Genomic DNA, 288,358 nt, shown 5'->3' on the forward strand with positions numbered 1-288,358 from the left:
CTGAACCTTTTATCACTCCAGGCTGTTACACCTTTGAAATAATAAATTAGTTATCTCACATGGTAACCACCTATCCTTAGAATATTTTCCTTTAAACACTCTACCTCTCTCTCTTCTCAAAATATCTCTTCTTTTAACTCAATATAATTTCAAGTCTATTATTTCACAAAAAATTATCCATGGCCCTCTTACATCATAACCCACTAGAATCCTTGTTGAAAATATATTCTAGTCTTCAGATCTACTGAATAATAATTTCAAAATCGGGCCCTTTCCAGGTGATACTTATGTCTATTGAAGTTTGGTAATCACTGCTGCAAGTCCATAGAACATTCTCCAGGTATTTTGATCCTACCAGTCCCCTTATTTTTACTCCCTTCGTCATCCAGCTTAGATTTAAACTCCCATCACTGGGCTGCTGAGTGCACTGCTATAGCAAAATGCACAATTGGACAGGTTGTAACAAGCAGGTTGTGATTGACCTTAACTCTTCTATAATCCCTTAATGAGCTTTCTCTACCTTTTCCTATAGCAGCAATTTCTAATATTCTTCCATTCCCCATAAAAAAAACCTTCTTCACACCTCAAAGCCTACCACCAACAGCACAATTAAGTGACCTCATCTCCCACTTCTGTGAAAAACAAAGCAAAATGTAAAGAGCCAGAAGTACCCAGCTGGTGTGGCTCACTGGTGGAATGTTGACCTATGGACCAGGAGGTCACGGTTGGATTCCCAGTCAGGGCACATACACAGATTGCAGTCTTGATCCCCAGTAGGGAACGTGCAAGAAGCAGCCAATCAATGATTCTAGTCATTGATGTTTCTATTTCTCCCTTCCTCTCTGAGGTCAATAAAAATATAATTTTAAAAAGAAAAAGAATAAGGAGCAACCTAGAACAGCAATCTCAACAGGAATTCCAAGAATAAGCTTTTGACACGAATGTCAGCATCCATCCTTGTGTCATTTCCTCTGGGGAATGAGGACAGATTTGGGGGGGATTGTGGTTAAATAGTACCAAACTCAGCCATCGAGAAGGAGGCCCAGGACCTCAAGGGCAAACTATTACATAGCAATACAAATCCCATGTAAAAAAAAATTTTTTTAAGTATATATTTTATTGATTTTTTACAGAGAGGAAGAGAGAGGGATAGAGAGTTAAAAACATCGATGAGAAAGAGTCACTGATCAGCTGCCTCTTGCATACCCCCTACTGGGGATGTGCCTGCAACCAAGGTACATGCCCTTTAACCAAATCGAACCTGGGACCTTTCAGTCCACAGGCAGACCTCTATCCACTGAGCCAAACTGGTCTCGGCCCCATGTAAAATTTTAAATTTATCTAGTACACTCTTGCTGGAGACTTGATAAAATTCTCACTCATGGTGGCCTTGTCCAATGCTAATCATACTGATAACTGGAGGAACAGTCAGCCGAGGTCTTTTTTCTTTCCCAGGGTCATCTCCTGGCACCGAAGTATGAGCTTCACAGACCAGAAGATTTAAGCGAAAGTGTGGGAAATGTATTACAAGAAGATTCAGACTCCCCTTAGAGAGAGGGGGGCCCAATAATGGACTGCCCCCTTAAAGCCTTGTAGTCCAGGCTAGATAGTTGCTACAAGCCTGTTTCTACAATATATCTATCCATGTTGTCACCTGATCGATTCCTTCATTGTTCTTGCCCAGCAACAGACCTGAACTTTCTGTTGCTATGCGTTGGTACACCGTGTTGCTACAGCCCTCCCTTGGTTCCCCATGCCTCCCACTTTGAGTGCAGAAACATTTTGTTATTTCTGCATGGTTGGTTCCTGTGATTAGACCGCTCAAACTGCCGTGTCTGCCTCTGCCTATGTTCCACCTGCCTTTGTTTTCCCACTGGACTCCTACTCTATCTGCCTACGTTTCAAGTTAGCCCTCTCAATATGGCATATGCTCTGGATCCCATTTCTCCTCATGTTCTCCAGGACTTGGTTTTGTCCATTCTCTTGTGTCTTCAGCATTGACTGGATCTTTCTCTTCCTCAGAAGTGAGACATGTTCACATCTCTGTCATCTCAGAAAAGTCTTTCCCTGCCCTGGCCGGTTTGGCTCAGTGGATAGAACATCAACCTGCAGACTCAAGAGTCCCAGGTTCGATTCCAGTCAAGGGCATGTATCGTGGTTGCAGGCACATACTCAGTAGGGAGTGTGCAGGAGGCAGCTGATCGATGTTTCTCTCACATCAGTGTTTCTAACTATCCCTCTCCTTTCCTCCCTGTAAAAAAAAAAAAAAAAAAAAAAAAAAAAAAAAAAAAAAATCAAAAAACAAAAGAAACAATTATATATATATTTATTTTTTTTTATTTTTTTTTTAAGAAATAAAAGTCTTTCCCTGATGCTGACTACCACCCTAATATCTTTTTTTTCTTCGGGGCAAAACTTTTCTTTATATTTTCTCTCCCTTCTTGCCTCCCTCCATTCTATCTTTGTTCCCTCCTTTAATAAATATTCATTGAACGCCCTCTCTATGTGCCAGGCACTATTCCAGGAACTATATATGCCCTTAGGATATGTCAGTAAACAAATAAAGATCTCTGTCTTCTAGAGCTTCTGTGCAGGGGAGAGAGACTAACTAAATCAGAAACATAATGAAATATATTGTACGTAAAACTTATACATGGTAATTGTATGAAGAAAGAAATGAAAGTGTTAGGGGAGCAAATTAGAATTTTGAACTGGTCAGATGAGTCTCGTGGAGGGATATGGAAGCAGACTTAGAGGAGGGGAGGGAGAAAGCCTTGTGAAGATCTTAGGGAGAAACATTTCAGGAAGAAGGAATAGCCAGTGCAAAAGCTCTAAGAGGAAGGTGCCTGATATATTCTATGAGAACCAAGAGAATGGGTGGAATAACCAAGGCACAGAGTAATAGGTATTAGGTCAGGGAAGTAACATATGGCCTCAAAGACTAGCATAAGGATAATGTTTTGATCCAGAGAATCAGTGTGCCATTCCATCATACTTTTATAAAGTATGTAAGATAATATTTTTGTAGCAGGTTTATAATTATTCCATATTGGGGACGATGGAAATGTCTATTAATATTCTAATAATTAGTCCAGCCAGTGTGGCTCAGTTGGCTGAGCGTAGCCCCATGCACCAGGAGGTTGTTGGTTCAATTCCCAATTAGGGCACATGCCCAGATTTTGGACTCCATTTCCAGTAGGGTGCATGCAAGAAGCAGCTGATGGATGTTTCTATCTCTCCCTTTCCCTTCTTCACTCTGAAATCAAGAAAAATATATATATTTAAAAACACTTTAATATTTAGGAAATACATCAACACAATAAAATACCATATAACAATGAAAATTCATAAACTAAGCTATACATGGTAACCTAAAGGAATTTCATCAACACTGTTTTCCTAGGGTTTCCCCATAATAGCTTCAAAGAATGAGCTGGAGTTCTCATTCGACAGTATTCTATAATGCTGTGATCATTGAAGTCTTCCAAGCAAGATTCAACCCTGGGGTTCTAGAATTTCTGTGCCTACTTGAGTGATGGGTTTTTGTTTTTGTTTTTTCAATGTTTGGTCCAACAGTCAAGCCTAGGACTGGTCCATAGGGAACTCCATATCTGGGTGCTTCAAGGGAGAAAGGTTACTGTCTTTTTCATTTGGTCAGAATGAGGAGAACTGACTTGGGAAAAGAGGAAGGCAGGTATTTTAAATATGGGGTCCATGGGAAAATAGTGCAGTAATGGACCAAGGAAATTTTTGAAGTCTGGCCTGATATTACTTGGACTTTAGAGGCCAAGGCCAGACCTGATGCTTGCAGATGCCCAGCTAGATATCCAGGCTCAACTATGGTTAGAGACAGTATAATTGCTATGGTGGGAAACCTAAGGGTGTCAGTTGTACAGAGAAGTCTGAAGGAACCTCTTTGGAGAGAGATTGATACATCAATGGTGAGAGAGAATCATTGATCCGCTCCCTCCTGCGCACCCCTTACTGGGGATCAACCCTGCAACCAGGCAGGTGCCGTTACTGGGAATCAAACTGTGACCTGGTTCATAGGTCGATGCTCAAATATTGAGCCACACTGGCCAGGCCACCAAATATTTTAAATTATTTCTAGGTAAAACAAGAAGTATCCTTGGTCTCAGTTGGATAAACCCATGGGTAAAAAAAACAAAACAAAAAACCTCAACTAAGTTCCTGAGACATGAGAATTTCATTTTATTGCTGCTCTGAGAATAGATCTAATTACTCAGTCATGCCAATTGAATAGGAAGTTCACCTGCTGACAAACAGCTATCTTGGGATATAACAAAATAATTTGTAGAAATAATTGGATTTTCTAATCAATATTAACTTCCTCACATTATACAACTGCTTCTTTCTTTTACATTTAATTCAGTCTTTTTCCTTATAATATGTAAAACTTTAATTTGTTTAATCTCATGATTAAAAAGGTGGAGCCCAGCTGGAGTGGATCAGTTGGTTGAGTGTTGTCCTGTGCACCAAAAGGTTGCTAGTTCGATCCCCAGTCAAGGCATGTACAGAAGGTAACCAATCAATGTTTCTCTCACACATTGAAGTTTCTCTTTATATATATATATATCTCCCTTCCACTCTCTAAGCATATCCCCAGGGGAGGATTTTAAAAGTCAAATAAATAAACAAACAAACTTGTCCATTTGCTAATACAAGTGGTTATATCTGTAGTATTATTTTCATAAACTCTTTTACCCCTCTTATTAATTATCCATGAAAAGTATATCTTGTTTTAGCTGAAACCTTAATGCTGCCATCTTCTAACAACATAACTCCCTTTACTGTGTAAGTAAATTCCTGAGATAACTTATAACACTACTTATTTATTTATTTATTTAAATAACTTTTTATTTTTCAATTACAATTGACACACAATATTAAATTAGTTTCAGGTGTACAACCCAGTGATCAGGCATTATATAACTTACAAAGTGAATCCCATGATTAATCTAAAACCCAAGTGACATTACACATAACTAGAAGTTCAGTGCATGAAATTCATGCGTGGTTAGGGTCCCTACCAGCTGCCAACTGCCAGCCGGGGCCTCCCTTCACACCCACCTTGGCCTGGCGCCGCCCACTCACCTGCTCCACCATCCTCCCACAGTCCTGTTCTCATTGGGGCCCGAAGCACCTCCACTGCTGTCCTGGGCCAGCACCATGTTTTGCACCACCCCTGGTGGTCAGCGCACATCTAACTCCCGGTGGACAAACTCCCTCCCATGGTGTCAATTTGTATATTAGCCTTTTATTACATAGAATTATTACAATATGTATTATTGATTACATTCCCTATGCTGTACTTTACATCCCTATTCTGTAACTACCTATTTGTACTTCTTAATTCCTTCACATTTCTCATTCACCCTTTTCATCTGGCAACTGTCAAAATGTTCTCTGTATCTATGAGTTTCTTTCTGTTCTGCTTGTTTGCTTATTTTGTTTTTCAGACCTATTTTGTCTGGTGTAAGTATTACTACCTCAGTTTTTTGTTTGTTTCCATTTTTATGAAATATCTGTTTCTATCCCTTTATTTCAGCCTGTGTATGTCTTTTGATCTGAAGTGAGTCTTTTTTTTTTTTTTTTAAATAAATTTGTATTGTTCATATTATTACAAGTGTTCCTTTTCCGCCCCCTTCCCACCCCACCCTCTGCCCTTTCCCCAACCCCCATTGTCCTCATCCATAGGTGCACAGTTTATGTTCAGTCTCTTCCCACATTCCCCTGTCCCCTTTTCCCCAAGAATCATCAGTTCACTCCCCTTCCATACCTCTGATTCTATTATATTCAACAGTTAATATTGTTCATCAGATTTTTTTTTTAATTTCCTTGGTTTTTAGATTCACTTGTTGATAGTTACGTATTTGTTGTTCATATTTTTATCTTTATTTACTTTCTCTTCTGAAAGAACCCCCTTCAGCAATTCATATAATTCTGGTTTGGTGGTGATGAACTCCTTTAGCTTTTTTTTATTAGTGAAGCTCTTTATCTGACCTTCGATTCTGAGTGATAGCTTTGCTGGGTAGAGTATTTTTGGCTGTAGGTTCTTGCTATTCATCACCTTGAATATTTCTTGCCATTCCCGTCTGGCCTGCATGGTTTCTGTTGAGAAATCAGCTGACAATCGTATAGGAGCTCCTTTATAGGTAACCTCCTGCTTAGCTCTTGCTGCTTTTAATATTCTCTCTTTGTCCTTTGCTCTTGGAATCTTAATTATGATTTGTCTTGGTGTGGTCCTCTTTGGATTCCTCTTATTTGGAGTTCTGTGTGCTTCCTGGACTTGTAAGTCCAATTCTTTCCCCAGATGGGGGAAGTTTTCTGTCACTATTTCTTTCAGTATGTTTTCGATATCTTGCTCTCTCTCATCTTCTGGGACCCCCATGATTCTGATGTTGGATCGCTTGAAGTTGTCCCAGAGGTTTCTTACATTATCTTCAATTTTCTGGATTCTCTTGCTTTCTAGCTTCTGCAGAGGAATGTCTTCTGGCTCTTTATGTTCCAAATCTTTGACTTGAATCTTGCGATCTTCTATTCTATTTTTAGGACTCTGTATAATATTTTTTATTTCAGACAATGTATTCTTTATTTCTTGTTGATCCCTTTTCATATCCTCATAGGTCTCATTTATTTTATTGGCCTTTTCTAGGATACTCTTGAAAAACCTTATAAGTGTGGTTTTGAACTCTATATCCAGTCGCTTTTTGTCCTCCATTTCTTTCGTTTGTGATCTATTTGGTTTAGGCATTTTCGCAGGCAGCTTTTCTGATGGGGCGGAGTTTCAGGGTGGAGCCTACAGCCTTGGCTTCCGTCAGCCCCGCCCTATGCGACTCCTGAGACTCAGGGTCCTTCAGCACTTGTTGCAAGCACCTCTGAGAAAAAGGTGCCCTCGATTTTTGCCTGCTACCAAACAGTGTAGGCTCTCCCGCAATGGGCCCAAAACTGGGGTTCAGTTCAGTTGGAAGTGGAGTTGGAGATGGCGTTCAGAGCAGTCTGGAGCCCCTGTCTCCTTCCCGCCAGGGCAGTCCTACGGCACAGCCGGCCGGCCCTTCTCTGCGCACACGCAGTGTGCTTGCCGCCGGGACCTCCTTTCGCCACTTCCCCGGGGCTCCGCCTTACAGCCCAGCTCCCTATGGATGAGCCTGGGTCCCCGGGGTCTGGCGTAGAACGGGGATTCAGAGCAGTCGGGGGCCCAGCACAATCGGAGTTTTATCTCCTTTCCGCTAGGGAACGCCAGCCAGGCACTCGGCCTCCCTCCTCTCCAGCTCCGTCCTCTCCGCGCGCGCCGCGTGTCTCCGTACCTTGGGCTTTTACAGCTCCTCCGAGCCTCCTTCTGGTTTTCTCCTTGCTTCTCGTTGTAGAATTTCCAGTCAGTCGACTTTCCTGTAGTTCTGGGTAATGTCCATTTTATATTTTAGTTGTATTTTATTGAAATTGTTGCGTGCGGCTGCGGCTAGGTGCCTACCCGAGCAGCCATCTTGGATTCTCCCTCTGAAGTGAGTCTTTTGCAGACAGCATATGTAAGAGTCTTGATTTGTTATCCATTCAGCCACTATATGTCTTTTGCTCAGAGCATTTAATACATTTGCATTTAAAGTAATTTTTATAGATTTATATTTATTGCCATTTTATTATTTATATTTATTTATCCTTTCTTCCTCTTCCTCATCCTCCATTCCACCTTCTCATCCTCCCCCTACTCCTCTTTGTCCCTTTCTCCTTCCTCTTCTTCTTCTTCTTCTTCTTCTTCTTCTTCTTCTTCTTCTTCTTCTTCTTCTTCTATTTCTCCTCCTCCTCCTCCTCCTCCTCCTCCTCCTCCTCCTCCTCCTCCTCCCTATCCTCCTTCTCTTTCTTCTCTTCCTTCTTCTTCTTCTTCTTCTTCTTCTCCTCCTCCTCCTCCTCCTCCTCCTCCTCCTCCTCCTCCTCCTCCTCCTCCTTCTCCTCCTTCTCCTCCTCCTCCTTCTTGGCCCTTTAAACATTTCTTGTAACACTGGTTTGGTGGTGATTAACTTCTTTAGCTTGTTCTTGTCTGGGAAGCTCTTTATCTGTCCTTTGATTCTAAATGATAGCATTGCTGGTGGAGCAATCTTGTTGTAGATCCTGGCTTTTCATCACTTTGAATATTTCTTGCCACTCCCTTCTGGCCTGCAAAGTTTCTATTGAGAAATCAACTGACAGTCTTATGGAAGCTCCTTCTTAGGTAACTAACTTTTCTCTTGCTGCTTTTAAGATTTTCTCTTTGTCTTTAACCTTTAGCATTTTAATTATGATGTCTTGATATGGGTTTCTTTGGGTTCAGCTTGCTTGGGACTTACTGTAATTCCTGGATTTTTAAAAATATATATATTTTATTGATTTTGTACAGAGAGGAAGGGAGAGAGATAAAGAGTTAGAAACATCGATGAGAGAGTCATCGATCAGCTGCCTCTTGCACACTCCCTACTGGGGATATGCCTGCAACCAAGGTACATGCCCTTGACCAGAATCGAACCCGGGACATTTCGGTCCCCAAGCCGACGCTCTATCCATTGAGCCAAACCGGTTTCGGCACTTCCTGGATTTATATGTCTATTTCCTTTACCAGGTTAGGAAAATTTCCTGTCATTATTTTTTCCACATAGGTTTTCAATTCCTTGCTCTTTTTCTGACAACCCTATGATTTAAATGTTGGTATGCTTGAAGTTGCCCCAGAGGCTCCTTATACTATCCTAATTTTTTAAAATTCTTTTTTCTTTTTGCTGTTCTGCTGGGGTATTTCTTGCTTCTTTATCTTCCAAATCTTCATTTCTGACTGCTTCTTTTTTTTATGTTTTCTATCTCCATTTTTGTGTTTCCTACATCTTTGCTAAAGTTCTAAGTTCCTCTATTCTTCCACTAAGTTCTTGGAGCATCCTTATAAGCACTTTTTTAAACTTTTCATCTAGAAGATGGCTTGACTCCATTTTGTTTAATTCCTTTTCTGGAGTTTTGTTCTGTTCTTTCATTTGGAACACATCTCTTTGTCTTCTCATTTTGATTGCCTCCCTGTGTTTGTTTCTATGTATTAGGTAGAGCTGCTACATCTCCTGGGCTTGGTAGAGTGGCCTTATGTAGTAGGTGGCCTGTAGGATGCAGTAGTACCACCTCCCAATCACCCAAGCTGCGCACTCCAAGTGAGCCCCCATGTGGCTGTGTGTACCTCCTGTTGTAGCTGAGCCTGATTGCTGTTGGCACCTCAATGGGAAGGCCTGCCCCCCAGGCTGTAACCACACTGGAGGATCAGCTGTGCAGGACCCTTCCTGCAGAGCAGGACTTACTTCAGTGGACCTCTGGTGCTGTGCAGTCTACCCCTTAAGTGGAGGGTGTTAGGTGGTGTCACAACATGGTTTGAAGTTATCCACTCAGTGTACTGGCTCTGGGTCCTCCTAGGAGGTGAAAGCCAAGGTCATGTGCCACCTGCACCCTTTCTTTGGCCACTCGGCATGAGTTACAAATGATCTGTCAGGCTGCTACTTGTGCTAGGCTTGGAGATACCCAGGAGAGGCCAAGTGCATACCACGTCGGGGGCCACTCAGTGAGAAGTACATGGCATGCAGAGGCCAGATTCTGCTTGTTTGAGATATTTTATGAAATTTTCCAGCATGAGCCAAGACAGGCTATTCGTATGGATAAGCTGTTGGAAACAGCTTGGGTGGCCCCACAAGTTGGTTGAGGAAGGGTTTCAGGGAATCACCAGTGCACGGTGAACAGTCATAGCCAGGTTGATGGAGACTCAGATATGGTACCTGCTCGCTGGCCACGTTGGGGGAGGGCCCAGAAAAGGAACAAGGGCTCTGCCAGCACTTCTGCCTGGGAGAAAGCTGCTCCTCCAGCTCTAGCCCGGATGCCAGGCAACTTAGTTCCACATTGTGTGTCCCTAGTGATCCAGCAGTGGAATTCAGAGTAAGTGAATCCAAATAAGTCCATGTGCAGGCCCTTTAAGGGGAATGCCTGGGACTCCAGCAGCCCTCCATCTCACTCAGCCACAATCCGAGCTGGTTTTTACAGACAGAAGTCATGGGGATTTCTCTCCCTGGCTCTGGAACTCTGGGCTGGGAGCCTGATGGGACCCCTAGCTCCTCAGGAGTGACTTCCATAGCTGAAATATCCCTTCTGATTATTCATCATAAAAGGATGTGGGACCAGCCCTTTCCACCCCTCAGTCCCTCCTAATGGTCTCAATATGGCTTCTTCTGCATGTCCTTCATGGTAGGACTTCTGCTCAGCTAGATTTTAGGCAATTCTGAATGACAATTGTTCTGTAGTTTAGTTGTAAATTTGATGTAGTTACCACATTTACCTATGCCACCATCTTCACAGAACCCAACACTACTTTTAACTTGAAAAAACCCGCCCCAATAAAAGTTCCATGTTTCTGTGCCTGTGCATTGAGTGCCTGTCCCCTGATAATCATTGTGTGTTATAGCTACCAGCCGGTCAGTCATTCTGCCGGTGACTTAGGCGTTTATATATATATATATATATATATATATATATATATATATATATATATATATATATATATATAAAAGATATCCTAAGTAGGTTATGGTAGATAAGTGACTCTCAGGTGGAGCAGGTGTTAATTAACTGGTTACCCAGCTTCCTTTCTCTGGGGTTTCAACTTCTTTGATGGCTTCTTCCTTCCACAAACATTATTGAATGCCTACTGCTAGTTGGTAGGCCCTTATTCTTGATCCTCAAGAGGTGCCCAGTTGTCATCCTCCTCCTCTCCCTCTTCTCCCAAACCAAGGTGCTCTACTGTAACAACTTCCTTCCTGATTGGGATGGAGCACTCCCTAGCCCGTTTCTGGTTGTACTTGGCACTGGTGAAATGAATGGGCATTTTTGAGGTTTTCCCAAATTTTATGGGAGAACATCCCCTATTTCCCCCTCACACAATAGTACAGGCAACCCTTAAAAAAAAAAAAATCTTTATTGTTGAAAGTATTACCTATGTCCCCCTTTTTCTCCCAGTGACCCCTTATTGACCTCCCCCGCCCACCATACACACACATACCAGGCCTCCACCACCCTATTGTCTGTGTCCATGGATTATGCATACATGCATACAAGTTTTTGGTTGATCTCTTCCTACACACCCCCGCCTTTCCTCTCAGATTCATATGATCAACCTTTTGAACTACAGATTGGAAGACTGGAGAGAAAAAAATAATAATAACCCTCTCATTACCATCCTATTTCAGTTCCTAAATTCCTTTTCTTTACACCCCTTTCCTGCCTGTCTTCCCCACCTCTCAAGAAAACAATCAGTGGCATTCAAAGGGCTCCGTGGCATTTAAGCCCCATGCCCAGATGAACAAAGCAGCCACTATATTCTACGTCCTCATCCCCACAACACCCGGAGCACCCTGCTTCCTAGGATGGCCACAGAGCCAAGGGTGATTTTCAACCAAGTACAGGCAGCGTTCTTTTTACGATGGCCACTTTCACTCTTCCGACGTCAGTTCGGCTAATGAATAAATCTAGGAACCTTTTGTGGTATCTCTAAACGTTTTTGCTAAGCTCTCTCTATTTTAGCTATCTGACACATTTATAGGACACGGAGAAAAACAACACACCCACCCTGTTAGGGCCCAGGTCTCCCTGCCTGCCCGGTGCAGTGTGGCTCAGGGTTTCCTTTCTTCGCCTGCAGTCCTGAAAGGGAAGCAAGGCAGACACGGTGACTGCCCCGCGCCGAAGGAAGAAGGGGCAGCTTGCTAGCGAAGGACTGGGGCCTGAACTGACACCTGTGCGGACGGACCCAAGTGAAAGTCTCCTTTTCATTTCAAATTGTTGATGGAATCACCCCTTTAGGCAAATCAGAAGCGAAGTCCGGCCCAAGGAACTGACTTCCGGGCGGGGGAGGGGCGGCCAGCCCTTGATGGGGGATGTGGGCTTTGCCTCCAGCCCCGAGCCCGGGCTGCCTTTTGTGCTTTATCTCAGCCCAGATGTGGCGTTTCTGGGGCAGCTCGTTTGCAGAGGTCCGCGTGGAAGTTTCCTTGGGTCGTTTCGCTGATTCATCTAGCCTTACAGAGCACGTTACGGACACGGAAAAGGAAAAAATAAGGAAACGCAAAGCACGCGGCACTCTGGATCTCACTTCTCTTGGCCGCTCTCCCGACCCGTAGCCGCGCCTTATTACGCCTGCGTGGGCGCCTCGTCTATAAAAGCGGGGCGCGGCGCGTCCAGTCGCCACAGTGTCTTCCTGTTGTCTGTCCGTCAGGCAGTGCGGGCTTGTTGTTTCGCCAGGAATCCCTGTGGCCGTGAAGATGGCGTCTACCAGCCGGTCAGTACGCGCGCCGGATCCGGGCGAGTGGAGGGCGGGCGGCGGGCGCCCGGCGGCCGCGGGGCTCCCGCGCCGAGCGGGGCGCCCAGGGGCTGCGGGCGGCGGCGGCGGCGGCCCTGGCCGGCCGGCCGGACAAAGGCGCTTCCCTGCGACGCGGCTGTCAGGGGCGTCGCTGGGGCTGCCGAGCCGTCGACGCTCCCACCCCGGGGTCTTAGATGGCCACCTCACCCAAGCTCCACCCTGGAGGGGCTCCTGTGTCCGCTGACCCTAGTCTCTCTCCTTCGGCTGATAATGCAAACGTTTTTTTTTGTTGTTGTTGCTTTTTCCCTTCCTTGGTCCTTTTTTTTTTTTTTTTTTTTTTTTTTCTTCTTCGCTTGTTTTTCCACCTACCGAGCGGCCATGAGTCCTCCCTTCCAAAGAGCTGGAGAGGGTTAGTTCCAGGCCCCCATCCGGCTGACAGCTGGAAAGTTAGGGACGTCAGTATTGGTGAGCCTGATGGAGACTGATTACATCCCAGAGGCCCCCTGAATGGAGGTGAAGGCATTTCTGAAGATACGTTCCCCCCTTCTTAAGAGATTTCTTTACAAATGTCTTCTGTATACTTTCCTGAAGAAAATCTTGCCCGCAGAAAAATTATTTACAAATGCTGGGAAGTCACTCGAATGCATTTTTAAAATGCAGTGTGCCCACATGTACAGGAAATGCATGTAGTGCCTGTAGAGACAGCTTTTAATCCTGTGACCTGAAAAAAAGGCTTGCAGGCCTTAATTATATCTCTCGTTACCACCATGAGGTAGATACTAGTGTTTTTGCATTAGTGTAAACTGAGTCATGCCATTGCTGGCTTTTCCAAGTTGAGTGTTAGAACAGGCTGTAGTAAGGCATGTATCTATTTCTTGTTAGCACACAGTTGGCTTTTAGTTAATTCATAATATATTAAAAGTAATTAAGTTCTATAATTTCTGGTAGGCAACTTTGGCATAAATTTTTGAATCTGAAGTAATCTGTGGAATTAAGTTCCCAATGAAAGCCATTATCATAAATGATAAGCTGGAGAAGCCCCGACCCTTTTTTATGTTACTGTATTTTTATTTATTTATTTTTTTAATGGGGAACAGTGAGGCAGCTTTAGCTAATGGCCTATTTGGCAATAATTCTTAAAGTCATTGACACTCTTGTTTACGGATTCTAATTCTGTGATTGAGTGTTCAGTCATAGGGCGTGGCTCTGTCAGGTAAGGCTTACTTGTAAGTAAATGGGAGACTTCAGCTTCCCAAAGACACCTAAACACAGCGTATGGTCTCTCCTGGCAGTAGATTTGAAAGGTGCATGTGGGCGTATTTGGACGTATAAGAACAGGAAAATGTATTTATATGAAATGTTACAGTATCAGTCTAGTAAATTCACTTGTTAAATTCCTTACCCAAAAAGTACACTTTACTTTGTATGAAATGTTACAGTATCAGTCTAGTAAATTCACTTGATAAATTCCTTACCCAAAAGGTACACTTTACTTTGTATGCCTTGTTAAAAAAATTTTTTCAAAATATTTTTTTTCTAAACATGTCCAGCTCTATGTGTTATTGAATTGTTCAGCTTTTGAATTTTTCTTCCAGTGAGAACAAAGGTAAATGCTAGTATTTCTACCTTTTCCCTATTTTTAACTTGAAGATACACAGTAACTAGGCTATGAAACTGCCTGATGTTTTCACAGAGAAGAGCACAAATGTTCTTTCTGAGTTCAAACTTAAGCTCCACCACTCTGTGATTTCAGGCAAATCATTCTCTGGGCATAATCTTTAAATGGAGATAATGCCTATCTTCAGGGTGGTTTTGAAGATTAATAATGTATGTATAGCACTAGATCCACAGTAGGCACCCAGTAAGTTATAGCTATAAAACGAGTTTGGCTTCTTAGGTAGTCGCAATTGCTTTAGTATTAGGGGTGATTGTTTACTACATTCCTTTCCTACTGTTTTTCCCCTTACTTCTCCTACAATCCGACTCTTGTAGTTTATCCTTTGTATTGCTCTTGAGGAAATTTGATTAAAAGTTGAGTAACATGATTTTATTTTGGGTAGATAACACATTACACATAGTAAAAAGGCAAGAAAAGTGAAAAGTAGTCTGCCTTCTTCCCTAGCTTCCAGCCATCTAATTCTTCCCTAAAGCATTCCTTGTAACAGTTTCATGCTTTCCAGTGAGTCTCTGCTTTAGCAAATAATATGCACACTAGAGACCCAGTGTACCAATTTACACACGGGTTGGGATTTGTGCATGGGCCAGGCCTGGCTGGCCACGGGGAGGGGCCCCGGGCAGGAGGTTAGTGGGCCAGCCCTACCCTCTGGTCGAACTTCTGGTTAAGGGGACAATTTGCATATTACCCTTTTATTATATAGGATAGTTATAAGCCCTCCCATCACCCCCTGAAAAGGAGTCTAATGTAAACACTGTGCCTTGCTTTTTATCTTTTTTATGAAATTGGTGCACACGTTTTAAGTGCACAGCTCAATTAATAAGTGAGCCTATACACAGAGCTACCACCCAGGTCAAGACATCAAATACCACTAGCACCCTGGAAGCCTCCTTTGTGCCCATAGTCATTACCACATCCTGGACATATTCCTAGAAAAATATAATCTTCCAAAACTCAATCAGGAAGAATCTAAAAATCTCAATAAACCAGTGACTTGGGAAGAAATTGAAACAGTCATCAAAAAGCTTCCAGCAAACAAAAGCCCAGGGCCAGATGGCTTCACAGGAGAGTTTTACCAAACATTCAAGGAAGAACTAAAAACTATCCTCCTCAGACTATTCCAAAAAATCCAAGAGGAAGGAACACTTCCAAATTCCTTCTATGAAGCCAGCATCACCCTAATACTAAAACCAGATAAAGACAACTCAATGAAAGAGAATTACAGGCCAGTATCCCTCATGAACATGGATGCCAAAATCCTCAACAAAATTCTAGCAAATCGACTCCAGAAGAACGTCACAAAGATCATACACCACGACCAAGTAGGATTTATTCCAGGAATGCAAGGATGGTACAATATCCACAAATCATAGTCATTACCACATCCTGATTTCTGACACCATAGATGTGTTTTGCCCACTTTAAGGTTTATGTAAATGGCATACATATGTGTTCATGAGTAGTTTTTTTAATCAGCATTTTGATATTCATGTTATTGCATATAAGTGTAGTTCATACTTTTCTCACTTTTGTATAGAATTCATCTTTTTGAAGTAAGCATATCTTTGTGATGTTTCCATATCATATACATATATATGGTTATATAGATAGATACAAACACATACTGCATGATATTCCTTTTTAAGAGTGAAAAATACATCAGTTCTTGGTGTGATGTGTGCCACCTGACTGTCCATATTATGCATTTGTAATTAGTTACTCTGCTAACATTTTCCTTTATTTCAAAATAATTTTTCATAATTTTTGCTTTTTTAATATTTTATTTGTCATAATTTATGAAAGTATTTTTCTATAGGAATTTTTGGAATTGCATGAATGTAAAATGAACCCATCTCCCATTTTTTTTCATGAAAAGATTTCAACACATGTTCTGGTTACCTTGATTATATAAATTTTGGGAATGTGGATTATATTATCAATTTTTCAGTGGGAATTGCCTTCTGTGTTGAGAGTTAACATTCTAAACTGTATTATATGATAACTTTATCCAAAACCAGGAATACCTTTTTACATGGGTAATATCTTTTGGATGCATATTTGTGTTGCTATAACATAAACTTTTATTATATTACTTCAAGTTCAATTTTTTTCATAATTAAACATTAGCTTTATTCCACATAATACAGAAAACATTCTCAGAATAACAATACCTATTCTATGTCTAACATAAGTACTTAACAATGTTAATAGTTCTTATTTAGGCCCTCATTAAGTTCTATGTGCAAAGTTGTCTCATCACACTGATGTCTTTTTACATTGATGTCTTTCCTGTCATATTGGAAGTATAAAACTTAGTCTCCAGTAAACTCAAAACAAAGGGCTCATAGGAATGATATTCCTTGAATTCTAACAGTTTATGGTCTTTTCATTGAAAGCCAGCTTTGCTGGATGTAGAATGTCTGCATCATGATTGGTTCTTTTAAAAATACATATATTTTTAATGATTTCAGAGAGGAGGGGACAGGAAGAGAGATAGAAACATGAGTGAGAGTGAATCATTGGTTGGCTACACGCCCTCTACTAGGGATAAAGCCTGCATCCGGGCATGACCAGGAATCCAACCATGACCTCCTAGTTCATAGGTCAATGCTCAACCACTGAGCCATGCTGGCTAGGCGGTTCTTTTTCTTTTATATCTGTATTGTAATTCAGCATTTTATTTATTTATTTATTTATTTTTTTATGGCATAAGGTTTTCCTGTCACAAGTGAACTTTTAAAGACAACTTATTTTCAGTCATACTAAACATTTGTGAGTATGAGGTCATATCCCCAGAAATAATTACAAAATTTGTGTTAAATATCATGGTTGCTTTTTAAAACTGGTCATTTAAAGCTGTTGTGTCTTTCCCAAACTGCTTTATTTTAAAAATAAAATAATTGAGAAAATTATTAATATCAGAAATAGATTAAAAAGTATCTTTTAAACTATGTCTTGATTGCCAATAAACTAATTCGAGACTAAATGACATCATCATGTTTTAAGTAAAGCAGAGCCACATCTACTGCCCTCATTTATATTACTATTTGAGGCCCAGTGCATGAATTCATGCACCAGTGGGGTCCTTTGGCCTGGCCTGTGGGATCGGGCTGAAACCAGCTCTCTGACATCCCCCAAGGGGTCCTGGATTGCGAGAGGGTGCAGGCCAGGCCGAGGGACCCCATCAGTGCATGATGGGGGCTGGGGAGGGGCTGCGGGAAGGCTCCAGGGTGTGTCTGGCCCATCTTGCTCAGTCCCAATTGGTCGGACCTTAGCAGCAAGCTAACCTACCAGTTGGAGTGTCTGCCCCTTGGTGGTTAGTGAATATCATAACAAGCGGTTAAGCGGCTTTAGCATATCGTTAACATATTACACTTTGGTTGGTTGAACGGCCAACCGGTCAATTGGACACTTAGCATATTACGCTTTTATTGTATAGGACTAGCCGTTTGGTGCATGAAATTCATGTGGGGGGGAGGGGTAAGGGGCTCAGCCTGGCCTGCACCCTCTCGCAGTCTAGGACCAGTCAGACATCCCCCTTGCAATCTGGGACCACTGGCTCCTAACTGCTCACGTTCCTGCCTTCCTTGATTGCCCCTAACCACTACCTGCCTGCCTGATCATCCCTAACCAGTCTGCCTGATGCCCCTAACTGCCTCTGCCTTGGCCTCCGCCACTGCGACTTTGTCCAGAAGGATATCCAGAATGATGGTTAGGCTGTCTGGTTTAATTAGCATATTACACTTTTATTATTATAGATAGGACTAGGTTTAGAATACTATTCTAAATCTACCATCATGGTAAATAACAAGTAGAAAAATTTATTCTCTGACCAGAAAAATAAGTGGCAGGGGGCACACACTGAATGTAACTGTTACAGGTTATTATGGTAGCTAGTCATTTCAATGCTAATCAAAATTTTTTTTAAAACTTGGTCACCTGTTGCCAAAACCGGTTTGGCTCAGTGGTAGAGCGTCGGTCTGCAGACTGAAAGGTCCTGGGTTCGATTCCGGTCAAGGGCATGTACCTTGGTTGCGGGCACATCCCCGGTAGGGGGTGTGCAAGAGTTAACTGGCCGATGTTTCTCTCTCATCGACGTTTCTAGCTCTCTATCTCTCTCCCTTCCTCTCTGTAAAAAATCAATAAAATATATTAAAAAACAAAACAAAAACAAAAAAACTTGGTCACCTGTTATGAGAAAAAAACAATTGTCTTCTATTTAAAGTTTTTAATGCTTTTTGTGTCTTCAAACTAGTAACGTCTTATAAAAAATAATTCCAATGGAATCTATCTGTTAATAACTAGCTAGAATTTAAAGTAACTTAATTGAGGTGTTTACTTCAGAAATTTAGTTTAAATGTATTATAAATATATGTTAGAAAAGTGTTAAAAATCCTCCTCCCACCCTAAGAAGACTACTTTGTTACATGGTGGTTGGGAGGATTGGTGTTTCTCACATATGTTTCACACATTGATGTTTCTCTCTTTCTCTCTCCCTTTATGTCTTCAGGTGAGAATTTAAAAAGAAAACAAAAAACCTTTTTTTTTCTTCCCCCCTTTCATTTAGTTTGGATGCTCTCCCAAGAGTCTCATGTCCAAACCATCCTGATTCGATTTTAGTGGAGGACTATAGAGCTGGTGATATGATCTGTCCTGAATGTGGCCTGGTTGTAGGTAAGCAGTTACTATAGTTTTAACTAATATCACTGTTTTGGATACTTGTCTTGTGTGTGTTTGCCAAACTGTCTTTTAGTGAATACATTTTGACTTTAAATAATTCATATTTTATTCATAATTATTATGAAACACTAAAAAAAATTAGAAAAAAATCAAGTAAAATCATTTAGAGATACCATATTTTATTGTCAGTTCAGATGCATATGTTTTATTTTTTATTTTTTTTGAATAATTTAGAAAGGTTTTAATTGGAAATAAAAGGAATATCTTCTAAGCATATAGATGATATTTGTCCTGATTTTTATTTTTATTTTGCAGTACTATTTTTCTCTCTCCCAAATTACAGTCAGGTCTGAATTGCTTTAGTTTTTGCAGTTTCATGCAGAATACAAAAGATATGGAAAAATAGCTCTAGATATTTATCAAGATAAAAAAATATTTTATTTTTAGTTCTTTTTATTTGGATATAATAACATTGCTCCTCACCAGGAACCCTTACATTAGCGAAGCCAAAATATTACTGTGAAGCCTTTACAAATATCAGAAAATGAATATAAATGTAAATAAAATATTTGAATGTATGTGGGGAAGTTTACCACTGGCAATTAGAGGAACAGGATGGTGGGAAAGTGAGAGAAACTCCAATGTGCAAATTACTGCCCTTGCCAATGGGAATGAAAATAGGATTGAAGGGATTATTGTCAGAAAATTAAATGAGTTATCACATATAAAGAAGTAAAACAATGCCCATTATATAGAAAGCTCTTTATATGTAACTACCACGGGTTATTTTGAAGGAGCCCCTCTGCTGCAAAACTCAAGAGCCTACATACCAGTCCTCCCCCGCTTTTTTTGTAAATAATTTTTTATTGTTATTACATATGTTCCTTCCCCCCCCCTGACCCCCCCCCCCCATAGGTCTCCTCCGGCCCCCCTCCCCCCAGACTTTCAGCACCCTATTGTCTGTGTCCATGAGTTGTGCATATATGCATACAAGTTATGCATATATGCCCCTAACTGCCTTTGCCTTGGCCTCCACCACTGTGACTTTGTCCAGAAGGATATCCAGAATGATGGTTAGGTTGTCTCACCTGCCCTTCCCCGCCTTCTGAGATTCCACACACTGTTCCATGCTTCCATGTCTCTGGATCAACTCCGTTCATTAGTTTATTACTTAAGATTCCACATATGAGTGTAATACTTGACTGACTTAATCTCACTTAGCATGATACTCTCACTTCCCTCCATGCTGTCTCAAAGGGTAAAAGATTCTTCTTTTTCACTGCTGCATAGAATTCTATGGTATAAATGTACCACAGCTTTTTTGTCCACTCATCTACTGATGGGCACTTGGGCTGTTTCCAGATCTTTTGTAAATTGTGCTGCTATGAGCATAGGGGTGCATACATTCTTTCTGATTGGTGCTTTGGAAATTTCAGGACATATTCCTAGAAGTAGGATCACTGGGTCAAATGGCAATTCCATATTTAATTTTTTGAGGAAACTCCTTTCTCTTTTCCATAATGGTTGTACAGGTCTGCATTCCCATCAGCACTAGGGTTCTCTTTTCTCCACATCCTTTCCAGCACTTGTCGTTTGTTCATTTGTTGATGGTAGCCATTCTGACAGGGGTGAGATGGTAAATTGTCATTTTGCATCTCTCTGGTGATTAGTGACTTTAAGCACTTTTCATACGTCTCTTGGCCATCTGTATGTCCTCTTTGGAGAAGTGTCTATTTAGGTCCTTTCTCATTTTTTAATTGGATTGTTTGTCTTCCTTTTGAGTTCCTTAATATATTTTGGATGTTAACCCTTCATCAGATGTATCATTGCTAAATATGTTCTCCCATACAGTGAGCTGTCTTTTCGTTTTGTTGATGGTTTCATTTGCTATGCAGAGCTTTTAGTTTGATGTAGTCCCGTTTATTTTCTTCTTAATTTTCTTTGGCTTAGGAGATGTATCAGTAAACATATTGCTATGAGAGCTGTCTGAAATTTTGCTGCCTATCGTTTCACATCTTACATTTAAACTCTTTATCCATTTTGAGTTTATTCTTCTGTATGGTTTAAGTTGGTGGTCTAGTTTCATTATTTTTTGCTTTTATCTGTCCAGTTTTCCCAACACTATTTATTGAAGACACTCTCTTGACTTCATTGCATGCTCTTACCTCCTTTGTCAAATATTAATTGAGCATAATGGCCTGGGTAGAGTTCTGGGTTCTCTGTTCTGTTCCATTGGTCTATATGCCTGTTCTTATGTCAATACCAAGCTGTTTTGATTATGGTAGCTTTGTAGTATAACTTGAAATCTGGTATTGTGATTTGTCCAACTTTGCTTTTCTTTTTCAAAATTGCTGCAGCTACTCGGGGTCTTTTTTTATTCCATATAAATTTTTAGAGTAATGGATCTAACTGTGAAATATGCCGTTGGTATATTAATAGGGATTACATTGAATCTGTAGATTGCCTTGGGTAGTATAGACACTTTAATGATATTGATTCTACCAATCCAAGAACACAGTATAATCTTCCACTTATTTGTATCTTCTTCTGTCTCTGTGTTCAATATCCTGAAGTTTTCCCAGGTGCATACGTTTTATAATGTTGGATAGGAGGGAATATTAATTTGAAAGTTAATCCAAAAAAGGGCCCCCAGTTTCCTGAGTTCTTAGTCTTTAAATATTTGATGGGGCATTGAGGATAGCAGGATAACACCCATGTAATATAACTTTTGTGGCTTTAATTTATTTCAGAGCATAAAAGTATATCTGTGTTGAATCTTATCCAAGGCTTTTTGGTAAACAAAAAAGATTTGTGTAATTTTCATTTCCTATGGAATGATTTAATTATACTTTTTCTAGTGTGAAATTGTCATTGCTAAAAATATTTCTTAAAACTTCACTTTTATTTCTTTGCTTACTAATCTAGAAATACAGCAAAACTGATAGAAATGGTCTATTTAAAAATTATTTTGCCCAGCCAGTGTGGCTCAGTTGGTTAAGTGTTGTTGTCCCATGCAACAGGAGGTCGAGAATTTGATTTCTGGTCAGGATACATGCTCAGGTTGGGAGCTCAATCCTCAGTAGGGGGCAAGCAGGAGCCAGTGATCGATGCTTCTCTCTCAACCATACTTCTATCTCTCTCTCCCTCTCCCTTCTTCTCTCTGAAATCAATAAAAACATTTAAATATATAAAAACCTAATATGCATATTGTCCCTGAGGGAGTTAGACCGGGAGACAAATCACTCACTATGAAATACATTGACCATCAGGAGGCAGCCTGGAATGAAGGAAGGCCCTGGCCAGCAGCTGGAAGGCCCTGATTGGCCTTATCGCAGGTCAGGCCTAGGAACCCTACCTGTGCACATATTTCATGGCCTGGGCCTCTAGTATTTTTATGAAAAGTATTATGATATGGTTGCAGCCATGCCTTAGTCGTTTGAAAATGCTAGGATTGTGGGAAGTATAACAGATACATTGGTGTTGATGTACTGTGGATGTGTTTATTGGAGGACATCTGTAGTCATCTAAGTAGGCTGGTTTTCTCAGACCTCCAGTGGGAATTTGAAATCATACAGAGCTGCTAATAAGAATTGAAATCCATTTGCATTGTATTATACTCAGTAATAAATATTTTTAACAGCTAGTTCACTTTACAGTAGGCACTGTTCTAAATGATTTACATGTTCACTCAGTTTAACCTCAGAGAAATATGTGAAGTGAATACTCCTCACATTATCTTTATTTTGGAGGTTAGGAAACTGAACTTTAGGTAATCTGGCAGTCTTGCTCCTCTGTCTGCATGGAAGCCAAATATCTATCTTACATAATAAAATGAGTTCAAGTGGAGATTGGCACACTATGACCCACTGCCTGTTTATATATGGCCTGTATGCTAAGAATGGCATTTTTAAATGGTTGAAAAAAATCAAGAGGATAATATTTTGGGGCACATGAAAATAATCAAATTCTTATTTTTAGCGTCGATAAAGTTTTACTGGAGCACTGCCACAATCATTTGTTTACGTATTGACTATTGCTGTTTTCATAATACAACAGCAGAATTTAGTAGTTGTAATAGAAACCATATGTCTTGCTCTCATCACTCTGTACTGCTGCTCAGTGCACTACAAATCCCAGCTGATAGTTAAAATCCCACAGCATTTTTTAGTAACGAGCATATCTCCATACTGCAACATTTTATTTATTTGTTTTGTTATCATTGCATTCTCATCATATCAAAACAAACAACAAACAATGAACTTGAATGTCATGCTTTTAAGGCCCGATGTAGTATGAGTTATTTTGTTATTGAGTTAGATGGTGAAGCTATGATATTTTAGCTCTGCTAAAAGAATGCAGTAAACATTTAGATTATCAGACAAAACACTGTCACAGTTTTCCAACTGATGAAAACAATGGTCAGAAAATTTAGAAAATGTAAAGTGGAATATCTCATCACATCAGAATTTCTTCACAAAAATAAAAGAATGAAAATAAGGCTGCGGCTAAAGTTTCTGAGTGGCTCATTTGTAGGCCAAGCAGGGAAAGTCATTTACCGATGATAAGTTAATTCATGTGTGATTGCAACAGCTGAATAAATGTGTCCAGAGAAAAACTTGTTTATTAAGACTATTAGCCTTTCAGTGAGAACAGTTGTTTGAAGAGTTGAGGACATTAGGATCAACATCAATACTCAAAATATATTTAAAGTATTTTTCCTAGACTCTTGATGACTAGACAGATGTTACTAATGTTGAGTTTATTCAAGGAGTCAGTGCAGAGTTTGAAACTGCATGGAACATCCTTAGGAGAAAATATTTTCAAAGAAGTTGCCAGAATATTGATTAGTATAACCTGAAGTGGAATCTTCTAAAATGTATTCTAACTGATGGTGGTGAAAAAAAAAAAGTGTGGAACAGAAGACTTATTTGCAAAGTGTAAAACTGTAAGACTTTTACAAACCTGTAAGTTATTCATTGTATTTTTAGTCACCAGATTCATTGTGGAAAAAGTTTGAATCTATCGTGTATTATTACTGATACAGTAGTGTCAGTAGTGGACTTCATTCAATTTCATGGGCAGTTCTACCACACAGTAATTTGTTAGTTTAGTAGTGGAAAAGTTACCTTGTAATTTTTTTAGCTTAGGGCCAAGATTGAAATTTTTCTGAACCAGTATTGCCTTCAACAACTATTAAACACTGAATGGCTTTGGTAATTAACTATGCTGCAGACTTGCTAATATTTCTTAATGAATTCAACCTACAATCACAAGGCAAAACAGTGCCTATATGTTAAACACTGTGAATTTGACAGCAACTAACATCTGAATCATAAGTAATGTTTAATTGCTTTATTTAGTATTTTATATACTTTCATTGATGTCAGAAGTTAAAACAAGAACTAAGATCTTCATTCCCAAACAGATCTGCAGCAGATATACAGGGTGTTCCCAAAAAATGTATGTACAGTATGACAGCTGATAGCTCAATTTTGAAAATGAAATGTATATTAATAAAATTGCCTTTAATTATTCAAAGTGTATGTATATATATGTTTTGGGTCACCCTGTATTGCCAGGCTCAAACTATATTTTCACTAGTGTTTTTCAGATGTGGATACAAAAGCAAAGGAAATTTTCATCTTTTGAAATCGGTTTAATTGTGCATCCCTTCCTGGACTGTGAGAGGGGGCAGGCCAGGCTAAGGGACCCCCCTCCTAACCCCCTCAGTGCACAAACTTCCATGCACCAGGCCTCTAGTCTATAATAACAAAATGGTAATATGCTAATTAAACCGGACATCCTTCCAGACAAGCTGGGGCCGGGGAGAAGCCGCCCAGGTCCTTCCTGGGTGCCTGCCAGTGGGACCGGATCGAAAGCCAGTGCCGGCACCTAGGGGAGGGAAGGTCTATTCTTGCATGAATTTTTGTGCATTGGGCCTCTAGTATTAATAATAAATTTAGATTGTAGCATATAATTAGATTTGCATTATCTTGCTGGTTTAAAGGCATGTGCTCTTTCTTGACAGCTAAATTCAAGTCTTTCTTACGCTATGGAGACAGAGGAGAAATTAAGCTAAGCAACTCTTCTGCAATCCACTTAAATAAGTGGCTTTTTTCTTATTTAAGATACTGATGTTCATAGGAATTTAAGTCCAGACATGTAACATTATCATCTGTTAAATGACCTTATAATAATGGCTTGATTGTACTTGCCATAGAAGTTTATTTTCTAAAAAATTTAAGATTACATCATATTTATTGAATAATCAACAGACAAGTTTAGAGACTGAAACTCTCAGAATTATTTTTTTAAAACTGTAGTTAATGTTTAACTTGTGCTTGAAACTTATGATAGCTTCTCTTAATTTCATATTCAAGGCTAGATACCACTCAGTTGTCATTTTCAAAGCCATATATTATGCAGATGAGTTGGAAAGGAGAAATAATTTTTAAAATGAAATAATTCATAATATAAAAATTATATTTATCTTATATGATATATACTATCTTTTCTCCAGCCTTTACTAACACTTTCTCACTTTCCTTCAAACCTGCATTCATAGTCTCCTTGAAGCCCACCATTCAGTTACAAAACCAGTGCCACATGTTTTTAGGATTTTCTTAAAGCAGTATCATACTTTGAGGAAATCATTTCTGTTTCAATTACATGACAAACTCAGAACTTTGTGGCTTATAGCAACCATTTTATTTTACTCATGATTTCACAGGAAGGACTCATCTGGGGCATTGTTTCCACATGGCACAGGCTACACCTGGAGGTTCCACTTCCATGATGGTTTCTTCACCTGCATTTCTTGGCCTCCTCACATGGGTCTGTCATTGTCAGGGCAGTGGTCAGCAAACTCATTAGTCATCAGAGCCAAATATCAACAGTACAATGATTGAAATTTCTTTTGAGAGCCAAATTTTTAAAACTTAAACTTTTTCTAATGCCACTTCAAAATAGACTTGCCCAGGCCCTGGTATTTTGTGGACGAGCCACATTCAAGGGGACAAAGAGCTGCATGTGGCTTGAGAGCCAGTTTGCCGACCATAGGTCTCGGACTTCTCTGTGGTTGTGTCAGTGTAGTCATATTTCATACATGGTGGTTGGTTTCTAAGACTAATATCCCAAGAGCAAGTGTTTTATACTTGGGTAGTTAAGTGATCATAAGGAATATGATCACTTTTGTATTCTATTAGTCAAAGTAGTTCTAGGTCCCACCTAGATTGGAAGGGGTGGAGAAATAGGCTTCATATCAGTGTGAGAGGGACAAGGTCATGTTACAGAAGAGCATGTGAATGGGAGATACTGCTGCTGTCTTTGGAAAATACTACACATTTAATGTCTTTTGTTTCCCTTCTATCCCAATATTTCAATGGCTGTGTAGTAGTTAGTATATCCTGTAACTTAGGCCTTTACAATTTTTGTAGCTATTTTTAACACTATTTAACAAGTAATCATTTTACTTTCCTCTTTTATTTGCATTATAGGATTTTAATTTTAAACATATGAAGTATTATGATTTGTGATTGGCTGTCTCACCTTATCAGTAATCCTTAAGATATTGGTAGTGACCTCTAAAATAGGGCCAGTTTTTAAAGCAAAGCTTTGTCATTGGCTCTAACAGCACTTTATATTTTCTGTCCCCCCCGCCCCCCAAATCCTAACAGTTTAATTGTGTAGCATTAAAAGATGAGCACTAGGTGTCACTATAATCATATTTAGATAATCAATTTATATATAAATTTTACTTTGTACATTGTTTATATATTGGCAAAGTATTAATTTAGTAACTGTTGTAATAGCTATTAAAACATGAAGTTGGTTATCATAACTTTTATAAGTAGGATTTCACAACAAGAGATTGTTTAGAACTACTTGTATCATTTCTAGTTAAAGCCACTTTTGTGAAACCATTTGAAATTGCTTTTAAGAGCAATTAAAGAAAATACTGGTAACTAGTTTAGAGTTGAAAGAGAAAATGAGTCAATTTGATCTCTTCTCCTAGGCTCATTTTGAGTGTTGTTTATATCAGTGAATCTGAAACATGAATTATGAACATTCACTAAGAATCAGCTGAGACTAATCATGTCAAGTTCACTGCCTATCAGGTTGTTGATATACACTGAGTGGCAAGATTATTATCTCTGAATGCATAATAATCTGGCCACTCAGTATGTATATAATATATATAAACATATTTTGGAAATAAGTGTGTGTGTGTGTGTGTGTGTGTGTGTGTATAGTTAAATACGCGCGCGCGCACACACACACACACACACACACACACACACGCCTGGATTGTTTTCTCCTCACTGTTAAGATTGCTACCTTAAGTTCTTCTGGTTTTAATAGTGTATTACAAGATGCTTTTGGTTGGATTTACAATCTATAGCTTTCATGGTAAGGAGTTTAAATGTCTACTTGTCTTTATGTACTATTTCTTGTAGACTAGAAGGCAAAGTCCCTTGATTGTATGGACATTCAATCTCATCTCCTCTCTCCCTACCCCATTATTCCTTATAGCAGAGGCTGCTGATTGTTTCCCAGGATGTTTTTCCACTCCTTAGTAATAGAACCCCCTTTGGTTTTAACTGGGCATGTGGCTGCCCAGCTAGACTGTATTTCCCAGCTTCACTTGTAGTTGGGTATGGCCATGTGGGTTGTAAATAGAAGAGTTGTGTGCAATTCTCAATTCTTCCCTAAGGGATGTGCCTTCCCTTTATTCTGTCCTCCTGGCTAGAATTTAGACCGTGATGCCAGAACTACCAACAGTCATCGTACACTACAAAATGCAAGTCATCCAAGATGAAGATAGGTTATCAAAAAGATAGAAGCCTGAGTCACACTAATTAAGAACTTTATTGTGGACTGTTAATGTGAGAGTTCTAGCTTCTCTTAAGTTGGTGTTATATTTGCTTTGAATAGAAACCTACCTGCACCATTTGTAATACACTGCTGGGAGTTTATTTAGTTTCAGTCCTCTAGAATTTCTAGAATTGCATTAGTAGAAATGAAGAGACATTTCATTAAAAAAAATGTATATTCGTTTGATATGGTTCAAATCCACCTGTTTATGACAAAAATCAAGTCTTTAAGAATAAGATTGCGAGAGGATCCAAGATGGCTGCTCGGGTAGACACCTAACCGCAGCAGCACACAACAATTTCAATGGAATACAACTAAAATGTAGAGTGGACATTTGAATACAACTAAAATGTAGAGTGGAGCAGCAGCTGCCAGGCTGGGAGCGGCCCGGCCCGGAGCAGCCGGGTCGGGTGCGGCCAGGCCCGGAGCAGCAGCTGCCAGGCTGGGAGCGGCCCGGCCTGGAGCAGCCAGGCCCAGAGTGGCCAGGCCCGGAGCAGCCGGGCCCAGAGCAGCCGGGTCGGGTGTGGCCAGGCCCAGAGCAGCAGCAGCCAAGTCCAGAGCAACTAGGTCGGGAGCGGCAGTGACCAGACCCGGAGCAGCTGGTTGTGGAACGAACCAGAGCAACAGAGGCCAGGCCCGGAGCAGCCAGGCCCGGAACAGCTCGCTCCTCGCCTGCCCCTGCCCCACGGCTGCCTCTCAGACATGGCTGGAAACTTTTGTGGGAACTTGAGGGTCTGCTGAATCAAGTGATGAAGACTTAGATCTGGATGTGTTGAGTTAGTATAGGGCTGGGGAGTTGATCTGTGAGTGCCTTGGGTGGGGCCTAGATGAGGCTGGTTGACCTATTTGGAAATGTCTTGTGTGTGAAATGTATCATTGGGCATGTGGAGGTATTATTGATATGAGAAAATGCTAAGTAACTGATTTACTATCTGAAAAGGGATTTACTATCGGGGAAAGGGAGGGAGGAAGAGACTGAACATAAACTGCACCTATGGATGAGGACAATGGGGGATGGGGAGGGGGCGGAGGGTGGGGTAGGAACCTGGTGGAGGGGGGAAGAAATGAGGAACCTTTGTAATAATATGAACAATAAAGATTGATTAAAAAAAAAAAAAGAATAAGATTGCTTGCCCTAGCTGGTTTGGCTCAGTGGGTAGAGCTTTGGCCTGAGGACTCTGAAGGGTCCCAGGTTTGATTCTTTTCAAGGGCACATGCTTGGGTTGTGGGCTCCATCCCCAGTAGGGCGTGTGCAGGAGGCAGCTTATCAATGATTCTCATCTGATGTTTCTATCTCTCTCTACCTCTCCCTTCCTCTCTGAAATCAATAAAAATCTATTTTAAAAAGTAAAAGAATAAGATTGCTTTGTTGTCAAAGCCAAGTAAGATGTGTCATTTGCTGTCCCTGATGAAGTTTGAGCAATTTAGTTGCTAAGCGACTTCGCTGGATTATCAAATAAAATCCATGGAGAAGCAACTATGCCCACCATGCATTTAGGCTATAAAGACCAAAAGTTGGGGAGGACAGAGTGTTTCTTGGGCAGGAGACAGTGAGGGTGGGAGGCAGGGGAGACTCGGGATTGCTGAGTGCCTGGAAGCACCAGAGAGTCTGGGATATGCAAATCTGCTGGGGGTGGGGTCAGGCTTTGTGCTCCTAGAAGTTAGGTCTAGAGGGATGGCAGGGGTGCAGTTCCTGGGGATCCCCTTCCAGCGAAGCTCCTCCTCCACCCCTAACCCTCATAACCTGTCCATTTGTATTAAGGGGTGGGAAGCAGGTACACAATGCCTGGGCGGGATGCCCCTTGGATGTTTGTATTGCTTTATTTGATTCTTGGTACACGTTGAAGGGGTGGCAGGAGAGTTGTCTTCCAATATTGGTTTCCTTTTGCTTGCTTAGCCGAGCTGCCCTGTGTGATGCCTTTTTCCTTCCTTCCCTGCTGCCCTAAGCTAACTCGCATGAGATCACCGGGGATGAAACTGGGCCCTGTTGTATTGCGTGGAGTATGTGCTCCACAGGAACCTGCTGATCCAGGGAGGGTTGGGTCATTCACTGCGGGGGGAAAGACCGATTTAAACGAGCCGCAGCTTAGATAGGCGCTGGCTGAGCCGTTTGCAGAGTGTTTATCATTCCTTATGACTGTTTCCTTGGAAACCACAAACTCAGGATAGCATTGGAATGCTGCTTCCCCCTAATCTGAAACCATGATTTTCTAGGCCAGTGACGTAGATGCCCCAGGCAAGTGTGGGATGTCCCTTTTTTTTTACTGATATGATGGCACACAGCCACGTTTTAGGTAGGCTAGGATTTGGGCTCCTACCTGCGACAGTGCAGGGGGCAGGGACATAGCCTGCTGATTTGATTGTTACATGATGGCATTCGGACCAATTTGCATATTACCCTTTTTATTAGATAGGATAGTAGTCTTATTTTAGCTATTATAAACCTTCATGTATAGACTTTCTGTCAGGTATTAATTTTACAAAACTGTTAACGGTTTAAAAAGATACTGGCAAAAGCTGACAGTTTCTTATAGTTACCTGGTGGGCAGATTTGTACTATGGTGCAGAGTAGGACTTATCCTTCTAGAAGATGGGCCTTCACGTCATTTATTGACCATAGAAGAGGGATGGTATTAGACCACAAAGAAAAATTGTGTTTCTCCTTTGCACAAAATGTAGAACACTCAGACAGTACTACTCAAAGCTGGGGGAGAACACCAGAAAAACACAAGAATGTTATAGCCCAAATATAGTATTGCAATGCTAGTACTAAAATTAATACTCCAGGCAGGTCAAACACATCCTATTCAAAGTGAGATCTAGGAAGAAACTTTAGGTCACTGTCTCCCTCCTGGGCACCATCTTTGGAACCAGCTCACACATCCCCATCTTTTCAAGTATGGACTAAAGGCAGTAGTCTTTTCTTGTAATGCTCCCTAATTGGCAATAATTGACCACAAAACATCATATTCAGTAAAGGCTTTCTCTTAAGCTGCAGCCAGTTAACGAACATCTGGGACTGCTGGCTCCTAACTATTCACCTGCCTGCCTGCCTGATTGCCATTAACCACTTCTGACTGCCAGCTTGATCACCCCTAACTGCTCCCCTGCCGGCCTGATTAACACCTAAATGCTCCTCTGCCAGCCCAATCGCCCCCAACTACCCTTCCTGCCAACCTGATCACCCTAATTGCCTCTGTCTGCCTGATCACCCCTAACTGCCCTCCTCATGGCCAATTTGACTCTGGTCAGTTCCTATGCCAGTCAGCATCAATAGCTCTGCCTCCTAGGCAGGTATTGGCTCCTGACAGCTCACCCAGATTTGATCCTGATTGGTCTGTTTTTATGCCAGTGTCTCTGGGCCTAATAACGGGGCCTGATCAGAAAGGCAGGGCTGATCAGCATCCTGGTGGAGGCCTGGAGAGAAATGGAGGCATGGCTGCCGGAGAGAAAGGGAGGCAAGTGCTTATCAACAGCTGCCACAGAGGCTACAGATCAGACCCTGCTTCTCTCTTCAGGCCTCTCTCTGGGCCTGATTCACATCAGTGACTGAGTGCTGTGACTGACTTCAGGACTGACATCCAGTTGGTTGAGCCACTGGTCTTGAGGGGACACAGGGTTTTAATACGTTAGGATTAGAATCGCTTCCCATTAGTAATGTGTGTTATAGAGGATAAAGCAGAGAAATCAGTCATGACAGTCCCATCCATTTAACCTCTTTTTCTCCTTATTTTGGGCCACCTGCTTGATCTTTAATCTAGTGAAATTGACTTATAACTCATCTCCCTGCTTCTGCTTCCTTGACCATTCTTGTTGCATACAGATGTGTCCATGCTACTGATCTCAGTTTCCTTGTGGCATGGACATCTGATAGTCCAAGGATATCTGGTTACTCCCACGTGATTTGACCGTTCAAAGAAAAACTAATTTTTCCAAAGCCATCCATTGCATTTACCTGCTATTTATAACATTAAGATCAGATTATGATCACTGTCTGCTATTTCTGAGCATTTTAATTAATGTAATGAAAATGTTTAGCACAATCTTCATTGAGTTCCTTCCTTCTGTTCTTTCCCTGCCTCTTTTGCTGTCCTACTGACCAAATGCCTGCAGCAGAGCACTCTGATGTTTTTTGTTTTTGTTTTTGTTTGTTTTTTTTAATATATTTTTATTGATTTTTTACAGAGAGGAAGGGAGAGGGATAGAGAGCTAGAAACATCGATGAGAGAGAAACACCGACCAGCTGCCTCTTGCACACCCCCTACCCGGGATGTGCCCGCAACCAACGTACATGCCCCTGACCGGAATCGAACCTGGGACCTTTCAGTCCGCAGACCGAAGCTCTACCACTGAGCCAGACTGGTTTCGGCTGATGTTTTTAAAGTGTGATATGGAGAGTCATGTTGTACAAGTGCTCCCTCTCCTTATTTCCCCCCACAAAAGGGGGAAATGTCAGAATACCTGCCGTTGTATTTTTTATTTTCTGAGCAGTAAGTAGCTAATATCAAGCACTTATTTGAACTGCTTTTTATAGCACTCCATATGCACTATACCTGTATTATCTTACTGTTTAATTTTTACAGTTTTTAAAAGGTAAGGTTATTGGGAAAATTTAAAGCTGAGGAAGTAAAGGCACAGAAATGAGGTAATCTGTCCAAGGCTAAGCAAAGTTATAGCGTCCACACTCTTAGTGGTAGCATTTTATTAATTTACTGTCAGCATCAGAACATCTTTTAATTGCTGAAGTAACTGATTTCTGTCTCTTCTGTTTAGTGTGTACAGCACAGCTGAAGATGATCTGGTTCCCACTTTCTTCCCTGACACACTGTGGTAGAAAAGCTTTGTGATTAACGGCTGTGTATAGAACAGACTCCGGAATCATACATATTTCAGTTCTAGCTGTGTAATGTTAGGTGAATTAAATCGTAGTTCTAGAGTGGCAATAAGTGACACCGGCTTTTAAAAGAGAACATTAAGGGCACAGTGATAATAGCATATGCAAGTGTTCAATTTTTTTCTACTAGACCTTGATCATTCCCCGAAAGCAGTAATCAACTAGATCTATTCACGTTTGTTTTTTTTGGCATGACAAATGTAGTCACTGCCCCTTTGTCTAGAATATATATATATATATATATATATATATATATATATATATATATATATATATATACTTGGTTTTCTTCTCACTGACTCTTAAAAGTTAATTATAAATTAATTATAAGGCTTAAAGTTAATTATAAATTATTTGGCCAAAAATATTTTTATTAAATATTTACCAAAACATAAGCGTGGGCTTAGTTCTTTGCAAAGCAATTCCTATGAAAAGTTAGTATTTTTTATATTAGGCTGTGTGCATTGATACCATTGTGAATAGTGTTTTTTAGTGTTTTTTCCTTGCCTGTTTTGTTCAGAATCATTATACTATTTTATATTTGCATCACATATGAATAGGTTTATTTTGTTATTTGTCTTAAATCTTTTTTCTTCTAAGAATTGGAATATAACTAATCGTAGCATAAGATTTTTAGAGGGTAATAATTGGGCTGGGACAACAATTAAGGGAATGCTTTAGGACAAATGTCTGAGACATGATACTTAAGCTGGAGCCTAGATGTCCATATTGAGATTTTTCTGGGAATAAAAACATTGAATTGGGTATTTTAGACATTAACCCTGTTTTCGACAAGACTATTTAGATTTGTGCTTATATTCTTAGGTGACCGGGTTATTGATGTGGGATCTGAATGGAGAACTTTCAGCAATGATAAAGCAACAAAAGATCCATCTCGAGTTGGAGATTCTCAGAATCCTCTTCTGAGTGATCGAGATTTGTCTACCATGATTGGCAAGGTAATATCAAGTGAGGCCTGACCAAAAACCTGGGAGTGGGGAACTTTACAGAGGCATCAGTCATTGCTTCTGAGCAATCTTTTTTTTTTTCTTTTTTAAAAATATATTTTATTGATTTTTTTTACAGAGAGGAAGGGAGAGGAGAGAGATAGAGAGCTAGAAACATCGATGGAAGAGAGACATCGACCAGCTGCCTCTTGCACACCCCACACCAGGGATGTGTCCGCAACCAATGTACATCCCCTTGACCGGAATCGAACCTGGGACCTTCCAGTCCCGCAGACTGACGCTCTATCCACTGAGCCAAACCGGTTTTGGCAACTTCTGAGCAGTCTTGACCTGAGAATGAGATTTGCCAGTAATACCATTGTGAATGATTGTTGCATTATGCATTGCTTCCATCATAAACGGGAGGCCAACAGATCAAAATCAAGAGTCTTTATATCTCCAGCCCTTGTTTTCATGAAGCACATTTTGCACAAAAATTAAGTTGAACATAGTATGGTCTCTGTGAGTACATATTGATATGTTCCTAGAACATTAGTAATGTCTTTTCCTTTTATATCACCTATAACAAATTGGAATTCAATATAGCCTATTGTCTAGTATTGGAAATACTTACCTGAGCTTTATATTTTTTCATCAATAAAGTGAGAATGAAATAATTCATAGAGCTATTGAAGGTTACATGGGCATATATGTGAAGTATTTATAACATGTATTATGTGTTCAATTAATGGTAGCTGCTATTATTATATAGGATAGTAGCCTAACTGTCCTGGCAACCTGGCTCTTTTTTGCTCTAGTATCTGAATTGGAAATAGTACTGGCAATATTTCAAAGGACTAATCAAAGAAGTGTATGTATATTTTAACCTATACTGCTGCATAGTCTATTTTTAATTAATGAAAAAGCAGGTCATTAATTATTTTTTTATGCTCTATACATTACATATCAAATTTGAAAAGCATAGTGTATACTGGGTTTAAAAGATTACAGTATTCAGACGAAACCAGTTTGGCTCAGTGGATAGAGTATCTGCCTGTGGACTGAAAGCTCCCAGGTTCGATTCCGGTCAAGGGCATGTACCTTAGTTGCGGACACATCCCTAGTGGGGGGAGGGTGTGTGTGTGCAGAAGACAGCTGATCTATGTTTCTAACTCTGTCCCTCTCCCTTCCTCTCTGTAAAAAGTCAATAAAATATATATTTTTAAAAATAAAGATTACAGTGTTCAGAAATATCTTTTAAGTAGGTGATCTCTGCATTTGCTTTAGTCTTATAGGCTGGAAAAAGTATACTAAGGACATTTTCAGATGTAAGATTGCAGCTAATTTTCTTTTATTGTCTTCTAACTGATTACTTCATAAATTTGTACTTCTAATTTTCCTTTTGCCTGATTTTAATATAATTATACTAATATAATTTATATAATTATTATATGATTATAATTACCCATTAGCTAGTTTTCCTAGTACACTGCTTCAATATGGTGGTGGTAAGTGTCTTTGTCTTCTGACTAATGTTATGCTGCAGATGTTTTCTCTGTTAATCATCTTGTTGGCTTTGGGCCTGGAAGAGTGATTTTCTAATATGAAGAAGTTCTCATCTTAAGTGTTTTATCAGATTTTTTTTTTTTTTAATGGGTTTTGAGTTTTCTTTACTAGACCTTTTTTTAGTAGTACCTTTAGAGATGATCATTTGAGTTTCTCCTTAGGTCTTTTAATATGATAGTTAATATTATTAGATTCTCAGTAGATATTCTTACACTTAAAGTTTTTGCTAGAAAACATTCCTAAAACCATTTTACCTGGAGGAATAGAGAGGTTACACGAGGTAGGTTTCTTGAACATGTGAAGTCAGATTATGAGTTCTGTTTTCTCAGAAATTTTTCATTCAGGTTTTTAAAATTTTGCATATAAAGTTATAAAACTTTGTTTTATAGGGTACAGGAGCTGCAAGTTTTGATGAATTTGGTAATTCTAAGTACCAGAATCGGAGAACAATGAGTAGTTCTGATCGGGCCATGATGAATGCGTTCAAGGAAATCACTACCATGGCAGACAGAATCAACCTCCCTAGAAATATAGTCGTAAGTTCCTGTCTATCTCCTTTAAGCCATTCTGGCATTGACTTTGCATAATTTAATGAACACATAAAATTTTGATATTGCAACTAATTAAACGGCCTGGAGTTAATTAAACTTAGTTTCTCTGTTTTGAAGGATCGAACAAATAATTTATTCAAGCAAGTGTATGAACAGAAGAGCCTGAAGGGAAGAGCTAATGATGCCATAGCTTCTGCGTGCCTCTATATTGCCTGTAGACAAGAAGGGGTTCCTAGGACATTTAAAGGTAAGTTTTCAGTTGCCTAGATAAAAGTCTTATCTATGTCATATTACCAAAGTCAGGCAGCTTTGACTCTAAGTAGTGCTCTGTTGTGTCTTTGTGGTTATATCTGGTAATCCACCTAAATATAGTTTCCACATGCCTGTTTATTTTGTTCTTTGAGAAAAAATAATTATGTGATTTAATTGACGATATTCTTTTCAGGTGTTTTTCTCATGTAAAGTCATTTTAGTCCATGTGAGTGAGCCCTGTGTTCCTTGGTAATTAGAACTTTTGTAAGTTTTGAGGCTTGTTATTATAAACCAGAGTTGGACTTTGTAGTGAGTCTGTAAATTTTTGATTGAATAGAAAACAGTTTTCACATGTAGCCAGGTCTCTACAAGTGAGGGAGTCAACCCTTAAAAAGCATCAGTGACATTTTTTCTCCTGAGTTATACAATTTACACTTTCACACTTAAGTTGAAGACTTTGAAAGAACTAATATTTTTTATCAGTTTGCAGTTTACCTATGAATATGTGACCACCTATTCAGTATTGCTGATACTTATACTGACTTTAACTGCCAGAGTTCGTTTTGGCTTAAAACTATAATTACCCTTTATTTATCTGTGAATGTTTAATTTTTACATTTTTCTTACATCAGTATTTTTATTACATGTGAAACTAAGGCTTTTGTTAAATTTATTTTGAAAGTGGTGGTTGAATTTTTAGACTAATAGGGTCATATATTTCATCTTGTTTTGCTACAGCCTATAATTGCAGGGATAACATGTACATAAGACATTGTGTAGCTTGAGAAACATTCTTTATTTAGCTTGAGTATTTTTTTTATCTCCTTGATATATTCCTTATAGATTAATATATAAATATCAAAGAAGTTTTTGATTGCTTGAGGAATCTCATTTACATAAATCGAACCTTCAGAGACCGTTAATATTTTGAAATACTAAGATCTGCATTTAAGCCCTGGCTGGTGTTGCTCAGTAGGTAGAGCATTGGTCCTCGCACCGAAGGGTCACAGGTTCAATTCCCAGTGAAGGGCACGAACCTACCTTGCAGGTTCAATTCCTGGCCCTGATCAGAGCTCGTATGGGAATGGGAGGCAACCAGTCGATATGTCTCTTTCATATGGATGTTTTTCTCCCCCTCCCTTCCTCCTTTCCACTCTCTCTAAAAATGAGTGAAAAAACTATCCTTGGGTAGGGATTTAAAAAAAAAAAATCTTCATTTAACTTTGGGGGAAAAATTTCTTAAAGTTTGACAAACATTTAAATTAATAGAAAATTTAAGTTAGCTCTAAGGGAAGTATCATGGAGATGATTAGGGATTTATCTGTAAGGCATGGTTCAATTTTTTTGCTATTAGAATGGATTACTTTTGTAATCTGAAATGATAGATTTTAAAATGAACTATATGACTTATGTAGATGTACTTACCTAATTTTTTTTTTTCTTTTAGAAATATGTGCCGTATCACGAATTTCTAAGAAAGAAATCGGTCGATGTTTTAAACTTATTTTGAAAGCTTTAGAAACCAGTGTGGATTTGATTACAACTGGGGACTTCATGTCCAGGTTTTGTTCCAACCTCTGTCTTCCTAAGCAAGTGCAGATGGCAGCTACACATATAGCCCGTAAAGCGGTGGAACTGGACTTGGTGCCTGGAAGGAGCCCAATATCTGTGGCAGCGGCAGCCATTTACATGGCCTCACAGGCATCAGCTGAGAAGAGGACCCAAAAAGGTAGGAGTGATAAACTGTGGTGGCTGCAGCATGTAATGGTTATTTCCACTTTAGGTATGAAGCAGATAAATATCCAGAACCCACTTGAAGAGGTAGTTCCATAGCATCAGAACTTAAGAAAATAGAGTATTTTCCCTTTCTAAGTGGTTCATATATAAAAATGTTTGGAGGTGTAACCCGTTGTGCAGTCTTAATCTTTTTTCTCATTTGAATTGTTTTTAGTTTGTACATTTTTAATATTTAGATGTTTTCAAACCTCTCCCCCCCCACCCACACCCACACACACACCCCTACATTTTCCTGGTTATTTGGAATAGTTTTCTTTCCCCTCCTCAAGACTTACTTTTCTAAATCTTGAGAGGAGGGCCATGCCTTGTTTCTCATCGCCTGGCAATCAGGCAGTAAGTCTGTGAAGCCTGTTCTCTCTCTCCTTTTGTACAGTATTACAGTCCCCTAATGAAAACACTTGGCATAAGTAGTTTCCACCTTCTAAAGCCATTTTTCTTTATAATCATTCTTTGATCCTCAAAAAGATTCATAAAGAAAAAAGAGCAGTTGAATGTGAAAGTGTGATAGTGAAATTACTTGCTGCAATAATTTTATAATATCTTATTCACATTGGCTTAGGCCACGTTTCCCTATCATACAAGTAGTAAATGATATAGAAAGTTGATCAGGAATAAGTCACCATTGGTTATTTAACCCTTTGCACTCCGCTGTCCCCTCCCAGGGGACATCGGAATTCTAGCATATCACTCGGATGTCCCCTCTCAGGGGACATTGCAGTTTATTAGTGATTACGGGGAATTGAGTTATTTCAACGCACGTTTCTGCCGCAAAGTAGCGTCGAGTAGCTGGTAGCCAATGTCCAGAATGGTTCGGAGTGCAAAGGGTTAAATGTGCGCTGATTGCCTCTGGCCTGCACTCATATTTCTTCCTTTATATATTTTTTAAATTAATTTCAGAGATGAAGGGAGAGGGGGAGAGAGGTAGAAACATGAATGATGAGAAAGAATCATTGATAGGCTGCCTCCTTCACACCCCACACTGAGGATTGAGTCCGCAACCTGGGCATGTGCCCTGACCGGGAATGGAACTGTGACCTCCTGGTTCATAGGTCAATGCTCAACCACTGAGCCATGCTGGTCCGGCCACTCATGTTTTTAAGGAAATTTTGAGTCTTCTGGTAGAATTTAAAAGCTGAAGCTGAGCCGAAACTGGTTTGGCTCAGTGGATAGAGCGTCGGCTTGCAGACTGAAAGGTCCCAGGTTTGATTCCAGTCAAGGGCATGTACCTTGGTTGCTGGCACCTCCCCATTAGGGGATGTGCAAGAGGCAGCTGATTGATGATTCTCTCTCATCAATGTTTCTAACTCTCTATCCCTCTCTCTTCCTCTCTGTAAAAAATCAATAAAAACATATTAAAAAAAAAAAAAAAAGCTGAAGCTGAGCACAGATGGTCCGTACTGATTCCTAGTTGTAAAGTTTAGTGTAATCAACAACACAAAAATGTTTAAGCACTTTCTTCTACTTTTTACATGAAAGGTTTTGTTGAAAGTTAAGGCCCTTTTCTTCCTGTAAGTTCATGTTCACATAGTTGACATTCATCGGAATCTATGTCTAAAACGATGTAATGCATAAGGAAATTCAAAATCAGTTGACTGCACACTGGTGGCAGCCATCACACTGAAAATGTAAAACCTCATTTATTTAAGTTTTTATTAAAGGGCATGTTTTAAAAATCCATTTTAATTAAGTATGTATAACTAACAAAATAATTGTCAAGTTCTAGTCCTTTAGGACTTCTTTTAATAAAAAAAGAAAAAAAGTGGTAACTCCTTAAAGTGCAAGGAAACTTTAAATAATAAAGTTAATTTCTTCACAAGAATGCATTCATGGATTACTTCTATGATCCTCAAAAAGGTTTATTGTGAAGAAAAAGGAGATGTCAGTTCAAATATGAAGGCCAATAAAAGGTTGCCACTTGTTAGGGCTATACCCTGAGCACTGTTCAGATGTTTTACATGTAGTAAGACTTCTAATACTGATGATAACTCTTTGAGGTAATAGGGTAATGCCAGTAATAACTTTAGCCCTGCTTTTGACTTTTAATATATGATTCCATTATTAATTTTTAAAAAACAATAGCTTTGGTTTTGTTTTTCTCTTCGATATTTTATACAACTGTATCTCACAAATTGTAATTTATGTAGTAGAAGTGGAAGTTATACTTTTAATATTTTGATTTTTTGTCTTTTAGAAATTGGAGATATTGCTGGTGTTGCTGATGTTACAATCAGACAGTCCTACAGACTGATCTATCCTCGGGCCCCAGATCTGTTTCCTACAGACTTCAAATTTGACACCCCTGTTGACAAACTACCCCAATTATAAATTGAGGCAGCTAATGTCAAACTCTTGTGGTCACTGAACTTTGCCTGTTGTACATAACATATATACAGTGCTGGATTGAGCCTTTAATAAGAAAAAAGATATGGTACGCATTCCAGGGCTAAATGTTAATTGCTTGGCATTACGTATGTATATATTAGTAAAACATATTTAATGATTTAAATTTCTTATGAATTTGCTTTCTTTTGTAGCTATTTAGAAACTATTTTGGAAGATATTTGAAATTATGTAAGTCTTGAATAAAATGCTTTTCAAAACTAAAGTTTTTGTTATAATTACATGTTATATTTAATTTATAATTTATAATGTATAAATACAAATAATGCATATTATTGCAGCTAATAAAGCTGATAGAAGTTCTTGTTTTCTGTTTATAAGAAATATATATTTAGTTGTTTTGTGTTATATATATTTTTTAATTTTAATAAAGTCATGGAACTAGTAACAGCCGTTGGCAACAAGAACATATTTAGTTTGCAGTTTTAAGGGTTTGTGTGACTTATAATTTATATAGGGTGTTCCAGAAAAATGTATATACACTATAACAGCTGATGGCTCAACTTTGAAAATAAGGTATATTTTCATAAACTGCCTTTATAATTGTTCAAAGTGTGTGTATACATTTTTGGGGGACACCCTATATATGTATTAAAGAGCAAGAAGTGCCCTGGCCCATGTTGCTTAGTGATTAAGGCATCGGTCTGTGCACCAAAGGATTGTGGGTTGATCCCTGTCCCTGGTCACTAATTGATGTTTCTCTCACATAGGTGTTCCTCTTTCTTTCTCTTTCTTCCCCTCCCTTCCACTCTTCTAATAATGGGGGAAAAAATATCTTCGGGTGAGGATTTAAAATAAAAAAAGCAAGAATTGATGAATTGGACACTGAAAGGCACTGCCTTGATAAAAAAAAAAAATGTGTTTTTCCTCACTGAGATTGAGCAGAGAAGATGCTGGTGAATAGAGCAACAGATTTCAATTTTCAGATCTTAATGTTTCATTTTATAAAATCTGCATATCCATAATTCTTTGTTACTTTTACTGATTGGGATACTCATAGGGTAAAGAATATTTTAAATGGAGATTATTTAGCCTGAAAATGTCCAGGAACTTTTTTAATAACCACTCTTCCCTCAGGTGATGGTGAGGTGTAGGTGTTTGGCCTGTCACTTTGAGGAACACTGATTTAAGGTCGCTTGACTGCTAGGCAACGTAAGTGAGGACCAACAAAATAACGCCTTTTCTCCAGCTAAGTCAGAGTCGCCCCCACACTGTGCTCAGTGGAGGGTAAAGAGCAGAAGCAGGGCCAGCACTGGAGAATCCAGCTCCCTCCTGCCATGTGATGGAGTCTGGTGGCAGCTGAAACTGGTCAGTGCCCTCAGGGCTGCAGCACAGAGGCACCAGCACACAAAAGAAACCAGGCAACAGTGTGGCAGGCTCATGGACCCAGCTCCTTTTCACCCACATTCCCCCACTATGGTGGTAGTTCTCCAAGGTGCAAATAACAGGGATGCAGCAGGAACACCCACCACTCCAACATCCAGATAATGACTCCAAGGCTCACTGGGGTACTCCCTACCATGACTTCTGAGGCACAAGTAGTGCTGGTAAGAAAAAATAGTGCCATGTACTGGAAAAAATGAAAGACATATTAACCTGCTGAATTATCAAAATCAAATTAGTACTTAAAAAGTGTTCACTATCTCAAATGTGCAGATAGAACATAACATCAACCAACTTGAACAAGCAAGCTTGTTTTCTCCACAAACCAAACCAAACCAAACCAGATCTCAGAGTCAGGGAATACTGTGATCTAAATGATAGGAAATTCTAAATAGCCATGAAGAAACAATAAGATATAAGAAAATGCAGAAATGCAGTTGAATGTGTTCAGGAATATAATTAATGGGCAGCAGGAGTACTTTACCAAAGATATTTAAACTATAAAGAAAACCAACTCTGGAGCTTAAGAAAAATGAAATGGAAAACGAATCAGAACGCACTGAAATAGAACAGGACACATGGAGAATTGGCAAGCTCAAAAATAGAAGTGTAGAAATAATTCAGGTGGAAGACAAAGGAAAAAAATAGGTGCTAGCTTTACTGTCATACCTCAAACTGCAGAAGTTATGGCCACAGAGCATAAGTGGTTAGTTAAAATGCAAAAGGCTTTAAATTTGTGGGTGGGAGACATGAATAAATAGTTATGATTGATGACATTGAACCTATACGCAGACTTCAGCAAGGAATCCCCTGAAACAAACACCATTTACTGCAAGGAAGGAAGGGTTACAATAAGGTATTTTGGGAGAGACCTCATTGACATAACTTATTACAGTGGTATCCTATCTAATAGAGCAAATATGCTAATTGACCATCATACCCTCACAAAGATGGTGCCGATAACCAATAAGGAGGGAATATGCCAATTGACTGCCACACCCTCAAAGATGGCAGCACCCAGTTCCATCAGCTCCCCAGCAACCCGAGGCTCAGGTAACCAGGGTCGGCTGAGGCTTTGTGCTGCCAGCAGTGGCAGCAGCAGAGGTGTGATGAGGGTGTCACCTCCTGATTGTCCAGTTGCCTCCCACTCCTGAGGGCTCCCAGACTGTGAGAAGGGGCAGGCTGGGCTGAGGGACCTCTAGTATTGTCATAATTGTTCTATTTTATGCTTATGGCTATTAATCTCATACTGTGCCTAATTTATAAATTAAGCTTTATCATAGGTTTTATAAATTAAGTTTTATCACAGAAAAAAGTATATGTAAGATTTGGTACTATCTCAGGTCTTAGGCATCCACTAGCGTTCTTGGAATACATCTCTCACGAATGGGTGGAGAACTACTGTACTTACAATATAATACATTCTAAACCTACCATTTACTCATGACTTCTCATCTCTTGAGGTGTGAAAAACTCTTCATACATAGGTGGACACCCACCACGTTCATAGCCAGGTTCTGTCTGGGCCTACATTTTAGCAAGTTAGGAATAGTAGTGGCCATGACAAAGTGGATTCCTCCTGTGCATGCTAACATTTTTAAAGTAGTTGAAATTTTGGTTAATATGGCCCCTTCCATCTGGGTATTTAAAACAGTCACCCAAAACTGTACACCTATGGATGAGGACCATAGGAGGTGGAGAAAGGGCAGAGTGTGGGGTGGGAACCTGGTGGAGGGAGCAATGAAGCTGGGGAAAAAATAGAGGACATTTGTAATAATATGAACAATAAAGATTTATTTAATTAAAAAAATGAAAAAAAAGTCACTGGAAGCCACTTTCACTGACAATTACACTGTTCAAGGATTTGGTTGATGGATTCTAAGGTTGGGCCCTCTGGTCCAATACCCCCATTTTGTAGATCAGAGACATCTAGAGAAAGCAAAAGTTCTGTCCAACTTCACCTAATAGCAAGAGGTGAGACACTCGGGTCTCTCGATCACTCAATCCAATCAGTGCTCTTTCTACTAAACCCACTATTGAAACTTAAGAGGAGGCTGCCTCAAGATGAACTTTAGTTGTAGCTCCCAAACAAAATTCTGTTCCATTACTAGACTAACAAAATTAATTAATGCAACACGTTTTTTATCTGGATTCTTCAGGAAAGCACTTGAGAGTTGTTTTTAAAATGTTTAAAAATCAGTCCAGGTGTCAGGAAGTTAATAGCTGTAAGTTGTTCTTTACTTCTTCCAAAATAAATGCTTCTTAAACAAGATGCCTCTTGATAGTAAGCTTTTGTGTTCAAAGCAACCCATGTGCTTTACCCATGGTTGTCTTTGGTTTCTGAGCTAATTTTGTATCGCAGGTGCAAGATTTACTTTAATTATCAAGATGAACAGCTGAGGGGGTCAGCTTATTACCCATCTGGTCCTAATCCAGCCCAGAGGCCTCTGTGCCCCTGCCAATATTTCCAATTGTCAATGGCCCTGACTTTTCCTGTTGCTGGAGTTTTAATCTCATCTGCCACTCGTGGAGCTCCTGAAAGGTCCCCTCCACTCTCTCCCGGATATTTACACATGCACAGTCCTTTCACCAGGATCTCAAGATACCAAGGTGTCACAGCAAATACATCATTCAGCGGATCGTCAGCCCCAGAGGCCACACATCTCTCACAAACAAACTTCCCTTCAAAGCCTTTGCTGGCATTTCTTGGCCAGGGGGACTTTTCACTGCCATTCTAGGATGCTCAAACTTGCACTTGGTGAAAAAGGAGGGGAAATGTGAGCATAAAGCTTTTCTTTTCCTCTGCTGAATATCAGAACAATACTCATGCTTTCATCTGCAGCAGCTTATGAAAGGATGTTTGAGAGCTCTGAGAAAGAAGGAAAGCCACTGGTATGCTAAGTACATAGCCATAGCAAGAACAAACTAGAAGTGATGCCCTGATGAATTTGAGATTCTGCCAAAGCACAGTTTGCTTTAAACTGACATAAGTGACAAAGTAAAAAATAAATAAATAAAAGAATTGAGTCTACAGCTCTTAGAGATGCTGGAAAGGCTAGCGTGTTCTTTACTGTTCCAAAATGCAGGTCTCTGATGTAAGTCATACAGAGCTGCTGGATGAACACATCACATTGAATACGTCACGGAAGGTGTTTTATTAGACTTGCTGGATTGCCAGATTTCTCTGGAATGACCTTAACCATGTCTGTGATTCCTTCCTCTCTGTGGCTATGAGACATCAGACAAGTTAATGATGGACCAAGAGCTTTCAATCTCCTACGTTGCTGTGGCCCAACAAATATCGGCTGTGTAGATGACTTCTACTGTTTGTTCAGCTGAGGGGTGGTCTGCTCTCCAGTACACATCAGGGATCCAGATTTTGGCCCTGATAACACATTTTAACTGTGCTTGAGTCTATTGCTGTTTTGTTTTTTTTTTTTTTTTCCTATCTGCATATTAGAGATGATGGATATTCTAGGACCACTCAGTCTCTTGAAGGCCCTCCAAGCAGCATAGACATCAGTGTAGACCAGGATCTTCTATAGTCCTCAGAAATAATCCCCAGCTCGCTTTTTCTCTGATTATGTGTTGGAGTACCACTGAAGATTTTGTTTGAAAAGATACAAATGGATGCCCTACTCTAACTCCTTCATTTTACAGATGAAGACATTAGGGTGAAATGTTCATATATCATTAGTAAGGTGAAATAACTTGTCCCTAGTCACACTACTAGACACTAGCAAAATGAGGACTAGTCCAGGCCTCTTGCTACCTGCATGTGCTGATTTTCAAAATGCTTCTTGTTTCAAGTGACTGCATGAATGTGGAAAGTTCTCTGTAGATCCAGAAGGACTGAACTTAAACAAGGAGTGGCTCTTGTCATAGTTACACCCTTGTTATATTGCAGCTCACTTGCAACTGACATCAGTTGTTCTTAGGATAGATCTCAATCACTAATAAAAACTTAATATATTGTAAAAGCATTGCATAGAACAAAGCAGCCATTTATTCCCCACTATGTAGATCCTGGAGATGCAAGATTCTACAGGTGAATAAGTCATGCCCTGCACTGATGCATTAGACAAGACAGAGGTGTGTGCAGAGGCCAAGGGGGTCAGAGAGGAGGAAACACTCAATCTGCCTGTGTGGAAAGAGCAGGGCACAAAATGTAAAAAAAAAAAAAAAAAAAAAAAAGCCCTGTAATTTTTTACTTAAAAATGGCCCTTGAAAAGAGAGGGAGATCTGGGGGAGATAAGAGATCAACCGAAGGACTTGTATAAATGCATATAAGTACAACCAATGGACACAAAACTCTGGGGAGGGTGGGTATGTATGGGAGAGGGGGGGGCAATGGTAAAATATGTACACAGATAATTAAAAAAAAAAAGTAAAAAAAAAAATCCATCACACACACACAAAAAAAAATGGAAGCAAAAAAAAAAAAAAAAAATCCATCTCACACACACACACAAAAGGCCCTTGAAGGATGGCTGGAAATCACATTGGTGGGGAGCATTCATGTGATGGGGTCAGTATATGGTCTCTTAGGCAACATGAAGTTAAGTCCAGTCCTTTGTTTCTACCACCCAAATACACCTTTTCCTCACACATAAGTGCCATATCCTAGCTATGTCTTAGTACTAAGTGCCTGGTGCATGAAATTCATGCGGGGGGGGGGGGGGGGGAGGAAAGAAAGTGTTCCCCTCAGCCCAGCCTGCACCATCTCTAATCTGGGACATCCCTCTCACAATCCAGGACTGTTGGCTCCCAATTGCTCGCCTGCCTACCTGATCACCCCTAACCACTCCCCTGCCAGCCTGATGCATAATGGTCCGATTGCCCCTAACTGCCCTCCCCTGATGGCCATCTTGTGTCCACATGGGGGCGGCTCTTGTGTTGGAGTGATGGTCAATTTGCATATTTCCTCTTTATTAGATAGGATCATTCCTTACCATTACTGAAGAGGCCCCAACTTCATGCCTGCCTTTAGTCTTTACCCTCTAACCCTTCTCCATATGGCAATCTAATCACATCCCAGCTGAAGATGTTGCCGAGGCTCTGAGGCAGAGGTGATTTATCAGAAACCTGAGGTGTATCTGTGCAGGCCCCTGCCAAGGCTCTGAATACAGTAGCCATAAATATATTATGGATTTCTTTAAGAGGGCCCCCCCAAAAGTATCCACACTTCCAGTACCATAAAAATTAGATCTGCCCTGTGATATCATCTGAATAGTGCCTACGTTTGCACAATAGGACCCTTTCTTTCCTAACCTCTACTCACGTTGTGGTTTATACAGTCTAGAAACAATAAATTCTCGTTTCCTCAGAAGTACATTCTTCCACCTGTGGCAAACTCAAATCTTCCTCCCCTACTTAGAAGCCTTCACTGACTCCGTCTGGGTCTCCGACGCAATCCCAGAGCACCTCGAGGAGTCCAAATCATAGTAATGTCATTGCTAAGTGACGTATATACGTACCCCTACTGCACTGCAGGCTCTACGGAGCCTTGTCTGCACAGAGCACAATTTCCGGAGGCCAGTAATAAGGGATCAGTATTTATTGAATGACTAAACACCAGACCATGTATTTACTTAACCTTAATTTGTGAAAGGCCTTTGTTCCCATTCTGAAAAGCTTTCCTTCAGAAAGTACCATTCTACTTTAGAGAGAGACTTTCAAACTAGGACTTGAAGATTTTAGCACAATACATAAGTTCTGCTATTATAAGGTTGTCCTCATAATGGTGTTGCTGGAGGAGTCCATCTCGGGCAATCCCACTTCTTTTGGGTGTCTGCATTTTCCAACCAGCTCCCTGCCACTCTGGATTTTACTCTTTTCAACTTCCTACTTCTCTGGCCTACTATGTGGACTCGGCTTCCAGTCCCAACCTCTTAGTAGTTTCGCTTTTGTGCTTAGGCTCTCCATAATTCTTGGTCTGAAGCCTTAGCTCATCCACATTCATACTCAAGTTTGTTTGCTATTAGAGGGAAGGGTTACTTAGAGACCACTCCTACCTTCAATAAAACTAGAAATGCCTCAAATTATGGATGTCTTCTTAGAGCTTCTCTTTAGTCATAAACAATTATGTAATATTTTTAACACTTAGAAGTTATTTAAAAGCTTACCTCTATTAATATATGTATACATTTATATACATGTTTATAAATACATATATACACACACGTTTATAAATACATACACAGAGTGGCCAGATTATTATGACCACCCCGTCAGTACTTTGATGGGCCACCTTTTGCCTTCAATACTGCGGCGGTTCTTCTTGGCATTGCCTCCACGAGATGTTGAAAGTTGATGCGAGGAATCTGACACCATGCCTGATGAATAGCACTGTCCAGTTCTGTGAGATTTGATGGTTGTGGAACCAGCTGCCTGATGGCTCTTTTAACTTTGTCCCACAAATGCTCAATTGGATCTGGTGATTGTGGGGGCCACCTAAGCAAGGTAGAATCTCCCTCATGTTCTTGAAACCACTCCTGCACAATACAGCACCGTGGCATGGCGCAGTCTTGTTGGAAGAAGCCATCTCCATTTGGATACGCCATTAACATGAAAGGATGAACTTGATCAGCAACAACACTTAGGTATGTTGTGCTATTCAGACGTTGTTCCACACGAATTAAAGGGCCCGAATCATGCCAGAAAAAATGTCCCAAACCGTAACACTGCCCATCAGCTTGAAGTGTTGTACTCATGCATGTGGGGTGCATGCTTTCATGCTGTTTCCGCCAAATTCTCACTCTGCCATCTGCATGATGCAACTGGAAACGTGATTCATTGGACCACATGGATTTTTTTCCAATGCTCAACTGTCCAATCCTGGTGTTCCTGTGCGAATTGGAGACGTTTTATCTTGGTAACTGCAGACAGCAAAGGTGTTCCAACAGGCCTTCGGCTTCCACATCCCATATGATGCAGTGTACGACTAATTTGCCTACAAACATCAGGTGGTCATAATAATCTGGCTACTCAGTGTATATGTATATGCATACACACAAATGATGTTAATATCTTAGACAAACACTAGATCTCAAAATATAGTTAGAAGAATTCTAAATTATTTGTTCCTTTGGGTTTCTCATGCTCACCCTATTTTCTGGGGGGACCAGCAGCACCTGTAAAAATTTTATTAGATTTGAATTTACAGTGTAGCATATTCCTAATTAACCTGTATTAACAATTTCCATTATGACTTCCAACTTGTGTTACAGAAACATGGATCATTTTATAGTTCTAAAATATGTCACTTGTAATTTTTGAGTGGTCTTAAAATAAGTTAACTTCAAACAAGAAAAAAGTACATATAATATGGTGCTTGCATTTTAGCATTAATGCATACTATTCTTTATTTATGAAGACTTTGATGCTTTCCCCCTACCTTTTATCCTCAGTGTCTAGAACACAGAAGACTTTTCATTAATATCCACTGAATAGAAGATGCTACTGACCCTATGGGAGTAAGATGCAAAATTTGCCCATTATTATCAGTGAAGAGAACAACTTGCTGTGACTCTTCATGATTTTGCCCTTCCCCAGAACAAAAAGTACTTGCAAGAAGGCTAACTTAAGTTAACATCTTTGAGATCTTGAACACAGTAAAGCTAACGCATATTTTTATCAGTGGGAAATTTTCAAAAAGAAATAATACTTAAAACCAAAGTTACAAATTGCAATCTATTTAAACTTTAATTTGTGCATCTGTGGTAATTTATGACTGCAAAACACTTCTTTCTTAGAATGACATAATTAAAGGCACATTTCATTTGAATGCATAGTGTACCATTCTAAAATATTTTAATTTCCTCACAAAGTGCTTGAGCAGTCACTTACACATACAGTAATAGCAAAATATATTTACACTCTATAGAGTTTAAAAATTTTAAATCTGACTAAAATATATATATATATATATATATATATATATATATATATATATATATATTTAAAACTACAGAAAAAATTAGTGCTTTCTTCAGCTTAATGGTGTGAATATACCCTGCCCTCTAATTTTTTTTTAGTGATTGGCTTCAATTTAAAAAAATTTCTGTACACCGTGTAGTTACAAAAATGCCATCAGTTTTTAATTCTAAAAGCCTATTTTAGACATTGCTTTTTATGCACATTTGAGAACCTGAAAAGGTGAACAGACTGTACCTCAAAAGTATTTAGTGTGTTTTTTTAAAATGTGTTAATACTGTTTAAAGCCAGGCAATTAAGCTAAGATCCTCTATTGTCCTTTACCAAAAGTCAACTGGCATTTAAAAATAACTTGAAACAACATATTGCTCTTTCTAGAAGATTATCTCCCAAAGGATCTTGGGTGATTATCAACTTGAAAGGAAATATAAATTATCTCTGAACCATTTGAATTATTCTCAGAATACAGCAAAAACATGCCAACACCCTCTGGCAAGGCTGAAATATTTATAAATGTTTTTAGTTCAAGTCTCTGCTTTCATGTTTCTCATGATTTAAAATTGGAACAGTTTTTAAGACATGAGACCACTGTGATTAAATGGTAAATGGTTAATTCAGAGTGTTCAGTTAATAACTTGCTATTCCTGAGGTATGATGACCCTAATATGCTAAGCACAGAATCAAATATGTTATTATTGAACTAAGGAAAAACAATGAAGACATGGACTGGAAGGGAAAAACAAATGAACAAACAAAAATATCCAAAACTCCAGGCAAATGGAAAAGTCATGGCTTACAAAAAAGACTTTTCTATAAGAGCATTCAAAAAACCACGAAAGGATCCTCTGAAGAGTTGTAAAAAGTACTTGATCAAATTATTTTTGAGACTTTTGAGGTACAGCTTTAGTGTTATAATTTTTATAAAATATAGACTGTTTTATCAAAAATATTTATACATTCTGTTACAATATATTGCTTTTGCCCTTAGTAACTGCCAATATAAAATCTGGATCTAGTGGCCTAAAATGTACAAATGCACTTAACAAATGCAGGAGTTTGAGGTGTCTGCTTGGCCACTGTACAAAAGTGATGAAGTGGTGAAATTAAATAATAAACCAACATAGAATACATTACAACTTGCACATATACATGTTCACAGCATGTATACAATGATAACCCCTAGGTTTTAACAAAGACATAGTTCCCTTCTACAGTAGACACAAGAACAAGATGAACTATGTTGATAAATGTACAATGAATATCAAAAGAAGCAGTAATGAGTTCACTGATTTTGGAGGAAGGTATGACTGAACATGCTGAGTGTCTAGACTTTGGGAATGCATATAGGTAACACAGTATCTTGGTTCAGGCTAATCAGAAATTCTCATTCTTAACATTTTAAGTAAATGCTGATGTTTAGTTGTTCTTGTTCATTTCATGGTTTAATAAACAAGTGTTTGGCAAGTAGCTCTGTTGAAAAGCTGTGAGGTCCTGTTAAATGGTTGGTAAAGATAAGGCAATAAAAGTTTTCTCCTAATAAATATAAAAAATTTATAAAACAAGACATCAATTCATTTCATTAAAAAAGGCCTAAAAATGAGCACTAACTACCACTACTTTTTTTTTTTTTATATTTCAGTTATTTCTTTAAAAAAATAAGAGCATTTGCCTTATTCAAACAGAATCATATGTCTGACTAGTAACAGCATCCCAAGCCCTTTTTTCATTTAAAAAATTCATCTAAGTAAAGTTAACTGATTCATTTTCCTTCCACTTAAGGCAGGCAGGCATACAGCCAAACTAGGGACTATAGAAGGGCATATTTGTGTGTGTTTTTAAAAAGACTATTGATCCAAAAGTATTCATTTGTGAGAGACTTTCACGCCTGATGTTCATTCAGCTTAAACTTCATGAAACTGTTTCCAGTGCTCAGATTTACATTGAGAATACATCAAGAAGCTACTTTTCAGAAGTTATTAGAAGTACTTTAAAACAAATCTTCATGTGTTAAAAAAAAAAAAAAAAAAAAAAAAAAAAAGACTCAAGCTACTGGTGGCACAGAGAGCAAATGAAGAGTTGCTATTTTTAAGAGGTCATCTTGTAGTCAGTCTGCTTGGTTTCACAGTGGGTCGGAACTTAACACCAATCAGCAATGTAGTCAAAATCTCTGAACATTTCTTGCTCCTCTTCTGAAAGTATCCTTGGTTCTCGAGGTGGAGTCAGAATAGGTACTTCTGAGGTAAATTCATCATCAAAGTTACTAACATCTTCCCGTCCTCGAATGGTAGGTACAAATGGCGGCTTTACTTTTTTGTCCATCAGAGCACTCCAATCGATTAGCTGAATTACAAAATATAAAATGTCCAGTTTAGTTTCCTACTCCTAATGGCTATAATTTCAGAAAAAATTCTAAACTTTCATACTTACTCGGAAAAATGGGTGCTTTTTAACATCCTCTGCATCTTTCTCACCAGCTCCAAGGCGCCTCTCAGGATTTCTTCTTAATAGCTAACACAACATAAAGTTAAAAAGTAAAATAAAACTTCATTAATAAAGATTCTCATAACCTACAAAGATTTAGATTTCTTTTTATATGTGTTTGTCTAAACCATGCATGTATGAACCAAAAAAGAACTTCTAGTCTTTCAATATAAAAAATTTAAATAGTTTATAAACTATTAATTCTTACCCTTCTCATTATGGAAATGGCTTCTGTAGATAAGAACCTTGGATACCTTACTTCATCATTTACAATACTGTCAAAAACCTCCTCTTCATCATCACCAGGAAAGGGAGACTAGAAGAAATATATCTGAGTAAGTCAAAATAATTTTCAATATAGTGAAATCTTATACCAATCCAAAGCAATAGCAAGAACCAGGTAGTGAAATAAACAAAACAAAAAAAACTACATAAATAAAAAACACCACACAAACAAGGACCAAAGAAGCTACTACAGACATATATCTATTGCCCAAAGGACACACCATATACTTTCTGAAATCTTCCTTAAATTGATTTCACAGATCTGAATAAATTTGGTCAAATAATCCTATATAATAAAAGGCTAATATGTAAATAGACTGAATGGTGGAACGACCATCGCTATGATGCTCACTGACCATTCACTGACCACCAGGGGGAGTGCTGCTCAGCCATAAGCCCTGAGCCAAGCTCATGGCTGGCGAGCGCAGTGGCAGTAGCCTCTCCCACCTCCATGGCAGTGCTAAGAGTGTCCTACTGCCAGCTTAGGCCCATGTGAAGAGCAGGCCTAAGCTGGCAGTTGGACATCTCCCGAGGGCTCGCAGACTGCGAAAGGGTGCAGACTGGGCTGAGGGACTCCCTGCCCCACCATTCCCATGCACAGATTTTGTGTACCAGGCCTCTAGCCTAATATAATTTTTCATTTCATTCCATTTTATTTCATTTATTTATTCATTTATCTGGCCAGACAGCAAATCTTTTAAGTACCTACTACATATTGGGAAACATTTACAATCTTTAAGAATGATAATAATGACTCTGAGTCATAAAAAAGTAGTTACATTACATTTGGTATGTCTATTTGATATCAAAGGGATAAACTCTCAACCATGTTAATGTGGTTATACAATATGGCTTATCACCTCAGAATTTCAGATAGTTTAGAATTGATTGCTCGCTTCCTATAAGACAGTTATGAAAGACTAAGAACCAAGCAGTAATTCCAAGGATCAATGGAATAATAGGGATCTTTGACCTGAGGAATGTGAAAATGAATTCAGAACCCAACTTCCTGAAGCTGAGCTGCCCATACTACTGTGCATATGTAATTTCAAACCTTTCAGTTATCAAAACTTCAGTTTATTCATTCATTCATTCAAAATACATAAATCAAATACCTACTATATGGGATAATATAATTTCTTTCAGGAATGAAGATAAGTCAGGGAAAAATTCTTTCACAAGGATATGCAATCAGAACTTCAAGTGGTAATACAAAGCACTTTTGTTGACTTGATCAGTCAACTTTGTGTTTAAAAATGTCACTCTATAAGTAAAAGTTTATCTTCATATTTGTTAAGATATTAAAGTTCTTTGTTTCTTCAAACAGATTATAAGCTAACAACAAAACACACAAATGTGTTTTAAACACATAGAAAAATGCAGTATGCTGTTCAGCTGTCAAGTATCTAACTCCAGTATGTATAACCCATTTGGCACAGGGAAAGGAGACCTGGTACATTCATTAGTTTATTTCTTTCTTTCTATCTTTCTTTTTTTTTTTTTTTTTTTAAATATATTTTATTGATTTTTCACAGAGAGGAAGAGAGAGGGGTAGAGAGTTAGAAACATCAATGAGAGAGAATCATTGATCAGCTGCCTCTTGCACACCCCCTACTGGGGATGTGCCCACAACCAAGGTACATGCCCTTGCCCGGAATCGAACCCAGGACCTTTCAGTCCACAGGCCGATGCTCTATCCACTGGGCCAAACCGGTCCCGGCATTCATTAGTTTATTTCTGTAGTTTTTTCAGTCCTCAAAACTTGTACAAACAAAACTTCAAAACAAGTATCACATGATCTCACACATATGTGGAATCTAATGAACAAAATAAACTGATGAACAAAGTAGATCCAGAGACACAGAAGCATGGAACAGACTGTTGATCTCAGAGGGAAGGTAGGGGTAGATGGGAAGAGATCAACCAAAGAATGGATTCAGACAATGGGGTGGTGAAGGCCTGGGGTGGAGGTAGGGAGGGATGGGGGCAGGCTAGAAGAGGTCAATGTGGAGGAAAAAGGGGACATCTGTAATAGTTCCAATAATTAAGATTTTTCAAATACAAATTTGAATATGCATGATATGTTTAGGGAGTTTTCAATTATTTGTAAATAATATAATAGATAAATCAGATATAAACTTTAGCTAAACCTCACTCTTATAATAGTTTAAAAAAATGCTATTGCTAAAATTTCACCAATGCTATAAAATTATAAAGCATATTGATGAGTTTTAAGTTTAGTTCTTTTCCCAACTATCTTCTTATGGAGGTGTTAAAAATAAATGAAATTTCGAAAAAATTCTGAAGGAATAGCTAGCTCCATTGTCTTAATTAAGAGCTTAGTTAATTAGAAGCTCTTTTTAAAAAATATGGAACAATAGCTTCCTCACTTGTACAATGCCTATCTACTAGTCACTTTAGAATAGGAGGAAATAGAATCAATTGGCTCTTAATTCTCTATTATTTTGCAATAAACTTATTTATTTATTTTTTTTTGCATGTCATCTCTAATATGGAGGGTAAATTTTAAGCAAGCATAAAGTTTTTAGTAACTTAAATTTCATATGTATCTGAATGCTACACTTAAAAAACAACACAAAGCAACAAATATTTTACTTTAAAAAGATTTTAAGTATGCCAGAGTTCACAGAAACAACTATCATGAATACATACTCTGTCTCTCTTAGAAAGTAAAGATCACCCTGGATTAGGGATAAAAAACATCTTTCCATCTTAAAACAGCATATAGCACTTTTTTAAATAGGGATAAAAAATTCAGTCCTGAACCATCGGTCTTAGGACAGAAACAAGGTTGGGTAGATTAATACCCTATCCTGCAGGTAGCAAAATATAATGGTTTCCAGAAAACCAGGTTTAAAATCAAAGCCCTACCCCCTGACAGCTGTGAGACTTTAAGCAAGTTACTCAAGTTCTGTTTTCACTTATCTGAAAATGAATATAAATTAATATTGAGCTTATTAAAGGTTGCTGAAAAATTAAATATGCTAAAATTTATAAAGCACACAGAATAGTACCTATCACATAAGCCTTTTAATTAGCTATTTCTTTCCCTCTTTTTCTAAGTATTCACTCCAATGTTGTTTAGATGAACTGAAATAATTTATTTTTATTTGTTTGAGTAAGTGCTACTACATGACAACCACAGAAAAAAATTTTAGAAATTTTTGACATTCAATAATTTGGTCATTCTTTCATTCATTTATTTATGCCAAGAATGTACAAGGAAGGTTGTTGGCACCAGAGAAACTGTAGAACAATGAACCAATCTCAAAAGATAAATTTTCTTGCATCTTGAGATCAAGATTCTCTAAGTAGTTTTCAATTACTTATCTAAATATTGACTTTTTCCCAATTCCACCCTAATTTATCATATCCAACAATTTATAACTAAAACAGATTAGTCTCTTACTACTGCTTTATTTATTAGATATAATTCACTATTTCCTCAGTGGCAAAATTTCAGTGAACAACTAAATGATCCCCAGAAATGTACTTCTAGTTAATCTAAAGAAAACAGTAAGAAAGTTAATTTTTTCTGGTACTGGCACAAGAAAAGACATATTGATCAATGGAATGGAACAGAGAACCCAGAAATTGACCCAAACCACTATGCTCAATTACTATTTGACAAAGGAGGCATGAACATAAAATGGACTCAAGACAGTCTCTTCAATAAATGGTGTTGGGAAAATTGAACAGATACAAGCCAGAAAAAAAGAAAGAAAATAAAGAAACTAGACCACCAACTTACACCATACACAAAAATAGACTCAAAATGGATAAAGGACTTAAACATAAGATGGGAAACCATAAAAATACTAGAGGAATCAACAGGCAGTAAAATCTCAGACATATGTTGAAGCAATTTCTTCACCAATATAACTCCTAGGGCAATGGAAACTAAAGAGAAAATAAGCAAATGGGACCACATCAAAATGAAAAGCTTTTGTACAGCAAAAGAAACCATCAACAAAACAACAAGAAAGCCCACTTCATGGGAGAACAGATTTGCTAAGGTTATCACAGATAAGGGTTTAATCTCCAACATTTACAGGGAACTTGAACAAAAGGAAGATAAACAACAATTAAAAAATGAGCAATGGACCTAAAGAAGACATAAGGAAGGCCAAGGGACATATAAAAACACGCTCAAATCACCTTAGAGATGCAAATCAAAACAACAATGCCATACCATCTCACATCTGTCAGAATGGCTATCATCAACAAATTAACAAATGGCCAGTGCTGGCCAGGATGCCGAGAAAAAGGAATCCTCATGCACTGCTGGTGGGAATGCAGACTGGTGCAGCCACTGTGGAGAACAGTAGGGAGTTTCCTCAAAAAACTAAAAATGGAACTCCCATTTGACCCAGTTATCGCACTTTTAGGAATATATCGCAAGAAACTAGAACCACCGATCAGAAAGGATATATGCACCCCTATGTTCATAGCAGCACAATTCACCATAGCTAAGATTTGGAAACAGTCTAAGTGCCCATCAGCAGAAGAGTGGATTAAAAAATGGTGTTACATCTACACAACGGAATACTACACTGTGGAAAAAAGAAGAAATTCTTACCATTTGCAACAGCATGGATGGAACTGGAGAGTATTATGCTAAGCCAGAGGTCGGCAAACTCATTAGTCTACAGAGTCAAATATCAACAGAACAACGATTGAAATTTCTTTTGAGAACCAAACTTTTTAAACTTAAACTTCTTCTAAAGCCACTTCTTCAAAATAGACTCGCCCAGGCCGTGGTATTTTGTGGCAGAGCCACACTCAAAGGGACAAAGAGTTGCATGTGGCTCGAGAGCCGCAGTTTGCCCACCACAGTGCTAAGTGAAATAAGCCAGAGAAAGATAAATATCACATGATCTCACTCATTTGTGGAATACAATGAACAGAAACTGATGAACTAAAAGATCCTGAGACACAGAAGTATAGATCAGACCTTCAATCCTCAGAGGGAAGGGAGGGGAGGGGAAAGGAAGTGGCAGAGATCAATCAAAGGACTTAAGTACATGCACATAATAAGCCTAACCAAAGGACACAGATACCAGAGGGGTGAGGGCATGAGTTGGACACATATGTAATACCTTAATTAAAAAAAATTATACATATAAAAAAAGAAAGTCAATCTTTTCAAGTCTGCTATACTGTTTTTGATTAAGGTATAGCTGACTTTTCTTTACCGGTATATAGGACATTCAATTTATTACTAGCATTCCTGTTTTTCTATTCCCTATGAAATATTCAGTTATATTATATCTTAGAATCATACCATAGCAATACCAAAATACAAGAAACTACTTTCAAAATACTGGTAATGCATTCCATAGATGACATAAAAATCTAAAAAAGACAGTGAAGGTAATATAGAATCATAGTTAATTATTAGTATATTATAAATATTTATAAAACTTAAGTTCCACTTATGCATGAGACACATTAAGTAGTTTTATAAATAAATAACATGCTTTGTTCTTTCAACCATCTTTCTTTTTTTCTTTCTCACTACTTTATACTGCTTACCTCTCCGACAAGCATTTCATATATTAGTACACCAAGGCCCCACCAATCTACAGCCCTTGTATAAGATGTTTCTGTTAATACTTCTGGGGCAAGAAATTCAGGAGTGCCACAAAATGTGCTTGTTCTATCTCCATATCCCATTCCTGAAAAAGGTAAAATTTAAATATTTGTTAGCAAAGAAAAGATCTTGAATAAAAATCAGAAGATATCATTAAGCAGCAAAATTAAAGTTGCACATTAGTGCATGGTGACCAAAGTCAAGATATACCAAAGACTTTTAAAGAAAATGTTAAAGGTTGGTATTGAGAAAACTATGCTAAATAGCAACCTTATTATTTAATCAATGGGTAAAAAAATTTTCATACTTTATTTACTTATTTTCTCTTTCTTGTCATTACAAGTGACAACAACAGGAACTGACTGTGAATTTCAAATTTTATCATTTTTTCAAATCAATCTTTTTAGTAAGTTTATTTACTTCATTATAAAAATAACATTAAGTATAGTTTGGAAAATACCACAAAAGCAAACACTTGGAAAATCAAGAGTTCACCAAATGTGTTACATAATATAGAAATATGGTATCAATATTTTTAGCTAACTAGTTTTCAAATATATGTTCCCCATCACAATTTATTTAATCAACTATACATTCTACATATTGAAGATGTCTCAATGTATCCTGAAGTATTAAAAGCTCATAATTGTTTTCTTATGAAAGAACTTAAATGAAAAGACCTCAATTCTAAATACAAAAATGTCTGCATTTATAAGGACTGAATTCTCAAATAAGGTTATAAGTTTTATTTGAGATTAACTTAATTATACCCTTTAAGACCAAGACTTAAAGAGTGAGAAATGTTTGCAAATTTTATTGAACATTGGTCATATTACTTTTTCTTCAAAAGTGTTATTTGTAAAAAGAGTTGATATAATATCTATATAAATTCTACACAATCCTTTTAAATGCCTTGGCCAAGATTAGGAAAAAGTTAACAAAGATGGAAACAGAACTAATTTCTTTATTTTTATTCTGTGCCCTGATCACACAACTAAAACACGTAATACTTTTGGCACAAAACTACTCTAACTTCTCCCTCTTAATTTTTAAGTGGTAATATTATAAAATCTTAATATTTTAATGTAATGTATATACTGTATATCATGTCTTTTATATTAATACAGTTATATTTCATTCATTCTGATAAATTTAAATTTAAATATCTAAGACTTCAAATTGGTAGAACTCCAGTTAAGTAGTTAACATCAGGCTCTGGAGTCATAAAGATCTGGGTTTAAAAACCAGCTTTGCCATTTATTAGCCATGAGAGCATGGGAAAGCTGTCTTACCTCAAAGTCTGTTTTCCTCAGCTGGATCACCAATTTTCGTAAGATAGTTATAATTTAACAGGATATGAAGCATATGAAACAAAGTGCTTGGCACACTGTAAGTGCTCAAAAATGGCTAGCTATTATTATATAATGTACTATGTCTATTTTTATGACAACGAGAAATATATATTTAATTAGTCTGCTTATTGAATACATACTTTCAGAATACCTATTATATTCTGGGCATCCATGCCAACTGGTGGGGACATAAAAATGAGAATAAGACACAGTTCTTTCAAGGAGCTTACAGGAAATTGGAGAAAAACAAGTATATACAGATGTCAACACAATTTGATGACTAAATGGATGGAGAGTAGAGAAGAGGACAGAGTTCAGGAAAACTCCACATTTTCAACCTAGGAGACTGAGAGGACTGTGGCACCATCAACTGAACTAGACCAGTGGTCGGCAAACTTATGAGTCAACAGGGCCAGATATCAACAGTACAACCATTGAAATTCCTTTTGAGAGCCCAATTTTTTAAACTTAAACTTCTTCTAATACCACTTCTTCAAAATACTCGCCCAGGCCATGGAAGAGCCACACTTAAGGGGATGAAGAGCCGCACGTGGCTCGCAATCCACAGTTTGCCGACCACGGAACTAGACTATCGGAGGAAAAGAAACAATTATTTTTATAGCATTTAAGATACTTATTGACTATTCTAGTAGAGCTGTCTAGTAGACAGCTGAATATATATGTTAGGAAGGAAAATAATAGATTTGGGAATCATTTATCCTAATAAAAGGGTAATATGCTAATTAGACTGGGTCAACCAGCCATCTTTCAGATATCTGACTTCTTTCCAGACAAAGCCATGGTGGTGCAGGTCGAGGCAGTGGTGGCTAGGGGTGATCAGGACGACAGGGGAGGGCAGTTGGGGCCATAAAGCTGGCACGGGAAGGGTGAGGCAGTGATCAGGCCAGCAGATTCAGTTAGGGGCAATCAGGCAGGCAGGCAGGTGAGCAGTTAGGAGCCAGCAGTCCCAGATTGTGAGAGGGTGCAGGTTGGGCTGAGGGAAACCCCCCACCCTGTGCGTGAATTTTGTGCACTGGGCCTCTAGTTAATATATAATTGCTAGTTAAAAACTAGCAGTGAAGAGCAATGGGCTAAGGACAGACGCTGAAGAATAAAAATATTTAAGTCAATATTGTCCAATTCAGAGAAGTTCAATAAGAGAAAAACATTTTTATTGAATTCAGTAATTAGGAGGTCAGTGGGTAACTAATGGAGAGTAATATACTCACAAAGTCCATCTGTTCTTTCATTCATTCATCTAACTATTTATTATTATTATTATTATTTTTATTCCTCACCCAAAGAGGACATTTTTTCTATTGATGTTGAGAGAGAGAGGGAGAGAGAGAGAGAGATATGTGAGAGAAACACATCAATGGTTGCCTCACACATACGCCCCAACTGGGGGCAGATATGAAACTTGCAGCCAAGGTATGTGCCTGGACCTGGAATTAAACCCGTGTCCCTCCAGTGTGCAGGTTGATGCTCGCACTTTGCAACACCAGCCAGGGCATCATCTAACTACTTATTAATTGAACATTCACTGAATACTTAAGATTTGCCAAGCATTATCCTATATGCTATAGAAACAAAGCTGAATAAGAAATAAGATGCTACCAATGTGGAGGGGTAGACAGATAATGTTCCTTACAATACAATGTATTAAATGTAAAGATAAGAAAGAATACCTATTTACCATACGTTAAGTAAGCACTGTGTCACATACTTATCTCCAATTCTCATAATACTCCTAAACAAGGAGGATTATATTTATATTATAACTGAGGAAATACTCAACGAGGTCAAAAGTAATTCCTCCAAAGATACAGAGCAAACAAGTCCAGGCTCTGTACACTTTCTTAAGCTACCTCTGATTCAAATTTTCCCAGTTTACTTATTTACTTTTGAATATATAGAAGGATTATTGATATACATTTTTTTTCCTATTTAAAAATGTTAAAAGTTTTAAGAAAATAGAGAGAAGTTATTTTATTTAATTCACTCTATAGTCCCAGCATAGTGAAAACTTTGGTGCTTGACTGTTTTTTTAATACAATAGTGATAGAATTATTAATCATACAAAGAGAATCTTTGTTTTATACTCTGATTTCTGAAAACCTAACTTTATTCATACCCACAGAATTCTTAATATGTGACAATTAGGTGATATGAATAATCCATAATGTTTTAATAAAGAATAAATTAAAGTTAAAAATACATTCTACTTTCCATAGACAAACTTGAAAACTACCAAAGTACAAAGGAATAGTAATATATTACAAAAAGAAACTTTAAAATATCCAATTACCTTCTTTGCAAAGGCCAAAATCAGCAATTTTCACAAAGCCTTCTGTATCTAGCAATAAGTTATCCAATTTCAAATCTCTGTTCAGGATTAAAAAAACGAAAAAAAAAAAAAAAAAAAACACATTAAAATCACTAGAAAATGTAGTAAAAAAGTCATCCCATTAGGAGCTGTATTTTCTCTTTGCTAAAAACAACTTTTTCAAATTGTGATTTGAGATTTAAATACTATATTAGAAACATTCATTTTTCTTCCATTTATATGTAGTACTCTACATGATATAGTTTCTGAATAATTTTCCTGTTATATAGAACAAGAAGAATGTATTTAATAAATAATATTTTATCTATTTAAATATATACTTAAAAACATGAAAAGAGTTTAAATGTTTGCCTATACACCATCCATAAAAAAGAAATGTCTAGCAGTATAAAGAAGGTATTGGGGGCAAGCTTAACTTTCTAGGAGAATAATTCAAAATAAAGAGAAAACTATCTACCCAGACTAAATGATTACAAATTAAGTTAAAAATAGTTTATCCATGAGGATACCTTTACCTTGAAAATATTGTTAGAAGTTTGAGTAAACTAATGTTTATTGTCTCCTAATTCTGAATGGCCTTTTGATAATTTGCCTACTCTAGAACAGTGATTTTCCAGTGGTGTGCTGCAAGAATTTTTAAAGCATGCAATACCTGATTGTTTAGTTAGGGCACTAACCTCTTTTCCCTTAGATTGTCAATAAAAAAATGACAACAGTCTATACAACAATAGCCATCTGGTATGAATGAATCAAAATTATTCAGATTAGCAAAAAATATATTTTTGGTATGCCATAGAATTTTAGCAATTAATTTTTGTGTGCCATGAGATGAAAAAGTTTGAAAACCGCTGGTCTAGAGCAATGCTATTCAAAGTGTGGCCCATAGACTAGTTGCTGGGCTATGCATTATTTGTTCTGGCTCTGTGATTTGATAAGGAGATTGCACCAGATATAAATCAGTTGTCACCAAAGTACACTGTTTGGTTGACAGCAAGACTCAATGAAGAAGCAGATGATGCTTTAAACTCTGGTACAAGCTACTTATCTTAACATGAAAAATTTTTGAGTAGTACTAGTTTTACAGAAGTTTTCTGCAGTTGAATGTAAAATATCCATCAGGATGAATATTGTTGGAACTGTGTTATCAAGAGGCCAACTTATAATTTGACTACTATAATTCCATAATGGGCAGAGGTTTAGGAATAAAGAGGTCCTTCATATAATTACTGTGTTAACCGTATCTTTCAAACCTGGAATTTAACTTTTGAGAGGTCACTTATCATATGAAAGAGAAAATTAAGGAAGCTGATTAAACAAAAAAGGTCCTTCTTAATTATCTTTAATTCTAATACACACCAAAGTAAGCCATTATCAAAACTTCACTTACCGATAAACAATTTTGTGTTCATGTAAATACTGCAGCCCAAGAACTACACATGCAGCATAAAATCTGAAAAATTAAATAAATGTTTAATAAATTCCACTGATCTTGAATCCTAGTTTATACTTTTATACTTCAAAGCAGAATTCTATAGTTAACTAATTTCACAAATATTTATTCAGTCCTTACTATATGCCAGACATAGTAAGAGATGTGCTAAACATTAAATATTAGAGGGCGGGGGAGGGGGCCCACACAGGGAGCAAGCCCTGCCTGCTGTGGCTCAGTTGGTTGAGGATTAGCCAGTGCACCAAAAGGTTGCTGGTTCAATTCTCAGTCATGGCACATACCCAGGTTGCTGGTTCGATCCCCAGTAGGGGTGTATATGGAGGTACCAATTAATGTTTCTCTCTCCTCTCCCTTCCTCTGTCTCCAAAATAAATAAATAAATAAATAAATAAATAAATAAATAAATAATCCATATGAAAGAAAAAATACGATCTCTGCAATGGAAGCCATTAATTAACTTTGTCTGATGGCTTCTACTGTAGTCCTTCAACCTGGTCTGTAGACCCTCAGCCTGGCCTGTACAAGAAATTACAATATGCTGTAAGGGCAAAAGGACAGAGTGAAGAAAACTTTCATAGGTGAAATATAGGGCATTCCCTTGAGAGGGGAAGAACTAGAGGTGTAAGAGGCATAATATTTTTTAAAACAATAAGTTTACCATGGCTAAAGTAAAGAATGGAGAAGAAGTAACGAGAGAGGAGGCTGAAAAGAAGCTTGGGATCAACTTGTGAAGGGTCTTGATATTATGGATACTAAGTTTCTTTTCTCTTTGTGATAGAGAATCAAACTATTTTAATCAGATTTGTTAGATGTTTCTGACAGTAGTATGCAGGTTGGAGTAAAAGTAGGTAGATAGCCAGAGGAGAAAATAATAGATAAGGCCATTAGGATGGAACAGATGGAAATTGTGAGAACCTTCATTGTAGTGCCAACTAAGAGAAATTAATGATAGATTTAAGAGAAATTTTAAAACTAGCATGACAGGACTTAAGTGTCTCACTGGCTGTTGAGGATGAGGGAAAGAAGAGCTTAAGATGACTCCCAAGGTTTCCTTCTTAGTGTAATGAATAGGTAAAAAAATATATAGTAGTCAAAGTTGTGCTGGGAAAATGAGTTTGGCTTTAGATTTGTTGACTCTGCATGAAATTAGTGCACAGGTGGGATCCCTAAGCCTGGCTGGTGATCAGGGCCGATCAGGTTCATTGCCTTACCCTCTCCTCCTTCCCTTGCTGCTGCACTGCCACTATGCTGTTCCCTGCCTTCCCTCCTTCTCATTCCCACACCACTGATTGTGGCCTGCCTGCCAGGGAGGAACCACAGGAGATTTCAATCCCCCGTTTGAAATGTGCAGGAGGCAGCTGATCAATGATTCTCTATCATCATTGATGTTTTTATCTCTATTTCCCTCTCCGAAATTAATCAAATATGTATTTTTAAAATGCAAGGTTTTTAGAGGAAGAAAGAAAAAAGGACGGGGTCATTTGAGATCTTGCTCACATTAAGGTGGCCCTCAGGGGGTGACAGGTGAGTGGCAATGGGTAGAGCAGGGCACTGCGGGCTGAGGAATGGGCTGTAATGACTGGTAATGTGTGTGACAGTGACACCAAGTGTTTGTTGGGGCCATCGCTGGGATCATTCATCCCTAAGAGGTTTTGATTCCGGAAAGGAAAAATACAGAGATCAGTGGGTCTCTCTAGCCTAGAAGGTGATGCAGGTGGCAGGAGCAGGCTGCCCTGCTTTCCTAAAAATGTAAACACACGGCCAAATCAATGCCCAGTCACCCCTAGTGGCTGAGTCCTGCCATTCTCTGGCTATGCTGTGGTTCTATTGGCCGGGGAGGCTGAAGTCACACCTGAGTGCATGTAGTATACAAAGGAGCGGGTAGGAAGCCAGAAGCTGGAGCTGATGCAGTGCAGGCCAGGCAGCGCTGCGTCCATTGTGGAGCAGGATGGGGAGCAACTGTGGGAGTAGGAGGGGCTGTGCTTCCTACACCTCACCGGAGAGTTGCTGTGAGCCGAAGGACTTGGGGGCACCACCAAGGATGATACGTGGTCCATCATGGCACACCAGCCAGGCCAGGCAGCACCTAGGGAGGCTTTTCCCTCCTGGAGCCACTCTTCCCAGAGTGGTGGCATCCAGCCACTTACCCTTCTCCCCAATTTTTTTTATTGGAAAGCAAGCTCTAGGCTTGTGGTTCCTGGGATCCCTGGGCCATAACATGTGCCTCTAGGCCTCATTGCACCCCCCCCCACACACACACCCCCTCCTCCTGCATTGAGTGTCAGCCCAGCCTATGCCCTCTCGCAATTCAGGACTCCTCGGGGAATGTCTGACTGCGAGTTTAGACCGGATCTCAGCCTGGCCTGTGGAAATCAGGCCTAAACTGGCAATTGGACATCCCTTTCACAATCCAGGATCCCCCGGGGGATGATGTCCGACTGCTGGTTTAGGCCTGATCTCAGCCTGGTCTGCGAGGATTGTGCCAAAACTGGCAGTTGGACATCCCCCAAGAGATGTAGCAGTGCTCCAAGCGGAAGGCAGCCAGGGTGGAGCCTGAACTGGGGCCAGGCACCCTGCTGCTCATGCTCATCCCGGCCCGCTGTGCTTGCTGCTGCTGCTTGGCTTCTGGCCGAGCAGTGTTCCCCCTGTGAGAGTACACTGACCACCAGGGAGCAACTCCTGCATTGAGCATCTGGCCCCCCGGTGGTCAGTGCACATCATGGTAACTGGTTGTTCTGCTGTAATGGTCACTTAGGCTTTTATATATATAGATGCCTAACATAATGCCTGATATGTGGTAGGCATACAGAATGAGGAAGCAAGTAATACATAAATGAGTGAATTTAAAAAATGTAGATTTGTTTTCAGTGTAGAATAGGTTATTAGGAGATACTTAGGAGGAGAGTCAATTCTTAACTACACAAGCAAAACATGGATATTTTCTCTATCAAATACATAGAATACCCTTGTCCCAAGGCATAGCATTATATTTATTCATCTACCATCTCACCCCAAAGTGACTATCATCCATAGAGATAACAATTCTTGTCAGTTTGGTGAATGTTCTTCAAAGTTTTAGAATTCAGTTAGATGTACATGTAGATAATATAGCTATGTTTTGTGTTTACTTATTTTCGTTGTTGTAAATCCTCACCTGAATATTTTTTCATTGATCTTTTCAGAGAGAATGAAAGAGAGGGAAGAGACAAAGAAACAGAAACATTGATATGAAAAAGACACATTGACAGATTGCCTACTGCATGTGCCCGGAGGAGGCCAGGGATCAAGAATCAAACCCTGTATGCGACCTGATGCTCTATGCACTGAACTAAACTGGCCAAGCCTGTGTTTACTTATTTTTATCAAAATAGAACACAATTTAAGAAAAATGTAATATGCAAGTATTTAGAAATATTTATTCGATAATACATTAGATCTTATATAAATACTTGTCAAAAATTTAAAAGATTTAACTAAGGTCCACTAGAACAAATGTGATTCTAAAATGCTAAGGTGGCCGAAGCCGGTTTGGCTCAGTGGACAGAGCGTCGGCCTGTGGACTGGAGGGTCCCGGGTTCGATTCCGGTCAAGGGCATGTACCTTGGTTGCGGGCACACCCCCAATGGAGGGTGTGCAGGAGGCAGCTAATCGATGACTCTCTCTCATCGATGTTTCTAACTCTCTATCCCTCTTTCTTCCTCTCTGTAAAAAATCAATAAAAATATATTTAAAAATAAAAATAAAAAATAAAAAAATAAAATGTTAAGGTGGTTATTTATACACTAGAGGCCTGGTGCACGAAATTCATGCATGGGGAGGGGTGTCCCTCAGCCCAGCCTGCACCCTCTCCAATCTGGGACACCTTGAGGAATGTCCAACTGCCCGTTTAGGCCCAATCAGGTGGTCAGACATTCCTCTCACAATCTAGGAATGCTGGCTCCCAACCACTCACCTGCCTCTGCCTGATTGCCCCTAACCACTTCTGCCTTCCAGCCTGATTATCTCTAATCACTCACCTGCCAGCCTTATCTACGCCTAACTGCTCCCTGGCTGGCTAAATTGCCCTTTACTGCCCTCACTTGCTGGCCCAGTCACCCCTAACTGCCCTGGTCACCCCTAACTGCCCTCCCCTGCAGGCCTGCATGCCCCAAACTGCCCTCCCCTTATGGCACCTAACTCCCTTCCCCTGCTCACCCAGTCACCCCTAACAGCCCTCCCCTTTAGGCCTGGTCACCCCTAACAGCCTTCCCCTTTAGACCTGGTACCCCCACTGCCCTCCCCTGCAGACATGGTCTCTCCCAACTTCCCTACTCTGCTGGCTGGGTCACCCCTAAGTTCCCTACCTGCTGGCCTGATCGCCCACAACTGCACTCCCCTGCAGACCTGGGTCCTTTCCAAGTGCCCTCCCCTGAAGGCCTGGTCCCCCCAAACTGCCTTCCCCTGCAGGCCTGGTCCCCTTCAACTGCTCTCCCCTGCAGGCCTGCCTCCCCCCACACCACCACCACCACCTCAACTGTCTTCCCCTGCAGTCCCAGTCCCTCCCAACTGTACTCCCTTGCTGACCTGGTCTCCCTCAACTGCCCTCCTCTGCTGGCCTGGTCTCCCCCAACTGCCCTCCTCTGCTGGCTTGGTCACCCCTTACTCACAATTGCCCTCCCCTGCAGGCCATCTTGTGTCTTGGATAAGGTGACTAGACATCCCACTTTTGGCGGGATAGTCCCAATTTTTAACACTTTGTCCCACATCCTGTGGTGTTTTAAAAAAGTTCCTATTTTTGGAAAGATTCTTTTAAATCTTTTGGACTTTTTTAAAACACCGTGGGACGTGGGACAAATTGTTAAAAATCGGGACGGTCCCGCCAAAAGCGGGACATCTGGTCACCTTAGTCTTGGAGTGATAGTCAATTTGCATATTACTCTTCCAATCAGAGCAAATATGCAAATTAACCCCAACCAAGATGGCTGCAGCCACAGAGAGAAGGAGAGAAGCTTGGGTTTCCCCTGCAATAGAAAAAGCCCTTCTGCAGCCCTGGCCGGCCTAGGCCTCCACTCTAGGCTACAAAGTTTCAATTATAGAAGGTAAACAAATCCAAACAGAAATGGTGGCAGCCTCAGAGCGAGCAGGGGACTTGGCTCTGCTCCAGGTTACAAAGTTTCAATTGTAGAAGGTAAATTCCTTAGAATTACCTTAAAAGGAAGACCAAGGGCCTCTGCTTGGGTCGCAGGGGGGCCATGGCTGGCCTGTAAACCACCACAGGCCCCTTGCCCAGGCCGTCCTATGCCCCAAGAAAACCCCCACCCTGATCCAGGACTCTCTTCAGGGCAAAACAGCCAGCCCCCACTCATGCACCAGGCCTCTATCCTATCTAATAGAAGAGTAATATGCATATTGACATCACTCCAACACAAAATATGGCTGCCCCCCATGTGGTTAAAGATCCTGCCCCCATATGGACACAAGAGGGCCACCACAAGATAGCCAGCAGGGGAGGGCAGTTGGGAGGGACCAGGCCTGCAAGGGAGGGCAGTTAGAGGCAATCAACCCTGCAGGGGAGGGCAGTTAGGGGTGATCAGGCTGGCAGAGGAGGGAAATTGGGGGCAAACAGGCTGGCAGGGGAGCAGTTAGACATCAATCAGGCTGGCATGGGAGTGGTTAGGGGGTGATCAGGCTGTTAGGCAGAAGTGATTGGGGGTAATCAGGAAGGCAGGCAGGTGAACAGTTGGGAGCCAGCAATCCTGGATTGTGAGGATGTCCAATTGCCCGTTTAGACCCGATCCTGGTGGGGTCGGGTCAAAACGGGTAGTTGAACATTCCTTGAGGGGTCCCAAATTGGAGAGGGTGCAGGCTGGGTTAAGGGCCCCCCCCCCCCCCCAACCAATCGCGTGCACGAATTTCGTGCATTGGGTCTCTAGTATCTATTTCAGCGAATGTTTATTATGTATCATGTACTGTGTTAAATATTTTCATCAATGAGCTTATTTAATCTTAAAATAAAACTTTTATAAAATATTTTTAAAAAGCAGAGAATGAAGTTCTCAGAGAGTAATTTGTCTAAAGTGACATTGCTAGAAAACAGAAAAGCTAGGAATTGAACTGATTTTGATTTCATAGTCTCAATCGGTAAAAAGTCACTGGTCACCTATGTGCCAGCCACCCTTCTAGCTCTTCCATTAGTACACAGAATAGAAAAGGTCCTTTTTTTCTTCCGCCTTTTACATCTTATGTAAAAAATAAATACATAGATGAAAAGGTAGAAATAAAATGTTATGGAGAAATAAAATACAATAGAAACATGACTTGGACATTAGTAATAGTGGTATTTTAGATAAGATACTAAAAAATGATCTTCAAAAAAAAAATAACATTTGAGGTGAGATCTGAATAATTAGAGAAGTACTTCAGATTTGAAGTAGGCAATGTATCATTTTATTTCTGTATTTCATTGGGCTTATTTCATTTGTATATGAATTATAGTCTCAGCAAAAATAAAAGTTTTTAAAGGATGAACTGGATTTTATATATAAACATACAAAACATAGTTTAAAGGCATAACAACACAGAAGAAATTTCCATGGGTAGTACAGGGCTATGCATAGTCTAAATGTCCTGCTTTTAATTTTTAAATATTAACTTTTAAATATTCAGGAAATGAAATATTTTTAGCCTTTTTCTACTTTCTGGATTTTGTCTTCTTTCTGAAAGCATCACTGTCTATCAGAACTAACCTCTATTTTAATCTGAAACTTGAAGGTCTAACAGTATACTACTATCTGCTCTACATACTTCTAATGGTTATATTACAAATCAAAGAAGTAAAAATGCTAAACAAATGTCAGTTTTCAAATTATAAACAAGCAGTGAAAATTTAAGAATAAACCCAATAAAGATTTACTACTGATTTGAGATATGTTTTGAAGGTAGAATTGATCAAACTTGCTAATAATTTGGATATTGCATGTGAGGAAAAAGAGGATCAAGAATGACTCCCATGTTTTGGCTTGTACAATCGACAGATGGTAACGACTTTTACTAAGATGGAGAAGACCAGAAGAGTAGTAGATCTGGGAAGTGGTAGGTGAGGTCAGGACAAAATAGGAAAAATCAGTAACTTAGTTTGATAAGTTAAATGAGAAATAATATTAGCCATACAGAGGGAAAAGTCATGCTGGCCAATGAATGCTATAAATTTAGTGAGTCCTGGCTGGTGTGACGCAGCTGGTTGGAGCACCATCCCATAGACTGAAAAGTTGCAGGATTGATCCCTGTCAGCAGGCATGTATAGCAGGCAACTATTCAATGTTTCTCTCTCAAATCAATGTCTCTTTCTCTCTCTTCCTTTTTCCCTCTCTTTAAAATGAATGAAAAATTTATACTTGGGTGAGGATTTAAAAAAACACACCTAAATTTGGTAAATACTAGCATGTAGAATGTAGTTATTAAGAGCACTTTCCTAGGTTCAAATCCTAGCTCCACCATTTAAGAGCTATAAATGGGATAACATGGGGGGGGGAGAGAAATACATATATGTACATATTCAATTTTATGTATGCTATTATTTATTTTTTATGCATTTGAATAAGTAAAACTTTCATATTATGTCATATTCAAGAATTACAAAAAGGATTCTGATTTAGTCTACTTTCTATGTCTTTCATTGGAAGCTATATATATACACCACTTTATTAGATACTTTCAGAGATATTGTAAACATATTAATATACAAATACTTAAAATTACCCTTTAAAATACAAATATAAGTATTTCTGACAATTATATGACACAGACTATTCTACCCCTTCTGTTTCCACTTAACAATGTCCTTTGAGTATATTTGGAATTTAAAGCCACGGTCATAATGGCAATCCCTAGGGATAAAATGTAATAGAAAACAAAAATTTTAGCCCTGGCCACTGTGGCTAAGTTGGTTGGGTGTCATCCTATGCCTGTTTGTTTCCTGGTCAGGGCACATGGCTGGATTGTGGGTTTGATCCCTGGTAGGGGGCATTTTACATCAATGTTTCTCTCTCTCTCCCTCTCCTATCCTCTCTCTCTCTCAAAAAACAAAAAAACAAAAAACAAAAACAAAAAACACAACAAATCAACTTTTTAAAATTATTAAAAAAAAAAAAAAAAAAAAAAAAAAGCCGAAACCAGTTTGGTTCAATGGATAGAGCATCAGCCTGTGGACTGAAAGGCCCCAGGTTTGATTCCGGTCAAGGGCATGTACCTTGGTTGTGGACACATCTCCAGTAGGGAGTGTGCAAGAGGCAGATGATCGATGATTCTCTCCCATCGATGTTTCTAACTCTCTATCCCTCTCCTTTCCTCTCTGTAAAAAATCAATAAAATATATTTTTTAAAAATTATAAGAAAACAGCAAACCCAGCAAAAATTTTATTAAAATGAACCTAAATTTTATATTTAAATGATCAAGTATGATTTAGGGTAATCCATGAAATTTTCAACATGGACAACAGAGTAAAATAGATTTTTTTTTGTGGCAAAAGGTAAGAATTTCTAAAGTCTTACTTTCTATTTGGGAAAGGGGGTAGGGGGCAAGAATTCAGAGAGCTTTTTTTTTCCTTCCCAGAAAAAATTTAGTCATGAAAAATTCAGAGAAATGTCTGAAGCATACTCACACAGCTCTTGGTTCAGAAAAGACATCAGTATGAATGTGCATCATTAGGTCCCCACCGGCAGCATATTCCATTACAAAGCAAACATGCTCTTTGGTTTGGAAACATGCAAAAAGGTTCACCAAAAATGGATGCCTTACACTATTCACAGTTTCAAAAATTCTTTTTTCACACATCAGGCTGTAAGAGAAAACATTTAAAAATAAATAGGTATTTTTCTTCCCCTTAGGTTCTAGGTGAAAACAATGCTCTTTAAAAATCAACAAACTCCAAATTAAGTGAGGTCCTAAACAATTATAACTTTAAAACCATAAAATATGTCTTTGTTTTGCTACATATGCTTAAAAAATTTGGTCTGCTTGACGTATATAATGAATTGAAATATGTTAACACAAACTAAAATATATGATTAGTATGACAAAGATTATAGAGTTCACACTGATAGTACCAGAGCAGCACACATATAGGTAGTGTTATAGTTAACAGAAACAGTTTAATTAGGGTAAACTGTTAAAATTTATCAGGAATTGGTCAGAGAATTTAGCAACCTAAAGCATAATAAAAATAAAAGTTTGTGACCAAGGAAACTGAAATTAGAACAGTCTTTTTAATTAATAAGTTACAGGATTCAAGTATTTTATCATATAATATATGAAGTAAAGATATGCTGCATAAATTTTAATTTGGAAGGCTGACTGGAAAGAGAGAGGCTACATGGAGAATTCTATAACATGCTTCAAGGAGCTCCTTGAGAGTGTTATAATTTCTCTGTAAAGTCTATAGAATCATAGGTTTTTCCTATAAAAATTTTTACAAGCTGCTAGAAAAAACAGTATTTAAAATTTCTGACTCTGGAACATTAATTTTGACTAAATAGAAAAAAATTACTACTACTCCTCTCCCTGAAAATCAACTTGACTTAAAATAGAAGAAAATCAAGTCAAATGTTCAAATATGACTTGGAATTAACTTATTTTCATTTTTAATCATCCTATTAATGATAGTTATAAAAAGTATATTCTCTAGCCGAATTACAACTTTATCCCCAAAGTCCTTGAATTTTAATAATACAGAGATATACACATATCAATTTCCAGTTATTAAACCCAGAAAGGTGAGATGCTGTGGTAAAATATATCATTTCCTCTTTTTTAAAACAATAGATATAAGTGCATTTTAAAAAGTAGACTATATAAACAATACTGCAGATTATCTGTAAATGATATTTTAAATTTCTATAAAACAAAATGGGAAATAGTCTCACTCAACCACAGATAAGTTTCTATTTCATATAAACACTTTAACATCTCCAAGCATAAAAAACTAATACAATTAGATTAAAAATGTTATCATCTTTCTCTGATATTCCCTAATCAGAAAACTGTCCAAGAAGGGAAAGAAGGAGTTGGCTGGAAAGAGAAACAATATTTAATTAATGCCCACCTTACTTCAAGTATAGATACATTAATTTATTTAGTTTCTTCATGTATTGTTACACACACAAAAAAGTTTTGCTGTTAAGTCACAACTTCAGAAAAATAATTTTATTTTTAAAAAGCTAACCTGTCTACTTCGTCTCGAGCTACAATGTCTCCTTTCTTTAAGGCCTTTATAGCAAACATCTCATTTGTGTGTTTATATTCAGCCAAAAGCACCTGAAATGAGATTAAAATAATTATTTCCCACTTGAGTTATTACTTTTGTAGGTATTAAAGAAATATTAAGAGATTACCTTTCCAAAATGTCCTCTGCCCAAGACAGCACAACATCTGAAGTCTTGTAGATTAAACTGCAACATTTGTTGAGATCTGAAAATAGTAATGACAGTTAAAAATAAGGCAAAAGTATACCAAACATGCAATAACGAAGTTGTGTATATATTCCTTACCTTCTATCATCAAGTTCTCGAACTCCACTATATTCTAGGCTTGATTGAGGAATGTCAGCTTCAAATTCTGATTGAGATTTTGGACGTATATTATTTCTTTCATTTTCAATATCAAAAACAGCTTCTGAGTCCTGTAAAATATTAAATACTCATTAAATTATAGAAACATTTAAGAAACAACTTAGTTGGTAAGAACAAAGTTAAAATAAAAATGTCAGAAGTCAACATGGGTAAGAAAAGTGAAATTCAGATACTAAATACTCATTTTAAGATTATTAATTGTATACTGCATTTATGTAAAATATGTGAAAAAGTAACACATTATTGTCATCTTCAATGCATATTCAGAAATTATGTTAACCAAGCCAGAAGAGGCAGAGTGTTCAGCAATATGTCATTTACTATCAACCATGTTCTTTTTCTTTTCTTTTTTTAAAAATATATTTTATTGATTTTTCACAGAGAGGAAGAGAGAGGAATAGAGAGTCAGAAACATCGATGAGAGAGAATCATCGATCAGCTGCCTCTTGCACACCCCCTACTGGGGATGTGCCCGCAACCAAGGTACATGCCCTTGACCGGAATCGAACCCGGGACCTTTCAGTCCACAGGCCGACGCTCTATCCACTGAGTCAAACCAGTCCCGGCTCAACCATGTTCTTATGCTCTTTTTACTTTTTTTATTTTTATTTTTTAAATATATTTTATTGATTTTCTACAGAGAGGAAGGGAGAGAGCTAGAGAGCTAGAAACGTTGATGAGAGAGAATCACCGACCAACTGCCTCTTGCACACCCCCTACGTACATGCCCGACTGGAATCGAACCTGGGACCTTTCAGTCCGCAGACCGACGCTCTACCGCTGAGCCAAACCGGTTTCGGCCTTATGCTCTTTTTAGCTGAAGCAGCCTATTTTATCTCAACTGGCCCATGGACATCTAGGGATTTTTATGTTTCACTCATAAGAACACAAAAACACAGACAATTAAAAAAAAATCCTCACCTGTGGATATGCTCATTGAATTGAGAGAGGAGGAAGAAGTGAGGGAGGGAGAGAGAAGAAGAAAAAGAAAGAGAGAAATAAGGGAGGGAGGGAGGGAGGGAGGGAGGGAGGGAGGGAGGGAGGGAGAGAGAGAGAGAGAGAGAGAGAGAGAGAGAGAGAGAGAGAGAGAGAGAAATAACGATGTGAGAGAGAACATCGATCTACTGGCCTCCTAAAGGGATTCAACCTAGGTATGTATCCTAACTAGGAATTGAACCTGTCACTTTGGTGCATGGGTTGATGCGCCAACTAACTGAGCAACACTGACAAGGTACAATTTTTAAATAAATGAAATATATACTTCATTCACTATGATGCTTTTGCTGGTAATTCACATGGTAAAAATACAAGTTTTAAAATGCCTTGCCTGTTCTGGTGCATCCAAATCTCTTAATTCAGCAGATTCATCCATTTCTCCAAGGGAAGAATCACGCGGTGGGGCGGGAGGAGGTTCAGGTTCAAGATCAAAGTCCAATTTAGTTACTGTAGAATCACTTATAAAAGAGAAAGTTAATTCACCAAAAAGTTATTAAAAATATGTATTTTAAATAATCTAAAGTACAAGCAAACAATTTTTAAAAGTAATCAGAATACTAATTTCATAATACTATTAGGAAGAAAATGAGATTTCAATAGGCCCACTGTAATCAATAGATACAAATGTCACAATTTTATTTACTTAATAAAAGCAATTCTTCAATCTTAGACACATACCTAGCTGGAGGTGCTAGCTCTGGAATGCGTACATCAACCACTGGCACTGTAGCAGGCCCAGGTGTTTGAGGGCTAAAGGTGCCAGAATGATTTACTGTAGGAATAGCTCTTCTCACTAGCCTTCCCCAAGTGGCAATATTAATATTCATTTGAGGAGCTCTAAGAAATGTTTTGCCTGTGGAATTGTAAATAAAGAAAACAGAACAAGTAATTTTTAAAATATATTACCAAAAGCTATAATTTAAAAATTCATATTCATTGGTTTATAATTTAAGGACAAATAAAATATGCCACTTAAAAAATAGTTAACTATTTGTTATAAAGATTAGTGCAAAATAGTACCTACCTATTAAAGATAAATAGGTAGCTACTTTATTTTATTTTTTAAATATGTTTTATTGATTTTTTTACAGAGACGAAGGAGAGGGATATAGAGTTAGAAACACCAATGAGAGAGAATCATAGATCAGCTGCCTCCTGCACATCTCCTACTGGGGATGTGCCTGCAACCCATGTGCATGCCCTTGACCGGAATCAAACCCGGGACCTATCAGTCCGCTGGCTGACGCTTTATCCACTGAGCCAAACAGGTTTTGGCTAGATACTTTATTTTTAAAGTCTGGTAATGCCATCTGGTTATGGTTTAATAAAAATTCTTACTTTTTGGAGATACTAACTATAATATTTAAGGATACTGGTGCACCGGTTAATAATGCGGGTTTTGTAATAAAAAAAAATAAAAATGGTAATTTCAAGAGAAACATCAAAAGTGCTTTATTTAAATTAATCTTTCAGGTAATTTGTGGATACTGCCTATTGAACTTTTCTTCTTTTGAGGCAAACCATTCAGAGACCCAACTTTCCACTTCTTCATACGTTTTAAAGTGCTTCTAAGAAAGTGCGTGTGCCATCGATCTGAACAAGTGGTAATCAGAAGGAGCAAGATCTAGATAATATGGCAGGTGGGTTAATACTTCCCAAGCAAGATCTTTTAATGTGTTTTTAACTGGTTTTGAAGTGTTTGATGCTTTATTATCATGATGCAAAAGTACTCTGGTGTGTCTTCTGGCACATTCTGGTCGTTTCATGATCAAAGTGTGGTTCAAATTGATTGTCAGTAGCAATTAGAATTAACGGTTTCACCTGGTTTTAGAAGCTCAGAATATACCACACCTTTCTGATCCCACCAAATGCAGAACACTGTCTTTTTTCCAAAGCGATTAGGCCTTGCAGTCAATGTTGATGGTTGACCAGGATCAACCCATGATTTTGTGTGTTCGGGGTCTCAAAATAAATCCACTTTTCATCACCAGTGTCACAATTTGATGCAAAAAAGGCTTTCTTTTGTGCCCTTTAAGCAACATTTTACAGATGACTTTTCAGTTTTCCATTTGTCTTTCATTCAGTTGATGTGACACCCATTTTCCTTCCTTTACAATCTTTCCCATTGCTTGTAAACAATTGGAAACTGTTTTCTGAGTAATATTTAATTTTTCTGCAAGTTCTTTTTGAGTTTGTTGGTATTCAAACTTTTTCGGTTGACCTTGAGGACGTTTTTTGTCTTTCACATAAAAATCATCACTTGTAAAGCATTTAAGCCAGCGCTCACAAGTATCTTAAGATGGAGCATGTTCACCATAAGCTTCCCAAAGTATACAATAACTTTCAGCAGCACTTTTCTTCAAAATAAAGTAATGAATTAAAACTTTCCGCAAATGTTTTTTTTTTTTTTTTTGGCTCGAAATTCGACGTTTTTTAAGTATAAAAATATCTATGATGTTAACACTTTCAGAAAATTTGACATATGAAGTTTTGAAGCTTGCTGTCAATATAACAAAATAGCATACATATCAAATCGCATAAATATCAACATGTGTGTAACTCCGTCTATTGAAAAAAACCTGCATTATTAATTGGTACACTTGGTAAATCAATATGATGTCTGGATTTGCTTCAATTAATCTGAAGAAGTAATGAGTGAGCGATAAATAAAAAAATTGATCATGAGTTGACTGTGGTTGAAGTTGAGTGATGGTACACTGCACTAGTCTCTCTACTTATGAGTATGTTTGAAAAATTCCTTAATAAAAATAAATGAATACACAGATAAAAACAAAACACAAAGATGGATATCACTTTTAAAATAGAATGGAGAGATCCCAAAATGGTGTGGAATAAGTGGAAACTACATGGACACACTCCTATGACCAAACTGGAATTATAATTAAAATACAGATAAATCACCCTGAATAATTACTGAAGACTGGCTGGAGAGAACCCTGATAACCAAGGATTGGTAGTGGAGACCATATAGAGATTGATGGGAACTGAGGAGACACAAAAGGGCTGGCTAGGCTCCCACAGACAGCAGCTGAATTTTTGGAGGGATATCTCAGCTGTGGGGGGTTGCCACTGAGAACTCTGGGGTCTAAACCCCAAGTTTGGCCCCCCCCAGCCCAGAACTGAGAAAGGTGCCCACATAACATCTGGCTGTCAAAAGCAGTTGGGTTGCTGTCTACCAGGGAGAAATGGCTGGAAATGCAGGCACTCTCTTAAAGGGCCAATGCACAAAATTTCATGTGCAGCCACTCACCTTGGCCTCTGGCAGAGGGAGAGTACAGTGGATTTGAGCCATGTGAACTGAAGCCAGGGTTGGGGACTATGAGGTTAGAGCTCAGAAGGCAGACACCTGATTCTTGTGCTGAGACATTCCCTCATACTGCAGAGGACATCTTTCTCCTGTACATCTTTTTTTTTTTAATTTTTAAATTTTATTTTTTTGTTTTTAAATATATTTTTATTGATTTTTTACAGAGAGGAAGGGAGAGGGATAGAGAGCTAGAAACATTGATGAGAGAGAAACATCGACCAGCTGCCTCCTGCACACCCCCTACCGGGGACGTGCCCGCAACCAATGTACATGCCCTTGACCGGAATCGAACCTGGGACCTTTCAGTCCACAGACCAACGATCTACCACTGAGCCAAACCGGTTTCAGCTCTCCTGTACATCTTTACCATTAAGGTAGCTTTTGCTGTGGGGTAAGTGGGAGGAAAGTAATTGAAAAACTCTTGCCCCACCCTGTGGAGTTTCTGAGGCCCAATAAGAGACTGAAAATAACAATCAACCTGCAGACAGAGGCAAGTCTCTGGAGGTTTTGAGTCTTTGCCCCCCCCCCCCAGTTGGAAAACTTCTCACCCCTTTCTGAGATGGATAGCCTAAGGCTAATCAAACTGAATACCAATCAGATGCAGGCAGAGGCCCTTCTCTGGAGGCTTTGAATCTTTGCCTGATCTAATCCAGGCCTGGAGCAAGGAAAAGCAGACCTTGGTGCAAATTTTGGTCCTTTCCAAAGGAACTGAGCCCCACCAGAGGAAGCAACAACCTGTGGATTGTGGATAGCTTCTCCAAACAGGTACTCAGGTCCAGTCACAAACAGTGTCTGACATTTTCTTGCACTAGTGATTGGGAGTCATAACAGATCTACCTAATGCACAGACACAAACCTAAACAGGCAGCCAAAAGGGGGAGACAAAATATAAGCCCCAAATGAGAGAACAAGAGAATTCTTCAGAAGAAGTGCTAAATGAAATGAAGATAACAAATTTATCAGATATAGAGTTCACAATAATGACTGCAAAGATACTCAACAGCATGAGTACAGATATAGTAACTATGAAAAAAGACCAGTCAGAAATAAAGAATGACAGCATTAATAAAGAACATACTGGAAGGCATAGCCACAGCGATCAGTCAAGAAGAAATAATGAGAAAATAAAACTCTCATTATTCGCAGATGACATGATATTGCACACAGAAAACCCTAAAGATTCCATCAAAGAATTACTAGATTTAAATAAATGAATTTGGCAATGTAGCAGGATACAAAATTAACACCCAGATGTCAACGGCATTTTTTATACACCACTAATGAATTCTCCAAAAGAGAAACTAAACAAACAATCCCATTTACTAGTGCAACAAAACAAATTAAGATAATTAGGAATAAACTTAACCAAGGAGGTAAAAGATCTGTATTCCAAAAACTATAAGATGTTGAAGAAAGAGAAAGGGAAAGTTATAAACAAGTGGAAGAATATATCATGTTCATGGTGGAATTAACATCATTAAAATGTTCATAACTACCTAAAGCAATCTATAGATTCAATACAATCCCTATTAAAATACTACCAGCATATTTCACAGATCTAGAAAAAAACTCTCCAAAACTTATATGGAACAAAAAAAGACCCCAAATAGCTGCAATAATCTTGAGAAAGAAGAACTAAGTTGGAGGGATTATAATACCAGATATCAAGTTATACTACAAAACTACCATAATCAAAACGGCCTGTTACTAGCACAGGAACAGGCATATAGATCAATGGAACAGAACAGAAATTGACGAGAACCATTATGCTTAATTAATATTTAATTAATTAAATATTAATTAAGCATAGGGAGGCAAGAACAAGGGAGGCAAGAACATACAATGGAGTCAAGAGAGTCTCTTCAATAAATGGTGCTGGGAAAACTGGACAGATACAGGCAAAAAAATGAAACTAGGCCACCAACTTACACCATACAAAAGAATAAACTCAAAATGGATAAAGACTTAAATGTAAATTGTGAAATCATAAAAAGAGAAGAAACCATAGGCAGCAAAATCTCAGACATCTCTTATAGCAATATGTTTACCGATACATCTACTAGGGCAAAGGAAACTAAAGAGAAAATAAACAAATGGGACTATATCAAAATAAAAAGTTTCACAGCGAAAGAAACCACCAACAAAATGAAAAGGGAGCCCACTGTAAGGGAGAACATGTCTGGCAATGATACATCTGATAAAGAGTTAATATCCAAAACATATAAGGAGCTCATACCACTTAACAAAAGGAAGATAAATATTCCAATTTAAAAATGGGCAAAGGACCTAGAAACTTCTCCAAAGTGGACATACAGAAGGCCACGAGAAATGAAAAAAATGCTTAAAGTCACTGATCATCAGAGAGATGCAAATTAAAATGACAATGAGATATTACTCACACCTATCAGAATGGATACCATCAATAAATCAACAAATGACAAATACTGACAAAGATGTGGAGAAAAGGGGACCCTAGTATACTATTGGTAGGAATGCAGACTGGTGCAGCTATTATGGAAACAGTATAGAGTTTCCTCAAAAAATGGAAACTGCCATTTGACCTAATATTCTTATTTCTAGCAATATATCCTAAGAAACCCGAAACACCAATCAGAAAAAATGTATGCACTCCTATGTTCATAGCAGCACAATTTACAACACCTAAGATCTGGAAACAGTCCAAGTGCCCATCAGTAGATGAATTGATAAAAAAAAAAAAAAGCTGTAGTACATTTATACCATAGAATATTATGCATCAGTAAAAAAGAAGGATCTCTTACCCTTTGAGACAGCATGGAGGGACCTGGGGAGAATTATGCTAAGTGAAATAAGCCAGTCAGAAAAAGACAAGTATTACATGACCTCACTCATATGTGGAATCTACTGAACAAAATAAACTGATGAACAAAATGGGCTCAGAGACACAGAAGCATGAAATAGACTGGAATCTCAGAGGGAAGGTAGGTGTGGGTGGGTGAGTGGATAGGAATTGATCGACCAAAGAACTTGTATGAATATGTATATACCCCACTGACACACACAATAGGTTAGTGATGGCCTGAGGTGGAGAGCAGGACAAACTAGAAAGGGTAAATAGGGAAGGGAGAGGTTGGGGGTAGAATGGGGCTTATAATACTCTCAACAATAAAGATTTTTAAAAAGAAAAAAAGTTGCAGATTTTCTTTACTTCAGGAAACACCAAAACACTTAGTATTTGATTTCATAATAATTACCTTGCTGTTTTGAAAAAATTTTCTTTTGTCGTTGGAGTTTTGGTCTTCTTTCAATAACTGGGTTAAAAAAGGTAACCTACAGTGAAGAAAATTTAAGTTAATATGAATATAGCACTGGATTTATGGTCATGAAATTCACTACACGACTAAGTTTTGAAAACTTAAGAGAACCTTAGATATAACATAGTCCAACCCCCTCTGAGTAAACAAATTAGAGGATAAATTATTTGTCTTAAAAATAATATACCTTTTCAGTGGCAAAGCTGAGCCAAGATTTCAAGCTGTCTGTTGTTTAGCCTAATATTCTTTCCACTTTTACATCATGCTGTCTACATATATAATTTCAATCGCAGTTATGCACATTTAATAAAATACATTTATTACCTCTGCAAACAAAGTACCCTGTGGTTCCAAATAGAGACACATGCCATGCCGTTGGTTGTCTAAAAAATCTTCTAACCTCAGAAATTTTACAGCACACAGAGATCGCCAATCACGCCAATAAACTGAAATTTCCAGTTCACGTGACTAGAATAATTAAAAAAAAAGAAAAAGAAAGCAGAGAAGACATCATTGGACACACACTTGAGTAAAATATCAGAATATAAAATTTAGATACAATAAATAAAAATAACACACATATGATTGCACTATTTTAAAGAGTGCTTTTCAATGTTTTTCTCTTCCAATATTAGTTTAATAAACGTATACATTTTCATTCAAAGGAAGAAATTTATATTCTGACAGTCTCCAGCTAAGATATTCTTTTTATATAAAGAATATACTACTGGGAACAACTAATATAAATGAATGACTACAGAAACTCTTTCCAATCTTACAGCTTCAATCTTTCGGATTTTCCTCCTCCATTTGGCATCCCTTGCTGTGCTATTGTAAAAAGATTCAGTGCTTGCCTCAAAGAACCATTTCAAATCATATTTCCTGTATCAATGCTGAATCAGAGAAAGGTTGTGGAGATTATTTATTCTGCACTTACAATGTGCCACACACTGTGCCAAGCATTTAAGAATATTAGGTCCCTTGCCGAAGCTGGTTTGGCTCAGTGGTAGAGCGTCGGTCTGCGGACTGAAAGGTCCCAGGTTCGATTCCGGTCAGGGGCATGCATGTACGTTGGTTGCGGGCACATCCCCGGTAGGGGGTGTGCAAGAGGCAGCTGGTCGATGTTTCTCTCTCATCAACGTTTCTAGCTCTCTCTCTCTCTCCCTTCCTCTCTATAAAAAATCAATAAAATATATTTAAAAAAAAAAAAAAAAAAAAAAAAAAAGAATATTAGGTCCCGCCGAAACCGGTTTGGCTCAGTGGATAGAGCGTTGGTCTGCGGACTGAAAGGTCCCAGGTTTAATTCCGGTCAAGAGCATGTACTTTGGTTGCGGGCACATCCCCGGTAGGGGATGTGCAGGAGGCAGCCAATTGATGATTCTCCCTCATCAATGTTTCTAACTCTCTATCCCTCTCTCTTCCTCTCTGTAAAAAATCAATAAAATATATTTAAAAAAAAAAGAAAGAATGAATGAATATTAGGTCCCTTAACCTTCAAAGAATACCATTGAATAATAGGACCAATAATAGCAGGGGCCTCTTGTAGGTAAGGAGAAAAAGGGAAACTGAGACTAAGTTATATAAAAAAGATGTTCAATTATCACAACATAAAAAATAAAAAAAATTGGCAATAAGCTGAATGTCCCCAAAGCAGGGGCAAATATATTATAACACATCCATATTAGAGAATAGTCTGTAGTCATATATATATATATATATAAAAGCCTAACCAACTGGCATACTGTTCCACCATTCGCTATGATGCACACTGACCACCAGGGGGCAGATGCTCAATGCACAGGCATGGAAACATAGGACAGACGAATCTCAGAGGGAAGGGGGGAGGGCTGGAAAAGATAACCAAAAATCTTAATAAGCATACTAGAGGCCTGGTGCACATGTTGTGCACCAGTGGTGTCCCTCAGCTTGACCTGCAGGGATTGGGCTGAAACCGGCAATCCAACATCCCCCGAAAGGTCCCAGATTGCGAGAGGGAGCAGGTCAGGCCAAGGAACCCCACCGGTGCACAAATCCATGCACTGGGCCTCTAGTTAAAAATAATGCTTACATGGGGAAATGTATTTAAGGTTTTAACAATTACTAAATGTACCTGAAGAGAACCGTTTATAAGTTGGAGAATCAAATCATTAAATGACATCTACATATATGCTATAATCTACACACATTTTAATTATTAAGCACCAGACTTTTCAATTATTTTGTTTTTCTAGGATTTTGTACACCATCCACCAAAAGACAAATGTTTTGCCCTTTAGGCTCTACAAAGTATTAAGTTACTTCTTTCAAAGAATAACTTTAAATTCATGAAATTATACACCTTATGTAAGTTGTTAGTATACACAATAAAATATCTTTTGATTTCCTACTTAATAATAATAAACCATCACTCTGCTACACCCACAAGCCATGCCTACCAGCCAATCAAAGCGAGTATGCAAATTAACCCAACAAAGATGGTGGTTAATTTGCATATGTGAAGGGAAGGAGGAGTGAAGACTGAAGACAGCATAGAAGGAAGAGGGAGGGAAAGTGGAAAGGAAGGTGGCTACAGCTGTTGGAGGGAAAGCACTGGCAGTGTGTGTGGGGTGGGGTGGAGCGAGGCAACAGGCACAGTGGGTTGGGTGGGAGGGGCTGGGTGTGCAGCAGTGGTGTGCAAGGCCCCAGAGGCAGCGGTGGAGAGCACAGCAGGTCAGGGTGCGCAGCAGGTGCGGCGGGTCAGGGGTGCTGGATGAGGCGTGCAGAGATGGTGGCAGCGCGCGTGGCCATGGAGACGGTGGTGGCGGTGGCCGCGGGCCAGGTGGAGGGTGGCAGCGGTGACCGCAGCAGGAGAGGAGGAGGGGTGCGGGAGAGGTGGCGGTGGCAGGAGGGAAGCCCGCCATAAGTCTTGCAGGAATATTCCTGCAACAGGTCACCAGTTAAATAATAAAATAAGTTGATGCAAATGAATACAAAAACCACTTTTAAAAAAAGAACATAAAAAAATGACTCAAAACACAATGTGCCAGAGGGTTTCAGCAGCAAACAGAAAAAGGACTGGAAAAAGATACCTATGGCAGTGAATATGTGAGCCCAGTGTCTCCTACCTCATTGTTTCTCTCTGACACTTATTACTATAGGAGAGAAGAAGTATGAATAGAGTATAATTATTTTAAGATAAGCAAATGGTATTTAAAAGCAGTGTGTGAATGCTGTAATATTCTATTCAAGTTAAAGATTTACATATTTGGAAACAGTTATTTTGGGAAATGAACAGACGAAATAATTAAACCAGGGATTGGTAATTTAGACTGCATTGCTTTAGGTTAGAGAAGGAGAGGCCTCCTTTTCCCTGTCTTCTCTATATTAGGGAGAAGGGCTTGTTATGGTTCAGGCAGATGGGAGGCCTATAGATGCTGGGTATGGAATTAGTACTTGTTAAAAGTTCTTATACTTTTGCACTGATAAATGATAACATTATACCTTTCACTAGATGACAGAAGGCCCAATCACCTCATCTGTATATATTATAGCCACTCTGATAAAACTCACTTATTGACTCGTTTCTCTATCCTCTGTCTCTTTATTTGATGATTCAAACTGAAATATACTATAAGTTCTTAGATTTGGGTGGAAGGACATTTCAAAGCCTTAGGCTAGCTTTCCTGGAATTGTGCATTGAGGTTTTACATATAAAGCTCTTTAAATTTTGTTACTTTACATTGTTCCCTGAGTATCCTTCTCTCTACAATTTAAGGGGATGGTAGCTATGCTCTAGAACACAGTAAGGTATTTTGTCAGAAATCCTAGCCAAAACCGGTTTGGCTCAGTGGATAGAGCGTCAGCCAGCGGTTTGAAAGGTCCCAGGTTTGATTCCGGTCAAGGAAGGACATGTACCTTGGTTGCAGGCACATCCTCGGTAGGGGATGTGCAGGAGGCAGCCGATCGATGATTCTCTCTCATCAATGTTTCTAACTCTCTGTTCCTCTCTCTTCCTCTCTGAAAAAAATCAATAAAATATATATTTTTAAAAATCCTAACACTGTTCCATGGAACTTCAATCCTACATTAATCCCTAATATCTAATCACATCCCTATGTGATTTGGATAGGGAAAGCAGGGATATAATATCAAAGCAAAGTAGCTTCTATATAAACTAGAGGCCTGATGCACAAAGATATGTGCAAGAATGCAACTTTCTTCCCCTGGCTGTCGGCGCTGTCTTCATTCCAGCCAGAGCCACCTTTCTGCCTTCCCATGCTGCCCAGAGGCCTGGAGTGTCTGGGGTGGTGCGCCCTGCTCCCTCGTGCCTGTGTATGCATATTAACCCACCATCTTTGTTGGGTTAATTTGCATAATCACTCCTGATTGACTGGTGAGTGTCGTAAAGGTATGGTCAATTAGTGTAGATAGATGCTACTAATATTTATTGAATTTAAACTGCAAGTGTGATTGCTCATTTGCTAGCAATTTTCCAGAAGCAGGTCAGTTTTATAAAGCAAAGGCATGTTTGTAGGTAATGTCAAATTCTAAGAGTAACAAAGTGCAAGATGGAGTGAAATGATCAAAATAGCTGAGTAGTGTGATTTGAGCTAAGGACTAGCAAACTGTCCTAACTTAGTGTTTCATTTTGTCTTTTAATGAATTTGAACTCAGGACAAAAGAGAACAGAAGACAAAAGAGAAAACTTGGTAGACCTATAAAATCTGAATGATTTATCTAAAGCCTCTGCAAGGTCAAAAAAGTAAATAAAGAGACACCGAATCAGTCATAAGTGTGAGGAAAGAGAGCAACACCTTAAAACATGTTGCAATTAAAAAAAAAGAAAACAGTACATATTTAGCATAAAAAGAACTGAAGCACAAAGAAGGCAAGGGTTCCCAAACTCTTCCTGAGGAACTCTGGGGCAACAGAGATATTTTGACTTTTCAAAAGAAACACAGTGACATCTGCAGGACATCATAAGAAATAGTCAACATCAGAACGTACCACATTCCTTTTGATGACATAGTATCTTTGCTTACCACATGAAAAATCAATGTGGAACAGGAGATAAGGCTGCAGTGTCCAATCTGATTCCAAGCTTTGAGAAATTATATTGTATACAACTGGCAGATATATCCCATAAGTAAAGGTTATATATAACAATAAAAATATTTAAAGGGCATATTAAAATTATTTGATATATGTATACAGGTTAAAAGGATTCCTCTCATCTATTTAATTACCATGTACACCTCAAATATTTTATATATATTACATGAATATGTAAGTACATGTATTAAGGGAGATTATAGAAAAATATATATTTGGTGAGAATATTTAAGTTCTATTCTCTTAGCAAACTGTATTTATACAATAGTGTTATCAAGTATAGTCACCATATTATACATTAAATGTTCAGAACTTATTATTTTATAACTGTAAATTGTACCTTTTTACTAAAATCTCTCTACTTCCCAATCCCAAGCAAACACTTCCTGTTCTCTGTTTTTGTTTTTTAAATATGTTTTTATTAATTCTAGAGAGAGAGTAAGGGAGAGAGATCAAGAGATAGAAACACTGATGAGAAAGAAACATCAATTAGCTGTCTCCTGCACACTCCTACTGGGGATCAAGCCCACAACCCGGGCATGTGCCCTGACTAGGAATCAAACTGGTGACTTCTTGGTTTATGGGTCAACCCTCAGACACTGAACCACACTGGCCAGCCTAGATGTAGATAACTTTTTATGTATCCTTCTAGGTACTTGTGTTCTCAAATCTGAGGGTTCCTGTTTGTCATCAATTCTGAAAAAATCTAGGCCATTACTGCTATGGGCATGGCCACTGCCCCATTCTCTCCATTATTCCCTCATTTTTAATACTACTTAATGTATTAATCATTCTCATTCTATCCTTTATGTCTCTTAGCCTCTTTTTCATATTTTTTGTCTCTCTCAGGTAATTTCATTAGCTATATTTTCCACACCACTAACTACCTTTTGTTATTTAACCCACTTGTTTTTCAATTTCACATGTTGTGTTTCCTATTTAGTTCTCCTTCCCACCCAGTTTTAACAATTTATCAATTAACTAGAGGCCCGATGCACAAAGATTCATGCAAGAAAGGGCCTTCCATCCCCTGGCTGCTGGCACCATCTTCACTCCGGCAGGAGCCGCCTTTCTGCCTTCCCACACTGCCCAGAGTGGCTGGGATAGTGCAGAAGGCCTGTGTCGAAGCCATGGCAACAATGCAAATGGCCTGGCCTGCCCCCAGCCACTCAGCCATCTTTGTTGGGTTAATTTGCATACTCACTTCTGATTGATTGGTGAGCTTTGCAAAGGTACGGTTAATCTGCATCTTACTCTTTTACTAGTGTAGATGGTAAACCATGTTTAATCACCACCTTTCCTTCAATTATTCTTAAGCATATCTCTGACATCTAGAATCACATTTTATTTATTTATTTTTTAAAGAATTCTGCCTTGTCTTCTTGGTTCATTACTCATTCTTTGCTCATGTTTTTATATTCTTCTACTATTTATTTAAATAGTTTAAACATTTATTTTCTCTCTCTCGCTGTCAACTCTTCCTCCTTTTTCTTTTTATTAGTGAACATTCTCTATTATTCTGCTTTTAACAGCACTGATTACTGATAAAATTTTCTAAGTTTCAGTTCTAAGGACTGGACACATCCTGTTTCTAATAATAATAAAGATCATTCTCTTACAGTACTAAGGTTAATCAAAATAAAATGTGAAAGGGAAAAGATTAGACATATGAGTTTAGTGTACCCTCTTATCTTTTATTTCAAACTCTCAAGGAAGAATTAAACTTTATACAGGAGAGCTTGGGGAATTCAGGAAAAGTGAGAAATTATATAGCTATTGTGTTTATAATAAACATTAATAAAGACCAAATTTTATAAGAAAACATAAATAGCCAAAACCGGTTTGGTTTAGTGGAAAGAGCATCAGTCTGAGGACTGGAATGTCCCAGGTTTGATTAGAGTCAAGGGCATGTACATTGGTTGTGGGCACATCCCCAGTAGGGAGTGTGCAGGAGGCAGCTGGTCGGTGTTTCTGTCATCGATGTTTCTAGCTCTTTATCCCTCTCCCTTCCTCTCTGTAAAAAAATCAATAAAATATATTTTAAAAAAACATAAATAAGGTAACCTGATAAGAACAGAAAATAATAGTCAGTACACTTCATTAAGAATCCTAGATTATACCTTAGGCCAGTGATTTTCAACCTTTTTCATGTCATATGGAACGCGTAAACTAATTACAAAAATTCCGTGGCACACCAAAAATACATACATATATATTTTTTTGCCAATCTGACATAAGAAATAAGTGTAATTTTGATTCATTCACACAAGATAGCTTTGGTTCAGTTGGCTGTTCACATTATTCCATTTGATAATCTAAGGGAAAAGAAGTCAGTGCCCCACATTAAATAGTCAGGTATTGCATGCTTTAAAAATGCTGAGGCACACTGGTTGAAACCCTTAGTACATAATTTCCTTATTAATTTGTAAAATGAGGGGCTGGATTATATCAGCAATTCTCAAACTCCCTGTCCTCTTGGAGTGGCAAATTCCAAATGACCTTTTATCCAGAATCTCTATTTAAAAAATCTCCATGCTGTCTTCTGAGAGAATTCTGAACCATGAACTTCCAGGAACACACTGTAAACTTTTCTAGATCATTTGATATCTGTATCATTTGTATAATATCTTGAACTCTAAAAAGACCTATGAATCTTTGTATCTTGAAAAGGCCAGAATCAGTATGGACAGCTTAGTTCCCAGAATGCCTTAGAAAAGAAACTTGACATTTGAGGCAAAATGCTTAGCATGAACATATCAGACAGTTTAAAATAACATTTTCTATAAATATATCTGTGAATATTTTCTATAAATAATTATGTATAAATGGAAGAAATAAAAGAGTAAAAAGCACACGAGAAAGTAAAATGTACCTTGAAAACAGAAGGAGTTAGAAAAATAAGGAATGTGTTTTCTAACAAAGAAGTTTACATCAAATTAAGAGACAACATGCATATCAGGAACCTAAAAGGTCTAGTTGGTCTGAGGGATGAATAGCTTCACTTTGCCATGCAGTATTTTCAAAATTTCCAAGGGAGGATTAATTCAAAGTGGAAAGAATGGAGAAAAACAAGGTAGGTGAAGATTACAATTACAAATGAACAACCAATCAACAGTTATCAGTTTTTCTATACCTCTAACACTGTAGTCTGAGTAATTTTTTGTGTGTGTGTATGTGAAGTATATTTATTTATTTATTTTAAAATAAATCTTTATTGTTCATATTATTATAAATGTTCCTCATACCCCCCTCCCCCCATTGCTCCCCTCCACCAGGTTCCCACCCCACCCTCTGCCCTTTCCCCACTCCCCATTGTCCTCATCCATAGGTGCACAGTTTATGTTCAGTCTCTTCCCCCACCCCTTTCCCCTTTTCCCGAGAATCGTCAGTCCACTCCCCTTCCATACCTCTGATTCTATTATATTCACCAGTTAATATTGTTCATCAGATTTTTTTTTTTAATTCCCTTGGTTTTTAGATTCATTTGTTGATAGTTACATATTTGTTGTTCATAGTTTTTATCTTTATTTACTTTCTCTTCCAAAAGAACCCCTTCAGCAATTCATATAATTCTGGTTTGGTGGTGATGAACTCCTTTAGCTTTTTTTTTTTTTTTTTTTTTTTTTTTTTAAATAAGTGAAGCTCTTTATCTGGCCTTCGATTCTGAGTGATAGCTTTGCTGGGTAGATTATTTTTGGCTGTAGGTTCTTGTTATTCATCACCTCGAATATTTCTTGCCATTCCCATCTGGCCTGCATGGTTTCTGTTGAGAAATCAGCTGACAATCGTATGACAATCGTATGGGTGCTCCTTTATAGATAACTACCTGCTTTTTTCTTGCTGCTTTTAATATTCTCTCTGTCTTTTGCTCTTGGAATTTAATTATGATGTGTCTTGGTGTGGTCTTCTTTGGATTCCTTTTGTTTGGAGTTCTGTGTGCTTCCTGGACTTGTTGGTCTAATTCTTTCACCAGCTGGGGGAAGTTTTCTGTCACTATTTCTTTCAGTATGTTTTCGGTATCTTGCTCTCTCTCATCTTCTGGGACCCCCAAAATTCTGATGTTGGTTCGCTTGAAATTGTCCCAGAGGTTTCTTACATTATCTTCAACTTTCTGGATTCTCTTGCCTTCTTGCTTCTGCAGAGGAGTGTCTTCTGGGTCTTTAAGTTCCAAATCTTTGACTTGATTCTTGCGATCTTCCATTCTGTTTTTAGGACTCTGTATAATATTTTTTATTTCAGAGAATGTATTCTTTATTTCTTGTTGATCCCTTTTATTTCTTATTGATCCCTTATTAGTTCTTGTTGATCCCTTTTCATCTCCTCATAGGTCTTATCGACCTTTTCTAGGAAATTCTTGAAAAACCTTATAAGCGTGGTTTTGAACTCTATATGCAGTTTCTTCTTTTCCTCCATTTCTTTTGTTTGTGATCTATTTCCTTGTCTTGGCATTTTCACATCTTCCTTGAGTTGGTAGGGTGGCTTTGTGTGCTAAGGCGTCCTATATGGTTCAGTGAGTCAGCCTCCCAGTTCCCTGAAATGGACAGTCTTGGTGTAGCCTTTTGTGGGCTGTGTGTGCAGTCTTGTTGTTAAGCCTTGCTTGTTGTTGGTATCACTGGGAAGCGTTGATCTCCAAGCCAATTGGCTATGAGGATCAGAAGTGTCTCAGCTAGGAGGGTTTCTGTATTCCGCTTGAATGGGGCAGAGTCTCGGGGTGGCACAGACAAGCTTTGTTTGGTTGCAGACAAGCTTTAGATTCCTGTCTGCCCCTCCCTAGGAGAGTCCTATTGGCAGCGAACGAGGAAGCTAGCCACTGGAAGGGCTTCTGTGCTCTGCTTGGATGGGGCAGAGTCTCGGGTGGTGCAGACAAGCTTTATTCAGGCCTTCCCTACGAGGGTCTGGTTTCTGAGACCCGCAGTAATGGCCACTGGCTTCACACACCTCCGAGAGATCTCTGCCCACTGCCTGACAGTCTGGCCTCTCCCTGTCTGGGGCCGTCTATCAGCGCAATAGGGTGGTTCTGTTTTCCTCCCAAACAAGAAAGCCAGCCTCACATTAGCTGTCTGCCCTCTCTGCAGGCAGGGAGTAAGCTGGTAGTAAACTCGGCCCGCCCTCTCCGCGCTCCGCAAGGAAGCGGGCAGCAAAGTCAGGATGCTGCCTTTTGCGCGCACAGTTCTATGCACCTTCACAGTTCCTAAGGTTCAGCGTGCCTTCTTTCTATTTCCCAGGTGGTAGAGCCTCCTCTCAGCCATCCGTCCGGTGCTTCAGGGTGATGTTTCCCCTGCTTTTCAGTTCTAAATTCAAATTTGTTATGGTAGGCTGCATTCTGGTGCCTACCCTATGCCGCCATCTTGGTTTCTCCTGCAGTTTGAGTAATTTTAAACCACTTCTCTCTTCCAAGTTTTCATCATTTTCTACTGTGTCATCCTCTGTGCAGCTGTTATCTCATTCAAGTTACCATAGAGGAAAGAGCATCCATTTAGAACAATGGAAGTTGATTATCAGCTCTAAAATGTATTAATATGTAACTAACTACTCTGGTTCTTAGATTCCTTAATTATAAAATGATCACAAGACATTTAGCTACTTTTAAATTCTAATTTAAACATATAACTCTGTAACACAATAACCTGGCTACAAGGGAAATCTAACCAGCCATTTTCTCTCTAACAATAAGTTTCATTTTGATAATATTTCTTATAAAAAATTCTATAATTACTTTAAATAGGCTCTGAAATGAAAGAAAATGACATTTAATCAATTAATTTCCCATTACCTATCATGTTCCTCTATTATACTCAAATTTATAGCCGCATTTCAAAGCCCAGGGCTAAAAGAAATAACTAAATCAATGAGTGGCTAAAATGTGCCAGGCAATGCAAAGCATTTATTTATACTACATCTCAGTTTTGAAAGAATCCCTTATAATATTTCTGTGATGTTAATATTTCATCCCCATTTTAGAGATGGTGAAACAAGTGCCTAATAGTAAGGTTATGTAACTTGTCTATTATACAAAAGCTAAGAAGTGGCAGATGGACAATAAACCCAGTCTCTTTGGCTTCAAAGCCAACGCTACAGCAAATCTACTAATCAAAAATGAATGGAGGAATAGGCAGACCTTTCTTGCACCTCCTCCCTGGGATAGACTGGATATAAAACTGAAGTGGGAAACATACACCTGGAATTACATCTGAGGTCCAGCTGATGAGACTTATAATAAAAGACAGAAAAAACCGGGAGACCAGTAGGAAGAGCGAGGTCGCTACAGGAGCTGACCCAGCTTCCAAGGGCAGCAGGCCGAGAGTGAGGAGCAAGCTCTGAAGCTACAGGAAAGTCTTTTCCCTCAGAACAGTGGTTGGAAAACTGCGGCTCCCGAGCCACATGCGGCTCTTTGGCCCCTTGAGTTTTTTGCAAAGGCCAGTTTAGGAGTACCCTAATTAAGTTAATAACAATGTACCTACCTATATAATTTAAGAAATTTGGCTCTCAAGAAATTTCAATTGTTGTACTGTTGATATTTGGCTCTGTTGACTAATGAGTTTGCCAACACTGCCTCAGAAGATCAAGGCTGGAACCCAAGGCTCCATAGTCCAGAGCACCAGACCTGGGAACAGCAGCCCAGGTAACATCGGCTTTGAAAGGCAGTAGGGTTGCAGGAGCTGGCTGAGTCTGGAGCTGGTAGGAGAGAAAGCCCCAGTTTTGTTTTTGTTTTCTTCATTTGCAGCTACTCACCCGAGGCTTCAGTGCAGAGGGAGGCACAGACTTGAAGTGCCTAAGGAGAGGCTGGGGTAGGAAGCATTGCAGGAAAACGTGGAAAAGCAGCAGCCAAGAACCCTGTATTTGGTTGCTCATAAGCATCTAAACTTTTCACTGAGAGAAGCTAGCCTCTCCCAGTAGCCATGGGACAGGTGAAAATAACAACCACCTCACCCTTGGTGATACGGCCTACCCCATCCTCTGGAGCTCTGCCTGTCACACCCTGCATTTTGACTTTCCAGAGGAAACAAAAACAGAGGCCAAGCCTGCCAGTTTGAACAGTCTCAGGGAGCATCCAGGGAACATGACTGGTACTTACTTTCCGTGCATGGGAGAGCTGATAGAAACTCCAGGTTTCCAGCTGATCCACAGGATTGCGTATAAGAATCTCTGTCCAGCCAAGGGCAGAGTAATATATGACAGCTAGCTAACAGACAAAGGCGGGAAGAGGAAGAGCCCAGGGAACCAAGGAATGTTTGCTGACTCATCCCTGGGCCCCATGCTATGAACAAACCTGCATTAGAGGGCAGACTGACCCTTTCTACTTGCAGCCAAGTCCTGTGGAGACAGACACAAACTGTGGATCCCTTGGAGCTGGCAAGCACATTGCTGAAAGCCAAAGGAATACAGTTTCTGACAGAGGTCAGCACCTAAGTACCTCACGAGAATCCCAGAATTGGCAGACAGAACAGTTAGCCAGTCATCAGAAGAGCAGGATCCAAAAGGAATTCCCATGGGGCACTAAACTCTGCTGAAGTGAATACCACTTCATTTTTTTTCCTTTCTTTTTACTTTTTTGAATTTTTCTTTCCTTTCTTTTCCCCCCTTTTTAAATTTATCTTCTTTATATATCTAATTTTATTTGTTATTATTCTAGTCTATTGTTTTGCTTATATATCTAATTTTCTTCTTCCCTTTTTAAAAATATATTTTTAAAGAGGAAGGCAGAGGAAGAGAGAAACATCAATGAGAGAGAATCATTGGTTGGCTGCCTCTTGTACACCTCACACTGGGGAATGAGCCCACAACCCATGCATTTGTCCTAACTAGAAATCCAACCTGACCTGGTTCATAGATGTTTGCTCAACCACTGAGCCATGCCAGCAGGGCTCCTCTTCCCTTTTCCTACTCAATCTTTTTTTGTTTTCTTTCTCTCTTTTCCTTTTCTATCTGCTTTCACCTATATTTTCCTTTTCATATTTTTTTCTTTCATTTTCTTTCTCCTTTATTTTAAAACTAGAGGCCTGGTGCACAGAATTTGTGCATGGATAGGGTCCCTAGGCCTGGCCAGTGATCAGGGCTGATCCAGGCCTTCCCATTATTGACTGGGGTCTTCCTTCATTTTGCGCCGCCCCCTTGTGGTCAGCCCACATTATAATGAGCGATTTGTCTTCCGGTTGAACTCCTGCAGGGACAACCTGCATATTAGGCTTTTATATATAGAAATGTTTTCCTTCCCTAATTGCCCTAGTTCTTTATTCTTAATTTTCACTATTTCAGCTCTGCACCTACATATTCCTTTTTCTCCTCTCCTTTCATTGTTTTTCTTTGTGTGTATGTTTATTGTTGCATTTCTCCTCATTTTTTCCCTACTATCATTCCTGCACTCCTTTCTCCTAATTCTCTCTTCTCTGATGGTTGCTTTTATTGTTACTGTTGAGGTCTTGTATGTTTTTGTTTTGTTTCACATTTTGTTCTGTTCTGTCAGCACCTCCACAACAGCTCGCATGACAGAGGTGAGCTACATAATAAGCCAGCCTGAGAGGAGATTCCATCCATGAATGGGACAATAACATTCAAGACTGAACTACAACAGGAGAACCTAATTAATTCAAGCAAAGTTCTTTCCTAGAGCACCCAGCTCAGGAGAGCTAAGAGACCACACTACTGGGTCCCACAAAACACCTACTACGTAAGACCATCCCAAAAAGTCTGGGAGGTATAACAGTTTGAACTAACACATAGAAACAAATACAAAGGGACAGCAAAAATGGGGAGACAAAGAAACAACACCCAAATGAAAGAAAAGGAGGAATCAACAGAAAAGGAACGAAAAGAATGGAGGCAGTAATTTTCAGATTAAGAATTCAAAGTAATGGTAACAAGGGTGCTCAAACAATTCAGTGAGAACTATAAACAATGAGAATTATAAGGGACTTAATGAGGGCTATAATCCACTTCTCCAAAGTGGACATACAGAAGTCCAAGAGACATATGAAAAAATGCTCCAAGTCACTAATCATCCATAGATGCAAATTAAAATGACAACGAGGTATCGCCTCATACCTGTCAACAAATGGCTATCATCAACAAACCAACAAAAGACAAGTGCTGGCAAGGATGTGGAGAAAAGAGAACCCTAGTACACTGCTGATGGGAATATAGACTGGTGTAAATACTGTAGAAAACAGTATGGAGTTTCCTCAAAAAAAAAAAAATTTGGAACTGCTATTTGACCTAGTGTTCGGACTTCTAGCAATATATCCTAAGAAGCACAAAACACCATTCAGAAAGAATGTAGGTCCCCCTATGTTCACAGCAACATAATTTACAATAGCTATGATTTGGGAAATAGCCCAAGTACCCATGAGCAAATGAGTGGATAAAACAGCTATAGTATGTATACATCATGGAATACCAGCCTATCTAATAAAAGAGCAATATGCAAATTGATTGTACCTCTGCTATACCCACAAGCCACACCCACCAGCCAATCAGGAGCAAGAATGCAAATTAACCCAACCAAGATGACTGTGGCCACAGAGAGAGCAGGAGGCTTGAGTTGCCCCCGGCGACAGAGAAAGCCAAGCTTTCTGCCTGCCATGGCATGCCTTGGCCTCCACTTAAGGCTATGAAGTTTCAATTATAGAAGATAAATAAATTCCAACAAAAATTGCTGTGGCCACGGAGCGAGGAGAGGCTTGGTTCCACTCAAGGCTATAAAGTTTCAATTATAGAAGATAGATAAAACCCAGATACCAGAGCCTCCACTTGGGTCGCGAGGGGGCGTGGCCAGCCTACAAACCAACAAAGGCCTCTTGCCCAGGCTGCCCCATGTCCCAAGGGAACCTCCACCCAGATCCAGGACACCCTTCAGGGCAAACCAGCCGGCCCCCACCCATGCACCAGGCCTCTATCTGACCTAATTCTATCTAATAAAAGAATATGCAGTCTAAACCGGTTTGGCTTGCAGTGTTTCCCAAACTTTTGACATCTGTATACCCTTTGTATAATTTTCGTAACGCTGAGTACCCCTCGTACTCATGAGAACGTAGAATTAGGCGCAGCTAAGCACGGTGCAGTGCATATTCCCACCAAACCCCGGTGCAACGCGTACCCCCACCAAACTCTTCCCGTACCCCTGGGGGTACACATACCACACTTTGGGGAACACTGGCTTAGTGGATAGAGCATCAGCCTACAGACTGTAAGGTCCCAGATTCGATTCCTGTCAAGGGCATGTACCTTGGTTGAAGGCATATCCCCAGTAGGGGGTGTGCAAGAAGCAAAGCTCATCGATGATTCTCTCTCATCGATGTTTCTAACTCTATCAATAAAATATATTTTTAAAAATATGCAAATTGACCGTCACTCAAACACACAAGGTAGCTGCCCCCATGTGGTCAAAGATGAATGCCCCCATGTGAACACAAGATGGCTGCCACAAGATGGTTAGCAGTTGGGAGGGGCCAGGTCTGCAAGGGAGAGTAGTTGGGAGGGATCAAGCCTGCAGGGAGAGCATTTAGGGGTGACCAGGCCAGCAGAGGAGAGAAGTTGGGGACGACCCAGGCCTGCGGGAGAGCAGTTGGGGGGGACCAGGCCTGCAGGGGAGGGAAGTTAGGAGTGACTAGGCCTGTAGAGGAGAGTAGTTAGGGGCAAACAGGCTGGCAGTGGAGCAGTGAGGCATCAATCAGGCTGGCATGGGAATGGTGAAGGGGTTATCAGGCTGGGAGGCAGAAGTGGATAGGGGCAATCAGGAAGGCAGGCAGGCGAGCAGTTGGGAGTCAGCAATCCTGGATTGTAAGAGGGATGTCCAACTGTCCCTTTAGGACTGACTGCCCCTCTAGGTAAGATTGGGCCTACACGGGCAGTCGGACAACCCTTGAGGGGTCCCGATTGGAGAGGATGCAGGCTAGGCTGAGGGACACACACCCCCGTGCACTAATTTCATGCACCAGGCCTCTAGTCCTACATTATAAAAGCCTAATATGCTACATGTCCAGTCATCTGGTCGGCTGATCAACTAATCAAAGCATAATATGCCAAGGCTACTCAGCTGCTCACTATGATGTGCACTGACCACGAGGGGGCAGACACTTGGACTGGTAGGTTAGCTTGCTGCCGAAGTCCAGGCACTCAGGGCACTCAGGACTGAGTGAGACAGGCCGGACATGCCTTGGAACCTTCCCGCAATCCCTCTCCAGCTGGCCAACCTCCTGTGTCCCTCCCTGGCCCCAATCGTACACCAGTGGGGTCCCTTGGCCTGACCTGCACGCTCTCACAATCCGGGACCCCTTGGGAGATGTTGGAGAGCTGGTTTCAGACCAACGGCGGAATGACCGTCACTCTGATGTACACTGACCACCAGGGGGCAGATGCTTATGCAGGAGCTGCTCCCTGGTGGTCATACTGCTCCCACAGGGGGAGTACTACTCAGCCAGAAACCGGAATCATGGCTGGTTAGCGAAGCAGCAATGGTGGGAGCTTCTCCCGCCTCCATGGCAGCACTAAAAATGTCCGACTGATGGCTTAGGCCTGATAGCTGGGCTAAGCCATCAGTCGGACATCCCCCAAGGTCTCCCGAACTGTGAGAGGGCACAAGTCTAGCTGAGGGGACCCCCAGAATGCATGATTTCGTGCACCAGGCCTCTAGTATGGGTATAAAAAAGAAACTCTTACCATTTGCAACAGCATGGATAGACCTGAAGAGTATTATGCTAAGCAAAATAAGCCAGTCAGAGAAAGATAAGTATCACATGATCTCACTCATATGTTGAATCTAATGAACAAAGTAAACTAATGGAACAAAATAGACCCAGAGACAAAGAAGCATGAAACATACTGACGAATTTCAGAGGGAAGGCAGAGGTTGGGGATGGGCCTGGGGGAAGAGATAACTGGGCAACTTATATGCATATATGCATAACCCATGAACACAGACAAAGTGTGGTGAAGGCCTGGGGGAGAGGAAGGGGGAAGGGGAGAGAAGTTCAGGGTGTCATTGGGAAAATAAAAAAAGGGGGACATCTGGAGTACTTTCAACAATAAAGATAATTAAAAAATAAAAAAAAATGAACGGAACCCTAGCTGATTTGGTTTAGTGGATAGAGCATTGGCCTTTGGACTGAAGGGTCCCAGGTTCGAATCCAGTCAAAGGCACATGCCCACCCGGGTTTCTGGCTTGATCCCAATATGGGGCATGCAGGAGGCAATCGATCAGTGATTCTCTCTAATTATTGATGTTTCTCTCTCCCTTCATCTTTGAAATCAATAATAAAAACAAAAGAAAACATGGAAACTGTACAAAACATTTTATGGTCATAAATATTTCTATGTATAAACAGTTTAGAAAGAAGATGCAAATATAACAAGACATGAAGACTATACCTATGCACACTGACAACCTTAATTGTATTTCTGTCTCTGGTGGGCTTGATTGAATTATATTGGTCTAAGTATTTAAACAGCTAATTTAAAGCATGTAAAATACTATTTTTCCTCCTGCCCTGAAAGAGAAATTATCAGAATTGAAAAATATCTTAGAAGTGTAGCCTTTGTAATATAAGAAATCCCTTACAGTCTCTTATAAATTGCTCACTCAACTTTAAGAGAGAATTTATTATTTCCTATAGCACCTCATTTCATTTTTAAAAAGTATTATTCTTTGTACTGAAATGAAATCTGCCATCCACTGACTTTTGCTTTGTCCTCCAGCCACAAAGCATACAGTCAACCCAAGGATAGAACATGTACTACAGCTTACTACTTACTTGGCCCTTCTCCAAGCCTTTGGCAAACACTGCTACTGGATCAGTTTAATTTTCTCTGAAAACCAGAATGCATCCAATAAGTCGTAATAAGCTCTAGAAAATCACTACCAATCGATTATAGCTGGCACACACAAATTGAAATCTTGTTATCCTTAGTCTAATTCTTTCTGCACGTGTTTCTTTTAACTTTAAAGATAGTTATCAAAGCTGTTAAATCTCTTCTTTAATAAACTTAAAATCCCATTTTCTTTCAGTTGTTCCATTTGTAACAAGATTCTCATAATCTCACCATTCTAGCATTCTTTACTGAATAACCTTTTATAATGCTTATCTGATCTAAGGTAAAATCTGATCCAACTCAAAGATTTTTTATTTCTCTTTGGCAAACCTTCTTTCTCCTCCTAATCTTGGGATACTGCTTATGATTTGATAGGTAAACCTTTGTTTTCTTATAAAGTCTTCCCAATTATGGGTAACTATTTTCATTGGGTTCTATAGTCCACGATATCAGATCATTTGTTACAGGTAATTCAGATGATGTCAACTCCCCTACTAAAGCCCCTCAATTGTCTTCCAATATATAGCCTATAAAGATCCTAGCAATCTGGCACTTACCTATAGTTGCTATTTTACTTCACAATGATCTGCTCACAATTTTTATTCTTATGACACATCAAGTTCTCTACCTTGAAGGTAGGGGACATATACTTTGTATCTTCTGCTAGGAACTCTCCCTGGATCTCTGCAAGTCTGGCAATGTTTCACCCATCAGGTCTCAGGTTAAATGTAGCCTTCTCAAAGAGACTTTCCCTAATTACTCTATTCAAGTTAGCCCCCCTCTAATTTAATTACACCATCCCACTTACTTCATTGCACTTGTATATGAAAAAAACAACAACTTGTTTGCTATTTATCTTCATTCATTAGAATGTAAGGTCCATAAATTTAGGGAACTGAACTATCTTGATCAAGTATCACCAGCATGTAGAATGTTTGGCATAGAACAAAAAATCAGTGATTATTAAGCTTACGAGTTTCCTGACAGCAGTGAGTATATATTATTTCTGTATACTATAACTACTAAAATACTTGGTACATGTAAGATGGTCAATAAATATTTGTGAAATAAATAGAGTGATCTTATCCACTTAGCATTCACTAATCAGAAGACTTCCATATACACATATTAGAGCCAAGAAAAGCAATGATGTGGGATCTGATTAGGATGCTGGCTGTGAGGATTAAAAAAAGTTATAAATTGGAAAAATATTTTAAAAGTAGAAGATAAAGCAGTAACTGCCACTTCACATCATCATTAAGAATTATGAATCTTAAGTATTAATATATATTATTTAAAAAATGACATATGTACCATCAATCTGAATACTAAATGATAAAAAACTTAATATCCTTTTTACATTTTAGATAAATCATGATTAAGTTTTACTATTTTGTTCCCATTCTCTAATGAATGTATTAGAATGAAATAATAAAGTTATTTATCATCATGGATTTATTTATTTTTTAATCCTCTCCCGAGGATTATGTTTTTGTTACTGATTTTAGAGAGAGAGGAAGGTAGGGAAAGAGAGAAACATTGATGTGAAAAAGAAACATCGATAGGCTACCTCTTGTATATAACTCAACCGGGAATCAACGAATCAAACCTGCAACCTGAATATGTGCCCTGATCAGGAATCAAACCAGAAACCTTTCAAATATGGGATAACACTCCAACCAACTAAGTTGCACCAGCCAGGGCTCAGCAATAATTTAAATTTACTGTAGGATAAGTTAATCTCTATGGCTACAGATTGCATTCTAGCCATTCACATAATTTATGAAAGCCACTGAGACACATGGAAGCCTGGATGATAGCTCATTTCAAATCCAGCTTTGTTAATATAACCCAGAAATGGTGGGTCAAAAGAATCACCTTAGTGCTTAGAGAGTGCATTACTACCATAAAATATATTTCAATATTAGATCTCACCTGGTTGCTAATCATTCAGGTTAATACAAACTACACATTTTCAAATTACTATACAAATGAAAGCTACAGCAGCAATCTGATATTCACCTCTATCTAAAGGTAGATGACAAATGTCAAGAATACTAGGTTTTTCAATTCTGTTAAAAATAAAATTCTGTCTTATGAAACATAAATTTTACATTCAAAATGAATACAAGGAAAATTCAAGTAAAAAGTTTCTCATCTTACCCTGTCTAGTTCCAGTGTAAACTTCTGGTCCCATGACTGATTGGAAATGGGTTTCCAGCTAGTTTGACCAACCACAGTATTATCTAGCTTCAAAACTGCGCAGACATCATCTGTAATTACAATTTATAAAATTGCTTAAATATTTAAAAACATTTAAAATAGAGGTATCACTGTTTAATAGAAATCTTCCAATCCTTCAAAAATAAAGTTTTTTTTTACTCATTATTGAAGCTTCTGAATCTTAAATAGCTAGTTTTATATATATATACACACACTACCACACACACTCCTAAGTGATCCTGTTTGACAAAAACATCAGCTGCTATTTTATTTATATTAGAATGTAATTAAAAGGGTGAACAAATGACCGGCAGCTGTCTGCCACAATGTACGTGGATGCTTGTAGAGCTGACCGTGAAACAATGTGAAGGTTAGGGGTGTTGAACCCCCGTGCAGTAAAAAATTTGTTTAACTTCTGACTCTCCCAAAACTTATCTACTAACAGCTTACTGCTGACTGGAAGCCTTAGAAATAATATAAACAGTCAAATAATACACATTTTGTATGCTAAATGTGTTATGTGCTGTATTCTTACAATAAAGTAAGCTAGAAAAAAGAAAATATTTTAAAATCATGACAAAGTTTATTTATAGTATTGTACATATTTATTGAAAAGATTCTGGAGATAAGCAGATCTGCATAATTTAAATTTATGTTGTTCAAAGGTATATCAATAGCAATCATCCAGCTTTTCTCCCTCTATATTTGCTATTTATAGTTTTTTATCTTAGACATTTTTAATTTTCACATTTTTCCTAAAGTCTATATCTACAGGAAAGAAAAGTCTTGTTAATCTTTGTTCTCTGTTATAGGTGGAAATGTCTTATGCCTTCCTCTCTAGTTATACATTTCTATCATTTTATAATTATACTTTTTTAATTGATTTTAGAAAGAGAGAAAAGGAAGGAGAAAGGGAGGGAGGAAGAAACATCCATTTGCTGTTCCACTTATTTATTGGTTCTTTCTTGCATGTGCCCTAACCAGGGAAAGAACCCACAACCTTGGTTTACTGGGATGATGTTCTATCTAACTAAGCTACCTGGACAGAGCTGTAAGTATACTTTAAAATGTCTCCAAAATGCTTCACAAACCTGTTATATTTCACTATTACCACCTTCACCTGCTTCCCCATTTCAATATACTACTGGGTTAGTGGGCTACTATTTCAGTAAACAGTGGTTATCAAAGTTCAATGTTAGTTTAGAAGTGCCTCTATATAATTAAAAGAATCAAGATGTGACAAGTCCCACAGACTTGTGTACACTTTTAGTGTGGCGTAGAGAGTGATACCTAATATTTCATTCTTCCAAAAGAATAGTATATGTCATTCAGTTTTCTAATTAATGCTTTATGTCATTCAGTTTTCTAATATGTTTTCAATACTTTTTTTGTCTTTTTTCATGTTCCTGTCATTACAGCTTTTAATTATTTTAAAACTAAACTATGAAAATCATTATTTTAATGGTCCAACTTTGACTCTCCCCATTCTACTGTGTCCCCAATGCTATATATATATATATATATATATATATATATATATATATATATATGATTTAAAAAAAAAATTTAGTTACTGAACTTGATAAGTCATCGGCCTTTAGGAGATTTCGACTACTTCCACTTTTACTTTTGCTTGTTCTGCTCATGAAAGATGATCTGGTTTCACTTGGACTCCAACCAGGTAGTGCAACTGATGTTGCTTTTGACCGCCCAGGAACATTTTCTAGGATATCTTGACAGCCCATAAGACGAACTTCCAAAGTACCTGTTAGCATAAAAAATACCAAATAAGAACATTCATTCTATTTTAAAAATATTTATTATTGAAAGTATTATTTAGGTCCTCCTTTCCCCCGCAAACTTTTTCCAGCCCACTCCCATCCTAAGAACATTAATTCTTAATATATAAAATTCAGTCTTTGTTAGCTATTTAAAAATGTGGAGGTGGGTGGCTGAGGGGGAGGAGAGACCTGTAAAGTAGCAAAATCTCTTCTCCCAGAGGATCTGTGGTGTAACTATCATCTTTCTTATTTTAATTAGAGAAACCTATTGAAAAATCTTAAGGCAACTATATGAAATTTTACAGAAAAACAGCACCTCCCAAAACTGTCTGTAGGGCATAAAACAAGTTATAAACTTCCTGTGTATTTGAATTCACACTTCTAGCATTACACAATAATAGCTAGGATATGTGGGAGGGGAAACACATAGTTAATATGCCTATTAAAATAAATATTCAGAAATTAGAAATCTGACAGCTGTGTTTAATAGTTATATAGTTAATATAGAAAAGGACTTTACAGGCTTCTTTTGCATAAATAAATGGGTTTCTGTTCTATATAAAGATGTAAAATAACATCTTTCCATTCTAATAACTTAGTCAAATAATTATGGCATGTAATTATCTAAGCACAAAGTAATTGCAATTTCCTTAGGCAAATAAATACTAACGGTGTTCAAATTGAAAATTAGGAACTGTAAGTTAGGGCATCTGGAGTTACGGCTTTGTCATCTTTTGATTTAAAAATGGTGCTTTAGTATTAAAATTTTAGATATTGCACATAACGTAACACTTTAGGAAGAGTACTTCCTGGTAAAAGCTGCTCCATTAAACTTAAATAATTCAAGATTAATTTTAGTTAAATCTAAAAGTAACCAAAGGGCTTTTAACAGAGTTAAAAAAAAAAAAAAAAAAAAAAAAAAGCCTGGATTTGTCTTCAACTCAAACAACTAACAAAATCAAGACAAAATATTTTGGGGGGAAAGTATTAAAATACTGCATTTCAGGCAATGAAAAACAGTGATCCCTAAGAGATGGGAAACAAATGAGATGAACTCTAAGATTGATTCATCTTATTGCCTTGAGAATATCCAGGACAGAGTGCTGGGACAGAGAATCTCAGGTGGAGCTAAATGAACTACCTGAGTTAAGGAGACAGAACTGAGACAGAAATGGCCCAGGCTGCTGGAGGCTAATTCCAGCATGTCATAATAAATGCAAGAAATCCTCAAAAGGTTGATGGGCTTCTATATTCAGCAGGGCTGAATACATATTGTTGCTTATTGGAATGGCCAAAGGCATTTCCTCAAACCTGAAAATCTGCATATATTATTGCCTGTTACCAGACTGCTGAAGGCATTTTAGTCTACATGTTATTGCCTCCTGCTGGCAACAGCTGAACAGCCAAAGGCATTTCCTCCAACCTAAAAATGCCTACTGTATACGTACCAAACTTACCTTTGATATGTATATGTTACTTTTCTAAAGGGCAAAATGTGGGAATAAAAAGAGCCCTGGGTCCGGAAATAGAATTTAGCTACTACAGCTAATCTTCCTCTGGCTCCCCAAAATGCCTTCCAAATTCATATTTCTTCTCTAGACTCTTTATTAATTTACACACAGCCCTTCTCCAGATTCATGAACCCTTCTAAATGCTGGATATCACCCTGGCATTACCAGGCAACTATAGTTCATAGAAGACAACTGACCAGAGACAAAACTCCTTGGATATACAGAGGGTTCCTCTTATCAAGTATTCAGCCTTGATCCAGTAGTAGCGAATAATTACTCTTAGACTAAACAGTGTTCTGGTTCCACACAACAAATCTTAAAAGCAATTCCCAAAATATAAACTGCTTCTAAGTAATTTAACTGTGAGCTAGAACAAAGCTCAAAAATATTTACAGAATTACACAAATATCCAGCACCCAACAAGCTAAAATTCAAAATGTCTGACATCTAATCAGAGATTACCAACTGTATTTGTTTTCTATTGCTGCATTTTCAATGACCACAACTTAGTTTGAAACAATACCCACTTATTATCTCACAGTTCTGTGGGTCAGAGTCCATATGGGCTGCTTTGCACTTTCTGCTAAAGATGTCACAAGGTTGAAATCACTGTCTGCCAGACAAGGCTCTTATCTGGAAGCTCTGAAGAAAAATCTGCTTCCAAGCTCATTCAGGTTGTTGCAGAATCCAGTTTCTTGTATCCATAGGACTAAGGAAACTATTTTCTTGCTAACAGCTAGGGAATGTTTTCAAGTTCGAGTAGCCACCTGTATTACTCCCCATGTGGCCCCTTGCTTTGTGAGCCAGCAATGGCACATAAAATTCTTTTCATGATTCTGATTTCTCTTATTTCCTCTCTGCCATCAATGTCTGAAAATTCTCTGCTTTTAAGGAGCTCATGTGATTATATTAGGCCTACCCAGATAATTGTCCTTTACATTATCTCAAATTCAACTGATTTAAAAGAAAATAAACAACTGATTGATTAGTAGTACCCTAATCACATAAGTGAAAACAATCCAAATAGCAATGGCAGGGAAATGGATAAACAAATTTTGTTATATTCACAAGACTGAATACTACTAATAAACATATGAAACTGCTAATACACATAACATAGATGAAAATCAACATAATTATTCAGAGTGAAAACGAACAGATTATCCCAGCAAAGAAAACGGAATATACTGTGATTCCATTGATTGACTGATTGCTTTCAGAAAGGGAGAGAGAAACATCAATAACGAGAATCACTGATCGGCTGCCCACTGCACGCCCCACACTGGGGATTGAGCCTGAAACCCCAGCATGTGCCCTTGATCAGAACTGAATCTGAGATCCTTCAGTCTGCAGGCCAACACTATCCACTAAGCCAAACCAGCTAGGGCTATTGTGATTCCTTTTATATAAAATTCTACAAAATGCAAATATGTAGTGACAGAAAGCAGATCAGTGATTACCTTGAGACAGTTATGGGTAAGGAGAGCATGAGAAGAGCAGCAAAGACAGATTACATGAAGTATTTGAGGACACTTTTGGGGACCCAGCAATTATCTTGATTGTGGTAATGGTTTCACTTTAAATATATGACAAAACTTATCAAATTATAACTTTAAATATGTGTAGTTTATTATATGTCAAATATACCTCGATAAAATTGTTCTAACAACTGGATGTTGATGATTGTGACACAACCACAAATCTTTACTAAAAATCAGAAAATAATATACTTGAAGTTTAGTGAATTCTATAGTATGTAAATTACATTTCAATAAAGCTGCTAAAAGTGGAGTGGAAGAAGTTCCAATCTCATGTCTGGTTAGGCTATGCAAATCTTACCTAATTGTAAAATGTTAAGGCGGATTAAGTATAATGGATTCCATTTTAATTTTAGTTCAAAAGAAACAACTTGTATTTGTGTGTTTTATTTGCTTTTTTGTTGTTAAACTGGAAAACTTAGTTCATTTTCAGTGTAAATGCTCAGCTGTAAAAGTAATCCCGGGGAAATTGAAAACATCTGGTTACTACCTCAAACCCTGGTAGCTTATTAAATATTTTAGTAATTTCAATATTAGGAGATAACAATGCTCAACACCTGCGTTCATTTGGGGAAAAAGAAATCTAGAGGGATTTAAGATCTTTATTAAGCAACTAGAAGTTTCTTTCTTTTATGAGGTAATACAATTGCAATTTCATATAACCACATTAGAAATAGTTTAAAATTACATTTTATTTTATTTTATAATCCACAATATAAAATATTTAAAACAAGCAACTCCAAGAAGTAAATGTTTATTTTCATAAGAAATACCTACGAACTCCATTAGAACAAGTAAACGTATTTTTATTTTAACTTTCTGGAAAAACTACTATATATAAAAAATTACATTTTACTAAATTTAACATTTAATCTTGGTATGAGTAGCATTTTTTAATTTTGAGGAAGTCTTCTTTTATAAAAACTGTTAAATGTCTCAAAATGTGGATCTAAAAGATTCAATTACATAGCATATCAAAGTAGCAACAAATATGTAAGTTCAGTATTATAATTATACAACCAAAAAATAAACCAGAGAACAAATGAGACAAACCATAAATACTACCATTCAGTGAAAAACTCAGGATTGTAAATGCTCTTACTAATCCTTCATCATGTCTATTCCTTAATAATACCAAAATTATGTCTCTTCCTAGTTCATATTTAGTGAAGATTTTTTAAACCAAACTGTATTAAAAATTAAAATACTTCTTTTAGACTGCCGATTTATATCACTTGAGTCAAGTTCAACTTCAGGAATAAAGAAGAGGAAAAGAAATTAAAAGAATTGGGGAGAAGGCAAACCAGAAAAGGAAAAAAATTTCTAGCTATATCTGTCGATTCTCTAAAAATGGCTTTATTACTTTTCTAGAAATAGTAATTTTCAAATATTAGAAAACCAAATTTTAATCATTCAGAAATTCTTGAATATTACTGTGTTCATGAGTAAATCATGAGATAGTAAAACTTAAATAAGTATTGTCACTGTCTTTTTATTGTAAAATATTTACCACGTTCAGTAGTGCTCCCTTATCTATAGTTTTGCTTTCAGTTTCAGTTACCCATGGTCAACCTCAGTCTGAATATGCCAAATGAAAAATTCCAGAAATAAACAACTCATAAGATTTAAACTGCACAGTTGAGTCACATGATGAAATCTTGCACTACGCTGCTCCTTGCTGCCTGAGACATGAATCATCCCTCTGTCCAGTGTATCCATGGTATAAAGCTACGCATCCCTTGGTCACGTTGCAGCTGTCTCAATTATCAGATCTATTTGTCATGATATCACAGTGCTTGTATCTTAGTAACCCTTATTTTACTTAATGGCTCCAAAGCACAATAGTAGTGATGCGGCCGAAACAGGTTTGGCTCAGTGGATAGAGAGTCAGCCTGTGGACTGAAAGGTCCTAGGTTCAATTCCGGTCAAGGGCATGTACCTTGGTTGCGGGCACATCCCCAGTAGGGGGTGTATAAGAGGCAGCTGATCGATGATTCTCTCTCATCGATATTTCTAACTCTCTATCCCTCTCTCTTCCTCTCTGTAAAAACTCAATAAAATATATTTAAAAAAAAAATAGTAGTGATGCGGCAATTTGGATAAGCCAAAGAAAAGCCATAAAGTGTGTTAAATGAGAGGTTGAAAATTTTTGACTCAATAAGAAAAAAAATTTTACACTAAGGTTGATAAGATCTCCTGTGAAACAAAGTTCTATCTGTGACATCGTGAAGAAGGGAAAAGAAATTCATGCTAATTTTGCTGTTATATGTTACAGCCACAGTGTGTGATAAGGGTTTATAAATATGATGGAAAAGGTGTTAAATTTGTGGGTGAAAGGCATGAACAGAAAACACGGTCTGACTGAAAGCAGCATGTTGCACCATGAAGTAATGAGCCTACATGAAGACTTCAGTAAGGGATCCCCTGAAATGAGTGACACCAAGCCATTTATTTCCAAGCAAGTGATGATTATGAACATTGAGGAACAGGTTTGGGATTTCATCATCTAATTTCATCACAAGAAGAAAGGTGAGAGAGACCACATTCACAAAACTTTTATTACATTACATTATAGTTGTTCTATTTTAATACTACTACCGTTAATCTCTTACTACAACCCAGATAGGCGCCCTTAACCTCATATCGACTCTTTGGTGTAAGGACCACACACTGAACACACCAGCCAGAGTGTATGTTTGTATTTTTGATGTTATCCCAGAGCCTCTTACTTAATCACTGTTTCCCTTATTTATATTTTACAACAATAAATGTTTATTGATGTACAGACATTTTGGGAGCTCAGAGACCATATATAAACATAAAAACAGGCATCAGCTATCACGGATATCAGAAATTACAATTGTAAGGCAAGCACAGGAATCAGAATCTTCCTGCAAATAAAAGTTCCCATAAGCCTAGTCCACAAACATGAATCATGTCTCTCTGGTTTGAGCCAACAAGATCTCTCTCAAAAACCTGGCTTTAGTAGAGCTCAAAAAAAAGCTCTCATAAACCGGTTTGGCTCAGTGGTAGAGCATCGGTCTGCGGACTGTAAGGTCACAGGTTCGATTCCGGTCAAGGGCTTGTACATTGGTTGCAGGCACATTCCCGGTAGGGGGTGTGCAAGAGGCAGCTGGTCGATGTTTCTCTCTCATCGACGTTTCTAGCTCTCTATCCCTCTCTTCTCTCTGAAAAAGTCAATAAAATATATTTAAAAAAAAAAAAAAAAAGCTCTCATAAATGCCCTTAAAGTATCAAATCAGGCATTAAATGGGAAAGGTCAGTTGCAAACCATTACAATTCCATTAAGTTTTACCTCCTATTTTATTTTACTTCTAATTAGGAGCATATACATTTAGTGTTGTTATGGCTTATTGATGAATTTATTTTTTCATCATTATAAATATTTATTTTCTAAAATACTCTTCGATTTGCAGTTTATTTGATCTGTTTTTAGTAGCGCTATACCATTCTTCTCATGCGTAAAGTTACTTAGTGAATATTTTCCATTTTTATTTTCAACCTGTTTGCTTTTTTTTAAATTTAAAGTGAAATGTTATATATATAAATCAAATAGGTAACTTCTTTTTATCTACCCTGAAAATCTAATTGATGTTATTCCTTGGGAAGGAGCCTCTAACCTTGTAATTTCCCTGGTGATAGCACTATATTTGTTATTTATGATGAGCCCCTCAAGCCACATGCAATTTTATGCTAACCAAGTGACACTGTTTTAGCTTGGGGGGGCTGGCTACACTGGAAAGACCAACCATATGATTAGAGAGCTGGTGCTTAGAGACACATATCCACCTGATCTCCTGACCTTCAGAGAGAGATGAGGGGCTGAAGATGATTTCAAACAAGAGGCCATTGATTCAATCAGTTTCTCCTACATAATGAAGCCACAATAAAAACTCAGATATTCCAAGCTAAAGTGAAATTTCTGTGTTTTTAAAAATACATATATTTTTATTGATTTCAGAGAGGAAGGGAGAAGGGAGACAGAGAAACACCCCCAATTGGACATAGAGCCCACAATCTGGACATGTGCTTTAACTGGAATCGAACTTAGGACTCTTCTGTCTGCAGGCCAATGCTCTATCCAAACCAGCTAGGGCTGAAATTTCTGTTTTGCTTTTGACAGAAAATGATGTATTGAGAGAGGGCTGTATGCTAAGGACAGGAAAGCTTCAACTTTGGGACCCTCCTAGACATCTCCCTGTGTATCTTTTTCTTTCATTTTTTTGTTTGTTTTGTTTTTAATGTACTTTACAAGAAAACTGAAATTATACACATAAACCTTTCCTGAGTTCTGTGAATTGTTCTACAATTTACTGAGCCTGAGGTGGTATTGGGAACCCTAGAATTTATAGCCAGTTGGTCAGAAGTGAGGATAGTTGAGGAAACACCAAGCTTGCAGCTTGTCTCTGAAACTAGGATAGACTTGTGGGGGACTGTGCCATTAACTTTCAAAAGTCTGACCTAACTGTGTTGTTAGCATCAGAATTGTACATTAGCATTTAGGTAATTACCTCAAACATACTGTTTTAAACTGTTGAAGTAAAAGGCAAAGATTGGCAGAATGGATAAAAAAAAACAAAAAACAAAAAACAAAAAACCATGATCCAACTATATGCTGTCTAAAAGAGACTCATTTTAGATCCAAAGACACAAACAGATTGAAAGTGAAAGGGTAAATAAATAAATAAATGTAAATAGTAACCAAAAGAGAGCTGGGGTAGCTTATACTAGCATCAGAAAAAATAGACTTTAAATCCAAAATTTTTACAGTATACAAAAAAGTGTGATTTTGATAAGAGTAAAATAAATCCATCAATATAAAAATTATAAACATATTCACACTTAACAACAGAGCCTGAAAATATATGAAGCAAACCTTTACACAACTGAAAGGAAACCTCACTACCCATTTGCAAGAATAAATCTAGTAGAATGGTAATAAAAAAAAAGTGTTGGTGAGGATGTAAAGAAATAAAATCCTTCTTACATTGCTGCTGAGAATGTAAAATGATGCATTCACTGAGGAAAACAGTTAGATAGTTCCTCAACATTACAAACTTGAAATTACCACATGACCTAGAGTTCTTAGGACAATGTCCTAAGTAAATGAAAACAGGTGCTCAAAAAAAAAAACACCTGTACACAAATGTTCATAGCAACATTATTCACAATAGTCAAAAGATGGAAACAACCTAAACATTTATCAATTGACAAGAGGCCCGGTGCACGAAATTCGTGCATGGGGCGGGCGGGTGTCCCTCAGCCCAGCCTTTACCCTCTCCAATCTGGGACCCCTTGAGGCATGTCCGACTGCCCGGGATTGGGCCTAAAGAGGCAGTCGGACATCCCTCTCACAATCCAGGACTGCTGGCTCCCAACTGCTCGCCTGTCTGCCTTCCTGATTGGCCCTAACTGCTCTGCCTGCCAACCTGATCACCCCCAAATCACTCCCATGCCAGCCTGATTGATTTCTAACTGCTCCCCTGCCAGCTTGTTTGCCCCCAACTTCCCTCCTCTGCCTGCCTGGTGACTCCTAACTGCCCTCTCCTGAAGGGTTGATCGCCTCCAACTGCCCTCCCCTGCTGGCCATTTTGTGTCCAAATGGAGGGAGCCATCTTTGACTACATGGGGGCAGCCATATAGTGTGTTGGAGTGATCGTCAATCTGCATATTACTCTTTTATTAGATAGGATAGAGGCCTAGTGAATGGGTGGAGGCCAGCTGGTTTGCCCTGAAGGGTGTTCTGGCGGGGATTCCCTTGGGGCGTGGGGTGGCCTAAGCAAGGGGCCTGTAGTGGTTTGCAGGCCAGCCACGCCCCCAGGTGACCCAAGTGGAGGCCCTGGTATCTAGGGTTTATTTACATTCTACAATTGAAAGTTTGTAGCCTGGAGTGGAGCCAAGCCTCCTGCTCGCTCTGTGGCTGGCAGGCATTTCTCTCCACTGCCTGGAAAACCCAAGTGTCCCTCCTGCTCTCTGAGGCTGTAGCCATCTTGGTTGGGTTTATTTGCATACTTGCTCTGACTGGCTTGTGAGCATAGCAGAGTGATGGTTAATTTACATATTACTCTTCTATTATGTAGGATGAATAACAAAATCATACACACACACACATATATATATATATTCATACAAATGGAATATTATCCTATCGGGCACACAAAATTTGTGCATGGGTACAAGCCCTAGGCCTGGCCTGCCATCAGAGCCATCTTCCCCAGTTTGCCATTGGATAATTGGTGCCTGATGGCCAGGAGAGGGAACCGAGAGGTCAGCTGTTCCTGCCCACTTACTGTCCCTGTCCCCACAGCAGGTGGCCATCAGGCCAGGGAAAGGAATCCAAGAGGTGGGGGTGCGCTTCATAGTGACTGCTCCAGTGTTTGTTTGGGTATTAGGGTCAATTTGCATATTACCCTTATATTGTACTAGAAGCCCAGTGCACGAAATTTGTGCATAGGGTGGGGGGTACCCCTCAGGTCAGCCTGCAACCTCTCCAATCCAGGACATCCCTCCCACAATCCTGGACTGCTAGCTCCTAATTGCTCATCTGCCTGCCTGGTTGCCTCTGACCTCCCTTCCCCCCCAGTGGCCTGGTAATCCCCAACTGCCCCCTCCCTGCCAGCCTGGTCACCCCCAACTGTCCCTTCTGCCGGCCTGGTCGTCCCTAACTCCTCCCCCCCTGCCAGCCTGACTGCCCCATGCAGGCTGCTGTTGAGTCGTCTGGTCTCCCCTCACTAACCCCTTGCTAGTCTGGTTGTAGGCAGCCATCTTTATGAGAACGTGAGGGTCAATTTACGTATTACTTCTTTATTATATAGGATAGGATAGAGGCTGGTGCATGGGTAGAGACTGACTGGCCTGCCCTGAGGGTGGCCCTGGATCAGGGTGGGGGATCCCCTCTGGAACGGGGCTGGCTTAGGCGAGGGGCCATCGGTGGTTTTCAGGCCAACCATGCCCCGGGCTTTGTCAGGAAGGATGTTCAGAAGACGTCCAGTCTAATTAGCATATTATCCTTTTATCAGTATAGACGATAAAACCCTAATATGCAAATCGACGAAACAATGGAATGACTGGCTGCTATGATGTGTACTGACTGCTAGGGTGCAGACACTTCTGCATTGAGCATCTGCCCCACAAGAGGAAGGTGATCGGCGGTGGTGATCAGGGGTGTGGGGCTGGCTAGTAGTCAGAGTCAGTGGGAGCCCCCCAATCGTCCTGTCTGCCCATTGTCCCACAGATGGCCCTGATCAGTGGCCAGGCCTAGGGACCCTATCCTATATATTGTGAACAGTCTCTCAGATTTAAAAATTAAAACCTGGCAAGGCTACTCTAACACTGAAAAAACAGGATGATGCAGTGATGACATGCATGGACGCTGGCTTGCACATTTTGTGGTCAGCCCTGATTCTGACACTTATAACCGTGTAACAATTACCTAACTTCTCTCTGCTTCAGTTTTCCACCCATAAGACGGGGAAAACGGTAGTACTGCCTCAGAAGGACCATGTTGTGTACTACTTTTTATAATCAGGGCAAAAAAAATGTAGCTGCCTATACAATAGCAAGATGTCTTTCACCTGTATGAAAAGTATGGTCATTGGTGCATGCAGCATCCAGGATTGGAAGAGGGATGTCCACTGTCAGTTTAGGACCAACATATCCTGAGGAGTCCCGGATTGCAAGAGGACGCAGGTTGGGATGAAGGACACCCCACTCCCATAAACAAATTTCGTGCACCGGGCCTCTAGTTTAGCCATAAAAAGAAATGAAGCATTGATACATGCTACAAGCACAAACTTTGAAAACAATACACTAAATCAAAGAAGCTAGACACAGAAGGCCACAAGATGATATAATTTTGCTTGAAGGACATATCTAAAACAGACAAATCTACAGAGACAAAAGCCAATAGTGAATGCCAGGAGCTGGAGGGGAAAAGGGAATGGGCATGAGGTTTCCTTCTGGAGTAATGAAAATGTTCTGTAACTAGATAGTGGTGATAGTTAGACAACATTAGAAATATACTTTGAATTTGTATATTTTTAAATGGTTAAAATAATTCATTTATGCTATATGTATCTCCCCACAATATTTTTAAAAAATCTGTACACAAATCTTTATTCATTTATTAAACTAGAACCAGATGTAGCCAAAAAAGCACCAAAAATAATCAGAAGATATATACTACATACCTGTTAGTGCTGCTGGTTTGGATAGTGTACTATATTGATTTTGTGTAGATATCATACTTTGACGTGGACTTAGTGTTGGTGATGCAACAAGTGAAAGCTCCTCAATAATGATACTGCTTTTGGGATGATTCTTGGGAAGTTCATTTAATCTTTGTTCTAATGAATACTTTAAAAGGTCCAACTTCTGACTTGATTCATTAAATCTTGCTTGAGCCTTGGGCAGGGAAAAGACAGTTGTTATTATTTAAATAACTACACTCTTTGCGTAATATATTTAAGTTAAATTTTTCAATTAAAATTACTTCTGAAAGTGCTTTTCTGTCTGTTACTTTTCCTGAGCCAAGTAATTTCATTACATTCTTTGCACCTTCTGCGACTGCAAACTCTATCCTAAAATGATGCCTTAATTCTTCCATCCGAAGTTCAAGAGGACTTATGACGGGTTTTGCTAGAGGAGAGAGCAAAAATAAAGTTACTTCACCTTCTAATATTTAGTAATTAAAACTCACCAATAAAAGAATGAATTCTTACATTAAAAGAACAGTCCTTAAAACACTGAATACATAACAGATACAATTTTGATATAGAGCCTTTTTTTAGATCAAAACTCAGAAATTAAAAATGTAAGATAAAAAAACACCATAATGCTTCCTCCCCCTCAATTTTAAACGCTGTGTCTTTTTTACATAAAGTTATTTAACATATCCTAATGCCCATAATCATCAGAATGAAAATTTATCTCTATTCCATCACCATTGTCAAAAGCCAATTCATTGGTCTGGACTGCCTGAAGAATCTGCATTCGTATCACTTCTATTTTTGTCTTGCTATCCTGGAGCAGTTGCTGAGCTGTGCCATGGAGTTTCCGATCCTATTAAAAATAAATTTGAAAAGGTAAGCAGATAGAGACAAAACATTTTCACAGATTCTAAATAAGATCAAATGATATCAGCAAAGTGTAAAACAAGAGTTCAAAGAACATTGTGAACACTATAATTCTATACATAGTTGTCAATACATTTATTTTAAAAAGTTATCTAGCAGAAAAGGTGATAAAACAACTCCATTAAGTTAAGACAATTTGAGAGAAAGGAAGTTAAGCCTTACTACTGGTTTTAAAAAAATCCAAATTCACATTTGTAATTTTCTTTCATTGCTTAACACGAGAATTTTCATATACCATGGCCAGTAACTCTCAGAATCACTGTATGTGAGCTGTCTCAGTGACTAAGCCTGAAATTTTTACATTAAATTTCATAGAGCTTCACACATTTAAAAAATAGCTAATTGTAGACAGTATGTGTATTACTTTAGATTCTGACAAAAGAATAGGAAATAGCATTTGTCAACACTGGTTATGATGAGAAAAGTCCCTACAAAATCCTGAATGTCAAAAAAGACCTCAGTAAAGCTAGGGTGGAAATTATAGTGAATATTGTCATCTCTTAAGACTTCAAGAAAGGTCCTGAATTAAGTGAAATGGCATTATTGTGCTGTACACTTCAGTTTAGTTATAACAACACTGAATATTGCTGACAGAAGTGTGGTAGGCAAAATAATAACCCACCCATAGAAGACCATATCCTGAAAACTTGTGAACAGATAAATCTTAAATTTGGAAATCAGTCTACACTGTGAACATGTTACCTTATCATGGCAAAAGAGGAATTAAGATAGTATTGTAGATAGAATTAGATGTTAATCAACCAATCTCAAAATATAGAGATTATCTAGATCACATGTGTCAAACACAAGGCCCGCGGGCCAAATCCAGCCCGCCAGGCCTTGCAATGTGGCCCGCACCGCGCTGTCATCACTGCAATCCGCTGTCAGTTCATGACATTGTCAGTTTATGACTGTTCAGTAAACCATTCTGCCCGCGATTTAGGCTGGATTTTAGATTTTGGCCCCTTCTCTGATTGAGTTCGACACCCCTAATCTAGATGGACCCAATGTAATCACAAGGGTTCTTAAATGTGGAAGAGGAAGGCAGATGAGAAGGTAGATGAGAAGAACTGAACCTGCTATTGTTGGCTTCAAAGCTAGAGGAATAGGGCCATGAGCCACGGAATGTGGGCAGCCCATAGAAGTTGGAAAGATAAAGAAAGTGAATTATCCCCTATCCTCCAGAAGAAAACACAACTCTGTCAATACCTTGATTTTAGCTCAGTGAGATCTATTTAAAGTTTTCAATTTCAAAGTTGTAACATAATAAATTTGTGTGGTTTTAAGTCATTAAATTTGTAGTAATTTGTTACAGCAGCCATAGAAAACTAATACAGGAAATTTTCTTCAGAGGTTTGATATAAAACAAGTGATACAAGTTAATGCTATCTCCTATTTAAATAGTTACATTAGTTGTCAAAATCTAGTAGGCTTCAATCCACAAAAAAGAAAATGATAAATAAAAGTGAGCATAAGTTAGGAAGCACTTATTTCACAAGAAAGGCCAATTTTAAGCATCTCTACTTTTATCACTACTAATACAATTAGTATTAACTTAGAAATAAAATAGCATATAATCAACCTATATTGTCCAGGAGACTCAAGACTGGAAGCTAAGAGGCAAGCACCAGATACAGCATCACTTCAATAAATCAAACACACACAGAGAGTACTACAAAGGATGGATGAAGATATATGTGGTGGGAGAGATACTATTGCTATTATATACGGGGGGGGGGGGGGGGGGGGAGTAAGTAATCTAAAGTATATTATGTTAAACATCAAACTAGACTGATACACAGTGGAGGAAAAAGCAATTAGCAAATTTATAAATTTTGCTTCCATTTCTTTCTTGCTTCCAAGGTCAGTCATTTAAGAAAAAAACTTCAAGTCAGATTTTATTTATTAAATAAATTTAGATTTCACACCAAGGAAATAAAATAAAATAGTATAAGTCCCTTACTTATTAATTTATACCATAAAGTACATACATACACACACACACACACAATATTTGTTAATTATGCTGTACAGTAACGATACTATCTTGAATTTGGTGTTTGTCTATAATTTACATATGCTTTTATGAATACACCTATCCACCTTCCAAATTTAAAATGAAAAGATATTTCTCTTTATTTCCTCCTCCTATCCAGTATTAGGAACATCAGACAAACTAAAGATTTGAAATAACTTTTCTCTGAAACCAGATCAGAGTAAGAAAAAAACTCAGTATTCCAAAGCTCCGAATTTATTAGGGCCAAATATATTTTGCAATCAGAAAGACTTAGACCCAAATCTTACTATATTTATAAATTTGAGTTAGTTACCTATCTTCCACAAGCTTTAGGTTTCTTGAAGAAATTATGTAAATGAAAATACCACTCTAAACTATACAGCTTTTGTATGCATTGATAAACTAAAATTATATTACCTAGCACATGAATGGCATTAAAATATTCTCTTTTAGAGCAATAAAAATCATGATTATCTTATTTTAATAAAGGTCTAATGTAAAAGTACAGATGTTACAAGTAAACTATATAATACTATATTTTTAATCTACTCTTATTATTTTATCAGTATGTGAAAGACAATAGTCCTGTCACTTACTTTTTTGGAAACACTTCTTTCTTAACTATTTCAATTCAATATTCAAGGAAGATTATTTGTATTTCATTTTTAAAATAAGTGAACTTTCCCACAGATTAATGAAGATCTGCACAGATGTCAAAGTATGATGAAGGCATTTAAAACTGACATTGGATATTACTTGTCACAAGCAATTTATAGGAACTACATGTCAGTTTTCTGCTTTCAACATTCCTTTATTTTTTATTGAGCACATAATATGTTTGAGGTAAAAGATAAGGTAGTTCCAAAGTACATCAACTGGTTTATGTATCAGAGAAATATTTGTTTTTATGCTAAAACTTTGGGAAGATTTTACATACATTAGTTTGAAACATGAAAATGCTGATATCTGAGAGAAACCAAGATGGCAGCATAAGTAAACGCCTAACTGAAGCCTCGCACAACAATTTCAAAAAATACAACTAAAATACAAAATGGACATTATCCAGAACTACAGGAAAGTTGACGGACTGGAAATTCTACAACTAGAAGCAAAGAGAAAATCAGAAAGAAAATCAGAGGAGCTGTAAAAGCCTAAGGTACGGAGCCACTTTGCGCGTGGGGAGAGGACTGAGCTGGAGAGGAGGGGGCGGCTAGTGCCTGGCTGGCGTTCCCAAGTGAGAAGGAGATAAAAGCTCCGGACTGTGCTGAACCCCAGTTCCGACTGCACCGAACCCCAGTTCTGAGCAAGACCCTGGAAACCCAGGCTCATGCAGAGGGAATCGGGGCTGTTAGGCGGAATCTCAGGGGAGCGGCAAAAGGCAGAGTCCGGGAAGCGCGCACGTTGCGCTCAGAGAATAGACTGTTGACTGTGCCACTGGACTGCCCTAGTGGGAAGGAGACAAAAGCTCTGAACCCCACTTCCAACCCCACTTCCAACTGCACTGAACCCCAGTTCCGGGCTCATTGGGGGAGACACTAGACTAGGGGTGTCGAACTCAATCAGAGAAGGGGCCAAAATCTAAAATCCAGCCTAAATCACGGGCAGAATGGTTTACTGAACAGTCATAAACTGACAATGTCCTAAACTGACAGCGGAGTGCAGTGATGACAGCGAGGTGCGAGCCACATTGCAAGGCCTGGCGGGCTGGATTTGGCCCGCGGGCCTTGTGTTTGACACATGTGCACTAGACTGTCTGGTAGCGGGCGAAACTTGAGGGCACCTTTCTCTTAGAAGTGCTTGCAGCAAGTACCAAAGCAGAAAGTACGGAAGGATACTGAGGAACATTGAGACTCAGAAACCTCATAGGGCGGGGCTGACGGAATCCAAGGCTGTAGGCTCTGCCCCATCCAAGCTGAGCACAAAGGCTTTTGCAATTTTCCAAGTCTAGTCGAATAAGGCTGTCTCCCAGCATAGACACAGCTGATACTCACAGTCAATTGGCCTGGAGGTCAGTTCCTCCCAGTGATACCAACAACAATCAAGACTTAACTACAATAAGGCTGTACACACAGTCCACAAAGGGGTGCACCAAGAGTGTCTACCTCAGGTAACTGGGAGGCTGACCCAATGAACCATATAGGACACCTTAGAACACAAAGCCACCTTACCAACTCAGTGAAGCTGTGAAAATGCCGAGACAAAGAAACAGATCACAAACGAAAGTAATGGAGGACAAAAAGCGACTGGATATAGAGTTCAAAACCACGGTTATAAGGTTTTTCAAGAATTTCCTAGAAAAGGCCAATAAAATAAACAAGACCTATGAGGATATGAAAAGGGATCAACTAGAAATAAAGAATACATTGTCTGAAATAGAAAATATTATACAGGGACCTAAAAACAGAATGGAAGATCGCAAGAATCAAGTCAAAGATTTGGAACATAAAGAGCCAGAAGACACTCCTCTGCAGAAGCAAGAAGATAAAATAATCCAGAAAGTTGAAGATAGTGTAAGAAACCTCTGGGACAACTTCAAGTGAACCAACATCAGAATTATGGGGGTCCCAGGAGATGAGAGAGAGCAAGATATTGAAAACATACTGAAAGAAATAGTGACAGAAAACTTCCCCCACCTGGTGAAAGAATTAGACTTACAAGTCCAGGAAGCGCAAAGAACCCCAAACAAAAGGAATCCAAAGAAGACCACACCAAGACACATCGTAATTAAAATTCCAAGAGCAAAAGACAGAGAGAATATTAAAAGCAGCAAGAGAAAAGCAGGTAGTTATCTATAAAGGAGCACCCATACAATTGTCAGCTGATTTCTCAACAGAAATCATGCAGGCCAGACGTAATGGCAAGAAATATTCAAGGTGATGAATAGCAAGAACCTACAGCCAAAAATAATCTACCCAGCAAAGCTATCACTCAGAATCGAAGGCCAGATAAAGAGCTTCACTAATAAAAATTAAAAAAAGCTAAAGGAGTTCACCACCAAACCAGAATTTTATGAATTGCTGAAGGGGGTTCTTTAGGAAGAGGAAGAAAATAAAGATAAAAATTATGAACAACAAATACATAACTATCAACAAGTGAATCTAAAAACCAAGGGAATTAAAAAATATGATGAACAATATTAACTGAATATAATAGAATCAGAGGTATGGAAGGGGAGTGAACTGACGATTCTCGGGGAAAAGGGGAGTGGGAGGTGCGGGAAGAGACTGAACATAAACTGTGCACCTACGAATGAGGACAATGGGGGGTGGGGAAAGGGCAGAGGGTGAGGTGGGAACCTGATGGAGGGGAGCAATGGAGGGGGGAAAAATGAGGAACATTTGTAATGATATGAACAATAAAGATTTATTTTTAAAAAAAAGAAAATGTTGATATCTGACTGATTTTGAACAGCAATCTTATGTGGTTCAACCTAATAAAGTAGTTACCTAATGTTAACACTCTACAATGTCTAATAGTTATATTTTCAATGTACAATATTTTTTCAATTTATAAAAGACTTTTTGTTTTGCAAGTCATAAACTACATCACACAGAGCTTTCAGAAATCAAACAATCAATCAATCAATCACATATTTATGGCTTACTTTGTAAGTGTTAAATGTGGTCACATCCAATGAAAATAATTAACTGGCTTAACAATTAATTAAATAATTAATCAATTATGATATACCCTATAAAACTTAGTTTGAATAGATATAATTATTATATGTATCGGAATTTTAAAAGTAGCTAAAGAAAAATTCAAAGGAAGATAGAATTATTTTTTTTCTTTTTAATCCTCACCAGAGGATATGTTTATCGATTTGATAGAGGGAGAGAAAAAGGGGGTGGGGGAAGAGGAAAGGGAGAAAAAAGAGAAAAAATGAAAGAAACAAAAATATCCATGAGAGACAGAAATATCAATCAACCGGGTGCCTCGCATATATGCCCCAGATGGGATAGAATCTGTGACCTAGATATGTTCCCTGACTGGGAACTGAACCTGCCAACTATTTTTGGTGTTCCAGACAACTGCTCCAACCAACTGAGCCAGCCAGGGCAGATAGGATCAGTTTTAGCTAAAGGAATCCAGAAAGGTTTTGTGGGCTATTAATACAGATAAGATTGGAATATGTGAAGATTGGAAGATTTGGGAGAGGCAGGCCTGGGTGGGTAATCAGGTATTTTCAAATGAGAAATAAATATGAAAGACCTGGGAACATTTTTTAAAAATGTGATAGAGGCTAGGAAGAATCTCAAATTTTATTTTATTTTATTTTATTTTTTAAAAATATATTTTATTGATTTTTCACAGAGAGGAAGAGAGAGGGATAGAGAGTTAGAAACATCGATGAGAGAGAATCACTGATCAGCTGCCTCTGGGGATGTGCCCGCAACCAAGGTACATGCCCTTGACCGGAATCAAACCCGGGACCCTTCAGTCCGCAGGCCGACGCTCTATCCACTGAGCCAAACCGGTCCCGGCAGAATCTCAAATTTTAATAGTTTGGTTTATAATCTGCCTATATGAATGAGAAACATCTCTTCAACATGCCCATTAAGCCCTTAGAGATTATTCTAAAAACCAATGGTGCTACTTAGAGTCATGAAATCCACATTCTGTTGATAACATGAAAAAGGAATTGATTGTGTAAATTATTACCTCAAGTAGTGGTAATGCAATGACAAGGATAAGGAGAGACAGGTTGCTGAAGAGGTAGCATCTGAATAGAGATTGTAATGAAGAGAGAGAGAAAAAGGAAGTTCTTGGAAAAAGAGATAATGTAGGCAGAAACAAAGGCTCTGAGATAAGAGCATTCTTGGTATGTTCAAGATATCCAAAGAAGCTAATATAGTTAGAGGGTAAAGAGAGAGAATGAGTGTTTTAGAAGAAAAGATCAGAAGGCAGTGAGGGGTAAATCATGCATGAACTTGCAGAGTCACAGTAAGGACTCTGGATTTTGTTCTAAGCATGCTAGAAAGTCCTTGGAGGGTTTTTAACAGAAGTGTAAAAATATCTTACTTAGCTCCCAAAAGAGCAATTCTGGCTATACCATGTACTGGGGTAATAATTTTATCTTATAGAATTCAATAACCAGAATTCTAAAGATGTGTATTTATTACCAAACTGAATTAACCATCCCTGAGTCTAAATTTGCTCCTGGTCATGAATTTCCATTCACCAGTCAGTCAATATACCAATCTAAGAATCATTGTCTCTGCCTTCTTCCTCATATTCAAACACTACATATTTATTCTATCTAAATACCTTGACCCTGATTTTTTGCTTTCATTGCTAAAAGTCTTTCAGCAGCTCCACATATCTCCTAAGAGTGAATCTCAGATGCTTCATTTTGTATCAAGTACTTTATAATCTGGTTTGTCATTCAATTATGCTATACCTCACTTATATCAATTATATTATACCTCACTTACTGAAAGCTCTCCCAGAAGAGAACAAATAAAAAGTCCCGTTGAAATCACCTAGAGGACTTTTCTGAAATAAAATGTGCCTTTATGGAGATTTAGATCTGATCTCCCATAAGGGCATGGCCTTTCATTGAAAATGACTGATACAGTTGATGATTGTTACTATTATTAGAAGTGTATTCTACCTACCCTCAGATATGTTGGATAAGAAATAAGTTGAAAGCCTCTGTTATAGCCATATGAAAGCACTCCCATTTCTTAGAACAAGCCATGGTTTTCCACAGTTCCTTACCCTGAATATACTAGGTTTACCCAGATCACTATCCCTAGAAAGTAATCCTTCTTAAATTCCAAATCATACTTTAAATCTTATACTAACACTTTAACGATTTCTTCTGACAAATAAACAAAGGGACACTTCACCTTCTTGTATAATATCTTATACTATAAACTAGCAAATTTTCAACCTGTGTGCCAGAGAATTATTAAAACACACAATACCTTAGAAATTGCAGAAGCTGTTAATATATGTTCTGGACCCCCACTTGAGCCAATCTCAAATAAATGAATCTTTAATTAAAAACAAAGGCTATTGGAGGATTATCTATTTGCTTTAGCAAGCTGCTCATAACCCTGTTCATTTTGGACCTATGGTTATCATAAGTTATTTATGTACTAGAGGCCCGATGTATGAAAATTCATGCACTGGAGGAGGTGGGGGGTTCCCTCAGCCTGGCCTACCCCCTCTCACAGTCCAGTTCTCAGGGGAAGGAGGCAACCCGGCAATCAGAGGAAGGCAATGCCCCATCACACCTCTGCTGCTGCCACTGTTGGCAGCGCAAGCCTCGGCCAGCCCTGATTATCTGAGCCTTGGATGGTCCTGGGTGGCTGGGCAGCCGACATCTGAGGCTTGCCTGTGCCTTGGACTTCAGCTGAGCAGACACCATCCCAGGCTTGCTTGTGCCTCAGGCTGGCCCTGGGCAGCTGGGGGGTTGAGGGAACTGGGGAACTCTGGAGGCAGGTGTGCAGAGTGGCTGGGCCCACCTGGGGGTGGGCCTAAGGGAAACTGGGAGCTGCCATCTTGTGGCTATGGGAGCCACCATCTTTGAGGGTATGACAGTCAATTAGCATTTTTCCCTCCTTATTGGTTGCAGGTGTCACCATCTTTGAGGGTGCGACAGTCAATTAGCATATTCACTCCTTATTGGCTACAGGTGCAGCCATCTTTGAGGGCAGGGCAGTCAATTAGCATATTCCCTCCTTATTGGCTGTGGGTGCCGCCATGTTTGTGACACCATGAGGGCCAATTAGCATATTCCCTCTTTATTAGATAGGATTTTAATATGTCCTCACCGCTGCTCAAATTGGGGAAAGAGGGCCCCACAGGCCACACTGAGAATATGGTGAAATCTATGGCTCTCTCATTCATCCATCTATCAACATACACACTTACTTCTCTTATAGCCTCAAAAGGCTCATTAACTTCTCAATCTAATTAATTAATCCTACATTTAAAAAACCTACTACAGAGGGTGGTAGCTGGGTTATTTTAGAACATTCCACATAATACGTTGCATTCAGAGTTCCAAAAATACTGTATTGCCTTAAAAAGAAGTCCAAAATAAAAATAACACTGATAAAAACAAAAGGTCAATAGTAAAAGTAAAACAGAAAAACCAACTCTATGACTCCAGAAATGTTCAAAGTGAGTGAAATAACATGCTACCAAATATCATATTATATAAGTAATGTATCAAGTATAAACAAATATATTTCTCTAAATATAATTTTAAAATTCTTTGGAAATACTGCATATAATCTCATTTTCATAACTAAGATTGTAACATTTTATTTAAAACATATATACATTTCTTTATTTTCTGAAATTCCAAATTTCATTTGGGTGGGTAGGTATGTTACATGGCTCCAAGTAAAGATTTCCCCCAAATGATTTCAAACTCAAGACAAAATAAACAAAACAAACAAATGCCTAAACTTCCATTCTAAAATTACTTAAGAAATATCTATAAAAAACAAAAGAGCCGAGACCGGTTTGGCTCAGTGGATAGAGCGTCGGCCTGCGGACTGAAAGGTCGCGGGTTCGATTCCGGTCAAGGGCATGTACCTTGGTTGCGGGCACATCCCCAGTAGGGGGTGCGCAGGAGGCAGCTGATCAATGATTCTCTCTCATCGATGTTTCTAACTCTCTATCCCTCTCTCTTCCTCTCTGTGAAAAATCAATAAAATATATAATAAATAAATAAATAAATAAATAAATAAATAAATAAATAAAATAAAATACAAAAGAAACAGTAATTTGCAGAGCCAAGTATCTTTGAAGTAAAGAGTTGAGCGTAAAAAGGTGGATTTTATAATAAATTGACTTTTTTAAGACTTTTTGGAAATTACACAACTATAGAACTTGAGATTGGAAAGAATCTTCATGATAATGTATTTCAGTGGTTTCCAACATTTTCTTTCCCACACCATACCTCAGAAAAAGGACACATATGCAGTAATGACAACACTGCAACACTGTTCTACGATTAGGAATTATATGCCCATACCATATATACTATGAACCCACAAGTCTAGTCCAATCAATCACTTATGCCAGAATGTCTAATCTTTTAATTTGTCGTTTTCTAAAAACCTGTATGTAGTGATGGAAAACTCATTAGAGCCTAAATTTTCATAACAATCCTACTTAATAAAAGGACAATATGCAAATTAACCATCACTCTGCTATACCCGTAGGCCACGCCCACCAGCCAATCAGAGTGAGTATGCAAATAAACCCAACCAAGATGGTTACCAGAAGGGAGGCTCAGGTTTCCCCAGCAACAGAGGAAGCCAAGCTTTCCACACTCTCTGGCAGGCCCAGGCCTCCACTTAAGGATATAAAGTTTTAATTACAGAAATGGTGGCAGCGATGAATGGAGAAGGAGGCTTGGCTCCGCTCCAGGCTACAAAGTTTCTATTGTAAAAGGTAAATAAATTCCAGATACCAGGGCCTCCACTTGGGTTGCCAGGGAGCGTGGCTGGCCTGCAAACCACCACAGACCCCTCCCTCAGGCTGCCCCATGCCCCAAGGGAACCCCCACCCTGATCCGGGACACCCTTCAGGGCAAACCAGTTGGCCCTCACCCGAGCACCAGGCCTCTATCCTATCTAAAAAAACAAGTAACATGCAGATTGACCATCACTCCAACACACAAGATCAAGATAGCTGCCCCTATGTGGTCAAAGATCCTGCCCCAAGTGGACACAAGATGGCCACTACAAGATGGCCAGCAGGCGAGGGCAATTGGGAGGGACCAGGCCTGCAAGGGAGGGCAGTTGGAGGGGATCAACCTTGCAGAGGAGGGCAGTTAGGGGTGACCAGGCAGCAGAGGAGGGAAGTTGGGGCAAACAGGATGGCAAGTGAGCAGTTAGGCATCAATCTGATTGGCATGGGAGTGGTTAGGGGGTGATCAGGCTGGCAGGCAGAAGTAATTAGGGACAATCAGAAAGGCAGGCAGGTGAGCAGCTGGGAGCCAGCAGTCCTGGATTGTGAAAGGGATGTCCGACTTCCTGTGGGATCGGACCTAAAAGTGCAGTCAGGTATCCCTTGAGGGGTCCCAGATTGGAGAGGTTGCAAGCTGGGCTGAGGGACCATCCCCTCCCCCCGCCCCTGTGCATGAATTTCATGCACCGGGCCTCTAGTAAAAGCATAATATGCTAATTTGACTAGACAGCCAGATGTCCTTCTGGACGACCTTCTGGACAAAGCTGGAACTGCAAGGGCCAAGGCCAGCCACCACAGCTTTGAGGGCCAAGTCCCTTGCATGAATTTCGTGCATCAGGCCTCTAGTTTTAAAATAACCTTTTTGTTTTAGAATAATTTGAGTTCCAGAAAAGTTGCAAATATGGAGAGTTACTATGTACCCTTAACCCATACAGCTAAAAGTATTTTTTGATTGGTTTAGGTAGAAATAAGTTATTTTAAAAACCATTTGTTTCCAACTTGGTTTGCAATATACTTGTCATATCAGCAATTTTCACCCCATTCATCTCATGACACACACAAACTAATTACTAAAATTCTGTAGCACACTAAAATATATTTCTTGACGATCTGATAAAAAATAAAAAAGGGTATTTTTGACTCGGTCACACCAAACAAATGTTGTGGTGACTGTTGTCATTTTTAAATCTGACAACCAAAGAAAAAGAGGCCAGTGCCTGTGACTAAATAGTCAGGTATTGCACGTTTTAAAAATTCTTGAGGCACACCAGTTGAAATTTTCTGATTTATAATATAAGTAATTACATGAGAAGGTGGAGCATCACCTTTTTCAACCTCAGCTGTGAACATGTACATCAAATAATTCAAATTTATTGTCCCTCTGTATATGTCCACAAATGACTGTGGAAGTGTTATAAGTACTCTTGTCATGTTATAGATAAATTTTATTGGGTAGGTGAATTCACACTTACAGAATCTGAATTGACTGGATACACTTATATTAATTGTACCTACCTTTGAAGATCCATTTGAATACATCTGTATCATGTTCTCTGCACCTTGTTTTACTTTAAGCTCTATATCCAATTGTTTTTTTAAGGCCATCAATCTGTTATTGCTAGTAGAACAACGAGGGTCACTACTGGGAGTGTCTGGAGTCCTTGGGCAATCTGAAAATCAAAAAGTATGTTAAAATTACTTATTAGGACTAATTACTGCTTAAAATGGGAAGTTAACATTTTCAAGCAATAAAGAATTATGGGGTTTAAGATGAGTTTGAAGTTACCTAAAAGAAATTTTCTTATGCTTCCAGATAATATAAAAATTCAAGCCAAGAAAATATTTAAGTAGAGTTGCAGGACCATTTGCCAGGATACTGTAGATGTGATTTTGTTGAAACTGAAGTTGAATTAGGTCACTGCCCAAAGTTTTTCTAACACTATTATTTTTAAATTAAGACAATTTAACTAGTCTATTCAACAATTAAACTAAATTACCTACTCACTATCTAGTTTGAGAATAAAGATTATTAAAACATTATACAAATTCCACTGAAGTAATTCTTTGTATATAGAATTAAGCTACTTCAAATATAATGCTAGCATTAATTAGTAATATACACATAAAAAGCCTTCACATTTTGTTTTCTACTATGAGGATGTTCAATAGAATGGAAAAATTTTCAAGGATAATTGATTGGTATCACATTAATAGTAGCAGGGTATAGGAAGACCAAAAAATTCAAGGTCATGGCTTCTCATAAAGAATACTGTGGTTCTACTTAAAACACACACACACACAATTTAAGTAGAACACTAATTATTCTGGGTAAACCATTATTGCTGAAACATTTCTAATAGTTTTACCATGTCACTAAAATTTTTCACAATGAAGTTATCTTGTGTTTTATCCCCACTAGTCCCTTGTTTATTAAAAAGAAGAGAGGGGGAAAAAAGGGGGGGAGGGCCTAGAAGACTAAAGACCAGGGTACCAGACCTGGTTTAGTTACAAGTAACTTGGTAATTACTGGAAAATTGCATAATCTTCAAGTTACTTAACCTTTGTTCTTCAAGGTTTCTTTCTCTCCTCTGAATAAAAGATGATGTGACTTACTGATTTTAATAAATAGAAGTGTGTTTTATTTTATACTGTTTTAAAAAAATTACTAGATCGAACCATTTAAACATAATTTGTTCATTAACTTAAAAAATATAGGTGCTATGCTAGATATAGGTGTAATATACTGTAGTACTATTTCATCATTAATATACTAATTTACAAGTTATTAAATCCCGATCTAAGTGCATTATAGACCCATTAATCCTCACAACGCTAAAAGGCACATTATACCCGTATTACAGAAAAGAAAACCAAGACAAAAAGAGGTTAAACATCTACTAAGTCAATCTTAGTAATTGCTGTGCCTCACTGCTTTTGTTACTTAAAAACCTTCTAAACAATTATACTAGCCTGTGTATATGTGGGCAAACTTACACATATGACAGTATGATTATACACATACAACTATATGTATGTGTATATATGCATATTAATATTTAAAATAAGTATTAATTCACATTTTACATGTCAGGAAACAAGCAAAGTCACAATTACTAGTGGAAATTAAACAAGAAATGTTTCTATTGTAACTGAATTTTCCAAATTACAAATGAGTCACTTCAAAGGTTGATTTTCTACATGACAATTCTTACAGAAAACTGATATATAAGATTTCAGAAAGGCTCACAAAGGAACTATGTAACATATTGTTATGGATAGAATTTTTGTGTTCCTCAAAAGTCACATGTTGGAGCTGAAATGTGATGATAATTTGGAGGTGAGTCTTTTGGGAATTAGGTATTGAGGGTGGTCTCTCTCTGACATGTCAGGATACAGTGAGAAGACTTCATATACTAAGCAGGAAGAGGACTTGCACCAGAATTCTGATCATGCTAGAATTTTGATCTAGAAGGACCCAACCTCCAGAACTTTTAGAAACAAATTTATGTTTTTTTAACCCACCCAGTCTATGGTATTTTGTTAATACAGCCCGAATTAGACATATATTTGCTATAGTTGTTAAGAATGCCTAGGTTTGAATCTTAATTGATGCTCAGATTCAGTACAAACCATGTAACATGGGGTAAGTTACTTAACAAACAACACTGTGCCTCATTTTCCTCATCTGTTAAATAGTGAAAAAGCATCAATCTCATAGGATTACTGTGATTAATTAAGTTATATGTAAAAAGCTTACAAAAGGGCATAGTGCATAGTAAATATTCAATAAACATTAGTTAGTAGTCACTGTAGGTAGTGTAAGCATGTCTCTGTTGAGTCCACAAATTGTACATCATAGCAATGACTAAACAGTTAAATGTATTCAGACCTGTGAACAGGTTTTCTTACCTTTTTAAAAAACATAAATGTTACAGAAATCAAAACCACACAAAATCTGGTATATAATTTATAATAAGCACCTTTTTTCCCTAAACATATTGTTATTGATTTTAGAGATGGGTGGTGGAGAGAACCATTAATGATGAAAGAACGTCATAGACCTGAACCCTCCTGCTCTCCCCCTACTGGGAATGGAGCCTGTAGCCCTGGCATGTGCCCTGACGGGGAACTGAACTGTCACCTCCTGGTTTATAGAGGGATTATCAAAAGCTGAGCCACGCAGGCCAAACAATAAGCACATTTCAATATATATATATATATATATATATATATATATATATATATATACACACACACATATATATATATATATATATATATTTTTTTTTTTTTTAATTAATTTCAGAGAGGAAGGGAGAGGAAGAGAAATAGATAGAAACATCAATGATAAGAGAGAATCAATGATAGGCTGCCTCCTGCACACCCCACACTGGGGATCGAGCTCACAAACTGAGCATGTGCCCTTGACCAGAATCGAACCAAGGACACTTCAGTCTGCAGGCCAACACTCCATTCACTGAGCCATACCTGGTAAGGCAATAAGCACATTTTAAAAAAGAACTGGAATGCATTCAGCGTAGAAGGCCCTCAATCAAAAACAATATGGATATGTGTTGTTGGATAGGTAATGGTATTTAGCATAGGATGATAAAGAGAAATTGTTGCCTAATCATTTAAACATAAGTCTATAAAAGTAGCTGTCCATTTACTATTTCTCCACAGGGCAGAGAATTAGACCCAATGGGTAAAACCAGTGAGGACAAAACTTTTATCAGAAGATAAAGAGAAATCCCTTACATTTTGAGTTATCTAACAACGAGATGGTTTGCTTTACTATTAATAAAATTCCTTGACTCTGGAAGCATTTACAAAGCTAGATTACAATCTATTAAATAAGAAATTCTTACACATTAAAGCAGGTTGTACTAAGACATTAAATAGTAGTGATTCTAATAGAACTTGCAATGGTATTAAAATATCTATCACTTTTCATGAAAAAGTATGTCCTGAGAATTACAAGAACATAAGAAATACAATTAATGGTAATGGTTCTTAAGGTTAAAATGTCTTGGTTAAAATCCTCTAGCTGCTATTTATTAGTATGGTCTTGATCATACATTTAACATTTCTGTGTTGTCATTTTTTTTTTTCTGTGTTGTCATTTTTTCAGCCACAATTGGGGGCTATTGTGAAGATAAAGCTGGTACAGTCTTAAATCAATGTTTAGGGCTCAATAAAATTATATGTCAGGGGTCAGTTAAGTAGCTGTATTTCTGCTCATTTAATCTTCAAAGGAGCTCACAAAGGTGTGTAACATAACCTCATTCTACAAATAAAAGAAAACACACCCAGAAGCTCAGGGAGGTTAAGTAATTTGCAAAGGTGACAAAAGTGTGTGTGCTGAGGCAGAAATTTAACCTTTGCTCTATCTTGTGTTATAAAGCCCACTTTTTACTCATTTAGAAATTAGAGAACAACTTTGCTGTTTTCGTCAGATGTCACCCATTTTCCCATTTAACTTCCTACTTTTCTTCTCTCCAGTTTTCTTTCTTATAGATATGTTAAGTTACAACATACAAAACATATGGTTGCCAGCAATATTTAATACTTTTTTAATAATGAAATATTTCCAAACAGGGGTAACTGGAACTTCCAATTAATGTCCTCTTCATTCAAAACAAGAAACTTAAAAGAATTCTATAAGATGAAATTATTTTTCCACTCCAAGAACTGCCTTTAAATTACAAGAGCAAATGTTAAATTGACCCTCTATTTTTTTTATTATTGTTGTTGTTAATCCTCATTCAAGGATATTTTCCATTGATTTTTAGGGAAACTGGAAGATATAGGGAGGCAGAGAGAAACATCAATGTGAAAGAAACACATCAATTGATTACCTTCTGGACCAGAGCCTAAGCTGGAGAGGAGCATGCAGCCGAAGTACGAGCCCTTGACAGGAATTGAACCTGGGACCCGCTGATCTGTAGGTTGATGTTTTATCCACTGAGCCAAACTGGCTAGGGCTAAATTGACTCTTAAGTGCATGTTATGCCACTTAAAACTATACCTCATGATTAAGACCAATGATAAATTTCCATCTACTGCTATATTACCAAAGCAACTTTTGGGTGAGATGAAAAGGGGGGTACAGCATAATAATTATTCAAACTTTTAACTTCTAAATATTATCATACAACTAGAGGCCCGGTGCATGAAATTCATGCACTGGGGCAGTTGGGTGTCCCTCAGCCCAGCCTGCACCCTCTCCAACCTGGGACCCCTCCAAGGATGTCCAACTGCCCGGTTAGGTCTGATCCCGGTATGATCGGGCCTAATCAGGCAGTCAGACATCCCTCTCACAATTCAGGACTGCTGGCTCCCAACTGCTCACCTGCCTGCCTTCCTGATTGCCCCTAACCACTTCTGCCTGCCAGGCTGATCATCCCCTAGTCACTCCCATGCCAGCCTGATTGATGCTTAATTACTCCCCTGCCAGTCTATTTGCCCCTAACTGCCCTCCCCTGCAAGCCTGGTCACCCCTAACTGCCCTCTCCTGCAGGCATACTCCCCCCAACTGCTCTCCCCTGGAGGCCTGGGTCCACCCCAACTGCCTTTCCCTGCAGGCCTGGTTGCCCCACACTTCCGTGGGAGCCGGCGGGAACTGTAGCACACCGCCGGGAGCCATGCTACTTCCATGGGAGGTGGAAGTGAACAGCCAGAGCCTACGGGAGCCTGGAGGGAGCCATGCCAATTCCATGGGAGATGGGCCTGCTGTTTCCTCTCCTGGTCTGCACTTGGCTGCAGAGGCTGTGGGCTGGCCCTTTGTCCCCCAGAGGACCTGACTGCTCATACTGCCTGCTCTCAGCAGCTGCCCCCCAGGTATTGGGGGACTCTGGTGGAGTTTAGAGGACTGGGAGTCGCTATCTTGTGGCTATTGGCGCCACCATCTTTTGATGGAGTGATGGTTAATTTGCATATTACCCTTTTATTAGACAGGACAGTTGACTAAACAATCCAGATAAAAGATAAAAGATAACCATACACTTTGTAAAAACAAAAAAATCAAATCCAATTATATGCTACTTACAAGAGTCATGTCTAAAACACAGTGATACAGAAAAGCTGAAAGTAAAATAATTTAAAAAAGGTATTTTATGTAATTAATAGGCCCAACCCCCAAACTATATTAATAACAGATGAAAGTACTTTGAGGCACAAAAATTACTAGAGATAAAAATATCATTCTATAAGGTGAAAGATTCAATCATATAATCAATAAGCCCAACCCCCAAACTACATTAATAACAGACGAAAGATACTTTGAGGCACAAAAATTATTAGGGATAAAAAAGTCATTTTATAAGATAAAAGATTCAATTCACCAGAAAGATATATCAATTTTAAATTGATTTTGTGGCCAGTAACATGGAGACAAAATAAAGCAAAAATTGACAACATCAAGAGAATATAGCAACTCCAATTCCACAAAACATTAATTCAATGTTTTTTATAATAGAACAAGTAGATAAAAATTAAATGCTTAACATATAAACATCTTATCTAATAAAGAGGGAATATGCTAATAAACTGCCCCGACCTCAAAGAATGCGGCACCCACAGCCAATAAGGAGGGAATATGCTAATTGACTCCCTGTCCTCAAAGATGGCTGTGCTCTCAGCCACAAGATGGCAGCGCCCAGTCCCCTCAGCCACTCTGTGCCTGCCTCCAGAGTCCTCCATGCTCCTCAGGCAACCAGCTGCCTAGGGCCAGCCCGAGGCTCAGGTAACCAGGGCCTACCAAGGCTTGCGCTGCTGGCAGTGGCAACAGCAGAGGTGTGATGGGGCATCACCTTTCCCGGATCGCCGGGAAACCTCCTAAACCTGAGAGCTCTCAGACTATGAGAGGGGCAGGCTGGGCTGAGGGACCCCTGCTCTAGTGCATGAATTTTCATGCACCGAACCTCTAGCATAAAGAATAACAACCAACCAGTGAAGAATATATATTTTTAAAAACACACACAGAACATTTAAATAATCATTACATATGACCATAAGATAAATCTCAGGAAATTTCAAGGGATCACAATATAATTAATCAAGCAATCAATAAATAAAACTATAAAAATCCTCATATGTTTAATGACCCAGAAACATGCTTTTAAGTACCTTATAGAATAACAAAGATATATGAAAATGAGAAAATATTTCAAACTAAATAACTAAAATTTTAGGTGACACCATCATGACAGCATAAAATGTTCCCCTTTTTTGCCCCACTTTTCAAACAATGAATATCCATCCCTGGATAAAACTGCCTTTGTGTGATTTGAAGTATTTAGCACCACAGAACAAAGGACATGGGAGGAGCTTGCCCAACTTAACTCTGGTATTCGATAGACCTCAGTAACTCAGGATCAATCAAAGACATAAAAATAAGATCTGATACAATCATTCCTGGAAACAAATTGAGGGAAGAAGCCCTAAACATTGGTCTCAGCAATGATTATTTGGAAGACACTTAAAGCAAAATAACCTCAATCTATATCAAACTTTAAGGCTTCTTCACAGAAAACAAGCAACAAAATTATAAAGCAACATATAGTCATACAGGCCTGGCTGGTGTGGCTCAGTGGTTGACAATTGATGTTTTAATTCCTGGTCGGTGCACATACTGGGTTGCAAGCTCAATCCCCAGTGGGGGTTGTGCAGGAGGCAGCCAGTCAATGATTCTCTCTCATCATTGAAGTTTTTATCTCTCTCACTCTCCCTTCATCTCTGAAATCAATAAAAACATTTTATTTAAAATAGAATTGATCTATTTGGCTATCATCAAGAGATAGCAACTATTTTGAAACTGTACAGATAAGGGAACCCTTGTATACCATTCATGAAAATGTAAATTGGTGTAGCCACTATGGAAAACAGTGTGGAGGTTTCTAAAAAAATTAAAAGTAGCACTACCATATGATACAGCAGTTCATATATATATATATATATATATATATATATATATATGAAAAACAAAACAAAACAGATGTCAAAGAGATATAGGCGCTCTCATGTTTATTGTGGCATTACTCACAATAGCCAAATATGAAAACTACTTAAGTATTCCTCAATAGGTGAAAATAAAGAATATGTGGTATGTATATGTGAACATGTGTACAATGAGTAAGAAAACTACCATTTGCAACAACATTGTTAGAGCTTGAAGGCATTATACTGAGATAAGTTAGAGAAAAACAACTGCTATGATATCATTTATATGTGAACTCTAAAAAGGCCAAGATCTTGTAAAAACAGAGAGAAGAAAGGTGGTTACCAGAGGCTAGAGAGGTTAGTTGGGAAATACTGTTTAAGCATACAAACTAGAAACTATTAGATAAATAAGTTCTGAAGAGCTAATGCAAAACAATGATTACAGGCAACAAAACTGTAAACGTCAAAAGTCACTAAGAGACTAGATCTTAATTGTTCCCATGCCCAACAAGAAGTGATAATTATGTGACATGATAGAGGTGTTGGCTAATGCTAAAGTGATAATCATATTGCAATATAAAAATGTAAACATGTTGTACACCTTAAATTTACATAATGCTATTTATCAATTACATTTTCTATAAAAATAGTTGTTTAAAAATTTTACATATCAAAATTTTTGTGATGCAACTAAAGCAATACTTAAAGGATAGTCATAAATTTGAATGAATGTATTAGAAAAGATAATAAATCTAAAATGCTAAGCATCTGCCCTGGCTGGTTTTGCTCCGTGGTGGAGCGAAGGGTCACAGGTTCAATTCCCAGAGATGGGCACATACCACATTGCAGGCCGGATCCCAGGAACCAGTCAAGAATATTGCAGGAGGTAACCAATCAATGTGTCTCTCTCGCTTCCTATCTACCTTCTCCCTCCCTTCCACTCTCTCTCTAAAAAAAAATAAAAAAAATAAATAACTAAAAAAATCAATGGGAAAAAATATCCTCAGTGAGAATTAAAAAAAAATAAGTGTTAAGCATCTATCTTGTTGAGATTAAAAAACAACTGGCAGCCTTTAAAAAAATATAGCCACCTAATTCTAAAGAATGAGAGGGAAAAAAAAGTAATAAATGGGCAGAGATTATCAAAACAGAACAAATAAAAAAAGAATCAGTAAAGTCAAAAAACTTCTTTTTTGGTAAAGGGAACTGCATACAAAATATAGCAAGAAAAGTGATCAAGAGAGAAAAATGAAGAACTTACCTTTATTAGTAATGAAAGAGGAAATATTACTACAGATATACACAGATATGCCAATAAATTTGATAACTATGTAAAATAGAGATCATAGGAAACTATAAGTTCATAAAAAATAATTGAAGATTATAATCCTATCTATTGAATAATACAAGAGAAACATGCAAATTGACTGTACCTCAACTATGCCCACAAGCCACAGCCACCAGCCAATCAGGAGTGAGTATGCAAATTAACACAACCAAGATAGCAGCAGCCACAGAGCTAGTGTGAGCAGGAGGCTTGGGTTTCCCCTGGCGATGGAGGAAGCCAAGCTTCCTGCCCTCCCTGGCCTCCACTCAAGGCTACAAAGTTTCAATTATAGAAGATAAATAAATCTCAGATACCTGTTTCCAGTCAGCCATGGCCTCCACTCAAGGAGGCGCTGAAAAAAAGCAAAAAAGGAGGGGCTGGGAGTTTGGGTCACCACGGGCCATGGCCAGCCTGCAAGCAGCCCTCAGCCCCTCATCCAGGCTATCCACACCCTCATGGGGTGAGGGTCCCTGCTGGGGGGCTTGACCAGCCTGCAAACAGCCATCAGCCCCTCTACCCAGGCTGGCCAGGCACTCCAGTGGGACTCCCACCCTGATCCAAGACACTCTTCAGGGAAAACCAGCTGGCCCCCACCCGTACACGAGGTCTTTATCTATACTAGTAAAAGGGTAATATGCTAATTAGACTGGGAGACCTTCCAGGAGACCTTCTGGACAAAGCCATGGTGGCAGGGCCGTGGTAGAGGTGGTTGGAGGCCAAGAGGGTAGGGCAGTTGTGGATGATCAGGCCAGGATGGGACAACAGTTGTGGGTGGTCAGGCTGGTGGGAGCGGGGCCGTTGGGGGTAAACAGACCAGCAGGGGGGCCAGTTGGGGGCAGGCAGGCCATCAGTGGGGGTCAGTTGGAGGTGATCAGGACAGGGGGAGCAGTTTGGAGTGAGCAGGCCGGTGGGGATAGAAGGTAGGGGCGAGCAGACCAGCAGTGGAGGCAGCTGGGGGCGAAAACACTGGCATAGGTGGGGCAGTTGTGGGTGAGCAGGATAGCAGCAGGGGGCAGTTTGGGGCGAGCAGGCTGGCAGGTAGAGTGGTTAGGGGCAATCAGGCAGGCAGGTGAGCAGTTAGGAGCCAGCAGTTTCAGATCCCTGTAAACTGGCAGTAGGACATCCTTCAAGGAGTCCCAGATTGGAGGGTGCAGGCCAGGCTGAGGAACAAACACCCCCGCCCCTTGCGCATGAATTTCATGCACCAAGCCACTAGTTACCAATAAAATTCAAAGTGCTACAAGACTCCTTAAATATATTACAGAGTTGTAGAAGAACGTAAATAGTATTTGCAAACTTTTAAGTGCCTGATGCTATAAGCTAACTTAAAACTTCATGATCAATGCCTTTCTTTTTTTTCTTCCAAATATTCAGCAGTTCTTTATTTTATTTTAAAGTGATTATATGTGTACATATCTTATCATTGCCCGCCCCCCCACCACCACTTCCATACATGCCCTTCCTCCCCAGAGTTTTGCGTCCATTTCAATGCCTTTCTCTTTTGCTTGAAGTAAGAAGCAGGTTAAGCAGGTGAAAAAACAAGATTTCTCAGTCTCATTTGCAGTTGGGGGCTAGAGCCAGGCAGTGATGTGACCCAATCCCACTACAGATATAACTAGACATCTGTAGCTTTATGTTTCTGAGAATGCTTTTGCTTTTCTGATTTTAAAGAGACTTGCTAGTTCCTCATCCTTATGGAATAAAATGTGGGTTCTAGACAGGAATCTCAAACAGTGCCATCTATAATGGCTAAATTATTTCTTGACTTGTCTTTGGCTTGGGATGCCTGGGCAGAGAAATAATGGTATTCTTTTAAAATTCCTACCTTTCTCATAATTTAGTAGGGGTGTCGAACTCAATCAGAGAAGGGGCCAAAATCTAAAATCCAGCCTAAATCGCGGGCCGAATGGTTTACTGAACAGTCATAAACTGACAATGTCATAAACTGACAGCGGAGTGCAGTGATGACAGCGAGGTGCGGGCCACATTGCAAGGCCTGGCGGGCTGGATTTGGCCCGAGGGCCTTGTGTTTGACACATGTGGTTTAGAGGGAGGAATTCATATTATCTTAAGTTAAAATTTTCTGTTAACTGGATTCAGGTTGGTAATGCTTCTAGGCATCTTACAGAAATGCACATCCTCTTGGAAAGAAGACACTTTAAATACAGACCTAAAGTAATTCCCCCAGAGAAAGTTCCAGTGAAAATATAATATACACACAGTAGAAATCACAAAGCTCAGATGGGAGGGGAAAAAAATTACCACAAGTAAGAAAAACCTATAGTAGTATGAAAAGGATTTTACTTATTGTCATTACCATATTCAGACTGAAATAAAGTATATTTAATATGAAAACTAAATATAAGGAGTATCAAAGAATGTTTGGGACGAGACACTATCAAAAATTACCAAGATTATAATAGAACTTCCAGTATTAAAATATATACAGAGTGCCCCAAAAATGTATATACACTTTGAATAATTACATATTTCAATGGTTTAAATCTGAAGAGAAAGAAACATCAATTGAGCTATCAGCTGTAAAAGTGTATATACATTTTTTGGAACACAATATATATTAGAAATATATGTGATCAAGAGCAAAGTGGACACAGGTAAAAGGAGTATTAGAGAAATGGAGACAGACTTGAAGAAATGATCATGCATCCAATTGGAGTTCCAAAATGAAAGAATAGAGGGAATACAGAAGGTATTACTTAAATACTTAAAATACTTAAAAAAAAAAAAAAAAAAAAACTTTAAAAAAAAAGGAGCTAAGAATTTCCCATAATTAATGAAATACACAAATCTCAGATTCAGGAAACACAACAAATCCCAAGCAGATCTAATGGAAGGGAATATAAAAAGTTATTCTCAAACACCAGAACACTGAAGACAGAAAGAAACTAGGGAAAAAAAGACATTATCTACATGGCTTCAACCATTAGACTATAGCTGCCTCCTCCTCAATAACACTGGAAGACTGAAATAATAGTTTCCAATTGCTGAGAGAAAATAACCTAGAATTGTATATGAGGAAAATTATCTTTCTACAGTCTACCTTTAGAAAGAAAAAGAAACAAAATTCTAGAAGGTCTGTGAAATATGAAGAAATGGACAGAGAAAATGATAAATATGTAGGCGATTGTAAACTAACAATGACTATATAAGAAAGTATAATTAGATCTAATTTGTGAAATTAAAGATAAAGTAGAACTAGAATATAAACACCAATGGCATATAAATCAAGTGGAATTAAGTAGATTCGAATTAACCACATTATATTTTCTGGTACTTCCAAGTGGTATTTCAATCCAAAATGGGTTTTCTGGACTTCATCTGGTAATTTATAACATTATGGATATTACTTGAATGTCCTATTGGCTTTTCTTCTAATCCTATTTAAAAGTGAACTCTTCTTTCCTGGAACACAACTTCTACTAGTAAATCTTTCTGCTTGTTTTCTGTCCTGTTAATGGCATGACTCTAGTAATCCATAAATAAAACCTGACTTTTACTATAGATGCCTCCCTTTCTTTCTACTTTTGCTCTCCAATGTAAGTCTATATGTCAAGTAACAAACCTTTAGATTCCATCTCTGACATAGGTCTCAAATAAGAAAAACAAGACCTGAAGGGATTGAAAGTGGCATGTAACCACACAACTATGTAATGCTTCAGCTGAGATCAGACCTCAGATCATATAATCTTTAGTCTTTATTATATAACCAACTGACTCCCAATGCTCAATATTCATAAAGTGATCCTGCTTCTGGTTTGAAGCTATAATATTTACTGAGGGGGGAAAAAAAAAAAAGGAGAAAATATAGTAGAAGTAAACATAGCCAAATCTAAACTAGTAAAAGTAGTAGCATGCTGAAGCACTAGCTAATCTATCTCCTTCACAAACTGTCATCTGTAAGTATCCTAGTTACTGTTCGTTAGTCAACATTTGGGTTTTAGCTTGATACTTATAAACTGGTATTTTAAAAATAAACTTCTCCAGAATCTTGCCATGTTTTACAGTTATATTAACAGTTTATATTTCCCCTAAAATCTAACGTTCTTATTTAACCAGATATACTTACCTTATAAAGACATCTGGAACCTGCTCAGATTATAATGAATGCTCACTTATTATTAATGGGTGATTAACCAGCTATTTTGAGTACTCAGGATAACCTTTGTCAGATGTTGCCAACTGAAGTAATTTTGATGAAATATTTTATAGCTGGTACAACCTCTGTTTTAGTTTTATTATTATTTTATCAAAAGTGCGTGGATAAAATTGTGGGTTGTAACCTTTTTTTTTTGTTTTTGTTTTGTTTTGTTTTGTTTAAGGTGAAATAAGCAAGCAAGGCATTAACAATTTTAGAACTGGCCTTGGCAGGGTATTTCACTTGATTTTAGCATTGTCCCCATATGCCAAGGTTGCAGGTTTGATCCTCAGCGCACATATAAGAATCAATCAATGAATGTGCACAAATGAGTAGACAACAAAATGTGCATAAATGAGTGACAAATCTATGTTTCTCCTCTCTCTACAATTAAATTAAAAATTCAGAACTGCTTATATCTATTATATTAAACTACAAGCCCAGTGCACAGATCTGTGCACATTGTAAAGAAATTAATTTGAAGGTGGCTGGTGGGGAAGGACTGGGCGAGACGGTGGATATGCCCTGGAGCCAACCTCCCATGGTTCCTCCCTGGCCAGCAGCATCTGGGTGGCGCTGGGGCTTGAAGGACGTCTGCAGAGTGAGCAGGGTTCCTCTGGCAGGTAGGGTCCCTTGGCCTGGCCTGTGGAGATTGGGTCGAAATTGGCTGTCCGACAACCCCCAAAGAGTCACAGACTGCGAGAGGGCACTCTGCAAAGTTGTTGTCATTTGGCAACTCCTGCATTGAGCGCCTGCCCCCTGCTGGTCAGTGTGCATCATATCTACAGGCCAGTTGGCCGATCGCTTAGCCTTTCATATATATAGATCTTAATGTTTGAAAACTGCACCTTACATCTCCTAGTAGAAAAGACTTCATTTTGTACAAAACTCTGTACCCAGGCCATCCACAGTTATTTCATAAATTCTCCTTAAGATGGTGCTACTTTATTTTTCCTCTTTCCTCCCTCTGATTACCATGATGTATATCGCCAATCATTATACATTGTTAGACTGGTTTAAAATATATATTAATAATAGCAAGTGCTGGAGAGGCTGTGAAAAACTGGAACTCTCATATATGCTGGTGAGGATAAAAAATTCTATAACCACTCTGAAAATGTTCTGGCAGTTGTGTATAATGCTAAATATATGCTAACATATGACTTAGCAATCACACTTCTAAGTATTTACCAAAGTGAACTGAAAACACGTTCACATAAAAAACCATTCATGAGTAGTTATAGCAGCTGTGCTGAAAATTTCCAAACACTGGAAAACAACCCTAATGTTCTTGGTAAATGAACAAACAAACTGCAGTACATCTATACAATGTACTACTACTCTGCAATAAAAAAGAATTTTTGGTAAGTGCAAAAACCTAGATAAATATAAAAAAACCAATGACCTGAGCAAAAGAGTCAGTGTTGTCCTAACCAGTTTAGCTCAGTGGATAGAACATAGTATTGAGGACTGAAGGGTCCCTGGTACGATTTTGGTCAAGGGCACATGCCTGGGTTGCAGGGCGAATTCCCATTAGTGGACATGCAGAGGCAGCCGATAAACGATTCTCTTTTATCATGGATATTTCTCTCTCCCTCTCTCTCTCTTTCTCTCGCTTCCTCTCTGAAATTAATACACACACACACACACACATGTATATATAGTATATGTACATATAGAAAAGGAAAAGTAAGTGCTGAATGGTTATGTACTTTATGATTCTATTTATATGATAATCTTGAAAAGCAAACTACAGTAACAGAAAACAGACCAGTGGTAGCCAGGAGATATGAAGTGCAGATAGTGTGACTACAAAGGGATAGCACTGTTGCTTTTCCTGATTGCAGTGGTTGCTAGAGGAACATATTACATATATTAAAATTCATGAAATGGTATTAAAAAAAAATAAAGCCCTTTTACTGTGTATTAATTTTTTAAAAAGTATATCATCAATCCTGGCTGGTGTGGCTCAGTTGTTTGGAGCATTGTCCCTGTACCAAAAGGTGGTGGGTTCGGTTCCTAGTCAGTGCACATACCCAATGTAAAAGGGAGGCAAAAGATCTCCCCCTTCCCCTCTTCATCCCTCCTTTCCCTCTCTAAAATCATTTTTTTTAAAAACTATTTAATCAAAGAATTCAAGTGTTAGAGATCTACAGATCATTTAATCTCATATTTTTAAAGATATGATTCCCAGTTGCAGCACATACTTAGGTTGTGGGTTCAGTCCCAGGTCCGGGCACCTTCAGGAGGCAACCATTGAGGTTTTTTCTCTCTTTCTCTCTCACTCTCTCTCCCTCCCCTCTCTCTAAAATCAATAAACATATCCTCAGGTGAGGATTTAAAATTAAAAAAAAAAAAAAAAAAAAAGTTCACAACTTAGTACAAAATATATTTACCTCAAAAAGAGAATTTCAACCAGAAATACAGACTAAAGGGGAGAAATCAAGATGGCGGCATAGAAAACACTTAACTGCTGCCTCAAACAACAATATCAAAACTACAACTAAAAGACAAAACAGACACCATCCAGAACCACAGGAAAGCTGGCTGCGTGAAAATTCTACAACTAGAAGAAAAGAGAAAAGCACATTGAGACTCAAAGGAACTATAAAAGACTGAGGTACAGAGACTCGCATGAGGAGAGGACGGGGGGTTGTGTATATGCGTGGCTGTCTTTCTAAAATGGGAGGGAGAAGGAAGCTCCTAACTACATTGAACTCCAGTCCTGAGCGTGACACTGGGAAACCAGACTCATTCAGGGGAAATCTGGACTGTCAGGAAAAAAGAAAGTGCACTGATACTCAGGAGCTGCGGAAGGCAGAGGTCTAGAGGAGCATGCACACTGACTGCTGAATGCACGGGCTGCTGAGTACGCGGCTGGCTTTCTAAAGCAGGAGGGAGACAAAAGCTCCCGACTGCGCTGAACTCCATCTACTTCCAGGCAAGATTTTGGGAACCCTGACTCATTCGGGGAGAAACTGGACTGTCTGGCAGCAGGCGAAACTCGAGGGCAGCTTTGTCTCAGATGCGCCTGCAGCAATTACTGAGGGACACTGAGACCCAGGGGCCTTATAGGGCAGGGCTGATGGGAAACCAAGGCTGTCTGCTCCATCCTGAAACTCCACCCCATTCAATCTGAACACAGAGGTTTTTGCAATTTTACAAGTCTTGTCTCATAAGAGCATCTTCAGAACAGAAGTTCTCCCAGAGTAGACACAGCTGATGCTCACAGCCAATTGGCCTGGAGGTCAATTCATCCCAGTGATACCAACAACAATCCCCGTTCCTCTCTGAAATCAATAAAAATATATTTTAAAAAATTATGATTTGGTATTAATTACCTCAAATAACACAGTATTTTTAATTGCTGGGATGTTTTTGTTTGTATTTTGGGCTATAACAGTCATAACTAAACACCTACCTTGTTGCAGATTCTATAATAAATCTTGAAAACACATCCCTGTCCTCAAGGAGAATAGTTTAGTAAATGATATAAGCATGTACAATATAACATAATACAATAATGAAGGGACAAAGCAGAAGAGAGAAGACAATCAGAGAAAGTCAGGGAAGGTTTCACAGGGTATCCAAATTGGCTTTTAAGGGAGAAAAGAAATTTGATAGTACGTAAGACTTAAATGTCATTTCCTTATATGAAACTCTAGAAAGACAAATTTAATCTAACGTGATAAAAGGTAGACCAATGGTTGCTTAAACCAGAGATGGGGGAGATAGATTGAGATGCATGTATACAAGAGAACCATTGAAGTGATAGAAATGTTCAGAATTAGCCGGGACCGGTTTGGCTCAGTGGATAGAGCGTAGGCCTGCGGACTGAAAGGTCCCGGGTTCGATTCCGGTCAAGGGCATGTACCTTGGTTGCGGGCACATCCACGGGGGGGGTGTGCAAGAGGCAGCTGTTGGGTGTTTCTCTCTCATCAACTTTTCTAACTCTCTGTCCCTCTCAATTCCTCTCTATGTAAAATCAATAAAATATATATATTTTTTAAAAATGTTCAGAATTAACGGTTGTAGTGAAGGTTACCTGAGTACATACATTTGTTAAAGCTCATCAAATCATAAACTTAAAATATGTGCATTTTATCATATATCATTTATACTTTAGTAAAGTTAAAAAATGTTTAAAGGACTGGGGAAACTGGACTTTTATGTAGCAAAAATCTTCTATATTCCAAGTGCAAAGAAGTTATGGGTATTTTGTGAGGAGGAAAATGTTTTCTCTAAATAAACAGAGTTTAAAACTCCAGCGCTGTTTCTTATTTTAGACCTCAAAGAAGTAATGGGCAAAAAATGTAGAGCTCAGCAGAGTTCCAACAGAACAGGCTATTTCAAAGTTTATATAACATTGCTAAAAAAAGCATTTTCCTAATACAAATTTCCATTTATAACATAATTATTGAATGTGGGGATAAGTGACTACTAGCTGAGGAGTTGATGAATTCTTTTTAGTTAACTTTATCATTCACATCTTTGGAATTATTTAAGCTTTAAAATAAGAAGGCTTGTTTCTCTATGATTTCTTTTATTTTCAAGATCCAATTATTCTTACAACAGAATCTTACAATGAATCTTTCATTCTTACAATGAAATCTCTACATAGAGTTCTCCAAATGATATCCCTATGGTAAGTCCCACACGTTGAAACTGAGACATTAAAACAAATTCTGTCAAATAAACTAGTATCAGAAGTATTTTATGCAATTTTGAAATTGGTCATTTGAGCTTCTTAGTCAAATATATTATCTTCTTAATTAAATTCCAATTTACTTATATCTGTTATTTCTTATTACCTGATCACAATTTCTTCTAAAATTTCTAGTGCTACATATATTACTATGCTACATATATCACTCCTTTGCTTTGCAAATGAAAAAATTAACGGTTATAGAGCTTAAATACCTTACTCAAAATATCACCTTTCAAAGAAAAAACTATTAGATAAGTGTACATTAAATGATTTTTTAAGTAAAAAGTTATAGAAAGTATGTAAATATGAATGGATGAATATTGATACAAATATAGAAATATTTTTTCTGGAGGAATACTCAACAGAAAACAATACTACCTTTAGAGAGAATGCCTAGGTCGGACAGAGGTAGTAGTCTTTCTATTTTTACTTTCTGTAGGACTGGAAAAATTTCCAACATGAACATTTGTTAAATCTACTGTTTAAAAATGATATTCTTCATTTGCACTGATGTTTATATTTTCCTTCTATTTTTCATATTTAAGAAAAAAAGTAATATTTGGCTTTTAAAATATTTTTATTTTTTTGAAATATATTTTATTGATTATTTACATAGAGGAAGGGAAAGGGATAGAGAATTAGAAACATCGATGAGAGAACCAACGATCAGCTGCCTCTTGCACACCCCCTACTGGAGATGTGCCCACAACCAAGGTACATGCCCCTAACCGGAATTGAACCTGGGACCCTTCAGTCCTCATGCCAACACTCTATCCACTGAGCCAAACTGCTTTCAGCAAATTTTCTTCTTTTTTAAACAATATACCAGTGGTTTGTTAATTTAGTTGCTTAAAGCACAAAGAACAAAGGTCATAGGCTTGATTAATTACATTTGCAAAGAATAAAAATAGCCCTTAGTTACAAAATACATTTTTAACTTTAAAAAGTCATCTGGCAAACTCAAGCTGCTGATTACAAGGATGAATCAGGTAAGTGCATAAAACATTAATACTGGAAAATAACTCTAAATAATATCTTACTGACAAAGGATAAGAGAGTAGGCAGCAGAATTATTCATCTCTAACTAAATAATTCATTTTCATATTCATCAATTCACTTTTTAAAAAAATATATATTTTATTGATTTTTAACAGAGAGGAAGGGAGAGAGATAGAGAGCTAGAAACGTTGAAGAGAGAGAAACATCGGCCAGCTGCCTCTTGCACACCCCCTACCGGGGATGTGCCCGCAACAATGTACATGCCCTTGACCGGAATCGAACCTGGGACCTTTCAGTCCGCAGACCGACGCTTTACCACTGAGCCAAACCGGTCTCGGCTCAATTCACTTCTGAACAGAATAAAAACAAGACCTTAACTGTAAGAAAAAATACAGACTCTGTACTTTCAGAAATGCCAAAAAGTATATATCACAAAACTTGCTATTTTTTTAAAATAATACTATTTTTCTTATTAGTATACCATATAGACATCAAATAAAAAAATAAAAATAAATAAAATAAATATATATATATATATATATATATATATACCTGTAACGTCTTCTGGATCTGATACAACAATATGTGCATTTAGCTCTTGTAGCTTGTGATGCAGTTCTTCTAATTTTTTATTTGACTTTTTCAAAATGTTGTCCACATAAGCCAAACTTTTTTTATCTGTTGTGACTTTCCTCAGATTTTCAGCTCCTTCTTTGATTTTCAGTTCTTTCCTTATTTCTCTCTTGATTCGATCCTTGATATCATCCAATTTCTGTTGCACCATTGTATCTGAAAAGTCTAATTTTTGAACAGCACTCACGTTCTCAGAAAATGGAAGACTTCGGGAATCTCCCTATAGAAAAAAATAAACATACATATGTAAGGGTTTAGGAAAGTTAGCTGCTCAGTAAAATTCACAGCATAAGAATAAACTATATATAAAACAATCCTTTATTAATTATATTATATTCAATTCTTTCTTAATAAGCAACAGACTACTTATTTAACTTTATTATAACCGTATAAAATCCTAAGTTCAAAAACCGCTCTATCAACTAAGTAGCATTATCTGACAAATTTATATTAAAATAAATACAACATATCTATACACTGAAGCTGTATAAAAATATTTAGATTTTCGATATCCTATGAATCCAAGATGGATCCAATGCCCAAACTCTGATTCTTGGGTATGTTATTTAACCTATCAAAAACTTGGTTTAGAGAGAATCCAAAGATGGCGGCATATATACACCTCACACAACAATTTCAATAACATACAACTAAAATACAAAATGGACATTATCCACAACTACAGGAAAGTCGACTGACTGGAAATTCTACAACTAGAAGAAAAGAGAAAACCAGAAGGAAAATCAGAGCTGTAAAAGCCTAAGGTACGGAGACACGCTGCGCGCGCGGAGAGGACAGAGCCAGAGAGGAGGGGGAGGCTCAGTACCTGGCTGGCTTTCCCTAGGGGGAGGAGATATAAGCTCCAGACTGTGATGAACCCCAGTTCTAGGCCAGACTCTGGGGACCCAGGCTCATACAGAGGGGGCCTGGGCTGTAAGACAGAAACCCAGGGGAGTGGCGAATGGAAGTCCCAGAGGCGCACACATTTTGCGCAGAGAACGGACAGTTGACTGTGCCAGAAGATTGCCCTAGCGGGAAGGAGACAAAAGCTCCAGACTGTGCTGGGCCCCACTTCCAACTGAACTGAACCCCACTTCTGGGCTCATTGAGGGAGAGCCTAGACTGTTGGTAGCGGGCAAAACTTGAGGGCACCTTTCAGAGGTGCTTGCAGCAAGTACCAAAGGACACTGAGAAACACTGAGACTCAGGAGCCTCATAGGGCGGGGCTTTCGGAAGCCAAGGCTGTAAGTTCCACCCTGAAACTCCGCCCCATCCAAGCTGAACACAGAGACTTTTAAGGCTACCAATTCAGGGAAGCTGCGAAAACACCGAGACAAGGAAACAGATCACAAACGAAAGTAATGGAGGACAAAAAATGACTGGATATTTAGTTCAAAACTACAGTTATAAGGTTTTTCAAGAATTTCCTAGAAAAAGCCAATAAAATAAACGAGACCTATGAGGATATGAAAAGGGATCAACTAGAAATAAAAAGGAATCAACTAGAAATAAAGAAAACATTGTCTGAAATAAAAAATATTATACAGAGTCCTAAAAACAGTCTGGAAGAGCCCAGGAATCAAGACAAAGATTTGGAACACAAAGAGCCAGAGGACACTCTTCCGCAGAAACAAGAAGATAAAATAATCCAGAAAGTTGAAGATAGTGTAAGAAATCTCTGGGACAAGTTCAAAAGAACCAACATTAGAATTATGAGAGTCCCAGAAGGAGAGAGAGAGCAAGATACCAAAAGCATATTGGAAAAAATAGTGACAGAAAACTTCCCCCACCTGGTGAAAGAATTAGACTTACAAGACCAGGAAGAGCACAGAACCCCAAACAAAAGGAATCCAAAGAGGACCACACCAAGACACATCATAATTAAAATTCTAAGATCAAAAGACAAAGAGAGAATATTAAAAGCAGCAAGAGAAAAGCAGGTAGTTACCTATAAAGGAGCACCCGTACGATTGTCAGCCCATTTCTCAACAGAAACCATGCAGGCCAGACGGGAATGGCAAGAAATATTCAAAGTAATGAATAGCAAGAACCTACAGCCAAAAATAATCTACCCAGCAAAGCTATCACTCAGAATCGAAGGCCAGATAAAGAGCTTCACTAATAAAAAAATTTTAAAAAGCTAAAGGAGTTCATCACCACCAAACCAGAATTATATGAATTGCTGAAGGGGGTTCTTTAGGAAGAGGAAGAAAATAAAGATAAAAATTATGAACAACAAATACATAACTATCAACAAGTGAATCTAAAAACCAAGGGAATTAAAAAATCTGATGAACAATATTAACTGTTGAATATAATAGAATCAGAGGTATGGAAGGGGAGTGAACTGACGATTCTCAGGGAAAAGGGGAGTGGGGGTTGTTGGAAGCCACTGAACATAAACTGTGCACCTATGGATGAGGACAATGGGGGTTGGGGAAAGGGCAGAGGGTGGGGTGGGAACCTGGTGGAGGTGAGCAATTGAGGGGGGAAAAAATGAGGAACATTTGTAATAATATGAATAAAGATTTATTTAAAAAAAACAAACTTGGTTTAATTCCCTATAAAATCCTATCTAATAAAGAGGGAATATGCAAATTGACCATCACAAAGATTACAGCTCCCACACTGGAGGCGGGGTTTCCGTAACACAAGATGGCTGTGCCCACAGCAAAGGTGGTGGATTCAAATGATGGCTGCACCCACAGTGGAAGCCAAGTTCCCTTAACCAGCCGTAAGGAGGAATCAGTAGGGACCTGAGGCTGCAGGGTGCTAGCTGGGGCACGGTACCCGGGCCTGCAAATCCTCCACCCAGTGGAGCTTGACGGGACCACAGGCTACCCCTGCATAAGGCCAGGGGACCTCAGGCCACATCCTCTACCCCCAATGTCAGGCTGGGTTACACCAGGCTGCAACCCCCGCCCTGGCGTCAGGCCAGGGAACCTCTGGCTGTACCCCCCACCAGGCAGGGCTTGACGGGGTCCTGAAGCTGTGCAACCCCCACAAGGTGGGGTTTGACGGGGTCCCTGAGTCTGCACCCCCCACCCAGCAGGGCTTGATGGAGAACCTGAGGCTGTGCCCCAGACCTGGTGTCGCACGGAACACTGTGGTGCACAGAACACTGACAGGAGCCTCTTAGGGCAGGGCTGATGGGAGGGCTCTGCAGCTGTGCCCCCCACCCGGCAGGGCTTGATGGGGGTGGGGTTGGCTCAGGCTGGATCTCGTTCAATGGAGGTGGGGCTAGCTGGGTCTGAGTCTTGCACAATTTTGAGGCACAGCAGGGATTTACGTACTCTGAGTCCCAAGAGTGCCACAGATTCTGACAGTAGGAAGATTTTCATATACATTTTCCTAATTTTCTTATATCTCTGAACACTTCTATTATAGAGAAAGGGAAAATAGCAATATTAAAATATTTCCTCTAATTAATCCTTTTTAAATGTGCATAAATTTTGTGCACTGGGTCACTAGAATAAATAATATTGGCCACCTTTCAGAGATATTGTAATAATTCAAAATATTATATGAAGGTCCACACATAATCCTTAGCCCATTGAAGTCACTTAATAAGTAAATATTATTAAGTTCCATCCTATCTAATAAAAGGGTAATATGCAAATTAACAGTCACTCTGTCACAAAGATGGTGGCGCCCATAGCCACAAGATGGCAGCAATCAGTCCTTTCTGCCCCACCAGAGTCCCCCAGTCCCAGTGAGCAGCTTCTGAGAGAAGGCAGTGTGAGAGTCCTGGCGGAATGATTGCTTCATCTCCGCAGTGACAAGGCAAGCTTTCCACACCCGGCCATGGATGGGTCTCTGGAATGGCCAGGAATGCTTGCAGGCCTCTGGGAAGCAGGCGCTGAGTGGCCAGGTCCTACAATAAGCTATTGGTGCACGGATTTGTGCGCAGGGCTACTAGTAGTAAGATAAAATTCCATTTTATCTTCTATGAGAACACTCTAAAAAATTAAAATTGGCAAAAATAGAATAAAATTATATCCTTTTGACAACTTTTTAATGAATTAAGGGTTGGAAAGGCTATATTCATAATTCTATTAGTATATTGCATGGCTATCCCAACTGATAATTTGGTTGACCCACTACAAAATCATCATCACTATAAAATATACCCAAATTATGTCTTATTGAGAGAAGCTAATATAATACCTTGTACCAGTTATCTTAAATTGAAAATCAAATCAGGTTGCACATATAATCTATATCTAAAAAAAATCAAATTTATATTTAGTTATTTGTGCATCATTCAATATTTTATACTCCATTATTATAATACTGTTGGTTTTAAAATTGAGAAATAGGGAAAAACCAAGATGGCAGCATAGGTAAACACCTAAACTGCAGCCTCACACAACAATTTCAAAACTACAACTAAAGGACAAAATGGACATCATCCAGAACCACAGGAAGGCTGGCTGAGTGGAAATTCTACAACTAGAAGGAAAGAGAAAAGCACACTGAGATGCACAGGAGCTGCAAAGGTAGAGGTACGAGGCAAGGCGCAGAGAGGGCTGGCAACTGACTACATGGATGGCTTTCTCAAGTGGAAGGGAGACAAAAACTCCCAATTGCTCTGAACTCCAGTTCTGGGCAAGATTCTGGTAACCCAGATTCATACGGGGAGAAACTGGACTATCTGGCAGTGGACAAAACTTGAGGGCAGCTCTCTCTCAGAGGTGCTTGCAGCAATTCATGGAACACTGACAACCAGGGGCCTCTTAGGGCAGGGCTGATGGAAAGCCATTGCTGTAAGCTCTGCCATAAGACTCTGCCCCACAAAGCCGTAGCTGTTTGCTCTGCCCTGAGACTCTGCCCCATCCAAGCTGAGCGCAGAGGCTTTTGCATATGAATGGCTGGTCCTCTGACTTCCAAACTTACCTAAAAACTGCAGCTGAGTCAGTGAGACCCAGAAAATCCAAAAGAAGGCCCAAGGCCCCGAGGCAGCTTGCATTGCTTCATAGCTGGGCCTCATCTGGGCACCTCAAAAACCCAAACAAAGAAGAGGAATCTGCTGATCTCTCCGTAGCTCCTGCTGGGTGGCCTCAGGCAGAGGCTAAATTAGCTCCTCCTTGGAGATCCAAGAGCCAGTGTACCCAGGGATCAGAGTGAGACCATCCAGACTACAACTCCTCAGATCCATAAAGGACAGACTCAAGGGGCAGACTCAGTGAGCACCAAAGCCCCACTGAAGAAAGTCTTGTCTCATAAGGGTGTCTCCAGCACAGAAGTTCCATCAGCGTTGACACAATTGATCCTCACAGCCAATTGGCCTGGAGGTCGATTCCTCCCAGTGATACCAACAACAATCAAGGCTTGACTACAACAAGACTGTGCACACAAAGGGGTGCACCAAGAGTATCTGAGCCACTGGGCCCTATAGGATACTTCACACACAAAGCCACTCTAACAACTCAGGGAAGCAACCAAAATTTGAAGACAAAGGGAAACAGGTCACAAATGAAAGAAATGGAGGAAAGCAAATGACTAGATATAGAGTTCAAAACATGGTTATAAGATTTTTCAAGAATTTTCTAAAAAAGGCTGATAAATTTAGTGAGACCCTCGAGGATATGAAAAAGCAACTATTTAACACAGATTTGAAAAAACAAGTGGCTATGCCAAGTCCATAGCGTGTGATTTTCAAGTTTAGGGGAAAGTTCTGGACTGGAGATCTATATCTGGAGTCAGCAACATATGATGGTGAATTGAAGAGAGGATTCCAGAAAAGAATGAATCCTGCATAGTAAATCACCACATGATTTGTGTTCTCAATAAATGTTTGTGCCCATTTTATTGGTACTAATTAAATCTTGCAAAATTTCTGAAAAAAAAAAAAAAAAGCACCAACTAGAAATTAAGCATACACTGACTGAAATAAAGAATAATATACAAAGATCCAAAAGCAGACTGGAAAATCCCAAGAATCAAGTCAAAGATTTGAAATACAAAAAAGCAAAAAACACCCAACGAGAAAAGAAAAAAGAATCCAAAAATATGAAAATAGTGTAAGGGACCTCTGGGACAAGGTCAAGGGTACCAATGTCCAAATTATGGGGATGCCAGAAGAAGAGAGAGAGCAAGATACTGAAAACCTATTTGAAGAAATAATGACAGAAAACTTCACCCACCTGGTGAAAGAAATAGACTTACAAGTCCAGGAAGCGCACAGAACCCCAAACAAAAGGAATCCAAAGAGGACCACACCAAGATACATCATAATTAAAATGCCAAGAGCAAAAGACAGAGAGAGAATATTAAAAGCAGCAAGAGAAAAACAGTTAATTACCTACAAGGGAGCACCCATACGATTGTCAGCTGATTTCTCAACAGAAACTATGCAGGCCAGAAGGGAGTGGCAAGAAATATTCAAAGTGATGAATAGCAAGAACCTACAACCAAGATTACTCTACCTATCAAAGTTATCATTCAGAATTGAAGGTTAGATAAAGAGCTTCACAGATAAGAAAAAGCTAAAGGAGTTCATCAGCACCAAAGCAGTATTATATGAAATGCTGAAAGGTATTCTTTAAAAAGAGGAAGAAGAAAAAGGTAAATATAAAAATTACCGGTATGAGCAACAAATACATGTCTATCAACAAGTGAATCTAAAAATCAATTGAATTAAAAATCTGATGAACAAAATAAGCTGGTGAATATAATACAATCAGGGGTATAGAAAGGGAGTGGACTGACGATTCTCAGGGGGAAAAGGGTGTGGGGGGGTGTGATAAGAGACTGGACAAAAATCATACACCTATGGATGAGGACAGTGGGGGGGAGTTAAGAGCTGAGGTTTGCGTGGGAACCAGGTGGAGAGGAGCTATTGGGGGGAAAAGGGGGAATAATTGTAATAATCTGAATAAAGATTTATTAAAAATGAAAAAAATAATAAAATTGAGAAATAAACTACAAAAAATGCTTACTTTTTCAAAGAGAAATTGTTTGTGAAGGATAGAGAGACCTTACATTTTACTGTGCACCCTTTATGTGCCTTTTAAACCACAGATCTAATTAATTAAAACATTTTCTTTAATTTCTTTGGGAATTCATCACAAGAATTAAATTCTATTTAAATTCTTGATGCAACCTGGACTGTGTGGCTCAGTGATTGAACGTTGACCTATGAACCCAGAGGTCATGGTTCCATTCCCAGTCAGGGCACATGCCCAGGATGAAGGCTGGATCCCCAGTGGGTGGCGTGCAGATGGCAGCCAATCAATGATTCTCTCTCTCCCTCTCTGCCTTACTTTCTAAAATCAATAAAAGTTGATGTTTAAAATAAAAAATTTTATACAAATACTTTTTACATCTAATCTTTAACCTCTAAAAAAACCTGTGCCAATAGATACACTATGCAAAAAAAAAAAAAAAAAAAAAAAAAAAAAAAAAGTAGTTGATCTACAGATTTGTTCCTAACTGCTTTAAGGCCAAGAATCCCTTTGATGCTTTGACCAAAAACAGAACAAACAAAACCACAGTAGAACAAAGAAAATTACATGTTTGCATGTATAATTTTTAGGTTCTATGGATCTTAGACTAAGAATTCCTGGGATTGGTGATCTATATCTATTGGCTTTAAATGTGATTCTTATCTATATGAATATAGAAAGATATTCTACCTGCACCAAAATGTCTAGATTATAAGTCTTATCATCCATTTATTCAGTTTCCAAAGTCTATAAATACAACTTTATTTGGTTGTCAAAACGCTAGCACATAAGACTATTGGCAAAAAATAAAATCCCACATTTCTGCTGTCTAGCTTCAGGTAAAGTGCACTGAGACAAACAATGTTTAGATGAAAAAGTTCAAGGTAATTGCATTCCTCCAAATATCTTTTTATCTTTATAACCTTAAAAAACATCACATGAACTGCTTTCACAAATTTGTTTTTTAACATTAAATATACCAACCCAGAGGGGTTCTCTAAATTTCCGGGTTCCTACTGACCTTAGTGTTTCAGTACTTTTTTCTTTATGCCCCCCAGTCTAAAGGGAACATCTAATAATTCCCATTTATTAAGTAGTTGGGTTCAAATAACTTAATACTTATAACCTAGTAACTCATTGAAGTGATACCACCTAGAAGAAAAAAATTACATTTTTATTCCATTCTTTAATAACCATAGTCACTTTAATAATAGGATGTGTCTGCCTGTTGATATCTTCACAATTTCTCAAATCTTAAAATCAAAATGGAAATTCCCACCTTCATTTGCTGTTCCATTGTACAAAGGGAGTGTAGAATAATATAATATTGAAACTTAACTGATTCCAGTTAGTTCACATGGTATTCAACAAATAGTGTCACTATGTTTCCCTTAAAGAAATTAAAATATACTGCAGCAACCTGAGCGTTTGCTGAGGCATCCCATAGCCTATGGCTTAGAGAATCATGGTATTAATATTTAAAGGCTGTTAACAACATGCCTTGCCTACTTCAACTCCCATTTCTTTTCTGTTTGCTTCCTAAATTTCAATAAAATTATAGAAGTTCATTGACAAAGACAATCTAATCTCTCATGGTTTAGCTAGTCTGCACGCTATACCTTTAAAATACACTACCTTTTCTTTCTTCAACCATCTGTTAACTTTTACTTTGTCCAAGTTCACCATAATTCTTCCTAAGAATTTCCTGCTTATGACCTTTCATAGAATTTAGATTAAATATCTTTCCAATATGCTCTGTATGGATACAATTTAAACAATTATTCATTTTCTTATCCGACCACCCTACAAACTATGAGCAATTTAAGAGCAGGGCTTATGCTAGGCACAGTTCTGTTTTATTCTGTTAATAGTTTTTCTATTACACTACTTAGTATTCTTTTAGAATTCAGGAAAATATGTCACTCTAAGAAAGTCATGCTTTCCTATGTCTGATAAAGAGAACTCATACTCCAAGAAGCTTAAGAGCAGAACTGATATTCAATCATAGCAACTTATTAACTAGAATTAGCTATGAATCACATGTAGTTAGCATGTTGCTTTCCCTATTCCTTTTCATAAACCTGAACTTTTAATAACTTCATTTTTACTCCCACCTTTTGTTGTGATATGGCTCAAACACCTTTTGGAAAGGAGCAGGTTGATACATAGAATATAGTCAGTAATTTAAGATTTAAAAAAAAAAAAAAAGCCTTATGAGGACAGATAAAAAAAGTTATAATACTTTCTACCATGTTTCCCCCAAAATAAGACATCCTCCAAAAATAAGACCTAGTGCAACTTTGGGAGAAAAAATTAATATAAGACACTGTCTTATTTTTGGGAAAACAGGGAATTACTCCTTTCCTAAAACGTTTAATTACAATGAAAGTTATTGGAAAATGTAATTTTCTTGTTTTTGGAACAACTGAAATGAGATATTTCATCTATTCAATTATGTCTCTATCCTAAATAACAATTAAAAAATATATATATCAAATGCCAGGAATCAGTAAAAGACAATGAAATAATATTCTAGACAAAAGTAAGATGATTTAGCCATAGGAATGTAAATAGTCTGTGAAAATACTTAGTGATCATTTTTGTCTGAAGATGATGTCTATTATAGGCATCATCTATTATACATTACATTAATTTATGTTTATAAGCTTACACTTTTATCCACCATTCACAACTCTTTCCTACTCTAAAATCTCATCCCTTCTCTAAAACTAAATAGTAGATACCTTTTTCAACTTAAAAAAATATATATACTTTATTGATTTTTTACAGAGGAAGGAAGAGAGAGAGTTAGAAACATCGACGAGAGAGAGAAACATCGATCAGCTGCCTCCTGCACACCTTCTACTCGGGATGTGACCGCAACCAAGGTACATGCCCTTGACCAGAATCAAACCTGGGACCCTTGAGTCCACAGGCTGATACTCTATCCATTGAGCCAAAATTGGTTAGGGCCCCTTTTCAACTTTTTAAAACAAAGTTGGATCAAGTGACAAAAATCCCTTTATAATTCATTAATATGCTCAGAAAGTACAGAGATGAGATACAAAAGCACCAACCCTAAATATGTCCTAAACATTAAACTAAATTTTATACCAATTATCCTATATACTAAAGAGGTAATACACAAATTGATCCTCATGCCCTCACAAGATGCCTGCCTATCACCAGGCCAGCAGGTTAGTGAGGGATGACCAAATAACTGAACAAGCAGGCTGTGTGGGGCGATCAGGCTGGCAGAGGGTTCTTGAGGGACAACAAAACGACTGAACAGCAGGCTGCATGGGATGATCAGGCTGGCAAAGGGCTTAGTGAGGGATGACCAAAAGACTGAATAGCAGGCTGCGTGGAGTGACCAGGCCAACAGGGCTTGCAGTGAGGGGCAACCAGGCTGTCAGGAGGGGCAGTTAGGGGTGACCCGCAGGCAGGCAGGCAGATGAGCAATTATGAGTCCTGGATGCAGAGGGTGCAGGCTGGGCTGAGGGGACCTGCCCCCCCATGCACGAATTTTGTGCTCTGGGCCTCTAGTGTATATATAAAAGAAACACATAGTTCTTATACCTTTTATTGCTGAATCCACAAGTTTAGCCACTCCATTCTAATTAAACACTGCTGTTTACATTCTTTAACTATGCTTCTTATGTACTAGGTGCACGAATTCATACATGGGGGGGATGCTCTCAGCCCAGCGCACCCTCTCCAATCCAGGACACCCTTGAGGGATGTCCGACTGCTGGTTTAGACCCGATTCCAGGGATCAGACCTAAACCAGAAGTCGGATATCCCTCTCATAATCCAGACTACTGGCTCCTAACTGCTCAGCTGCCTGCCTCCCTGATTGCCCCTAATTCCCCCCTACCAGCCTGATCACCCCTAACCACCTCTTCCTGCTGGCCTGATCACCCCTAACTGTCCCCCCTGCTGACCTGGTCACCCCAACTTCTCCACCTGCCAGCCTGGTCGCCCTGAACTGGCCCCGTTCCTGCCGGCCTGGTCGCCCCACACAGACTGCTGTTCGGTCATCCATGCAGTCGTTTCAGTCGTGATGGCCCTTGGCTTTTTATATATTAGGATTTCACTATTGACCTAAATTCATGATTAGAAAAAGCATGGAAGATAAAATGAATACCTGTTGAAAAAATATTTCAAGTTTTTCATGATTCCTATTTCTACTGTACTTTAATTTTTATGTCATCCATATCTTTAATGCAGTTAGTTATTTAATCAGATGGGTCAAATACAAACACAAGGAAACCATTAGTGGAATTAATACCCTCAGTATTTATAAACAATCTAAATAAATTTTAGCTAAATAGAATTCAAGGAGGCTAAATAAATATAAGGAAGAGAGCACTCAAAAAGTATAAATGAGTAAAAATTAGATGGGTTTAAAAGAAATCAAAATACATTAAGCCCTAGCCAATTTGTTCAGAGAATAATGCATCAGTCTGCAAACTGGTGAAGGGCACAAACCTTAGTTGCAGGCTCGATCCTTGGATCTGGTGGGGGCGAGTGCGGAAGGCAACCAATCAATGAGTCTCTTTCATCGATGTTTCTCTCTGTCTCTCACTCTCCCTTCCACTCTCTCTAAAAATCAAAGGTAAAATCCTTGGATAAGGATTAACAATAAGAAATTTAAATTCAATGGATAGGTTAAACAGCAGAATAGACCAAGATAAAGAATTATTACACTGGCAGATAGACAACTGAGAAAAGTACTCTAAACTCTCACACATGAAATTAAAAAGCATGAAGATAAAATGAGAAAACCTAAGATCCATTTCCATCCAGTAAGAGCTCAAGAATGAGAGAATAAAGAAAATGGGGAGAAGCAATACATGAATGACTAAATGGCTGAGAATTTTCCAGATGAATATAACAACCACAAAAGGCATAATATCTATAAGTGAATGCCGATTAGGTGAACAGAAGTCTTTTAATCAGAATAGAGACCACCAACTATCAAACTTCTATAGAATTTTCAGCTTTTATTTTAATGTCTTCATATATTGCTAAGGTTTTTCTCTAAAATTACCCAAACAAAAAATAAACAAATGTGCAAAATTTTCTTTAAAATATTAACATTCTGTGTGGGGAAGGAAAAAAAAATTAACATTTTGGGGGAAATTACAGATGAACTAACCAAGAGTCCGTTTTATACTTATATCATTAGCTATTCACTAATCATGTATGTTAATTTACATTAAAGAAGCATTGTTGTGCTGTGGAGAAAGAGACTGAACTATTTTTACCTCTTAAATTGACAACAATCCTGCTGTAAGCAAAAGCCTTTTTACAAATGAAAAGTATGTTAAAACAAACTTTAAAAATTTCCCTTTGACCCACTAATTCTAATTCTAGCTATATAACATAAGAAAATAATTATAAATTGATTAGTATACAGACTGGCCAATTAAATAATTTTTAAAAAAATATATTTTATTGATTTTTACAGAGAGGAAGGAAGAGAGATAGAGAGGCAGAAAAGTCGATGAGAGAGAAACATCTACCAGCCGCCTCCTGCACATCCCCCACCGGGGATGTGCCCGCAGCCAACGTACATGCCCTTGACCGGAATCGAACCCTGGACCTTTCAGTCCGCAGACCAACGCTCTATCACTGAGCCAAACCGGTTTCGGCTTAAATAAATTTTAAATTAATAAATATTATGTGCAAGACACTGTGCTGGGTAGAAACAGACTCCCTCATAAAGCTTGCAAATAGGAGGGCTTTAAATCAACTTATAGGAAAGTGAGAGTTCAGGATTCATAACAAAAGAATTGCCAACAGTCTAGAGAATAAGGAAAAGCTTCTCTTATTTATGCCCTTTATTATCCCATAGTCCTATATATGCTGCTATGTTCATCAGTTTTATTTCAAAGTACGTTTAACGTAAGAATGGGTGGGTGAGACTGGGAAGGAAAGATTAATTATCTCTGAGTAAGAGAAATTAAAAGAAACTTTCATTTTGTTCTTCAAAAGTATTCTGTATTTTCTCAACTTTTCTTCCTAGCAATGAACATGCACTGCCTGTTCAATTAGGAGGAAGAAATATTATTTAAAATGAACCAAAGTAACTTTCATTTTATTTCAATTTTGGCAAATGTAAAAACATAATGACATCTTATACTCTACAGTGTATTTGCTATTTAACTTTGGTTATTTTGAATCAATACAGTTCTACTGCAAGGTATGAGACTATATATCATGTGCCAGTCAAGTATTTCAAATACACAAATGTGTTAATATGTATTGGTTAAGTACAACTATTTTTATTTTATAAAATACAATTTTGATCTATAGACTAATACATAAATGGAAATTTTCAATTTATTAATTTTAACAAACTCACAGTGAAGAAAAATACTAACATGAGAACAGGATTGGATTAAAAAACAACAACAAAAGAAAACAAGTCTGTCACTTATGACCCAGTACTTCATTTAGGGAGCAAGAGGAGTACTTCATTTACTCCTCACTGGCCAAGTTCCCAGAGAATAAGTGAAAAGGCTGTTACTTTCTCTATATGATAGAAATATAAAACAGTCTGACCTGATAAATGCCAGGAAATGTAAGAGAAACCATAAAAACAGTGTACAGTGATTCATATACAGTTTTAGCTAGAAGAAATTTCAAAGATTATGTTGCCTAACTCCCTTGATTTTAATTTTAAGGAAAACAAGTTGACAGCAGCTAAGCAACTTGCAGAAGATCACAAAGAAAAAAGTCAGTGACTTTTAGCATACTAGTTTCCTAATTCCTAGTTTAGTGCTATTTTACTCAACGGTGCCTTCTTAGGTAGGATCTTTGTAGTGTCCATTTCCCTATACTTGAATTAAACCTTGACCTAATTAAGATATACATTAATTAATAAATGGACTTATGTGCCTTAAAGCAGAGATGTTGGCAGGACACGGTTCTTCTTACTCTCTAACTTTGCTCTAATCCAATCTTTTGTATCTCAGAGGAGAATGTTCTCAATCAGAAAGAAAGAAGCCAGTTCTAACACCAGCTCTTTATCATTAGCCATGCAACCCAAGAATATAATCCCTTCTTTCTGTACCGATATGTTCATCTGCAAGAAAAAAAGAAGGCAATAAATAATTACCCGTCAATAACAACCATAAATGTAAATGGATTAAATGCTCCATTCAAAAGCCATAGGGTAGCTGAATGGATAAGAACACAAGACCCATATAAATACTGTCTGCAAGAGACTCACCTCAGAACAAAAGATTCACACAGACTGAAAGTGAAGGGATGGAAAAATATATTCCATGCAAATGGGGGGGGAGGGGGGGGAAGCTGGGGTAGCAATAGTCAAAAAAAATAGTTCAGTCTCTCCACAGCACAAAATATACACCAAAACAAAAGACTATAAAAAGAGACAAAGAAGGCCACTACATAATACTAAAAGGGATTAATTCAACAAGAAAATATAATCCTTGTTAAGATATATGAACCCAATATAGAAGGACAAAAATACTTTAAAAAAACAACTCTTGGTGGACTTTATGGAAGAGATAGATAGCAATACAGTCATAGTAGAGAACTTCCCACATCCCCACTGACATCACTGGATAGATCCAGACAAAAAAATCAACAAGGAAACAGACACACTAGATCTGATGGCTTTAACTGATATACACAGAACATTTTATCCCAAAGGGGCAGAATATACATGAACATACCCAAAGATAAAAGACATGTTAGTACACAAAGTAAGTCTTAATACATTCAAGTCTGAAATCATGTCAAGCATCTACTCAAATCACAATGGCATGAAACTAGAAATCAATGAAAATAAATAAACTCCAAGACATTAAGAAAAAAACCAGGAGCCTAAATAGCATGTTATTAAAACAATAAATGGGTTAGCAATGAGATTTAAAAAAGAAATAAAAAAACTTCCTGGAAACAAATGAAAATGAACATACAACCACCCAAAATCTATGGGACATAATGAAAGCAATCCTGAGAGGGAAGTGCATAGCATTACAGGTCTATGTCAAAAAACAACAAAACAAAACAAGAAAAAGCTCAAATAAATAATCTAATCCTACAACTAAAAGAATTAGAAGGGGAACAATAGGAAAAGCCCAGAGGAAGTAGAAGGAAGGAAATAATAAAAGTCAGAGTGGGGAAAAAATGACATATAGACTAAAAAACAAACAAAAGATCAACAAAACCAAGAGCTGGTTCTTTGAAAAGATTATCAAGATTGATAAATTTTTAGCCAGACTCATCAAGAAACAAAGAGAATCCAAATAAATAAATAAAAACAGAAATAAAAGAGGCAAAATAACAATGACCACCACAGAAATACAAAGGACTGTAAGAAAATACTATGAACAACTACATGCCAACAAATTGGAAACCTGGGTGAAATAGATAAATTCCTAGAAACATACGCTTTTCAAAACTCAATCAGGAAGAATCAGAAAACCTAAGTAGGCCCTGACCTGTTTGGCTCAGTGGACAAAGCGTAGACCTGTGGACTAAAAGGTCCCAGGTTCGAATCCAGTCAAGGGCATGTACCTTGGTTGTGGGCACATCCCAGGGGGGAGGTGTGCAGGAGGCAGCTGATTGGTGTTTCTCTCTCATCAATGTTTCTGACTCTCTATCCTCCTTCCTTCCTCTCTGTAAAAAATCAATAAAATAAATTTTAAAAACAAAGAAAACCTAAGTAGGCCAATAACTAATGAAATTCAAACAATAAAAAAACAACAACAACAAACAAAAATAAGCCTCTCAGCAAACAAAAGTCCTAAACCTGATGGCTTCAGAGGTGAGTTTTACCAAACATTCCAAGGACTAACATCTATCCTCCTCAAACTATTCCAAGTAATTCAAGAGGAAGGAAGACTTTCAAACTCTTTCTACAAGGCCAGGATTATTCTAATTCTAAAACCAGATAAACACACCATAAAGAAAGAAAATTACTGGCCAATATCTCTGATGAACATAGATTCTAAAATCCCCCTGAAAGATTATTAGCAAATGGGATCCAGCAATACATTAAAAAGATCATACACCATGACCAAGTGGGGTTTATTCCAGGATATAAGGCTGATACAATATTCACAAATTAATAAGTGTGATCCATTACATTAAAAAAAAAAAAAAGGATAAAATCACGTGGTCATATAAATAGAAGCAGAAAAAATATTTGACAAAATCCAACACCCATTTATGATAAAGGGGGAATAGAGGGAACATTCCTCAAGATAATAATAAAGGCCATATATGAAAACCAATAGCCAACATCATACTCAATGGGGAAAAACTAAAAGTGTTTCCCTTAAGATCATAAATGAGACAGGATATCTGCTTTCACTACTCTTATTCAATATAGTACTGAAAGTCCTAGTCACAGCAATCGAAAAAACAAAAGGCATCCAAATTGGAAAGGAGGAAGTAAAATTGTCATTATTCACATATGACATGACATCCTATATAATAAAAGAGTAATATGTAAATTAGTCATCACTCCGCAACAAAAATGGCGCTGCTCATAGCAGATGCTGGCGGCATCACCCAGGCAACAGGAGCCCAGTATCTGCTCCTTGGCTGTGGAGGGAGAGGAGGGGTTTCTGACCAGAGGACTGGGAGCGCGACACTGAGCTTGCATCACCAGTGGCAGTGCAAGCACAGCATCCTGTGCTGCAGGAGGAAAGGGACCTCTGATGCCGTGAGCCCAGAGTTCGCGCGCCCAGAATCCGTACCCTGGCCTGCCTTGCTGTGGGAAGGAAGAGGTCTGTGGGGCCATGAGCCTAGCATCCGTGACCCAGCCTGCCTTGTGGCAGGAGGGAAGAGGCCTGTGGGGCCCCAAGCTCAGCGTCTCCATGGCAGGGAAGGAACCTGAAAAATGAATCTTTCCAGTTCCTGATGCTGACAGAGCTCTATGGGTGCCAGGTTCCTCCACCTGCAGCCCCCAGTCGCAGCCCAGCAGCCCAAGTCGCAGACTGGAAGCCCCCTGCCAGCAGTCCAGGCAGGACCAGTGTGGCGCCACAGCAGCAAGGGTCTGGCAGGCACGCTACAGATATCAAATTACTGCTGCCAAGCTGCCCCCCGACACACACACACACTCAAGTAGTATAGTCAAAGAGGGCGACTCCTGAGGCAAGGCTCCCATGGCAACTGATGCACAGCCAGGCAAGGAAGCCGGACCTGAAAGCCCAAGCACCCGAGTACCCGAGCTGCAGGGCATCATGGGTCAGGGCCCTGAGGAGCCCCCAGGACAAGCATCTTCCCAGAGGCTGTGTGGAAGAAGGGGAGGAACCTCTGGCCAGAGGCCAGGTGAGGAATGCTGGCGTCTTTGCAGGACAAGACCAGGCTGAGGGACACACACACACACACACACACACACACACACATACACACACACCCTGCACCCTCGTGCACAAATTTTGTGCACTGGGCCTCTAGTTGTATGTAAAAAAACTAAATATTCCACTAAAAAACTGCTAGATTTGATAAATGAATTGGGCAAAGTAGCAGGATACAAAATTAACATCCAAAAACTGATGGCATTTTTATACACCAATAATGAACTCTCAGAAAGAGAACTAAAAAACAATCCCATTTACCATTGCAACAACAACAAAAATATTTAGGAATAAACTTAACAAAGGAGATAAAAAACCTGTACTCAGAAAACTATAAGACATTGAAAAAAGAAATAAAAGGAAGATATAAAGCGGTGTAAACGTACATTGTGTTCATGGATTGAAAGAATTAACACCATTAAAAAAATCTCCCCAAAGTATCTATATATTCAATACAATCTCTATTAAAATACCAACAGCACATTTCATAGATCTAGAACAAATATTCAAAAACTTTATATGAAAAAAGACAGAATCCGAATAGCCTCAGCAATCTGGAGAAAGACAAAGTTGTACAGATCACATACTGAAATCAAACTACTACAAAGCCATTGTAATCAATGGCTTTGTAGTATAGTACTACACAAGAACAGGCATATAGACAAATGAAACAGAACAGAATCCCTAGAGATTGACCCCTTTGACAAAGGAGGCAAAAGCATACAGTGGAGTAAAGATAGTCTCTTCAATGTATGGCATTGGGAAAATTGAACAGGTACATGCAAAAAAATGAAACTAGATCACCAACTTACACCATATTCAAGAATAAACTCAAATTGGATAAAAGGCTTAAATGTAGGTGGTGATACCATAAAAATTTTAGAAGAAAACATAGGCAGTAATATCTCAGACATCTCACGTAGCAGTATTTTTGCTGATACATCTCCTAGGGTTAGAGAAACAAAGGAAAAAAATAAACAAATGGCACTTCAGCAAACTAAAAAGCTTCTATGCAGCAAAAGAAACCATTAACAAAATGAAACGGGAACCCACTGTATGGGAGAACATATTTGCCAATGATATATCTGATAAGGGGTTAATTTCCAAAATATATAAAGAACTCAACACCAAGAAGACAAAAATCCAATAAAAAAATGAATAAAGGACCCGAATAGACACTTCTACAAAGAGGATGCACAGATGGTCAACAGATATAAGAAAAAATGCTCAATGTCACTAATCATCCGAGAGATGCAAATTAAAGCTACAATGAGGTATCACTTTACACCTGCCAAAATGGCTCTATCAATAAAACAACAAACAAGTGCTGGTGAGGTTGTGGAGAAAAGGGAACACTAGTACACTGATTATTGAAATGCAGACTGGTGCAGACACTGTGGAAAATAGTATGGAGTTTCCTAAAAAAAAATAATAATAATAATAATAATCAACTAACGGCCACGATATTTTGGATGTAATTTAAAAAGGTCTGACACTTGTGTCTATAGATACTTATAGAGTACAATGGTTAAAAATGGAATTGTCTTTTGACCCAGGAATCTCACTCCTGGGAATATATCTTAAAAATTCTGAAAAACCAATGAGAAAGAATATATGCACCCCTACGTTCACAGCATTATTTACAATAGCTAAGATATGGAAAAAGACCCTTAGTGCCCATTACTAGATGAGTAGATAAAAAAGCTGTACATTTACACCATGGAATATTATCTACCTGTAAAAAAGAAGAATCTCCTATCCTTTGCAGCAGCATAGATGGACCTAGAGATTATTATGCTAAGTGAAATAAGCCAGATAAAGACAAATACCAAATGACCTCATTTACATGTGGAATCTAATGAACAAAAATAAACTGACAAATAAAATAGGTCCAGAGGCATGGATGATGCATGGAACAGACTGACAGATCTCAGTCTGGGGGGGGTGAGGGGCAGAAGAAGGGAATAACCAAAGAACATATATAAATATATGCATAGCTCATGGACACAGATAATAGTGTGGTGAAGGCCTGGGGTAGGGCAGGGGTTGGGTAAAGGGGGAAAGGAAGGGGATAAGGGATATCTGTAATATTGTCAACAACAACAAAAACATTCATAAAAGAAAACAAAGTCATTCCTTAAAATTTCTTTTCTTTGTTTTTTATTTTTCTATTGATTTTAGAGAGAGAGGAAGGGATAGGGAGAGAAACATCAATGAGAAAGAAAAACGCTGATTGGCTGTCTCCTCTACCAGGTAAACCCCCTACTGGGGATTAAGGCCAGAACCTTGGCATGTACCTTGAGTGGGAATCCAACCAATGACTTCTCAGTGCATGGGAGGACACTCAACAACTGAGTCACACTGGCCAAAGAGAAATTTATTACTTTAATATATTTTATTCATTTTTCCACAGAGAGGATAGAGTTAGAAATATCGATCAGCGCCTCTTACACACCTCCCACTGGGGATGTGCCTGCAACCAAGGTACAAGCCCTTGACCGGAATCAAACCTGGGATCCTTGAGTCCGCAGGCCAACTCCCTATCCACTGAGCCAAACCGGCCAAGGCAAAATTTATTACTATTTAAAATAGACTTGCTTTAAAAGAAATTGCCTTGCTTCCCCACCATTTCTGTCACAAAATTAAGCATAAGCTACATGTCAGCCAGAACATCCACTCCTCTAATGCAGTAATTTGTTTAGAAGTAGTCATGCTTTGACTAAAGTGGGCTCATTTAGATCTCTTTTTTTAGGGACAGACAAGGCCTTAGGAGAATACCGGTTGCAAAGACAAAAAAATTCTAAAGCTATTGATGAAGAGTACTTTTCTTACTATAGAGAGCCAGAAAACAAAGCTAACCCAAAAAGAAGCAAAGATGAGACTTAAGAGAAAATGATCAGTAAAGACACAAATTGAGCATCTAAATCCAATCATGCTTAAAGCAAATATACTCTATACCCTTAAACTTTTTAGTCAAAACCCCAATCAATTCCTTTTGGCTCGAGTTAGTCTGACTTAAGATTTCTCTTATCACATGCTATTATCAAACAATAAATGGAATTTTGGGATTTTGCCCATTAGCTAACAGTAGCAGGTAGTCTGAGGTGGCAATCCCCTCCCTCCAATGGTGTGTTGTCAATGAAAACCATGTGGGGACCAAGTCAAGAATTCCACTCCTATCCAGCAGGGAAAGGCAGTGCACCCCAATAAGAGAGTAGATTAGGAGTACACCCCAATAAGAGAGTAGATTAGAAGTAGGAGGATCTTGGAGAGAACTGGAGGAAAAAAAATCTTTAAGTCTGCATAAAAAGTCCTGGGTAGAACCAACCCACCCATTTAGGTGACTAAATTAACATGCAAAAGATTTGAGGAATAAACTATATCACAAATCCCCGTTTTCAGAGTGGCTTTTTAGATATTACAATAAACAAATCAGAATAACACTGGAAAGGCTCTGAAAGTAAGTTATCATTGAAACCAAAGCCTACAAAAGTGGGCAAGAATCTTTAGCAAGAGTACTTGCTAAAATTAAGACTTAAAAAGGGTACAGGTTTTCATAACAGCCCAAATGTCCAGGATATAATTTTTTTTAAATTACTCACATACTGAATAAAAAAAGACAGTATGTATGTGTGTGTGTGTGTGTGTGTGTGTATGTGTGTGTGTATATATATATATATATATATATATATATATATATATATATATATATATATATGGCAACACTGAGATTACTCACATGTTGAAAAAAAGTGACCTGGATTTTAAAGCAATCATCATAAGAATATGTCAACAAACAATTATAACACTCTTTAACACTGGCAAGTAATGGAAGATATAAAAGGTAACCAAGGAATTGGAGAATTGAAAAATATAATAAAGTAAAAAGCTCAATGGGTGGGCTCAATAGTTTGAAGGTAACAGACAAAAATAAATCACCAAACTTGAAGAGAGGTGAATAAAACTTAACCAATCTGAACAACAACAAAGATTGGAAAAATTAATAATGCACAGATGTCTATATTAACAAAAGATTTGACATTTGTGTCACTGAAGTTCCAAAAAGAAAACAGAGTATATGTCTAAAAAAAATGCTTGAAAAAATAAAGACTAATTACCAAATTTTGGCAAGAGGCATAAACCTACAGATTTAAGAAGCTAAGCAAATCCCAAAAAGGATATATGCAAAGACATCCAAAGAAAGCCAAGATGCATCAAATCAAAGTTATGAAACTATACACAAAGAAAACATTTTTGGAAGGCAACTATGCTCACTATATCACCAATGCAACTTAAGAAAACATTTTTAGGGGGGCCTGGCAGAGTGTGGCGAGGGGCAGTTGCAGGCTGCTGGACCATGAGTGCTGGCAGGCTCGGCTCAGTGCTGCACAGGACATGCGCGCTGTCTTCATCCAAGGTCGGTCTGTAGGTGCCTGTACATGTTTGGATCACAGCCAGAGGCCTGAGAGTTGCCCCACGCCTTTGACCCGGTGCTGCTGGAGTTCCTGGTGTGCCCGCTCTCCAAGAAGCCGCTCAAATATGAAGCATCAACAATCGAATTGATTAATGAAGAGTTGGGAATAGCCTACCCAATTATTGATGGGATCCCTAATATGATACCAGGGGCAGCTAGGATGGTGACACACATCAAAATAAGAAGCAAGAAGATTAGGAGCAGCACTAGATCATAATTAAAAACAACATATACAACCAGATTTTCTTAATACCATCTACCTTTTAAAAAGTCAGGGTGGCAGGTAATTAAGTGGAAGAGGAGAATGTTTCTATCTCTTCCTACACTGACTGTCCTCATTCCATTGATCACCTTAGCAGGACTGTTCTACTCGATCTCCATGGAAGAAAACTTCCCACAGGGCTGCACTAGCACAGCCAGCCTGTGCTTTTACAGTCTGCTCATGCCCATGTGGACTTGGATGGGTATTAAGCTCTACAGGCATAATTAGTGCACCCAGAGCCAAGATGGTATATATGTTAATGATAAGTCTTGAGTGTCTAGCTCAATTGCATGAAAATACTGGAAATCCACTTAATTTTCAGGAAAGATGCTTTACCTTGTTTCTGTCAGAGGCTGAGGACTACGGGAGGCTTACACTGCAGAAGCTTCTTTTATTATACTTTGGTTCTGCCCTTATTTTTTGAAGGTTCTAATTCATAACTGCTGTGTCAGAAGAAACATTTCGACACAGTGTCTTATTGGAAATTAACAATGCCACTCATCATCTAATGACTTATTTCTTATCCCTTTCATCTAAAAATTAATAATTTGAAATTTTATGTTTGTTTGAGATTCAAAGTCTTTGATAAAGTCAAATATTCTCCAGATAACCAAAATAAATCCAAAGGAGCTATGTTGAAGTGTTATAGAGAAATGCATTTGAGCTAGTGTGATAAAAAACTATAATAAAATTGAAACTTTATGTACTTGCAAAAAAAAACAAAAAAAAAACAACCAACATTTTTAAAAGCTACTAAGAGAAATTACACATTTCTCAATAGAAATTACAAAAGCCAGGAAAGTAGAAACATTTTAAATGCTGAAAACAAAGAACTGACATTCTCAAATTCTATACCTAGTTGAAATATTCATCAAGAATTAAAGAAGAGAAACAGATATTCTCAAACAAAAACACTAAGACAAATCAGCAGTCCAAATTTTAAAGAATGGCTAAAAGAAGTTCTCAAAACTAGGAAGAAATGATAACTGAAGGAGGTTTGCAACTTCAGATAAAAAGAAGATAAAATGTTCTCCTTATGAATTTTAATGTGATCATCTGATGTATTCAATGTACAGGAAACAAGATAATCATAATTTTTAAATTGGGAACGTAAAGAAACCTGAATAGAAGTGATTTCTATATGTCACCTGGAGTGCTAATATGTTAATAGGAACAGTCCCTAATAAGTCAGACATGCTTATTGTAATACCCAAAGAAACTACCTAAAAAAACTGGTGACATACTAAAAAATATTACAAACAAATCAACAAACATGGAATCCTAAAAAAGTTCAAGTAGCCCACAGGTAGGCAAGAAAAGAGAAAGAGTTGGAAGAAACAAAGTAAACAAGTAATAATCTAACAGATTTAAGCCCTTAGATATTAATAATTATTTTAAATGTTAATGGCCTAAATATAAAAGTTAAAAACAAATTGGCACAGTAGATTGAAAAAATTTGACCTAAAATAATTATTTGCTATCCGCAAGATTCTGACTTTGAATATCATGGCATAGATAGATTGAAAGAAAAAGGTTATGCTATATAAACATTAATCAAAAATCCTAAATAGAGGAATATGCAAATTGTCCATTACTACGTAAAGTCATGACCAATTGCAGGAGGCTGCCTGTGCGTGGGTGGCGGGGCATTGCTCTGGAGACAGGGCGGAAGTGGGGAGGCGCCAGGAGGAGGTGGGACCATCCCATGGCAGGGAGGAGGGGGGTGAGAGCCCATAGCACTCCCCTCACCAGTCCTTCGCCACCCATCACTCACACTCAGAGCACCCCGCCACCCCCCTGCCAGGGAAAGGAACACAGTGCAGCAGGCGGGAGACTTCCACGCTCTCCTCCAGAGCCATAACGGGGCAGAGCCACTGCACTGCTCCAGAGATGGGGCAGAAGCGGGGAGGCGGGAGAAGGCAGGACCAGCCCAAGGCAACTGGAGGGACTGAAGGCAGGGTTTAAAGGAGCCAGAGAAGGCCAGAGGGGTCGGGGGCTGGGCCAGGCACACTGAAGCTCTGTGTGGAGAGGTGCGGGTGTCAAGGCAGGGCAGGGCAGCACGATTTCGCGTGGGCTGGGCTCCCAGTAAAACCATAAGTGGCTATATTAATATCAGAAAAGTAGATGGCAAAGCAAAGAGAATCAGTAAAGAAAAAGAGGATCATAACAAAATTAATAAAGGATCAACCACAAAGAAGACATAGCAATCCTAAATGTGGAAATAAGAGAATCCTGTGTAATAAAAGCCTCGGTGGCGTGATGCCCTCGTGTGATGTCGTCACAAGATGGTCATCACAAGATGGCCACCACAAGATAGCTGCCACAGGATGGCTGTGAAGGTGGGCCCCAGTGGCAACTCTGCACAGTGAGGCCTTGGGGTCCCACGGCTCTGCAGGGTGCAGAGGCCGGCCCTGGTGACTCCGCTTCCTTGCACAAAGGAGGCGGGTCGTGGCAGGAAAGGGCAGTTGTGGGTCATCAGGCCAACAGAGGAGGGCAGCTAGGGGGCATGAGGGGAGCAGTTAGGGGGCAATAAGGCTGGCAAGCAGAAGCAGTTAGGGGTAATCAGGCAGGCAGGCAGGTGAGCGATTAGGAACCAGCGATCCCAGATTGGAGAAGGTGCAGACCAGGCAGAGGGACATCCTTCCATGCACAAATATCATACACCAGGCCACTAGTTCCAAAATATAAGAAACAAAAACTGATAGAACTGAAAGGAAAAATATAAAAATATACAATTATAGTTTGGAACTTCAACATTCCTCTCTCAGCAAGACAGAACTATCAGAGAGACAACCAGCAAGAAGACAGAGCTAAACACCATCAAAAAGGGGCTTTAATCAATATTTATGAAACATCCCACCAATGTGAGAGAAACACATGGATTGGTTGTCTCTTATGTCTGTGACCCAAGTACATGCCCTTGAATGGAATCAAACCCAAAATCCAAGGGTGCAAGGGTGGAGGCTCTAACACTGAGCCACGCCAGCTAAGGCAGCAATGGATCTTGAACATTTTTCTATAAATGGACTTAGGGTGGGTCTGGGGGGCAGAGATTACTAATCTACTCTGGGATTCTAATGAAAGCAATGGACTCACAGATAATCCCATGTGTGCAACACAGACAGACACACACACAAAATGACAGGTTTCACAGATCCCTCAATCTACCCAAACACTCAGAGTTCAGAACTCATACAAGCCTAGTCTTCCATCAACTCGTTACCTTCAGCTATCAACTATTTATTAGGAGCCTAATATGAAAAAAAAAGAAGTTTTAGGATAAAAATACCATATTCATAAAAAAGCATACAAGATCTTGATTAATTACCTTCCTAAAATATCTCTTTTATACAACATTATCCATGTTAAAATTTAAGTAACTTCAAAATTTATATTAAGCAGAGTTCCAGGTGATCAAAGAAACAAGTCTTCCTCACTGCCTAGATTCCATCTGTTCTTATACCTCTGAAGGTCAGGCAGGGGATCCTCTACATTTTAAATCTCCATTCCTCAACTTCCCAGAGTATGAAACACACAAGCCCTGTTTTTATGTTCTTTTTCCTAATATAAGAAATAATGATAATAGTTTCATAAACCTATTACTAACCATACTTTGACACCTTTTTTTTTTAAAAAAAAAAAGGATTAAAAAGGTTTTTAAAGGGCAAGTTATACATTAGAGAGGCCTGCTGCATGGATTTGTGCACTGGTGGGGTCCCTCAGCCTGTCCTGCGGAGACTGGGCCAAAACCGGCTCTCCAACAACCCACAAACGGTCCCAGATTGCAAGAGGGTGCAGGCCAGGCTGAGGAACCCCACTGGTGCACAGGCGGGACCAGGGAGGAATCATGGGAGCGCTCCAGGGAGTGTCTGGCCCGTCTTGCTCATCCCAATCATCTGGATCCCAGCAGCAAGCTAACTTACCGGTTGCGCCTGGCCCTGGTGATCAGTGCACATTATAGAGACTGGTTGAACGAACTGCAAGACGCTTCACATTTTAGGCTTTTATTATATAGGACTAGAGGCCCAGTGCACGAAATCATGCATGATAGCTCGCCACCACTTATCGCTTGCCGCCATGCCCCACCCACCGCACTCGTTGCTCAGGCTGCCACCCTGCCTGCCACTTTGTAGCTCACCGCCCCACCCGCTGCTTGTCGCCCTGCCTGTCACTGCTTGTCACTTGTGCCCACTGTCCTGACTGCCACTGCTTGTTGCTCATCGCCCCACCTGCCACCGCTCACAGGCCAGATGGGGGAGGGACCAAGAGGAGGTCAATACACCTCATAATGGCTGGTTGAGCAGTTGTTAACAGTCATTACACTTATGGCCAATAACCTTTTATTATATAGGATAATTTTCTTTCCTCTCCAAATGTGTGCTAACAGTCATTTCCCCTACCCAGGAATTCTGAATAGGGGTTTTATTATCTCATGGGCAATTTTGGAAATATGTAGAAATTCTGGTTGTGAAGATGACAATAAGATAGATGACAGATGTGCAAGTAATAGGCAGAGATAGAGACTCTGTGAAACAGAAACCCAAAAGATTCTAATAAAATAATGAAACCTAAAAGTACACCAGAACAATTAAGAACAAAGGTTTCATCTCAAAGGACTATAAAATGATTTAATTAGCAAAATTCATAAATCTTTGTCAGAGTATCTGGCATTTATCACTTATTCAATTATCAGGAGAGTCAGCATTATTATCATTACTAAGGGCCTGGTGCACGAAGATTTGTTCATGGAGGGTGGGTCCCTCAGCCTGACCTGCACTCTCTCTAATCTGGGAGTTTGTCTGTCTTTGCAATCATCTGAGTGAATTGTCTGAGACTCCAACCCAATTTGAGCAGGTTTCATTATTTTATTAGTGTCTTTTGGGTTTCTGTTTCACAAAATAATAGAGGCTTTTTTTTCCCTTTGCTTCATTGGTGGAGATTTTCTGGAAGTTTTAGGATATCTTCCCTTCAATTTTTCCTAGACACTCTGATTTTACTATGTCTCTCACCTTTGAGAAACCAAATTAAGATAATAAACAGAAAAATAAATGGATGGAGGGAGAGGTGTAGAGAGGAAAAGGCAGAGAAATGAGAATTGGGCTTAGGAATCCCAATTAAATGTTTTATTTTAGTGGGTACCTTGAAGAAATAGAAAGCATGTTGTCAGTTGCTCAGGGAATGTGGGGAAGGCAACAATGAAACTATATAGACAATACAAAAAAAAGTCCCTGAGGAAGTAAAACTAATTAGTCAAGCCCAAGATAAGTAATGGCTGTTTACAAATAGGAACAAGAAAAGAACCAAGTGACTTGATTGAAACAAGTTAAAAACCAGTGAGTAATAAAATGCTATACTACTGACAATTTGATAGAAATGTGATGTATAAAAAAAAAATGCAAGGTTCCCAATGCTCTCATACTAGTTTTCATGTCTACTGAGGACACACAAAAAAAGCCACATTTATAGTTACTATTAGAGGCCAGTGCATGAAATTCATCACTTGGAGGGGTATCCCACAGGGATCGGGCCTAAACCGGCAGTCGGACATCCCTCTCACAATCCAGGACTGCTGGCTCTCACCACTAGCCTGCCTGCCAGCCTTACCAACCCCTAATCACTCCCCTGCCAGCCTGACAAATGCCTAACTGCTCCCCTTCAGCCTGATCGCCAACTCCCCTCCACGCAGGCCTGGTCTCCCCCCCCCCAAATACCCTCCCTTGCTGACCATCTTGTGGCGGCTATCTTTGACCACATGGGGTGGCCATATTGTGCCACTGCATGAGGGTCAATTTGCACATTACCTCTTTATTACATATGATGAGGGTTTTATCATGATCTAGAGATTTCATCAAGAAATAATTTCTGGTGTGGAAATAATAAATTCCAGATTTCATATAGTAGTTGAGGGTAGAAGATGAGGGGACGAAATGCCAGAGAGAGGTATCCAAGGAGGCTTTATTCAGTTATATTGGTAATGTTTCTTTAGCCACATGGTGAATACAACGAGTAGCGTTTTATTACTCTCTGTGTACCTTTTGGTACACCTATAATCCTATATAATAAAAGGTTAATATGCAAATCAACCAAACCATAGAATGACCATTCACTATGGTATGCACTGACCACCATGGGACAGATGCTCAATGCAGGAGCTGCCCCCTGGTGGTCAGTGAGCTCCCAAAGGGGAGCACTGCTCAGCCAAAGGACAGGCTCATGGCTGGTGAGCGCAGCGGCAGTGGCGGGAGCCTCTCCCACCTCTGCAGCGGTGCTAAGGAAGTCTAACTGCCGTCAGTTGGACATCCCCCAAGGGCTTCTGGACTGCGAGAGGGTGCAGGCCGGACTGAGGGGCAACCACCCCCCGAGAGTGCATGAATTTTGTGCACAGGGTCTCTAATTATATAATAAAATGACAAAAGAATGATTAAAAAATGTTTTTAAAGGAGAAAACTACCTAATAGTAAAGACAGTGTATTTCATTATTGGGGAAGTAGTTGTGAAGGCTGTAGAATTCCGAGGTCATCTAATGTAAGGAAGGCCTCTATGTGGAATTTCACACTATTGGTGAAGGTGATGGCCTCTCAACCCCTTAAAATTGCTTTACTATGAGAATACATTTTCTTGAAAACATGTTAAGAATTTTTAAATTGGAATGCCATGTTCCTGGGTATATTTCAATATGTAAGAAATATTAATTATATATTTAAATTTACACTCAACCTATTACACAAGCTTATCGTTCACTAAAAATTAAAGTTTCTTGGTTATTAAATACATTTTAGTAATGTTTCATTAATTTTTTCTCATATTGTTTAGTTAGTTTCCACAAATATTAACATAGAAAAATAAAGAAATTAAAATGGCAGAAATGTATTAACATTAAAATGAAATTTGTATTTGGTGTCTTAAATGGATTCTGACTTACCACTATAACCTTAAATTAAAATACTTTACATTTTATGGTGTTAATATGTTTTTAATAATTTTTACAAATCCTGGTTATTATCCTTCTGAAGGAATCATCCAGGTTACACTCTTAATTCAGAATATGGTATTCTTAATTCTCATGACAAATTTTTATAATAGTATGTAATACTCATATTTGCAAGTACATTCCTCCTACAACAATGATATTCCATGAAGTACTATGAAAACACATGGGAAGGGGTAGGAGTAGCCTATAATAGTCAGATCAGATATAAATGATAATTAAGTTTTTAGTACACAAAAGTATATCTACTTAATATAACTTGTTTGAAGACTATAGGTCAAGTTAATTTGAAAAACGTGATTTTTAAGCCCATAAAATATTACTTATATAAGTTAATTTGAAAAATGTGATTTTTAAACCCATAAAATATTACTTATACAGTGGTGCCTCGCATAAAGAACGCCTCACACAGCGAACGCTGCACACAACAAACTTCATTTCATGATTCATACAACGAACTTCGTTTCACACAACGAAGTCGCCCGAGCTTCCACGACCGCTTTGCCCGATCTTTACTCCGATACTCTTGTCCGTTATTTCCGGCAGATGTTGGAGAAAAGAGAAAAACAAACGACTTTGGACAGGTTTTTCATGAAACCATCGGCCAAAAAGCAGAAAATGGATGAAGATGTGCAAGATTCGGTAGACTCTACTTAGTCTGTCTTAAAATTAAAAAAATGTGTGTTTTTTTTTTAAAAAATTATGTTTTTAGATGTATCTAAATAAAAATAACAAAAAATTTATCTTTTTTTATGTCATCTTAGCATATTTTATGCTACAGAACGAATTATTTTTTTTAACATGTATTGTTATGGGAAAACGCGTTTCACATAACGAACTTTTCGCATAACAAACTTGCTCCTGGAACGAATTAAGTTCGTTGTGTGAGGCACCACTGTATATGTAAAATAAGTAATTTTAAACCAATAATGTGTCACAAAAATTTGCTCATCTTAGAATTATAAAAGCTTAAGAGAAAGAAGTAGGCTAAAACTGATTCCTCCACATTGCAATAAAATTACATAAAATACAGTTCCTTTCTCCTCAGAGTTGATGGCCATTCCTCAAACCTCACTTTACTCCTATTGGAAACTTGTGAAGAATTCTACTTACTGACCAATACCGGGTGGAACAAAGGTTCGTATAGAAAAAGACATGCAACTTATGATAAAACTATAGTTTTATTAACTGTTTCACCTAGTCACAACTGTAAACCTACCTTTGCCCCACCCTGTATAAATGATCACGTTTCTATTTACAACTGTACAGTGTCTTAGAAGCATTCTAAAGGGATTCTTATTAAAACGCATTGTATATAATTTAAACACTTTGTGAATATATAATTAATTTTTCAGCCCAATCATATCTACATTTGGTATTACAAAAATTACTATTGGTAAAAAATATATCTCAAACAAAAATATAATAAAGAACTATATCGATTTTAACATAAAGCACGTACAATTCTCAGGCTCTCACATGCTTCCAACACAGAAAAACATTTCACAACCAAAAATATCTAGAATGATTAAGCTAAGATGGGATATTAAAAGTGACGGAAAGGAGAGGGGAGGGAAGAGGAGGAGAAAGAGGGAAAGAGAAGAAAAAGAGAAAGAGATTATGAATTAAGAAAACCTAAATCGCTGGTTTGCTATAAGGTCCATAGCAAATTTTTAAAGTGTGTTTCAGTTGTCTTTTCTAAAATAGTGATTGGTGCTAATTTTAACTCAAAGTTTACATTATGTCCATTTTGAATCCAATAAACAACTTCAGTTTATATGCTTGGGATTGTATGCTTTTCTTCCTTCATTATCCTGGTTCAACAGTTCTCAAAATGTGCTGGGACCGGTTTGGCTCAGTGGATAGAGCGTCGGCCTGCGGACTGAAAGGTCCCGGGTTTGATTCCGGTCAAGGGCATGTACATCCCCAATAGGGAGTGTGCAAGAGGCAGCTGATCGATGATGATTCTCTCTCATCGATGTTTCTAACTCTCTATCCCTCTCTCTTCCTCTCTGTGAAAAATCAATAAAATATACATTTAAAAACAAAAAAAAACAGTTCTCAAAATGTGATCTAAGGGCTCCTAAAAGTCCCAATATTCTTGTTTAATTGCATAATGTCCATCTTCCCCTCCATATTTTAAAATTAATCACTGTTAAATATTTTGATCATCATTATATGATTGGGCCTAGCACTATGAATATAGAAGGTGCCAGTAAATATTTGTTGAATGAAAGGAGAAGGGCTGCTCAAAGTTGACATACTGGGTGAAAAGTAATACCTGTGAGAAAAAGTAAAAAAAAAAACAAAAAACAGCTGAAACCTGTTTGGCTCAGTGGATAGAGCATCGGCTTGGGGACTGCAAGGTCCCGGGTTCGATTCCGGTCAAGGGCATGTACCTTGGTTGCAGGCATATCCCCAGTAGGGGGTGTGCAAGAGGCAGCTGATCGATGACTCTTTCTCATCAATGTTTCTAACTCTCTATCTCCCTTCCTCTCTGTACAAAATCAATAAAATATATTTTTTTTAAAAACACACACACACAAAAACATACTACCGGTAACTACTAAAGGTACAGGAATGAGTACAACATACTTCAAGAAAAAGTCAAATTTTCTGTGTGTATATTATGTAAATCAGGAAGCAAAATGAGGCTCACATTGCATGAATATAATTTCTAAAAACAATGTTAAAAATCCATGTTTTATATTACGTATTAAAGAATTAAGATTAATTTATTTGGAAAATATACTTCATTCCCCATTGATAAGCATTAAAATGATTGAATATTTAATAAAACTACATTTCAATCACAATTTAGAACTGTTTGTTTTTAAATATGACTTGTTATTGTATCACACTATATCAGGTCACATACTACAAAATGAAGAACCAACTTTTCCCCTGGTATAAATAGCATCCCAAAAGATGACAAATAGTCACATAAGATTTTCAGCTTTCTTGTTCTTTACTACCAAATGAAATAAAGTTTATAAAATGATGTTCCATTATGGGTGGGGTTAGATAAAAATCTACCGAGAACCAGTTAATACCCATAACTAGTTTCCTTATTTCTATTCACATTAACACAAGAACTACAGGTTAGACAGGTTGAACCACAAAAACCATAGTTAGAGGAAAACAGGTAGGCTATCATTATATATCTACAGAATGTCGCTAAGGCATTATGTATCAAGGAAACACAATAAATAATTGAGTTCCCCTTTCCCCCAAGTTAACAACTAGCATTAGTAATTATCATGATACTGAATGTAACCAAACAGCAGTTTTGTTCCTACATACTATTTAATACTGTCTAATAGATTGGCTTTTCCCCAAACACACAATTTAAGTAAAAATTAATTTAAAAAAAGAACAATTACAGACCCAAGTATCTTAGTAATTCAAATATGAATTGTACATGGATTACTTTTGCCATTGCCTAGAGAACTCTGGGCAATTAAAAAAATGTGAACTATTAGAGTTGCTTTCCCTCAATATTTTGGTTAGAAAAATACAACTAAGTAATTAATAAAAAAAGAATTCAGAATGGCACAATAAACAAATGAAAATATACCAACTGTGTTATAATCAGGGAGATGCAAATAAAATAATGAGCTATTTTTCATGCCAAAATAAACTATTTCTCCTAGGAATTTATCCAAGAATAATGGAAGCATAAATTCATTAAAAAAGAAAGCAAAACTTTGAATAACCCAAACCTTTCAACATGAAAAATCATGGAAGCTTTATTTGTAATACATAAAAAATCTGGCAAAAACCCAAATATCCACAAACAGAGAGATGGATAAACAAACTGTGGTTTATCTATTCGATGGAATATTACTCAACAATAATAATGAGCAAACTATTGATCCATCCAACAGCATGATGGAATCTCAAAACCACTAGGTAGAGTGAAAGATGCTATCTCTAATAAAAGTATAATATGCCAATTGACCAAATGATCAAGCAGCAGAATCACCATCTGGATGACCTTCCTGACATGCCATGACACACACTGGTGCCAGGCCAGCCAAGGCGGGTGTGATGCCATTGGTTGGGGGCCCGCCATCGCCCCATGATCAGCCCACAGAGGGAGGCCCAAGCCACCCTCTGCAGGGCGATCAATGGGGGGATCCAAGATCAATTGCCCCACAGAGGGAGCAACGGTGGCAGGGGGGATGTTCTGTAATCACCCAAAGAGGGAGGCCCAGGCTACCCAGTCAGGCAGTGGGTGGGCGGGGCCTCCCTCTGCTAGGTGATTGATTGTGGAGCCCCAGGATCAATTGCCCCAAGGAAGACGTCCCAGACTACCTGGCCAGCAACACTGGTGGGTATGTGGGGCCGACCAGCAATTGCCGCGCAGAGAGAGAGAGGCCCAGGCCAGCCAAGTGATCCCACGCATGTTGCCTGCAGAGGTAGGAGACCGGTGGAGGGAGACGGGAGGCAGTACTACACAGATGGCAAGCAGTGGCTGTGGCAGGGGCAGAGCCAGGTGCAAGAAACCAGGGGAAGGAAAGCCCCGAAAGACCTTGATTGACAGCAAAGCCTAGGGACCCCACCCGAGGGGTCCCAGATTGGAGAAGCTACAGGCCGGGCTGAGGGACACCTGCCCCGTGCATGAATTTTATACACGAGCCTCTAGTCCTATATAATAAAGAGCTAATACGCAAATGGTCATGACATGCTCACATTGGGGCTGGGGGACCTGAGGCCGGGCAGGGGGACTTGAGACCACACACCCCCACTCCAGTGCCAGGCCAGAGAACCTGAGGCTGCACACACACACACACCTGCCGCCAGTGGGGCTTGATGAGGGGACCTGAGGCTGCGCCCCCTATTCTGTGGGGCTTGATGGGGGTGGAGCCAGCCAGGCCTGGGTCTCGCATGATTTCTAGGCTTGCACGGATGTGTAGAGACTTGACTCTAGGTTCCACAGTGCACCTCAGACTCTGACAGGAGGGAGATTTTCATATACATTTTACTAATTTTCTTTCATTTCTGACACTTCTATTATAAAGAGCAAATAGCAATATTTCCTCTAATTCCCTTTTAATGTGTACAAATTTTGTGCACCCGGCCACCAGTGCAAAAAAAAAAAGGTATATTCACTAAGATTATTTCCATGTAAGACTGCAGAATTTACAAATGAAATCTATAGTTACAGAAAGCAGAAATCAGTTTCCTGAGAATTGGGGATAAGGGGATAATAGCAAGAGGGTGAGATTAGAAAGAAGCACAAAAAAAATTTGGGAGTAAGAGACGTTCACTATGTTGATTATAGTGATGGTTTCATAGGTGTAGAGGTATGTCAAAACTTAAACTGTATATTTTAAATATGTGCAGTTTAATTCCTTTGTTTTCTTAGTGTACACATGATCATATTTTTCCTTTTATTAAATTCAAGGTTGGCTCAGCTTGCATAGTTCAGTGGTTGAATGCCAACCTATGAACCAGAAGGTTATGGTTCAATTCCCGGTAAGGGCATGTGCTTGGATTGTGGGCTCGATCCATAGAGGGGGTGTGCAAGAGGCAGCTGATCAATGATTCTCTCTCACCACTGATGTTTCTATCTTTCTCTTCCTTTTCCTTCCTCTCTGAAATCAATAAACATATATGAAAAAATTTCAAGGTTGTTCATGAAAAATCATACCCTACCAGAGTTAGAATATCAGGGTTCCAGTCCCCTTATTTAGACAAATCACTTAACCTCTCTGGACCTCATTTTTTCATCTGTAAAATGAGATTAGACTAAATTGATGCATACCCTTCTCAATTAATATTTTATGGATCTTTAGTAACCTCAGCTTATTACATTATGCTGTTCCCAGAATTCAATAGTAAATCAAATCACATTCAGTGATGGGAAAAATGTTTATTACAAAAGTTCAACAATAAACCCCTATAATTGTTTAATACATTAAAATATACAGTTAAATGAGTATTGGGTTGGATTTTAAAAGACCTAGTTTCAAAATCCAGTTGGGCTAATTTGCTATGTAACACGAACAATGTTCCATATGTTCTCTATGCCTTCTTTACTTCTCACTCTTCTTTTTACATGTAAATAAAGAAAATAAACCAATATATCTTAATGGCTATTGTGAGGATCAGTAAAATAAAAAAGACTGAGGTGTTCAACAGATTCCTGTCCAATAACTGGTGATTAAAATATTAATGATAAAATTGTGCTTTAAAGTATAATATTTCCTAGCCAGTCTGGCTCAGTGCATAAAGTACTGGCCTCCAGACAGAAGAGTCCTGGGTTCAATTCGGGTCAAAGGCAGATGCCTGGGTTGCCAGTTCGATCCCCAGTAGGGGCGTGCAGGAAGCAGCCAAGCAGTGATTCTCTCATCATTGATGTTTCTATCTCCCTCTCTCTTCCTATCTGAAATCAATAAAAGTATATTAAAAAAAAATAAATTATAAAACTATTTGCATACTTTAGACATTTTTGTAATATACAATTTAAGTAACATTATTAATATAAATTAAAACAATCACCACTTTAAAAGTATCTCTCGCCGAAACCGGTTTGGCTCAGTGGTAGAGCATCGGTCTGCGGACTGAAAGGTCCCAGGTTCGATTTCAGTCAAAGGTATGTACCTTGGTTGTGGGCACATCCCCAGTAGGGGGTGTGCAGGAGGCAGCTGGTCGATGTTTCTCTCTCATCGATGTTTCTAGTTCTCTATCCCTCTCCCTTCCTCTCAGTAAAAAATCAATAATATATGTATATATTTTTTTAAGTATCTCTCTATATAAATTTTAATAGATAAGAATTTTGTTGTTCATTGTATATGGGGAAGTTAGGCAAGAATATTTACTGAGTGTCCATGAAGTATAAGCCACATAAAATAATAAATTTCTTTTTTATTTCATTTAATCTACAGAAGTTAACCAAGAGGCAAAGGGGAGAATAGGGTGCTGGAAGGCATTGCTATTTTTATATAAGGTAATGAAGAAAATGCTCTTATGACATAAAGAAACATTTTGACAGGAATATTAGTATATTGTAATTCATAAAACATATTTTACACAAAATATCACTGTCATTAGCCAAAAATTTCTGACTAAAGAAGTCATTCCTTTAAATTGGCATATAAATAGAGTACAAAATATTTCAAACACCATGCTGTGAATTACATATAATCCCCCAAAGGAAAGATCCAGTAACTACTAAAAAGTTTCAACTTAAAACTAGAATACCTCATGAATAACTATACACTTGAGAGCTTTCATTTGCTTTCCCCTATAGCTCTTTGAGTTAAATTATCTTTCATCATAACAGAAAAACACACACACACGTAACTGACTAGGAAACTTTAAAGTGGTAAAACTTTCTGAATGAAAAATAGGAAGTTTTCATTAATTTTTCCTGCCTGCATTTAGTTCTCATCCCACTCTCCTAGAACCTTTTCCTCTTAATAAAATTCTACCTATCCTTTAAGCCAATTTAAATTTCACCTGCTCTCTAAAGCTTATCTTAAAGTGATTACTCTCCTCCTTTGAAGTCCTATGTAGCAACTGCCTATACAATTCACTTAGAAACTGTGTGTGACCTCAAGCAGTTCTGAAATATAATTCCAAGCTTTGCTGGTAACTTCTCATGATTGTCTTAGCAACTGAATTTAGTGTCTAGAGTACCAATGTCAATTCAGTAGCCACTAACCACATGTGGCTATATACATTTAAATTTAACTTAAAAAATCAGTCCCTCCATTATACTAATACTACCCCCCACCCCCAATTCACATGTGGCTAGTGGCTATCATATTGGACTAGAGGCACAGTGCATGAATTCGTGCATGGAGTCCCTTCAGCCTGGCCTGCACCCTCTCGCAATCCCGGACCCCTCAGGGGATGTCCAAATGCCTGTGGGATTAGTCCTAAACCGGCAGTCGGACATCCCTCTCACAATCCAGGACCACTTGCTCCTAATTGCTGGCCTTCCTGATCACCCCTAACCACTCTGCCTGCCTGTCTCATTGTCCCTAACTACTCACCTGCCTGCCTGATTGCCCCAAACTGCCACTGCCTCAGCCCCTGCTGCCATGGCTTCATCTGGAAGGATGTCTGGAATGACGTCCGGAAGGTCATTCAGCTGTTCAGTCTAATTAGCACATTATGCTTTTATTATTTTAATTACCAAAACATATATAACATTTCTATCATCTCAGGATGCATTACTGAACAAAGCTGTTCTAAAGGGTAAATGCCATGTCCAGTTGTTGTTTTTTTGTATATATAATAGTTTTTAACATAATAACTGAATATGGTAGGCACTTCAATATTTAATTTCATAAAAACAAATTACTGTAGTGGCAGAGATGGTCCTACAAACATGTTTTATTTTATTAATAATCTGTTAAAAATTAGAACACATATTTTAAAATTTAGAACATATCTCAGAATAAAATGCAACAAGGGCCCATGTAGAATCAAATGACTACTGCTGAGAAAGAAGTAGGTGCTACCAGATGCTTTTATATCTGCTTACCCATCAATGCCAATCCCACAATGTATGTCCATTACACTCACCTCCTTCACTAATTTATGTTATGTTACTGGCCTAGACCCTTGAAGGCATGTTGTGACCTCTCCTCTATACTCTATGGACAACTAAAAATTATTTTATTAATACTTTTTATTGATTTTGAGAGAGAAACATCAAATTTTTGTTCCACTTATTTATGCATTCATTGGTTGCTTCTTGTATGTGCCTTGACCAGGGATAGAACTGTAACCTTGGAGTATTGGGATGATGTTCTAACCAACTGAGCTACCCAGCTAAAAATTTAAGTAATGTAAGAATTAATTTTGATCATTTTCTTTGTAATATATTTTTATTTATTTCAATGAGAAAGGGGGTGGGAGAGAAAGAATCATCCATTGGCTGCCTCCTGCATGCCCCACATTGGGGGATCGAGCCTGTAATCTGGGCATGATTCCCCTACTGGGAATTGAACTGTGACCCCCTGGATAATAGGTGGACGCTCAACCACTGCAATACCGACCAGGCACTGGTCCGTGGCCAGGCATTGATCACTTTTCTAAAGCTGTAGGTAGTATACTTAGAATTATACGGCTCCATTTTGATACAGAATCCTTTCAACAATGCAAGCCCCTACGTAAACTGTTCTTTTTATATAAAGGAAAGGTGTGTGTGTGTGTGTGCATTAAGAGAGAGAGAAAGGGGGAGAGAGAAACACTGATGAGAGAAAACTATCATACACTGGCTGCCTCCTGCACGCCCCCTACTAGAGATCAAGCCCACAACCTAGGCATATGCCCTGACCAGGAATCAAACCAGTAATTTCCTGGTTCACAGGCTGACACTCAACTACTGAGCCACACCAGCTGGGCACAAAGAAAAGTTCTGAATAAGAACTTGCATTGGTGTTGGCAATACCTATATCATAAAGACTGATCTCCTGGCAGGGTGACTCAATAAACATCTTAATGCATATTTTTAAATTTTTTAAAGTTTCTCTAGGAACTACTGAAATGCAGGTATCTGTTTTAACTTCACAATACTGCCACAATTCATTTGGTGATATTTGATTACAATTGTGGGTATACAATAGGCATCCCTATTGCCTGTATTAATAAATTACATCCTGCCCTAGCTGGTTTGGCTCTGTGGATAGAGTATCAGCTTGCAGACTGAATGGTCCCAAGTTTGATTCCGGTCAAGGGCATATGCCTGGGTTGCAGGCTTGATCCCCATTAGGGGATGTGCAAGAGGGAAGCCAATTAATGATTCTCTCTCATCACTGACGTTTCTATCTCTCTTTCCCTCTCCCTACCTCTCTGAAATCAATAAAGATATATTTTAAAAAATAAATTACATCATTGCCTAGATTTAAAAAAAAAATTGCTGCAAGTATTATCAGATAACAATAAAATGTTAGTATTCAAAAAGTGAACTGTGAAATTCAGATTTGGTAATTTCTTCTTGAATTCGGTATCTGTCATTTGTTTCTGCTAGTTGAGTTATAGAAAATCTGTAGCGAGAGAAAAATATTTCATTTAATTCTACCTTACTCTCTTGATTATTGAAATATTTTTATGCTATCTACATACACTAAATTTAAAAAATTATCTACTTTCCCCAGCTTTTAGCTACTTCTCATTATTACACCAGTTTTTTTATTGTAACAGTAAGCCAAGAGTGACAGAAAACGAAAGTTTCTGTTTTTCAAAGAGCTGGAATTTGAACTGGTGCTCCCTCTCACCTGCTCCACCATCCCACCACAGCCAACGCCTGCCATGTTCCACACGTGCCACTGATGGTCAGCACATGTCATAGCGACCAGTTATTCAGTTGTTTAGTTGTTCAGCCTTTCAGTCTATTTGCATATTAGATTTTATATAGATAGATAGATACAGTTGGGTACAAAGTGTCAGCTTTACAAGATGGAAAGAGTTCTGGAGATGGATGGTGATGACAATGAATGTACTAGTACTTAATGTCACTGAACTGTATACTTAAAAATGATTAACACAGTAACTGTATTTTAAAATTAAATTTTTTAAAGCATCACATTTAAACAAGTAAATACTTTTGATAGTACAGCAAACTGGAAATCTAAAGTCATCAATAAAGGAAATAAAGTGCTTTTCAGAGATAGAAACATCAGATTTACTGAGAAAAAGTTACAGTAACCCCATAATGAATCAAGTTTTACTACATTACCACACCATGACAAAGAGCTAAGCATTTTAATTATACAGTATCTAGCTGAATAGAATATATTGGTGCTCTTTTAAGAACTCACAAGGCTAGAAAAAGTAGTGTTAAACCTGAAATGTAGTGTTTTGATGATTGGTTTGGTTTTAGGCACTAGCAATAGAGCTGCGGTTGAGCAAGTCATATATTGAACAACTAGAAAAACAAAGCCCAAAAATACGTTCAGTTATTTGTTAATTGTATATAGTTATTTCTAACTTCCTTAGAAGATAAGACTATTTCAGAGGCAGGGTGTAGGATAACCTTGCTGTGCTCTCAGGTGATAAAGAACATAGCAAGGTAATACCAGGGTAGAGATGAGAATACTACCATTAATAGCTCATGCACAAAAGAGGAGGATAAAATTATCATAGATAACAAAAACAAAAAAGGTCATCCTTTTCCTCATAAATCTGAATGTATTTGGGTCCAATACTATTATTTTAGGAAAGTTGTTAGGTGCTACATAACCAATCACTAAACTTAGTAAAATTTTTCTTGATTATATGATCTGAATATATTCATATATTCAATGAATACACTTTTCTTAGCAAAATTTTATGGATTGTCCAATTGGTCAAAAGCTTTTGAGGCAGATAATAAATATTAACTTAAAATTAGAAATAGCATTTGCAAAGACACAAACTATAAAGAAGCACTGTACTAGTTCCAAGGACAGCAAATAGTTTAATATCGCAGAGTGGAAGATGCATAAGGAGGAATCTGAAAAGATTGATAAGGGCCAGATGATTAAAGGACATATATATTTTATTCTACAATCAATAAGTTACTAAAAGGGTTTAAGCAGCGGAAGTGCTTTCTTAACCTATATTCCCTTCTCAGAGAACAGGCCCTATTACTAGCTGACAGGAGACTCCTTGCAGCCATATTAGCACATGTTGGTATGGAGAACTCCATTCCTCCATTGTCACAATTGACTAGATAAGGGGTACATGTTCTGTATGGTGTCAGATTTTCTCACTCAATCTCTATATATAAAAGCCTAAGTGGTCGAACAGATGATTGAACCAGTTGCTATGACACACACTGACTACCAGGGGACAATGCAGGAGCTGTCCCCTGGTGATCAGTATGCTCCCACAGCAGGAGCGCCTCTCATCTGACCAACGGGTGCCAGACCCAGTACTCATGGCTGTCAAGTCCCACTGTGGTGGAGCAAGCCTCTCCTGATTGGAACTGATTAGGGGTGAGCTTGCAGCAGGTGCAGCGGGTCCAGGATGAGGAGACAAGTGGGAGCGGCATGCAGGAGCTGCAGGCAGCATTGGACTGCCAGTTTCAGCCCAATCCCCACAGGCCACACAGAGGGACTCCAATGGTGCAAGAATCCGTGCACCGGGCCTCTAGTAATTTATAATATGGCTCTGAACAAGTGAGTCAGTTAGGCATTGGATTTGTAGATTAATGTAATTCAGAAGTTAAGAGTGCCACTTAGGGACAACATAAAAAGGCAATCAATATACAGTGTTAATATAAAGAAGTATACATACTTAAAGAAGAGATATGAGAACATGTAGCCCCAGAGAAAGAAAGCCTCTATTTTCCTACTTAGTCTTCATGGGACCTGACTATATACCCTACCCTTGATTAAGTGAAATGTCCCTGTAGCTTTCCAATAAATCCAATTGTTGTTTAAGCTAATTTAATTGGATTTATATTCCCTGCAACCCTGAGACAAAACAAGGTGATTAATTCTGGTGGTTAATCTGAAGAATCAGAGAAAAATAGGCTAAAAGGGTAGAACATTTAAATTAAAAAATAATTATCAAAAGAAAGCAATAGTAGCAAATAAAGGTAGATATGATGAATGAAAAGTAACCAATATTTTGCAGAGTTCATGAAGCTTAATTTAAACAAGAGACTTTCAGGAACCCGAGGCAATATAAATTGCCTCCAAGGACTAGAATGAGCAAGTGGTCAATGTGTGCTTTTAAGAATAATTTCAATAGAATAATAGGACTGAAGTCATATCTAAAATAAGAAATAAATGATAGAAAATAAGTACAACTAAGAACTTCTTTAAAGGAGTGTGATGATTAAAAGAAGTCTGAGGAGACAACAATATTAAAGAAGAAACATAATAATTATAAAAAGAGATGTGAACTTATCTCTAGGCAGAGTTAAGGGAGAATGAAAGTCCCATCCAGTCCAAGAAAGTATAGCCTTAGCAAGGTCAAACAACTTTTCCTTAAATTTGAATTAAAAAAAAGAAAAAAAAAGAAAAAGATGGTTAAAATGCCAAAACTAAAGAGAATAAATACGAGAAGAAAAGTTGAGAAAACTCTCAATGAATCCTATATGACATTCAGTAGAGGCAGTGAGTAGGTGAGTGATTTGCTGAAAACTACTGAGGAGGAGGAATTGGTTGGATGACTTAGGAAAATATAAAAGGTTTGAGCCACAACTGGGGAATGTGAAGGGACGTAACAAGAGGTTATCAAAGATCTTACTATCCCAAGGCTTCAGGGGATGCAACAAAAAATAGAACACAAACTGGTACTTTAAGGAAAAAATGAGCTACTAATGATTTATGTAAAAACCAGAGGCCCGAGGCATGAAATCCATGCACGAGCAGGCCTTCCTTCCCCTGGCTGCCAGCGCCGGCTTCCCTCTGGCACCCGGGACCGGGCTTCCCTCGGGCCGCTGGCAGGAACCCAGGACCCAAGCTTCCCTTGCAGTCCCAGCTTCATCTGGAAGTATGTCTGGTCTAATTAGCATATTATGCTTTTATTATTATAGACTAGAGGTGCGAGGCACAACATTCGTACACTGGGGGTGAAGGGGTCCCTCAGCCCAGCCTGCACCCTCTTGCAGTCTGGATCCCTGGAAGGATGTCTGCCTACCAGGCCTAAGCCTGCAATCAGACATCCCTCTCATAGTCCAGGATGCCTCACTCCTTACCACCTGCCTGCAACAGAGGCAGGAGAGGCTCCCTCTACCGCCGCTGCATTGCCAGCTGTGAGCAAAGGTTCTGGCTGAGTGGCGCTCCCCCTGTGGGAGCACACTGACCACCAGGGGCAGCTCCTGTGTTGAGTGTCTGCCCTCCTGTGGTGGTCAATGCATGTCATAGCGACTGGTCATTCCATTGTTTGGTCTATTTGCATACAGGGTTTTATCATATAGGATTACTTCAGATATAATTTATCACATAACCTAACATAATGTAATCCTAACTTCTAACTTATAAAAATTAAGTAAGGCTATTCAGAAATATTTCTCTCCTAAAAAATAAAGTGTCATCTTAAATTTATATTGTAAGATATATATTTCAAAATACTTTAAAAATTATAAAATAACTCAGGCCTTTATTTTACTCCATATTAAAAAAAAATCAACTTAAAATGCATTGACTTTTATGTTCAAACAAACAAAAACCTTCAAAACACTTAGTAGAAAATTTGGTGACTATCCCAGAGTAATGAACAACTTCTTAAACAGCAAATACAATAATAGATGAACAAATCTGACTAAAATTAATTTTTTTTTTCATGTAGAAAGCACAGCAATGACAAAAACGCCATTTAGAATTCCAGGTTTGTCAATATCAGTAAATTCGACAGGAGAATAATTTCTGGTTTATAACCAATATTAAATCTGACCAACTTCAGCACTATATTGACAAGCTATGCACATTATCAAAATAACCAATTCACATATAATTCTATACTTGGAATATAATGCCCTTCAAATAAAAGAATAAAATGTTAAAATAAGTATTTTTCACAGAAGAGATATGGAAAAGGAAAAATAAGCAATAGGTGAACTATTTACACACAGAATTTTAACTATTTCTTTGCTTCTAAATTCATTATTTGAGTCAATTAACACTGAGTGTCTAGTATGTGTTAGGTGATGCAATATTTTATACAGCTTTCTATGGTTATTCATTTGTATAATTGAATCTGCAGATCATAAACTCAGTAACTTTACCCTTTCTATACCAAATCTAGAATAGATGTTAAGTGCAGGCTTGCTGATCACAATGATGTAAATGATTGAGTATTTGCCATAAAGGTAAAACATTTAAAACTGTCCCTCCCACCTGACCGGGATGGCTCAGTGATTGAGCTTCAACCTCTGAACCAGAAGGTCTCAGTTTGATTCCTGGTCAGGGCACATGCCCAGATTGTGGGCTTGATCCTCACTTGTGGAGCATGAAGGAGGCAGCCCAATCAATAATTCTTTCTCATCATTAATGTTTCTCTCTCTCTCTCCTTCCTCCTTTCTCTCTGAAATATATTAAAAAAAACTTTTAAATTAAAAAATAAGTAAAACTGCCCCTCCAAAAAATTCCCTAAAAAAAGTGAAGTCAAGTTACAAACTGAGAAAAGGCAGTCAAAGTATACACAAAAGATTGATATGAATATAAAGAACTTTTTTTTTAATTGATTTTTTTACAGAGAGGAAGGGAGAAGGATAGAGAGTTAGAAACATCGATCAGCTGCCTCCTGCACACCCCCTACTGGGGATGTGCCCACAACCAAGGTACATGCTCTTGACAGGAATCGAACCCGGGACCCTTCAGTCCACAGGCCGACGTTCCATCCACTGAGCCAAACCGGTTTCGGCACTCAAGGCAACTCAAGGGTGGGCAGTGCCATGTGAATCATGCACTGGGCTCCAAGTCTATATAATAAAAGTCTGAGTGACCTTTACAGCAGAATGACCAGAATGACTGTTTGCTATGATGCACACTGACCACCAGGGGCAGACGCTCAATGCAAGAGCTGTCCCCTAGTGGTCAGTGCGCTCCCACAGGGGAGAAGCCGCTCAGCCAGAAGCCAGGCTCATGGCTGGAGAGCTCAGTGGCAGTGATGGGAGCCTATTCCACCCCCAGCGCAACACTAAGGAGCAGTGAGCTCAGCGGTAAGGAGCCTGCTGCTAAGGAGCAGCAAACCAACCAGTAAGGGTGAGCAGGCAGGCGGTAAGGAGCAAGGAATCTCAGATTGCGAGAGGGATGTCCAACTGCCGGATATCAGGCCTAAGCTGGCAGGCAGACATCCCACGAGGGATTCTAGACTGCAAGAGGGCGCAGGCCAGGCTGAGGGACACACACAGACACACACACACATACACACACACACACACACACCCAGTGCACAAATTTTGTGCACCGGGCCTCTACTATGAATATAAATTGGCTCAACCACATTGGGAACTAGACATCATCTCCTAAAGTTGGGCATCCTCACCTACCCTGTGAGGCAGCAAGACAAGGAACATAAAATTTAAGATGATGATTAGCTTGGTTGATGAAAAGTTGACAAAAGGGAAATGAAAAGGAGAAAAACAATACGTAGGTTAAGTTCCTAGCTTTTGGAGGGAGATAGGGAAAGGATGTCCATGGGTGCTTATTATAATGAGAGATAGATAATGATTAATTCAATGCAGTGTACCTAAGGTTTAATAAAAGAAAAAAAACCAAAATGTTATGAAATTTGTTCAGTAAAAATTCTGAAACAGGCATAACAAGCACTTCTGTAGATATTTACTAAGCTAATAATTACAGGAAAAGGAAAACAATATGATTAATGTTTAAAGATATGTTATTCACTACATGCACTGGGTGGTAAATTTGTCTTCTATATCTAAAATAAATTCCAAATGCTATCACCATAACAACTTTCCAATAAATTAAGGTCTTTGTAAGCCAGAACGATAAAGCTTAATCAATTAGAAAAAAGTAATCACTGCCAAGTTTCTAAAATAGATAAATACCAGTAATGGTATATATTAAGTAATTCTTATATATCAATTTACTAATATAACACTAATATTTACCTTCCAATCTAAGGTATCTATTATCATCAAATACACTCCTCCTAGGCTTTTCTGTTCTTTATTTTTAACAGACAATATTTACGTACATAATGTTACACAAATTTTTTGTTTGATTGTAAAAAACTGAATGTGACAATACAGCTAGTTTCAAGTAAAGTTTCATTAGATAAAAATTAGAGAAAGTGAGTGTCAAAATAAATACTCTCTATTCTGCTTTTCTAAAATATTAGAAGTTATTTTTTCATTTGTATGTTTTTCCTATTTAAAATTTTAAGTATCTTTTTAAAGCTTTTAACTAATTTTTAATTTTCTAACTTTGCTGCCAAGTTTGAACTCTGCTGTATATCAAAAGTTAACATTAAATGTCATGATTTTTTCATACTCTAATTAGATTGGTTTTTGAAATTGAGGAGACATTTGACAACTGTTCAACACAACACATTTACCTAGGTAATGATTCAGAATTAACTATTCTATTCAAATATCACTTATGTTTCTGGAAGCAACATTATTTTCACCTCTGTAAACTACTCCACTCTTCCCATTTGTTTGAAAGGATAACACATAGAATAAACTGATAAAAGGCATGAAAATTAACTGTTGCCAAATTTGAAAAGCAGAAAAGGAGAACTCAAGGAATCAGATGCAAAGACCTGGAATAAACAGAGAATGTCTACAAGGTGCTCCTACCTATGTTTATTTAAACATTGATTAAATAGGAATAGTAGGAGTAGTAGGAGACCAGAACTAATACCTATTATACTAATTAGATATGACATGATCCATTTTAGAGTCATCACTTTATAACATTAGTTTCAGCAGAGATGTTTACCTAAGTAGTCAATAAAAAATTGAGAATTTATTTAAAGATATGCCTTATTTAATAAAGTATGCAGATTTCTTTACAAGTAGCAAGAATCAAATCTAAGCTGAAAACCATATCATACTAATTTACTCTTCAGAATCTATGCTAGGTATCACTGTCTATTACTAAGTCCATACTGTACTCACCACTTGTTTTTCTTCTTAACTATATCTCAGAGTACTGACTCACAATCAAAACATTTTGAGATTAAAAAAAAAAGTCAACAAAGCTACTTAGATCTGCTTATTTATAACTAGAGGCAAAAAATTTTTCAACCTATAGCTATTCATATCTTAAAACTGTGAACCTCATTTCTCTTTTAAAATTCTAATAAGTAAAATGAGATAAAGCGAGGGGAAAAATCAAATCAATGTTGAACATTTTAAAATTACACAATTTAGTATATTAAATATATCTCAATAAAAAAGGAAAGGGAGAAATAGACTCAATTATGGGGCTTTTAAGTTGGAAAATTTGTCAGTTATCTCTGAGAACTATGAGCACATTTTCTTTTTTGTGTGTGCTTCCTACATTTTCCAAATTTTCTACAATGAACATGCATCACTTTTATAACGTGAAAAACTTGTAAAATCTATCTTACCCATCCTGCCTACTTTCTCACACTCCATTCCCCCAACACACCTGGAAATTTCAATCCTCCTAACACAGAGTCCTTTGCAGCATCACTGCAAAATTGTATGCCACCTCCCAATTTCCCATCAAAGGATAAAATAGCAATGTGCTGTATGTAGATGTAATTAAGTAGAGCATAAATCCCTTTTGAACTTGTCAAGGGAGTATTTTTTGAGACAAAAGATTAGAAATGTAAATTAAAAAACAACAACAAAATAATTTCTTATGTCAATGATTATAATCAAGTTCTCTTAGAACAGTCAAGACACTTCTAATCCTAGGTGAAAACTGGTGTCTTCTCATCAATGTACTGAGTATCTACTAAATGCCAAACACATAGCTTGGCTATTCATAAGCTTCACTTTTTAAAGCTACGTTTATCTTATGGATAGTCTACAGAAAAATGTAAAATCTTTAGGAGGTTTTGGGCAATCATTTAACAACTTTCATCAGAATCAATAATTTTTAAGTGAAAAAAACCTGCAAAAACTTATTGGTACTGTTATTCCTTGTAGAACATCACACCTATTCATCATAATAAAGCACTGCCAAATTAAAGACTACCAAACAGAATGGGAAAATCATTTTCCTTGTTATAGAGGTGTCTAACAAGTAGTCTGAATTTATATTAAAGTTAACTCTGGTAAATTACACGTTTGGCTAATTTTTAGAAAGTTTACACATCTACCGCATTGGAATGCAAAACATTTATGGACCCACAGAACTGTGGCAGCTTGAAGAATATATGTTGGGCAAACATATAGATCTGAATTCAAACTCAAAGTTACAGTGCAACTGTGGAGCATTCCTGAACTTAATTTCTTAATTCGTAAAATAGAAATAATACCCACCCACCTTACTGGACTGTTGTAAAGAATAAGGTGTGCTGGTATATAGGATACCAAGAACAATGTCTGACATACCGAAAATAATAAATGTTATTGTTTTACTCTCTTCTATAAAGTAAATACCGTATCTTGTCATTTTTATATCCTTCAACATGGCTTTAGTAGGTACTCAATAAATGTTTCTTTAAACGAATCTCTATAATTTAAGGCTAACTACTTCAACCTCCACTTCAGCAAGTCACCTCTACTAAATAAATTCTGCTGAGAATGGAACTTTAGATTCCCAGCACTTTATCAGGCATTTTGATGAAGATGAATCTCCATTAATTGACAAGGTAACTTTATTAGTATGTTAATATTGGGTCTGAAATCCATAAAATTTGCCAACATTTTCATTTTGAGATTCTTTATATAGTTTTCATTAATCCAATTTCCTTGAAAATAAACTTTAACTTCTTTGGCCTCACAAAACTCTCTCATTAAAATTCCTACTATATTTCAAATTTAAAAAAGAAATTGTCAATTAATTTTATATTTCTAAATAGCCTATTTTAATTTTTATTACAGCAAATAAATGTTCTTCCTTACTACTTTGAAGTCTCTAGCCATCAAAGTTCGTGTGTAAACATTATTACATAGAAATATTATAGTAATTAACAAGACCAAGTACTGTGGTTTTAGATTTTCTTTGTCTTCCTACAACCAAAGGTTATCAATAATCCAATTCCAATTCAAGTACTAAAGTATTGCAAATTCTGCAATATAATTTGAAAAATAATTTGAAAATGTTAAATATATAATGTTTCAAAAAAAACATCAATTTCATTAAAAGTAGGTAACATATAACTTTCAGAGTGAAACAAGTATTCCTGAGATAAGATATGGCAAAGTAGCAGTTTTTAACTACTAAACATAAATCTTCAAACTTGGGACACAAATTACCACTTAAGTACTTAAAATAGCTTGGCAGAGAGCAATAAGAACTTCATACTAAATGACCTTATTTTTTTTTTTTAATATATTTTTATTGATTTTTTTACAGAGAGGAAGGGAGAGGGATAGAGAGCTAGAAACATCGATGAGAGATTAACATCGACCAGCTGCCTCCCGCACATCCCCCACTGGGGATGTGCCCGCAACCAATGCACAAGCCCTTGACCGGAACCGAACCCGGGACTTTTCAGTCCGCAGGCTGACGCTCTACCCACTGAGCTCTACCCACTGAGCCAAACCGGTTTCTGCTAAATGACCTTTTAATTTAAATAAATTCAAACTTAGAAGCATTTTAAAAAATTGGCTCTACTACCAAGTTTGATAAATATTTAGTTACTATAGACTAGTTTCTTGACCCAATGAAATAAAATGTTTAATAGATGGAAGTGCCAGGTGAGACAAATTTTATTGCCATTATCTTAAGTGCTGATATAATTAACCTGTTATTTTAATAAACATGATATAGTTCAAATGCATTAGAAATAGAAGTGAAATACACTAAGAAAAATGCCCTGGGTATATATGACAACCTATAAGGTAACACTTAATAAAAACTATTCTTTTTCTGGGTTACATTTTAGTTTATTTTAACTAAAAACTAAATTTAGATGTTTCCTTACTTTGGTCCCACTTTTAAAAGTCATATTTAAAATTTCTTATTTATCTAACTTGATTCCTTGTTATTGTCAAAACTGATATTAAAAGTTCCCAAACGTGCCAAAACCAGTTTGGCTCATGGATAGAGCATCAGCCTGAGGACTGAAAGGTCCCAGGTTCGATTCTGGTCAAGGGCATGTACCTTGGTTGCAGGCACATCCCCAGTGGGGAGTGTGCAAGAGGCAGCTGATCAATGATTCTCTCATCGATGTTTCTAACTCTTTATCCCTCTCTGTTCCTCTCTATAAAAAATCAATAAAATATATTTTAAAAAAATAAAAAATAAAGAAAAAATAAAAGTTTCCAAACGTTGTATTTTAATACATATAAAAATGTTTTCAGCCGAAACCGGTTTGGCTCAGTGGATAGAGCGTCGGCTTAGGGACTGAAGGGTCCCGGGTTCGATTCTGGTCAAGGGCATGTACCTTGGTTGCGGGCATATCCCCGGTGGGGGGTGTGCAGGAGGCAGCTGATCGATGACTCTCTCTCATCAATGTTTCTGGCTTTCTGTCGCTCTCCCTTCCTCTCTGTACAAAATCAATAAAATATATATTTTTAAAAAAAAATGTTTTCAGGCCAGTGTCTTTCATACCAACTGTCTATAAAATACAAATTAGGATGCCAAATATTATATAATTCTGAAGCCACTCCATTCAAAGAAAAATGCTCAAGTCATTTTCATATGTGTGTGTGTGTGTGTGTGTGTGTGTGTGTGTTTTCCCTGAATAGGAACCTATTCATATTTCAAGATTAGGCAATGGAATGCATTTCCGATTGTGCCTCAAACAAACTTCATTTTAAAAGCTCAAGTAAATTAATAAAACAATAAATTTCATTCATTTCGCAAATGTGATATGCTATAAGACCTCCTTATAAAAAGCTAAGAATAATTAAAATACTATATAGCAACATATTTAATTATTTGAAATTCAGCTTTGATTTCCAGAGGATTCCAAGTTTGTAATAGTTCTTTGGTATAACTTGCTGAAATCTCTATTTCTGTGAAGGAAATATCAAGTATTATAATAATACTTTCAAACTTACATCTTGCACTTAGACCTTGTTTATGCAGAGATCTGTTGAAAAATACACTTGAAAGGCAAAAAAAAACAACTTAGAAGCAGTTGCAATAATTTTGACATCAAGAATCAATCCTTCAGTGTCTAAACTCAGTATCAACTGTCCAACGCACTAAAGAAATATAATATTTGTTTCCATCTCTTAGAAGCCTAATAGACAAATCCAAATAAGTTTAAGTCAAAAAAAACAAGACATGAAATTTTCATCCAGATGTAAACATCTCTGGAAAACTCCAAAGTAATGAAAACTAAATCCAACAGGTCTTTAGAGACCTAAAAAAACAAAAACCGTGCCTACCATGATCCAATATCTAGCTGGAAATAGGAAACAATAACATTGCTACTGGACATGGACTTCACTAATCAAGGGACTCAATTCGTTCTCATCTCCTGCAGGCACGCAGGGCCTTAGCCATTTTCCCTTTAGTCGACTTGCTTTCTCGTTTGTAAACAACTTCTGTAGCTTTTTCCCTCTGGCGTTCAAGCGGGAGGGAAAATGAAAGTCTGAGAAGCTAAGCTTCCGAATCTGAGCAGGGAGTCGCCGAGAAGGGGGATCCCATAGATCACTTAGGAAAAACAGAAAGAGAAAAAAAAAGGGGGGGGGGTGAGGGATAGCCCCCGAATTAGAGAAAAGAAGTACAGTCACCTGAAGAGATTGGTAAAATAAAACCAGCCTTTATACGGTAGTAAGACACGTTTTTAAAAACAACAAAACAAAGCAAAAAACCACACACACACACACACACACACACACACACACACAGTTGTCTGGGGGCTGGAAGTTATGGGGGCGCTCTTTGTGCGGAGAGACTGAGGGGAAGGGGAGGGCCCAGAAAACTGCCTGGGAGTCATTCAAAGGAGCGAGAGCAGCGGAGCCCGGGCGCGGGCGGGGCGGGGCCGCGCGGCGGAGGGAGGGGGCGGCGGGCGGCAGCCCACCCTCTGACACCGGGAGGGAGGGAGGGAGGGAGGGAGGGAGGGAGGGAGGGAGAGGGAAGGAGGGAGGGAGGGGGCGGGGAGCCGCGGGCGGAGACCGGGTCCCCCGGGTCGGTGGTGAAAGCGGCGGCGGACCGGGCGCTCGGCGGGGGAGGGTCCGGCTCCCGAAGGAAGCGGCTCCCGGGAGAGACATCCCCAAGTGCCCGCACTTAGCGGGCGAGGGGCGCGGCGGCCGCGGGGCTTCCACGGGCCCCCGACCCCGCGCCAGGTCCCCCCCTCTGTCCAGCGCCCCGCAGCCGGGCCGCGGCCCTTCTTACCTGGAGCTCCGTGAGCAGGATCTCCCCCCGCTCGGGGTTGGACGCCATTGCACTCCGCTCTGGACTCCGCACCTGGACGCGACCGCCGCTCGCGAAGGGAGAAGGCGGGACGGGACCGGGGAGGGGGTGGGGGGGGGGTGAGGAGCGGAGAGAGAAAGGGAAAAATCACACACAGAAAAAAAAAAAAAACTTAGGGCTTCATGGAGGCGCAGCCCCTGCTGGCGGCGCGGCTTACTCCGCCCGGTTCATGGGGAGCGGCGGGGAGCGAGGGCACTCATAGCGGGCTCCCCCTCGCCGCCCGCCCGCCGCCGCCGCCCTCCCGCGCCGACTCCGTCCGCCCAGGCGCTCCCTCCGGGCGCCGCCGGGAGCCGCCTCTCGCCTCTCGGTGCGGGCGCAGCGGCCGCGGCCGTAAGCTCCTCCTGTCGCACCCTTTAGCTGTCACTGCGTCGCAAAAGCAGCCGCACTTGGCGGCCGCCGGGACACGTGACGGCCGGGGGGTCGCGGCTTCGCGCCTGGCGGGAAAGGTGGGGCGGTGGGGGACCGCGGGTGGGGCGGAGCGGCGTCCACCCGAGTTGGGGGGTGGAGGGGCCCTGCCTGCGGACCCGCACGGGGTGAGGAGCAGAGGGGAGCGCGGAGCTCGCGTCCCGGGCGGCGGGAAGAGGAGGAAGAACCCCCGCCCGCGCTCCTGCTCCGTCCAGCGGCTCCCACCGGGAGCGCCGGGGCTCGGAGCCTGCTCACTCTAGTTTGTTTTGCTTTCTCCCCAGCCGACTTTCTCGTTTCTAGCTGGAGGTTAGGCCTCACGGAAACGGGCCCCTCCCTAATTTCCACAATCCCAATAATCTCAAACTGTATGGATGATTCTCCTGTGCCACCCCCCTCCCCCGCTGCCACCCCAGCTGTTAATCCTGCCTTTTTTTTTTTTTTTTTTTTTTCCTTTTTGCTCCCTCCCCTCCCCCGCGCGCCTTCGGACCAGTGAGGCGCACGGGGCTCCGCTGGGGTGTGGTCTGCACTTTTTAAGAAACCTAGCAGCTCGCGATATCTGGCAACTTTTAACGCGAAGCTTTTCTGAGAGAGATCTTTTCCCAAGCGCTGAGTTATGGTTTTGCCGGTGGGACGCCACTGAATTTAGGATTTCATTTAGCTGGTTTCTTGAACAGTTGTAGCTGAATTTAAACTGGAGGAGGCAAGGCGGGATAAAAGCCAGGAATGGGATAAAAGCCAACTCTCCTTGGTGTAGTAAACATGCAAGCTAGCCTGTTAGTGACATATAGCTAAATAGTGTAAATTTAGGGTTTATTTGTGTGTGTGTGTGTGCGCGTGTGTTTTTTTTAAATGACTATCGTATTCAGGAATGCCAATAAAGTCTTCAGCAGGTAGCTTTTGTTTTGTCTGAGCACTGAATAGATGTTATTCTAGGCAACTGCCTACCTTTAGATTATCTGAGGCTGAAATACAATGGCTTTGTGAAAAGCTACCTTGGAGAAAGTGATAGGGATTCGTTAGATAGCTACTTCAATAATGGCTTAGTTGTGATACTTCTTAAGAAGTATGTATACCATTATGTACCTGTCTTACACTCTGTGTCAGATCTGTTGGACTGATGCTGGGATTTCATGTTTTATCTTTTTGTCTTCTCAAGTCTCATGCATTCATTTGACAAACATTTGTTGAAGATCTAGACTTCTGTGACCAGGTTTTCTGAACTCCAACTCATGACATGTGAAAAAGAATTTTTCTGGTGTGTATTTCAAAAGTTTACAGCTATTTATATGTTTAATGCATTGCTTTGGTTAAAAATAGTAATTAAAATATATGAAATAGCAACTCTTGGAAAAGCCAGATTATAAATGTCCTCCCTGGTAACTAAGAGCCAGATAGTGAGTGTTCTAAGACCCTGGAGTTAACAGCTAGGAGTACAAAAGAGTTCTTGTCCCTGGAATGGTTGTGAATCCTTTAGAGAAACAGACTGATGTCCAAACCAATCTGTTTCGATAATGCAATTTTAAATGGTAGGAATGAAATGTTAGGGGAGCACTGCATGTGATAAAGTATACATAACAAAATTTACCATCTTAACAATTATAAGTGTACAGTTCAGTGGCATTAAATGCATGCAAATGTATTTTGCTTATTTTTTTGCCTTGCCTTATTCCAAAATTGATTTAATATTGCCGGCATGCCCATAGTAGGTGCTTAACAATGATGGAATTTAAAATGACCTATGTAAGGACTGAGTAATACAGTCAAAGCGTATTCTTTTTAAAAATAAATTTGGATACAATACAGAAAACACGTTTTTAGCACTATGGAGTTTTAGCCTAATTCTTATAAGTATGGGGGGGGGGGGGGCGGGGGAAGAAGCTTAATTTACTTAGCTAATTAGGAGCATGGCAATTTAGTGGCAGAAATGGAGCCCAGAACCTAAATCTCCTAATTGCCAGTACTGTGTTTCTTTTAACCTAGACCCGTGGGTTGCAAACTGTGGCTCTAGAGCCACATGTGGCTCTTTGGCCCCTTAAGTGTGGCTCTTCCACAAAATACCACGGCCTCGGCGAGTCTATTTTGAAGAAGTGGCATTAGAAAAAGTTTAAGTTTAAAAAATTTGGCTCTCCAAAGAAATTTCAATCATTGTACTGTTGATATTTGGCTCTGTTGACTAATGAGTTTGCCGACCACTGAACTAGACCATGCCGCTATAAGTACTTTAAAATAGAATCCTCATTCAAACGGAACTCAAAGCATTATATACCCCCTCAAAATTTTTACCATAGAAAAACACTTCAAATTTTACATATTTCTAGTGCTAAAACAAATATTGATAATAACTTTAATTGTATATATCACATGTAAATGTAAACAACAAAAAATTGTTTAAAGTAATAGGAATTATTTCTGAGATCAGTTATCCTGGGAAAAGTAGTATAATACAAAAGGGAGACCAAGACAAAATGAAAACTGCTTGATAATTTGGAAAATGGTTTAAATAGTAATTAGTTTAATTTAAGCTAAAAACTGCTACCCATCTCATAGTCTCTGTTCAGGGCCAAGGTAAGGGGAAGTAATACTTATCAGAATGAAGCACCCTTGAAAAGTTTTCATGGAAACTCAAATCATGTTGATTCAGATGAACTGTATTCAGTCCATATTTGCAAATGTTTTTAGGGAATCCTAAGTGTAGTTCAACTGAAGTTATGTTCTAATTTATATTACCAATAAAACAGATGAAAGGTTTTTTTTTACACAGGTCCATATAAGAAGTTAAAGACCTCAAATATATCTGGATTGTATCACTAGTTATGCAGGCATCTTTAAACTTTTTTCAGAGCAATTTTAAAGGTCTTTAAGAATTAGAAATTACCAAACATACAGAAATAGTTTCAATTAACAAAAATTCGATAGAAAGTATTATTTTTGTATTTTTCATCTTAAAATGAAAAATATTATAGGAAAAATCCTAGTAGAGTTGGATTTCATTATTTTTGTTTTCTGTATTATTGGTGAGAAACAGATTTTCAGATATTTGGATGATAAGGATTATATAGGGAAAGGATCAATAAATTTTACTTTGTGAACCAAACTTTTTATTGCCTTGCTATTTTTTTATTTTCCTTTTTTCCTTCCTTAATATTAGTAAAGTGGTTCCCCCCCCCCCCCCCCCCAATTTTAGCTTATCCCAAAAGCATTTTTGGAGTATCGAAGGAAGATAATTTTTGGTGGTGGTGTTGTTTTGATGTTCGTGTTAAAAAAAAAAGAGTAACACCATACTCCTGAGTGAAATAGCAGTGATAATCAAAGTCACAGACTGCCAAAGGAGAGGCCGAACTCAGGGAGACAGAATCAGAACTACTTGATCACTCTTTTCTTATTTAGGAAATCCCTTGTAGGGAGTGTCCCTTTGTGTGCTATATGAGGATAATTTTGAGAAGATAGTTTAAAAAAAAATTCCAGCCGAGACCGGTTTGGCTCAATGGATAGAGCATCAGCTTGGGGACTGAAAGGTCCCGGGTTCGATTCCGGTCAAGGGCATGTACCTTGGTTGCGGGCATATCCCCAGTAGGGGGTGTGCAAAGGCGGCTGATCGATGACTCTCTCTCATCGATGTTTCTAGCTCTCTATCTCTCTCCCTTCCTCTCTGTACAAAATCAATAAAATATATTTTAAAAAAAAATAAAAATAAAAATAAAAATAAAAAAAAATTCCAGAACACAGAAAAGTAAACCTGACTGTAGCAGATATTGTCTGCTATGTCTTCTCAGCCCACGTCCCCTTCTCTGAAAATTGCTCCTATTCCCAGAGAACAGGTCTCTGTAGCCATGTTGATTCTGCTTGACCTAAAAATTTCAGTAACCTGGGGGTGGACCATGATAGAACATCTCCAAGCCAACAAAATTCTGTTTCCAAAGATCTAGAAACAGAACACTGGAATGTTGATTAACTGGTGGCCCTGCAGTGTGAGGTGTTATGGTTCTAGGGCTAGAATGGCCATTTTCTGGTGTGTGTACAAAGATGCAGAAAATCTACTCTTTGGAAAAGAAAAAAGTTCCTCCTTCCTGTCACTGAGAATATAGTGCTGATCAAGGCATACCTGATCTCTCTGTCTTCATGGAATTTTAGTTTAATTATGGAGACATAATGACAGAGAAGGTGAATTCAGGGGGCTTTGAATACAGGTCAGGCAGTCCTTTCCTGAGTATTTCACAGGTAAGTTGAAATCTCACTGGGGCATAAATGTTAACTGGGCAAAAACGTGTCAAAGACTTTCCAAGAAGAATAACAGGTAAATAATCTAAAATGGGAGGGAGGATTGTATAAGTCCTGAAAGGCTAGTGGGACTATAGCAAAGAGATGGAGCAATAAGCAAGAACTTATAAACCATGTGTATTAGGATAGAATATGCTATGATAAGTAACAAATGGTTCCAAAATTCTCAGTGCCCTACAATAAGGTTTGCTTATCTCTCATGCAACATGCCCACAGCTCTGCTCCATGTCTTCACTCTATACTCAGGCTAACAGAGAGTCTCTGTCTGGGATATTGCCATTGTCATGGCAGAAGGAAAAGAAAAGGTAAAAAAGGCTCTGCTAATGTGCAAAGAGAAGCAGAGATGAGAAACTATTTCTCCCAGGATGGTGGAAGAAATATAGCAGAATTGGTTCTTGATGTTTTAGCATTTGCTGGTTCTAATCTGTGGGAAGTTCAGCTACTCTATACTGTGTTTCTTCTGAGGTTCTCTGTGTTCCCATCATCTTTCCTTTTGCAAATTGGTGTGTGTGTGTGTGTGTGTGTGCATAAGCAGCTTTAACAAAGCCATTCAACCAAAGTAAGAATCATCAGAGTGACAGCACAGTTCTGACAGTAGGGTAAAAATAAGGAGGACCAGCAACAATAATTTAGTGCTGTCTTCTCTCTCAATAATTCCTTCTCTAGCCTATTATTCCCAAAAGATTCTAACACCAGCAAACATACAAATTATAAACAATAAGTATATATTAAACCTGGTATGAAGCTTCCCACAGCATTTTGTTGATAAATCTATTTGTGTACTTACATTTCCTTGTAGAGTCTTGTAACATATCTTGTTCTCCTGCTAGACTTAAAGCCACTAGTGAGGTTACATGAATCTTATGTGGCCTAGTAGGGTGTGTCTTATGAATAGATATTGTGTGTGTGTGGTTCTGTATGTATTACAGAAATATTTTAGGATAACTCATCTAGAGACTCTGTCCCTCAGAAAATTAGGTAAGCTTGCCTTGAATGCCCACTTTTGTAGGCTCTAAAGTCAAGAGCCTCTTTCCCTAATCCATTTTTTCTGATTTTTTGATGGATTGTTTACACATGCCTGCCTCCTTTTCTCTCCCACCACACTTCCCCACTGATGGACAATTCACAGTATCCATATTGATATAGACCTAAAGTTCATACCAACTCTCCTCATGAATTCATGAACTTGGTACCAGAAATATAAGAGGGGTCACACTATATAGTGTATGATGCTTTTTATCCGGAATCTGGGACAACCTCTCTTTTTCCACTCTCAGTAGAGTAACAAGAAATTTTCCTTTTCCAGGCTGTTACAGTTTAACCATACTTAGATTCTTCTGATTCTCAAGTGTTATCCCAAATAAGATTGTTTAGAAATTTCTCCTCAAAATACACATGTCCTGAAAGGGATTTCAGAAAACTCCATTTTCCAAGCTTGGTACATAAACGAATGGTAACATTTTAAATTTTTTTGTATTTGAAGTAATGAAAAATGAAGTATGTTTTAACCTCTATTGAGAAGTTAAACTTTTTTTTCTAACCCTCAGTATCCCTTGATCCTCTTAAAATTCTTTAAAACTCCAAAGAGCTTTTGTTTATGTGAGTTATATCTTCTGATGTTTACTATATTAGAAGTTAAAGTTGAGAAATTTTTAAAACACAAGAATACACTATTAGTCAACAGTGATGACCTCATCCCATATCACACAGCCTCTGAAAAAACTCTATCTTACACCTTTAGGAGAATAAGAGTGGAAAAGGCAAGTGACATCTTAATATTATTATAAACATAGGTTTGACCTTGCAGATCAGACCCTCTGGATTGCACTTTGACAACTGCTGTTTTAACCTATAGAGCTGCCTCTGTATTAGTACAGTTTCTCTGCTCGTGAATATGGAAATATGACCTCTTTGTTTCCAGAGTTTAAGATCTATTACATGCCAACATAATTACAAGCTGCTGGGCTTTTCTAGTGAAACATCAATGTGGTACATGAGAAATGTTGGCTATCCTTGTCAAAATGAAAAAGGAATAGAGATATGAAAAAGTTTATATAAAACTATTTTACTACTAGTGCTTCCTAGAGGAAAGCTCTTCTGCAACTGTAAAATGGCAAAAAATAAAATCAATAGGTACAAAGAATTAATATTGGCTATACCAAGTATTTTAAAGGATTTGGGAGGTGAACAACAGGGAGGTGGCTTTACCTACCACCATTTCTTAAGCTCCCAGGTATTGTTCATTAATACATATTTACTATCTGAATTAGGGTAAAGCTAAACTTTTTAAAAATATATATTTTATTGATTTTATAGAGAGAAAGAGAGAGAGATAGAGACTTAGAAACATCGATGAGATAGTATCATCGATCAGCTGCCTCTTGCACACCTCCCACTGGGGATGTGCCTGCAACCAAGGTACATGCCCTTGACCGGAATCGAACCCGGGAACTTTCAGTCCCCAAGCCGACGCTCTATCCACTGAGCCAAACCGGTTTCAGCAAAGCTAAATTTTTAACAAACACCAAACATGGTTTAAAGAACACTGAAATTTGTTACTCCCTCACAAGGATTGCATAAAGTTATTAATCCAGGTTATTAGTCTGGCTCTGCTCCACAAAGCCACCTAGGGTCCCAAGTGCCTTTTATCATACTGCTCTACCGTCCACCGTGGTGTTATTCTCAACAACAGGCTTGAAGCTGGCTCAGAGGACTCCATGATCTACTTTGTGGGAAGTAAAAAAGAGCCTGGGGGTTCAAAAGTCCTGTGTTAAGGCCCAGACTCAAAATTAACACATATTTGTGACCCCATTCTATTGTGAGAATATAGTCACCTAACCACACCTAGCTTCAAATGAGGCTAAGAAATGTGCTTTCTGACTAGTCATGAGCCTACCCACAACTCTTTTACCAAAGAAGAGGGTCAGGGTGGATTTTGATGGACAATTCACAGTATCCATCACATAGCTTTATAGTCAATGATTTTTGCAATCATCAAATTGTTCTACTTCTCAGGCTTTAAAATGAAAGCTTTCAATCTGTAACTACTGCATTCTCTAGGCCCTAGAGTACTCTAGGGCATTGAGTAAATATATTCATTGTGTCAGTTAAAAAATCAATAAAAATAAAAAAAAAACTTGGTGACAGCCCTGGCCAGTTTGGCTCAGTGAATAGAGCACCGGCCTGCAGACTGAAGGGTCCCGGGTTTGATTCTGGTCAAGGGCAAGTACCTCAGTTGTGGGCAAATCCCCAGTAGGGGGTGTGCAGGAGGCAGCTGATTGATGTTTCTCTCTCATAGATGTTTCTCTCCCTCTCCCTCTATGTAAAAAAATCAATATATTTAAAAAAAAGAAGAAAACTTGGTGACATTCCTAGCAAATGATTATTCTCTTAGTTTGAGCTTTCTAGAACCCAGCCACTATTCCATGAGAAGCCAAAGCCTTGCAGAAAGGCTGTATGTTGGTGTTCTTGTCACCAGTACAGCCCATCCTTCAGATCATCCCAGCCTAGACGCCAGATAGGTGATTGAAGATACCATAGCTTGGCAATAGATCTTCCAGTCTCAGCTATTCCAGTCCCCATCAATTCAAGTCACCAGATGTTGGAATCATCCTATTTGAGGCCAGAGACATCATGGAAAGAGACAAACAACATTACATGCCCTATCCAAATTCCTAATCTATACAATTTATGGGCATACTCAAGTGGTGTTTTTTTTTTGTTTGTTTTTTAAATATATTTTATTGATTTTTTTTTTTTTTTTTTTTTTTTTTTTTTTTTTTTTTTACAGAGAGGAAGAGAGAGGGATAGAGAGCTAGAAAGGTCGATGAGAGAGAAACGTTGACCAGCTGCCTCTTGCACACCCCCTACTGGGGATGTGCCTGTAACCAAGGTACATGCCCCGACCGGAATTGAACCTGGGACCTTTCAGTCCGCAGACCAATGGCTCTACCACTGAGCCAAACCGGTTTCGGTGGTTTGTTTGTTTTAAGGTAGGGGAGCAATAGATGTTCATGGAAATAGAGAACATACATTTCAAGCTGGATATTTAGATAAGCCCACTTCTCAAATTCATTGATAGAACTCTTCTGTAATAGTTTACTTAAATTATCTAAATTGACCAATTACAAAGTTTACCTTTTATAATTATTGACTTCTTGAGTGAAAAAATATAGGTATAGCAGACTTCTATAATCACAGAATCTAGTATATATGTAAAACTCATGAGTATAAAGTACTTGATGAGAACTTGTTTGATAATTTTGTTATTTATAATACAAGTATATATGTAACCATTTTTCATATTCATACATATAGCTATTAAGGTCTGGCTGAAAAGATGTGCAAGTACCAATTAAAAATAACTGTTTCTTATAAAAACAACTTTAAACTATATCACTTTATAAAGATTCTTATGAAAGGTTTCCTATTAAAGATACTATTTTGGAAAACAGTACTATAAGTCATTTGCATATCTATTTTTATGTGCTGGTAAGTCACATGATCTGAGTATTGCTTTTACAGTTTAACCGTAAGCCTTTCACCAAATGAAATTTTATTTTATTAATATATTTTATTGATTTTACACAGAGAGGAATTGAGAGGGACAGAGAGTTAGAAACATCGATGAGAGAGAAACATCAACCAGCTGCCTCTTGCACACCCCCTACTGGGGATGTGCCCGTAACCAAGGTACATGCCCTTGACCGGAATCGAACCCAGGACCTTTCAGTCCGCAGACTAACGCTCTATCCACTGAGCCAAACCGGTCCTGGAAAAATGAAATTTTATTTTTAAAGTATCTAATCATCACACACATACTTGCGCAAGTATTTTGAATGATGCAAAATATAAGATCCACATTTCAGATGCGTTGCTGTGCTGCCTGTAACAACTAGAGCTTCCTAAAGTTCTCCTTTATTAGAGCAAAATGTGGGTGATTCAAATACCATGCTTCAGTTACTTTCATCATTTGAATGAGATAAGCTTTCAGCAAGAACTATTCAAGAAACTATGGTTCAAACTGTGTTATCTTGCTATAAAGCAATCTGCTAAACATTTCTGAAGCAATTTAGACAGCTGTGACCTGGTTGCAAACAATGTGGACATTTAATCTATTGGCTGGAAATTGAGGCTACAGAGAAGATATTCAAGAGTTTTCTCATGAGTTCATTTGCCACATAGAAAAATACTTGGGCCCTACCTGGTTTGGCTCAGTGGATAGAGCTTTGGCCTGCAGACTGAAGGGTCCCAGGTTCGATTCCATTCAAAGGCACATGCCTGGGTTGTGGGCTCAACCCCCAGTAGGGGTTCTGCTGGAGGCAGTTAATGATTCTCTCACATCATTGATATTTCTATCACTCTCTTCCCTCTCCCTTCCTCTCTGAAATCAATAAAAATATATATATTTAAAAAAGAAAAACACTCATATTTTTTATGTGCCAAGAATGGAAATCTGTGAACTCTCTATATTAAAGAATAAAAATGACTGATCTTATAAAAAATTTTTTATTAAAATATGTAGTATTGTATATATAATAATATTATACAACCTACTGTAGGTCTAAACATTATTTTAAGGGATTTTACTCAAAATAATATGTCATGCTTTTAATTTTGTTCCAGATTATATCTGCCTTAGTATAAATTCTTCATAAAATATTGGTAAATGGATTGCCTGTATAATTAACATCCTCTTTTCACTGTTTTCTATGCTGATAAAAAATCCGTATTTGGAGTAAATAATTCCCCTATGTACGCATTCCTTCCTGAGTTGAAACACAATTCAAAATATCTACTGAGCCGGGACCGGTTTGGCTCAGTGGGTAGAGAGTCGGCCTGCGGACTGAAAGGTCCCGGGTTTGATTCCGGTCAAGAGCATGTGCCTTGGTTGCGGGCACATCCTCATTAGGGGGTGTGCAAGAGGCAGCTGGTCGAGGTTTCTCTTTCATCGACGTTTCTAACTTTCTGTCCCTCTCAATTCCTCTCTGTGTAAAATCAATAAAATATATTTTTAAAAAAATATCTACTGAGACAGTTAATAAAATATTACACTAATCACCTATACTATAATCTTTATACTGATCAACCATATTAAAATTTGAAATTCACTATAATATATTCATCAGTATGTGAATAAAGATGGACATAGAGGTTTATCAAAAAAGAATAAATGCTCAGTTTTTTCCTGTTTTTCAGTCAGTTGTTTTTATAGATATCATTTAGGCTGTGACTATAATATGTCAAAAATTCACTATTGTGGACATTATTCAAGTATAACTGTACAATGTCAAAATAGAGCTATATTTGTTTAACATAACCAGTAGGTGAGTTAGATTTTCTCATATTCAACTTCTTGGTTTAGCATTATATGAGTATAGTTAACAGAATAATCTACACAAATAAAAGATAGATATACAAATTGACTGTACCTCTGTGACACCTACCAACCAATCAGAAGTGAGTATGCAAATTAGCCTAACAAAGATGGTGGGTTAATTTGCATACACCAGTGTGGAGATGCCGGGTGGGGCAGAACACCTGCTATTAGTGGGGGGAAGGAGGGGCATGCATGGAGGGAGCTACAGGAATGGCACTCCAGCTGGAGTGAACACTGAAGGCTCCAGCTGGAGCCAAGGCTCTGGCCTGAGTGAAGGCAGAAGGTGGTAGCCAGAATGAAGGCCTGGGTCCCAGGTTCCAGAGGAAAACTAGTGCCAGCAGCCAAGGGAAGGAAGGCCTATTCTTGCACAAATCTTCATGCAATGGGCCTCCAGTGAAGCAAATAATTTCTTAGACCCTGCTGATTATTTAACAGATTTTATATTACCTCGAATTTTCACTTTTGAGTTGTCTTTCTAAAACAACCTTCTAATGCATTTTTTCCCTCCCTTTATATTGTGGTAAAGACTAACAATTCTAGTAATAGCTGCTCTGAGTGAATAATTTTTTATCAGCACCTATTTTACTTGCTCTAAGTACCAAGTGAAAGTGATCTGAATTGAGCCTTGCCCTATCATTCGAATGCTGAAAGAACTGAAATTCCTTAGCTACAATGATAGTCAACTCATTTATTTTTCTTTGAAAGAAAAATGAAGCCAGAAGGTATAAAGACTATTATAAAAAAAATAAATAAAGTTAACTCAAAGTGTTAAAGATTCACTTTGTCATTTGTAGGCAATTCATATAAGACATCCTTTGCCTAAGGCAATGTTAATGGATGAAAGATAGGACATTCCTGGGAAAGATTTGAAGTGTGATAGTCAGGATTTTCTATATATTCATCCCCTCTACACTTGCTGTGATATTGATGTGGTCTCTGATGAAGACTAGCCTAGACAAATGGTAGTTATATCTATAAATGCCAAAATATGTTTTTTAATATACCATCATTTTTTCCCTGATATAGGCTCCCTGCCCTCCCTTACCTCCTTCTATACCACATGTAGTTAGAAATTACTTGAAATGGATTGGTAAAGTAAGACATGTAGAATCAGGGTGATAACACATAGCTATCACATCAATTCATTTTAGAGTTTAAAAAATATACATATATATATATACTTTTTTCTCTTGATTGATTGAATTATTTTAGAGAGAAAGAGAAAGGGAGGGAGGAAAGAGAGAGAGAGAAACATTGATTTATTGTCCACTTACTTACACATTCATTGGTTGAGTCTTGTATGTGCCCTGACTGGGGATTGAACCCACAACCTTGGTGTATCAGGACAATGTGCCAACCAACTGAGCTACTTGGCCAGTGTGTGTGTGTGTGTGTGTGTATATATACACTTTTAAAAATTCTGGCCCTGTCCAGTTTGGCTCAATGTATAGAGCGTCAGTAAATAAATTCAAGTGTGATTGATCACATTATTATGCAATAAAATCCATATTTCTCCCATAAATTACATTTTTAAGATTCTTTCTTTCCTCAGATCTATACATTTTCAATCAAATTTGTCAGTTTTCCACCTCAACTTTAAAAATAGAATACCTATTAGTTTTTTACATTTAGAAATTGAAAACAAGAAATTTTCAGACAATTGTATACATTAGAATTAGATTAATTGGATGACTTATTCAACTCTCTGTCCAGAAATTGTCAATTTGTTCATATGTAATACAAATTTAATTTTCTTAAATATTAGCGGAGTGTGTTAGGATCCCATTTACTTCTTAATTTGAATTAATTTATGAATTTGATTAACATGATTAGCCAAAGTTCAGAAAAGAAAGTTCTTCATTTCCATTTCAGACAGGCAATGTAAGATTTGAGTTTTAGCTTTAGTTTTAATTGCCCCTACCCTACAATTTTATTTTTAATGTTTTTTACCTGTGTTGCACTATTTTGTATTTCTCTGAAAGTATTGGCATCTGTTTAATTGAGCCACAAAAAGTAAAACAGTAAAAAACAAAGAGACAAAGAGGATGGAACAATAGAACTTAGATGTTAAATAAAACACAGGTTCAGTTTTATCTTCCTTTAGAGGACCTATCCCAGCTCTAAGTTAGTTCCCTGAGACTGGAGTGAAGACTTTCTGCCCATCTGTTTGCCTTGATTAGTATACTTATTAGACCCAACCATCACAGACAACAAAACATAACTAGTATGTGTTATGTAAGTGTGTGTTTTCATGGTTCAAATACATTTCTTATGTCAATACTTTATAATAAACATTTATGCCAAGTACTCTCCTAGATGCTTTATATTTTATTCTCCCAACAATCCTATAAAGTAAGTACTACTAGTTCTTAATTTTATTGATGGGAAAACTGAGGCTCTGAGGGGTTGAGTGACCTGCCCAGAGCTTAGGAAGCAGAAGAATCCATATTCAAAGTTGTTTAGCTTCAGAACCTATGCTCTCACTCTTTTTTATTTTTAGACTTATGATATAAATTATTTTAATTATTTATTGATTAAACTATCAGGTATGTCTCCCCCCCCCCCCACTGACCTCTCCCTGACCACTCCCATCCCCCAGCACATGCCCTCACCTCCCTGCACATACCTCCCCCCCCCCCCCCCCCCCCCCCCGGTAGTGTCTGTGTTCATTAGAAATGCTTATATGCATGCATACAAATCCTTTGGTTGATCTCCTAACATCGAACCCCACCCCCACCTTCTCTCTGAGGTTTGACAGTCTCTGGATCTATGGATCTATTTTTATTCATTAGTTTATGTTGTTCATTATATTCCACAAATGAGTGAGATCATGTGGTATTTATCTTTCTCCTATGCTCTCTCTTTTAAAAAAAAAATTTAAAAAAAATATATATATTATTAATTTCAGAGAGGAAGGGAGAGGGAAAGAGGGAAACATCAATGATAAGAGAAACATTGAACAGCTGCTTCCTGCATGCCCCCTATGGGAGATCGAGCTCACAACCCAAGCATGTGCCCTTGACTAGAATTGAACCTGGGACTCCTCAGTTCCCAGGTCAACACTCTAGCCACTGAGTCAAACCAGCTAGGGCTCTCCTATCCTCCCTTAATGCTAACACCCACTTATACAACTTAACACCAAATCTATTTATTAATGAGTTGAGGCAGAACACACATACAGAAACTAAACAAGGATTGTGGGGCCATTACTGGAAAGATAAGATTTGAGAAACCATTATGTTAATTCCAGGCTTCCTCTGGGAATATATTTTATTTGATCACTAATCTATTAAAAATGTGTAATAGAATATATTAAAATTACTTAGAGGAATTAGGAGACCATTATAAGCCTTTTATCCTTTCCTTTTCATTTTAAATAATTTTCATAAACAGGAATACCATATGCATGTTCTACTGGTATGTAGAGGATATAAAGGGCTTATTATCATATCCTCAGTCTACTACTTTTGAAATATACTCTTTTTACTGTGATATTTTCCCTAATCATTCATTTCTAATTATATTCACAAATCATTATTAATAATGATATTCTACTTCCTTATTCAATTAAACATTTGCATAAAATTCTTTATACAATTAAACATTAGCACAGGTATTTTGGATTACACAGTGTAATCAGGTCTTTAACACTATGTTTGAAAAGGCATGTTTCATTTGTCTAACTTGAAACTATAAAATTAAGAAAATTAAGTGATCTTGAAATTCTTGGAAAAACAGTACTGCAAATAGATTTAAGGAAAAATGTTATGTGAAAACCACCTGTTCATTCAGTATTGGCTGGCAATATTTAAAGGACCTGATACTAGATTTAGTTTATAACACAAGTTTAGGAGCAACTTTCTGGTATTCACCTAATCTTACTCTGTATATTTAAATTTCTTGGTAATTTTGGAATTTAAACCAAGCATCCCTGGTTCATTGTGTCTCAGATGATAGGCCAATAAGTAATTGCCAGTTCAAGGCAATAACTGAATATCTCCAGTCTACATATTTAAGATTCATATATAGTAACCAGGAGAAGACATTCTTACAGGTTAGTCTTTGGGGCACCTCCCTTAGCAATCACATCTACTCTTCCACCTCCTATTTACATCATCCTATCTAATAAAAGAGTAATATGCAAATTAACCATCACTCCACTATACTCACCAGCCACGCCCTTCAGCTAATCAGAGCAAGTATGCAAATTAACCCCAATCAAGATGGCTGGGGCCACAGAGAGCAGGAGGGAGGCTTGGGTTTCCCTGACAATGCTTTCCACACACCCTGGCTGGCCCAGGCCTCCACTCAAGGGTACAAAGTTTCAATTATAGAAGCTAAATAAATTCCAACAAAAATGGCGGCCTCCATGGAGCTGAAAGAGCAGGAGGCTAGGGTTGCACAGGGCAATCAAGGAAGCCAAGCTTCTGCATCCATGGCCAGCTCAGGTCTTCACTCCAGGCTACAAAGTTTCAATAATAGAAGATACATAAATTCTAATAGAAATGGCTGCTGCCATGGAGTGAGCAGAAGGCTTGACTCCTCTCCAGGCTACAAAGTTTTAATTGTAGAAAATAAATAAATTCCAGATACCAGGGCCTCTGCTTGGGGCTGGCCTGCAAATTACCACAGGCCCCTTGCCCAGGCCATCCCACACCCCAAGGGAACACCAACCCTGATCCGGAACACCCTTCAGGGCAAACCAGCTGGACCCCACTCATGCACCAGGCCTCTATCCTATCTAATAAAAGAGTAATGTGCAGATTGATCATCACTCCAACATACAAGATGGCTGCCCCCATATGGTCAAAGATTCTGCCCCCATGTGGACACAAGATGGCCACCACAAGATGGCCAGCAGGGGAAGGCAGTTGGGAGGGACCGGGCCTGCAAGGGAGGGCAGTTGTGGGTTTTCAAGCCTGCAGGGGAGGGCAGTTAGGGATGTCCAGACTGACAGAGGAGGGAAGTTGGGGGGAGAGAAGCAAACAGGCTGGCAGGGGAGCAGTCAGACATCAATCAGGCTGGCATGGGAGAAGTGAGGGGGTGATCAGGCTTGAAGGTAGAAGTGGTTAGGGGCGATCAGGAAAGCAGGCAGGTGAGCCGTTGGGTGCCAGCAGTCCTAGATTGTGAGAGGGGTCCCAGATTTGAGAGGGTACAGACACCCCTCCAACTCCCACCCCCCATGCACGAATTTTGTGCACCAGCCTCTAGTTGAGATATAACTTCCAATATAGAATTCTAGCTTTGACCTCTCTCATTAATTCAGCCTCACATCTATTGTCTACTGAGTATTCTGGAGTATTTCCACTTAAGTATTTAACATTCACCTCAAACGCAAATTATCAAGAGCTGAACACATCACCTTTCCCCTTAAAATAGTGTCCCTATCAGGTTTCCTTATTTCTATGAAGAGTTTCTTCTTCTTTTTTTTTTTTTTTTTTTTTTTATTTATCCAGGCCAAAATAATTGAATTTTGACTCCTACCTCTCTACTGCCTCCCACCTCACTCATGGTCAATTGACAAGTCTTATCTGTATATTACTTGATTAGTGTTTCTTACATCTATCTCCCCTCCCTCCTAAGGCCCCTTCTCTAGTCAGAGTCCCCAATATATATCATGACCTTATAATATCTCTTATTAAGTATTCTCTCAAATCAGTTATACCTACAAACTTGGCTCCACCATTTTCTAGTGCCAGGATCTGGCTATTGTTATCAATATGAGCAAAAATTTTCTGGGTTCTCTCAAGCACTTTTTTCTTAGCTGGTTCCCTCCTTCTCTCCCCCCACCAATCCAACTCCCCCCACCTTCCATCCCCATTATTTGGAGCTACCATCTACACCTGCATACCGAAATTCCTTCTGCTTTTCTATTACAAATCTTGTAGCAGAGCCTACTTCTCTGGTAACACCATCTCTGATTTGGAATTCTAACTTAATCTTAGACACCTTAACCTAATTTAACTTTGCTCCTTCTGAATTGTTAGAGGAATGAGCCATGGTCTCCTTACCCACAACTCCCCATCCCCAAAGCTAACTTCAATCTTCTCTTCCTAATCTTAAGGTGGGACTTTATTTCCCAAGAGATTAGTGACATTTATTAAAAAGTTTACACAGAACCCCAGTTGGCCAACAAACTATGTAATCCCACTTGGCATTTAGCATGACTAATAAAATCACTTGTATGTTTAGTAATGATAATTGGTCTCTACTCCCTAACCCATTCAAAGCTTTACCATAATGTCTGTCTGCTCTGGACTTATACTTCAACATTCTGCTGCTGCAACACATAAAGGATGAAGATCATATATGTGACACACCCATGAATATATTTAAATAAGATCCAAATTATGTGAATTAACCAGTAATTCTGAACCCACCCCCCTTCTATAAAGCATAAAAGAATGCAAGAGAAAGAAAATAATGTTATCATAGGAATGATCTTAAATTTCTAAAAAAGAAAGAGTTCTGTTGGCAAACTTTAAAAGCACACATATATCTAGTAAGAAATTACTTTGGATGTACCTCATATCCAGCACAATAGGTAGAAACACTATTGTCCCATGACCCAAAAGTTGAGAACATTGCTGTTGGTGGATCTACTTTTTTTTTTTTTTTTTCAAAAGCTTTACAAGAGAAGAGTTAGACTTCTTCTTTCTTTCTTTCTTTTTTTTTTTTTTTTAAATATATTTTATTGATTTTTTACAGAGAGGAAGAGAGAAGGATACAGAGTTAGAAACATTGATGAGAGAGAATCATCAATCAGCCGCCTCCCGCACACCCCCTACCGGGGATGTGCCCGCAACCCATGTACATGCCCTTGACCGCAATCAAACCCGGGACCCCTCAGTCCCAAAGCCGATGCTCTATCCACTGAATCAAACCGGTCTCGGCGAGTTAGACTTCTTGATTGAATTCAGTAGGGATGCTCTTTTGATCAGGGACCATACTCTCAGAGCCTACAGGGGCTGCGCAGGTTATGTATATAACTGCAGAGGCAGAAAGCAAGGAAAACAACACTGTGTGCTCAAGGATACGTGACAATTGAACAGAGTAGAGTGTCTGGGAGATATTGAGGAACAATATGGACTGCAGAAAATGATAGAGTCTTTTCCCCATTCAAAAAATGCAGTTGTGCCCTGGTCTGTGTGGTAAGTCCAGTGCACCGAAAGGTTGCTGGTTTCGTTCTGGGTCAGGGCACATGCCCAGGTTGCAGGTTCAATTCCCAGACAGGGGGCGTGCAGAAGGCAGTTGATCAATGATTCTCTCTCTTCATTGATGTTTCTATCTCTCTCTCACTCTCCCTTCCTCTGAAATCAATAAAGAAATATATTTAAAATAAAAAATGAAAATAAAAGTAACAGAGGGATACTCCTCCCCTTCTAACTCTAGCAGAAAAGCTGTGAGGAGGCCTTTGGTTGCTCTGGGACAGTAAGATGCCTATTCCTGAACTAATATGATTGGCCCTATTGGACCAATGGAATGGGGGAGGAATTGCCTGAGGGAATCAGACACACATCAGAGTTCCCATAGTCCTGTATTGTAATTGGTTTTTTGTTGTTGTTTTTATTTTTTAAAATATATTTTATTGATTTTTTTACAGAGAGGAAGAGAGAGGGATAGAGTTAGAAACATCCATGAGAGAGAATCACTGATCAGCTGCCTCTTGCACACCCCCTACTGGGGATGTGCCTGCAACCGAGGTACATGCCCTTGAACAGAATCGAACCTGGGACCTTTCAGTCCGTAGGCTGACGCTCTATCCACTGAGCCAAACCGGTTTCGGCTTTTTTTGTTTTTAGTTCTATGTCTTCTCTACAGCTTTGTGAGGACCTTGAGGCAAAGACTATGCCTTATTAATTTTGTACCCACCCAGCCAAGAATGGCACTTGGCATATAGTAGTCCTTCAGTAAATATTTGCTGAAGAAATAAATGAATAAGCAAATCCCAGCAAATAATTTCAAGAACAGGGGCTTAGGAACCCATGACAAAGCTCTGAGCAATAGGTACTAAAGTACCAGGAGTAAACAGTAATGTTGTGACTACTAAGACAGCCTTAGGTTTGGAAATTTTATATAGTTCTCATGGAGGCAGGATCTTATTACAATGTGACCAATTCATGCTGAATAAATATGTGATTGGCCTATAAACTTGTGTGCATAGCAAGCAAATATTTATCAGCAGAAAGATCCTGAAAAAGTCTCTTATAATTTGTTGATTAATCTTGTTAAAAATTTTATAAAGTCATATTTCAAAATGTGTTTTAGGATGATGGCAAGGTAAACCACTATAGGAAATCAGTTTGACTGCCACAAATGCTCATGGGCAATTTTAGATTCAGAATGGCTAGAGAACTATAAGTTTTATAGACAACTCTCAGTTTTATCAACCATTTTCCAAAGCATGAGCTTGGGTGGGACAACATTAATAAGAGAATTGTGACAAAAATATGAAAATAAAAATTAGTATGCATCAAGTTCAAAATTGTTTACAAAGTAATTTGCGATCTTATGTAAGGGAGACTTTGGGGTTAGAATTGCTGTATTCAGGTCGAAGTGTATGTAGAGATAAGAAACATCAATAGAGCGCTGGCCATAAGATCAGTTTTGAGAAAAGCTGGCTTTGAGACAATGTTAATCTTGAGGAAGAAATTGTTTGTTGAAGAGGTGAGCAGAACCAAATATAGTGTTGTGAAAAGAACAGAGATGAAACAAGTCAAAAGTTTGCTTTGAAAAAAGGTTATTTTACACTCAAATTTTGAGTAATATCTCTATTCTAAAATATATGTACTATCCCTGCATTTGTTAAACTACTGTACTCTCGGACTCAGTAGTCAAGTATTAAAAAGTTAAGATGTGCTGAGCTTATTTACATACAGGATGTTATCCTGATCCTGCATGATATTGCAGAGGGCAAAAATATCATATTTAATTTATCTTTATATTCCTGGTGCCTAAGAAAGTTTACAAACAGACAAAAAACAGTAGGCACTCAATAGATATTTATTGAGTGGAAGAGTCCTTAACTTCTCTAGTGCTTTACAATTTTCTTTTTAAAATTTATCTTTATTGTTGAAAATATTACAGATGTTCCCCTTCTCCCCGCATTGACCCCCTCCCCCAGGCCTTCACTGCACTATTGTCTGTGTCCATAGGTTATGGATATCCTATATAATAAAAGCCTAATATGTTAAGTGTCCAGTCGTCTGTTCGTCTGTTCAACCAATATGCTAATGATATACTAAAGCCATTTAACTGCTTGTTTTTGACGTGCACTGACCACCAAAGGGCAGACGCTCCAACAGGTAGGTTAGCTTGCTGCTGGGGTCTGGCTGGTCGTGACTGAGTGAAACAGGCTGAACATGCCCTGGAGCCCTTCTGCATTCCCTCCCCGGCTCCGATTGTGCACCAGTGGGATCCTTTGGCCTGTCCTGAACCCTCTTACAATCCAGGACCCCTTGGGAGATATAGGAGAGATGGTTTTGGCCCAATTCACAGGCCAGGCCGAGGGACCCCATGGTGCATGAATTTGTGCACTGGGCCTCTAGTATGCATATAAGTTCTTTGGTTAATCTCTTCCCATCCCCCATCTTCCCTCTGAGATTCATCAGTTTGTTCCATGCTTCTATGTGTGCTTTATAATTTTCAAAGAAATATCATGCACATGATTTCATATCATCTCATCATACCATTTCAAGGTCTTTATAATATACTAAGGACTCAGTGCACGAATTTGTGCACCTTGAAAGGAACTGTGGGCTGCGAGGCTGCAGTGGGTACAGGGGTGGGTCTTGGCCCATCCTCCATACCCCTGACTGGCCCCTCTCACCACATCCCCCAGTCTCCTGTCTGCCAACAGCCCCGCTCGTGCTGCTGCTGCTCCCATTCTTGCACCCACTGACAGTGCAGAGCGACTGGGGTTATCACCATCAGCGGGCATAAGCAGGGCCAGTGCCATCAGTGGGTGCAAGTAGTAGCTGTTACCCTGATCACCCCTCAGGAGCATGAGGAGGTGGAAAAGCCTTCAGGGGCGATTGGGGCTGGCAGCCACTGCTCACACTTGCTGATGGTGCCAGGTGTTGGCAGTGGGTGCAAGCACCAGGTGGGGCTGCGGCATGCAGGAGCAAAGAATTTTCAATAACTACCAAAGACTTGCCGTGATGACAGTGATCAGCATACCCCTTGGTTTGACACCCCAACTTACCTGCTCCAACATCCTGCTGCGACCGATGACCATCATGTCCATGTTCAGCCACCTGCTGCCGATGCCCATCATGTTCCACGTGTATCGTCCCTGGTAGTCAGTGCATGTCATAGCAATTGGCTGTTCGGTTGTTCCACCATTTGACCTATTTGCATATTAGTTTTTTATTATATAGGATTTTTTCAGATGAGAATATAAATTCAGAAGGGAAAATAATGTCCCAAGTCACAAAAATTTGAATTCAAATCTTCCTTCTGGTTTAGTTGAGTCATAATATGTCCTTTCAATGAATAAAGTATATTTTAAGTCATATCATACCCAGAGACATAGAGATGGGTAAAGGATATATGTTTTTTGTCTGTTCACCTCCTTTATGGGACTAAAAGCTGCCATTCACACTATTCTACCCCTCTGGTCACTGGGTTAGGAAAGTGACCTACTTCCAGCCAATAATAGTACTCTGACCAAAGCATTTGGCTGAGGAGAGGTTATGATCCAAGCCATGTCAATCTGGGTTCTTCTCTAGGATTTTTCAATTTAGAGGTAAAAAAACGGTTGTTGCCCTTTGAAATCTCAGGGCTTGCAGGATGAAAAGGTGTGTGCTTGGGGTATACAGTTGTTGGAGAAAATAAAACAACCTGACTGTGAGATGGAGTTGGATAGAAGCCCTGTACTGGTCATGCCTGATGGGTCTGCTCCATCCTCAATATGTTGAACCATATGAAATTTCCATTTTTTGTAGGTAAAATGCTTCAACATCATCATTTTCATTTGGTTCAACCAAGTATAATAGTTAAAGGACAACACATCAATCTTATCCAGAACCTTATGAGATTTTTTCCAGCCTAACACCTTCTTGTGATAAATGAGAAATGAAGGTCCAGAGACTTCAGAAGACTTAATGCCAGTTTTTGAATTTCAGTCCAGGACACTTTCCTTTGAGCATAATGAGGCCAACATTTTCAATTAGTCATTTTCAAATTGGTAAACAATTTGCTTTTCACTGCTTATTTTGTTTTTAACTTTACTAGTAGATACATTTTTTTCCTTGTTAAGCACAGGGAAATATCCCCCTACCTAATAAAAGAGAAACATACAAGTTGACCACACCTTCGATATGCCCACAAGCCCTGTCCACCAGCCAATCAGGGTGAGTATGCAAATTAACCCAACCAAGATGGCGGTTAATTTACATATCCAGGCCAGAGCAAAGACTGAAGACAGCATAGAAAGAAGTCAAGCCCTGCAAAAGGAAGGAAAGCAGGCGGGGTAGGGGGAGAAGGGAGGAAAGCAGATGAGATGGGGAGAAGGGAGGAAAGCAGGCAGGGCAGTGATTGCAGCAGGAAGCCCTATTGCAGGAATCTTCCTGCAACAGGCCACTAGTATTCTTATGATTCAAAGCAGGCAAATTTATCTGTTACACACTTTTCTAGGAAAAATAATCTCTAGAATTTGACTAAAACCATGAATTTTAAAACCAAAAGAAATAAACTGATTCAAGTTAAATACATGGTAATTTTTAAGGCAAAATTAACATATGCAAAATTCTGACTACATTTTTCTTCTTTTTAAAAAAAATTCTTTTTCCCAAGGAAGACAAACTTTAGTGTATGTATAGAAGAAACACCAGGAGTTGCTTTTTAAACAAACGGATTCCTGAATCCCACACCACACCACTGAATCAGTCTCGGGGTGGCGGGGGAGTGTCTAGCTAGACCCATTCATTCTAGCAATCTTACTGGATGTTCTTATATATATTGACATTTAAAGTAGTGCCTAAAGTTTTGACATTCTCAGGGATTCTGTCACTCAAAGAGGAGAGTGTTGAGAACACATTCCTATAAAATCACAATAAGGCCACAGTTACCAATGGGGCTGTGATTTACTATGCAAGTGTGTTGGGCCAACTCATCAGTTCCCATTAATTAGGCTATCACCTATTCTTACTAATGTGCATCCTGCTCAAATATTTGACCTAATGAACATAATATTTCTAATGAACAACCAAGTATTCCTACCTCAAACTCCACATATTTTCTTTTTAAAAAATATTTTTATTGATTTTTTACAGAGAGAGGAAGAGAGAGGGATACATCAATGAGAGAGAATCATCAATCAGCTACCTCTTGCACATCCCCTAATGGGGATGTGCCCGCAATCAAGGTACATGCCCTTGACCGGAATCGAACCTGGCACCTTTCAGTTTGCAGGCCGATGCTCTAAACCACACATATCTTCAACCAAGCTCATTTCTATTGGTTTCTCCAAATCTGCTTTTTCTTCTGTACTATCTACTTCAGTTAATGGCACCACAAGCCACCTAATTGGTTAAACCAGAAAACTTGGAATTGTCCTCACTGCTGTGTTTTACTTCTCACCTAATTAGTCACCTAGTCCTGTCTCACCTACTTTTCAAACATTTCTCAGATTAGTTTTCTTCTCATAATCCTCATTGCCATTGCCTCAGGGTACTTCCTTAAATGCTTGTTATCTCTTCTGGCCTTTTTTTTTTCCCTCCTGGGCTTTTGAAATAGCCTCCTACGAGGCTTTCCCATCAGCAGCCTCACTTTTTCTGTAGTCCACCTTTCACATTGCCACGGGAAGTACATTTCTAAAATGTAAATCAGATTTTGCCACTCCTTCTAAGGTGGCTCCTCATTATCTCCCAGATAAAGCCTAACCCATTCGCATGACATACAAAGCCCTTTGTGATCTGGTTTAACTTCTCAGAGGAGTAATCTCTTGCTATTCCTGCCTTGGGTGTCAACCCCACTGGACATTCACATCTTCTGTTAAACTTCGGTGACTCCACCCCTGTGTGGGCATAGCTAGTGAGTTGTCTAATCTTTTAGATAACTTTATACAGGCTTCTATAATAGCACTTATCATTGTCCTGTGATTATTTTCTTTACATGCTTATTCAACTGGGCTGTGAGCTTGTAGATAGCAAGAAATTCCTAGTATTTACCTTTGTACCAGCAGCATAGGCTATATAGAATTTCCTGACTCTTAGTAGGTCAGTGACAGAACAAACATGTGATTGACTTGAGGTCCAACTATGTGTAAAACACTTTACTTTTTATTTTGTGTTAAATGTATTCTCAAAGAGTATTTTTATATTTGTATTTGTAAATGTTAGCTTTATCTAATCCCATTTGTTGTTTTGTCTTTCATAAAAGTCTAAAAATTACAAGTCAAAGCTCATGATTCAAATCCAGTAGCTTTAGATTTAATATCACATTATTTTCATCATTTTAAAATAGCCCTGATATAATATCTTGTTAGTGTTTATTAACTGTAAAATTTGGGGCTTTCATAAAATATTTTGAAAACTATTAAAGCGTACCTTACACCAAACCAAGGACTTCCTGTGAACATAAGCAAAATTGTGCCACTGTTATCTATGCAGAAAAGACATGTGGACTTATTTCATAATTTATCCATCATAGATCCATTCTCAGCAGGAAGCAAAAACCAAGAGAGGTTCTCCAACTATCTCAAGTCGGCATTAATCTGATATTCTAAATATATCTCTTGAAAAGTCTGAAAAAGAGAATTAAAAAAAAAAATATATATATATATATTATTTCCCTGTATTCAAGGTGGGAACTTAAATATAGTTTCAACTGTATTCTATTCCAATCCATACTAAAGCACCTGTACATGCTCTGGTTTCTCTTCAGACCGCATAAATCTTTCGCCTTTTACTAAAGCACCTGTACTATAGATATAATTTACTTCTATAAGTATTAGGCTGACACTTCCCCATGTATCTCTAATTTCTCACCCAGCCTTAGCTAGTATCATTGTCTGCAATGCTAGTGTAGATCTTTTAGGTAAGAAATGATATAAGTGGGAAAAGAATGAAACAGCTAATTTAGGGAAGAATCGGTTTTACATTAGTCAGAGTTATAGATATGTCTGCACATTTGCAAGAGATTAAGTTCCCTTTGAGACAATAGGAAGCAGCTCTTAACATAAAAAAAGGAATCTTAAGATAGAAAAGAGAGCATATTACAAAATAAAGAACATATAGGATTATGGGAAAGGAAAAATATACTGGTAAGTACCAAGAATTGGGTAAGGTAATCATGGGGAATCTAGAAAGAGAATAAAAATGTCAGTACTAACCAAGGGCAGCTCAAGAGTCCATATCTCAAATAATCTTTAATACGCCATTATATATATATATATATATATATATATACTCTTCTTTTTCTTCTTTTTTTTTTTTTAATGGAACATGGAGTAATTCTTTAGGCACTACTATATTCTTTAACACTGCTGTTGTCTTTCCCCATAGGTTCTTAATGTTTTCTCTCAGAAGTTATACTAACCTTAAACTCACACACCTTGGCCCCAAGCCTCTTTAAGTGAATTTGTCCCTCTCCACAGTGTTAGTTTGAAGATTCTAGAGATTTATTTCTCAGCTGCTGGGAGTCTCTTCTTTGCCTGTTGTGTGAGCTGGTTAAGGGATAGGTTTGTATTTGGTCCAACAAGATCCTGCCGTACTTCCAAGTTGCTTCTCCTTGTCTTACTTTATGAGACACAGCAGGCGCCCCAGACTAGATGTGGATGGTTGCTGGGTATAATAAACACCCTGTGTCCTTCTTGCACTAAGCGCTGTAAGATAAACATTCTAATTTTTCCCAGCCACTCACTAGCTGGGCTATAAAGCCCTTTTGTTTGTATTCAGAAGTGCGGTGAATTATTTACTTTGTGAGCCGGGGATAACTAAGCCACTAAGCATCTTCAGAAGCAGCCTGAAATCACTGAAGTTGTCAGTTTTTTATAGAACCGAGCAGCACAGAGGAAAAACCTACAAAATCGCACTGCTACAACAGCAAATTTGACAGCCATTTTAATGATTAATACATCTGCTGTCTGAAAGCATTGCCTTTTATGGCATGGCGTCAAGTTGCCGGTTAAGCCTGTTTTGTTTTGTCATCAGTGTACATAGCTACTGTGGGTCCCTGTCCTGCATGTCAAAGGACTTTTCTTTATCTTTTCCGTAATTCCATCATTTTTTTTTTTTTTTAACTTTATCTACATCTTTTTAGCTCTCATGCCAATTTAGGTTCCAATTTAGGTGGAGACCTTGTTCTTCAAGTGGTAGCTGTCAGAACTAGTGTGTGTCCTGATAGAAGAGGTTCCATCCACACTGAACACACATGGAAGCTGGCCTGATGGTCCTTTCGCACCAGCTGCCAATTTTCAGGTCAGAAAAGAGTGCAGTGCTTCCCTGTTTGTTCAAGGTCAGCTAATGATCCACTTTGACGCTACATACTTTGCTGACATTTTAAAATATGTATATATTTATTAATTTCAGAGAGGAAGGGAGAGGGAGAGAGAGACAAAAACATCAGTGATGAGAGAGAATCACTGATTGGTTGGCACCTGCACACCCCACACCAGGGACCAAGCTGCCCATGTGCCCTGATTGGGAATTGAACCATGACCTCCTGGTTCATAGGTCCATGCTCAACCACTGAGTCCACCAGCTGGACACTGCTGACATGTTTTTATATAGCTAAAGTTCCCTTCGGGCTTTTTTATTTTTTTGGCTTGTCATTGTTGTTTTGTGTTGTACCTGCCCCTACTCACTACTGTTTTCTTTGTTTCTAACACTTCTCTAATTGTCCAGGGTCATTGTGAATTCTGATGTTGCCTTATGGTTAATGGGTCCTCTATTATAAGATGTTTGGAAACATCACTTCTATTCCACCCAGATTATATATAACCAATGTAATGGCAAATATCGGGGGGGTAGGGGGGGGGTGGGGGGGTAGGGGGGAGGGGGGAGCAGAGGGGATCTAAAGGGGAAATTTCACTCACAATGGCTACAAACTACATAAAATACCTAGAACAGTCTTAAGAAGAAACAGGTAAGACCCATATAAAGGAAAATACAAAACTATTGAGCTATAAAATAATTTTCCCCCAGGTCTTAAAGCTGGGGAACACTGAGCATTCATCCAGAGCCATTATGTTTGAGTGAGTTTAGTAAATGAATGCCAGAGTCTGCGCCTGTGTTCCCAGTGAAGGAACTGTTGTTGGGAAGCCACAGCGACTTGGTGACCTTTTGTTCTCTAACTGTACACAATCAAGGATGCTCACAGGTTATCATGCCACCTACAACCCCGATTACAAAAGAAACACTAATTACAGTGAGCATTTGGTCAGGTTGCAGTGTTTCTGTAGGCAATAGTTTCTAGTTTCACTTTGTGAGAAAATATAGGCATTTTTAGTTCAGAAATGAAAAATCACTGTGAACTCTCATGGATAGATTTTAAATGTACTTATTTGAGGCCAATAATCATTTGGCTTAAAAAAATTACACTTTAAATATGTAACAAATTGGACATTTGAGATTCACTGTACTTAGTCATTATTATTATTATTATTATTTTTTAAACTTCACATGGCTCTTTTTTACATAATAAAACCTAAACCTCTGGTATCCTGAACTGAGAAATGAGTTTTGGAGATAGCTTAGTTTTCTCCATTAGTTCAAAAAACTTAAAGTTTATAACCATTCTAGATGGAAATTTTCCTTAAGATTATTATATATGTTCCAAATTCTGTGAACAGAATAGTTAGTGTAAAACATAACTTTCATTTGATGTCACAGGTTCAAAAAACACAGGGGCATAAGGAGCTTTTTCTACACAAATTCTGGCTCTGCCACTTAACAGCTGTGCACTTGGGGCAAGTCAATCAATTGTTCTGAGCCTTGGATTACACGCAATCTGAGCTACTTACATTTCCAGGCTGTTGTGAACACATGAGAGAGAGAGAGAGAGAGAGAGAGAGAGAGAGAGAGAGAGAGAGAGAGAGAGAGAGAGAGAATCAGAGTATAGATTATACAGTATATCATTAAATGTGGTATTGCTTCAAGTTGAATTTGGGAAAGAGAATTAATTTTTTTGAGTGATGGAAAAGAGAATTAATTTTTTTGAGTGATTGTGTGCCAGGTACTTCACCTGTTGTCTCCTTCAGTGTTTACAGCAACCTTTCAAATGTTTATTATGCCCATTTTATAGATTACATATTAAATCTTAGAGTCATTAAGTAACTTGCTCTTTGTAACAGTGATGAGTGAATGATAGTAAAGTGGTTAAGTCAAAGTCCAGAAGGATAATTGAATTTTTCCTTGTCACTTACAGGAAAAAAAAAGAGAGATATAAACAGGTTTTTTTGTTTTTTTCCCCCCTGGCTGGTTTGGCTCAGTAGATAGATTGTCGGCCTGCAGACTCAAGGGTCCTGGGTTAGATTCCAATGAAGGGCACATGCCTGGGTTGCGTGCTCGGTCCCCAGTAAGGGGCATGCAGGAGGCAACTGATCAGTGATTTCCTCTCATCATTGATGTTTCTATCTCTCTCTTCCTTTCCCTTCCTCTCTGAAATCAATAAAAATATATTAAAAAAATAAAAAATATTCAGTCTTTTTCACTGTCAGTTCATTGTTTGTTTTGTTTTTAAATCTTTTAGTTTTCAGGGCTCCCCACTCCCCCATCAATAGAGGAAGTGTATGGCTAGATATTTCTTGATATTACATAATTAATATTAATTTCAAAAGTGTGATAGTGATATTATGGTAATTACATTTTTAAAGAGACCTGTTTTGAACTGAATGTTTGTGAACCCCCAAATTGATATATTAAAACCCTACCCTAAACCCCCCTTGTGATGGTATTAAAAGATGGGATATCTGGGCAATAATTAGGGTCAGACCAGGGCATGAGGGTGGAGCCCTCATGGTAGGATTAGCAGTTCCCTTTTGAGAGTTAGGAGAGAGCTGCTTTCTCTTTCTCTTCTCCACCATATGAGGACACAGCTAGAAATGAGCAGTTTGCAGCCTGGAAGAGGACCCTCATTAAGACCTGACGGTGCTGGCACCCTGAGCTTAGAACTGTGAGAAATAAATTTCTGTTGCTGATAAGCTACTTAGGTTATGGCATTTTCTTATTGGAGCACAAGCTGATTAAGACAGATTCTTTCTTTTAAAGATACATTCTAGAATCCTTACAAAGGAACAGTTATGAATTCTGGAACTTGTTTTTACAATTACTTGGAGGCGAAGGGGACTGCGTGTGGGTTGGAGGTATAGATAAAGGTTAGCAGGAGTTAATACATTTGGAAACTGGCTGATGAGATCGGATTCTAAGTCCCCTTGACTCCAAAGCCTGTACACTATTTTATCTGGTGGGATATCCAAGCACCATCAATTTCAAAGCCATTTTCCCTGGGTCTTCTCTGAATGAAGTAAAGTCGTGACTTTTGAAAACTAGCTTTTATGGTGCCTTCTTCCTGTCCTCTGAATTTTGATTAACCTCCCGTAAAGGAGCCAGACCTTGGAAAAGAAAATATAAAGTGTATGCTTTCCCCTTGGGCAGCACTCTGTAATAGCTCAGGCACTCTGAGTACTGACTGAGGTGATCCAAATTCATGCAATGCTTTCTTTGTTTGCAGGCACAGAGACACCCTCAGCTGAAGCCACTAAGTTGTTGCTGAGGCTTAGTTGTTGAGACTGGAAGTGATTTGAAAAGTCTTCAAATGGCCATTTGTGGGAGTGCTCTACTTAGGTAGCAAGCTGCCATTGCCACCACAGAAATAGCCTCTACTGAACTTCCTATTGGGTCTCAAGTCTGAATTGGAAATTGTCCACTCACCCAGAAATGGGTTTATCACGAAGGGATTGAAGCTTAAGCTGCTTACAAGATCTCAGCAATACAGTTGTTATAAATTCAGAGAGTACTTTACACAGTCCCTGCCAAGAGAACTTGAATTGCCCTGAAATCGTACAGGTAATTAATGCTAAAAACTTGACATTTTCCAAATTTGATAGTAGTCTTATAAATGACTTTGGGAGTAGTGAGGTGTGAAGCTGAAAGAAACTTTTCTAATCTGTCAGTAATGAAAAAAAAAATTTGATCAGCTATTCTAGAGGAAAGATGAATTATCTTTCAATTCCCTCTATAAAAATTACAAAATCATCATTACTTAAAAACGTTAACAGAGGATTTACAGAGGATATACAAAATACATAGATTATGTCATCAAATTAGTAAAACTTATTTTTGTGGGTTTGGGGATCTTTGTGGTATTTGTCAGCTTTTCAAAATTTGTAATTAGTTGTAATTTCTTTTCTCATTCTACTTGAATATTCATTATTAAACTTAGCTCTTTTTTCCATTTTTATTGAATTTATTCGGTGACACTGGTTAACAAGACCCTAACTGTTTTTGTATTCATAACTTTGTACTCCTTTTCTTAAAAGGTACTCCCAAATTGTATTAGCAACAGGCATTGTAAAACCTGGACCCACCTTTGTACTCACCCCACTCTCTCTCAGGACTGTTTGTATAATGAGCTGTCTTAATGGCTTCACCTGAGATACAAGCATTCGACCGGTAGGAAGTTGACAGGGCTCCCAAAAGGCCTTATTATTCTTCCTTTCTTGGAAGAAAGAGGGGCCCAACTTGAAAAGTTAGCTCAAGATGGTGCTTCCTGTGGAGCCAGGCAGAAGTACTCCAGTATCTTCTTGTGTCCGCTTATCTAACAGGTGTGACTGCGTGTCTGTATTATCACAGCCTCTGTCTCTCATCTGAGACACATGGTCTGGGCTAGCCACAGGACTGGCTTCCGTAACTGGTTTCTTAGTCTACATGCCCACACATCCAGTGACTGCAGCTCTCCTGGTGGGGTGGGACACATGCCCTGCCATCTTAATGAGATTCCTGGTAGCTCCCTTCTAAATTTTCCCCTTAGCAGAGGCCATCTGTTCAACCTCCAGTTTCCCATTCCTAGAAACCCTGGCCCCTATATCATGGTCCCTCGTATCTGGAGCACAAATAGCTCTCAGAGAACTTGGGTCCACCATGACATCTCTTGCCAGGAAGAAGGTGTGTTCAGACACTGATTCTCATAAACTCTGAGCTACCTTATAAGCATTGGTAGACTGGACTTAATGCTAAGTAAGTTTTGAGTATTGTAACTTTTTTTGAATTGAAAGTTGGGGAAAATTTTATGTCTCTAAATTTTGAAATTAATTCAAAATTATGGAAATAAATACGAAAAGTCTGAAGTATCCTTAAAAATCCAGGAAATATGTAATTAAAGAGCAGTTTAAGTTAAAGGGATTAAGAAGTACAAATTGGTAGTTATGAAATAGTCACGGGGATGTAAAGTACAGCATAGGGAATATACTCAATAATAATTTAACAACAACATACAGTGCCCGACGGGTATTAGACTTATAGGAGCAATCACTTCATGAGGTATAAACTTAAATGTCTAATCACTGTGCTGTCTACATGAAACTAATATAATATTGAATGTCAACTGTAATTGGAAATTTAAAAAAATATTAAAAAATATAAAAAATAGTTTGTTGGTGTTTTAAATGACCCTAGATTGCCATACATTTTAATTCTATCAGCTGCCCTTCACACATGCTCTCTTCCCTTGCTATGATGTCAGCAATAATCATTTCTTTCTTTCTTTTTTTAAAAAAATGTATTTTATTGATTTTTTTACATAGAGGAAGAGAGAGGGATAAAGAGTTAGAAACATCAATGCAAGAGAAACATTGATCAGCTGCCTCTTGCACACTCCCTACTGGGGATGTGCCTGCAATCAAGGTACATGCCCCTGACCGGAATCGAACCTGGGACCTTTCAGTCCATAGGCCGATGCTCTATCCACTGAGCCAAACCGGTTTTAGCACCAATGATCATTCCTTGCTGCATGCCAGTGAACAGCCCTTCCTCACAGTGGAGCCAGTGGTCTTGAGAGTGAGTTTGGAGCCAGGCTCTTTGGGTGGAAATCTCGGACCTGTCACATAAGAGCATGAACGCTGGGCAAGTTTTTTTTTTTTTTTTTTTAACTTTTCTGTTCGTTGATTTCCTCAAATATGAAATGGTGGATACCAATGTGCCAACTCATGAGGTTGTCATGGGTTTAAGTTAACTAAAGCTGCTTAGAACAAAGCCTGGAAAATAAAGGGTGCTCGACAACTGTTTGGTATTGTCACTATCTTTCTCATTAGTTACTTCAAACCTGCTAAGGATTTAAAAACCAGATAAGCAGGCTTATTGGAAGTCTGAGTAAGATAAAACTGAATGAACTTTGAGTAAATGCCTAACCAACTAGGCCCCGAGGAAAGTGTGTGAGTGTTAGAGCAGCCCACCTGTTCAGGTAGGAAAAAGCTTTAATGAGGCGTCATTCTGTTAAGAAGGGCTGCTTACCTGACCTGCTTGGGCTGACAAACAGAATCTTGACTCCGATTACTGATCTAGACAGAGAATTTCAATGTTATACAAAGTATCCCTTAATCAAGTCGTTATAGTGACAACAAAAACATGTAGTGAAAATGGCTTCCCCTGAGATATAAGCATACAACTTAGGAGTAGCTATATTCAACATAATAATGCTCAGAACAAACTTTCCTACGCTGTGCGCTTCTGATGTTGATTTCTAACATGCTATGTTCAGGAACTAGTGTCACCCTTGGCCAGTAGTGGATAAAGGAAATGTCTCTGACCCCGTTCAGTTTAATCCTCTTCTTCCATCACCCCAATTTTCATGAGCTTCAGCAGTGGTTTCATTCATTTCGCTCTCCTTCCTTCTTGTTTTTCCAGACAAATCCATGTAGTGCTGAAATTCCCTGTGCACAGTTGACCTTGGCCTGATTCTTAGTCAAGGTTTCTGTCTCTGGCGTGATAATGAGTGGAGGTTATTATGCCCAGTACATAGCAGACTCTCAATAAATATTTATTAAACAAATGGATAATTGCTCTAGTTTTCAGTGGGAAGAGAATGACGCACAAGGCCTAGAAAAACTCCCTGCAGTTACTCAGATAGCATTGACCCTAAAATATTGTGATTTTTATGCCACACCATTAAAAACCATTCTGGCTTCTCCAGCCAGGGCTTTTGTTGTTTAATTCAAACATGTAATCATTTATGCATGAGGCTATATGTGCACGAACTGTGTGACGTTTATTCTGTTGGATCAGAGGTATTTTTTTTGCTTGGTTTGACTGGATGGGACACATTGTTTGGTAACAGATTGCAGGTTGTGCTTGTTAAGCATATTAAATCTGCTTACATTGAATTTTCTATTTATTTTGCTTGAAATTCTGAACTCATATTTACTTACGGTCAATCTTTTTCTCACAAGTGGCAATAGCATCAAGTGCACTAAGAGCAATGTTTTCATTAAAATTTCTAGAGGTTATAACAAACATGTGGTTAAAACAAAAACAAAGAAAATATAGTAGTTAAGAAATAAGTGACCTAAACTCAGGACTATTTTCAAAACAAACTTTAAGAGTTTGTTATGAGTGAATAAATTTAAAATTTAGCTGCTCCATCTAGTGGTGAACTATTATATGACATTAGTGAAAACATTTTCGTTTTTAATGTTAACTTTATTCAGATTTTGTTGGGTAGAAAAAGGTATTTAATAGGCAATCTTATTGTGTCACTTAAGTTAACAGAAAATTACTCCACATAAAAATAATTGTCTTTACTTAATGAATCTAAATAGACAAGCACATTTGCTAACCAACTCAAATTTCAAACAAGTATTTCTTCCTCAATCTGTCTAGGAACTAGGATCAACATTGATATTTGTGTCTTTTTTTATATTTTAAATCCATATATCATCCAGAAAACAATTAAAAAAATTATGCCACCCAACTTAATAAGCCCTGAAAAGTGCTCTAAGCCGAGACCGGTTTGGCTCAATGGATAGAGCGTCTGCTTGGGGACTGAAGGGTCCCGGGTTCGATTCCGGTTAAGGGCATGTACAGTACCTTGGTTGCTGGCATATCCCCAGTAGGGGGTGTGCAAGAGGCAGCTGATCAATGACTCTCTCTCATCGATGTTTTTAACTCTCTATCTCTCTCTCTTCCTCTCTGTACAAAATCAATAAAATATATTAAAAAAAAGAAAAAAGAAAAGTGCTCTGAGTTGTGTGAAAACTAGTATTTAGAAATCAAGATTACATGTATTCCTGAATGTGATAAGTTGTGGTTAACAAGGACTCTAGGTCATATACTTGAGTTAGAATTCTGACACCAGCACTTATTAACTGTGTGGACTTTGTATCTCAGTTCCTTCATCTATAAAATGAAAGTAAAACTGCCCCTCTCCTATAGTTGTCAGGTGAAGTTCGGTATTACATGGAAAGCACTGGGAACTGTGTCTGATACAAAAGAAGTAAATTTCCTAGTATCATTACTGATGATCTGCATATTCATGGATTTCTTTTCTTTTTATAAATCTTTATTGTTGAAAGTATTATGTATGCTCCCTCCCCTGTCCCCCCCCCCACTTCATGATTTCTTGATGTTGTTTCGGTGTATAGTTGATTTGTAGCAAGTAGTCAGGTGTCCATTGGGGAAGCCATTGGGAATCGCTTGCTTCCCTGACTGGGCGGTGTTCCCACTCTGCGAGGGACTCTTCACCTGCAATATCTTGAGTGTCACACAAGTACATTCTCCAATATTATTTAGATGGTCAATCATTTCCCTTTCCAAATTCAGCTTTTTCTCCCAGAATTTGAGCACTCAACTGGGAAGCAGAGGTGGTGTGCTTGCTCCTGGGTATGACCAAAGCCTGTTAAATTTCTCCTCAGAGAAAGTGGAGGGACAGATTCCATGAAGCTATTTACATACATATTCCAGGAAAAGAGCACACCGGATTGACCAGTTAGACCACATTTTCTTTCATTCTTAGAAGGGTGCCTGCCGTGAAGATTCCTTCCGTCTAGGGTCTACTTTCTGATTTCCTTAAGAGCATGGATTGTGGAGCCAGAAATGCCTAGTTTTAAATCTTAGCTTTGCCATTTAATAGTAGAGTAACTTAAATTATTGACCTCCGTAGGCCCTTGTTTAGTTGTTTGTAAAAAGAAAACCATAGAATCTATCTCAAAAGTTGGTCTGCAGCTCCGGCAGGTTTGGCTTGGATAGAGCATCAACCTGAGGACTGAAATGTCCTGGGTTCAATTCTAGTCAAGGGAACTTCCTCAGTTGCAGGCTTGATCCCCGGCCCTGGTTGGGGCACATGCAGGAGGTAACCAATCGATGTGTCTCTCTCATCATTGATATTTCTTTCTCTTTCTCCCTCTCCCTTTCTCTCTGAAATCAATTATATGTATATATATATATATATATATATATATATATATATATATATATAAGTTGTACTGCAAATTAAACTTCTGTGCATACAGCACTTAGAATAGTGTGCCTGGTATGTAATAAGTGAGATAGAAAAGTTAATTCTGACAGTTATTATTTGGGAATATTCATTATTCGGTGGATAATGAATTGCATCTTTCTATACATTTCAAATTCAACACAATTTAAGGCTTATGCTTTCACTTTCATCTTTTGTGACATTTTTTCACATACTCTCTTCTTGACTCCAGTCTTGAATTTTCTTTGCCTCTTCCCAATCTTTTATTTCCAATATTTCTTCTTAGGTAATATTGTCTACTTCAGAAACTCTCTTTTCTTGTTAATACACTTTTTTTCTCTAACCCTTTAAGTTCTTGCCAGAAAATTACACAAGGACAAAAACTTTTTTATTTATATATATATATTTATAATACCTTGCATGGAGCTAGATCCACAGTAGGTTCCCAATAAACATTAGTGAATAAAATGTACAGAAAAACATGGTTGCAATTGCACCTGAAATTGGTGATTGCTTCAGAAAAGAATGCTCACTATTATAATTGTCATTTCCTTAGTATTATTAAATGCTAGACAATGTACTAAGAGTTTTATGTAGCATGATGTCATTAAATGATATCAACAATTTGGGAGGTGAAGCCTATTAGTTTTATTTTACAATTTAGGAAGCTGAGTTTCAGAAAATATACTTGTTCAAGGTGTAACTATTACTACTGGCCAATGCCCCTTCTCCTAAAAGAACCCCGATTGGTTATTGGACAACTGCATTTATTCCTCCTATTATGTCAGTTCAGGATGGGCCACATTTCTTTTGTTTACTCTCTCCTATAGGTAAGTGCCTTTTCTCAACTTCCACAGAGAACTATACGTTTGAGAGGTTGCAAATTCAAATACGCCAAGCTGCCGTAGGGAGAATGTTATTTATTGTGTGAGGGCATGCACTGTGTCCAAAAGATCAGATCTGACCTAACTCCAGCCCAATGTTGTCGGCAGAAAAGCTAACCCAGTATTGACAGACACTTTAATTTTTTAATCTTGAATTTTGTGTATAACCTTTATGTTCAAAATCTGAATTTTAAACGTTGGCCCAAAGTTTAAAAGAACACTGTGCAGGCCAAACAAAACAGGCCTATGGACCTCATCTAGCCTTGGGCACTGTTTTGTAACCTCTGACCTATACAGTAGAAACAGCCAAGTTCCTTGTTATTTTGCTCTGTGACTAAGCTCCAAGCCCAATGACATGCACAGGTATACTAAGCTGCAAGTATCTGTCACTGGCCTGGGCCTACGTGACCAATACCAGGAACTGTTGCTCATTTGTCAGCAAACTGATAGCTGCATAGAATTTTAAAATGTTTTCCTCTTTTACCCTTTTTTTTTTTTTTTTTCTTCCTTTTTCTTCTCTTCTTTTGGATGCTGGCTGTGACCGGGAGTCTGATCATTTCTATCTGCAACAAACTTAACCATGTTCTTGACTTGGAATACCTCCCTGCATCTATGAGTTTCCCCAGTAAATATTTTTAAATTTTGTTTCTCTGTGAAGAACAACAACTACTCATAGTAATTCATTTGATGAGGTGAGACACTAAATAGAAATATCTGAATCTCTTAGAAGGCTAACAAAAAGAAAAAGAAAAGAAAAGAGCTCCATTGAGGGAGAAAAGGAGAGAAGGGATGGATCAGCACCCTGGTTTTAGTCACCTCAGATTAGTTGGCTTCTAAATCTTCGTCTCTGTTCCTGACCTTTCTTTGAATCTGCTAATCCTCTAACAGTGGAGGCTTGCCTGTCTTGTCATACCGGTATCCTCAAGCCTAGCATGTTGCCTTAACCCAAAGTAGGGGGTCAATAAAAAACAGGATGGGGCAAAGGTAGGGTTACAGTTGTGAGTACGTGAAACACAGTTTATTCTTGCATTATTATTTATGAATTACTGTATTATTTCCTTATGAGCATCCGTAAACCTACTTTTGCCACACCTGTATTTGTTAATTGACTCCTGGATGTTTCACTTGTATGTCATTCTGTCACCCCAAATAAAGTATGTCCAAATCTAATGTTTCTCCAAATCATCTCCTTTCTGAACATCCCAATTTCTATAAATGGACTTATTATTTTCTCATTTACACATGCTTGGAAGCATGGAGACATCTTTGAAATACACCCTCCCCCACTCTCTGCCTCATTTCCCCCATGCTGTCAGTCACCAAGACCTATGAATCATCTGTCAATATGTCTCCTTTCCTCCACGTCTCTCTCATTCAAGCCCTTGTTATCTCATGCAACCCAGGACTATTGCCAGAGTTACTTAACTTCTCTCAGATCTTGAATCTTCCCCTCCCTAATCTATTCTGTTCATCACAAGAAAGCACATTTTCCAGGACTTTAGCCTCTTACTAAGAAGGCTCTTGCTTTCCTATTATTTATTACTAAGTCCAAACTCAGCTTTTCATTGTAGACCAGTCACAATTTATTCATACCTACCAGCCCAGTAGGTAGGTATTAATTTCCATTGTGCTCTTACCTAAACCCTCTGCTTTAGTCAGAATGGCTACAATAGCAGGCCTGAAAAGGCTGAGCACAGACTTCCTTTTTCTTTTCTACTTATGGTGTTTTCTTAGCTTCTTCCTGTTACACAAGTCTTTCCCCAAATTTCTGTTCTATACTAGTTTTTTGATGAGACAAATATTTGTCTTATTTTCCTTCTTCTCCGTCCCCAATATGAATTTCCCTGACACTCTACTGCACTCACTTTATCATAAGTATGGAATGCATTTCATATACTGTTTTGTAGAGAGACAGTAGTGTATCGTAGTCCAGCATATAAACTCTGGAGCCAGGTAACTGACTTCAAATCCTGGTCCTACTACTCATTATTCAGGTGATTTCAATCAAGTTACTAAACATCTCTGTGCCCTTCTACTTTACGTTCAAGATAAAAATAATACATGCTAAAATTGCAGAGAGGATTAAATTAATCATTGCATGCAAAACAATGCTTAGCACAAGGTGAGCAGTAAGTAATAATAATAATGCTATCTAATAAAAGAGTAATATGCAAATTAACCACCACTCTGCTACAACCACCAGCCATGCCCACCAACTAATCAGGAGCGCATATACAAATTAACTTCAACCAAGATGGCTGCGGCCACGGAGATAACAGGAGGGAGACTTGAGTTTCCTCAGGAAGGAGGAATCCAAGCTTTCCGCCTGCCCTGGCTGGCTTAGGCCTCCACTTAAGGCTGCAAAGTTTCAATTATAGAAGTTAAATAAACCTCAACAGAAATGGCAGCAGCCATGGAACTGGAGAGAGCAGGAGGCTAGGGTTGCCTCCGGTGATGGAGGAAGCCAAGCTTTCCACACACCCTGGCCTGGCTTGGCCTCTGCTTAAAGCTACAAAGTTTCAATTGTAAAAGATAAATAAACCCCAGATACCAGGGCATCTGCTTGGGTTGCTGGGGGGCGTGGCTGGACTGAAAACCACCACAGGCCCTTCACCCAGGCCACCTCACTCCCTAAGGGAATCCCCACTCTGATCCAGGACACCTTTCAGAGCAAACCAGCTGGACCCCACCCGTGCACCAGGCCTCTATCCTATCTAATAAAAGATTAATATGCAGATTGACCACCACTCCAACACACAAGATGGCTGCCCCCATGTGGTCAAAGATCCTGCCCCCATGTGGACACAAGATGGCCACCACAAGATGGCCAGCAGGGGAAGGCAGTTGGGAGGAACCAGGCATGCAAGGGAGAGCAGTTGGGCGTGGTCAAGCTTGCAGGGTAGGGAAGTTAGAGGTGACCAGGCCAGCAGAGGAGGGAAGTTGGGGGCAAACAGGCTGTCATGGGAGCAGTTAGACATCATCAGGCTGGCATGGGAATGGTTAGGAGATGATCAGGCTGGCAGGCAGAAGTGGTTAGGGGCAATCAGGAAGGCAGGCAGGTCAGCAGTTGGGAGCCAGTAGTCCTAGAGTGTGAGAGGGATCCCAGATTGGAAAGGGTGAAGGCTGGGCTGAGGGACACTCCCCCAACCCCATGCACGAGTTTCATGCACTGGGCCTCAAGTAGTAGTAGTAGTAGTAGTAGTAGTAGTAGTAATAATAATAATAATAAATGCTATTTGTTTTTATGTGAATGATATTTTTTCATTACTAATTTATAAGCTTTTTCAAGGCAAAAATTTCCATACATTCCTTGGCTTGAACAGAGTGTGATGCTGCATAAAAATTCATAGCGGTCAGGAGACTAGGTGAATCAGATTAGTTAGGTGTTTCAACTTCTTTGACCCCCATTTGTTTATGTGTGAAATGGAAATAGCTTTTTCCTACATATATATATAGTGTATTGTTACAGTGTTTCATGTATAATAACTCATTTATTATCTGCCTACCTATAAAATAGATGAGATAATATACCTAAAGCAGGTTGGAAACTGAGGCATGCAGAGATAAGTTGTATTACTAAGGTGCTCAATAAGTGCTTTTTGAAGAATGAGATTAAATGTTTGTCTTCCTTTCTGCCCCCTTCCTCCCAATGTAAACTTTAAAAGAACAATTTCTTTTTGACATTTTTAGTCAATAGTGTCCTTGACTAATAGTCTTCCTGTGGAGCACTTTCCTCCCTCCCCCGCAAAAATATTAGAAGGGCAGGTGGTGAGTGTGAGTAGAGGCAGCTGGCACTGTAATGGTACCTAGAGAAATAGTAGGAATTGCACAGATCTCTTAAAATAATGTTCTAATTCCTGTCTCTTTTCTGAGGTAAAAAGAGAGGTCAAACCTAGAAAAAGGGGAGTAGACTAAGTGAGGTATAGAAAACCAAATAATCATTATCAGAGAAGAGAGAATTAGAAACTGAAACTGACATAAGGACAATAAAGGTATTAGAATAAAAATGAACAAAAGGTGGAGCCATGCAAAGAGAATGTGACTTTTAAAGGCAAGAAACTGTGACTCGTTTAGCCTTTGAGAAGCAGAATATTATTGAAAACATAGTAAAAATAATGAGTACAGAAGGGTATAGGATACGGCCCACTGTGGGAATTTCTAAGCTGGCTTCTGCGCTAATTATTAAGTATCCCAGCTTCATTCCATATTCAAACTAAGCATCCATAAACTTCTCTCTTTGGCAGGGCAAGACATAGGAGGATATTCAATACCAAAGTAACTATGGAAATAGGAGGAACAAAGAAGAATTCTTGAAGGTCTCTGGGTAAAGATAAAAGAAAAACAGAATAAAGAAGATCTCACAGCAGGGGTTATGACAGATCTCCATATCAGAAGTCAGGAAGATGAAGTAGAACGAAGCCAAATCTCCACATCCAGGGAGATGGTCCATAGATTTCAACTACCCGGTTACCTTTCAGATAACTCACTCAGGAGAGCAGGACTGGAAACGAATGAAATATAAATTAAATTCTCAAAGTAAATGATGCAAACAGAGTAGCAAGAATTTTGAAAATGGTCTTACATGTTAAAGATTTTATAGACTGCCTGAATGTCTTAAATAACCTGGGGAAGAATGATCTTAGATTAACCAAATTCCAAGAATGAACATTATTCCGAAATGATAGGAAAGCAAGTTTAATTTGCACACACACACACACACACACACACACACACACACACCCCACCCACACACACACACACGTAAAACAAAAGCCTAAGCCACGATTATGGTGGAAAGGCCAGAATGACTGGTCACTATGATGCGCACTGACCACCAGGGGGAGTACCACTCAGTAGAAGCTGGGCTCAGGGCTGGAGAGTGCAGCAGTGGTGGCAGGAACCTCTCCCACCTCTTCGGCAGAGCTAAGGAGCAGTGAGCTGAATGGTAAGGAGCGAACAGGCAAGCTGTAAGGAGTGAAGAGTCCTGGACTGGGAGAGGGATGTCTGACTGCTGATAGGCAGACATTCCCCCAAGGGGTCCCGGACTGCAAGAGGGTGAAGGCCAGGCTGAGGGACTCCCCTCTCCCCCACCCCCCAGTATACAAATTTTGTGCACTGGGACTCTAGTATGTGTGTGTGTGTGTGCATAAATTTTATATGCATATGTAAAAAAATATATGTATAAATTTTAAAGGAAGATTATAGATTTCTGCCATACTGAATGAGAGGCTAGAGATACATTTTAATATATGTTTAATGTAAATGCCTTATTAGATCCCTATTATTATGGTGTGAAATTAGTCGTATATTTTGGTGACGTATAGGTTATCTATTTCCACACAGCAAACACCCACATTTTTTAAACATTTCCACATGGTTTATTATCCTCTTATTTGTCACATTCACTAGGTATCTTGAGGCTTATGCTTGTAATTCATAGGATATCACTTCCTCCTCATTCAGTCAAATCAGGTCTTATGGTCAGCACCTATGCAAGAGGCGGGAAATTGACTCCCCTCATTGAGGGTTAGAAAAAAACTGGCTATCTGTCATCTATCATAGGTATTCAGGTGAATTACAAATGGGAAAGGAGATATGAAAGAACTGGACTTAAATAAAAAACCGCTACATTATCACTAAGTGTTATTATGAAGTAGCTGACTCATTGTTCCTTTCCTCCTCCTCCATGGTCATTTTGGCAGGTGTCCTCATTAAGAAGTTGAAGACTTCTTGCTGCAGGCATGCTGAGCCATTATGAAGCATGTTTGTGGGCTTGGCCACTACTTATTTGTTTCTTCTTATTATGAGTCTGCTACCAATTCAATGACATATGAAGTGTACTGAATTTCAGAAAGAAAGATTTTCCTGGGTGCTGTAAATCTTGTGATAATATTTGTCATTAGCTCAAGCACTGATCCTTAGTTTAAAGGAAATTTACACTTCAACTCAGTAAAACAGGCTGTTCTCTTCCTAACTCTTGGTACCAAAGGCCTAAAGGAAAATAGTCAAGCAAAAAATAAAAAATAAAAAAGTAAAGTCGAATCACTTTATTGATTCAGCTCTGTGACATCCTTATAAGAACTCAACAGTGACAGCAGGCCTGAGGGATCAGTGGCTGTTTGCAGTGAGCTTCACCATTGTGGCAAATCCTCAGTGCAGGGTTCTCCTTCTCCGAGGAGCTCCCAATATGCGCAGATATGTCCTCTTCTTGCTCCCATCCTGACAACTCTCTCAATGTCAGGAAAGGGTCCCCTGGACTATGGCTTCTTGGTTCAGGCCCATCATCTGACCCAAGTTGCTCCAATCAGTTTGTTTCTCTCATGAACTGGAAATGTTGCCAGAAGAGCAACATTGTTATTGGAAATTGTTGGTAAGTTGAGACATATTGCAATACTCTGAAAGGAACACTTCCTTCATGCAGAAGAAATACATGAAATTGCCTAATTCCTACCCTTTCTGAGCGTTCGTTTAATTCTTCCTTAGATTTTGTAAGATATTCCAGTATTCTTACAATTTAATCCCTGTTTTTGCTCAAAACTACTAGAATTGGTTTGTGTAACTTGTTTCCAAAAGAAACTTAACAGAGACAGCCACTACCATGACTAAAGGGTCATAATAAAATGGTTTATCTGAATGCAGTTTCATTGATTCACTCAACTGTCATGTACTGAGGACTTATTAGGATTCAATCTCAGAGACAGGCACACAAGTGAGACAGGAGGCAGGAGGGGAGACAGTCATGTATGCTCTAAGTTGGGGTAATGTTCTAGCAGAGACACCTACAAAGTGATGTGGGAGGACAGATAAGGGCATGGATGAACTCTCTGAGTGGATTGGGGAACTGGGGTTAATCAGCTTGGAGAAGGATATGAGCTAAGGACTAGCTCAAAGCTGTACAGAAAATTCAAATCTCATTACATTGCAGTGACAGCAAATGAAGAATCTCTACATAGAGGCAGAAGACCAGCTGTTTTCAATATCAACTCAGCTCTGCTGAGTGGAAACTGATTTCAACAGCAGCATGAGAGATTTAGATTACATATGAAAGAATTTCCTGACAGTGAGAGTTGTTAATGCTGGGAGATTGCGGGCTCTTCTCCTCCAAAGATTTAAAAAATAATGTAGCTCTTCATCTGCCTGGCATGGCATTATTGTCTAAAAGTAGGGAAATGGAAATAGTTGTTCAAGGTCTTCCCTAGCTTAGAGACTTTATAATTCTGTCACTTTTTAGAAAAACTTTATTGAATCAATAAAAAAAAATGAAAGTTCAGGCAGGCAAGTAATGCAAAAATGATCAAATAATTAATTCTCTATTGGGTCAGGAGTGAGGAAGAAGGGAAGAGTCTAAAAAAGCTTCAATATTTTTTCTGTTAGATATTATTTTAAAATCAGTCTATTTGTATTTTAGAACTCCCAGATTGAGGCTTAACTAGCACCCAGCCCAGAGTACTTTACTTTCCCTTAATTCCCTTTAAAGCACATGTGTCAAACACAAGGCCCGCGGGCCAAATCCGGCCGGCCAGGCCTTGCAATGTGGCCCGCACCTCGCTGTCATCACTGCACTCCGCTGTCAGTTTATGACATTGTCAGTTTATGACTGTTCAGTAAACCATTCGGCCCGCGATTTAGGCTGGATTTTAGATTTTGGCCCCTTCTCTGATTGAGTTCGACACCCCTACTAAAGCTAATCTCACATGAGTTGGGGGAGGGGCAGTGGGGCAATAAGGACACATATTAGTACCTTAATCAATAAAATATTTTAACCCTAAATAAAAGCTAATCTCATTCTATAGAATGTTTTGTAAATATTTATAATTTCTTTTTATTGTAAACTTAAGCAAATTTATAAAATAAAATGGTCAAATGAGCATTAGCTCTCTGTATCACTCAAAATTTACATCTGCCCTTTTTAAGGTTAGCTAACTACACTTGTTAGTATTTTTTAATTCTGTTTTCTTTCACATGATTGATTTTACTTATATTCTTGTGTATGTTGAAATATTACCTATACTAGCCACATTTAATCATACTTTAGCACAGGACTATGAATCTATAAATGCTGATATGTGTAGTAAGTGGGGTAGCTGGAACTGAATGAGAGGACAGATGCCCTGGGAGCATCTGTGATGGGATGAAATCATCACGGCTTCAAACCCCTCACTGGAGCTTCCTTAACCAGCTAAACCATCTTTCCCTTCCCTCCCTTCCCCTTCGCTTTCCTCTTCCCCTCCTCCTTCTCCTCTTCTTCCTCTTTCTCCTTCCTTCACCATCCCCTGCCTCTTTCCTTCCTCTTCCCTTTCTTCCTTCTTAATACCCTTCCTCCACATCTCCTGCCCCTTTCTTTCAATTCTAGAGACTAGAAGGGACTTGAAATTAGAGCTTGTGTTCAGAGGTTTATAAGTCTAGGTGGACTAAATGTAATTGTATATGACTAGAAAATTAAGTTAGGTAAAGTGATGTAGAAATTGCTAAGACCACCGAGTTTAGTTTATTGAAATTCATTGGGGAGGATCCAAGATGGCTGCCCCCAGGTGAACAACTAGCCGCAGCCGCACACAACAATTTCAATAAAATACAACTAAAATATAAAACGGACATTGCCCAGAACTACAGGAAGGTTGACTGATTGGAAATTCTACAGCGAGAAGCAAGGAGAAAACCAGAAGGAGGTGCGGAGGAGCTGGAAAAGCCCAAGGTACGGAGACGCGGCACGCGGAGAGGACGGAGCCAGAGAGGAGGGGGAGGCGGAGTGCCTGGCGGGCGTTCCCTAGCGGGAAGGAGATAAAACTCCGACTGTGCTAGGCCCCCGACTGCTCTGAACCCTAGTTCCCCAGACCCCCGGGGACCCAGGCTCATCCATAGGGAGCCGGGCTGTAAGGCGGACCCGGGGAAGCGGCGAAAGGAGGTCCCGGAGGCGCGCACACTGTGCGCAGAGAAGGGACGGTTGGCTGTGCCGCGGGATTGCCCTGGCCGGAAGGAGACTGGGGCTCCAGACTGCTCTGAACGCCACCTCCAACTCCACTTCCAACTGAACTGAACCCCAATACCGGGCTCATTGGGGGAGAGCTAGACTGTTTGGCAGCAGGCGAAAATCGAGGGCACCTTTCTCTCAGAGGTGCTTGCAAGTAGTACTGAAGGACAGTGAGACACAGGAGCCGCATAGGGCGGGGCTGACGGAAGCCAAAGCTGTAGGCTCCACCCTGAAACCCCGTCCCATCTGTAACTGCGAAATGCGACAACAAAATAGATCACAAAATAGACAACAAAAAACGAAAGAAATGGAGGACAAAAAGTGTCTGGATATAGAGTTCAAATCTATGCTTATAAGGTTTTTCAAGAATTTCCTAGAAAAGATGGATAAGACCTATGAGGATATGAAAAGAGATCAACTAGAATTAATAAGGAGTCATCAAGAAATGATAAGGGATCAACAAGAAATAAAGAATACATTGTCTGAAATAAAACATATTTTACAGAGTCCTAAAAACAGAAGGGAAGATCGCAAGAATCAAGTCAAAGATTTGGAACATAAAGAGCCAGAAGACACTCCTCCACAGAAGCTAGAAGGCAAGAGAATCCAGAAAATTGAAAATAATGTAAGAAACCTCTGGGACAACTTCAAGCGAACCAACATCAGAATTATGGGGGTCCCAGAAGATGAGAGAGAGCAAGATATCGAAAACATACTGAAAGAAATAGTGACAGAAAACTTCCCCCACCTGGTGAAAGAATTAGACTTACAAGTCCAGGAAGCGCACAGAACTCCAAACAAAAGAAATCCAAAGAGGACCACACCAAGACACCTCATAATTAAAATTCCAAGAGCAAAAGACAAAGAGAGAATATTAAAAGAAGCAAGAGCAAAGAAGGTAGTTACATATAAAGGAGCACCTATACGATTGTCAGCTGACTTCTCAACAGAAACCATGCAGGCCAGAAGGGAATGGCAAGAAATATTCAAGGTGATGAATAGTAAGAACCTACAGCCAAAGATAATCTATCCAGCAAAGCTATCACTCAGAATCAAAGGTCAGATAAAGAGCTTCACTAATAAAAAAAAGCTAAAGGAGTTCATCACCACCAAACCAGAATTATATGAATTGCTGAAGGGGGTTCTTTCAGAAGAGAAAGTAAACAAAGATAAAAATTATGAACAACAAATACATAACTATCAACAAGTGAATCTAAAAACCAAGGAAATTAAAAAAAAAATCTGATGAACAATAGTAACTGTTGAATATAATAGAATCAGAGGTATGGAAGGGGAATGAACTTATGATTCTTGGGGAAAAGGGGAGAGGGGGGTGTGGGAAGAGACTGAACATAAACTGTGCACCTATGGATGAGGACAATGGGGAGTGAGGAAAGGGCAGAGGGTGGGGTGGGAACCTGGTGAAGGAGAGCAATGGTGAGGGGAAAAAAAGGAACATTTGTAATAATATGAACAATAAAAACTTATTTAAAAAAAAAAAAAAGAAATTCATTGGGAAACATGAATAAGCATTAGAAAGATAAGAATGAAAGTGATGGATAGTGGGAGGCTCTTGAGGATGTTAATCAGCTTAAAGAGTCAGTTAAAGTGGTGAATCAAGACAAAGATTTGGAACACAAAGAGCCAGAGGACACTCCTCTGCAAAAGCAAGAAGATAAAATAATCCAGAAAGTTGAAGATAGTGTTAGAAATCTCTGGGACAATTTCAAAAGAACCAACATCAGATTTATGAGAGTCCCAGAAGAAGAGAGAGAGCAAGATACCGAAAGAATATTGGAAAAATAGTGACAGAAAACTTCCCCCACCTGGTGAAAGAAATAGACTTACAAGTCCAGGAAGCGCACAGAATCCCAAACAAAAGAGGACCACACCAAGACAATTCATAATTAAAATTCCAAGAGCAAAAGACAAAGAGAGATATTAAAAGCAGCAAAAGAAAAGCAGGTAGTTACCTATAAAGGAGCACCATATGATTGTCAGCTGATTTCTCAACAGAAACCATTCAGGCCAGATGGGAATGGCAAGAATTATTCAAGGTGATGAATAGCAAGAACCTACAGACAAAAATACTCTACCCAGCAAAGCTATCACTCAGAATTGAAGGCCAGATAAAGAGCTTCACAAATAAAAAAAAGCTAAAGGAGTTCATCACTGCCAAATCAGAATTATATGAATTGCTGAAGGGGGTTCTTTAGGAAGAGGAAGAAGATAAAGATAAAAATTATAATCAATAAATATGTAACTATCAACAAGTGAAACTAAAAGCCAAGGGAATTAAAAAATCTGATGAACAATATTAACTGGTGAATATAATAGAATCATAGGTATGGAAGGGGAGTGGACTGATGATTCTCGGGGAAAAGAGGAGTGGGGGTGCGGGAAGAGACTGAACAAAAACTGTGCACCTATGGATGAGGACAATGGGGGGTGGGGAAAGGGCAGAGGGTGGGGTGGGAACCTGGTGGAGGGGAGCAACGGGGCGGGGGGGGGGGAGAAGAGGAACTTTTGTAATAATCTGAACAATAAAGATTTATTTAAAAAAAGATTAAAAATTAAAATACTTGCCTCTGTTGCCACTGTTGGACTGTGCTGTTGCTGCTGCCATTGCTAGCACCTTTGCCGGGTGCTCTGAACTGGCTGTAGTCTAAGTTGGAGCCTTGGGCTTGCATGGCCTTCATTGAACCCTTTGTTCCAAGGCAGCCTTCATGTTTCATTCAGATTGGGTTAAAAACTACTCTACAGTCATGGAATTGGATTTCCTGGTGACTGCTAAGGTCCGGATGTGTGGAGGAGTGAGCTCCCTGCGGGACAAAGTTTGACCAATGAGATTCAAGAGTAAGAAAGGATAAAATAAATTCCTACGCAGACTCCCTGAGGTGTGGTTTCTTCTGTAACTCTCAAAAAGGCCTGCAGACACACCTGCTGAGAAGCCTGTTTGGTTTCTTGGTGAATCATTATGAAATGACAGTCACATTGCTTTGCATCTCTCCCTGCCTTGCTCCTACTCCCCTTTTCCTTACCCTCATTTCCCTGAGCTTGCATCTCACAAAGAATAGTGTCTTAATTTTTACCTCAGGCCCTGTTTCCTAGAGAATCCATCAGACAAATGTTTTCTCAACTTCATGTCTCCCCCATCTATATATTCCACTTATATTTCTCTTCCTTTAAAATGTTTTGAAAGAGATTTTTAATCTGTTTTCTTATCTGCCATTTATTTCTCCATCTAGCTCCTCTCTACTATTTCTCTAAGATTGCTTTCATGAACATCAATAATGACCTTGCTGTTGTTAAATCCAAAGTGTAATTTTTTACTTGATCTTACTAGATCTGCCTGCAACACTTGACACTGACCTTCCCTCCCTCTTCCAACATTGTATTGCTCTGAATTCTAGACCATGCACTCTGGTTTTTATCTTGCTGTTGTAGCTACTCCATCTTAGTCACCTTTATATATCTTACTAGAGGCCCAGTGCACGGATTCGTGCACCAGTGGGGTCCCTCAGCATGGCTTACAGGGATCCGCTGAAACAGTGGTCCAGCACAGTCTGCTGCTCCTGCCTGCCTCTCCTGCCACTCCTGCTTATCCTGGCCCCACTGCACCTGCTGCCTGCAGCTGGATAGCGCTACCACGGAGGCAGGAGAGGCTTGTGCTGCTGCAGCTGTGCTCACCAGCCGTCAGCCTGCCATCTGGTACCCATGGGTCAGCTGAGTGGTACTCCTGCTATGGGAGCCACTGACCACCAGGGGGCAGCTCCTGCATTGAGCATCTGCCTCCTGGTGGTCAGTGTGCATCATAGCAACCAGTTGTCTGGTTGTCTGGTCGTCCAGTTGCTTATATAGATAAATATATAGATATAGATAAATATTGATGTTTCTCAGGGTTCTGTCTATAGTCACCTCCATTTCTTTCCTTTCCTTTCTCTTCCTCCCCCTTCCCTTTTCTCTGTATAAAACTATCTCTGTAAAGTCTTATTCATTCATTCACAAAGCTTCAAGTGCCATCTATATGTCAGTAACTTCAAAATTACATTTTAAGTCTAACTTTTTCTCTTGAATGCCAGGTTTTTTATTTTATTTATTTATTTAAAAATATATTTTGTTGATTTTTTATAGAGAGGAAGAAAGAGGGATAGAGAGTTAGAAACATTGATGAGAGAGAATCATCGATCAGCTGCCTCTTATACACCCCCTACTGGGGATGTGCCTGCAACCAAGGTACATGCCCTTGACTGGAATTGAACCTGGGACCCTTCAGTCCGCAGGCCACTGCTCTATCCACTGAGCCAAACCCGTTTCAGCGAATACCAGTTTTTTTTAAAGGATGTCATACTAGATATTTCCTCTTTGATGTCCTATAGACCTTGAGACTCAATGAGTCCAAAAATGATACTCAGCATTCTCTTCCCACCTGAATCTGTTCTTATCCTTGCCTTTCCTGTCTCAGTGACTGGTACCTCCATTCCCAAGTCAGATGTTAGAGGCCATCCTCCCTTTTCCACAACATTAATCCCAATTAGGGTGACTGATTCATTCTAGTTTGCCCAGGATTTTCTTGGTTCCACATTTGTGAAACTCTTGTAATCCTATGAAAACTGGAATGGTTTTCCTGAAGCTGTCCCAATTTTAAAACTAAAAGTCTCACACTTTGGGAAACGCTTCAGTCCTGGGCAAACCAGAAAGGTCATCCTTTCTTTTACATCAAACCCCACTGATTCTAACTAGATAGAATCTATTCTCTCCCTCTCCTCTGCTGCTTTGAACAGTGCAGGCCATGATTATTTCTTGCTTAGGGTGCTGCAAAGATTTTGACCTTTCCTTTTGCCTATATGATTGCTTACCTTACCCCATTCTTTGAATTATTGTTAGAACAATCCTTCTAAATTATAAATCAGGGGATGTCTTTCTTCTTAAAATTTTTGAAACTGTTCCCTATTTGCCTTAAGATAAGGAGCACACTTTTTAAAAACAATATTTTTTTTTTTAATTGATTTTTCACAGAGAGAAAGGGAGAGGGATAGAAAGACAGAAACAGCGATTGGAGAGATACATCGACCAACTGCCTCCTGCACAACTCCCACCGGGGATGTGCCCTCAACCAATGTAAATCCCCTTGACCGGATTCGAACCTGGGACCTTTCAGTCCGCAGACAATGCTCTATCTACTGAGCCAAACCAGTTTCAGCAGGAGACACTTTTTAAGATGGCTCACATGGCTTCTTATAAAATTGTCCTCCTTACTTTTCTAGACTCATCCCCTTCTCACTTTCCTCTTACATTGTATCTAAGCCCAGATATTAGCTGTCCCCTCTACAAAAGCAGCCTTTGTTTTTATTTTACCCCCACGTAGACGTAGAACTTTGCATGTCTTCACATTCTCTTTCCCAAATCTACTTCTACAAAAGTCTTAGTGAGAAACACGGAATTAATTGGGAAGGTGAAGAGGATATTTTATCACATGTGGTATAGTAACAACCCACACTTGACTAGTTGACATTTTTCTACCAAGTTTCTTCTCAGCAGTGGTACTTCTAGGATTTTTTTGTGTGTGTGTCTTTACTTTTGCCTCAAGGTACTACAGCCTTCCTGGATCTATTTGTACCCACCCCCCCACCCCCCCGACCCCCCGCCCCAAACACTTTACATTAATTTCTTTCTTATACTGAACAATTTGGCTTTGCCCCAGCTTCTGTTTATAAATGTACATTCCCAACTCCATCCAAAGACTCAACAAAACAAAGTGTCCCTCTGTTTCTAGATTCCATTTTTGCTTATTGCCATAAATTTTAGCTTGAATATGTCCCTAAGGTCTCACCTCTCATCCCAAGTAGCTTATTAAAATCTTTAAAAATTTAGTGTTACACTCCTAGGGGAATTATTCTACCAGTTGCTAAGAGAGTAAAAGTTTCTTCATTTTCTTACATGTGTTTCAGCCATATTGGTTTTTCTGCAGCTCTCATAATATTTCTTGTTCTCTGCTGCTATGTTTTTGTATAAGCTGCCAAATTGTCTAAGATCTTTTACCTTAAAAAAAACCCCCCAAAAAACAAAAGCTGACTGACTAATAAATATACCTAAAGTTATGAGATTTTTTTATGTCTCCATGCCAAAATTAATCTTCAGCATCAGGAAGAATGGACTGGTTTTTATAGATTGAACCAGTGCTAGTTGCAGTTCATGGGACTTGATTTGGACAAAGAAATGTCTAATTACATCATGACTCATTTCAGTATTTTTAATCAACATTGCATGATAAAATTCACTGCATTAGTCTCTAGGGGATTAGAAAGAAAACTAATTTCACATTTTGAAAGTCATTTTCAAGACCTCCAAAGAAGATTGGTTTATAAAGTTTCCAAAAAAGGGCTAAGAATTATGTAGCTCTCAGTTTGATTCCAGCTGGAGAATTAGTACAATTAATCAAAACTGCAACCCACAGTCCCTTAGAAAACATGCAAAACACATGGCCATTATGTGCAGTCTAAGCAATCATCTATGTTTACAGGTTCGTCGTATTCAATTAATCTAGTTTATTTTCTTGACAATATCCTTGAGTATGTCTTCATTTTTATTAAAGCAAACTGAAGATTTTAAGATGGCAGTAGAATACCTTCTTGTGTATGGAGAGCCACACTACATGGGTTTCTCAGGGGCCTTCCTTAGTACTAGGGCCTTTGAGCTTCAAAACTTTGAAAAGAGTGTGGATTAACAGAACAAATCTGGAATTACATATTTACCCAGCTATATTTTCTTAAGTCATTTTAAACTCTCTGTATTTTCTTATCATTTATTTATTGTCTTTATTTTTTTTCCCATTACCATTTATCCCCTGATAGTCTCTTCCACCTCCAACTCCACTTTCCCTCCACCACCCTGCAATCACCACACAGTTGTCTGTGGTGTCCATGAGTTCTTTCTTTCTTTCTTTTTTAATCCCTCCACTCATATTTTACACTTGATCTTAGCCAAAAGGCCGAGAAGCGATTCCACTCATATTTTAAAGGATATATCTTTCTTTGTATATTTTATTGTTCAGAAGGTAATGTAAAATAATACATGTAAAATCCTTCGAAAACTAAAAGTGTTTTGCAATCATAGGTGGGCTGGCCATCTTTCAGATTTGCAAAGGGCAATCAGGAAATTTACTGTACCAAGCTATCCTTCTAGGTTTCAACTATTCATCTATCTGATTCCTCCTTCCTTGTTAAAGCACTCAGTATTTGCATATAACAGATATGGTCTCTGTCCTCATGGAACTTACACTCTTGAGTAACCAGTAAATAGACAATTAAAATTTAGATTGATAAAGTCTGTAATTGAGAAGGGAACTGTGGGATGGTTAGATTAGGTAGAGTGGTGGGTAGGAAAAGTTTTCCACAAAAAATGATATCTATACTGAGAACTAATGATTAAGCTCTCATGGGAAAATATGGGAAATACTTTAGGTCTCAGCAGAAGTATGGGCAAAGAGAGGTGATAGAATGTTATAAGTAGAGAAATCATTGCGTGCCAAGCTCCCAAGACAAGAGCAGTGTAGTTCAACCAAAATTTCAAGGTAGCTTTTCTGCCATGTAAGATCTTTCCACTCCACTTGTTTATGAACAATGTAGTAACTAGTTCCATAGAACATCTGAAGAGTGAAAAGTGTGGGGTTTACCTACTTGCAGCTGTTTTTTGGCCTCAAGTCTTAAATTGATTTAATTGTACCAATCCTGGCAGCTCTCTTTGTCCTTTTTACAAACAAATCTTTGGGCAGTGGATTACTAAGACTTCAAAGGTTTTGGTTTTTAAAACATGGTAGTTAAAATATATATATATATATATATATATATATATATATATATATATATATATATGTATATATATATATATATATTTATTTTATTGATTTTAAAGAGGAAGGGAGAAAGAGAGAGATAGAAACATCAATGATAAGAACCATTGATCAGATTGATCAGCTGCCTCCTGTGTGGCCCCTCTGGGGATTGAGCCTGCAACCCAAGCATGTGCCCTTGACCTGAATTGAACCCCAAGGACCCTTCAGTCTTCAGGCTGACTCTCTATTCACTTAGCCAAACCAGATAGGGAAAAACATGGCAGTTTGAATAGAAACACTATAATTATCATATAATTAATAACTCAATAACAATATTCCCATTTCTTTTCATTTTAAAGAAAAGAAAACTGGGTGTCAGAGGGGTTAATTACCTTTCCCTAGGTAATCCAGCTATTAAATCACAGCTATTAAACAGCTTATAGGCAACAATGGTCTCCTCATATTAGAATCAGGAGCTACATGACCACAACAAAACAGGAAGATCAAGAACAACCACAAAGGCTGAATACAATGTAGGATAACAACTAAGACTCAACAGAGATATAAATGATCTAACTTAAGTGATCAAGCCTTCTAACCTGAAACATTGCCACTGTCACCTGCAATAGCTCCTTTCTGACATTTTATTGATAGAGTAGATGAGTCTGGAAAGCATGATTGTCTCCTGAAGTTCTCTTGAAGTTGATAACTGGGCACAAAATAAGCTCCAAGGCAATTGTTAAGAAACATAAGAACCTATAGCTAAAGACTAAGAAAAGGACAAATAAAGTGGAATTTAAAAAAATCAAGATACAAACTTCTATCTACATAGGGCTGACAGCTTATGATTCCTAGGGAAACTGAGCAATCAAACATAATCAGAATGATTGCTAAGCTTCTCCAGCCTTGACTAACCACTAACCACAAGAAGAATAACATCAAGGAAAAATAAATCCTTCCCCAATCTGATTATTGAATACCTGGGTTAGGTATTGTGGAGAAAAGCATGAATGTTCTGTATGAAAGTAGTAATGCTGCTTCTAAAGTCCAAGGGAAACATTAATGATTCAAATCTCTTTATCTCCACTTCCCCTCCTATACATACCTCAGGCAATGGCAAAACTTCTGTTGTAATTGTTTTCCTCCAAAGGAAACTTTGCAGATGATTTGAAAACCCTTCAGTGAAATGAAAAGGTCATAAGAGTGAAACTTCTCTTATTAGAATTTTTTTCTACCATAAAACTTTCTGTATCTCTTAGGAATCTTTCACTTGCAAGTCACAGAATACTTATCTCAAATTTGTGTAAGCAAAGCATTATTGGCTCATATATTTGACAGGGCCAGAGGGACGACTTGTCCTTGATGCAGTTTGATCTGGGAGGATCAAATGCTGGGTTTCTCATCACTTTTCAACACTTTCCATTAGTGTCAGCTTCATATTTGGATTCCTTTTTTAATGAGATAAGATGGCAGCAGCATTTTTAAGTTTCATACCTTCATCTACAAAATCAGTGGAACAGTGAAAGCTTTTCTTTCTTAGAGCCAGTCACCATGACCAGGAAGTTAAGTCAATGAGGGTCCTCTATGGAGGTTGGGAGTGGGATCATTCCCATCCAACTGACTTGCAGAGATGGCAGGATCCACCCCCCATTCCAATTCTGCTAGTAGACGAATGGGGAAAATGATGCTAAAGAGCAAAGAAAATATACTTGCCACCTTGATTTTTCTCCTCTTCTCTTTTTATTTGACATTTCCCCTAAAAGGACTCAGTCAAGTTTAGCTTCTGTATTGGTTAGAATGTAGTTTCAGATACATGTAATAGAGATTCAAAGTAACAGTATATTAAACAAGATGAATATTTTTTCTACTATCATGTAAAGTCTGAGATTGTACTCTGCTCTGTGAAATTATGAAGGACCAGACTCACATCTTGCTCTGTCATCTCCAAGGGGGTGGCTTCCATCTCTGTAATCCAACATGCATCACACTTACATGCCAGTTACAACCTGACAGAGGGGCAAAGAAGGGGATATTATGTCTCTTCCCTTTAAGTCAGAATTTGTCAACATTTTCACTATTGACATTCCGGGTCAGATAGTTTTTCATTGTGGGAGGATGTTCTGTGCACTGGAGGAAGTTTGGAGCATCCCTGGCCTCTACTGGGTGCCAGTAATATTCCACTTTCCTCAAGTTGTAACAATCAAACATGATTCTAGACTTGTCAAGTATTTCCTGGAGTGGAGGATATTTTACACTGCTCACATTCTTTGGCTGGAACTGAGTCACATGGTCACTCATAGATACAAAGTAGAATGTTCCATTCTTTTTTCTTTGTGCCTCAAGAATGGGACCATTAAATGTTCTCTGTGATGAGGTTCAAGTGTAAGTATGTCATTCTCTGTTAAGATCAACATAGGGGCACAATGACAGTATCAATAAATTATTGAACTTTTACCTTTATCTTCCTCCAGGATGCCACTAAAATTCCCCCAAATATTTCTGAAAAATCTTTAATTTGCATTTTGTATTTGTGAACATTCTTTTAGACTTCAGCTATAGAAAACTTGAAAATCCATGAAACTGTAGGTAGGCACTTCACAAATGATGTTTCCACTGGTATCCATTTTGAAGGCACTGAAGTCTTTGTCAAGTACGAGTTCTAGTCATTCTCAAAGCTTTCTCTCCCCAGATGTTGGTCCAGCCTTATGTCTGCCATTAACCCTGAAGTCACTGCTGCCAAGTAAAGCCACCAGCCATCTGCTACATTATAAATCTCTTCCCACTCCCAAGCTTTGCTCTTATTGGAGTACTAATGAGGGCTTTCAACATGCAATAAACAGTTTAGTGAGTCTAGCTTTTCCACATGGCTCCTTCTTTCCTTAGGACTTACTACAAGACTGTGGGTGTTGAGATGAAAGACAATTCTGAATAACACAAACCTTGACGTACTGATGTATACAAAATTATGCTTTCATTCTCCGATGGTTGAAACATTGTTATTGAATCAAGCCTATTTGTTTGATGCTTCCCTTAGAACTATTTCTCAGTTCCACATGTAAATAGAATTCAGGTATAATGTCCCATCAGTTTTCCTGATGAGGTGGAATATGTGAGGATCCAGTTTAGGTACAAATTAGAATTCTTTGCTATTTATACATTCATTAGCTCATTTTAGTCATTCATTATTTTCACTTATTTATTCAATCAATATATTTATTGGATATCTACTATATAAAGGTGTGTCTGGGTCTTAGAGTTGCAACTGTGAGCACCATAGACATGACTTTCATCTACACAATCTAACAGGTGCTGAGATGACAGCTCTCTCCTCCTCCACATAGTTTGTCTATTCTTTCATTGGAAATTTGTAAATTAGATCAGAATATATGTTATCACTCTCACTCAGTGGTTTGTACTCAGGCAATTCAATATTTGTGTAGGCCAATTCTATTGAGGAAGATTTTACTGAACCAAAAGATAAAAATCACTCAGTCACACAGTCTAAAGTTAAAAAGAATGTCTGAGTTATTAGAAATCTTGAATTCTCTACTATTTGTTGAATCTGAGCTCTTTTAAAAAATATCTATATCCTATCTAATAAAAGAGCAATATAGGAATTGACTGTACTGACACTACACCCACCAGCTGCACCCACCAGCCAATCAGGAGCAAGTATGCAAATTAACCCAACCAAGATGGCTGCAGCTACGGAGAGAGCAGGAGGCTTGGGTTTCCCTGGCAATGGAAGACGCTAAGTTTTTCGCCTGCCCTGGCCTCTGCTTAAGGCTACAAAGTTTCAATTATAGAAGATAAATAAATCCCAGATACCAGAGCCTCTGCTTGGGTCACTGGGGGGCGTGCAAACCACCATAGTCCCCTTGCCCAGGCTGCCCCACGCCCAAGAGAACCCCCACCCTGATCCGGGACACCCTTCAGGGCAAACCAGCTGGCCCCCACTGTGCACCAGGCCTCTATCCTATCTAATAAAAGAATAATATGCAAATTGACTATCACTCCAACACACAAGATGGCTGCCCCCACGTGGTCAAAGATCCTGCCCCCACGTGGACACAAGATGGCCACCACAAGATGGCCAGAAGGGGAGGGAAGTTGGGAGGGATCAGGCCATCAGGGGAGGGTAGTTGGGAGGGACCAGGCCTGCAAGGGAGGGCAATTAGATGTGACCAGGCTGGCAGAGGACGGAAGTTGGGGGTGCCTGGGCCTGCAAGGAAGGGCAGTTGGGTGGTACCCAGGCCTGCAGGGGAGAGCAGTTGGGGGGACCAGCCATGCAGGAAAGGGTAGTTGGGGGGAACCAGGCCTGCAGGGGAGTGCAGTTAGGGGTGACCAGGCCTGCAGATGAGGGAGGTTAGGGGCAAATACCCTGGCAGGGGAGCAGTTAGGCATAATCAGGCTAGCAAGGGAATGGTCAGAGGGTGATTAGACTGGCAGGCAGAAGCAGTTAGTGGCAATCAGGAAGGCAGGCAGGCAAGCAGTTGGGAGGCAGCAGTCCTGGATTGTGAGAGGGATTCCAAGGATCGGGCCTAAACGGGCAGTCGGACATCCCTTGAGAGGTCCCAGATTGGAGAGTGTGCAGGCTGGGCTGAGGGACACACACACCCATGCACTAATTTCATGCACCGGGCCTCTAATATATATATTTCAGAGAGGAAGGGAGAGGGAGAGAGAGATAGAAACTCAATGATGAGAAAGAATTATTGATCAGCTACCTTCTACATGCCCCCTACTGGGGATTGAGCCTGCAGCCTGGGCATGTGTCTTTCACTGGAATCAAACCTGGGACACTTCAGTCTGCAGATTGACACTCTGTCCACAGAGACAAACCATCTAGGATTGAGCTCTTTTTTTCTGAGCTTTGATCAGACAGAGGGTTAACTACATTGTAGTGTGTGATTTGCTCTGTAAGAACTCATAATCTGAAACATTTTTTACTTTTGTAAAATTATTTAACAACTTCTTATTGTGGTAAAACATACACAACATAAGATTTATCTTTTAACCATTTTTAAGTGTATAGTTCTGTGGCATTAAGTACATTCACATTTCTGTGCAATTTTCACCATCATCCATCTTCAGACCTTTTCATCTTTCCCACTGAAACTGTACCCATTAAACAATCACACCCCATTACCCCTTTTCTCCAGCCCCTGGCAACCACGATTCCACTTTATGTCTTTATAAATTTGACTACTCTAGGTACCTCATATAAGTGGAATCATATGGTATTTGTCCTTTGTGACTGCCTTATTTCATTTAGCATAAAGTCTTCAAGGTTCATTCATGCATGTATCAGAATTTCCTTTCTTTTTAAAGGTGAATAACATTCTACTGTATATCACACTTCTTTAAATCTATTAATTCATTAATAAACTGAATTGCCTTTTTTCTGTCTTTAGGTGGAGTGTCATCTTGAATACTAAGACCTACTTGCCACCAAATCTTGCACTAGTAAATGTAAACATTTTAAATTAAGGCTCTGTGGCATTAATGAAATGAGCTATAAAATCTGCAATTGCCACTCAAGAAGAAAATGTAATTTTATAATATATCAATTTACTGCCACATTTTCTATTAGCAGTAGAAGTCCTAAAATGGGATTATACAATTATTGTTTTATGAAAAAATGTCAGTTAAAAATTTTAGCAATCAAATGCCATTAAGAATATTTTTAAATAATGTGAAATCTTTTTAAAAAATATATTTTATTGTTTTTTTACAGAGAGGAAGAGAGAGTTAGTAACATCGATGAGAGAGAAACGTCTATCAACTGCCTCTTGCACACCCCCTACTGGGATGTGCCCGCAACCAAGAAACATGCCCTTGACCAGAATCGAACCTGGGATCTTTCAGTCCAGAGGCAGATGCTCTATCCACGGAGCCAAACCGGTTTTGGCTAAATAATGTGAAATCTTTCTCTTATTTGTTTGTGCTGACCAGTCTGGTAACCATCAACCAAATGTGGATTTTAAATTAATTACAATGAAATGAAATTAAAAATTCAGTTTCTCAGTCATTCTAGCCACATTTCAAATGCTCTATTGCCATTATTAGTGGCTGCTGTATTGAACAGTATAGACATAGAACATTTTTTTTTTTTATCATCATGAAAATTCTCTCTCAAAGTGCTGATTGCATTAGCTGGGATTTTCTCCCCCAAAGTCGTTAGGGGTCATTTAAAGTTCATAAAATTTGTTGCCACCTAAGAGAGTGTGATATTCTGTGTGCATCTTGGTTTTGCCAGCCTGTAGCCTGCAGTTGAAGACCAGAGCTTAATCTTCTGTGGAGCAAAAGAATAAGATCAACGTAGTTTAGTGCTTGCTAGTCACTCACCCACATAGGCACAGAGAGATCCTATGCAGAGGGAAGAGTAGAGGTGAGGGCAAGGGAAATGAAAAAGTAGGTTCATTGTAAGTTAATGGTATTTTAAGTTTTTATGAGTTTTTGAAATTTAGTTTCTAGCCTCTCAAACACCCAACTAGTAAAAATGCACATAGATAGAAACCGTTAATACAATAAAGAACATGTTTGGACCCAATGCCTTTTAATTCTTGTGACGGGACACTTGAAAATCTAGTGTAGCATGAACTCTCTGGGGGATAGTACACAGGACCTACTTATGATGAAGGCAGACTCCTTTAGACTCTGTCTCTCCATTAAAGAGGTGATTTTCAACCTCTCTTTACAATTAAGATACCCTGGTAGTAAAACTTTATTTTTATTTTTTCAATTTAAAGAAATATATTTTATTGATTTTTTACAGAGAGGAAGAGAGAGGGATAGAGTGTTAGAAACATCGATGAGAGAGAATCATCAACCAGCTGCCTCCTGCACACACCCCCGCTGGGGATGTGTCCGCAACCAAGGTACATGCCCTTGACTGGAATCAAATCTGGGACCTTTTAGTCTGCAGGCCAATGCTCTATCCACTGAGCCAAACCGGTTTCGGCTCATTTTTTTTTTTTAATTTCAAGAAAAACAATTTTAAATATAATAATGTTACATACAATAAACATTAATATTTCAAGAATAAAAGGATTTCAAGTATAATAATATTACCCAAACTGTACTAACATAGTATGATATATCTTGAATATCTGCTGGGAAAACACTGTACCATGTGCATATCCTATAGATGATTTTCCATACCTTCCCTGAATGAAAATAGTGGCCCTCATAGAAACCAACATCCCTGAAAAGTAAATGAAATTTAGATAGGCCGTGAATTAAAAAACATTATTGCAAAAATGATGTTTTGTTAATTATAAAAATTATAAAAAATATAAATATGAAAAAGGAAATAAAAATAAATCAGGAATACACACACACATACACACACACACACACCTAAGAGAGTTGTTGCCACCTAAGAGAGTGTGATATTCTGTGTGCAGAATGTAAATGAAATTTAGATAGGCCGTGAATTAAAAAACATTATTGCAAAAATGATGTTTTGTTAATTATAAAAATTATAAAAAATATAAATATGAAAAAGGAAATAAAAATAAATCAGGAATACACACACACACACACACACACACACACACACACACACACCTTTTACACAAAAATTGTGCAAGAGCAGGCCTTCCTTCCCCCGGCTGCCAGCAACAGCTTCCCTCTGACACCTGGGACCTGGACTTCCCTAGAGGCCCAGGCTTCGTCCTGAAGGTTGTCCAGAAGGACATCCAGTCTAATTAGCATATTATGCTTTTATTATTATAGGTAAATTGCATTGAAACTGATAATTGTCAAATGTTTTTATAGCCATATTTCACATAATAATATTTATGTATATCTACTTATGTCAATGAACATAAATCTAGGTTATATTTTTAAATTATTGATTAATAGTCTATTGTTATATCATTATAGTTTAACCTTTCCTAATAAATGAACATTTAGATCATTTAAAATTTTCTATGACCATAAATAACACTGTAATGAATATCTTTTGTATGCTTGACATTTATTTCTTCAAAGTAAATTCTGATAAAGTGGAAATGCTGGTCCTAAGGATATAGACATTTAAATTTTAAAAATTTCTCTCAAAGAAGTGTGTACCAATTTACACTCCCATTTGTAATGGTTATTAATGTGTTTATCTCCATATTTTCACACACAGAAGAATATACATAAAACACTGAGTTTTATGCATAAAACCAATGTGACAAACTTGCCTCATTGTTTTTTTGTTTTGTTTGTTTTTTGTTGTTTTTTCTTTATATATAAATCCTTTACTTCATCTGAAAAGCAGAAAAAACAATACCTACTTATAATATTATTGTGACAAAAAAATGAGATAATCCATGTAAAGCACTTTGAACATTATTCAATTTGTAAGTGTTATGCCCAGACTTCGTGATCCCCAAGGACCACCAGGGAGCCGAGTCTGATGCAATAAACAAAAGAGCCTTTTCCATGCTAGCATGGGCTCTGTCCCACTCACACCAGCAGCATGGTGGAAGAGAGAGCGAATTTCGCCCAGTCCAGGGGATTTACTCCGGTCGGTGGTGGTGTCACTGCCTCAGCTAACCCTGATTGGTTGGGTGAGGGCTAGGGTTCAATTACAGAATGGAGGATAACTCCATCCTGCCCCCCAGTGGAGTCAGGAGCCCATCCTTGCCCTGCCCTGCCCTCTCATTCCCCCCTTGTCTAATGTGCCTGAGTCAAATCATTGACTCAGCCTACTTCCTTTCAGCATAAACAACAAATACAGTTACCAAGACCCTTAGTACCACAGTTCCCATCAGTATTGTCCTCACTGAAGTCCAGTTCCCTTCCTGTAGGCATCAGTTCTCCTCCTGGCCTGTAGTTGTCAGGATCCAGGCCACGCAGGAGCTGGGAGTGTTGTAGCCAGGTCTGGGTGCCGTCTACTTCAACAGCAGTGGGCATGCTCAGGATAACAGTGCAGCGTCCCTTTGAGTCCTTGGGCAGTGAATTTCTTTACCCACATTGAGTTCCTGGGCTACAGGGTCTGCGGTGGGCACTGGCAGTGCATCTGGAACAAGCAAACTGCAGAGCCTGTAAGGAATTGAGCAAGGGAATGGTTACCATACATGATCCCCTCCCAAAAAAGGAGAAACTTAAGGGTATACTGGCCCTTAAGACGGCAAAGGACAGGGGGTTGGTCCAATTTTCACCGATTCTAGGACACTTTTAGTTAAACCCTTTTTCCAGAGTATCACTTTACCTGTCCTAAAGCTAGAGCTATACTCTGAGATACCTTAGTTACAAAGGTGGGGCTGTTATCTGATACTGGCAGCCTGAATCTAGGTATAATCTCCTGGAGTAATCTCTTGACTACTATAGAGGCAGTTTCTGTCTTAGTGGGATATACTTCAACCTAATCTGAAGTGTCTACAAAAACTAGACCTTAATGCTGGTGATTTAATCTCTGAAATCCACCTACCAATGCTCTCCTGGGGAAGTTCCCTGGGACCCGAATTCCCAGGGGGACCCCCTTACCTTGCTTAGCATTTACCTCTGCACAGACAGTACTTCTAGCAACTCTGCCTCACAGAAGTTCAGAAGTCTTGGTGACACTTAAGTGGGTAACCTGGTGTCACTGGGCACTCTGACCTAGAGCCTCTGGGACCAACAGTCCACCAATCATCTGGTCTGTCAGGGGCTTGCTTCTGTTCAGCTGATTCCTTCTGGCTTCAGTTGGTAACCCTCTTTTCTCTGTGGATGGCACAGTGTCTCCATCAAAGGGCCTGGATTAAGGCCAAAAATTCTGGAGCTGTGCCCAAATGGTGTGGTCCAGGGTGACTACCACTGCCCCTGCATATCAGGTCCCATCCTGAACGTAACTGCTCCCATCCGTGAACAGTACCTTGTCGTCTGTTACCTCTGTGCAGTCATGAATGGGTTCCTCCATCATCATCCGGAAGCAGGCTGTCAGGCCTTATTGTTTTGATTTGCATTTTTTAACTACTGAGTTAGAATTTTCTTTTTCTGTGTTTACTGCTTGCCACTTGTTTCCTTTTCTTTCTTTTTTTGTTTTGTTAATGCTTACCCTTTTTCCATTGCTTTTTAGTGGGAGTGGAAGGGTGGGAGGGGGGAAACGGGGGAGAGAGAGAGAGAGAGAGAAAGAGAGAGAGAGAGAGAGAGAGAGAGAGAGAGAGAGAGAGAGAGAGAGAGAGAGAGAGAGAGGGAAACATGGATGTGAAAGAAATACATTGGTTGGTTGCCTCCCACACTAGCCCTGATCATGGCTGGAGATTGAACCTGTAATCAGTTATATATCCTTGGCCGCAAATGGAACCTAAAATTCTTTGGTGTTCAGGCTGATGCTCTAACCATAGAGGGATACCAGCCAGGGCTGTTTTCTTTTCTTTAATTAATTCCTTATTCCTATTTTTTGTTTATTTTCCCTATTGATGTTTTGGCTGCCTTTTTACTGATCTGCAATCAGATTTTTTTGCAAGTGTTTTTTTTTTGTTTTGTTTTGTTTCTTGCTTTTATCTTTTCATTTTGCACTTATTTTGGACTTACAAATGTATAAAAATAGAAAATAGAATTTCTATATGTACTTTAACCAATCTTCCTCTATTGTGTTAATCTTATTTATCCACAGTACAATCAACAAAACCAGGAAATTAAAATTGGCACAATATTATTAACTAAACTAAAAACCTTATTTGACTTTTACCAGTGTTTCTACTAATTTTCTTTTTCTGTTTCAGTCTGCAGTCCAGGATCTCACATTGCTTATAGCTATTATTTCTCCTTAATCTTCTCCAATCAGTAACTGTTCCACCATCTTTTATTGTCTTTCATGACTATGACACTTAAGGAGAACTGGTCAATTATTTTGTAAAATGTCCCACAATTAGTGTTTGTCCCATGCTTTCTCATAATTCAAATTGTTATGTATTCTGGGTAAAAATTCCACATTAGTGATACTTTGTTATTCTCAATGCTTCATATCAAAGAGTACCTGATGTTGATATATCATACTGATGCTGAGGTAATTAGTTGGTTAAGGTGGTATCTGCTGGGTTTTTCTTCTTCAGGTTCTATCTTTCCCTTTCTAATTAATACAGTTACCCTTGAATGGAGATTAAGGGTACCACTTCCATGCAGTAAAGCTTAACTACTAATAGCCTACTGTTGACCAGAAACCTTACCAATAACATAGCAGTCAATTAACATGTTTTGTAGGTTATATGTATTATATACTGTATTTTTACAATAAAGTTAACTAGAAATGTTATTAAGGAAATCTAAGGAAGAGAAAATACTTTGCAATATTGATTGAATAAAATTCACATATAAGTAGACCTGATCAGTTCAAGCCTACATTTGTTCAAGGGTCAATTGTATCTTTCTTGGGGGAGATGCTTTGAGGCTAGGCAAACACAGTTTCCATCAACTTATTAAGTTCTTGCTTTACATTGAATAAATTGAAACTGAAAATTGTGTATAATAAATTATAGATCAGATTATTATAAGACATATTTAGGATATGAAAATCACTGGGCCCATTTTCAAACGACAGTCTTTGTCTCTATATTTAAAAAATATCTGTGAATAAATATTTTACACAATGTTTTACATGTTATATATAATGTTATGTAATGTTTATATATTGTTTTAACAAACTAAAATATTTGACTTATTATCCTTTATTTTCATTAATGTTTTTCATTATTGTTTTTCAATTAACAACCTCGTATTGGCCCTGATTATATTTGATAAGAAAGCTTCTATTGTATATGACATTATGTGACACTACTTGATTAAACCCTTAAATCTGTGGGAGATAATTTAAAAAAACATATTAAATACTAAAGAAATTGTGGCTTCCTGTTTATTTATAATGGATCAAATAAAATCTTATAAATGTTGACATTGCAATATTCTCATTTTGAATATCTTTTATCCTCTAACACATGCAATAACTTCAGAGAAATAGTTCAATTGTCCCAGAAAAAACTAGACTGAGTTTGAATTCCAAATTCGCCTCTTATTAGCCATATGACCTTGGGCAAATCAGGTCACCCCTCTAAGTCTCAGATGCTTTATCTGTCTCACAGGGCTATTATAATCATCAGCTGATAGAACACTGGCAAAAGAGGTTTGTAAACTGTAAAGCAATAAGCACATGCAAGGGGTTATTGTTACTATTACTATCTTTTATTAGTTTGTAAAGCCATTCTCAGAGGTATAAGTGTTGGTTACTGTGATGTCAATTTTGTTTCTAGGGATAAGGGGTTGTTATGGAGTATATGGCATGTGCTACAATATATTTTGTTTTTGTAATGCACAGTATTGCATTTGATTCATTTCTATATTATCTTCCTGGTACAACTTTTCTACTACACTTTGACAAAATAGGAATGAGTTGCTTATCTATAAAGATTTATAGCATAGGGATTCTATAGTCTTGGGAAGATGTCATTGGCAGTGCAAATAGCAAGGTGAACATGGTTGTTTACAAAATAAATACAAAACAGTTAGTATTTCATCATGGAAACCAGTTAAAGCTCTCTTTAGATAACCTCTTATAATTGAAGTTCCCTTCATAAGCTAGACCTTTATATTGAATTTTGTCAAATTCAAGGTCAGACAAAAATTCTAACATTAACCGGTTCAAAATTGTGGCTATTGTCTTTTCATGAAATATACTAGGTGTTGGCTGTCTTTCTATCATCTTCCCTTTTCTTCATGTATTTCATATGTGTAGTTCAAAAAAAATAATTTCATTAAGTTGAATTAGTCACAGTGGAGCAGAAGTTTTGCCTTTTAGTTTAGTGAATGCCTTCTGACTTATTACACCCACAGTCAAAAGCAGTTCATTCTGATTTGATAAATGCATTGAAAGGACCGGAAATTGTTTCATCCCTCCTCTTTTTTGTCTTTCATATTTTGGAGCAATCAAGTGAAATATCCTCTAGGTATCCTAATCGAAGTTGTCTGCTCTGCCTGGTGTTAAAAAAAATGTGTGTTTCAATAAATGTTCCTGTGTGACAGTAGGTTCCCCTGACTTAAAAGTATGTTATGTTAATTTTTTAAAACAGAACACCTTAAATCAATTTTTCATTATGCTTTTAACTTGTAAACCTATTATTAAATCAGTAGATATATATCACAGAAATACATGTACAATGTATTATACATATGAGTGTGAGAGAAAAATATCATGTCATTTTGTTAAGTAGGGCACAGACCATCTGTAGTAACTTCTATTCTTAAATTTTTGTCCACGAGTTTAATGCTAGTAAACATTCATGGAAATCTGGTTTAAAACATCATTTAACTTTTAAGAAGCTTCACAATGTCTCATAAATAGCATAAGAGCAATAACTCAACATTGCTTGCTTACTAGATCACTTGTTAATAATCAATTTGAAGAACATGCACATTTAGGGTTAGTATTTGACATAAGATGTTTACTTTGTGAAACTGTGCTGCCTGAAGTAACATCAATATACAATGCTCTCGTGGACATAATTACTTTTTGTTTTTGTTCCCAAGAAAGCTTGCATTCACTTTAGCAATGACTCTTCTCTTTTCTTCTAAAGTAAATACTCCTTTTATTGTAATGCCATAGTGATCTCTTCTGTGATTCCCCTTTTCTATTGCACAGTCACTGAAAGGGAGAATCACACTTTGCTGAAATGTATATAGTAGCACAAAATGCCATGTGAGCTTCTCAACAACTTGCTGAGACTGTGATGACAGGACAATGATTGAAATCATGTAGCAGTTGTTTCCCTCCTGTAAGGAAAACGAGAAAGAACTGGTATAAAGGTGTGGTGGCACTTTGGAGAGACATGCACCTATTATCAGATGGAGGAGTGATAGACAGGTATCTAAGCCTCCACTATCATAAGTTGGTGCTGAAATTATATGAGTTCCTGAATGGTAGTCAGGAGTTCTTTATTGATAGGGATTCTATAGTTTTGGAAAGATGTCATTTATTGAAATCTCTGCTAAGAAATCAACTGGATGAATTTTCCTAGCTTGGATTCATTTCAAGAGATTAGTTTTAAGAGAAAGTATTGTCTATTTCCTGTATTTATTACTACACATACACAAAAGCAATACTTATCTACAAATGATTGCATGGAATCTTTTTTTTAATTTTAAAATTAAGCTTAACTGTTTAACAAATTATTCAAAGAGTCTTTAAAGTTGATAAAAATATTGCCCTGCTCTGTTTGATCATTGTTATTATTTGAACCTATGATTCAATGTAAATGAATATTATTGATTTAACTGGCTCATTAAATGTACTATCTACTATGTATCTAGTACTGTGCTAAGTGCTGGGAATACAAGATGGACAATACCTGGTTTTGTGTGACTTTTGTCCTTGAGAAATATAGTGTATATAGGGGATGGAATGGAATTATCTTCTTAAGCAGAGAAGCAAATGTGATGGAACATCTCCAAGTCTGTATAATATAAATTCTTTGTTCTTTAACATTCAAACTATTAGAATATAGACAATGGATTATTCTGTTAAGCAATTAAAGCTGGTGGTTGCAAAAATGTAACACGGTCAAAGTGGTTGTTGGCGGTGGTATACTAAAATCTAACAAGATGGGAACCTTTCCTGTGTTCAAAAGGAAATAGTGACTCATGCCATTTTACATTTAGGGCCGAAGACCAAAGAACATTCTGACTACCTTTCTGAGGTCCCTTGAACCCAAGTGCTCAGTATTTTGAAACACATTGTGAAGGACTAAGAAAGAAGCACCAGTGAAGATATCCATCTCCTCCATTCATCTTGAAATTCCATTATATCTTATTCTCTTATCTGTGCTGTACATCTCTTCTCCCCTCTTCCATCTTGCTAATCTCATATATTCTTTAGATCTCAGCTTTAACTCCAGCCTCAAGGGAGCCAAGGCACTCCACACAATGTCAGGAACTTCTGCTGTGTGTGCATACAATACCATGGGTTTTCCTTCAGATGACCTATCGCAATTGTTTTTTGAATGATCATTTATGTCATTATTTGTTTAATGTCTGTTCTTGTAGATTGATAATATTGGCAACTAGAGGATTAGGAATCTGAAGTTATTTCACAGTAGAAAGATTTAAAGGCTAAATGAACTAGAAGGCAATAAGCTTTATTTTTTATGTATAAAGAAAGGTACAAAAATGTTACCATAATGTTGGTTTCATAGAATGGGAAATGTGCTTATAAAGAAATAAAACAGTGGTTAAATAAAGAGCTACAAAGATTTAAAGTATAGGTATTTATATGTTTTAGATGACTTTTAAAATATTGTTGAAAATGTTACAGATATTCCATCATTTTTTCCCGTTGACCCTCTCAACCCTGTACCTGCCCCTCCCAGGCCTTCACTACACTATTTAGATGACTTTTTAATTTTAACTTTAGTCTTTCAAAGACAGTTGGAAAGATTAAATTTTTGAATTGTGAATTGACCATTAGGGCAGCTATGTGAGTATTGTTTTTCAAAATTCTACTCAAATCTCATGTTATAAAAAGCTTTTCTTGTTAAAGGGAGTATTTCAAGGAAAGATTGCCCACTTTAAGTACAACTGTTACAGGGCAGGTTCCCTGGAAAGAAAATTCGGTGATCAGCATGCAAAAAGTTTACTTGAGAGCATTCTCCAGTCAACATACCTACAGGGGAGTGAAAACTGCAGGATGGGGTAGAGTGAAAATGAAAGCTCTGATGTTGTCACAACAGACACCCCAGCTTATCTACCCATCAGGAACTCTGGAGCTTAAATGGCTGTAAGCCAAGAGGATTGAGCAGTCATTGGATTCTATTGTTATCCTGGAGAGGGATCATGGCATTGGGAGAGGTGCTCTCCTTAGCTGAGAACAGTCATCTGCCACTGCCCATCACTTATACCCTTTGCAGCTGAGGAAAGAGTATTTCAGGCCTGAAGGGAAGGAGGTGATCTGGGTAGCATATTACAATGTCTACCAAAGTCCACATCTTGTGCCACTCAGATCCATCTGGCTTGTAAAAGTTCTAGAGATAGCTTCCTCAGGGTTTTGGTGGGCTTCTTTTCCTGAAAACTTTCAAAAGGATTGTTAGTGGGATGAACCATAGCTCCCACTGCTACAGCTGGTCTTGAGGCTGGACAGAATCCTATTCATTGTGAGTGGTGCTGATAGAATGCTTCCTTCTGTCCTAGGATAAGGCACTCTATTTCTGCCAATCCCAGAGCTGTGAACAGTGTCTAACTTGCCATTGCTGGTGATGTGGCTTTGCTTCAGAATCTTAGGAATCTTCATTGTGATTCTCACATTAGAGCTTGCCATAAACTCTATACAGTGTATTCCTGAGATGCCTGTAAACCCAGGAGGTTGGCTGTGTCCTCTGGCCCAAGTGTCAAGACTACCTGTACTGACCTAGACTTGCTGCACAGCCTTTTGCAGCTCTGGGATGCATTCAACACTGGCAACCTTTCATGTTTTTTGGTACATAGGTTACAACAATGGTCCAAGCATAGATTTTTTTTTTTTTATAGACCTTTAGAAAGACTTGCCTGACATTTTGCTTTTTTCTTCATGGTGAGAATTAGAAAATACAATAATTTCTTCTTTATTTTGAGATGTGCTGGCAGTTAGTTACCTAAAAGGGAGTACCCATACGATTGTCAGCTGATTTCTGACAATCTTAGACCACTCTTAGACCTCTGGACAGCTAACATTTTGCTAATATTGCAGATCTCTTAATCTTTGTAGGGTTTATCTCTACCCACCAGTGTTTTGTTTATTACTAAAGATTCCAACACACTTGCTGTGTCTCAATATTCTGGCCCGATTTATTTATCATTGATATGCTAGACCAAAAGTTATGTTCTGTTTTGTAGCATGCCCAGATGATCCAGATCCTTGTAGAACACATGGCGATATAGGGTGAGAGAGTTAGCATAGCCTGGGGCAAGGCTGTGAATGTACACCTATATGAGAAATGTTTCTGACAGATATGGAAAGAAATGCATAAGCCAGTTCAATGGCTGCATACCATGTACTAAGGCTGTGCTAATCTGCTCTAGCAAACATACGTACCTGGCATAGTAGCTACATTGGAGCTATTGCTTGATTATTTGTGGTAGTCTACCATTCTTTTAAAAAATCTTTATTGTTGCCGAAACCGGTTTGGCTCAGTAGATAGAGCGTAGGTCTGTGGACTGAAAGGTCCCGGGTTCGATTCCGGTCAAGGGCATGTACCTTGGTTGCAGGCACATCCCCAGTAGGGGGTGTGCAAGAGGCAGCTGATCGATGATTCTCTCTCATTGATGTTTCTAACTCTCTATCCCTCTCCCTTCCTCTCTGTAAAAAATCAATAAAATATATTAAAAAATAAAAAAAATAAAAAATCTTTATTGTTGAGAGTATTACCGATGCCCCCTTTTTCCCCTCACTACTCCCCTCCACCTGGTTACCACTTCACCCCAGACCTTCACCACCCCATTGTTTGTGTCTATAGGTCATGCATCTATACACATAAGATTTTTGGTTAATCTGTCCCTGGCCCCCTCTTCTCTCCCTTACTTCTGAGATTCACCAGCCTGTTCCATGTTTCCATGCCTTTGGTTCTATTTTATTTATCACTTTATTTTGTTCATTAGATTCCTTGTTTGTTTATTTTGATTTTTAGAAGCAATTGTTAATAGATATACATTTATTCACATTTTATTGTTTCTTCTTCTTCTTCTTCTTCTTCTTCTTCTTCTTCTTCTTCTTCTTCTTCTTCTTCTTCTTCTTCTTCAAGAATTACCTTTCAGCATTTCATATAATACTGGTTTGGTGCTGATGAACTCCTTTAGCCCTTTCTTGTCTGTGAAGCTCTTTATCTGACCTTCAATTCTAAATGATAGCTTTGCTGGGTAATGTAATCTTGGTTTTAGATCCTTGCTATTCATCACTTTGAATATTTATTGCTACTCCCTTCTGTCCTGCAAAGTTTCAGTTGAGAAATCAGCTGACAATCGTATGGGTGGTCCCTTTTAGGTAACTAACTGCTTTTCTCTTGCTGCTTTTAAGACTCTCTCTTTGTCTTTAACCTTTAACATTTTAATTATAATGTGTCTTGGTGTGGGCCTCTTTGGATTCCTCTTGTTTGGGACTCTCCATGCTTTCTGGACTTGTAAGTCTATTTCTTTCACTAGTTTGGGAGAGTTTTCAGTCATTATTTCTTCAAATAGGTTTTTAATATCTTGCTCTTTATCTTCTCCTTCTGGCACCCCCATAACATGAATGTTGGTTTACTTGAAGTTCTTCTAGAAGCTCCTTACTATTTTCATATTTTTGGATTCTTTTTTCTTTTTGCTCTTCTGATTGGGCATTTTTGCTTCCTCATATTTCAAATTGTTGATCTGATTCTCAATATCCTCTACTGTGGGATCCCTGTAAATTATTCTTTATTCTAAGTATATTTAGTGTATACTTAGTTTCTGACTGGTCCTTTTTCATGTCTTTGAATTTCTCACTAAGATCCTTAAAAGTCTCACTAAGTTCCTAAAGCTCTCTTTGAGTCCCTTAAAACTCTCATTAAGATTCCTGAGCAACCTTATAACCATTGTTCTTAACTCTGAATCCAGTAGTTTGCTTAATTTCATTTAATTTATTTCTCTTTCTGGAGATTTCTTCCATTCTTTCATTTGTGACATGTTTTTTGGTCTCTGCATTTTGGCTGCTTCCCTGTGTTTGTTTCTATACACTAGAGAGAGCTGCTATGAATCTCAGAATTAAGAGAGTGACCTTGTGTAGTAGGTGTCCCAGTGGCTCAGCCTCCCCAGTCACTCGAGCTAGGCACTCTAAGTGCACCCTGTGTGGGCTGTGTATACAGTCTTGTAGTTGAGCCTTGTTTGCTGTTGGCATCACTGGGAAGAGTTGACTTCCAGGTTGTGAGGACCAGGTGCAACTAAAGTGGGAGAGCTGCTGTACAGGAGATACTCCTTTGGAGCAGGACTTGCTTCAGTGGGTCTTTGGTGCTCACTTAGTCTTCCCCTTGAGTGTGTCACTTATGGATGTGTAGAGTTGTAATCTGGTATGGAATGAAGCTGTAAACTGGGTGCACTTGCTCTAGAACCTCCTGAGAGGTGCAAAGTTAGCCACTGCTGGGGGCCACCCAGCAGGAGCTACCAAGTGATCTGCGAATGGCTGCTATTTATAGAAGGCTTGTAAATGCCTAAGTGAGGTCAAGCTGTGAAACAAGGCAGGCTGGTGCTAGTGCCAAGTCTTGGGCATCTTATTGATAGGTATGGGGCATGCTGAATCCAACTGTTGCTAGTTTAAGAGATTTTAGGAAAGCCTGAAGCCGGAGCCAATATCGGCCATTCATAGGGAAAAGCTGTTGCAAACAGCTTGGGTGGGGCTGCAAAATGGATGGGATGGGATCTCAGGGAGTCATAAGGGGGGAGAGAGCTGTGTGAGCCATGCTGATGAAAACTCAGATATGGCTGCCAAGTCAGTTCTGTGATGAGGGAGGTCCCAGCATAGGAGCAATGACCCCTGTAAGCACCTCCATCTGGGAGAAAACTGCCCTGAGTTCCTGCCCTGACACTAGACAATCCAGTTCCTCCCCTTACATTCCTGGGTCTCCCAAAGCCATCGCCCAGAGCTGGAGCTCAGAGGGAGTGGGACTGTGTAAGTTTGTGTCCCAGCCCTCTAAGAGGGACTTTCTTGGTCTCCAACAGCCTCTGCATCACTCTGCTGCAATCTCGGTTGGTTTTATAGCTGGTTTTTATAGAGACTTCTCATTCTTGCTCTGGAACCCTGGGCTGGGACCCCTTGCTTCTCAGGGGAGACCTATGCAGCAGAGATATCCCTCCTGATTAAAAATATGCCACATGTTGGTGTTAGACCAGCCTGTTTTTCACCTCCACCTCTCCTACCAGTCTCAATGTACTTTCTTCTTCAGTTGTAGGATTTCCATTCAGCCAGCTTCCAGGTAGTTTTAATTTTAGTATTTTAGTGATAATTTTGATGTGGTTGTGGGAGGTGGCAAGTACTGATGTTTACCTATGCCACCATCTGGTTCTCTTGGTAGTCTATTATTAATCCTTCAGGATCTATTTGATTTTGAAGGGACCATACTGGCAAATTAAATGGAAATATAGTAGGTACCACCACTCCTAAGTCATTTAGGTCTTTTTAGGGTGACACCAACCTCTGCCAGTCCTCTCAGGATATAATGTTGTTTTTTATTTACTACCTTGCTTGGCCAAGAAATCAATGTTAGGGTTGTATCAAGTGCCAAAAAAAGTTCCCACTAGAGGACCTACTGATGGGTCTGTGGACCCAGTGGACCTTCTGTGAACTGGACATTTTTGCTTCATTTCTATACACTCTCACTCTAACAGGCAGTTGTCATTGATGCTTCAGGTCCTTAGGCATAAATGTCAACATGTTCCCTGGATCCAGCAATCTTCAAAATATGTGGTATTACCCTGTTCCCAGTGTAAGGTTACTAAATAAATGGCTGTCGGTTCCTTTTGGGAACTCATTACCATGGGTACTTGCCATGGTGTTGCAGAAACCTTCCTTCTGGGGACACAGTATCTCTTTCATTCAGTTAGTTTTGGGCCTGAAAACTAGCTCAGCTACAGAAATTGGGCAAAGGATTGCAACTCTTTACATTCCTTCAGACCCCTGATCATCCATCTCTGATTTTTATTTTGTTTTATTATACAGTAAGCAGCACCTTTCTTGGTTGCTCCTAGGGATACTGTGTTCTGTTAATCATGTCCATAGCTCTTTGTTGGTCAGACCCTTCAGGCTGCCACTGCAATCTTGCTGCTCTGTCCACCATTAATTTTGATGGTTATCTTCTACCTTTTGGCCTCTATTATTTTTGGATCTTATCATTCCATTTGTTGTCAAGGGGTCTGATTTTATAGCTCTGAGCAGCAAGGGCAGCCACTACTGAGATTCTCAGTGATGCTTGTGTCCCTCCAGCCAGTGCATTTCTTATTGCTTTGGTAAACATGTCTTCTGCCATAATCAGCTGGTGGTTTTTCTGGTCTTACTAAGCATTTGTATTTTAGTATATGAATTTTTTCTAAGCCTTTGATCCCCTTTTACCGTCTGCCAAGGCAATTGTGGCATTTCTATTAGATTAGCATGTGCCATTGTTCTCTCCAAATTTCAAAGGGTCATCATGGTAGAATGTTAACATGACTTTTCAGGATCCTTGCCTGGTGTGCAATCCTGAGAGAGGGATGCCAAATCAGGGATTGCTCCTTTATCCAATTTTATGATTTGCCTTTCTTGGATCCACTCACAATCCATCTCTCAAGCACGTTCTTGTTTCCTGCTGGTACACTTAGCAGTCTGAACACAATTTCAACTAGGTTTTGTTATGACTTACTACTAGATTATGGTTTGTGTCAATAGGGAGAGAAGTAGGGAAGTATTCTGAAGGGATACATGTGGTCTTGAAAAGCAGAGGCCTCTGTAGTATCTTTGAGCACAGGGCAGGAGGAGTGCTAGGTTCTAACATTGAAGGTGGGTTACTTCCTCAAGTTGAGAGAATTCAGGCAAATCTGGAAATTCATGATTTTTGAAGACTTACCATTCCTTATATCAGGGTACAATTTCTCCCCAATCAGAGACATTCCTTGACAAAGCAGACCTGTTGCAGCTGAGAATGCAACCTTTTCTGTATCTCTGCTACTTACACAGTAAAGTCCTGGTCTTGGCCCTCTGCCTTTTGTGTTTTTTTTCTTTTTTTTCTTCAGGAGATGAGTGTCTTTTATTTTTTTTTATTTTTTTAAAAATATATTTTATTGATTTTTCACAGAGAGGAAGGAAGAGAGATAGAGAGCCAGAAACGTCGATGAGAGAGAAACATCGACCAGCCGCCTCCTGTACATCCCCTACCAGGGATGCGCCCGCAGCCAATGCACATGCCCTTGACCAGAATCGAACCTGGGACCTTTCAGTCCGCAGACCGACGCTCTACCACTGAGCCAAACCGGTTTCGGCGAGATGAGTGTCTTTTAAATGCTGCAAAGAGATGCTCTGACTTTTGTAATTGGCCTTTAATTGCTGATTAATCACCCTCAGCCGTTCATTGTCTTTCCCCAAAAGCACTGATTGCCTCCAGAAGGAACCTCGTATTCTATTACCTTTATACTAAGCATTTCTCTCATATACTAAGCAGGCTTTGGGTGAGGTGACTCTCTTCTGGTGAGGACAATATCTGGGGAAGCACTCAGCTTCAAGCTGCCTGTTGCCAATATTTTCAGCACTTGGGCAATGAGTGCTTCAGGATTAAGGGAGGATATAATATCTGGGTGGTGCACCACAATGTTCACTACAACACCTTTTATTTTCATGTGGTCCCCTTTACCCCTCTCTACCTTTTTCAATCGGAGCAGGTACAGGAATGAAGCAGATGTCCAAAAAGTTTTCCTGCTGATTCAGTTCTGAAAATTATCCTTTTAAAGTAAATGCCCTAAGTGCTTAAGGGTTTGCCAATTGGACTTGCCAACTGATTTTATACGCTTTACAAATATGAGGCACTAAAGAACTATTTGTTGTACAATTAAGTGATTATTAAGTGCCTATTGCATACCTGTGGTCAATCATGCCTTAACTACAATGATTGGTAAAGAGTTGAAATTAGATTTAGAAACCATCCAAGTGGAATTATTTTATTATATTCCCTACCCTGGATAGGATGTAAACCCGAAGAGAACTGAATTTGGACAAAATAGGCTTTGTCACTTTGACTGTATTATTCACAAGCTGTGGGGACTGGAGCAAATTACTTCACCTCCATGAGCTTTGGTTCTTCTATCTATTCGATGTAATACCTGTCCTATCTTTTTCATGGTGTTCTTATGAGAATTAAGCTAAAATTTTAGTAGCTAAAACAATGATAGCTATAAGCCATTATGCAGATATGTGGGTATGTGTTATTATTATTATTAGTAGTACTACTATCAATATTAGTTGTACCTTTGCTAGTCATCATAAGAAGCAGGAGTGCATCAGGGAACATTAAAATGCTTAAGAGTGGTAGAAGAAGAGCATAGATCTTATACAAGTAAATATGAACTATGAATTATAATAACATCAACATGCAGATGTATACTCCTGGCATATGGTTTTGGGGGCCATTTATTATGTCTGCTGCTGTGTACTAGTACTACAATAAAAGAATGGCTAAAATCTTGATTATTTGGTTAAACATATTTTTGTAATATTTATCTCTATATTAAATGGAAATCTTTGCAGCATTTTATTTTTTATCATTCATAACTTATGTTCCTGTTAAGCATTGTATAATAAGGCCTATTGTCTAAAGGGTGTTTTTTTTTGTGTCCATTTTTATCAATCTCAGTTAATTGTTTTAGAGGTGAGTGTCCCATGCTTGTGTTATGGTACATTATTTCTTTTAGCCACACTGTTAAGGCTATAGGTTTGGTATCACTGAAAATAAAATACCTTTTTTTGGGAGGAACTGTTTTATATCCTCACACAAAGACCTTATGCCATGCAATAGCAAGTAACAATAAAAATCATTGTTCCAAAAATACATTTTTGACCCTGAAGCATAGATGGTTGTTGCATGGTCAGTATTCCAAATGTTTCCTTGTTAATCTTGTGAGTGTTAAAAAACAAACACATTTGAACTGTATGCTGTGTGATGGAGCTATAATCAACACCTTATTGCTATGTGTCTGGAGTACTAAAGGAAAATTTCTCATTACCTTTTCTGTCCTTGTCCATATTTCCCCTCTTGTTCTGAGTCAGGTAGAGCTGATCTGTTCAAGTTACAAGTTGGCAAGTTTACTTCAGCCACAGAAATACATCAGCAACATATCTATTTTCTCAATTTGAATTCCTTCAACCTAAAACATTCCCTGAAAACGGAATGTGTTCAGCGCAATTCAAGTTCATCACCTACCATGAACATAAGCAACACAAGAAATTAAAAAATGGGAAATAAAATGTTCCTATCCTCAGGACCTCAAAACCTACTAAATGAACAATAAATAACTACAAAGAATGGCAGGGTGATGAGTGCTTCAGAGGGAGTTTCAATTAATTGATGGGTTCAAGATGGAGGGAGGTATTAATTTAAACTATGTGAGGTGAGGGTAGGGTGATTTGGGAAAAATTCTTAGAAGAAATAAAGTTTGGGATAAATCCAGGGAGGCATCCTTAATCATTTTTGTGTTTATTGACTTGTTCCAGAATAATGTTTTGAAATGTGTAAAATAAAACACAAAATATTATAATGAAAGCCAACTTTATTGAAATACAGTAGTGAAATATAAAAAAATTGTGAAATCATAAGTATAACTTTTTTTATGAAGGCATTAAACAAAATATTCTCATTGAAGGTGTAATAACTGTTGTATGTTTGAAGTAGTGATAAGCATAAGTGATAATTCAAGATATTTGCAGCAACTTTAATGTGATATATATATATATATATATATATATATATATATATATATGATTTTTATTTGTTACCAATTCACATGTACTTTTAATAAATCTATAGTGTATGGCCCATATTTCTAATAAAAGGAAATGTCACATTTCAGTTATAAACTATTGAAAGTAAATATGTAATTTTTCTTTAAGCCAAATTCAGACATCCCTTTAATTTTACATCTGGGCCCTTTGGGGATCTGTGTAGTACAGATTAAGACATGCTGGCCTAGGAGGATGAGTAAAACATTATCAGGGACATTGGGAAAGAAAAGGAAAATGAGAAAAGGGAGGACCTTCCAGATAGAACAGCCTGAGCAAAGATAGGGCAGTAGAGTGAATGTTTATAAAGTAGATAGGTAAGGCTAGCATGTGTGGAAGGTGGAGTGGTGGTGGTCTGTGCACTATATGGGGTAGGATGAAAAAATGATGTATAAATAGGAAAAGGAGATTGTGAAGCATGCCAGAGTAGGAACTGGATCAGGTAGGAAGCCATTAGGAAGACAATGGACATACATATATTTGTTTTAAGAAAGTAATTTGCAGCATAATGGGAGTTGGGTGAAAAAGGCTGAAAGCAGGAAGTCTTTAGTAGTTTATTGCATTGGTCAGGAGAAATATATTGAGAGCTTGAAGTAATTCAGTAGAAATGGAAAAGAGAAGACCTAAGCAAGAGACAATAGACAAGCAGAATGAAAGGACTTGACAACCGAATGAACAGGCTAGATAATGGAGGGGGCGAGGAGAGGAATGCTGATTTTAAGTATTTAACTTGTTGTCTAGAAAAGGTGTCCCACAGGGAAAATTAACTAAAACAGAGAACATAGCAGGATGGTAAATCTGGGACAAAGGAATTACAAATTTTGTTTGGGAATATTGAAATTTTGAGGTATTTGTAGGTCATTCTTGTGGAAATGTTCAGCATGGAGTAGGAGATGTGAGTCCTTAATTTGGAGAAAAGTTCAAGGTCAGAGATAAAGATTTGGTAATCATACAGAGACAAAAACAATAAAACAAAGGAGGCAAAGAAATTGCCAAAGAAGAGCCAGGTGATGAAGATGAAATGTGCGATTTCTCAGACTGTGTGAAATATGTTCCATGAAAAACTGCTTAGTAATTTTGCACATTTAGTTCTGTGTCTTTAGTTTCACAAAGTTAAAAATGTGGTTGTTCTGTTTCAGATATTTTACTTCCTTAAAGATCAATAAGACATTGGCCTTTTTTCAACAAAATAATATTTCTACTAGGGAAGTTACCATATGGACAAATACTAATTAGCATCATAAGTGCAATAACAGAACTATGTACACAGAAGAGGGTTGACACAGAGAAGTCGATACTGCATCTAGATTAAGAGATAGGAAGGCCTCTTAGAGAAAGTGACATCTGATCTGGGTGACAAAAACATTTTAAGTAGTGAGAATGGAATGTACAGAAGCCCGGTGTGTTCAAGGAACTGTTTTCCTGTTGTTTCTTTCTTTTTTTGTTTTTTTTAATATATATTTTTTAATTGATTTTTTACAGAGAGGAAGAGAGAGGGATAGAGAATTAGAAACATCAATGAGAGAGAATCATTGATCAGCTGCCTCTTGCACACTCCCCACTGGGGATGTGCCCGCAACCCAGGTATATGCCCCTGACCAGAAATGAACCCTGGGCCTTTCAGTCTGCAGGCCAACGCTCTATCCACTGAGCCAAACCGGTTTTGGCCTGTTGTTGTTTCTTATGACCAGTCCTCTACTCACGTCATGCAATAAGATTTGAATATTTACAAGACTTGAAGTCCTATCTTGCTGTGAGTAGTCCTTCTCTTCATCTTAATCTTTAAAGAAGGACCCTTAAAGTCATGCTTGTGGACTATGTCATGCTTGTGGACTGTGTTATGCTTGTGGACTATGAAAAGAAAGATTGATTTGATGTCAACCCTGAGAAAGATTTTATGTGCTGGGATGGATTCCCCACGGTTTACTGAGGGTCCACATTTTATAAATAATAAGAGCTTAGTGGCCATTTGCTGGCAGGGGCTTCTCAAGCACTCTCCACACCAGGAAGAACCTCCTATTGATTGTCTGCTTCCTGTACTATGCCCAGCTTGTTTACACCCTCTGACTGAACAACTGCAAGAAAAACCTGTTTCCTACCAAAGGCCTGAGGCCCGCCCAATCCAATCAGAACTGCACAATTTGCATACACAGACATAATTGCGAACCTGGGTGGGAACTTTAGCCATAAAATATGGTCTCCCTTTTGTCTAGGTGGAACACAATTTAGGTTGCTACCTGAATCTGTGCCTCCCAGGCTGCAGGTCCTTTTTGCTCAAATTACATTAATTTTGGTTTACATGCTTAGTCCATATCTTTTCAGTTGAAATTTAACTCCACTTTCTCTGGTTTTGTTCTTTTAAATAAGAAGATGATTCAGCAATCATCCTTTGTCAAAAAAAAAAATTATTAAAAAAATATTTAGTAACTACAAAATTAAAAGCAGCCGGGACTGGTTTGGCTCAGTGGATAGAGCGTTGGCCTGCGGACTGAAAGGTCCAGGTTTCGATTCCTGTCAAGGGCATGTACCTTGGTTGCGGGCACATCCCCAGTTGGGGGTGTGCAAGAGGCAGCTGGTCGGTGTTTCTCTCTCATCGACGTTTCTAACTCTCTGTCCCTCTCAATTCCTCTCTGTGTAAAATCAATAAAATATATTTAAAAAAAAGCAATCCATGTTTCATGACACATAATTTATCCAAAATCCCCTGTGCTCCAACCCCCTCTTTTTTTTGTCTCCAGATATGTTCATAGTAATTTGTATTCTTTCATGAAAATTAAGTCCTCATTAGAGCCCATGTTTTCAAATGAAGCATGCCAGGACTGTTCACGATATGTCCCAGCTGGTTAAGTTTAGTTTCATAGCAGAGCCATTGAGCAGTATTTGTTAGATAGATGAGTAATTTTTAAATATGAAAAATGTCATCATGAAATCATGAAAATTATTTTACTTTTGCTACTTTATATCTTTATACTATTGTATCAAGACAGCATTTTTTTCTCTACCCCTTTTTGGGCTGGGGCACAAAATCATACTTTCTGGAGTCCTCGCGCATAGCTGCAAAGGATGACAAAAGATATTTTAAAAACAAACAAGCGAACAAACAAACAAACAAAACAAATCAGAAAGACTATAAGCATACCAAAAGAGTTCTGCTTTTATTTGCAATCAAACAAAAGAGAGTTTAGTCTTTTTCATTTTTAATTCTGAGCTTTAACTAGGAATGATTTCTTTTCCTTCATCTTCTAAGTCACCCTAGAACTGCAAGAGCCATATACAGCTCCAGTGGGGAGGAAACTGGATAGGATCATTTGACTGAAAGCTCATGTTCAGGGCCAAGAGGAAAGAGCTGTATACTGTGCAGGGGGGTCAGGAATAAATGAAAGGTGAAGACAGAAAGGGATCAGAGAAGAGGGACTCAATTATAGACAGATGAGTAGTCTTAAGGAGGAAAATGAGTTTTGCAACAACTTTTAGACCTGATGCATAAGCCTATCTATCTAAAAAGTTTTATATGTTAGGCATTTACCTGTTTAAGGAAAACCAATTCACACAAATGCCAATACGTTATGCTTAAAAGATACACAGAAGTGGAATAAATATCTATTTTGGGACAAAGATTCTATTGTACTTTGTACTCTCTTGTGTATATTATAGGATCTGAGAGGAGGAAACAGCCTTCTCCAAGGAATGCAGGGACTACCTAGAAATGGACCTCAGCTCCTCACTGAACCCCCCTTTGCCTAAAATGCTAAAGAAGTGGTTCCCACAGAAATAGAACCAGCAGAAGTCCAGTTTAACTTATTATTGTCTACTGCCATAAATTGATTGATTAATAACTAACCATTTGTTGAATTATGTAGCATCCTGTATGTCCCATGTTCTGTGTAGGGGTGAGGGATCAAGGATGAGGATAAACAGAAGCTTTTCTTGAGGAACTGAGGGCATTTAATATGTACACAATACCCACTGTCCTTGTGCCCACTGCAAAAACAAACAAACAAACAAACAAACAAACAAACCAACCCAGCTATAAAGTCTTTAGGAAATGATTGGCTTTTTACTAGTGGGATGTATAGCTAAAAAGGCTCAGATAAGTAAAAATATTGGTGCAAGTCCTCCTGAGGCTGAGATGAGGCTCATATCTACTTTTTGGGTCTTAAATTTTGGGTCTTAAATTTTATTAAACACATTTTCTTTGCCTATTAGATTTTATTCCAGAGGACCTTTTAAATTCAGAGTTTAGGAGTCTGACCCTTCTGGAAGACAATAACAGCCATAGACTTAGTTGAAATCATTTTTTTCTCCTCTCCACACACCAATACAACCATTAGGAACAATATTTTCCCCCACTTGTGGGAGGGGTAGCAGTGAACATACACAGTTTTGACTGTTACTTCAAGTCAAATATGAGGTTTCCAAATCTAGTTAGCCCTTTCCCTAATGTGCCCTATCCGCTGCCATGGACTTCTTAAAAGTTAGATAAGCAATTCACAGGTTCTCCAGTGGACAATGGTATGAAGTCCTCAGCATGGCCTCTGTGATCTCTAGGATCTATCTCTGCTGCCTCATCTCCTTAGCCAGTGGTCATTGTGGGTTTTCTGAACACAATGAGCTTCTCCTCTCAAGCTGTTAAACACATGAGGCTGTTAAAGTCCTACTCATCTTTCAAGACCTGATTTATATATTGCAAATATTTTCAAAGAGTCTTTATGATTTTCTTTCTTGATATTAATAACTTCTTTCTCTAGGCTTTCATAGCACCTTACTTATACCTCCCATAACATTGAAGTTGTAGGCATTACACTAAATATTATAAATCACAGTGTTTAGCACAATTAAAGCGCTCTGTAAATACTAGCTATTAGTTTTCTTTGTCACATAATGTCTAAAGAAACATTTCTATATGTGGGTAATATATAAATACTCCTCTACTGCCCTAACTGGTTTGGCTCAGTGGATAGAGCATCGGCCTACAGACTCAAGGGTCCCAGGTTGGATTCTGGTCAAGAGCATGTACCTTCGTTGCAGGCACGTGTAGGGGGTGTGCAGGAGGCAGCTGATCAATGTTTCTAACTATCCATCTCCCTTCCTCTTTGTAAAAATATCAATAAAATATATTAAAAAAATAAAAATAAATAGTCCTCTACTAGTCAATTAGTTCTTTAATAATAAGGAGAGATGATAATTACTAATTTTAGTGTTTAGAATCTTAGATTTGTGCCTTGTTACCTAGGAGAAGTGTAAAAAGCATTTGTTGAAAAACTGAATGAATGTGTTGCTAGAATCTAAAAAAGAAAATATTGAGTGAAACAGGTTTTGACCCTGCTATGTGCCAAGGCATTCTTTTGGGCTTTATTTATTTTACCTTATTCAATCCTGAAAACCACCCTGTGCAACATATATTGATCTCACTTTACACAGGGGAAAATTGTGACTCAGGGGATTTAAATAATGTACTTTAAGTCAGAGCTAGAATTGGAAGCTGTTTTATTTCTGTCTCCAGCTCCCAGTTTCTTGCTCCTATGCTACCCTGATGCTCAGAGACAGCACATTGTTCCCAAGTCACTAAAATGTGGACACCAAATGGCTCTTAACCAAGATTACTAATACAGTTCTCAGGAAGATTACAGGCAATTATAAAAGAAATACATCATTTCAACACAGTTAAGTTTCTAGATTTCACCCCCAAAGATGTCTCCACCCCCTCTGAAACTTACCTTTCAAATGGGCCATAAAATAGCATTTTCCTTATAAATTCCCATGGGAACATATCAAACTTTGAGATAGTAACATGAATGAACGTGTGTTGTCAGAGGACCCTAGATGTTTATAAATCCTTTAATTACCACTTCCAATGGTAATGTGTATACTTTAATTAGAGGGGTATAGTAGGCTTCTCTGTTAAAAAAACCCACAACAACACAAAACTGAAACCATATGGGTGTTGCCTCATTTTCATCTGAGACCTTCCAGGAACTGTAAATCTTAAAGTGATGTTGGAACCCAGTGCTCTTCCATCTGCCAAGAAAGGTGAGAACAATAAGTCTTTGTGCAAAGGCTGAATATACATGAAAAGTGTAGCCCTAAACTACTCTGCTTTCACGTGCCTTTGCCCACTTTGCTTTGACTAATTATATAATCTGCAATGTAAGAAAGCCAAGTGATTTTTACCTATCTCGCTGATTATATGGTTTGGAGTAGGGATGCTTTTGGTATGAGGCAGCTTTTAACTTGCCTTATGTTTGGAACTATAAGCCATAGGCGTTTCCTGGGAGATAAAAACTATTGAGAAGACCAGAAAAAGAGAGGAAAGCATTCAATTAATTGTGGTAAGGTGGAAATAGCTCAGCCTCTGGGTTTGACTTTTCATTTGCCACTTAACAGCTTTGTGGTTGACCTTCAGCAAGGTTTTAGCCTCTCTGAAGCTCAGTTCCCTCATCTTTATGGGGCATAATAACTCCTTCTGCCAGGTGACCATGAGATTTAGAGATAATGGGTGGCACGTGAGAAATATTTGATAAAGTTGTGATAGCTTTTACTTTTTTTAAATTTAAATATGTTTTATTGATTTCAGAGAGGAAGGGGAAAGGGAGATAGAAACATCAATGATGAGAGAAAATCGTTGATTGGCTGCCTCCTGCACGCCCCCCACTGGGGACTGAGCCCACAATCGGGGCATGTGCCCTTGACCGGAATTGAACCTGGGACCCTTGAGTCCATAGGCCGATGCTCTATCCACTGAGCCAAACTAGCTAAGACAGCTTTTACTTTTTAATGAAAGAGCTTGTCCTTCAGCAATGAGAGTTTCTGGAAAGAATCAGGATTCAGGACAAATCGATTCATGTTGATGATAACTCTTGGCATACATTTCTTATTTCTTTGCCCTTCTCATGTCCCTGACTTTCCTCAGGTTAAATTAATGTTCCCAACTCACCCTTATCAGCCCCTCTCTTTTGTTTTTTCCTTTTATCCTTTTAGACAATTCAAAATAAAGTGGCAGAGCTAGTCAGTTCAAGTAGTTACAGGCAGGCTTTGTTTGGAAAGCAAAAATGATCTCTTTCCCTTTGCCCTGCCCAACTTTTCTTCTCTGGTCTTTTCACTTTACATGTCAGCAATAAAACATATTGTGGGACCGATCAACAAATGCATCACCTTGACACTTTGGTGAGTGAAGACATAGATTTGAATAATAGACTTAGCTGAACTGTCTTCCTGGGGGTGTACAGCTCTGCTATTTACAAACCAACTGGTGGATACCTCCCCCAAATTGAATATAATTCTTATAGATGTGAACTAAGGAAGCTACTTTCTTAAGGGATTCATTAGATTTTGATTAGCCTCTAATACATCCCCCCCCCCCCCCCCCCCGTGAACTACATGGAGGATTTCCCCCAGGCCAGACTGGAATTGCCAGCTGTGACAGAAATGGACATTTAATTTTTTTGTGATTGGGTTGTCAAGGCTGGACATTTGTCATTTGAGATTTCCTTTTTACTCCTTTCACCCAAATCTACTCCAAACCAGGGAAATCTTAAAAATAAGGTAGATTAAAAATTGATGATGTGGAATGTGTACTAGGTTGTTTTCTAGTTCATTTTATTTAGTGGAAATCATAATTTTGGAGCAGCAATTAAGATTTCTGACTATGCTACAGGCAAATCTCCCATTGCTCACAAAACACCCAGGCAATCTCATCCCATTTTTTTAAAGGGAGGATTTAATAGCAGGCCTGTTCAGTGAGGCACATACAAGTTCATTACCTTTATAAAACACTCTACAGGAATTTTACTAGTGTCCAAGACAGTCCTGTTAGTAGTTTCCAGCTACACATTTATACAAAAAAACAAATGACAACCTGTCCTGTGTTAGATTGTTTTTTAGTTTTTTTTTTTTTTCTGTTTCCTGGTTAATTTTCTAGATTTAGTCTTTTACACTGAATCTTGTAATTAGTTAGCAACCTGCTCCTACTGTGTGTGGTATTTCACTGTCCTTGTAGTCAGAGTTGTAAGAATGTATGGTCTAAGCCAGTGTCTGCTCCCTTGTGCTCAGTTTATGCAACATTTCAGCTAAGATATAGGTTCTGACTTTTGTGGTGTTGTCCAGAAGAAGGTCAACTGAGGTCTGTGTCACTCAAACTTAATTTCTCAAAGGTAAATTGGGGAGGGACATTTCTGGATGTTTTGTTTTAATGTTCTTTCTGGCCTTCAGCTTGAGTCTTTGGTAATCTCATGTCAGCTATTTGGTGAAGTATATCAGTTTCCATTCATATATTTTTTCAGATTAGACTATGCCTCCAAGAACTTTTAAATCTGTGATTCAGTTTGGAAATCTTTGTGTAGATGTGGCTTGACAGGGAGCATCCAATGTGTTCTGGGACTAGGAACCTGAAATGATCACCTCCTCACACTCCCCACTGCCCTGGCATTTGTCCGCCTTGCTTCTGAGCTCTGTGTGGAGACATTCTCGGTCTTACTATTTCTCCTCAATTTCAGTGCTCAGATTAGGCTTCTGTAGCTAGAACAAAGGTACTTATTAAGTCAATATAATTTTGATATTGCTTGTTTGGAGAAGTGGGCTCTGTGAGGATATTCATAAAGAATATGAATACACAATAGTTGCATACCAGTCAACAACTATATCAATGATCACAGAGTCTATGGATCTGTATTATGTGCTATAGAGTCTCAAGAATCCAGTTTGGTTCCAGACTGAGTCTTCAAGAGGAAAAGCGACTAAGTTAGCAAAGGTGTGATATGTTGTAAGCACACAACACAGAGAACATCCATGAATACACTGAAATGAACACATGAGAATGTTATATGAGCCCTTGCATATTTTTGCTTCAAAAGCAGTTCTTGCTACTGATGAAGTGGGGGAAAAAACTGTGCCTAGAGAAGGAATGTTCTAGTTATGGCTTTTCCACTGACTAGTTGTGACCTTCTATACATCATTTAATCTTTCTTAAGCTCAGACTAGATGTCTGTCAATGAGCAAGTTTTACTGGACGATTTCAAAGGGTCCTTCTAGCCCTAAAAATCCTATGATTCTCATAAAGGGATGTGTTATTTGACATTTTATTTGGCACCTAATTCTGTACAGATGTCTTAACTCAGAGTATTGTGGTTCTTGTAGATTTAATACATGGAATTTGTCAATCTATTAATGTACCTTGGAGTGAAATGCATGTCTGTGTATTTACCTGCTATCACATTTATAATATATATTACATTTTTTAAACATACATCATGAGAAAATGCCAGGGTACCTAAATGAAATATTACTATTGTTGCATTCATTTTTACCAACTATGTCAGGCTAGATGAATTAAATTAGGAATGATGCGTGCTGCTGAAGCTACATTTACCATATACTCAGGTGTCTGTGTACTGCATAAATGCAGCTATTGAATATGCTTTGGGTTTTCTTTACCAAGAGCCAGAAAAGTTCCTGACTAGGAAATAAATAGAAAATCAAATGGATGATTTGATTTTTAAACATGAGGCTGAGCTATTTTCACAGCACCCATTGTCTCTGTCAGGCAGCATAGCTGGGGACTCCTCAGTGCCTTTTGTCCAATACTTGGTGATTGAGCAGGTGAGAGGGGGTGAGATAGATATAAGAGGCATGGGTTATAAGATTATAAATAGTAGTGGGAATGATGAACTGAGGATCCAGAAGCCTATAGGGGGACTCCTGAGGATAGGAAAGCCAGGGATCTTTCATCTCCAGCTCTCTATATCCTTCAGAACATTTCCTTCTTCCCATTCCCTCTGTCCTTTCATTTCCCCTGCCAGCTGTTCAGACAACATCTCGTTTTACTTCTCTATACAGACACTATCATGTTTTCTGGAAATCTCACGTTAGCATGATTATTTACAGATTTGAATAGTATATCCACATCAGAAATAATTCTGTGGGGACACTGTTATACTTGAAAAATCTGGAAGGACTTGTGAGGCAAGGGTTGGAGAGCAGGACATGGATTTCCAGTTTGGGAAGTGACACTTAAGATTCTCATTTGCAGTTCTTGTCTTAGGCTTTCACTTAAAAAAATGATATGGTGATGTCAGAATGTTTTTATTTTGCCTTGCTTTTTATCTCATTTTAAAATTGTGAAATATCTTTTTATCTCATTTTAAAATTATGTAAACTAGAATAAAGTACACAAATAATAAGCTCTATAATTTTACACACACACACATTCCTTGTAATAACCATTAACAGAGATTTAGAATATTCTCAGCACCCAGCAGACTATTTTGTGATCCTATCCAACATTAAATTAATCAATTTGTAATTATTAATCTCTTGTAACATGTTTAGAAGAAGGTTTATAGTTGTTTAATTCACAGGCACTGGTATATATATATATATATATATATATATATATACCGAGAGGCCAGATTATTATGATCTCTGAATACATAATAATCTGGCCACTCAATATGTGTGTGTATAAATATATATATATATCCTATCTAATAAAAGAATAATATGCAAATTGACCATACCTCAGCTACACCAACAAGCCACACCTATCAGGAGCGAGTATGCAAATTAACCCAACCAATATGGCTGAAGCCATGGAGCAAGCAGGAGGCTTGGGTTTCTCTGGCAATGGAGGAAGCCAAGCTTCCTGCAGCCCTGGTCTCTGCTCAAGGATACAAGTTTCAATTATAGAAGATAAATAAATAAATAAATACATACATAAATAAAAAATGGCAGCAGCCATGGATCTGGAGAGAGCAGGAGGTTTGAGTTGCCCTCGGTGATGGAGGAAGCCCAAAGTATATTCAATAGCTGTGTTTATGTGGTACACAGGGCTGCCTCCACTCAAGGCTACAAAGTTTCAATTGTAGAAGATAAATCCCAGATACCAGGGCCTCCACTTTGGTGGCCAGGGGGGCGTGGCTGACCTGCAAATCACCACAGGCCCCTTGTCCAAGCTGCCCCATGCCTCAAGGGAACACCCACCCTAATCCGAGACACCCTTCAGGGCAAACCGGATGGCCCACACCTGAGCACCAGGCCTCTATCCTATCTAATAAAAGAGTAATATGCAAATTGACCATTACTCCAACACACAAGATGACTGCCCCCATGTGGTCAAAGATGGCTGCCCCCATGTAGACACAATATGGCCACCACAAGATGGCCAGCAGGGGAAGGCAGTTGGGAGGGACCAGGCCTGCAGGAGAGGGCAGTTGTGGGTGATCAGGGCAAAAGGGGAAGGCAGTTGGGAGGGACCAGGCCTGCAAAAGAGGGCAGTTGAGGGCGATCAAGCCTGCAGGGGAGGGAAGTTAGAGGTGACCAGACTGGCAGAGGAGGGAAGTTGGGGGTAACGAGGCCTGCAGGGAAGGGCAGTTGGGGGGACCCAGGCCTTCAGGGGAGAGCAGTTGGGGGGGAGGACCAGGCCTAGAGGGGAGGGCAGTTAGAGGCAAACAGGTTAGCAGGGGAGAAGTTAGGCATCAATCAGGCTTGCAGGGGAGTAGTTAGGGGGTGATCAGGCTGGCAGGCAGAAGCAGTCGGACATCCTTTGAGGGGTCCCAGATTGGAGAGGGTGCAGGCTGGGCTGAGGGACATCCCACCCCCTTGCACGAATTTTGGGCCTCTAATATATATATATATATATATATATATATATATATATATCCCTAATAGCTTCATTTTAAGGAGCAAATCCTAAGCCTTAGAAAACATATTTGGATAACATTTAAAGTGTGGGGTAAGAGCTGCTTATTATTTCTAGATAGTTCCCAGGGAAACTATTGCCATGATCTACAGGTATCTTTTTATTGAGGGTCGCTGCAAGCCAAAGTAGAGTTTCAGCAGTCTCATTTACAATCACACTCATCCTCAATAGCCATATTTGTGGCTTTTTGTGTAATGAGGTGATTTATCATGGTATGTCAGCCATAGAGAGTTCAGTATAAATGAATTTGGTTCCTTAAAAAAAGGTATTTATATCTAAACACTTTTACAATAATCTGACATTGCCCTTTAAAGGTAAGCACATATTATGTGATTTGCATATGAAGAAACCAGACATTACTCTTACTTGACTGACTGTCAGCTTTAGCAGCTGCACCTGGTAGTCCCCAGGTCTGTCATTGTTTCCATGATAGAGCTCATTTTTCAAGGGTTAATAACATAGACCTTAACATTCACTTTGGGTTGAAACTTGGCAACCACTATGAGTATACAGCCTAAGGAGCTGATTTTAAACAAAAATGGTTTAAATTGATTTACCCTTTTCAAATTAGAGTATGTCAAAATAATGGTACATTGCACCAGTTCTAATGCTTTACATTTATTTAATGTAAAAATTTGTAAGCTATTATTCCCAGGTAGTGATTGGGGGATGTTAAATAAAGATTGGTTTCCATTGAGAATTCCAGAAAATCTGCAA

General features: G+C 38.6%; 2 protein-coding genes across 2 annotated transcripts; one reads left to right on the top strand and one right to left on the bottom strand.

Annotated features, from left to right (window-relative positions):
- The first annotated feature begins 10,971 nt into the window (after nt 1–10,971).
- GTF2B (general transcription factor IIB) lies at nt 10,972–40,315 on the top strand. The gene is made up of 7 exons (XM_084872355.1): nt 10,972–12,334; nt 18,598–18,704; nt 33,304–33,437; nt 35,381–35,527; nt 35,660–35,789; nt 37,242–37,523; nt 39,783–40,315. Exons 1-7 carry the CDS (start codon nt 12,318–12,320, stop codon nt 39,914–39,916), a joined length of 951 nt encoding a protein of 316 aa, XP_084728481.1. The 5' UTR covers nt 10,972–12,317; the 3' UTR covers nt 39,917–40,315.
- A 6,601-nt stretch (nt 40,316–46,916) lies between these two features.
- PKN2 (protein kinase N2) lies at nt 46,917–198,689 on the bottom strand. The gene is made up of 22 exons (XM_084872309.1): nt 198,253–198,689; nt 146,299–146,599; nt 127,132–127,286; nt 114,972–115,089; nt 114,521–114,666; nt 114,219–114,432; nt 102,758–102,943; nt 101,119–101,228; nt 81,385–81,528; nt 81,001–81,076; nt 75,118–75,292; nt 74,771–74,897; nt 73,363–73,493; nt 73,207–73,282; nt 73,038–73,129; nt 71,478–71,654; nt 62,776–62,838; nt 61,350–61,426; nt 57,632–57,774; nt 51,999–52,106; nt 51,737–51,817; nt 46,917–51,649 (listed from the first exon to the last, which is right to left on the bottom strand). Exons 1-22 carry the CDS (start codon nt 198,298–198,300, stop codon nt 51,446–51,448), a joined length of 2,952 nt encoding a protein of 983 aa, XP_084728435.1. The 5' UTR covers nt 198,301–198,689; the 3' UTR covers nt 46,917–51,445.
- Nucleotides 198,690–288,358: the final 89,669 nt, after the last annotated feature.

The sequence above is a fragment of the Pipistrellus hanaki genome (assembly GCF_964339955.1).
Source record: "Pipistrellus hanaki genome assembly, chromosome: 2".
Taxonomy (NCBI): Eukaryota; Metazoa; Chordata; class Mammalia; order Chiroptera; family Vespertilionidae; genus Pipistrellus; species Pipistrellus hanaki.

Coding starts and splice junctions, on each gene's coding strand:
- PKN2 (XM_084872309.1), bottom strand. CDS start 198,300: ATGGCGTCCAACCCCGAGCGGGGGGAGATCCTGCTCACGGAGCTCCAG. Junction 114,667..114,971: donor TGAATTGGCTTTTGACAATG/GTGATGGAATAG, acceptor TCTCTCCTCTAG/CAAAACCCGTCATAAGTCCT. Junction 74,898..75,117: donor GAGCTAGCACCTCCAGCTAG/GTATGTGTCTAA, acceptor CTCTTTTATAAG/TGATTCTACAGTAACTAAAT.
- GTF2B (XM_084872355.1), top strand. Junction 33,438..35,380: donor TGTCTACCATGATTGGCAAG/GTAATATCAAGT, acceptor TTTGTTTTATAG/GGTACAGGAGCTGCAAGTTT. Junction 35,790..37,241: donor GGTTCCTAGGACATTTAAAG/GTAAGTTTTCAG, acceptor TTTTTCTTTTAG/AAATATGTGCCGTATCACGA.